Genomic DNA, 283481 nt, shown 5'->3' on the forward strand with positions numbered 1-283481 from the left:
TTTTTGTTGTTATTGTTGGAGCACATCCAGCAGTGCTTCAGGATGACTACTGCTACAATATTAGGGGCCAGTGGGGGAGAGGCCAGGGGCGTGGAGCGGGCTGGCTTGGCTCCTGGTGATATTGAGAGGACCATCACAAGGTGCAGGCCCTCTGTTTCCGTATAAAATGTTGATGTAGTCTAGTCGTCTCCTCAGACTGCTGTCACAGCGGACCAGACAGGGTGACTTAAGCAATAGAGATGGGCCAGAGAGATAATACAGCAGTTAGAGCACTTGCTTTCCACGCAGCCAGCCCAGGTTTGATCCTTGACATCCCATATAGATCGCCAAGCACCTCCAGGAGTGATTCCTACTGCAGAGCAAGAATAACCCCTGAGCACTGCCAGGTGTGACCCAAAAATCAAAACAAACAAAAAAAAAAAGGTATTTTCACATAGTTCCGGAGGCGGAAATCCAAGCAGGTGCTGCTGTCTTCCCAGCACACAGCTGGCGTTTTCTGCGTCCTCACCTGGCCTTCCCTCTGGGCAGGTACACCTGTCTCTCCCCTTTCCTGCTGAGGACAGCAGTCCTATTGTGTCAGGACCCACCTTCATGCCCCTACAGCACTCCTTGCATCCTTAAAGGCCCTTTCTCCACATACACTCAGTCGACAGAAGTGGGGCATTCAGTTTAAATAAGCAGTGCCAGAACAACAGAATGATGGTACAGCAGGTGGGCACTTGCCTTGCATGCAGCAACCTGGGTTCAATCCTTAGCATCCCATAAGGTCCACCTGAGCACTGCCAGGAATGGCTCCTGAGTGCAGAGCCAAGAGTAACCACTGAGTATCACCGGGTATAAATAAATAAATATACACATGTATATGTATGTTATACATATTATATACATAAAATGTCCCATTTTAGCCATTTCTGCAGTGTCGAATATCAAACCTTAGCTTCACACAGGCAAGCAGGTACTCCACTTGTGAGTTATATTCCCAGGGCCCATTTCTTACAATAATAACATTATATTTTTCTTCCCTTTTTTCGGTGCAGGGGGGCATGTCTAGCAGTGCTCAGGACTTTCTCTGCTCTCAGGAATCACTCCTGGCAGGCGTGGGAGACAAACACCCTACCTACAGTACTAACACTCCAGCCCTTATTTTAAAATCAGTTACCTTATTGAGATATCATGAGTTACACTAGTCTGAACACGACTGTTTCATATGCCTGCACTATTTCTCCACCACCCCACACGTGGAGTGGCAGTACCCTTCCAACACCATCCCAGGGTCCCGCCTCTGCCCTTGTACTTCAAGCTCATACTTCCATGGGCACTATCAGGGTTCATTCCCACTGGGGATTATCTAATATCTTGCTTTGTTTCTTTACATTCCACATACTAGTGAGAGCCTCCAGGTTTTGTCTTTTCCTTTCTGACTCACCTGTCGGGCCATAACCAGTAGTGTCCAGGACCTATTCTTGGCTTGTGCTCATGAAGAACCCTGGCAATGCTCAAGGTTGGCTGCACGCAAAGCAAGTGCCTCAACCCCTGCCCTCTCTCCCTAGTCCCTGGCCTGCCTTTTTGGATGGTTTCCTCTGCTTTATTCTCAAGCTTACTGAGTCAGTGTTCAATTTCTACCCTCCGCTATGGAGCCCTTCTGTTGGACTCTTTAGGTCTGCTACTGTATTGTTTAGCTTCCTAATGGATGTCTGGGCTTTTCTCCTTTCTTCGTCTTTGTTGAGGGAAACTTTCACTGATCTCACCATTTGGGCAGTTGCTTCAGGAAGTTTATGTTGCTATCCTGTACTTGGGATTCTTCAAGGGCTTTTCCCTTGACACTCAAGCCACTGAGTTCCCCCATCTCCTCATTACATTTGGTTCTACTCGGGAACCTGGGCCAGAGTGCCATGTTTGAGCAGGTCTCAGTGACAACTGGGAGTTCCTAGTTGCAATCGCCAGGTTCTGGTTCCATTTTCTCTGGGAACCCAGGCACCCACAGGAAATTCTTAGTTTCAAGGACCCTCCAGAGGCTGGAGTGCTGAGGTCGGGTGGGTTTGGGCAGTGACCAAGGGTTTACACTCATTGGTGTCTATGAATGGCGACAGTGTCTGTCAGTGCCTAATAGGACAGGGGGTGAACGGAAATAGGCACCTTCCAGGGTACGAGCACCTGTGAGCCAAGTCTGAGCACATGTGGGTGGCTGTGGGAAGGTTCATGCTCCCAAGAGCCTGGTCAGGGCCTCTGTGCCCAGTGGACCAGCCTGCATGGCAATCAGGGGTCCCCACAAGGAGTGCTGGGCAGGCCCTTAAATGGCAGGAGTGAGAGGGCCTGGGCAGGAACCAGGAGTGTGCGGCTGCAAGTGCCCACAGCAGCTGTGTGCCAAGATCAAGTGGGGCTGAGTGAGACCAGGGCGTCAAGATCACAACTGCCTCAAGGTAGCGCTGAGTTCACACAGGGCCTGAGCAGCCACCAAGGAGGGCATAAGGGCCACTGTGTCTGCAGCTACTGGGCGCCAGTGGTCACCCAATGCAGGGCAGATTGGAAAGGTCCTGATGAGAGTGAGTGCACCCAGTGGGGCTGAATCGCAACGGGCCCATAGGTGGGCCAGGTGAGACAGGTGGCCTCCTTGCTAGCAGTTGGGCACATCTGCAGGGTACTTTGTGACTGTGGGGATCAAGCTTGCTTACTAGCCAGGAGTAAGCCCTGAGCATCGCTGGGTATGCCCCTCCCCAAAAATGGAAAGAATGAACTAATGAAAGAGATAGAAACCAAGCATGTGACAACAAGCTCCCCCACGCACCCTGACTATGGTCTCTAAAAACCATTTTACACTGGCAGGAACCAAACTTAGGGCAGGAAATGTATAAGAGCATAAAACTGTATGTAAATCTCTTTGTTTTGTCATACACCAGGTGGTGTTCAGGGGCTACTCTTGGCACAGTGCTCAGGGTCACCACTCAGTGATGCTCAGGGGATAAACAATGAAAATTATCTTTTTTTTCTTTTTCTTTTTTTGGGGGGCATCATACCCAGGGATATCAGCTCAGGGTTACTCCTGGCTCTTCACTCAGGAATTACTCCTGGCGGTGCTCAGGGGACCATATGGGATGCTGGGAATCGAACCTGGGTCGGCCGCATGCAAGGCAACCCTACCTGCTGTGCTATTGCTCCAACCCCCGAACATGAAATTTCTTGTTAAACCATAAAGCCATCCAAACAATTAAAATCTTGTCAGAAGAACTTAGGATCCCACTAACAGGCCTTTGTGCTCCGGAGCAGAGAACCACAGTGACTCTAAGGAATGTACAAAACTTCTTCTCCAGGGCCCCTCTCAGCAGGCTCCAGGGAACCCACAGTGGAGAGAAAACCGATGAATGTAAGGAATGTCGAAGCTTTTTCTCAAAAGTCAACCCTCATTAAGATCTCAGAATTCACACAAGGCTATAATCCTGTGTGGTAGAGACTGAACCATGTGATTCCCTAAAGTCACATTCTTTCTCTGGTTTAGGCACAGCCTGCTTTCAGCATGAATGTAACCCCGTAACTTAGCTCTGGCCGCAAAGATATGAAATGTGCTTTGGGAATATTGCTTCTAAGATGGGCCAAAGGAAAAAGTTCTGAGTTGGTTTTTTTTTTTTTTTTTTGGTCTCTCAAAATCCTTGTGGGATGGGGGTGGGGAGTGGGGAAACAGTAGAAAGGTGTGAAAAAGAACTGGGTGGGGAGAACAAAGACTCAGAGCCTTGTCTCAAGGTCAGTGTAGTTGCTCTAAGTGAGAAATAAATTTTTATTTTACTGAGAGGAAAAGAAAAAAGGCTTTCTGCTAAGTAAAGATTCGAGACTTTACTTTTGAGACTTAAAATAGTAACTTTGAGACTCAAAAAAGCAAACAAGGTCCTGGGATGTTGCTCATCATACTGTACCCACCTGTGTGCCTGAGGCTGCCAGTTCAATGCCTGGAGCGAGCACTCCAGGAGAGCACTCCCTCTCCTTTCAGGGGCCTTGGTCCTGCACACAGAAGTCAAGGACAGGTTTTGTCAGGATTTTGTCTCTTCCTGAGTTTGGTTTCTTAATATTTCACATAGGAATTGAATCATCTGGTATTTGTCTTTCTCCTTTTGACTGACTTCACTTCATTTAATTCCCTTAAGTTCCATCCATGTAGCTACAAATGGCAAATAGCATCATCATTTTGTTGAGTTTGGGGATCACACCCAGCAGTGCTCAAGGCTTTTCTGTGCTCAAAGTTACCCCTGGCAGAGCTCAAGGGTGCCAGGGATCAAATCTGGGTCGGCTTCATACAAGGCTCCTTAAGTACTTACTACTTAAGTACTATCTCTCTGGCCCGTCCAGCGTGTTTTTATTTAGTCATGTGAGTTATTTATAAAGTTTCTATAGTAGCTTCTTGTTGAATAAATCATGTGAAAATATTTCTCACAGTTGATTATCTTTCTTTTTGCTTTGGTTTTATTTTATTTTTTCAGTCACACCATGTGGTTTACTCATAATCATGCTCAGGAATCACTCCTGGCAGGGCTCAGAGGACCGTATGGAAATATGGAGTGCCAGGGATAAAACCCAGCTTGGCCACATGTGAGGCAAGCACCTTACCTGCTCTAATATCTCTCTGGCCCCATGATGACTTTGTGTGTGTGTGTGTGTGTGTGTGTGTATGTTTGTGTGTGTGTGTGTGTGTGTGTGCATGTGTGGTATCAATTCTTACCTAAAAGTCTTCAGTGCATTTTTTTTTCTTTTTGGGTCACACCCAGCGATGCTCAGGGGTTACTCCTGGCTTTGCACTCAGGAATTACTCCTGGCGGTGCTTGGGGGACCATATGGGATGCCGGGGATCGAACCCGGGTCGGCCGCGTGCAAGGCAAACGCCCTACCCGCTGTGCTATCGCTCCGGCCCCCTTCAATGCATTTTGAATCAAATTTAGTTCATGGTATGAGATAGTGTTCTAGTTTCTTCTTTTGCATGTGGGGGTTCATTTTTTCCCAGCACCATTTAAGAGACTTCCACTTGATATCTCTTGTATGTTTAATGTCTCATATTTAAAATACCTGGATGTGGGGCTGGAGCAATAGCACAGCGGGTAGGGCATTTGCCTTGCACGTGGCTGACCCAGGTTCGATTCCCAGCATCCCATATGGTCCCCTGAGCACGCCGGGAGTAATTCCTGAGTGCAGAGCCAGGAGTATCCTCTGAGCATCGCCAGGTGTGACCCACAAAAAGCTAAATAAATAAATACCTGGATGAGGGAATGCAGCGTCTAAAGGGGTGGTGTCCTGATCAACCTTGAACCTAGAGTATAGGGAGGAGATAGAACGAAAGAGTGGAGGGGAGGAGACAGACAGACAGATGAGGTCCAGGTTAGGGGAGTCAGGTACAAAAAAGGTGTTAAGGAATGATAAAGACAAATATCCAAACCACAGAATCAACAACGTGAAATCAAGAGACCCAAACTTAGAAAGGTGTCTGTCAAGATGGCAGGCTGTGGGGGGGGCGGGGAGGGAGCAGTGGAGGGGAGCGCAGATATGGGAGGGAACCAGGGAACACTGATGGAGAGAAGTTGACCCTGGTGGTGGGATTGGCGCTGCAATATTGTATGTCTAAAACTCTCAACCAGGGACTGGAGCTATAGCACAGCGGGTAGGGCATTTGCCTTGCATGCGGCCGACCTGGGTTCGATTACCAGCATCCCATATAATTCCCCCAAGCATCACCAGGAGTAATTCCTGACTGCAGAGCCAGGAAAAAACCCATGCATGGCCAGGTGTGACCCCCAAAAGCAAAATAAATAAATATTTAAAAAATTAAAAATAAAACTCTCAACCATGAATAATTTTGTAAATCAAAGTGCTTTAATTTTTTAAGATGTGAAAAAGAAATTTTTAATTAAAATAAATTTTTTAAAACCTCCAGTTGCAAAACTAAATAAGTCCTGAAATATAACGTATAGTAGTGACTATAGTTAAAGATACTGAATTCCTTATTTGAAAGTTGCTAAGAGAACACAGATCCTAAAGTCTCACAAGAAAAAAAGTTTGCAACTGTAATTATGATCACGTTGTAATATACACAAATATTGATGATTATATAACTGAAATAATTATAACGTTTAATGTAAAATCAATATCAAAAAAGACTGCCCATGTCCCATTGGGCAGTCTTGGCTTTTAATTTGATCTCTTACCAGCATGGGGGAACTCCACACATGCAGTAGTGGACAGATAGCAAAATATACTGGTGGGACTCTTTGAAGCTTGGTTACTTAATAATTATTCTGTTTCCAACAGAAAAGACAACGTTTACAAGAAGCCCTAGGAAGCGCCGGGGAGGAAGTGTGGTCCTCGGATGGCAAGAGGATAGGTCCTCAGATCGTAGCTGCTCCTTGGCTTTGGATTTGGGGTTTTGGTTTTTGAGGGGGAAGGGGACTTCTCTCATGCCCAGCAGTACTCAGGGTTTACTGCTGGCTCTGCGCTCAGGAATTACTCATGGTGGGGTCCAAGGGGATCGTGTGCAGAGCCAGGGATTGAACATGGGCTGACCACGTGCAAGGCAAGCCCCTTCCTGCTGTGCTCTCACTAGCCCCAGTATTGGTCTTTTATTTATTGCTCCAATGGAATTTAGGCTGATAATGACTGAACTGGATTCACAACCTGGGGTCTGGACTTTGCATACCTAGTGCTGAGGTCATAGCTTTTGTTACTACCCAAACACTTGAAAAGGCACATATGCTGCTCAAGCAAGTGTTGCTACCAAGTGCAGGTGGGGCCCGATGTATACTCTCATACCTTCACACTCTAGTGCTGGGATGTGGACTAGGGCTCTCTCCACTCTGGAAAAGCCCGTGCTCTCTCTTCAGCCCCCCTCCTCCCTCCCTCCCTCTCTCTCTCTCTCTCCTCCTCATCCTCCTCCTCTTTCTCTTTTTTTTCCCCCTTCCTCAAAATTTCTAAATAAAACCTGCTATACTTAAAAAAAGAAAGAAAGAAAGAAAACTTGGAACAAAAACAAACAAAAAAACAAAAAACTTGGAACAAAAATCATTGTATGGGGCTGAAGCCATAGCACAGTGGGTAGGGCATTTGCCTTGCACGCGGCCAACCCGGGTTCTATTCCCAGTATCCCATATGGTCCCCCGAGCACTGCCAGGAGTAATTTCTGATTGCAGAGCCAGGAGTAACCCCTGAGCATCACTGGGTATGGACCCTCCCCCCACAAAAAAAATCATTGTACCAGCTTGGCCTTCCTAATTACATTTCCTTTAATCAAGGTACTCACTTCTCTGCCCACATGGTATAAAACATTGCTTCAATAGGCTGGATTTGCCATGTTCCTCATCATCCTAGAAGCGGTAGATTAATAGATATTGGACTAAACACAAAAAATACTTTTTTTAAATATTAGACTGACAATGGATGGAAGGATTGGTCTATAAATCTCTTGCTTGTACGTGGCCAACCCAGGTTCAATCCCCAGCATCCCATATGGTCCCCTGAGCATTGCCAGAATTAATTACTGAGTGCAGCGCCAGGAGTGACCCCTGAGCATCGCCAGGTATGACCCAAAAAGCAAAAAAAAAAAAAAAAAAAAAGAAACCTAAAACCTCTTGCTTGTGGTTTTATTTTATTTTTTGTCTTAGGGCCACACTTGGCTGTGCTCAGGGCTTACTCCTGGCTCTGGGCTCAGGGGCTTCATGCAAGGCAAGCACCCTGCAGGCTGTACTATCGTTTCTAATGAGAAAGGCTGAGGTTGGGTCTCCATGAGATAAATAGTTACACTTTTTTAGTGGAAGGAAATTAAGGCAGTATGATGCAATAACTTGAAAGTCTTTCAGGGGGCATCGCATATAGTCCCCTGGGCACCTCTAGGAGTACTTTCTGAGTGCATGAGCCGGGGGTAACCCCTGTGCAACACTGGATGTGACCCAAAAAGAAAAAAAAATCTTTCATAGTTTATTCCAATTTTTCTTTTTGGAGGGGTGAGGATTGGGGCCATGCCCAGCTATGCTTAAGACTTACTACTGACTCTGTACTCAGGAATCACTTCCAGCAAACTTAGGGGACCATCTGGGGCGCTGGGGATCAAAGCCCACTCTGCCATGTGCAAGGCAAGCACCTTCCCACAGTTCCCTTTGGCCCCCCGAAATTTTCTCTCCATGCTGTCTTAGTCTAAACTGCTAACAAATTATTATTGAAGTGGTGCCTTAGAAACAATATAACTTGGGGCCAGAACAGCAGTACAATAGGGAGGACATTTGCCTTGCATGCGGCCCACCCAGGTTCCATCTGCAGCATTCCATATGGTCCCCAGAGCACCATCAGGAGTGATCCCTGAGTGCAGAATAACCCAGCAGGAGTTACTCCTGGCTCTACACTCAGGGATCACTCCTGCCGGGGCATATGGTATGCTGGGTACTGAAGCCAGGTCAACTGTATGCAAGGCAAGTGCCCTAGATCCTGTACTATCTCTTCAGCCCTCAAAGCAACTTCCAGTTTGTAAACATGTTATTTAGGCCTTGTGGAAGTATGTTTTGGTTTATGTGTGTTTTGCACTGCCAGTGAACAAAGGCAGGGCCTCACATATGCAAGGCATGTGCCCAAGAATGGAGCTACATCCCCTGCCCAACTTAGGACCATAAATAAGATCCATAGATTCAAACTGAACGGAAATGACACCACACTTGGCATTGGTGGGGAGGGATTCCCAGGGGTCCCACCCAAGTCTCATGCATGCCTGACACACACCTTATCATCAAACCACATTTCTCACCCTGAAATATTTTGTCAATCTTTTGAAGCACAGTATAGAAGCAAAGAGGTTCTGCCTTAAAATGATAGAAATCAAGATTTTTCTATTTGAACCAGGGACAGAATGGAGGTCAAAGGTTTTGAAGAGAATGATCTGTCTGGGTGGAGGTTTGCTTTTCCTACAGGAGGAGTGACCCTATATACACACACACATGACTTAGGAGCTGATATCATTTTCTACCCTTAAATCATAGAACTACTGAGCTCCAAGACCAGGGAGAGCCACTGTGGTTACTTAATGACTGAATAAACATGACAGAGTCTGAACACACAGTCCTTGGCTTTGACAAATACTTCTCCACCCAAATACTGGAAATCACACAAGGAGCCAACGCCATTAAACTATGGATGACTCTGCCCACCCATCGCTCGCAAGGAGATACTCATCGGGAGCCCATCATCAGGGACAGTCTGGAGTCAGATCCAAGAAGCAAGAAGCAGGCATCGCATCTCATTTTCACAGTGACACAGCAGACAGCAGTGCTAGGAGCTTCCAACTGGAGAAGACACTGAGAACAGAAGGTCATGACACTTTGAAGACTTTGTGTTTTATTTTTGGTTTTTTTTTTTGTTTTTTTTTTATATTTTTATTTTACTGAATCACCGTGACAAAAGTTACAGAGCTTCCAGGTTTAAGTCTCAGTCATACAATGATCAAACCCCCATCCCTTCAGCAGTGCCCCTGTTCCCCGATGGCCCCAGACTTTGGATCACATCACCCTATGACATCCTAGTCTCTGCTACAGACAGGGTAATGGCAGTAACGAGATAGAATTCTAAAAGCAGACATTTTTATTTGTTTTTTGGCCACAGCCGGCAGTGCTCAGCGATTACTCCTGGCTCTGCACTCAGGGATCAGTCCTGGTAGGGCTCGGGGAACTCCACGGATGCCAAGGATGAAACCTGGGTTGCCCCTGTGCAGGGCAAATGCACACCCTATCTGCTGTGCTATCACTCCAGCCCCGAGTTTCTTTCTTTTGTTTTTCTCTTTCTTTTCTTCTTTTTGTCTTTGGGTTATATCCAACAGTGCTCAGGGACTACTCCTGGCTCAGTGCCCAGACTCAGTCTCTGAGGGGCTGTGGGTGGGGAGGAACCTTTGTTGTGTGGGGTTCAAAATGAACCCAGGCCTACTGTGTGCAAGCATATGGTGTATCCTGTTGATCTATCTCCACAAACCCTCAATTACCATCTTTGGTTTTGTTTTTTCTTTTTTTTAGGGGCGGTGGTGGTGTTTGGGATCACATCTGGCAGTGCTTAGGGCCTACTCCTGGCTCTGTTCAGCAGTAACCCCTGGGGCTGGAGAGATAGTACAGCAGGTGCAGTGCTTGCTTTGTGCACTGCCAACTGGGTTCTGGGTCCTTCCCCATTACTCCATATGGTCCCCCAAGTTCTTCCAGGAATGATCCCTGAACACAGAAATGATCCCTGTCACTGCATATGGTCCCCTAAGCACAGTCTGCTTTGCTCAGTGGACCATATGTGATACCAGGAATCTAACCAGGGTGAACTGCCTGTAAGACAAACACCTTACCTCCTAATTCCTATATCTCCTGTCCCTCATTAGACCTTTCTGTTTTTAGTCTTTAGGGCACATTTGGGGCTGGAGCAATAGCACAGCGATAGGGCGTTCGCCTTTCACACGGCCTACCCGTGTTCGATTCCTCTGCCACTCTCGGAGAGCCCGGCAAGCTACCGAGAGTATCGTGCCCGCATGGCAGAGCCTGGCAAGCTACCCGTGGTGTATCCAATATGCCAAAAACCAGTAATAATAAGTCTCACAATGAGAGACGTTGCTGGTGCCCGCTTGAACAAATCGATGAGCAACGGGATGACAGTGACAGTGACGGGGCACATTTGACTGCACACAAAGATTACTGCTGGCTCTGTGCTCAGGGCTTACACCCAGCAGGGCTCAAGGACCATATGGGATGCAGGGGATCAAGCCCAAGTCAGCTGTGAGCCGACTTTTAAAATGACTCATCTAAAGGCGTAAACGAAGTGAAACTTATCATGTACAAGGGTGGGGACTGGGGAGGTGGGAGGGGGCGGCAGGTATACTGGGGGGGTTGGTGATGGAAGATGGGCACTGGTGAAGGGAAGGGTGTTTGAGAATTGTATAACCGACATAATCCTGAGAACTATGTAACCCTCCACATGGTGATTCAATAAAATTAAAAAAATAAATAAATAAAAAGTAAAAAAAAAATAATAATAATAAAATGACTCATCTAGGCCTGGAGAGATAGTACAGCAGGTAGGGCACTTGCCTTGCATGTAGTCAACTCAGATTCAATCTCTGGCATCCCATATTGTCCCCTGAGCACAATTGTCCCCTGATTCCTGTGTGCAGATCTAGGAGTAACTCTGGAACATCACCAAGTCCGGCAAAAAAAAAAAAAAAAAAACACATGCAAAATGACTGCTCTGGGGCTGGAGATAGTACAGTGGGTAGGACGCTTATCTTGCACACAGCCAACCTGGGTTCAATCCTCGGCATCCCATACGGTCCCCTGAGTACCACCAGGAGTGATTCCTAAATGCAGAGCCAGGAGTAATCACTGAGCATCGTAAGTTGTGGCCCCAAAAGAAAACCAAAAAGACTTACTTCCCCAGCCCCCTTTACATTCTCTTCATTACTGCAATGGCTGAGGAACCCAACAGTGGAACTACTGAGATACCATATGGTGTGCCTCATGGTGTCGGGACTGAACTCACAGCTCTGGGAATGCACAGTGGTCACTCTACTACAGAGCCACAGGTCCACTCTTTCAGTACACTGGATAACCACCAGGAATGGTTGCTTCAAGGTCAGAGAAATAGTATAGTTGACAGAATACTTGCCTTGTATGTAGCTAACTCGGGTTCAATCCTCGGTACCATACATGGTCCCCCAAGCCCTGCTGGGAGTGATCCCTGAGCAGAGAGCCAGGAATAAACCCTGAACACCACCAAGTGTTGTCCCCCCAACCACCACCAAAAACATTTTTTTAATGTGGTTGCTTCAAAACAATATATTTTTGGGGGTGTCTCATGGAGAGGCACCATACCTAGCTCACTGCTTGGGATCACACCCAGCAGTGCTCTAATCGAGCAGATGGTGCAGGGATTTGAACTAAGCTGCCCCCGGCAAAGCATGTGTTCTGGCTTGCTCTTCAATCTATCTTGCTTGAACACCGTATCTATCTCTCTGCTTTCCACTCTGGAGAAGCCCTGTGCTCTCTCTCATACTCATTTCTCCTCTTTCTCCTCACATCTTTAATAAAAACCATCTTGAGGGGCTGGAGAGATAGTTCAGCGGATAGGACACCTGCCTTACACATGGCCGACCCCAGGTTCACTGGGTTCTATCCCAGACATGCCATATAATCTCCCCAAGCCCCACCAGGAGTGATCCCTGAGTGCAGAGCCAGAAGTAACCTCTGAGCATCTCTGGATGTGGTCCACAAACAAAACAATTACCTTGGGGGTGGGGAAAAAGCCATCTCTGAACCCCTACAAGCATCTGCATGGACAATGTGAGAAAGAAAAGGAACTATATGACCAACATTTGCCTATGAATAGCAACACTGAGTTGGAGAGAAGAAAAGGAAAGACCAGGGTTTGATTCCTCCGCCCCTCTCAGAGAGCCCGGCAAGCTATTGAGAGTATCTTGCCCGCACAGCAGAGCCTAGCAAGCTACCCGTGGTGTATTTGATATGCCAAAAACAGTAACAACCAGTCTCATAATGTAGATGTTACTAGTGCCCACTCAAGCAAATTGATGAGCAACAGGATGACAGTGACAGTTGTTTTGTAGTGACACCTGGTGATGCTCAGAAGTTACTCCTGGCTCTGAGCTCAGGAATTACTCCTTAGAGGTACTTGGAGGACTATATGGGATGCTGGGAATTGAACCCGGGCCGGCTATGTGCAAGGCAAACATGTTACTGGCTGTACTATCTCTCCGGTCCCTGGATTACTGCTGGGAGCCCCCAAACACACACACACACACACACACACACACACACACACAGCACACAAAGCACAAGGAAGTTCGTATAGAGAGCAGAACAGAGCAGAATAAGAATAAGATTTCTGGCAAATGGAACTGGAGACATTTGTGAATCAAATGTGATCATAACGTGTGTGTATGTGTATGTGTATGTGTGTGTGTGTGCACCACATTCAGAAGTGCTCAGGACTTGTTTCTGGCTCTGCACTCAGGGATCCCTCCTGGCAGGGCTCAGGAGACCATATAGGGTGCTGGGATCAACTCAGATCAGCTCTGTGCAAGAGAAACACCTTACCGCTATACTCTCTCTCTGGTCCATAAACGAAATTTCCTTTCTACTAGCCAGTAATATCAAAATGGTACTCTTGGTGCCAGGGAGATATGCTGTGTGTGTGGAGTGGGGGGCAGGGGGCGCGAGTATGTATATGTCAGGCCTGTACACAGTCCACCCCAGTTCAATCCCAGTCACCACCACCACAGATGGTCCCCTGATCATTACAAGGAGTGACCCCTGAGCACAGAGTCAGGACTAACTAGGACCTGAGCACCACTCAGGGTGGGGCCAGAGCGATAGTAGAGCCGGTAGGGCATTTGCCTTGTGTACGGCCAACCAGGGTTTGGTCCTGAGCCAACGACTGAGCACTGCTGGTGTGACTTCAAAAGCCAAAAAGACAAATAAACGAAAGAAAGAAGGGTGAGAATTGAGAAGCCTAGAAACAGGCACCAACAGAGATGAGAGAGCTGCTGGCTCATTATAAATTAGCATTTTTAATGTAATGCAACAGAGAACGATGGCACGGAAAATAGTTTCCATCCATTATGTCGCAGCGAAGAAGCTCGCTTTGACCTAATTTTCTTCTCATTATCCCTTTTCTCCTTTATCATCCTGTGCAGCTTTTTTCTGTCTTCAACTGGATTTATAATTTTCACTGTGTCCTTTATCTCACTAGTCCTCTTTTCATTTCTCTTTACACCACTTTGTACATTGTAGACTTGTATATTTTGGAAATGGTTGGACTGCACTTTCCATGCTTGGATAGAGATTAGGCAAGAATAGAAGTTTAAGGTACAGGAAATGTAGGCCACAGCCCTTTCCTGCGTCTGTAGAGAAACAGTGCCTTCTAGTGTTTGTGCAACCGCCCTGTACTCACACCATTTCCATGCCTGAGAACTTTTTGTGGTTTTGGATCATATTTGACTCAAGACATGCATAGCATGATTATCGCTGCTTTAGGGAGTTGAAAGCTAAAATGAGGACATTTATTTAATAGAACGGATGACAGCTCCAAGACCTAACATACTCCACTAATGTATTTCCCAGTACATCAACTGCCATCAATCACCAACTCAGGATACATCACAAAGAACATATTTATTTTACCTTTTGGTTGGTTGTTTGGGGAACCGCATTCGACAATGCTCTCTCCTGGCTTTACCCTCAGGAATCACTCCTGGCAGTCCTCGGAGGACCATATGGGATGCTGGGGAAGGAACCTGGGTCAGCCACAAGCAAGGCAAGTGCCCTACCCACTGCACTATCTCTCCTGCCCTTGACTCATTTCTTAAAATTTAAATATATGATTCATTTTGTTGCCAAGCCCACTAAGTTTGCTATAAGGGTGTGGAAGAAGGCTGGAGAGATAGTGCAGTGGTGCGGGTACTTGTCTTGTACATAGCCTGCCTGGTACTGTACAAGGTCCCTGGCACCCCATATGGTCCCAAGCCATGCCAGTGATGTAGGCAGGTAGATAGGGAAAGGCCCTTGGCAATGAAAATTGAGATTTAACAAGAGTCTCTGGGAAGGAGACTCTTAAGACTTGCAGATTCAAGGAGACAAAGGACCGGAGGAAACCATCAGCGGACCCTGAGGATAATGGACCCCTCCCCAGGAGGTTCCCCAAAGAAGGCCATCACCACTCCCAACCTCCCTGGTAACCTCCTTAGCAACGAACTTTTACCTGGAAAGAAGCCCCACGTGGGGGCAGGTTGAAGAAACCCTATAAAAGACACCTTGAACAAAGGAAGCGCGCGCATATGCTGCCTGAGCCCATGTACTGCTTGTGCCAACATGAGCACATGTGTCGCCCGCATCTCCCCTCTTGAGATGTGTACTTTCATGCTTTCATACTTTTGTGTCTAAAGCTCAGTTATGTGTAGGGCCTTCCTCCACCCTTGGAGAAGTCCACGTTCTCCCTTGAGTGCGTTACCTATTTCTCTCTCCCACTTATCCCTTCCTCCCTCCCTCAGAAACCTCTGAATAAAATCCGTTACTTCACTGCTTGTCTACTCCTGAAATTCTTTTCCACGAGCGAGACAGGAACCCAGTAACCCTGGGTCTCGGGTGTTAGAGGCGGTTTGAGAGAAAGTGACCGTCTTTGGGGCTGGAGCGATAGCACAGCGGGTAGGGCGTTTGCCTTGCATGCAGCCGACCTGGGTTCGAATCCCAGCATCCCATATGGTCCCCTGAGCACCGCCAGGGGTGATTCCTGAGTGCATGAGCCAGGAGTGACCTCTGTGCATCGCTGGGTGTGACCCAAAAAGCAAAAAAAAAAAAAAAGTGACCGTCTTTCTCCTCCTCGCTTCACGTAAGTCATCTGTGGGGCCCACCGACATCACCAGGAGTAATCCCCTGATCACAGCCAGGTATTTTCCCCAAACAAAAGGGTATAGAAGAGGTAGCACAGGGGTCAGAGCCTTTCGTTGCATGTGACAAACCCTGGCTCAATCCCCAGCACTGTTTATGGTTCTTGAGCACTGTCAGGAGTGATCTCTGAACATAGAGCCACGAGTAAGTTCTGAGTATCACTGACTGTGGCCACAAGGCCCCTTTCCCCCAAAGAGAAGGGGCTGGAGATAATACAGGAGGTGAAGCACTTGCCTTGCATGTGATCACAATGGCTGTGACCCTATTTCTAATTACCAGCTCCACGTACTAATTTCCCAGCACCGCCAAGGATCACTCCTGATCAGAGTCAAGAATCATTGCTGATGGGGCTGGAGCAATAGCTCAGCGGGTAGGGCATTTGCCTTTGCACGAAGCCAACCCAGGTTCGATTCCCAGCATCCCATGTGGTCCCCTGAGCACCGCCAGGAGTAATGAGTAATTTCTAAGTGCAGAGCCAGGAGTAACCCCTATGCATTGCTGGGTGTGACTCAAAAAGCAAAAAAAAAAAAAAGAATCATCCTTGAGCAGTGCTGAGGGTGACCCAAAAGCTAAATAATAGCAAATACTAATAAAATACTAATAAATCTGTATCACTGTATCACTGTCATCCCATTGCTCATCGATTTGCTCCAGCGGGCACCAGTAACGTCTCCATTGTGAGACTTCTTATTACTGTTTTTGGCATATCGAATATGCCACGGGTAGCTTGCCAGGCTCTGGCGTGAGGGCAAGATACTCTTGGTAGCTTGCCAGGCTGTCCGAGAGGGACAGAGGAATCAAACCTGGGTCGACCACGTGCAAGGCAAATGCCCTACCCGATGTGCTATATTGCCCCAGAGCTAGTGATACTAATAAATCTAAACTAAATAATAATAAATCTAAAACTAAAAAGACTTGGAGCTTGAGTACAACAGTACCAAAGGTTGAGTACTTGCTTTGCATGTGGTCATCCCACTAAATGCCCGGTTGATCCCTGGCATCCCATACTGACCCCTGAACTCTGCCAGGAGTGATTCCTGAGTACAGAGCCAGAGGCATGGCCCTGAACACTGCTGAGTGTGACTCCAAAACCAACAACTAAATAAAACTAAAAGGCTGGGGCCGGAGCGATAGCACAGCGGGTAGGGCGTTTGCCTTGCACGCGGCCGACCCGGGTTCGATCCCCGGCATCCCATATGGTCCCCCAAGCACCGCCAGGAGTAGTTCCTGAGTGCAAAGCCAGGAGTAACCCCTGAGCATCGCTGGGTGTGACCCAAAAAGCAAAAAAAAAAAAAAAATAAAAAAAATAAAAAAAAATAAAAGGCTTATTCAGGTACTTGCAACGTGGGAAAATAGTAGAGTTTTCAAAGCATCTTATACTCAGGTTGTTATATAGGGCTGGCTGGGAGAGTAAGCTGGAATAAAAATGGTGAGTGGGTCAGGAAGAAAATGCCTCATCTGACAATCTAGCCAGCAGCAGTGTTTTTGTTTCTTGTGGAGTGATAGTACAGCAGGTAGGGCATTTGCCTTGCATGCGGCCGGCCAACCCGGGTTCAATTCCTCTGTCCCTCTCAGAGAGCCCAGCAAGTACTGAGAGTATCCTGCCCGAACAGCAGAGCCTGGCAAGCTACCCGTGGCGTAATCAATATGCCAAAAACAGTAACAAGTCTCACAATGGAGACATTACTGGAGCCCGCTTGAGCAAATTGATGAACAACCGGATGACCTGCGACAGTGCTACAGTGGGAAACATGACACAGACATACATCACCCATCCACCACCCGCCCCACCTCCGCCAGTGAAGAATGTGGGGAGAGAGGTGGGAGCTCTGAGAAAGGAAGCTCACAGCTTCCCGCTCCACCAGCTTCAGCCGCCTGGGAAAGTGCCTGGGAAATGCAGGACTAATGAGTCTGAGAAGCTGTGGGGTCCACACCTCAGCAGGCAGTCATCAAACGGATACAGGCAGGTAGGTTAGGGAAGCCCCCCCACCCACCATGCAATGAAATTTCTGGGAAGGAAAGATCTAAGGCTGACCCAGCTTGTGGATACAAAAAAAGAAAGACCAGAGATAAGACCTTCAGTAGTGGATCCGGATCCGGAGATTGGACCCATCCGCATGAAGGAAGTCCCTCAATACCGGGCCTCTCCCTTAATCAGATTAACTTTAATGATTCAGCACAGAGACAATGCAGCAGGACCAAAGGTCAAGAAAAGAAGGTTCAAAGGCCGCACCCAATTCTACCCACTTAGCAATAGACTCTTAACTAGGTAGAAGCTCCACTTTTATAGGGAGAAACCCTATAAAAGTCACCTTGACCAAAGGGAGCGCACGCATATAGCTGCCCCAGCCCATGTGCTGCTTGCGCCCTCATGGCCGAGCACATGTGGTGCCCACATCTCCCCTCTTGAGATGTGGACTTTCATGCTTTCATGTCTAATGCTGGTGGGGGGGGGTGTGTGTGTAGAGGCTCTCTCTGCCCTTGGAGAAGCCTGGGTTCTCTCTTGAACATGTTTCTCTCTCTCTCTGTCTCTCTGTCTCTGTCTCTCTGTCTCTGTCTCTCTCTCTTTCTCTCTCTGTTTCTCTGTCTCTGTCTCTGTCCCTGTTTCTGTCTCTGTCTCTCTGTCTCTGTCTCTGTCTCTGTCTCTGTCTCTCTCTCTCTCTCTCTCTCCTTCATATCTTCAAAAACCCTCAAATTAAATCTGCTTTACTTCAGTGCTTGTCTACTTCTGAAATTCTTTCCTGCAAGGCGAGACAAAAACCCAGTAACCCTGGGTAAGGCCTGGTTCTGACCTCTCATTTCCTGCAAAGAGCAAATCCTCTTTTCAGCCTGAGTCTGTGGGTGCCCGAGAAATTGAGTGGTGGGGACCAATTCCTGTGCCTGGAAGGCCATGCAGACTTCAGGTGTGACCTGATTGCCACCTGGTGGGGCCGGCAGGGCTCAGGCCTGTGCTAAGCAGGGGCTCATCACAGACTTTACCAGTCCTCACCTTCCCAGAGGGACCCGGTGGCAGAGGTGGATTGGGAGAAAGTGACTGTCTTTCCTCCCCTACTCACGTGAGCCACCCGTGGGGTCCATCGACATCTAAACTACACTTCTGCCCACCCCCATGGGAAATGATCCCTGCCACTAGATTTCTCTCCCATGTAATGAGGAATTGTTCTTTGCAGCAAAGAAAAGTTGGGTCTTACCCAGGTTTTTCTGGGCCCATAACCATCCCTCCCAGGAAAGAGTTTCAGGAGGAAATGAATTCACTGTTTCACTGTTATCCCGTTGCTCATTGATTTGCTCGAGCGGGCACCAGTAACATCTCTCATTGAGATGAGAATGAGAGATGTCTCTCATTGAGAGACTTATTGTAACTGTTTTTGGCATATCCAATACACACGGGTAGCTTGCCAGGCTCTGCCGTGCAGGCTCAATACTCTCGGTAGCTTGCCGGGCTCTCCGAGAGGGGCGGAAAAATCGAACACGGGTCGACCGCGTGAAAGGCGAACGCCCAACTGCTGTGCTATCGCTCCAGCCCAAGGAAATGAATAGTGAAGTCAAACAAGTTTACTCAGGAGACCAGGAGAGCAGAGTCCACTCGGGCTTCTCAGGAGCAGGCACTCAGGTTCTTGTCCTTGAGCAGTCACAACTGAAAGCAAGGGACTGGAGAGGGAGTGGCAAAAAAAAAAAAAGAAGAAGAAGAAGAAGAAAGACTTTATGACAAGAGAAAGGAAGGGGAAAGAAGGCAGGAAGCTCTCAGACTATGGGAGGGGTCTTCTGAAGGATTTCAGAGAGTGGCAGCAACTTTATTCCTTTTATACCTTTTTAACAAGGTTGGGGTGGTAGGTGAGCTTTTCCTAATTGAGTTTAAAGATGAGCCAGTAAAACAGGTTAGATGCTAAAATGATTACCTTCTGGTGTCCGGCCCTTTAGATTACTCAGTCATCCAGGTTATCAAGTACCACCTAGGTACTGGGGCAGTCCAACCAAGAATTCCTCTTTTGTTCATTTGTTTTGAGGCCAGAGTTACTTAGGGCTCTATACTCAGAGATCTCTCCTGGTGCTGCTCAGAGGACAATGCTCTGACCCCTTTTTTGTGTGTGTTTATCAGGAGATGTATGGATGGGTCGGAACGATAGTACCACAGGTGGAGTGTTTGCCTTACACATGGCTGACCTGGTTTAATCACCAGCATCTGATATGGACCCCCTGAGTATCACCAGGAGTAACTCCTGAGTGCAGAGTCAGGAGCAACCTCTGAGCATCTCCGGGTATGGCCCAAATACAAAACCAAAAGTTATTGTCATTTGATTTGGGGGCTTCATGTGGTGGTGCTCAGGACTAACTCCTGACACTGTGCTCAAGGATCACTCCTGTCTGTGCCCCCAAGGATCATAGGCAGTGCTAGGGATCAAACTGGGTTGGTGGTATGCAAGACAAAATCTTTATACAAAATCTATATGCCCGTCTCTCGAGACCTATAGATATTGTACATAATTAGCTAATGCAATTATGGAGGCTGACGAAGTCCAAGATTTGCCAGGAAATTATAAGCAAGCTAGAGACCCTTGAGCATTGTGTGTGAAGATTCTGCCTGGGCCCATTCTGTCTCATGCCCAGAAAGGCATGGGACCCAGAAGAATCAATATTTGAATTCTGGTCTGAAGGCTGGCCCACTAAGACCCATGAAGTGGGGCCAGAGAGATAGGACAGTGGGTAGGGCGCTTGCCTTCTACATGGCCAACCCGACTTTGGTTCCCTGCCTCTCTTATGTTCCTCAAGCACCACCAGGAGGAGTGCTTCCTGAGCACAGGACCATGAGCAAGTCCTGAGCATCCCTGGGTGTGGCAAAAAAAAAAAAAAAACAGAGTGTCTGTTTCAGTCTGAGCTTAAAGGCAGGAAAAATTCTAGTATTTGACCATCAAATAATAGTACAGAAAGTAAGGCCCTTGCCTTGTCTACAGCTGGACTTTGATGGATCCCTTAATGGCCCTGGGACGCCAGCGCTGCAGGGACAGCGGGGGCACCCCAGCACCGCAGGATGCAGCCCCTCCCCTGCCACAGAGTAGTCACTTGAGGACAGTGCAATCTTTCCACTCCATTCAAGCCGTTGGCTCGATGAGAACCACTTACATTGCTCACTCCAGAGGGGGGAAGCGCTTTGAGGGGGCCACAAAGGAGGAAGCATGTGTCCAGTTTTACAGAATCTGTCCATTCAAATGTAAATCTCCTTCCAACCACCTTCCCTGCCACACTCAGAACAAACTTGAACTGCATGTCTTGGCACCCGTGGCCCAGTCCAGGACACAGAGAGTCAACTATCACGCCTGGGCAGGTCAGTGGGGAGGAAGGACCCTGAGAAGAGGCCCAGTGCTCGCCCAGATGTCTGACTGCCGGGAGGCCCAGGACCTGAACACTCTCCATGGAAAATTCCATCTGCGATTCGCAGGCAAAGTCTCAGCAGTGGAGGGGCTGAGCAATAGCACTGCGGGTGGGGCGTTTGCCTTGCATGCTGCTGACCCGGGTTCGATTCCCAGCATCCCATATGGTCCCCTGAGCACCACCAGGAGTAATTCCTGAGTGCATGAGCCAGGAGTAATCCCTGTGTGACCCAAAAGCCAAAAAAAAAAGTCTCAGCAGTGGATGCACAAGCCATTTATCTACTAAGATGTGCCAGGAGACCGCAGGTGCAACACCAACAGAACACAGCCTAAACAGCCCCCTTCAGGACATAATAAAAAGACCCTGAAATATGTCCCAAGTACTCAGGGCACTGCAGTGGGCAGGTGGGAGGTTGAGTATCTGCTTTAAGTGGGTACTTTCTCTTGCAAATAAACTCTTGTTCTGATTCACTTTGTACTTTATTACTTTGTATGTCAGGCTCCGTTCTTTGGGAGATCCCCTTCTGGCAAGCGCACTCTCCACAAATATAAGGGAAAAATGTTTATTTCTTTGGGTCACACCCAGCAATGCACAGACAGGGGTCACTCTTGGCTCTGCACTCAGGAATTACCCCTGGCGATGCTCAAGAGACCGTATGGGATGCTGGGAATGGAATCCGGGTTGGCCGTGTGTAAGGCAAACGCCCTACCCGCTGTGCTATCGCTCCAGTCCCAGGAAAAGTGTTTATTTCTTTGTTGTTAGTGAAACTGACCCAGAAGACAATTAACAGTTGAATTCAAAATTAAAAAATACAATCAAGATCCTCTCTGCAGGAACAATCGGAGACAGTTTCTCAAATCCAGTGCTTGACATTTTGAATGCTTCATCAGAAAGCCTTTGTTTAGATTTGCAGATATGTTGGCACGTGTGCTTAAGGAGGGAATTTATCGGTCACGCTAGGGTTCATCACTGGGGGTGTGGCTCCCTGCAAAGTGCTCACCCTACATTCTTGACACGTGGGTTTAATCCACCATGCCACAAAAAAATAAAACAGAAAGATGTGTACCTATTCACTGTTGGTAGGATTATGAAGTTCTTCAGAGTTCTTTAGCTCTGTGAAATACAGTATGGAGCCTTCTCAAAATTAAAGTATCACTGTATCACTGTCATCCCGTTGTTCATCGATTTACTTGAGTGGGCGCCAGTAACGTTTTCATTTGTCCCAGCCCAGCCGTGAGAGTTTCACAGTCTCTCCTTACTCATTTTTCCCAATGATTAGAGGCTCTTTTCAGAATCGGGGTGGGGGGGATGAGACTTGTTATTGTTACTGTATTTGGCATATTGAATATGCCACAGGGAGCTTGCCAGACTCTTTTGTGCAGGCAAGATATTCTCTGTAGCTTGCTGGGCTCTCCTAGAGGTGTGTGTGTGTGTGTGTGTGTATATGTATATGTATATATATATATATACGTATATATATTTCCCTTGATGATGATGTGTCTTGTGGCGGCTTTGTGGCTGTGCAGTCCAGAAATATGTTCACTCATGTGTGAGGCTTGGCAGAGCATGTGGAAAGCAGCCTGGAGTGTGGAGGCAGTGGGGTAGTGGAGGTCGGCTGCTGGGGCTGGGTCCATTGAGGTGGGGAGGGTTCTAACCTGCCCCTCTCTGGGGCACTCCTGGCACGGAGTCCAGTGGCATGGTTATGGGGACCTCATTTTATGCTCCCTTCCGGGAGAAGCAGCCTGAGTTCTGGAGGGTGGTTGATGAGGAGATTATCTGGAGCTAGCAGGGGGTGGCTTATGGGTGTGACCCCTGGGTCATCAGAGATTGGGGGAAGCAGGCAGAGGATCTCTGCTCCCGGGTCCCGTTGAGCCCAGAGTCCAAGATCACAAAGTTCCGCATTACCTACGTTCCGTGGGACTTTGCTTATGCATGAGTAGAGTGAAAAATTAAAATAGACCTACCTTATAAATCCAGCAATTATACTCCTTAGTATCTATCCAAAGAATACAAAAACACTAACTCAAAAATATATATGCATGGGGCCGGAGCGATAGCACAGCGGGTAGGGCGTTTGCCTTGCACGTGGCCGACCCGGGTTCGATCCCCGGCATCCCATATGATCCCCCAAGCACCACCAGGAGTAATTCTTGAGTACAAAGCCAGGAGTAACCCCTGAGCATCGCTGGGTGTGACCCAAAAAGCAAAAAAAATATATATATATATATGTATATATATGCATGCCAGTGTTCATATTTACAACAGCCAAGCTCTGGAAACAGCCCCTCAATGCCCAATGACAGATGAGTCCACAAAGAAGCTGTGGTCTGTAGACACAATTGAACACTATTCAACTCTAAGAAAAGATGAAATCATGCATTTTGGCTTCATTGTTAATGGAATGGGGATGGCAGGGCACAGAGAGCGAAATAAGTCAGAAGGAGAAAGACAAATGCCAAATACTGGATGATCTCACTCATGTGGGCTGGAGCGATAGCACAGCAGTTGGGCGTTCGCCTTTCACTCAGCCGACCCGAGTTTGGTTCCTCTGCCCCTCTCGGAGAGCCTGGCAAGCTACCTGTGCATATTGTATATGCCAAGAACAGTAACAATAAGTCTCTCAATGAGAGACATTACTGGTGCCCGCTCAAACAAATCGATGAGCAACGGGATGACAGTGACAGTAGGAATATAAAGGAACAAAATCAGGGACTAAACAGTGACCAATGAAAAGAAATGGTTATAATGTCCAAAAGTACAGAGTATGGAGGAAATTGTCTGCCATGGAGGCAGGGGGAGGGTTGGAAAGGGGGGCGTATACTAGAGACATTGGTGGTGGAGAATGTGCACTGGTGGAGGGATGGGTGTTTGATTATTATACATAGAAACTCAAACACGAAAGCTTTATAACCGTATCTCACAGTGATTCAATTTAAAAAAAAAAAGTAAGAGGGGCTGCACAGCGGGTAGGGCGTTTCCTTGCACGCAGCCAACTCGGGTTCGAATCCCAGCATCCCATATGGTCCCCTGAGCACTGCCAGGAGTAATTCCTGCGTGCAGAGCCAGGAGTAACCCCTATGCATTGCCAGGTGTGACCTAAAATGCAAATAAATAAATAAATTTTAAAAAGAAAGAAAGAAAGAAAGAAAGAAAGAGAGAGAGAAAGAAAGAAAGAAAGAAAGAAAGAAAGAAAGAAAGAAAGAAAGAAAGAAAGAAAGAAAGAAAGAAAGAAAAAGGAAGGAAGGAAGGAAGAGAGAGAGAAAGAAAGAGAGAGAGAAAGAAAGAAAGAAAGAAAGAAAGAAAGAAAGAAAGAAAGAAAGAAAGAAAGAAAGAAAGAAAGAAAGAAAGAAAGAAAGAAAGAAAGAAAGAAAGAAAGAAAGGGTTAGACGCTGACCTAGCAGTCAGGGAGAGGGGAGGGTATCTAGGGAGGGGCAGATAGGAGGAAATCTAGGTACAGTGAAGGAGTGATAGAAAGTTTCTGGTTGTGGGTTCGGGGCAATAATATCGCATGCCTAAAACCACAACACCCCAAAGGAGAGAGAAAACAAAACTTGCCACAGAGTCGGGGTGGGGGGATGGAATGGGGGTGGTGGGAGGGACACTGGGACCATTGGTAGTAGAGAATGGGCACTGGTGGAGGGATGAGTACTCAATCATTGTATGACTGAAATGCAAACACAAAAGTTTGTAAGTATGTACTGTACCTCATGGTGATTCACTATTTAAACAAATAAATAAATAATATCACATGCCTAAAGCATAAATATTAACACTATTGCAAGCCATGTGACCTCAATGACAATAAAAACAATAAAATATGGGACCTGGGGCTGGAGCGATAGTACAGTGGGTAGGTTGCTTGACTTGCATGCTGACAACTCTGGTTCAATCCCCCACACCTCGAACCTACATCCTGAGTCGCACCAGGAATGATCCCTGACAGAGCCAAGGTTAAGCCCTGAGTACTTACAGGGGTGTCTCCAAAACCAAAAAATTAAAATTAAATAAAATGTGGGCTCAGAGCAATAGAACGGCTGGTAGAGCATTTGCCTTGCATATGGCCAACCTGGGCTTGATCCTCAGCTTCCCATGTCCTGAGCAACTCCAGGAATGATCCCTGAGCACAGGACCAAGAATAAGCTCAGAGCACTGCCAGGTATGGCTCCCAAACAAACAAAATGCGTTTCCTTTTATATGGAGGGAGGACACATCCAGCTGTGTTCATGTATTACTCTGGGAGAGGCTCACGGAGTACTGAGAATCAAACTCAGACCAGTCACAGGCAAGACAAGCAGCAGTTTATCTACTGTGTGATCTCTCTGGCCCCTTTCTTTTTGTATAAAAACTTTTTTATATTGATAGGAAAATGTGATGTATAAAAGTTCTGAGCTATTGATGTAGGCAGGTAGATAGGGAAAGGTCCTTGGCAGTGAAAATTGAGATTTAACAGAGTCTCTGGGAAGGAAACTCTTAAGACTTGCAGATTCAAGAAAACAAAAGACCCAGAAGAAACCATCAGCAGACCCTGAGGATAATGGGCCCCTCCCCAGGAGGTTCCCCAAAGAAGGCCATCATCACTCCCAACCTCCCTGGTAACCTTAGCAATGAACTTTTACCTGGAAAGAAACCCCATGTGGATGGGGGCAGGTTGAAGAAACCCTATAAAAGACACCTTGAACAAAGGAAGGGAGCACATATGCTGCCTGAGCCCAGTTGCTGCTTGTTCCCACGTGGCCGAGCACATGTGGTGCCCGAGCACATGTGTCGCCCGAATCTCCCCCCTTGAGATGTGTACTTTCATGCTTTTGTATCCAGTGCTAAGATGTGTGTAGAGCTTCCTCCACCCTTGGAGAAGCCCGAGTTCTCTCTTGAGTGCATTATTCTTACTATTCTCTCTCCCACTTATCCCTTCCTCCCTCCCTCAGAAACCTCTGAATAAAATCTATTTACTTCACTGCTTGTTTACTCCTAAAATTCTTTTCTGAGAGCGAAGACAAGAACCCAGTAACTCTGGGTCCCGGGTGGTAGAGGGGGCTGGGGAGAAAGTGACCGTCTTTCTCCTCCCTGCTTCACGTAAGTCACCCATGGGGCCCACCGACATCACTATAAAGTTACAAAATAAGTCCCTTCTGGTAAAAGAACGTTCTTTTATGCAGAGACCACTTCTTTGAAATCATACCTGTTTTGAGTATGAAACACATGTATTTTTTTGTCACAAGAGTTAATATGTTGGGGGGGCTGGAGAAATAGCACAGCCGGTCAGGTGTTTGCCTTGCATATAGCAGACCAAGGTTCGATTCCAGCATCCCATATGGTTCCCTGAGCACCACCAGGGGGTAATTCCTGAGTGCAGAGCCAGGAGTAACCCCTGTGCATCGCCAGGTGTGACCCAAAAAGCAAAAAAAAAAAGAGTTAATATATTGGGGCCAAAGTGATAGTACAACAGGAAGGGCATTTGCCTTGCACACGGCTGACCTGGGTTTAATTCCCAGCATTCCATAAGGAACCCTGGCCACCACCAAGTATAATTCCTGAGTGCAGAGACAGGAGTAACCCCTGAGTATCGCCAGGTGTGATCAAAAAGCCAAAAAGTAAATAAATAAAGAAAGAAATAAGAGTTCATATAATTATAGATGTTAAACATCCTGAGAACAATGAAGACTGAAAACTCATGGTATCTGGGACCATGAAGAGCCAAGAAAATCAGGGATAAAGTGACTAAAGAGAAAGTACGGCAGGAAGGACACTTGCCTTGCATGCAGGCATCCTGCACGGTTCCCCAATCTCCACCAGGAATGATCCCTGAGCACTACTGGGTGTGACCCCAAAACAAACAAGACAAAACAAACAAAAAAATCCATGGGGCTAGAAAGATAGTACAGCAGGGAAGGTGCTTGCCTTGCACAAGGTAGTCGGGGTTTGATCCTCAGCACCCCACATGAGAGTCAGTGTAGCTGGATGTAGCCACAAAACCGATAACTCCTCCAAAGTACTCAGCACACATGATGTCACTGATGTCGGTGGGCCCCACGGGTGACTTATGTGAAGCGGGGAGGAGAAAGACGGTCACTTTCTCCCCAACCACCTTTGCCACCCGGGACCCAGGGTTACTGGGTTCTTGTCTCGCCTCGCAGAAAGGAATTTCAGGAGTAGACAAGCAGTGAAGTAAATAGATTTTATTTGGAGGATTTTTAAGGGGTGTGTGTGTGTGTGTGTGTGTGTGTGTGTGTGTGTGTGTGTGTGTGTGTGTGTGTGTGTGTGTAGAGAGAGAGAGAGAGAGAGAGAGAGAGAGAGAGATGCACTCAAGAGAGAACACAGGCTTCTCCAGGGGTGAAGAGAGCCCCTACATACATCCTAGCACTAGACACAGAAGCATGAAAGCACACATCTCAAGAGGGGAGATGTGGGAGGTGGGGAGGGATGTTGGGTTTACTGGTGGTGGAGAATGGGCACTGGTGAAGGGATGGGTTATCGGTTATCGAACTTTTTTTTTTTTTTTTTTTTTTTTTGCTTTTTGGGTCACACCCAGCGATGCTCAGGGGTTACTCCTGGCTTTGCACTCAGGAATTACTCCTGGCAGTGCTTGGGGAACCATATGGGATGCCGGGGATCGAACCCGGGTCGGCCACGTGCAAGCGTGCAAGGCAAACGCCCTACCCGCTGTGCTATCACTCTGGCCCCATGGGTTATCGAACTTTGTATGGGGGAAACATGAGCACAAAGATGTATGGATCTGTAACTGTACCCTCACGATGACTCTCTAATTAAAAATAAACTAATAAAAAAATTAAAAAAAAAGAGGGGAGATGTGGGTGACACATGTGCTCAGGGGCCACATGTGTTTGGCCACGTGGGCGCAAGAAGCGCGTGGGCTGGGGCAGCATATGTGCGCCCTTCCTTTGTTCAAGGTGGCTTTTATAGGGTTTCTCCAACCTGCCCCCATGTGGGACTTCTTTCTAGGTAAAAGTCTGTTGCTAAGGAGGTTACCAGGGAGGCTGGGAGTGGTGATGGTCTTCTTTGGGCTGAATTACTCAGATTGAGGTAGAGGTCCAAGTGAATTCGAGGAATTTCCTTCACGGGGAGGGGTCCGATCTCCCCAGGGTCCACTGCTCAAGGTCTTATCCGTATCCACAAAGTGGATCAGCCTTGGAATTTTCCTCCCAGAACTTTTGCTGACCTGTTTCATTGTCCAGGGCCTTTCTGTATCTACCTGACTACATCATCACTGCCTAGACCTCACAGGACACTCACATATCCACGGCGCTAGAACATTTAGCACAACCATGTTTGCATACACAGGCACAGACGGAGGCTGACATTTTTGCTCTGTGCTTTGCACCTGCCTCCTGCCTGCATGCCTTCCCTCTTTCCTATCTAGTGAGTGCTACCCTGTCATGGTCCTGTGACACCTTCCTAACCTCATGAAGAGTGCCCCCCACCCACCGTGGCCTTTCTCTCTCTGTGCTGATACTCTGTGAGCATCTTCAAGGCAGGGGGACTTATTCAGTCCTGATCTAGTGCAAAGGGTAGGGAGGACATGTTTCTGCTGTTCGAGAAGGCTCACCAAAATGAATAAAAATTCCTGCATATTGACAGAGTCTAGGAAGGTCAGAACAGAGAGGCTGAAATGCTGAAACTCTGCATCACTTGATCTAAATTGCAGAAATAAAGCAATTGCACATGGAATTTAACCACTTGCTTTACAGAGAATTTCATGCTGGCTATCCAAGGGCATACAAAAAGAAGCAAACTTGATTTTGTTTTTTTGGTTCTGAGGCCACACCTGGCGATGTTCAGGGCCTACTCCTGCTCTATACTCAAGAATCATTCCTGGGGCTGGAGCGATAGCACAGCGGGTAGGGCGTTTGCCTTGCACTCGGCCGACCCGGGTTCGAATCCCAGCATCCCATATGGTCCCCTGAGCACCGCCAGGGGTAATTCCTGAGTGCATGAGCCAGGAATGACCCCTGTGCATTGCCAGGTGTGACCCAAAAAGCCAGAAAAAAAAAATCATATGGTGGCATTCAGGAGACCAAATGGGATGCCGGGTGTTGAACCTTGGTTGGCCCTTCCCACTGTATTAAAACACTCTGGCCCCAAAATATCTTTTTAAAGAGAAACATCCAGGAAAACTCAAATTGATGTTAAAATAAGATTTAATTTGTTTTTCTTCTCAGAGACAATGGATAGGGAGAAAAAGTAATAATACCCTCAATGAAAAATTCTATTAGTAATATAGTATCTTTCCTTTTTTCCTGCAATGTCATGTTTTAATTTCTGAGCAATGGAGCACAGTTTCTATTCTGCTATTTAAAAAGACCTTTGGGGGCTGAGTAATAGCACAGCAGGTAGGGCGTTTGCCTTGCATGCGGTCGACCCAGGTTTGATTCCCAGCATCCCACATGGTCCCCTGAGAACCGCCAGGAGTTATTCCTGAGTGCAGAGCCAGGAATAATCCCTGAGCATCGCCAGGTGTGACCCAAAAAGCAAAATAAATAAATAAATAAATAAAAATAAAAAGACCTTTGCCACCGTCTAGAAAAGCCAAAAGCAGGACCAGAGAGATAGTACAGTGGGTAGGGCACTTTCCTTGCGAGCACTGTGATGGAGGCCCAGATTCGCTTCCCAAAACCTCAGGGTCCCCAGTAAGTACTGGGAGCAACTATACACCAGCAGCTAGCCCTGAGCACTGCTGGGTGTCATCCAAAAACAAAGTGGGGAAATACCTGAGCAAAAGCTTCAGGAATGATGTGTGCAATCTGGGACATTGCAACAAGAACAACAAAGGGGAGAAAGAAAGAGGGGAAACGTATTTACTAGTAGCATCCTTCATCTACATACTTCTTGAGAAATATTTGATGCTCTAATTATTATTATTATCTTATCTCAGTGTTTTCCGGTGCTTTTCTGTTGGGAAATAGGAGAAAGTAGTATCTTTAATTAAATATATGAAATTGTAGAATATAATTATCAGGTACTATTAAAGTGTATTTTTCTTCATCTAGGTATTACAGGCTGATAGACTGGGAGACACCATGGTAATGTACTTTTGGAAATGAAAAAATGGAAGAAGGCCAGAGTGATAATATAGAGGTATGGTGCTTGCCTTGCATGCAGCCAATCCAGGTTCAATCCCCAGCACGTCATATGGTCCCCCAAATCCTGCCAGAACTGATCCCTGAGGGCCAGGAGTATATTCTGAGCACCTTTGGGTGTTAACCCAACAACAGAGAGAGAGAGAGAGAGAGAGCGAGAGAGAGAGGAAAGAGAGAGAGAGGGGGAAAAGAGAGAAAGAGGAATGTGAGAGAGAGAGAGGAGAGAGGGAAAGAGAAAGAGAGGAAAGAAAAAGAGGGGGGGAGGGAGAGGGAGAGAGATAGATTGTGCAGTCCTGAAGTCCTGAAATGTAACCCAGGGTATAAAGACTACATTCCTTTGACATGCAAGTCCCAAGCTCCTCAGAGAGGAAAATGGGAGGTACCATCCTTTTGCAGGTATCTGACTCTGATGCCCTAAGCAGAAGAGGGGGGCCCCAAAGGTCATGGTGAAATTATGGAAAGACCTTCAACAGTGCAAGGGATGAAATCAGGAAAATACCAGCAGGTCTGTCCCTCCTCAGAAAAAAAAGAAAAAAAAAGGTAGAAATGCAAATGAAGAGTGCCTGGCCAGCTTAATGAAGTGTGTAAGTGTTTGACAAATCTAAATACTAAAACAATGATAAATAATGAACGTAACTGACAGAGCAGTTAGAAGCTAATTGTGCGTCTTTTTTTGGGAGCCACACCAGGCAGTGCTCAGGGATTACTCCTGACTCTGCACTCAGGAATTACTCCCTATGGTGCTCAGGGGTCTATCTGGGGTTCAAGGGATCGAACCTGGTCAGTGGTGTATAAGGCAAGCTCCCTACCCACTGTGCTATCTCTCTGGCCCCTAAATGTGCATCTTATTTAGCAGGAAGTTTCCATGTTAGCCAGTGTATAGATGTAGAGCTGACCAAAGGGAAGGGATTTTAGAAAGTTGTTTTTGGTGAAATAGGATGTTTGCAATGAGGCCCCAGTGATTCTAGGTTCTAAAATAGAGAACTCCGGGCTGGTGGGAAAGAGTATCCACTGGAACTCTGGGTTAATGGGAAGGAGTTCACCAGCTGAGCAAAAACACATGTGAAGGTCAACAGAGGGCAGACTACCGAGGTTCCTCATGTGCTGAATGTGAAACAGGAAATTCTAGTCTCACTGGACACATAGATTAGAATCCTGGGGCCTGGAACGGTAGCACAGCCGGTAGGGCTTTTGCCTCGCATGTGGCCGACCCGGGTTCGATCCCCAGAATCCCATATGGTCCCCTGAGCAGCGACAAGACTAACCCCTGTGCATAGCCAGGTGTGACCCCAAAAAGAAAAAAAAAAAAAGAATAGAATCCTGAGGTTCTTTCCTTAGAAAAGATTCGCTTAAGGAAACTGTGCTCATGGGCTGGAGAGATAGTGCAGCGGTTAAGGCATGTATGCAATGAATCCTGGTTCAATCCCAAGGACCGCCATGAGAAGCCCCCAAATCCCAAAAAAGGCCCCAGAGGCAGTTCACAAGGTTAGGCCTTTGTCTTGCAAGCTGCCAAATTGGGTTGAATCCCCGCACCACATACGGTCCCCTGAGCACTGTCAGGAGTGATCTCCTGAGCACAGAGCCAGGAGTAAAATCCTGAGCACTGTCAGATATTACCCTCCAACTAATAGTGCCCCCACCCCCACCCCAAGCAAACAACTCAAAACCCAAGTCCTTATCATCACCACCCAGCTTTCCATTCTATGCTGCAGGCATCCTGGAAGGCACAATGGAGAGGATCCAAACTGTTTTCTAAAGTTGGAATAAAAGAGGTCAGAGCATAACACAGCATGTGGGTTGCTTGCCTTGCACCCAGGGAACCCAGGTTTGATCCCTGTAACCTGATATAGTCTCCCCAGTTGCTCCAGGAATGATGCCTGAGTGCAGAGCAGGAATAAACCCTGAGCACAGGAGTGTATCCCCTAAACCAAAAATAAAATAAATAAACCAGAGACTTGGCCAGACTAAGCGTAGTGAGATGGAGGCAAAAAGTCTCAAAAAACTGGCAAAAGGGGCTAGAGAGATACTGCAGTGGGTACGGTGCTTGTTTTACACAAGGCTGACCCGGGTTTGATCCCCAGCATCCCATATGGTCCTCCAAGCACTGCCAGGAGTGATTCCTGAGTACAAAACCAGGTATGACCCTGAGTATCACCTGAGTATCACCAGATGTGGCCCAAAAAGGAAAAAAAAATATGTTAAAAAAACCCATAAAGCTAGCAAAAGACAAAGTCAGGAAAGGACTCTTGGAACTTTTGTTCTCTATTTCGAATAACATAAAATGTGAATATGAAGAAAAGTAAATGTACTATCAGGATCTACTAAACCTTTGGGAGCTAGTACGGGGGCAGAGTGCTTTCCTCGCATATGGCCCACCAGGAGTACAGATATTATGGTAAGTACTGAACAATGCTGGGTATGACCCAAAAGCAAAAATATAAATAAAATTATTACCACCAATGTTGGAATTATTACCAGGGGTCAGCAGAGTACTATTGTTTGCCATATATGTCCATGTATATATTTGTTTTTTGGGCTATACCCAGCGGAGCTCAGAAACCATATGGGTATGGGGTGCTTGCGATCGTACTGGGTTGGCTGCCTTCGAAGCAGGCGCCCTCCACACTGTACTATCTCTCAGTCTCAGAGTTCATTTTTGTTTTCTGGGCCACACCTGGCTGTGTTCAGGGCTTCCTCCTGGCTCTGTGCTCAGGGATCACTCCTGGTGGTCTCATGAGATCATAGTGGTGCTGGGGACAAAATTCAGGGCAGGCTGCAATGTACAAGCCTGCGTCTTACCTGCTGTACCATCTCTTGGGCCCCATGTGTCCAGGAGTGAGCCCTGAATATAGAGTATTATTATCAGTATTAAGTCCTGAGCACTGTCAGGTGCGGCCTCAATCCCTCCACCTAGCTTACTTTAAAGGTTGGGAGTGTGGTTCAAATTAGATTGCACATAACTTGCAGCCCATCAAATATGGTGCAAAATTATGGAAAAATTTTGCACCATATTTGATGGGCTTCAAATATAGTGTGAACCATGGGAACACCTGTAAGGGCGATTGGAGGCTGTCCTAAAAGCCTCCATCCCTCTCAGAGAGCCCAGCAAGCTGTCAAGAGTACCCCGCCTACACAGCAGAGCCTGGCAAGCTACCCATAGCGTATTTGGTTGTTTTTTTTTTTTGCTCTTTTGGGGTCACACCTGGCAATGCACAGGGGCTACTCCTGGCTCTGCACTCAGGAATTACTCCTGGTGGTGCTCAGGGGATCATATGGGATGCTGGGAATTGAACCCGGGTTAGCTGTGTGCAAAGCAAACGCCCTACCCGCTGTGCTATTGCTCTAGCCCCCAGCCCATCGTGTATTTGATATGTCAAAAACAATAAGAACAATAAGCTTCACTTGCCTGACACCAAAAAAGCCTCCAATATGGCAGCATTAAGAAGGATGAGCAAGGAGAGGCTGATAAAATCTCAGGGATGAACTAGACTGCCCAAACGAAGAAAAACTAAAATGACTGTCTGTACTTTCAATGCACATACGCTAGCATTGGAAGCATCCATTGAGGACCTGATGGTGCAAGCGCAGAAGATCAAGTACGACATCATTGGTATGACCGAAACAAGAAGGCATCAATCACATCACACCATTTTCGACACTGGAGAAGAACTGTTCCTTGGAACATGCGACAACAGAGGCGTCGGTGGCATCGGTGTCCTTGTCAACATGAACTTGACCATGAGCATTGATTCATTTGCATGCCTAACAACCCGAATCGGACAATTACGCTTGAATAGATGTGGCTCACTGCCGGCAGTTTCTATCTTCGTTGTCTACGGAACAACATCCAACTATGATGAAGAAGAAATTGAAAAGTTCTACATGGAGCTGGAGAAGTTCTATAAAGAAGAATACACCTTCTCAAGATCATTGTTGGTGATTTTAATGCCAAGATAGGAGCGAGAAGGTCACCCGAAGAACTCCACATCAGGACTCATGGCCTAGAATGGAACAAACAGGGTGAAAGACTGTCTGAGTTCATCATGTCGACCAACACCAATCATAGTAACTCAGTTCCAAAAGGCTGAATCTAAACATTGGGCATGGGAGTCTCCTGGTGGACAGTTCCACAACAAAATTGACCACATCACATTCAATGGAAGGTTTTGCCTGACCAATGTCGCTGTTGTCCCAAAATTCCAAACAAGATCAGACCACTGTGTCCTTCGTGCAAAATTCTACTTCACAGAGCGGGGAGAAAGGTCTGCAAAGTTTAAGTTTAAGAAGAGAACTCCCAGAATGACCACCAACTGGGAGCTCTTAGGCACTATTGTGGCAATGTGGGAAGATGCCGTCGTTGACAACATTGATGAGGAATATGAGGAATATGATCAACTGGTTCAGCACCTCCATGTCTGTGCGAAGAATGCCGAGAGTGAGAAAGCCACAAACAGACGCCTGTCTTCAGAAACTCTTGAGCTCATTCAACAACGTGGTTTGGCACGAGCCTCAGACAACCACAAGCTAACGTCTGAGCTCGCAAAGCTGTGCAGAGAAGCGATAAAGGAAGACTTCAAAGAGAGAAGAGCAGCAGTGTGGGTTGATGCGACAGAAGCTGGGAAAAGTATTCGCACCGCTCGCCTGTCCTTCGCCAACTACAAGACCAAGATGACTGCCCTCCGATGTCCTGGTGGACCTATCACATCTTCCAGAAGGGCAATGGAGAGGATTATTCACGACTTCTACTCGGATCTCTTCACCAGTCACGTCCACATGCCCACATACCAAATTCTGCAGGATGGATATGTCGTTCTTAACGTCCTCCCTTCCAAAATCCAACATGCCATTTCGGTCAGTAAAGACACGTACAGCACCCAGCCCAGACAAAGTCAGACCCAAAAACCTGAAGAATCTGCTACCAGTACTCGTCAATACACTGGCTTGGCTCTTCACATGCTACCTGTCCATACATATGCAAGGTTCCCAGAGGAAAACCCAGCAGGACCATTCTGTTGTACAAGAAGGGAGACATCCACGACATCAGCAACTATCGCCCAATCTGCCTGTTTTCCATCGTCTACAAGTTGTTCACTCGAATCATCCTGAATAGAATAGGCAGAACACTAGACGAAGGACAATCATGCGAGCAAGCTGGGTTCCGAAAAGGATTCAGCATAATTGACCATATCCACACAGTGACCAAGCTCATCGAAGTTTCGAGAGAGTTCAAGATGCCACTCTGTCTAACGTTCATTGATTTAAAGAAGGCCTTCCATTCTGTTGAGACTGAAGTGGTCATTAAAGCCCTAGTCAAACAGGGCATTCAAACTCAGTACATCAAGATCCTCCGTGAGCTGTATTACGGATTCACCACCAGGATCTCACCGTTCTACAAGGAAGTGATCAATGACGTAAAGAGAGGGGTTTGGCAGGGTGATACCATTTCACCAAAACTCTTCAGTGCCACCCTCAAAAACGTCATGCGATGACTGGAATGGGAAGGAATGGGAGTGAAGATAGACGGTCGGCAACTACACCACCTCCACTTCGCTGATGACATCATTCTCATAACTCAAACATTAGCCAACCAGCACAAATGCTGGCCGACTTCGCCCACAAGTGTGGAAAGATCAGACTGAAGCTGAATCTCACCAAAACAATGTTCATGAAAAACAAACTAGACCCTGACATTTCATTTGCTCTCAATGGAATGAACATGTCCGAATGCAGCAGCTATGTGTAACTGGGTCGAGAACAACATGAGGAGCGACTTGGTGCCAAAACTGTGCAGGAGGAAGAAAGCAGCGTGGAACACCTTCAAGAGTGTCAAAGAAGTGGTTAAGAGGATGAAGAACCTCCAGCTATGATCACATCTTTTCGATTCCACAGTTCACCCTGCACTAACATATGCCTCAGAGACCTGGGCTCTACAAAAACAGGATGAGAATGCTATTCGAGTATCCTAAATATTGAGATTTTTGGAATTGAAAGAGCCATGCTTGGAATATCATGTTTCACTCAAGTGAGAGAAGGAATCTGGAGTTCCGACCTCCGTCGATGATCAAGAATCAGGAACACTGTCTCATTTGCCAAGGCATCGAAAATCAGATGGGTTGGACACATAATGCGATTCAGAGATGACCGGTGGACTACAGCTGTTAACTGACTGGATTCCACAGGACATCAAAAGAATGCCTGGCTGCCCACCAACGAGATGGTCAGACTTCGTCAAAACCCTGAATGAACAGATTGAGACCCTTCCTGTTCCTAGAGCAAGCAGATATCATTGGGCTACACTAGCATGAGACAGGGACGAATGGAGATGTTACTGGCACCTGCTCAAGCAAATTGAAGATCAACGGGATGACAAGTGATACAAGTGATACCTTGCAGCATGAGGTCCTGAGTTTTATCTTGACATTGATGGGTGCAACCTGATCACCTTACCCATTGTAATATTGCTCCAGTCCTTGATTTTGAATTTTCAGTTGTCAAAAAAAAAAAAAAATCCTTTGCCAGAACATCAGTTTAAGCAGTGAGGAGGCACTAGAACATCTGCAGAATGACTTACTAAAAGTACAATCTCATGTCCACTTTTAAGCATATGTGCATTTAAAAATCTCTGAACTCAGGGCTGGATAGCACAGTGAGTAGGTTGCTTATCTTGCACATGGTCAATCCGGGTTCAGTCCCCTCCTGAATCCCACCAGGAAGTATAAGCCCTGAGCATTGCCAGATGTGGCAACAAGTTTCACAATGGAGACATTACTGGTGCCCGCTCGAGCAAATCGATGAGCAACGGGATGACAGTGACAGTGATACAGTGATTGGAACAAATACACAGAGCACTGCATAATTCGTAGGATGTCAATAACCCACTTTTCCATGACTCACATTATGTCTCTGGTTCCTTCTAAGACCACTAGGGGGCTCTGCTGGAAGGTAATTTTTGGCTTTGGTGTTTTTTTTTTTTTTTGATATCACGGTGAGATACAAAGTTGTTCATGATTGGGTTTCAGTCATACAATGTTCCAATGACCATCCCTTCACCAGTGTACGTTTCCCACCCCACCACCACCAGTTTTTTCTTTTTCCTAAAATTACATTAGCGTACTTAGCCACATAGGGACCTGTTTGAAGATAATGTACTAGAATTCTGAACTCTTAATAAAAACTGGGAAGATCATCTGATCTCGTTTCCTTATTTTTCAGATCAGAAACCTAAGTTGGCGATGATAGATGGTGTGGAGATGAGGGGCTGGAGGTGGGGTGGGGGACCCTTCCTGGAACCCCAGAGTACTGTAACAGGTAGGGCGCTACGCCTTGCAAGCAGCTGACCCCATGAGGTCCCCTACACGGGCATGGTTCCTGGAGCATCACCAGGGGTTATCCCTGAGCACCCCTGTGTGAGACCCTCCCCTCCAGCCCATCTTCTCTTGGAGGTAAGGTAGCACAAAGGGCTGGAAAGCAACCCATGGAATCCCAGAAGATGCTGCACCTCGCCCCCACAGATAAAAACCCCCTCTTGATTTCTAAGACTGAAATTCCCTTTTTGCTATGTGCCGAGTGCTTACTTCCCATGCTTAGTTCCCTTTTTGTTGCCACACTCTTGATAATTGTTCCTAATTTGTGAAAAATGTCTACTGCTATACTTGAAGTACATGAAATAGAATTGTCTTACTGGGGGTTGGCACATCTGGCTGTACTCAAGTGGACTCCTGGAGGAACTCAGGGGACTCAGGCGGGTCAACCAGGTCGGCTGAGTGGCACACGCCTTAACCCCTGTACTATCTCTCCGACCGGGAATATAAATTTCTTATTTTGTTTCTGGATCACACCTGGCGGTGCTCAGGGCGAGCTCCTGGTGGGCCTGGGGGACCATATGGGATGCTGAGGACCCAGCACAGGTCGGTTGCGACCAAGGAAAGTGCCTACCCCCGCTGTATTCTCTCCAGCTGCAGGAAATACAAATTTGCAAACAAACTACTATGTATTCCAAAATGTTCCATTCACAGGCGCTTTACTTTACGACCTCTTTCAAGGGGGCCTTTGAAACTCTCTCTCTACTTGCAACACTCGAGTTTACCTTTTACTTAGTATTTTCCAAGTGAATCAAATTCCAGGGCCAGCCCCAGGCTTTTGAAATAAAGCTGCCTACGCTGCAGCTCCGGACCCATGTCCCGAGCCTTCGATTGGATTGTCACGATCTGCAAACCATTTCCAACAGGGGCCCCGGGCTGCACCCTCGGGAGCTCAGAAAAGCAAGCAATTGTTGATGCTTCTCGGGACCCCCAGGGGAGATGGGTCCCCCAGCAATCGTGTGTGTGTGTGAGTGTGTGTGTGAGAGAGAGAGAGAGAGAGAGAGAGAGAGAGAGAGAGAGAGAGAGAGAGAGAGAGAGAGAGACCCTGGGTTCAGAAAAGCAATTGTTGATGCTCCTCGGGACCCCAGGGGAAATGAGTCCCCTCCCCCACCCCCCCCCCCCCCCGCCCCAAGCAAGCGTGTGTGTGTGTGTGTGTGTGTGTGTGTGTGTGTGTGTGTGTGTTTGGGAGAAGCTCTCTGGGGAGACTTCTGGTTTCAAAACCCCGGTTTTTAGTTGCAGGCAGTCCTGGGGAATTCATTCTAGGCCCGAGAGATCAGCAAACCGGGCGAGTGGGCCCACCCAGGGGGTCAGCTCCTCCGCAGGGCCATCTGCGTCCAAGAAGCCTCGCCGCGACCCAGCACTCCACCTAGGCTGCAAAGGTCTGGACGACCTGCAGCGACCCGCACTGACCGCAGGGACCAGGGCCACAGTCTGAACAGTCTGAGAACAAAAGCTGCGGGTTTTTTTAGGCCCCTTTCTGCCCCGGCGCACGGCTGGCGGGGAGTTTTCCTGGAGCGTGTTTCTCGTCCTGGACACACGACACTCGTGGGCTCCGGCGCTGGCGGAGTCGGGGCGGAGCGCGCAGCCGCGTGGGGCCGCGCGCGGGTTCGAACTCGAGTCCGGGCCCGGGCGCCGCACCCCGCCGCCCCTCCCCCGCCCCCTCCAGCCGCGGGGCTGAGAGGCGGCGCCGCCGAGGCCGCACCCCCCGGGGCGCCGGGCCCCAGCGAGCGGGCGGGCGGGAGGGCGGGCGGCGCGGCGCGGGCTCGCGCCCGGGCGTGTGCGCGGGGCTGCGCGCGGCGGCTGCGCGCCCGGCCGGCCGGCGCTGCGCATGCGCGGACCCGCCGCCATTTTGGTGGCCGGGCGCGGAGGTGATTCCACAGCGAGGCGAGCGCGGCGGCGGCGGCTTGAGGGTGGTGGCGGTGGCAGCGTTCGCGGGCTCGGGGGCGACTCGCCGAGGGAGGAAGCGGTGGAGGAAGAGGCGGCGGCGGCGGCGGCGGGGGTCGTAGCGGTGGCGGAGGAGGCGGGTACGAATCGGCTGCGGGCGGAGACATGGCCAACATCGCGGTGCAGCGAATCAAGCGCGAGTTCAAGGAGGTGCTGAAGAGCGAGGAGGTCAGCGCTGAGCGGCGGGCGCCCCCCGCCCCGTCCCCGCGTCCGCCCCCTCCCCCGCGTCCCGGGCCCGGGCGGGCGGGCGGGCGGGCGGGGGGGGGGTCGCCCCCGGGAGCGGCGGGGCCGGCCGGGCCGCCCGGGGAGCCGGCGGGTGGGGGAAGGGGAAGGTGGAACCGGATCCGGAGGCCGCGGCGGCCCGGCCCGCACTCGGCGGTTTCTCCCCTCCGTCCGCGGCCGCCCGGCGCCGGGGGTCGGGGGGCCGGGCTGGGGGCGCCCCCCGCCCTCGGGCAGGGCCGCGCCGCGGGCGGCAGTCGCCGGAGCGGGGCGCCGGATCGGAAATGAATTCCAGACGCCCCCTCTCACGCCCCCAGCCTCCCGCTCCCGTGCGCCCCCCGCCCCGGCCCCGGCCCTAGGCGCTGGCCGGGCCGCCTCTTTCCTGCCCTCAAGCTGCTTCCCTCCCTCCCCTCCCCCCCCCCAGTTCTCCAGGTAAAGGGCGAGTTGGTGGGGGTGGGGTGGGGTGGGGGGTCTGGCGGGCGGTGGGGGGCCACCGGGCTCTTCTCAGCCGGGGGTTGGAAGTGACCGTGCAGGGTCTGGGCGGTTTTAATTCCCGACCCTTGTAACGAGGTGCAGATCGGAGCGTGTCTTTCCAACCCGCCCACCCCCCCACACCCCCCAGACAATGCTCGGTGCCTGCGGGGTTGCGCCTGGAAACTTCATTATGATGCCTCTGCTCCTTGGCTTGCTGGGTACTTTGGAAAAACAGCCCCATTTTCAAAAAACGTGGGCTTTACTCGGGAGAATACGTTGTCAGGGCTCCCTGATGAAGGGAGTTGTGTGCTCTTGGTCCCCCAGATCTGCCTGCAATGATTTTAAGGGGGAAAATATTTTATTTAATTATTTATTGCCCGAGGGGGGGGTTGGTTCTCAAATTACTCTCGTCTCCGGGAGCATTTAGATGACTAGGAGTGTTGGCTGGGATTTCTCATCCCCCAACCCGGTCCCAAAATGTGCTCATAGCTAAGGCTCAAAATTAGGCAAGTATCAGTATGATTTTTTTGGTATCCCAGATCCGTAGGATTATGTATTTTTCTGGTTATTTAACACAAAAGAATTAAAATGCAATATTGAATGTTTCGCATGGGACAGACCATGACTGGATGTGTCACTGCTGTTTTTCTCTTGTGTGTTGGTACTTTGATCATCTCAATGATTTGTGAAATCAGCATTCTAAGTATGCGATGAGTAATTGAAACAAGTCTGGTAACTACTTAATTTGTAGTGTTACCTTTTCAGCTAACCATGAAGCTGAAATAGTTGCTTAAATATTTTTTAAAAGAAATACTAGCAAGTATATTTAATACAAAAATAATCTGTGATGATCAAATTTACAGACCATGTGTATGAACTCTTGCCTCTTATTTGTTCAGTGCCAAAAACACTGAATGCAAGGATGACTTGGTGTTTTCATGATACAGTGCAGAAAGTCATAAATGTCTTTACCAATACACTGTGCAACAATGATTCTTATTTTAATCACAAAATGTATTCCAGGATAGCTGACATATATTCCTAACAAAACATTATTCCTAGTATTGTTGCCAGCAGCCAAGATTACAGCCTTAAATGAGTAGGGGCCAAAGAGATAGTACAGCCGAAGGGCACGTGCCTTGCATGCCACTGTCCCGGGTTTGACCCAGGCACTCCTTACGTTCCCCCAGAAGTGAGCCCCAGCAGTCGCCCCCCAACTCATTACTGAAAGTTAATATATAAAATAATTCTTAATTTTTATGATTGAATGGTCTCTAAATGACTTTTACCTTGATCTTAAACAGTTTTTCAGTTTTGGTTTTGGGCCAGACCTGGTTGTGCACAGGGCTTATCCCTGGCTTTGTGCTCAGGCATCACTCCTGGTGGGCTCGGGACCACATGTCAAGCCAGGGATTGGACTGTTGGCCATGTTTAAGGCAAATGTCCTGTTCTCTTACTATCACTCTTAGTATCACTCTGACTCGATCGCGATATTTTTAATACTTGAAACTTAAATCTTGTATTGCCCAAATAGTGATATTGTTAGAATGATGCTGCTTTTTAAAAAAAATTAGGATTAAAAGGTTCAAATAATGTCAGTAAGGAAACAGGAAGTACAGACAAGATTTTTTTAACACTACCATTATAAATCTGGAACAAAGTTCTAAAGAACAATACAGGAAAGAGCTTAAATTTGATTATAACCATCAACAGTTCAGTGGACTCAATTCTCTTAGTGGATTATGTTGATTATTCCAACTCATTGAAAGATTTGTATGGGCTTGTGGGTACAAATGGAGGTGTTTTGAGTCGCCATCTATGCAACTCTCTAGTTTATCGAAGTTTACCTACCATTCTGGTGTTTAATAAGAGTTCTGGTTGATTGAAGGATATCTCTTTTTGTGTGGCCTTGTAAAGCTAGTTGGTGTTTTCTGAATTCTGGTCAAAAGAAGTCACAAGTGGTCATTCTTGGAATGTGTTGTTAATTAAAATGTAGCCTCCAAGATAAATCAATGTGAAAGTGAAAGGTGCTTCGAAACTGTGGAGGAGGTAGATTGGTGACCGATGTACATAAGGGTGAGGGGCTGGAGCTATAGTACAGCAGCTACTGTGCTTGCCTTGCACACAGTCAACCTGATTCAACCCCGGACACCCCATAAGGTCCCCTGAGCCTGCCAGGAGTAGTCTCTGATCACTGAGCTAGGAGTAAACCCTGAGTCCATCTAGGTATTGGTACCTCCCTCCCCCATTATCACTATCACTACCATCCTGTTGATCCTAAATTTGCTCGAGAGGGCCTAGTTGTGTCTCCGTTTGTCCTAGCCCTGAGATTTTAGCAGCCTCTCTTTACTCATCCTTCCCAACGCTGTTGCATTTAGAGGCTCTTTCAGGGTCAGGAGAATGAGACCCGTCATTGTTACTGTATTTGGCATATGAATACGCCACAGGGAGCTTGCCAGGCTCTCCCCCAAGGTGAGAGAATTGATCAAATTGATTACTTTTGTGTAGGGGATTAGGTATCTAGGGCCAAGGATGTGCAGTATCCCTTTTGGATTTTGAATATTGTAAATATGTCATTTATTAAAATAGTTGCAGCACTGTGGGCTGGTGTGTGTGTGTGTCTGTTTGAGGGCACACCCAGCAGTGCTCAGGACTTGCTCTTGGCTCTGCGTGCTCAGGGATGACGACTGGTGGTGCTGGGGTGGAACTCCGGTTGGCCACAAGCAAGGCAAGCACCCTGCTACACTCACTCCAGCCCCACCGTTGGCTGCTTTCGTCCCTTCAGACTGTCTGGAAACCTGTTGTCAGGTACTAATTTTTAAACTTGAGCCATTTGGACTTGGGGGAAATGAGGGATCTGGAGCCTGGGGGCCTAAACCCAGAACCTTCCATGCTAGGAGGCATGTGTTCTATCACTGATCCACATCTCTTCTCCCCTAACCTGAGTTAGTCTTAAATATTTCAACTTTGCCAGGAATTAAAAATTGATTTAATGTGAGTAGGTAGTTACTTGGAGTCAAAATGCACAAATGAATTTTTGGTTTTGATGAAACATAGTAAAACTGTAATCTGTATGTTAGTAAAGATTAGTACTATCTCTAGTAAATGTTTTCAGTACTACTATTGAAAAAATGTTAACCATTATTACTAATAACACTGAACATCATTAATAGAGTGGCTGTCTATGTCAGTATTTATACATTATTGTTAATTCTTGAGAATAGGTCTTTGATGGGGATGGAGAGATAGTACAGCTGCCAGGGCACTTACCTTGCACACAGCTACCCAGACTTGATCCCTGAGCACAGAGCCAGGAGTAAGCCCTGAGCTCTGCTGAGTATGCATCCTCCCCACACCAAAAAAAAAACAAAACAGGATATAGGTCTTTAAATTAGATATCTGTTTCTTAGAAAATTGGGATTTGGAGACATTAAATTATTTGTCTACAAACAATTTTGAGGTTTGGACCGGAATCTATTATATAGTACTATACAGTCGTGACCTCCTAAAGATAGCTGTGCTTTTTTCTTGTGTTTTTTGAGCCACACCCAGCTGTGCTCTGGGCATACTCCTGACTCTGTGCTTAGGGATCTCTTCTGGTGGGGCCCTGGGAACCATAGACCATCTGTGATCTCAGGAATCAAACCTGGGTTTGATTGAGCTGTGAACAAGGGCAGTGCCCTACCCACTGTACTTACTTTATCTCCAACTCCTTGGCATGCTTGTCATTATTAAAGTAATCGAGCCTGATTTGCATTACCGGCTAATGGATTTAAGTACATTCTAATTTGTTAGATTATTAAAATAAATATTCCAGGGCTGGTCAGGAATATAGCTCAAGTGATTGAGTACATATTGTAGCTGCAGTTTGCTAACATTTTCTAGGGTTTTCATAGGGGATATTTGACTCCATGGCTGTAACCAATTAATTTAATGAAATCTATTGTGTAAATTTTCCGTAAGCAATTAAATGGATTTTTGTATTGCCATTTTAATTTTATGTAATTGATCCAATTTGATCTAGGTTATTTTGTACAGAACTTACACCTTTTTTTTTTTTCCATTTTTGGGCCACAGCTGGTGATGCTCAAGGGTTACTCCTATTCTGTACTCAGGAATCACTCCTGATGGAGCTCTGGAGACGATATGGGGTGCTGGAGATCAAACCCAGTTCAGCCTTGTGCAGGCACACACCCTGCTTCTGTCCCTCCAGCCCGTAGAACTTGGAACTTTAGGAGAAAGTCTCTAGATAACTGTAGATCACAGTTTTTCAGTCTAGGCTCTTTTGACATTTCAGGTAGAAGAATAATTTTTTTGTTGTGATTGACTCTCCTGTGCATTTTACCACTGAGCCACACCCATATTTTCCTCTTTATAAATTAATGATTCTTTTTCTTTTTAATTGTACTCTAGTTTGATTTTTTTTCCAAAGGAGAAATCTTTGAGCAGAGCGATGTCCAGCAGGTAGGGTGTTGCTTTGCATGTGGTTGACCTGGGTTCAGTCCCCTGCATCCCATATGGCCATACGGTCCCCTAAACACCACCAGGACTAATTCCTGAGTGCAAGTCAGGAGTAACACCTTAGCATCCTTGGGTGTGACCCAAAAAGCAAAAAAAATTGTGTGTGCGTGGAGTGGGGACCACACCTGGTGGTGTGGTGCTCATGGGCCGTTGGGGTTTTTCCCACTCCCTGCTCTCCCCTGCTTGCTTCAGATCTTCCAGCTCTCTCAGGCCTACAAATGAACCAAAATCTGAGCGATTTATATATATATATATATATATATATATATATATATATTTCCCCCCCCCATTATGTCATCCATCTTAGTTTTGGGGGGTGCTCAGGGGTTACTGTTAACTCTGTGTTCAGGGGTTACTCTTTTTTTTTTTTTTTGCTTTTTGGGTCACACCCAGCAATGCACAGGGGTTACTCCTGGCTTTGCACTCAGGAATTACCCCTGGCAGTGCTTGGGGGACCATATGGGATGCCGGGAATCGAACCTGGGTTGGCCGAGTGCAAGGCAAACGCCCTACCCGCTGTGCTATCACTCCGGCCCCCTAGGGGTTACTCTTAAGTCTGTGCTCAAGAATCTCCTGGCAGTGCTCGGGACCATATGGAGTGCTAGGGATCAAACCTAGGTCTGCCGTGCAAGACAAGCCTCCTACCTGTTGTAGTGTCACTTAGGCCCCTAAAGAGTATTATAGTCTTACTGAAGATGAAACTGAATCCAATTAATGAGCGCAGTCCCTGAAGACTTACGGGTTGGGGATACATAAAAATGCTAGATGCAGAAAGTAAATAAATGCAATGGGAATTCTAAGGATGTGTGTGAAAGGTGGTTCTTGACCTAGGTTCCAAAGGGAAGACTCAGAGGAATTGTAGGGATCCTATAATTTGTAAGTAAATAATCTTTCTCTCCTCTTTTTCTCTCGCTCCCTCTCTCCCTCGTTCCCCCTCTCTCTCGCTCTCCTCTCCCCTCCTCTCTCCTTTCTCCTGCTTTTTGGGTCACAAACGCGGATGCTGAAGGGTTACTGCTGGCTCTGCACTCGGGAATTACTCCCGGTGGTGCTGGGGGGACCATATGGGATGCCAGGGATAGAACCCAGATTGGTAAGGCAAACATCCTACTCGCTATACTATTGCTCTGCCCCCCCCCCCTTTTTTTCCCCTTAATTTTCAGATCACCTGAATTGGAGCTGCCACTGTCACTGTCACTCCGTTGCTCATGGATTTGCTCGAGCAGGCACCAGTAACGTCTCCATTTTGAGACTTGTTACTGTTTTTGGCATATCCAATACGCCATGGGTAGCTTGCCAGGCTCTGTGGTGCAGGCTCAATACTCTCGGTAGCTTGCCAGGCTTTTGGAACTAGAAAGCTGAAATTGACAAAATCAGGAGAAAACCTGTTTACATATAAATAATATAATTGTGGCTTTAGTAACTTTCTAAGCTTCTTCACCTTATTCCATATTAAAGGAAACACCTTATTTCATATCAAAATAAAATGCATATACAATTGGACTGGAGATATGGCTCAGCTGGAAGCATGTTTTGTTTGCCAGAGGCTTCGATTCTACCTAGGGCAAGGCATTGTCCCCCAGCATCACTGGTGTGGCTGTTCCTATGTATCTATGTATAATACATGTCAGGTGTGACTTGATTTAACTCAGATCAAGAAATAGTGTCATAGGTGTTAAGTAGAATACTAACATACCATATAGTTACCAGTATCATAAGTGACCCCCTTTCCAATCACCTTTCTGACTTCTAATAATGTTTATTTCATTTACTTTGAAGGTTTTCAAGACATCACAATATTTTTGGGATTTTTTTTTTTAGGGGGTGCCCCACCTGGAAGTAGCTCAGGGAGTCTTCTTGCTCTTCATCTTGGATTACTCTTGTTGGGCTCTGGGGACCATATGGGATGTGGGGAATTGAACCCAGGTCTGCTGCATGCGAGGCAAGTGCCTTACCTGCTGTATTATCTCTCCGGCCCCTTTTCACAATATTTGTTAAAAGGTCTATTAATAACATCTTAAGTGTGTGTGTGTGTGTGTGTGTGTGTGTGTGTGTGTGTGTGTGTGTGTGTGTGTGTGTGTGTGTGTGAGAGAGACCGTGACCCATGGTGCTCAGGTTTTCTGGCATTGCACTCAGGCATTGCTGCTAGTGGACTCGGGTTCTGAGATCGATTCGGGTCAGCTGCACACCATGCAAGAACCCTACTCTGCACTGTACTAACTCACCAGCTCATATATGTACACATACGCACGTGCGCATATCTTGGGGAACCAATATCAGATCATAGCTAGGTTTCACTCTAGGTGTGCTGGGGTTTGGGTGGAGGGAAGGTCATGTGGTTCTCAGGTGGGCCATGGTCCCAAGGTATTCTCATGTAAAGCATGCACACCAGCTCCTTGAGTTATGTTTTTTCTTTTTTTTTTTTTTTCCTTTTCTTTTTGGGTCACACCCGGCGATGCACAGGAGTCACTCCTGGCTCTGCACTCAGGAATTAACCCTGGTGGTGCTCGGGGGACCATATGGGATGCTGGGAATCGAACCTGGTTCGGCTGCGTGCAAGGCAAATGCCCTACCCGCTGTGCTATTGCTCCAGCCCGTTTGTTTGTTTGTTTGTTTGTTTTTCAGCTCCTTGAGTTATGTGTCTGTCCTGGTTTGTAGGAATTCTTTGTTTGAGCCACCCGATGGGACTGTTTTTTTTTTCTGGTATAGTGATTGGAGGTCTCTCCTGAGAGTGCTTGGAGTGTCAAAGATTGGTCCCAGGCCTCCAGCTTGCAAAATAAAGTGTTTTAGCCCTTTGAGGTATCTCCTTAGCTATGCACTCTATGAGAGAGAGAGGGGGGTGGAGGGAGGGGAGAGAGAGGGAGGGAGGGGAGAGAGAGAGGACGGAAGATATATAAATTTCCTTGGGGGGAGGCATATTGGGCAATGCTCAGAGTTTATTCTTGGATCTGTGCTCAGGGATCACTCCTGGCAGGACTCAGGGGGATAGGGGGTGCCAGGGATAGAACCCAGGTCAGCAGCATGCAAGGCAAATGCCACCTCTTCTGTACTATCTTTCCAGCTTCACATTAGAGATTTTTTTTTTCTTTTTGGGTCACACCTGGCTCTGCATTCAGGAATTACCCCCGGTGCGCTCAGGGGACAATATAGGATGCTGGGAATCAAACCCGGGTCGGCTGCATGCAAGGCAAACACCCCACCCGCTGTGCTATCACTCCAGCCCCAACACTTTCGAGATTTTTAGTTGTTTTTCAGTGCTAGGGGTCAGCAAATCCATGTTCACATATTAAAGCAATTGGTCTACTCTTTTTTTTTTTTTTTTTTTTTGCTTTTTGGGTCACACCTGGCGATGCACAGGGGTTACTCCTGGCTCTGCACTCAGGAATTACTCCTGGCGGTGCTCAGGGGACCATATGGGATGCTGGGAATTGAACCCGAGTCGGGCGCGTGCAAGGCAAACGCCCTACCCGCTGTGCTATCACTCCAGCCCCAATTGGTCTACTCTTTTTTTTTTTTTTTTTTTTTTTTTGCTTTTGGGTCACACCCAGCGATGCTCAGGGGTTACTCCTGGCTTTGCACTCAGGAATTACTCCTGGCAGTGCTTGGGGGACCATATGGGATGCCGGGGATCGAACCCGGGTCGGCTGCGTGCAAGGCAAACGCCCTACCCGCTGTGCTATCGCTCCGGCCCCCCAATTGGTCTACTCTTAAGAGTCATATTTTCAGTTAACAGTTCCTCATTCCTTAATTGTTGAAACATCTCCTTTCAAAAAAAGAATAAGCTTCATTCATTTGGGTTAGTATGGGGGCCCCAGTGAGTGTTCAGGCTTACTTCTGGCTTTGTGCTCAGACTTTCTTTTTTCTTTTTCTTTTTGCTTTTTTGGGTCACACCTGGCAATGCTCGGGCTACTCCTGGCTCTGCACTCAGGAATTACTCCTGGCGGTGCTCTGGGGACCATATGGGATACTGGGGGTCGAACCCCTGTTGGCCACATGCAAGGCAAATGCCCTCCCCACTGTACTATTGCTTCAGCCCCTATCACTTCTCTTGAGCCACATTGGTGATGTCCAGTATTTACTCTTGGCTTTGTGCTCAGGCATCACACCAAGCCTGGTTCTGCCAATTCAAGCAACTTAATTCCTGTACTACCATCTGGCTTCTTTTGGTTACTTTATGGAGGGGTGCCACACTTTTGCATGCCTAGTTAATCCTAGTTGGGTTTTTATATCTCAGATGGGCTTTTTAAACTTTTTTTTTGCATTTTGAGTCACACCTGGCGATGCTCAGGGGTTATTCCTGGCTCTGCACTCAGGAGTTACTCCTGGCAGTGCTTGGGGGACCATATTTGATGCTGGGAATCGAACCGGGGTCAGCTGAGTGCAAGGCAGATGCCCTACCCGCTGTGCTATTGCTTCAGCCCTGGACTGCATGTTTTTTTTTTTTTTTTCTTTTTGGGTCACAGCTGGCGATGCACAGGGGTTATTCCTGGCTCGCACTCAGGAATCAGTGCTCAAGGGACCATATGGGATGCTGGAATCGAACCCCGGTCGGCCGCGTGCAAGGCAAATGCCCTACCTGCTGTGCTATTGCTCCAGCCCCTGGACTGCATGTTTAAAATAGTCTCTGCACCTCTCTTTTTTTCGATGTCTTGGTGGCCTGGCATACCACTGGATTTAATTTTTTTATTTTGCAGAGGGAGAGTTAACATTTCCTGTGATGCTGAGCATTGAACTTGGTGTTCCCATATGCAGAGCATCTTTTACAACCTTTTGAGCTATCTCCTGGCCTAAGGTTTAACTTTTTTGATTTTTGTGTGATAGTGATCCTGGGAATTGAATCCAGGTCCTTCTGCATGCAAGGCATGGATTCATCACTGGCCTATATTCCTGGCTTTCGGGTTAGTTTTTAGGCTCTTCGGAAGGCTCAAGGATGCCCCCTGGGATACATTTTACTCTGGGAGGATGTATTAACACGATCATGCCTGCACATACCAGTGGGTATCTCACACTTGATGTAGCTTAATTAACATAAACTGCAGCACTGGCTTCAATATGCTTTATGCTTGAACGCATAGATGTTATGCTGCTTAGACTCGTTGGTGCTTGAGGCCACCAGGGCCACATCTGTGTTTCAAGGCGGGGGCATGTAGTGCTGAGGATCATTCTTGGGGTTTCATGAATGCTAGGCATGTACTCTGGCCTTTTATCTCTCAAATCTCTTGATTTAATTTGGAAGGGGCAGCCACTCCTGGTGGTTCTGGGATGGCTACTCCTAGGGGACTGTCTGTGGGATACCTATATGTGAGACATTCTATCCCCCAAATATATTACTGGGGGTGGGGGGCACACCTGGCAGTGCTCAGGGCTGACTTCTGGCTCTGCACTCACTCAGGAATCATTCCTTATGTGGCTCTGGGGACCATATGAGATGCCTGGGGTCAAACTTGGATTGGCTACTCCTTATACTACTTTGGCCCCTTAAATATACTGTCTCAAAATGTTCCGGTACACTGTTATTTTGAGGGGCGGTGCTACACCCAGCCACCAGTGATGGTCAGTATTCAAACCTGACTCTGCTCTCTAAGGACCATTTCTGGAGATGCTCAGGGGCCACTATTTGGGGTGCTGGGATTTGAACAATTGCCTTAGCACATACTTCGCTTGTGGTTTAAACTCTGTACTATTTCTCTGTCCCCAAGATAAGCTATTACTTTTTTGAGTGAGGTCACACCAAGTGGTGCTCAGAGCTTGATTTGTGCTCAGGGGTCATTCTGGTGGACTTGGGACCATATGGCGTGCTGAGGATTGAACCTTGGGCTGCTGTGTGCAAGGCAAGCACACCTTACCTGCTGTATTTCTTTGGGCCCATAAGCCATTCTTGAATCTCAATTTACTTTTGTTTTCCAGTATCATTGCAGGATTTTATTAGAATGGTTATACATTACTAGTAATTATATATATTTTTTTCTGCATCTCCTAGATAATTAACTCTTTGAGATTCTTTTTCATCTCTTTAGCATCTTGCATGATACTTGGATTATTGTAGACATTTAAATTTACCCCCCAGAAATTCACATTTAATTGAGTTGCTGCTTTAAGTACAGTTTGTATAGGCATAGGAGGGCAGGTCTTTGTTCTGGTTAATGATTTTACTCTGTATGAATTTTTTCTGATGCTTAAACTTGTGTGGGGCTATGAGATCATATTCTATGATCTCAGAAGTTACTTCGGTCTCTGCCCTCAGAAATTACTCTTGGCATTGTGAAGACCATATGGGATTCTAGGGATTGAACTCTGGTTGGCTGTGTACAAGGCAGGCAGGCGCCCTACCCACTATTATCTCTCAAACCCCTATTTAGCCCTTTTAAAAATTATTTGTTTCAGGGCTGGAGGGATAATGCAGTGGGTAGAGCAATTGCCTATAGTGCACTAAGATTTGATACCAAGCACTCATATAATCCCCTGTGTGTAGAGCCAGGAGTAACCCCAAGCGCCGCTGGGGTGGCCTAAAAACCAAAAGAGGCAAACAAAATTTTTCATTTATTTTTTTTCTTTTTGGGTCACACACACACAACTCAATACCTAGGAGTTACTCCTGGCTTTGCACTCAGGAATTACCCCTGGCGGTGCTCAGAGGACCATATGGGATGCTGGGAATTGAACCTGGGTCAGCTGCATGCAAGGCAAAAGCCCTACCTGCTGTACTATCACTCCAGCCCCACAAAAAAAATTTTGTTTCTTGTGAACCATCCTATTTAGGATTGACACAATTGTGTATGTATGTTGTCTCATACTTTCTTCTTCTTCTTTTTTTTTTTTTTTTTGCAAGGGGTAAGCACCCAGGATTGCTCATTAACCTTTCCCAACAGGATGCTCAGGGTACCATGTGATGCAGGGATTGAACCTGGGATTTCCACTTAAAAAACATATGCTCCATCCTAGGAAATCTTCTCTGGCTCTCTCTCATAATATTCTTTCCAGTTGTGCTTTGTTTTCTCAAATTATTACCATTGTTGGTGGTGTGGTGTGGAGTGTGTGTGTGTGTGTGTTGCATATAGTTGCTAATGATTAATTTGTTATTTTCTTGTTGGTGCACATATAAGTTCTTCCTACATCTAATGCTGATATTACTGGGTCCTTAGTTCCTTTACCAAGATTTTAGGTGACTATATGTAAACCTCACCTCTGGTTTGCTGATGACATTGTTCTAATAACACCAAACATTAGCCAAGTGGCATGAATGTTGGCCAACTTCGACCGTGAGTGTGGAAAGGTCGGACTGCGGCTGAATCTCACGAAGACAATGGTTCATGAGAAACGGACTAGTTCCTGACGTTCCATTTGCTCTCAATGGAACAAACATCTCCGAATGTAGCAGTTACGTGTACCTAGGTTGAGAATTCAACTTGACGAACAACCTAGCACCTGAGCTGCACAGGAGGAAGAGAGCAGCGTGGAATACCTTCAAGAGCGTCGGAGTTGTTAAGAGGGAGAAGAATCTCAGGCTGCAGGCACATCTTTTCAGCTCCACTGTTCATCCTTCATTAACATATGCTTCAGAGACCTGGGCCCTATGAAAACAGGATGAGAATGCTATTTGGGTTTCCCAGAGAGGAATCAAAAGAGCTGTGCTTGGAATATCATGTTTCACTCAAGTGAGAGAAGGAATCCGGAGTTCCGACCTCCTTCAATGATTGAGAATCAGGGACACTGTCTTGTTTGCCAAGGCATCGAAAATCAGTTGGGCCGGACACGTAATGCGATTCAGAGATGACCGCTGGACTAGAGCTGTTACTGACTGGATTCCATGGGACGTCAAAAGAACACCTGACCACCCACCTACAAGATGGTCAGACTTTTTCATTAAGACCCTGGACAAGTGGTTTGAGGCTTTCATGTTCCTGGAGCAAGCAGGTGCCTTTGGGCTACATTAGCATGCAACAGGGACGAAAGGCGCCGGCTCAAACAAATTGATGAGCAACGGGACGACAAGTGATACAAGTGATATGTAAACATCTTTATGTCTTTGAGCTTGGTCAAGCTTTTATTATATCCTCAGGTGTTTACTTAGGTGTGCTTCAATTACTCCTGGGGTCCATACAGAATGTTGGTGATCAAACCCAGGTGGCTGTGTCAGTGGTATGCAAAGCAAATGACCTACATGCTGTACTGTCTTTTGGTCCCGAACTTAAGAATTTTCTTAGGCTCATGCCCAACCCCTTTTATCTTACTTTTGGAACTGGAAGTTCTGTTGATAAAGATGGCCTTCAGAGGAAGCTGGATTTCTCTGTTCAGTGCGTTGATAATGTAGTTCAGTCTTGAAATGGTGTGACATAATGTCTAAGTCAAAAACTGATAAGGTAGGAAGGGATTTTTTTTTTTCTTTTTTGTTGCTTTATATTTTAGCTTTCCCATTTCAGGATCTCCGGGACCTCTATTTACAGGGACCTCTATTTACAGTTTGTTGGTAGTGGCATTTCAGACCCCAAATGGCTTTTCTCAGGGCTTACTCCTGTACTCCTACTGGTGCTTAGGGGACCATATATTGTTTCAGGGATCGAACCCAGTTTGGCTGTTAGGCAAGTGCCTTACCTTGTACGTTATTTTTTTTTCCTTAAATGTCTCTCTTTCTCTCTTTCCCCCTTTCCCGCTCTCTCCCTCTCACTCCCTCTCTCCTCTCCTTCTCTCACTCACCTCCCCCCCCCTCTCCTGCTCAGGGCTTACTCCTGATGGGCTCAGGAGACCATATGGAATGCCAGGGATTGAGCTGGGTCTACCTCATGTAGAGCAAATTCCCTGTCCACTGTACTATCTTTCTGGCCTCTAGGCAAGATGGGTTTTATATTCATTTTATTTTGTTTATTTATTGAGCCTAGGTTGACCTTGTGCAAGGCCCTGCCGCTGTACTATCTCTCCAGCCTCACCAAGATTTTATTGAACAAAATAAAATAAATAAATCTTTCTCCAGAGAGAGGAAGGAAAGAAATGTCAAGAGGAAATGTGAGCTATAGTATAACAGGTAGAGCATTTGCCTTGCATGCAGCTGATCTGAGTTCAATCCCTGGTACTCCATCTGGTTCCCTGAGCTTTACCTCCTTTGCCCCCAAAACAAGTAACAACAAGAGGAAACATGAGCTTGAAAGAGCAAGCCAGCAAAGAAACGGAGATAAGGGAGCAGATTTTTTAGGAAGAGAATAATGGCTTGAGTCTGGAGTCTTAGTATAGCAGGTAGTGTGCTTGCCTTGACCAAGGCTTACCCATCCCCGGCACCACATACAGTCCCCTGAGCCCACGAGGAGTGATTCCTGAGCACCATGGATGTGACTCCAACACATACACACACATGCGCAGAGAGAGGTTATCTTAGTTTAGTGCTCATCTGCTTTAATCACTGAGGCTTTCCTGAATGCTCTCCTATTTGATCCCAGGTGGGAAAAGAAATTTTCTTTTTGAGTTTTTCCTTTTTTGGATGGATAGGTGGGGCTTCCAGTCAGTGTTTGTGTCCCTGAGTTACTCTGTTATTACTTGGCCATCCGATAGAACATTAAGTGCTAGGATCGGGCAATGTAGTGGTGCTCAGGGATCATTTGGAGCTACACCTGGTAGTTCTTTGGTAGGGAGCATACAGTGTAAAGGCTCAAACTTTTTTTTTTTTTTTTTTTTGCTTTTTGGGTCACACCCAGCGATGCACAGGGATTATTCCTGGCTCTGCACTCAGGAATTACCTCTGGCGGTGCTCACGGGACCATATGGGATTCTGGGAATTGAACCCGGGTCGGTCGCGTGCAAGGCAAACGCCTTACCTGCTATGCTATTGCTCCAGCCCCAAGGCTCAAACTTTCTTGAATGCGTTTGAATCATTCACCTTCATCTGACCTGTTTTCCCACCTGTTTCTGGATTGATACTGGTGTTTTTTTTTTTTTGCTTTTTTGGGTCACACCTGGCGATGCACAGGGGTTACTCCTGGCTCTGCACTCAGGAATTACCCCTGGCGGCGCTCAAGGGACCATATGGGATGCTGGGATTTGAACCCGGGTCGGCCACGTGCAAGGCAAACGCCCTACCCGCTGTGCTATCTCTCCAGCCCAAAGGATTGATACTGTTTTTGGACATTTGATTGTACATGGAGGACCATGGGTGCTGGGGATTAAATCTAGGTCTTCTGCATGCGAAGAATGCCTTCAACCATTTGGGCTATCTCTTCAGTACAAGAAGCAGTTTCATTTGAGGGTAGGAGGTAGGTGCACCTAGCAGTGCTCAGGGATTACCCCTGGTGATACTTGGGGGACCATGTGCTATGCTGGGAGCCAAACCAGGGTCATCCAAACAAAAGATAAATAAGATACTACCACAGTGCCTTAACCCTCTAGCTCTCTAGCCTGCTTCTAAACTTTTAAAAATATACAAATGGGGGGCCGGAGCTGCAGAATAGCGGGTAGAATGTTCGTCTTCCACATGCTCTCCCCAGCATCCTAGTGTTCGGGAGCGAACACTGCCAGAAGTAATCCTGAATGCCAGTCAGCAGTAACCCCTGAGCATCACCAAAGTGTGAACCAAAAAGAAGTAAACCAAAACAAAACAAAAAAATGGATCTGTATTTTGGTATTTCATTGTATATTTATACACATTGAAGTTTGAAAAACAGTTTCTGTTGCTTTTAGCCCACATTTAGTTGAGATGTCTCTCTGGCAACACTGGGCACTTGGCAGGGAGGGGGTAGAGATAATGACTCACTGCCCTATTGGGCCATACAATGTGGGCGTTAAACTGTGGCCTTGCTTATTCATGCTAGACTTCTTCCTTCCTTCCTTCCTTCCTTCCTTCCTTCCTTCCTTCCTTCCTTCCTTCCTTCCTTCCTTTTCCTTCTTTCTTCCTTTCTTCCTTTCTTCCTTCCTTCCTTCCTTCCTTTCTTTCATATCACTGTGAGATAGTTACAGAGTTTTCATGATTGAGCTAGAAGTATTCTTAAGCTCTTTAAATTATCCTGCAGTGGGGCCAGAGCGATCATACAGCGAGTGGACAACCCGGGTTGTATCCCTGGCATACTGTATGTCCTCCAAGCCCTTCCAGAAGTGATTTCTGAGTGCAGAGCCAGGAGTAAGCTCTCAGCATGACCAGGTATGGCCCCTAAACAACAAAACATTAGCCCTACCTCTCAAATGTAATTTTTATTTATTTTTTTTAGTCAAGAAATGGGGTTACCTTTGGAAAACAGTATGGACAATTCTCAAAATAGAAATTGAGCTTCCATTTGATCCAGCACTACCACTTCTGGGAATATATCCTGGAGAAACAAAAAAGTATAGTCGCAATGATATCTGCACTTATATGTTCATTGCAGCACTGTTTACAATACCCAGAATCTGGAAAAAACCCGAGTGCCCGAGAACAGATGACTGGTTAAAGAAACTTTGGTATATCTATGCAATGGAATATTATGCAGCAGTTAGAAAGGATGAAGTCATGAACTTTGCATATAAGTGGATCAACATGGAAAGTATCATGCTAAGTGAAATGAGCCAGAAAGAGAAGGATAGACATAGAAAGATTGCACTCATCTGTGGAATATAGAACAACAGAGTAGGAGACTAATACCCAAGAATAGTAGTATATAATACCAGGATGTTGGCTCCATAGCTTGGAAGCTGGCCTCACACGCTGGGGGAAAGTCATCCCAGATAAAGCGGGGAACACCAAGCAATATGTGATTGGAGATCCTGCACAGGAAGGGAGATGCATGCTGAAAGTAGACTTGAGACTGAACAGGATGACCACTCAATACCCTTATTTGGAACCACAACACCCAAAAGGAAAGATAGATACCAAATTGGAATGCCTGGCTACAGAGGCGGGGTGGGGTGGGGGGATGGGACTGGGGGTGGGTGGGAGGGATATTGGGTTCATGGGTAGTGGAAAATGGACACTGGTGGAGGGATGGGCTCTTAAACATTGCATGAGAGAAAAACAAGCACGAAAATGTGCGAATCTGTAACTATACCCTCACTTTGACTCACTAATTAAAACTAAATAAATTAAAAAAAAAGAAATGGGCTTATACTACTTAATTTTTAGCATCTCAGGGGTGGTCATTATAGCTATCCATCTCTGTACCGTTAATATCAAATGTTTAATATAATTAGTTTTTCTTGCCGGGCTGGAGTGTTAGCACAGTGGTAGGGCGTTCGCCTTTCATGCGGCTGACCTGTGTTTGATTCCTCCATCCCTCTCAGAGAGCCCGGGAAGCTACCAAGAGTATCACGCCCGCACGGCAGAGCCTGGCAAGCTACTCATGGTGTATTGGATATGCCAAAAACAGTAACAACTAGTCTCACAATGGAGATGTTACTGGTGCCTGCTCGAAAAAATCGATGAGCAACGGGATGATAGTGACAGTGACTGTGATTTTTTTTTTTTCTTGCCACACCTGGACGTGCTCATTGCTTACTACTGACTCTGCTCAGGGATCACCCTTTGCAGGGCTCAGGGTATCATATGGGGTGTTGGGGGTTGAACCACAGTCTTCTGCATGCAAAGCAAGCACCCTACCTGTTCTACTATTGCTCCAGTCCTAATTGAATAAATAGTTGAGGGCTTTTTCTACTCTGTGCATCAAATACCTGGGACCAAACTCTGTCGTGCTCAGGTGCTACCATAACTCCATTCTCAGGGCTTGCTTCTGTTGGTGCTTGAGAGGTAAACACGAGGCTCCTGTTAAAAAGTTGTGCTTCGGTCCCATGGAACTAACTGATGCTGATTTGGTTGTTTCAGATGGGTGTTCAGATAAGGCCTTTTCTTGAATTTGAAATTTTCATTGAGATCCGAAAGTCTTGTTTCTAGGAAAACATTCCAGATGAAGTACTTATGTAAAGGCCCAAAAGTAGGAGCAAAGTAGGAGCAAATTTGCTGTGTTTAAGCAGCTAAACAGAGAGGTTACTGGAGTGTCACAACACTCAAGAGAGACGTTGAAATGTAAGTGGGAACTTCATGACAAAATCTCAAAGGGGTTGGGGAGTAGCTTAAGAAGCTCAAGTACATGCTTTACATGCTGAAGTCCTAGATTTCTCCGTAGCGCTGAGTTACCTCCTGAGAACAACTGGGATTGACCTTAGAGCAACCAGGCATATAGTCTTCAAGAACCACTGGGATTCCCCAAGTCTTGGCTCTGTGCTCTGAGGTCACTCATGGTAGAGTCGGAGGGCCATATGGGGTGCCGGCGCATGCAAAGCCTACCCACTCTATTATTGCTCTGGTCCCCAGAATGTTTTTGAAAGGTGTTCGCTGCTTGTGAAAAATGCCCTAAAACTGAAAATAATGAGGGAAAAGGAATTAGGGGTTAAATTTGTATTGATTAGAAGAAATAGTAGCAATGGTTTAAAAGGAAAACCCTGGGTCAAATAGCCCAGAGTTAGTCTATGGGTTTTATAGTGTTAACTAAATGTCACTTTTTTTTTTCTCTCGATTTTTTTGGGTCACACTCAGCGATGCTCAGGGGTTACTCCTGGCTTTGAAGTCAGGAATTACTCCTGGCGTGCTTGGGGGACCATACGGGATGCGGGGGATTGAACCCGGGTCGGCCGCGTGCAAGGCAAACGCCCTACCCGCTGTGCTATCGCTCTGGCCCTAAATGTTACTTTTAAGTTACCTTTCCTAGGAGTTTGACCCTTGTCTCTCATAAGTCCAGCAGCATCTGACTTTCAGAATGGAAAAGAGACATGCCAGCTGAGTCCATTCCGCATTTGAACAGCATTTTGACAAGTTCATTTTAGGGATAATTTGTTTCAGTCAAACCTGATGGTGCTGGGGGGGGAATCATACACTTCTAGAGATTGAGCTTGGGCCTCTCTGTACTCCTGCCTTTTGGTCCACTCCTTCCTTAGGTCCATCCTCCCATCCCCCTTAAAATGACCTGAAATCATTTTATTGAGGGACGATATTATATAACCTGAAGATGTGGGATTCTCTGGAGAGAGATATTTTGCACTCTGACCAGAGCTTGGATGCAGATGACTCTATAGAGTAATGTGCTTGTTTTGATTTATCTTAACTTTTTTTATTTTGGGCCACACCTGATATAGTGCTCAAGGCTCTCTCTTGACTCTGCATTCAGGGATCACTCCGGTGCTGCCACCCCAGCCCACCCCAGAAAGTGATCCCTGAGTGCAAGGGTACCATGTATGGTCCTGGGATTGCATCTGGGTCTTCTGTGTGCTAGGCAACAATCTTTCTTGCTGTATTCTTATCTTCAGCCCATTTGCTATTAATCCAGGGTTAAATCATAACCTCCTCTTGGTTGATGAAAGGTCAGGGAATTTTTTTTTTTTTTTGCATTTTGGGTCACACCCGGCAATGCACAGGGGTTACTCCTGGCTCTGCACTCAGGAACCACCCCCGACGATGCTCAGGGGACCATATGGGATGCTGGGATTCGAACCCGGGTTGGCCGCGTGCAAGGCAAACGCCCTACCCGCTGTGCTATTCCTCCAGCCCCGGGAATTTTTTTTTTTTCTGTAATGGTTTTTGGGTTTGAAGTAAGAAGAGAAAATATACCTGTTTGATTTAATTAGGTTGCTAAGAGAAAGTGAATGAGAAATTGGCAACTATGGGGCTGGAGTGATAGCACAGTGGGTAGGGCGTTTGCCTTGCACGTGGCCAACCCGGGTTCGAATCCCAGCATCCCATATGGTCCCCTGAGCACCGCCAGGGGTAATTCCTGAGTGCAGAGCCAGGAGTAACCCCTGTGCATCGCCAGGTGTGACCCAAAAAGCAAAAAAAAAAAAAAAAGAAATTGGCAACTATATGCAACCTTTTTTGCTTGGTTTTTATTTGGGGGCTGTACCTGTCAGTGCTCAGTGCTTACTTCTGGCCCTGTGTTTAGGGATTACTGCTGGCAGATTTGTGGAACCATATTGTTTGCCAGGGATGAAACCCAGGTTGGCCATGTGCAAGGCAAGGAAGCACCCTACTCACTGTACTATGACTTTGGTCTCTGCAACATTTTTGTATTGTTTTTTTGGGTCACACCCAGAGATGCTCAGGGGTTACTCCTGGCTCTGCACTCAGGAATTACTCCTGGCAGTGCTTGGGTGCCCATATGGGATGCCGGGGATTGAACCTGGGTCGGCCACGTGCAAGGCAAACACCCTGCCTGCTGTGCTATTGCTCCAGCCCCTCTGCAACTTTTTAAGATGGATTTTTGCTTTGATTCTTCCTTTCCAGTGAAGAAGGGGGTGGGGGAAGAATATGACGTCAGTAATAATTTTAAAGTTCTGCTACAAGGTTGGAGATACAGTACTGTGGGTAAGGTCACAGCGTTGCATGTGACTGGCACATTTGGTCCCTGGAACCACATGGTCCCCTGAACACACCAGGTGTGCCTTCCCCCCAACAAAAGTGAGGCTTCAGACATAGAAAGTTGTGTTTCAGTTTCATTGTTTCTGTTGGGTTTAGCTTTAGAGCTCTGCCTCAGGGGTGCAGTTAACCAAGACAGGATCAAGGTTGGCCTGTGATGTATGTAGCTTAGCAGTAGAGCATTTGCTTTGCATGTTTGAGCACCTGGGTTTAATACCTGGCACTGAAAAATGGTCAAGAAAGGAAAAGCATCAAGCTTGTCAGGAATACTTTGCGAGGAGGGAATGCTTACAGTGACTGTCTATGGAATCTAAGTTTGTTTAGGAAGGAAATTAGAAAATCGAAGGTGATTGGTGATGAGGGAGAGTGGTGATGTTTTAGTGGAGCCAGCTGATGCTGGTTTGGAGTGCCAAATTGATTTTTTTTTTTAGAAGTGTCAATTTTTATTTTTAATTGAATCACCGAAAAATACAGTTACAAGTCTATTCATGATTGGGTTTCAGTCATACAATGTTACACCCATTTCTCCACCAGTGTACATTTCCCACTACCAATATCCCTTCCACCATTGAACACCCCCCCCAAGCCTCTCTCTGTGACAGGCACTTTCCTTCTTTCTCTGTCTCCTTTTGCACATTAGGTTTGCAGTACAGATTCTGAGAGGTTATCATGTTTTCCTTTATCTACTTTCAGCACACAGTTCTTTGGAGTGCCAAATTGAACTTAATCTAAGAAGATCGGGAGTAGGAGGATTTGAAATGTATTTAGGAAGAGATACATTTTTGATAATGATAAAACCAAGTTTATGACCATGGTAGCTTATAGTCTGTTAATATTTATTGGAAATGTAGACATCCTTTTCTTTGTGCTCAAGACTTAATCCTGGCTTTATCCTCAGGGATCACTCCTGGTGGTGCTGGGCACTACCTGGGGTATCTCGAAATGAACCTGGGTTGGCTGCTTGCAAGGCAAGTGTCTTACCGGCTGTACTGTCTTCTTTATCTTTTAGTATATTTACAGTGTGTATATATATATATAAAATATATATATATATTTTTTAAATTTGGGGCTTTCTCCCAAACAAAACTCTCATGGGACTACCAGAATCACTCTGGTGGTTCTTGGAGGACCATGAGACGCCAGCAATCAAACCCTTGGCCTCTATATGCTCTGCATGTGCTACATTCCTTTGAACTATCTCCTTGCTCTATGTTTTTCTGAAATCTTGATGAGATGTAACTGAACAGGATAGTTAGCTGGCAGAAGATTAAGCTTTTCACTTTAGCTGTAGGTTAGACGAGTTTTTCGACATACCTACCAGTCCTTGGTCCTAGTCTCAACTTTGTACTTGGGAGTCACTTCTTGTAGGGCTCTGGGAACTGCAATGATAGGGATTGAAACTATGTTTCCAACCCCAAGAAGAATGACTCTGTTGATGACTTTTGTTTTTATCTCCCTTGAGATCTTTGGACTAACTTAAAGACTTGCTTATTTTGAGACCACACAGGGCAATACTCAGGTGCTATTCTAGCTAGATGTTCTGGGTCACTCAGCATTACTTCTTCCCTCCCTCCCAAACCCTTAGTAGTGCTAAGGGGTTACCCCTTGCTCCATACTCAGAAATGACAATATAACTACTCCACAGGGAAAAGTTTGTCAAGAAATTTCTCTTTGCCGCACCTAAAGCCTTTAAAATGCTTGATTGTGGCTGGAGATACAATTTGACTGAATATTTTGCATGCAGACATTTGAGTTGAATTCAGTTCCTAGCAGCTCATGGTCCTAAGTACTCCTCATAGCGAGTCTTGAGCATCACCTGCTGTGACTCAAAAACAAAAATTGGATCAAAGATTTTAGTGGGCCACATCTGGCGATAGTGACTATATCTGGCGTAGTTCTTGGGTCAATTTCTCTCAGTGTTTAGGAGATGGTACGGTACTATAGTGATCAAATTTAGGCCACCTGTATGCAAAAACATGTGCACAGCCAGTTGAGTTACTCTCCAGCTCCTCAAAGCTTTTTTTTTGGGTCACACCCGGCGATGCACAGGGGTTACTCCTGGCTCTGCACTCAGGAATTACCCCGGGGCAGTGCTCAGGGGACCATATGGGATGCTGGGAATCGAACACAGGTCGGCCGCGTGCAAGGCAAACGCCCTACCCGCTGTGCTATTGCTTCAGCCCCTCAAAGCTTAATTCTTGAAGACGGAAATAGCACACGTTGTTGGTCGAAAAGTTGTGCATATCTTATTCTCTTACCTAAGGCCAGTTACTTATCCTCCTATTCTGAATTTCACCTATTCTTTGCTATCATCTCTGTCCTGTTAAAATTTAAATATAGCAGTTTGGGAATAGGGATATAACCCAGCACTAGAGTTATTTGCCTTGTGCATGTGAGCCTCTGGGTTTTGTTCCAGCATTGCAAAACAAAGTAACATACTGTTCAGTGGCTGTGTTACAAAGAAAACTAACCTTTCTTCCTCTGCTTTCCTCTTTCTTCTTAGACATAGGCAAAATCTGGAAGTTACCTCATGGTCTCCATTCCCTTGATATTCACGAACTATCCAATTACATAGCCTCAGTTTACAAAGGCTTGGCTGTTTTTCAATTTATTTGCCTTCTATAAGTATTTTGTAATTACCCTGAAAGATAGAATAATATAGTTTAAGGTACCTGCCTTCTATATGACCAATTCCAGTTTTATCCCCTACTACCAAATGGTCTCCCTGACATTGCTGAGTGCAGCTGCTTGAGGCCCCTGAGCATCTTTGGGGTGATTTAGGAAATATTTGGCTTTGCAAGGCCCCCTAAAAAGTCTTGGGGGGTGGAAGGCAGCTGGAATAGAGAAGAGACTACTAAGAAAATGATGGTTGGAGGTATTGGTCGGGATGGGAGATGTGTGCTGAAAGTCGATAAAGGAGCAAGCTTGATAACCTCTCAGTATATGCATTGCAAACTGTAATGTCCAAAAGTAGAGAGAGAATATGGGGAATATTATCTGCCGTGCAGGCAGGGGGAGGGCGGGAAAGGGGGGGTATACTGGGGATATTGGTGGTGGTGAATGTGCACTAGTGGAGGGATGGGTGTCTGATCTTTGTGTGATTGTAACCCAAATGTGAAAGATTGTAACTATATCTCACGGTGATTCAGTAAAATAAATTTTTTAAAAAAGAAAAATAAATAAAAATGTGTCTTTGAGTTTAAAATAGAATTCTAAAAATTCTAAGTGTTAAAATATTACAGTGTAAGTTCTGTTCTATGTGACATATGTCAGGGTTCCCTGTTAATTGATGATATATTGGAGTCAATGAAATAGAGTATTTGGCTCAGATGTCATATTTGGCTTCTTTTTGAAGGGAGGGAGGTAATCATTCTCACGGGCTATTCCTGACTTCTCAGAAATGCTTGGGGGATTATGTGCATTCCTGGGGAATGAGACCTGCGTTGGCCGTTTACAAGGCTAGCTTCTGTACCATCTCTTGTGCACTCCAGTAGTTGTATTTTGTAATCCAGCCTTACTGATAGTTGCTTTTTTGTGTCATTTTTCTGTTGATAAAAACAAGATGGTTAGGATGGTTGAGCGAAATTTTAAGTGTTAGAATATTGCTTACAGGTATTATGTAAGTATTAGTCATCATTATCATTCTCTCACCAACATTAGCTACTCTTTTTAAAGTAGGACTGGAGGGGCTGGAGCAATAGTACAGAAGGTACGGCATTTGCCTTCCACGAGGCTGACCCGGGTTCGATTCCCAGCATCCCATATGGTCCTCTGAGCACTGACAGGGGTGACTCCTGAGTGTAGAGCCATGAGTAACCCCTGTCCATTGCCAGGTGTAACCCAAAAAGCAAAAAAAATAAAATAAAGTAGGACTGGAGCAATAGCACGGTGGGTAGGGTGTTTGCCTTGCACGTGGCTGACCCAGGTTTGATTTCTTCGTCCCTCTCAGAGAGCCTGGCAAGCTACCGAGAGCATCCCACCCGCATGGCAGAGCCTGGCAAGCTACTCGTGGCATATTCGATATGCCAAAAACAGTAACAAGTCTCATAATGAAGTCCTTACTAGTGCCTACTCAAGCAAATCAATGAACAACTGGACTGGACGACAATGCTACTTTAAGGACAGTGCTACAGTGTTTTTTAAAGTAATTCACACACCCCGCCCCCCCAGCACTCATAAGCTATCCTTTTCTTTTTTTTTCCTTGTCTTTCTCCTCAGTTTAGATTATTCCCTGCTTTGGAGAACGGAGGTTTTGTTTTTGTTTTTTGCTTTTTGGGTCACACCTGGCAATGGACAGGGGTTACTCCTGGCTTTGCACTCACTTACTCCTGGTGGTGCTCAGGGGACCATATGGGATGCTGGGAATTGAACCCAGGTCAGCCGCGTGCAAGGCAAATGCCCTACCCATTGTGCTATCGCTCCAGCCCTGAGAACTGAGGTTTTGTGTTATGATTTTGATTCCAGGTATCCTATCACCCAGCTCAGGGGACCACACCGGCTAGGCTGTAGGAGATTGGGGCCAGGACTGAGGTGTGCAAGGCAAATCCCTTACCAAATCTGTCTCTCTGGTCCCAGAAACCAGAGTTTTTAAACTGTCTCTTTGCCCTTTGGATGATTTTATTTTATTTATTTTTTTTTAATTTAATTTTATTTTATTAAATCACCGTGTGGAAGATTACAATGCTTTCGGGCTTAGGTCTCAGTTATACAATGCTGAAACAACCATCCCTTCACCAGTGCCCATATACCACCACCAAAAAAAAAAAAAAAACCACAGAGTACACCTCCCATCCCGCCCCCCCACCCCCTACCTTGTAACTGATAAGTTTCATTTTACATTCCGTTTACTTTGGTTACATTCAATATTTCAACACAAACCTCACTATTGTTGTTAGGAGTACCCCACTAGATTCAGACCTACTGTGAAGACAAATAAGGTCGCGCGGCCGCTGGCGCGGTTTTGAATTTCTGTACTTTAACAAGAAGTCCAGGGAGATTTCTTCCAGATATTAGATAATTGCAGGCTTGAAAACCCAGTCTGTGGTCGTCTTAATATGGCGGCCACCGCGCCCTTCATCCCCGGAGAGAAAGAGGCGAGAGAGAGAAATACCTTTCCCCTCCCGGGCGGGCACGGGGCCGAGGCTTAGTTCTCAGGCTGGAGACATTCTGCGAGGAGTTGCTCACACCGAAAGAGGTTTTGCTGGGTCTGGTGCCCTTTGGATGATTTTAGTTTATCGTATTATCTTAGTGAAAAAACCAAAACTATAAAAGTCATTCTAGTTACCTCAAGATTACAGGGTTTTTGGTACACAATATAACTAAGCTTTCTTAAGATTTACCTCTCATTCACATTCCTTCACCTCATTAGTCTAGGGCCCTCTGTTCCCCCTTTTATTTTTTGCTTCTGAGCTATACCAGAAGGGGACCTTGTGGTTGGGGGCAGGTTGAGCCAGACCTGCTTGCATCCAAAGCACACAGTTTGAATTTTCTAGTCACTCACTGGATTCCTAACCTTCCTCAGTGTGCTTTAATCTCTCTCTGGACCTTCCCCCCACTACAGCCAGGTTACCTACCCAAAATTGTCTTGGCACAACTTTGAATGTTTCTCATTGTTTATTGTGACTCTGTTTAATCTGACTTTGTAGTCCCGGGTTCTTTTACTCTGTGTTTTAGTCACATGATGGAGCTCCAGTGCCAGGACCTATTATTTTTTCCTTCCTTCCTTCCTTCCTTCCTTCCTTCCTTCCTTCCTTCCTTCCTTCCTTCCTTCCTTCCTTCCTTCCTTCCTTCCTTCCTTCCTTCCTTCCTTCCTTCCTTCCTCCCTCCCTCCCTCCCTCCCTCCCCCCTCCCTCCCTCCCTCTACTTTGCAGCAGACTGCCTAAAGTGCCATTATGGTATTTAGATAAAATTTTGTTGTTGTTCTAGCATCATTCAGTGTGCTCAGGCTTACTCCTGGCTCTGTGTTCAGGGATCACTCCAGGAGGGTTTGGAGGGGGAGTGGCATAATGGGGTTTTGGGGCTTATATGACACCTTTGAGCCCTCTCGCTGGCCCTGGAAAGTAAAATGTGTTCCATAACTTGTCATTGACTCGAATGAAGGAGCTATTCTCTGGTTTCTTGAGCTGCACTCTTTCTTTGTGGGAGGGAGAAATGGCATGGTCTGTCCCCAACTCTGTGCTCTGGTTTGCTTGCTGTGGGCTATGCTGTGTCAAGGAATCAAACCACAGCTGGCTCTTATGGTATGGCAATGCCTTCAATCCTGGTATGATCTCTCTGGCCCCACGAAATTACTATTTAAGTGAAAACTTTTGTTGTTGATAGGATAAAACAGAAAGAGGTTAAAGTACTTATTTAAAGTCACATTGCTTATACATTATAAATAGCAGTATACCTTACATTTATACTTATATGATAAATTTTTTTTTTCTTTTTGGGTCACACCAAGCGTTGCTCAGGGGTTATTCCTGCCTCTGCACTCAGGAATTACTCCTGGCAATGCTTGAGGGACTGTATGGGATGACAGGGATTGAACCCAGGTTAGCCGTGTGCAAGGCAAACGTCCTACCGGCTGTGTTATCACTCCGGCCCCTTATATGATAAAATCTTTATAATTTTCTTCCACTGGAATGTAAGCTCCAAATGAGCAGGGACTTAGGTTTGTTTATTAAAACTTGAGATTGCTTCCTGGTATAAGTAGATCACAGGGCTTATTTGAAAGAATTTGATGTTAATACTAATTCATCAGGAAAGTTGTACTTGAAAATTTATAAGGATTGTCTTTATTTTTCTGTTTGCTCTTTTTGGGCCCCTCCTGGATATGCTCAGGGCTTACTTCTAGTTCTGCACTCATTCCTGGTGGGGCTTGTGGGACCTGTGCGGGCAATGGGTGATCTAGCCTAGGTCTTCTTCATTCAAAGCAACAACCTTGGGGCTGGAGCAATAGCACAGCAGGTAGGGCGTTTGCCTTGCACGCGGCCGACCCGGGTTCAATTCCCAGCATCCCATATGGTCCCCCGAACACCGCCAGGAGTAATTCCTGAGTGCATGAGCCAGGAGTAACCCCTGAGCATCGCCGGGTATGACCCAAAAAGCCAAAAAACAAACAAAAAAAGCAACAACCTTACTCTCATTACTAGCTTTCTAGCCCCAGGATTTTTTTTTTTTTCTTTTTGGGTCACACCCAGTGATGTTCAGGAGTTATTCCTGGCTTTGCACTCAGGAATTACTCCTGGTGGTGCTTGGGGGACCATATGGGATTCTGGAGATCGAACCCGGGTCGGCGTGTAAGGCAAACGCCCTACCCGCTGTGCTATTGCTCCGGCACCGCCCCGAGGATTTTTTAATTCTGCACTTTTGTTGGCTCATTTGCTAGTAATGGTCATGTTTAACTTTAGAAATTGCTCATTTGAGAGAGAAGAAAAGCATCTGCCACAGAGGCAGATGGGGTGGGGGGTGGGGGTGATGGGTGGGAACCTGGGGACCCTGGTGGAGGGATAGGTATTGGAATACTGTATGGCAAATCCAATCATGAAGAGCTTTGTAAGGGTCTGTCTCATAGTGAATCAATGAAAAAGTATTAAAAAATTGCTCATTTTGTGTGCCTGGGAAATGCACCCTCTTGTGATTCTGGTTTGGTCTCCAGAATTTTTCTTTCTGGCCCTGTTGATCCCCAGACTGCATGGTTGGGTTTCCTTGCTTCTTGAATATCTCCAGAAATGCCCCTGGGCTTCCTAGAGTACTGCTGCATTGCTTGGGACCCCTGCCGCCCCTTGCTTATTTGGACTTGTAGCTTCTGTTCATCTCTCTCATGCATTACAATCACTTGTGCATTGGAACCAAATGGATACAGTAGGAAAACAATGGCTATCAAAGACCCCACAGTATGTTTAGCTAAATCAGAAGAAAATATATACAAAAGGCACTTTGCAGTTGGTGTTTTGCTGTTTTTGTTCATGCCTGGTGGTGCTCAGGGTTCATACCTGGCTCTGTGGTCTGGGATCACTCCTGGTGGAATCAGTAGACCGTATGGGACAAGTGCCTTACCCCTGTACTGTGTCCCCATCAAAGGTGTCAAGAAGGGATGGCTGAAATCACAGAGCAAGGCAAAGCACCATGCTCGCTGTACTGTCTTTCGTGCACGGAAACCCCCCCCCCCTTTTTTTTTAAATTTTGTTTTTGGACTACACCCAGTGATTCGCAGGGGTTACTCCTGGCTCTTAACACTCAGCAGTTACTCCTGTCAGTATTGGAGGACCATATGAGATGCTGGGTATCAAACTTGAGTTGGCCACATGCAAGGCACACACTCTACCCACTGTACTATCACTCTGGCCCATAAAAAGGCTTATTTGTTTTGGTGAATTACTTGAGGCTTTATGAACTGGTATAAAAGTTAGTAATTCTAAACCAAGGCATTGCTCATTGGTAGAACACGTGCCTTGTATGAGGTACTGGTTTGATCCCAAGCACAATGCAAGAAAAGGAAATCCTGCCCATAAACTGAAAATTTTAAACTTAAAAGATTTGCTAAACTTAAAAAATTTTAAACTTAAAAGCGAGTAGGGCGTTTGCTTTGCACATGCCTGACCTGGGTTCAATCCCCCACCATCCCATATGGTCCCCCAACCCCCGCTAGGAGTAATTCCTGAGTGCAGAGTCAGGAGTAATCCCTGAGCAACGCTGGGTGTGACCCAAAAAAGAAAAAGAAAAGAAAAGAAAATATTTGCTTTCTTAAAAATTGATGAGGGGGGCTGGAGTGATAGCACAGCGGGTAGGGCGTTTGCCTTGCACACGGCCGACCTGGGTTCAAATCCCAGCATCCCATATGGTCCCCTGAGCACCGCCAGGAGTAATTCCTGAGTGTAGAACCAGGAGTAACCCCTGTGCATCGCCCGGTGTGACCCAAAAAGCCAAAAAAAAAAATGGTGAGGGTTTGGGGCTGGAACAATAGCACAGCGGGTAGGGCGCTTGCCTTGCACACTGCCAACCCAGGTTCGAATCCCAGCATCCCATATGGTCTCCTGAGCATCACTGGGTGTGACCCAAAAGGGCGGAGGTGGGGGGTTGGGATTGATGAGGGTTTATTGTATTAGGACTACAGATCAGTAAGATAACTAGTAAACATTTGTAGTGTAAAGAGCCTGTTTGTAGTTAGGTATTTTTGAACTTGAATGAGGTGCCATTCTCTCCCCTTTTGGGGGGTGTTATTACACCCTGTGATGCTCGGATTATTCCTGGCCCATTAAAGGATTTTTAAAATCAGTTAACACAACCACTGACTTGACTGTTGCCAGTTATTGTGATATTAAAGTGATATTGTAGATGTAAAAGAGTATTGAGAATAAATGTTGTGAAGTGCAAAATAATACAAATACAAATACAAATAATACAAATTGAAAATAAACTACTTTGAAGTAGTTGTCATTGAAGTAAACAAAGTGAAGGAGGATTAGAAGATTCTAGTGAGTGTTTTTTTTTTCCATTAACTTTCAAGGAAAGGGAAGTTGATGTTTAGAATTTTCACCATTTTGTTGGATAGTGTAGTATTTCAGTTAACCTAAAAAAGTAGCGTTTTTGTGATGATAACATACTATCATAAATGGCTTTTAATGAACCTTTAGTTTTCTGTTTATCTGGATAAAATTCGTACAGCCTGGGTGTCTGCTGTTTCAGTGTTTACTTCTAAACAAATAATTTTTTTGGTACTTAACATACAGTTATTAGCAAATATAATATAGATGTCTGCTTTTCCCCCCTAAACATTCCTCTGTCGTCACCAAGTTGTTGCATAATTGTTCTATGTGGTTACTTCACTTAAAAGATTGAAGTTAAAGTTTGTTAGTTTTTGTTTTAACTAATCTTAAAAGCTAAGTCCTAGAAAAACACAAATATTATTCTTACTAGAGCAAGCTTATGAAAGAGGGGTCTTAACATATTTTGAAAGACAATGCTTTCAAAATAGGGTTTTTTCTTGCTGATATAACTAACATTTATTTTCTGTTTATTTTTAAGACGAGCAAAAATCAAATTAAAGTAGATCTTGTAGATGAGAATTTTACAGAATTAAGAGGAGAAATAGCAGGACCTCCAGACACACCATATGAAGGCAAGTACTTTTTTCTGTATCAAAATATTGTGCATATTAGAACTTGTCTGAGACATTAAATCAGAATAATCTTCAAGCATTTATAAACTTAATGTAAGCTTACTTCATTTGATTCTGTTTATATAGCAATATTTAAATAATTTACATACTTACCTAGACTAATTTAGGTGACTTTTTTCTTAGTAAATTTAGTAGAGCCAACTCACAAATTGTACAGATTAGTGTTCAGTAATATCGGATATCCTGCATTTTAAACCTCTGACTTCCGTCGAGGAGTAGTTAACTTTCACCGTATTTACTGTAAGCCTTGCCTTAAATATGACTGATAAACTGCATATATGTAAATATATATGTATATGCAAGTTCCTTTCCCCTGACATTTAGTAATCATTCACTCATAACTCTTTATAGTCTGTTCCAAATACATATATCTTTTTAATTGAGGTAGACTTGGGTCATTCTGATATGTACAAATAAGAAAGCAGGTAGCTTTATTGAACTTCATGTTCACAAACCTAAGCCTGTAGCTACTTTAGGCCATGGAATTGGGTGGTAAGATACAGAAATAAACCTCAGTAGGCAAATCACTAATGAGATTAGTGCAAGCTTGGGCTATGTAGCATGAATTATATTTTTGCATAAAATAGACATTCAGGTATTTAGTGTAAATAGTAATACATTTTTGTGGTAATAGTATTTGAGTTCTTATTAGAGCTTTACATGTATTTTTCATTCAGTGCTTATAACAAACAATGTAAGGTAAGTACAGTTAATACTGTTTCATAGATGAAGACACTTTAAACTGAAGTTGTCAGAAGTCAAAATATGTGGTTGATATCGTTGGAATTTAAATTTTCATTGTCTTGACTTAAAATTCTGTGCTTTTTAGTTTTTCCTCGAACAAATCAGGATTGATTAAACATTAGACAGGATTATATTTACTTTGGTGTTTTTTTTTTTTTCCTTTTCTTTTTTTGGTTCGCACTTGGCGATGCTCAGGAATTACTTACTCCTGGCGGTACTTGGGGGACCATATGGGATACTGGGAATCATGCAAGGCAAACGCCCTACTCTCTGTGCTGTTGCTACAGCCCCAGATATATTTACTTTGAATATGGTATTCCTATCATTCTTTTTTTGTTTTGTTTTTTGGTTTGGGGACAAAAATCAGCTTTGTTGTGCTTGGGGGACCATATTGTACTGGGGACTGAACCTGGGGCTCCAGCCATTGGAGCTGTTTCCTGGCCCTATAGGTTTTTTGGGGGAGGGTTGTATCCAGCAATGTTCGGGTTCCTCCTGGCTCCGCACTTGGGAGTTACTACAGGTGGTGCTCGGGAGACCATATGTATGGGATGCTGAGGACTGAACCTGGGTGGTCCATGTGCAAGGCAAACACCCTCCCTGCTGTTCTACCGCTCCAGCCCTGACCCTGTAGTTTTGTAATGAACAATTACCAAAATATTCTTCAGAAAAATCATTATTCTAGAATATTTTCCTTTTTTTTTCCCCCCCGCAGTGTCAGGGATTGAATGCACGATCTCCTTAGAAAACTTACAAGGCAAGTTTTTTAACATTGAACTGTACCTCCAGTCCAAATATTTTTATTTTTTATTCAAAAAGTTTTAGATCCGGGGCTGGAGCGATAGCACAGCGGGTAGGGCGTTTGCCTTGCACGCGGCCAACCCGGGTTCGAATCCCAGCATCCCATATGAACCCCTGTGCATCGCCAGGTGTGACCCAAAAAGCAAAAAAAAAAAGTTTTAGATCCGACGCTATCCTTAGCATTTCCTAACATAATTTATTTTACTTTTGTTTTTATCTTTTGGGATATATCCAGTATTGCTCTGGCGACCATGAATGTCCAGAGATTGAACCCAGTCCTCCTGCATACAAAGCATATGCTTCGGTCCTTTAAATATTCTCCACCAACTATTGCTAAATTTTAAATTTAGGTGCCAAAGAGATAGTACAGCGGCAAGATGCAAATGACCCATGTTTAATCCCCAGCACTCCATATGTTACCCTGAGCCCATCAAGAGTGATCCCTGAGCACAGCTGGGTATGGCCCAAAGAAAAGACAGATTTTTAATTATTTAAATTTTTGTTTTATGGTCCACATGAATCATGTTTTAAAATTCTGATAGGGCTAGGGAGTATTAGGTAGTCAGGTGATAGCCTTAAGGTCTTTCTGTGGCACTGCAGTACACACATTGCCTTCATCCCCACACCTGTGGTACCTGGAGTACCTCAAGCACTGTTGGGCCTGGGTGGCCCTTAAAACAGAAAAATAATACTTAGTGAGTAGCTTGTATGTGTCAGATGAGGTCTCGTGTGCTTTCGTGTATGCTATTTCACATAGTTAATAATTAATTTTAAATTAGACCATAATTCTTTACTAATTAGAAATAAGTTTGCTCATTTTCTGCTGCTTTTGTGAGTACTGTTTGGTAAGTTTTAATAGGTTTTCAAGCTCTATATTTGAGAAAATCAGATTAAGTTACTTTTTTTAAAATTAAAGTTGTGTGTTTGCATACGTGTGTGGTGGTGGTTGGGAGGGAGTCGATTGTTGTTTTTGTTTTATTTTTTGCCCCTCACCCTGTGGTGGTCAGGACTGTACAAGGTTCCTGGATTCGCAGTGTGCAAGGCAAGCATCCTACTTGCTGTACTATCTTTGTGGCCCTTCATGATTAAAGTTTTTAAGATAAATTGATTATAATTATTTAGGATAAGCACCATTCTTGGTTTTTTTGTTTGTTTGTTTGTTTTGGTTTTTGGGTCACACCTGGCAATGCACAGGGGTTACTCCTGGCTCTGCACAAGGAATCATCCCTGGTGGTGCTCGGAGGACCACATGAGATGCTGGGAATCGAACCCGTGTCGGCCACATGCAAGGCAAATGCCCTACCCGCTGTGCTATTGTTCCAGCCCCGGATAAGCACCATTCTAGCATATAGACTTCCATACTTAAAATTTATGAGAATGAAATATTTTGATAATGTTTATTTCAGAGTTCTTTCAAATTAAACATTTTTTTTGAAAAATATGAAGGCAAAATTATGCATGTAGAACATTAAATAATTAATACCAGTATGCAATGAGACAATTATTTTATGTACTGAAAATTTTTAAATTGAAAGGTAGCATACCCATGGAAAGATTGCTGTGCATGGCAATTGTACAGTTGTATAAATGAGTTTTCTTTGACTTTAATAGCTCAGTGGTAAAGGAACAGTTTATTCTTGAGTTGTTTTTTTTCCCCCTATAATAATTATATTTTAGAGGGGCTGGAGAGATAGTATAATGGGTCAGGCTCCTGTGTTGCATGTGGCCAACCCGGATTCAATCCCTGGCATCCCATCTGGTCCTCTAATCACAGCCAGGAATGATTCCTGCGTGCAGAGCCAGAAGTAACCCTGAGCTTCTCTGGACGTGACACACCTCACCTTCCCCGATACCTTTTAGAACCAGAGACAAGTACAGAGGTTAAGGCACTTGTTTTGCACGTAGCTGACCCCAGTTTGAATCTGGCCCCACATATGGTCCCTGAGCATCGTTAGAAGTGGTCCCTGAATACCATGTGTATGTCACCTCACCCAAAATTAGTTTTTCTAATTCAAAGAGTCATTGCTGATAACCATATAGAGTTGTCCTTTAGTTATTTTGTGCCACATCCCAACTCTCCTTGGGATTGCTATTTACAGTTGTAGATTATACCATACCAGTCTTTTTACTACAGTTTCACCATCTCACCGTCTCTACATCATTGTCCTACATCATTGTCCTACAGTCCCGTCTCCCTCCTGTTCACTTCGCAGTTCTGTTGATCAGTGATCAATTGTGCTTATTTTTTTTTTAAGGAAATATTTTACAATGAGTTACTATAATATAAACAACATGCTTACTGATCATAGGTCCCCATAGTGTTTTTGTTATCATGTATCCAACAAGTGTTATGGTTAATAACCAGTTAGTATTTATTGAAATGCAAAAACATGAAGTAGTATATTAATCAGCATTAGAGTAGAAATAGGATTTGGGCTCACGAATATAACTCAGGTAAAATGCACACATCACATGAGGTTCCAGGCTCAGTCCCTAGCACAGCAAATGAAACGAGAGCGAGATGGACAGTGCTCTTTGCAATAGGGTTCAATCATATTTCATTACATAATTATCACGACTTTTTTGGAGGGGCGGTCACACCCGGTGATGCACAGGGGTCACTCCTGTCTCTGCACTCACGAATTACCCCTGGCGGTGCTCAGGGGATCATATGGGATGCTGGGAATCGAACCCAGGTTGGCCTCGTGCAAGGGTACTTTTTTTTTTTTTTTTTGTCTTTTAAGTTTCAGGCTTGGGAAATATTGCAACAGTTAGGTTAATCTAGGTTTAATTCAAGGACTCAGATAGTCCCCTAAGCTTCATTAGGTGCAACTCTGGAGGTCCTGCAGGTTTTCCAGGAATTTCTGGAATCAAGATCTAAACAGCATTTTATCCTCATCCTTGCATTAAGCTACCTTCTTGGTTGACTAAGATAGCCATTTGGCCCCCAGGCTTCCTGAACAGAGCTTGAAGATTCCACTACCCCCTCAACTACCCCCCCCCCAAAAAAAAAAAAAGCATCACATAATTGCATCCCACTTTTTAATTTTTGGACCACAGCTGACTGTGCTCAGGAGTTAACTCATGGCTCTGTGCTCAGAGGTCACTGCTAGTCATGCTCAGGGAACCATTTTAGGTGTTGGGGACTGAATCTGGGTCCACACATGCAAGGCAACCTGCTATTGCTGTGCTATCTCTGGCCCCATCTCCCACTTTTTTTCTGTTTGTTTGGTTTTGATTTGGGGGGGGGGTTCATACCCAGCGACGCTCAGGGGTCACTCCTGGCTCTGCACTTAGGAATTACTCCTGGTGATATTGGTGTACCATATGGGATGCTAGGGGTCGAACCTGGGTCGGCTGTGTGCAAGGCAAACAGACATTCTACCCGCTGTACTATTGCTCTGGCCCCCACACATCCCACTTTTTCCCCAACAAAATGAATTGTCATAAAATTTACAGCAATTATGAGTGTAATAACTGGGTTCTCACACTGCTCCTATGCTTGCTTGGGGCAATGAAGAATGAAAAATTTAGTATGAGAAGTTAAAAAGATAATAACCAGATACTCAGTTTCTTCCCCAGAAAACAAAGATGGTGGGTAAGATAACTAATACTCAGAACAATTTCGCTATATTTATTTTGAATTATAGCATTTATAATTGAACGTAGACGTCTGTATTCACAAAAAACTCCTTAGTACTCTGTGTCTTCCTTAATTTCTTTTGCTTTTTACTACTTTATATTTCTCTTGTTACCATATACCTGTGATTCAGGCATTTTACTTCATTTCTCGTATTCCTTATTGGAACTCTATAAAAAGAATTGGTGGAGAGGCAAAAAAAAAAAAAGAAAGAAAAGTTAGTGGAGGGGTATAGCTAGTGCTAAAGCACTTTGCATTTGCCAGTGTGAGTATGAGGTCCTTGGTTTCCTCTCAGGTGCTGCCAAAAAACAAGAAAGAACTCATAAAGAGAATTGAACCCAAAAATGTTTTTAGAGACTTCAAGTGATTTGCTATTTTGTTTTTCTCCCAGATTTAGTCACCTGTGCATAACAGTGAAGAAAGTGTATTTGAGAGAATCCACAATATTCTTAGTTGAGTGTGTAAATACTGAAGTTGTCACCTCTAGCATAATTCTCACTTTATTCTTTAGTTTGGGGCCACAGCATACCGTATTTGGGCTGCTTCTGGTCCTGTTCTCAGGAATCACTCCTGGCTCAATAGTGATAGCAGGAATCACCCGCAGGTATGCTCAGGAGAACCAGGTTACATGGGGATCAAACCTCCTTCATACAGCCCATTGGGCTATCTTCTATTGGCTCTCCCTTTTTTGCATGTGGAAAATGTAAGCTGCAGATGAAAGAAGATGAGTAGTGTAGTGAACACTTTACATACACAAGTCAGCTTTAGTATTCACTTAGCCAAGTCTTTTAATTCATTCCTAGGTTGTTCTAGGTATAATTTCCAAAGTTGGATATAGTTTCTAAATATTTATGTAGTAGTTTTATTTGCTGTATTTTGGAATATTGGGTGTCTTTTAAAATCAAATTGAAAGTTTCCTAAGAGTTAAGAATTTTAGGGGCTGGAGCTATAGCACAGCGGGTAGGGCGTTTGCCTTGTATATGGCCAGCCGGGTTCGATTCCCAGCATCCCATATGGTCCTATGAGCACTGCCAGGAGTGACTCCTGAGTGCAGAGCAAGGAGTAACCCCTGGCATTGCCAGGTGTGACCCAAAAAGCAAGAGAGAGAGAAAGGGAGAGAGAGGATTCTGACACAGACTTTAATTCAGTGTAAGGCTTTTTCCATTAGTTTTCTGAGATAATGCTCTCCTCCACTGGACCATTCCAGTATGGGACAGACACTAGGTAACCTACAGAAATACAACACCAAGCCTGATGGTTTGTCTTTTGTTCATAAATGAACTTAGGACTCTCTAAGGTTTTGCGTTTTTTATTTTCTTAAATAGTTTTTTTGTTACTCCTGCTGCTGCTTGCTGAATTTGTTTATCCTATTAATTTTAGCAAGAAGTGTTCACACTTAATTTAAGGCACATGTCAAAAGTTGGGGGCATCTTTACATTTGACAGAAATACCTATTTTTAGTTTATAACAAAACTTATATCTGATTAAAGTAGTGTTTTTTAGTATTTCTCTTTTTGTATTTAGTGTATTTAGTATTTCCCCCTATTTTAGTTTAAATTCGTTGTAATTAAATATGAAGTACTACATTTTTCAAAATTTCTTTTGCTGTATATTGCTTTGAACATTTGAGGTGAGCTGCTTTCTTAACTTTGTATTTTTCCATTTTTCAGGAGGAAGATATCAACTGGAAATTAAAATTCCAGAAACATATCCATTTAATCCCCCTAAGGTATTGTAAGCATTATTTTTACTTTATCATATACATTTGTGTGTATGTGAAATTTCTGTGTGTTTGGGTAAGTGGGGTCTTTTTTGTGTGAGTGAGAGAGCCACATTGGCAGTGCCCAAAGTTTATTCTTGGCTATTCTGCACTCGGGATCACTCTTTGTAGTGTTCAGGGGACCATCTGTGGTGCTGGGGATTAAACCCAGTTTGGCAAGTGCTTTACCCCTGTACTCTCTCCAGCCGCCTAATTTTTCTTTCTGTTTAGATTTTCATTTCATTTATTGGACTTTGGGGCACACGTACTTGGGTGCTATTTCTCACTCTGTGCTCGGGACACATACGAATCCTGACAGTGCTCAGGGGACTTTATGTGATGCCAGGGATTTGAAGGGGGTCAAACCGCCTGCAAGACAAATACCTTCTCCTCTCCGTGTACACTCCCTCTGGTCCCATTCTATTAATTTTCTTGAATCCTTGTGCCTATCATTTAAAATTCTAGCTTTCTTTTAAAGTTCTAGGTAAACTACACTAATTTTTCACTCCCTTTATTAACATTTTACATAATTTATATAGTACACAGTACCAGTTAGAGTATCATAATTGGGTGGTTATGTGTCTTTCACAAACTTTTGGTGCTCCTGAGATAAGGACTTGTTTTAGGTTTGGGGGCCACATGGTGGTATCAGAGCAGGGATCACTACTGACAGGCTCAGGGGACCATAAGGGTGCTAGGGATTGAACCTGATCCATCCACTTACGAGGTAAGTGCCCTACCCGCTTTAGTTTTTGGGTGACACCTCATGGTGCTCAGGGCTTTACTCCTGCCTCTAAGCTTTGAGATTATTCCTGGCTGTGCTCGGGGACCATATGCAATGCTGAGGATCTAACCAGGGTAAGCCGTGAGTAAGACAAGCACCTACCCCCTGTACTCTGTCTTAGTCCCCAAGATTAGAAATTATATTTTATATACCTTTGCATTTTCTCTGTGTCCTAAGAGTTTACTGTTCTTTGAACCTGAAATAGTGGTTTTTACCAAATGGTTTGAAATTGATTCAGCCTGTTGGATGATTTTTTTCGGGGAATTTGGGTGGGAGGGGGAAACATGGGACAGTGCTCAAAAGCCCCTCCTATTGATGTGCTGCTGGGTACCAGACTTGGAGCTCCTGTGTGCAAAGAATGCACCCACCCTTTAATATCTTCTGACTCCTATTATTTCTCTCTTGGAGGGGAAGGGGATGTTGTCGGCTACTCCCTAGTCTGTACTGGAGGTGGCGGTGTGTCATTCCCGTTGGTGATCTATAGCCCATACAGTGCTGGTATGAGCCACTTCCAAGGCAAGAGGCTTCACTCCTATACTGTCTCTCCAGTCCATGGTTCTCTTTTTTCAGTGAAAAAAAAAATCCATTTTTTATTATTAGAGGATGGTGTGGACCACTCCTGCCAATGCACATGGGACCATATGGGATACCTGGGATCAAATCTGGGTTGGGCATGTGCGAGTCAAGTACCCTACCCACTCTACTGTTGACCGATGGTTCTCCCGTTCTCTGTCTTTCTCTTTTCCTTTTGGGTCACACCGGGTGATGCACAGGGGTTACTCTTGTGCATGCACTCAGTAATCACTCCTGGCAATGCTCAGGGATCATATGGGATGCTGGGAATCAAACCTGGGTCGGCTGCATGCAAGGCAAATGCCCTACCGCTGTGCTATTGCTCCAGCCCCCAAAACCAAAAGTTTTTTAGAACTTTTTTTTTTTTTGCTTTTTGGGTCACACCCGGTGATGCTCAGGGGTTACTCCTGGCTTTGCACTCAAGAATTACTCCTGGCGGTGCTCGGGGGACCATATGGGATGCCAGGGATCGAACCCGGGTCGGCCGCGTGCAAGGCAAACGCCCTACCCGCTGTGCTATCGCTCCGGCCCCTAAAACTTTTTTGACCCTTTTGATTTTTGGATTACTCCTGACCTGTGACAGATTTGTGGAATCATATGGTCTGCTGGGGATTGAACTCAGGTCAGGCTCTTGCACGGTGAATGTTGGTCTATAATTGCAGGTTTGGGTTTTTTTTTTTTCCCTTTCAGGAGCATAAAAAATAATCATGTATTGAATAATTGATGGTATCTGAATTTTGGGCTCTAATTATTTAGGTTTGTGGCCACACTTGGTGTTGCTTCTTTATATTGTTATGCCAATGTAAAATGTTGGAACCGCTTTAGAAAGTAGTTTTGGTCAAGATAGTATATAATCAAGGGTCATTGCAATAGTACAGCAGGTAGGGTGTTTGCTTTGCATGAAGCCTACTGGGTTCAACTCCTAACATCCCATATGGTCCCCTGAGCACTACCAGGAGTAATTCCTGAATGCAGAATCAGGAGTAAACCCTGAACATCACTGGATATGACCAAACAGGGAAAAAAAAGTAAATTTTATGTCCCATCTGTTCTACTTCAAGGTAGTCTTTGATTAAAGATAAAAATATACTCACACGAGCTGTACATAAGTTCCAGCATTATTCATAGTCACCCCTGGAAGTGATCTGAAATATCAGTCAGCTGGGGCTGAAGAGATTGTACAGAAGGTAGGGCACTTTCCTTGTACATTGCTGGCCTGGGTTTTATCCCTGTGCTCCATATGAGCCCCTTCACCCCACCAGGAGTGATCTCTGCAGAATCAGAAGCGCGCCTCTCACCTCCAGGTGTGGCCCAAACCTCAAAATAATAACAAGAATGGAGTGAAGGGAGGCTGGAGATTTGATAATAAAGGAATTCAGGAGTTTGCTGTGCACACAGCTAAGTCCAGTTCCACCTAGACTATGCAGAATGTGTCCAGAACACCACCAGTAGTGATCCTCAAGCACAGCCAGGATTAAGCCCCGACTACCGCCAGATGGCACAGACAACCCCCAAAACTGAAGGAATAGTATGCTAAAAGAAGAAGCCAATATGTGTGATTTACACGAGACACTAAAAGAGAGAAATCCATAGAAGCAAAAAAATTGAATGGCAGTTGCTTTGGTCAGGGGAAGTATTGATGAGTGAATGGAGGTGATTAAAATATGGGGGCTGGAGTGATAGCACAGCGGGTAGGGCATTTGCCTTGCACTCGGCCTACACGGGTTCGATTCCCAGCATCCCATATGGTCCCCTGAGCAGAGCCAGGAGTAACCCCTGTGCATTGCCGGGTGTGACCCAAAAAGCAAAAAAAAAAAATCATCAGAATGTGGTGATGGTTACACAACTCTGTACTCAGGACCATGTGGTACTGGTAAGCATCTTTCACACTGTATTCTTTGTCCCAGTCCACTCCCCATAAATTTAAAATGGTTGTATAGTTCTGGTACTATTTTAGTATTTCATACTTTATTTTGTCCTTGAAGCCTTTTTTTTTTTTTAATTACATGAAAAAATACTCGGTTAGACTATCAAATGGAGTCCAGTATATTTGTTGCTATCTCATACTTCTCTTCCGGCTGCTGCTGTCCCATTCTACCATTCTAGCTCTAAGATTAAGAAAGTTTGGAGCTGGAGTGATAGTACACCAAGTCAGGCGCTTGCCTTGCATGTGACCAACCTGGGTTCAATCTCCAGCATCACATAATGGTCCCCAAAGGTCCGCTGGGAATGATCTCTGACTGCAGAGCCAGGAGTAAGCTCTGAGCATTGCTGGATATGGCCCCCATAGCAAAAACAAAAAAATCCCCAAGGTTTAGAAAGGTCTTCCTTCATTCACTCCAAATCTCCTTATCTTCACCAATTGTGGTAGTAAACAATTAATTTTTTAAAAAGTGACTTTGAGGGGCTGGAGTGATAGCACAGCAGGTAGGGTGTTTGTTTGCCTTGCATACGGCCGAACTGGGTTCGATTTCCAGCATCCCATATGGTCCCCTGAGCACTGCCAGGAGTAATTCCTGAGTGCAAAGCCAGGAGTAACTGTGTGCATCGCCAGGTGTGACCCAAAAAGCAAAAAAAAATAAGTAAACTCTTTATTGTTTTTTATTGTTTTGTCTAGCTATAGCTTTATTTATTTATTCATTTATTTATTTACTTACTTATTTACTATTTATTTATTTGCTTTTGGGGTCACACACGACGCTGTTCCGGGGTTACTCCTGGCTCTGCACTCAGGAATTACTCCTGGTGATGCTCGGGGGACCATATGGGATGCTGGGAATCGAACCCGGGTCGGCCGCATGCAAGGCAAACACCCTACCTGCTGTGTTATTACTCCAACCCCTAGCTATGTTCTTTTGGTTTTGGGTCATACCTGCCAGTGCTGAGTGAGTGCTTGCTCCTGGCTCTGCACTAAGGGATCACTCTTGGCAGTGCTTGGGCAGCCATACAGGGTGCTGGGAATTGAGTCTGGGTCAGACACATGCAAGGCAAGCCCTCTCCCTAGTCGCTGTACTCTTGCTAGCCCTTTTCCAGCTATATTTTAGAGATTGGGTTTTAAATATTTGTTCTTACTGTATTTTAGGCATGCATGTTTAAACTACCACCTTGTATAGTGAGTTAGGAATGTAGCTCTGCTATAGAGCCATGGCCTTGCAAGTGTGAGATGGGGGTTTAATTCCCAGCACTAGCAGGAATAAAAAGTTGAATGGTGGAGGTGTAGTAACTTTGTACACCAAAGTTATAAATGCTGTCATTATTATTTGCCTAAACTAAAATGAAATTCAGGGCTGGGGTAATGATAGTACAGGGTTTAAGGCGTATGCCTTGTATATAATTGATTCTTTAATTCCCCAATACCATCTTTGAGGTGGTACTGGTAATCTCTGGCACACAGAGCCCTCATACTGAACTATTGAACGCACCCTCTCTCAGAATAATTTTTTTCCCCTAATACTTGGAAGCACACCCGTTGGTGTTCACTCCTAGTTCTGTACTCAGGTATTGCTCCTTATGGGGCTCATGGGACCATTTGGGGTGCTGGGGATTGAACCAAGGGCATCAGCTCTGTGCAAGGCAAGCACTGTGTATCACTCCAGCCCCTAATAAAACTTTAAAAGGAACAAAGCTTAAGCATAGTAAATTTTCCAAAAATATTTTTAATTTGTGAAATAAACATTGATTTTGTTTTAAAGCGATAATTTTGGGTGGGTGTTGGAGTAATAGTACAGTGGTTAGAGCATTTGCCTTGCATGCAACTGACCCAGGTTCGAGGCCCCTCCCCCACACACACTGGCACCATAATTTCTTTGGTGTTATGCATTTTTTAAAATAGAATAATCATGTGGCCCCCAGTTCTCCCCTCCCCCAACAGAAAATAATATATCTTTCCAGGGAGATCGTGGGTCAGAGCTGATACATGCTTGAGCCATGGGTGTGACCCACAAAAAAATAAAAAAGAATGTGGGACAAGTGTTTGAACACCACAGAGGCATGTTTACCTCCAGCCATCTCAATGATAGAGGGAGGGGCTGGAAGGATAGTTCAGTAGTTAGGATGTGGCTGACCCGGGTTCCATCCCTGGCATCCCATATGGTCCCCCGAGCAGTGCCAGCCAGGAGTAATTCCTGAGTGCAAAGGTGGGAGTAACACCTGAGCATCTCCAGTGTCCCCAGAAAAGCAAAAAACCAAAAAACTCACAGAGGGAAGGGAGAGGAAAGGAACTTGTTACAAAGAGTGTGTGAAGAATGTGGGCTTACCACTAGGGATGTGACATATACCAATAACAAAGAGATTTTTTGTCTAAATTGGAAAGTCTTATTTATTTTGATGAGTAGTGAGGTAAAAAGAAATTCCTACAAATGTGGAATCTGAAATCAAGTTGTATGAGTTTTTTAATGCTGTAATTTTTTTTTTTCTTTTTGGGTCACACCCCATGATGCTCAGGGGTTACTCCTGGATCATGCACTCAGGAATTACGCCTGGCGGTGCTCAGGGGACCATATGGGATGCTGGGAATCGAACCCGTGTCGGCCGCGTGCAAGGCAAACGCCCTACCCACTGTGCTATCACTCCAGCCCAAAATTTCTCCTTTTTTATGGAGGGGTTGTTGATTTTAGGAGACAAACTTAGCGGCTCACAGCTGACAGTGCTCAGGGAATCAGCTGCAGTACCCAGTTTGAACCGGCGTCGGCCACAGCCATGAGTTAAGCTAACAATCTTTGTACTGTTTCTCTGGCCCACAATTTTGAATGAACTTCTGAAACGTTTTTTTCTTTTTGGGTCACACCTGGCAATGCACAGGGGTTACTCCTGGCTCTGCACTCGGGAATTACTCCTGGTGGTGCTCAGGGGATCATACGGGATGCTGGGAATTGAACCCAGGTTGTCTGAGTACAAGGCAAATGCCCTACCTGCTGTGCTATCGCTCCAGCCCCTTCTGAAACTCTTAAGCCTAAATGTCTAGGTGTTTATGATAGTCATCCTTCAATAATTGCGGAATTATTTTTAGGAAGTACCTTGAGCTGGGGGTGTGGCTCAGTGCTCAAGGTCGTGCCTTGAATGCATGAGTTCCTGGGTTTGATATCTCTCTCTCTGTGTCCCTTCCCCTCCTTCTCCTCCTTTTCCCTCCTCTCCCTCCTCCCTCTCCTCCCTCTCTCCTTGTAACTACTGTTAACTGCTGTTACTTCCATTAATTGGTTTTTCTTAGCTTTTCCTTCAAAGCTAATCTAGGGGCTGGAGTGATAGTACAGCGGGTAGGGTGTTTGCCTTGCACATGGCCAACCTGGGTTTGATCCCCGGCATCCCATATGGTCCCCCAAGCAGTGCCAGAAGTAATTCCTGATTGCAGAGCCAGGAGTAACCCCTGAGCATTGCTGGGTGTGACCCAGAAAGCAAAAAACAAAAAAGAACTAATCTAGGAGGCTGAAGAGATAGTACGGGCACTAAGATGCTTGCCTTAGGGCCAGCAGACCTCTCTCTCTTTTGATCCTGAGTATAGTCCACTGTGGCTAAACCATGCACTCCCTCTACCCGCACTCAAAACCCCTCCCCTACTCCCAGACACACAGCCTTCTAGATTTCATCTAAAATATTTATGTGTTTCCTGGGTACAAGAAGAGAAAAATGTTTTACTTTACTTTCCTGTATTTCTTTGCCTAAAGGAATTTCCATCTATGTTGGGGGGGGTGCCAGGCGGGATGCGGAGGCCATTTAAAAAGATAGTATGTCAGCTTGTCTTCTGCGTTGCTCCATTCACCTAGGTAAAGTCATGTAAGTGTAGACTTTTTTTAATCTGAGGATTTTACTCTCCCACAATTTTGTTTAAACTACATGGTTGGTTTTGTTCAGGTTTTTTTTTTTTTTTTTTTCTGTTGTCTTAACTGTGCTTTGTATTTTAGGTCCGGTTTATCACTAAAATATGGCATCCTAATATTAGTTCCGTCACAGGGGCTATTTGCTTGGATATCCTGAAAGATCAATGGTAAGAGATTTTTACTTCTCTCATATATCAATTTTAAGATCTGTGTAGTTATTAAACGTGTGATTGTCTCAATATACAAGCATACATTACACTATATTATTTAGGCAACAGTTTAGAACTGGCTTTAAGTTTATAGCGAAAATATGTTGCAATCAGACTATAAAATAGCTAGTGACCTTCTGGGCCGTGTCACTGCTAGTTTGAAACAACACATTTATTCTCAGAGAGATAATCTTGAGTACTCAAGTAATCAGATCTGTTTTAATGAGATAGAGACAAAGAAGTATTAAAAGTTCTGTTGACTGCTGGAGCAATAGTACAATAGGTAGTTTGCCTTGTACACAGCCAACCCTGGTTTTCTCCACGGTATCCCATATGGTCCCCCAAGCAACATTCAGAGTAATTCCTGAGTGCAGAGCTAGGAGTAACTTCCAAGAATTTCTGGATATGGTCAAAAAAAGTTGAGTGGTGTTCTCAATTACAAAAGTTATTGGGGGCGGGGGGACAAATAATAATACAGTGGGTAGGGTGCTGACCTTATGCACCTGGCCCAGATTGGATCCCTGGAACCCTGAGTGGTTCTGAACCTGGCAGTCCAGGTATGGCCCATAAAGAAGGACCCTACTTTGTGGTCCTTCTATATATTTAGTCTGATTTTATTTTCGCCTAGTGTTGTGTGGTTGATGGCAGTGCCCAGGAGTTACTCCTGGTGGGCTTCAGGTCGTGTAGGAAGCTTATGTTGATCTGGGTCTGCCGCATATAAGGCAGATGCCTACCCATTGTACTATCCCTTGGGCCCCTGAACTAGTCTTTGTTTGTTTGTTTGTTTGGCTTTTTGGGTCACAGCCAGCGATGCTTAGGGGTTACTCCTGACTCTGTACTCAGGAATCATTCCTGGCAGTGCTTGGGGGACCATATGGGATGCTGGGGATCAAACCAGGTCGACTGCATGCAAGGCAAACGCCCTACCCACTGTACTCTCACTCTGGCCCCCTGACCTAGTGTTTCAATACTTACGAAGGTTTAAGTTTTGGATCTGCGAGTTGGCTTGTGTTTGGGGGGTGGGGGTGGGGGGTCAGGATGCACACTCAATAATTCTCAGGTTTTTCCTGGCTCTACACTCAGGAATTACTCCTGGTAGTGCTCAGGAGACCATATGGGTTGCTGGGGATTGAACCCAGGTCAGCTGTGTGCAGAGCACTCTCCCAACTGGACTGTTGGTCTAGCCCACTTCACCGTATCTGAAAAAGTAATTAATCTTTCCTTAAGAGAGCTGTTGAGGATTAAATGAGTCATTTGATGTAGTTAGTCAGCTGTGTGTGGTTCAGTTCAAGACCCTGGGTGTAATCCCTCATGTGTAATCAGGAGTTTCTCCTAATGGTACCAGGGATGCAGGGATCAAACCCAGATTGCTTCTGTGCAAGGGAAGCGCCCTACCCTCTCTAATATTTCTCCATCCCCTGGTATCTTACTACTAATCTCTTAACACTGCCACCCCAACCCCAACCCCTGTGTTTTTGTTGTTGTTGTTTTGCCTTTTGGTCACAGCAGATGATGCTCAGGCGTCCCTCCTGGCTCTGCACTCAGGAATTACTTTTGGCAGTGCTTATGGGGTGCTGAAGATCTAACCTGGATCAGCCTCGTGCAAGGCAAATGCCCTATCTGCTGTACTATCGCTCTGGCCCTTCTTTGCCTAATTTTTAGTTAAACTTTCTCATTCTGTATAAGTAAAATCATAAGAGAAAGAATAACAATGTATAAAAATGCAGTTGAATAGGAAAAAGATAATTATTTTCCATTTAAGAAAGGAAGTCTCTGTTGTACTTCCTGTCTCGGAATTTATTCTCATACTTCCCTGTTTCTGCATTTATTCTCAGTATCTCTTTGTTGTTGTGGGGGAGGGCACAACTGGCTCTACTCAGAGATGAAACCAGGTCACCAGATAGGCAAGCATACACTGTGCTATCTAGGTAGCTCTAAATCATAACATTTATCTTTTTATTTTTGGCTCTATTTAACATGTCTTAAGGACTAAACCCTGTTGTAAACATGTTGTGAAGTTTTCTTTGTTTTTTACAATTTAAACCAGAATTGTGGGTGTAGAAGCATGCTTATTTAGTTGGGGGCTTTCCCAGTGATGCTCAGGGATTGCGCTATTGAGAAAAATGTGAGGGATGTGAGGGAATGTTTGAAAGACAATAGAGGCTTCTACAGAGTGGAAATAGGCAAGCAAAGAAACACGGAGACAAGCATGTGAGATACGTGTTCAGGGGAGAACATGGGCTTCAAGAGCAAGTTGGAAAGTAATTATTTTATTTATTTATTTATTTATTTATTTGCTTTTTGGGTCATACCCAGCAATGCTCAGGGTTACTCCTGGCTCTGCACTCAGGAATTGCTCCTGGCGGTGCTCTGGGGGGACCGAATGGGATGCTGGGAATCGAATACACGTTGGCTGCATGCAAGGCAAATGCCCTACCGACTGTGCTACCCACAATCTCTCCACCTCCTGGACAGTAGTTATTTTAAGGGGCAGTAACTCATTGTCTGATTTATGTCCTTTCATTGGGGATGTGTTTTGGGCCACAGCCATGCTCAGGACTTGCTCCTGACTCTGCTCTAGGGCAACACTCTAAAGAAGTGTTCGTTCTGCTCTTTCGCAGGTGGGGGTGGATGGTATACCTGGTGGTGCTGAGGATCAGAAACTGGTCTCCTGGGGCTGGAGCGATAGCACAGTGGGTAGGGCGTTTGCCTTGCACGCGGCCGACCCGGGTTCGATCCCCGGCATCCCATATGGTCCCCCAAGCACCGCCAGGAGTAATTCCTGAGTGCAAAGCCAGGAGTAACCCCTGAGCATTGCTGGGTGTGACCCAAAAAGCAAAAAAAAAAAAAAAAAAAAGAAACTGGTCTCCTGACACAAAGCTTGCACTAATTCCTCTTAGCTCTCTCTGGTCCCCCTTTCGTTTGAGGTCAGGAGGGACTTGGCATGCAGTTCTCAAGGGTCCTGGAGGCCCTTTCCCGTGGCACCCAGCAGTACTTGGAGGGGCTGCACGATGCAGGGTATGATCCAGGGATACAGCACACGAGTCTCACTCCTGCACATCTCTCTGCAACCCCACCCCTATCAAATTCATTTTGTTTTAGTTCTCTGTTAATCTCCGGGGGCGGGGGGCTTACCCAGTGATGCACAGGGGTTGCTTCTGGCTCTGCACTTGGAAAGTATTCCTGGTGGTGCATGAGGAATTGTATGGGATGCTGGGGGTCGAGCCTGGGTCAGTCTTGTGCAAGGAAAGCACATTACCCAGTATACTGTCTCTCTGGTCCTTTGATGTTAATCTCAGCGTATCTGTGGTTTGTTTTATGGTTGGTTTCATACCAACCAGTGCTCTTGGACTGGAGCTTTAGCACAGCAGGCAGGGAGTTTTCCTTGCACACGGCCAACCCGGGTTCGATTCCTCTGTCTCCCTCCTCTCGGAGAGCCCGGCAAGCTACCGAGGGCATCCCACCCGCACGGCAGAGCCTGGCAGGCTACCCGTGGCATATTTGATAAAAACAGTAACAAGAAGTCTCACAATGGAAAAGTTACTGGTGCCCACTCGAGCAAATCGATGAACAACGGGACTCCAGTGCTACCAACCAGTGCTCAGTGGCTACTATTGACTTGGTGCTCAGGAGTCACTCTTGGTGGTGTCGGTTACTGAGCCAGTGGCTTCTGCAAGCAAAGTCATGTGCTCCAACCCTTTCAGCTATTTTTCCAGTCCATTTCCAGAAATCCTGGATGTTAGATACCACAAAAAGAAAACAGTAAAAGGCCTGGAGGAATACACAGGGCCTTGCAAATATGTGTTTTTTTTAAAACCTTTTATTGAAACTCACTGTGCTATAGACCCTTACAAAACTGTTTATGATTGGATTTCAGTCAAACCGTATTCCAATACCCATCCCTCCACCAATGAACATTTCCCAGTACCAGTGTACCCAGGTTCCCTCCCATCACCCCCCACCCTTCAGCCCCTGCCTGCCTCTATGGCAGCCACTTCTCTTTCCCCCCCCCCACCCCCTGTTTCTGTCTACTCTTGGGCATTGTGGTTTGCAATAATTGATACTGAAACGTTCTCAAGAAAATCCTGGGGCTGGAGTGATAGCACAATGGGTAGGGCGTTTACCTTGCACTCGGCTGACCCGGGTTCGATTCCCAGCACCCCATATGGTTCCCTGAGCACCACCAGGAGTAATTCCTGAGTGCAGAGCCAGGAGTAACCCCTGTGCATTGCCAGGTGTGACCCAGAAAGCAAAAAAAAAAAAGAAAAGAAAATCCCTTTACCTGCTTTTTTTTTCCTTTTTGGGTCACACCAGGCAATGCACAAGGGTCATTCCTGGCTCTGCACTCAGGAATTACTCCTGGCGGTGCTCAGGGGACCATATGGGATGCTGGGAATCGAACCCAGGTCAGCCGCGTGCAAGGCAAACGCCCTACCAGCTGTGCTATCGCTCCAGCTCATCAGTTCTAGTTTTCTGAGAAACGTCCATATTGTTTTCCAAAAAGGCTGGACCAGTCGTCGTTCTCACCAACAGTGAAGGAGAGTCCTTTTCTCCCCACATCCACTCCAACACCAGTGGCTTTTTTTCCTTTGGTTGTGTGCCAGTCTCTGTGGTGTGAGTTGATACCTCATTGTTGTTTTGATCTGTATCTTCCTGATAATGATGAAGAGCATTTTTTCATGTGCTTTTGGCCATTCAAATTTCTTCTTAGAGAAAGTTTCTATTTATTTCATATCATTTTCTTGTGGGATTGGATTTTTCTTGTAGGGTTCAACTGGTGCCTTGTATATCTTTGATATTAACCCCTTATCAAAAGGGTATTGGGTAAGTATTCTTTCCCATTCCATAGGCTGTGTTTGTATCCTGGTCATTTTCTTTTGAAGTGCAGAGGCTTGTTAGTTTAATGTGGTCCCATTTGTTTATCTTTGCTTCCACTTGCTTGTTCAGGGGTCTTTATCTTTGAAGATACCGTTAGCTTCAATATTGTGGAGGGTTTTGCCAACCGTGTCTTCAGTGTGTGCCTTGTATGCACAGAACCTCGTGCAGAGCACCCTGTCTGCTGTACCCAACTTGGCCTAATTTTTAATTAAACTTTCTCATTCTGTGTAAGTAACATAAAGCCGTGCTGGTGGCTGGAACTCTGCTGTTTGAACCTGGCAGCTATTCTGCTTATGATCCCCCGTGCGACAGATCGATGATCTGTGAACCGCCAGCCAGCACAACAACTAGAAAAATATGTGTGAGCAGAGACCCCAGTAGGTCCCACAACCATACCTTTGTGTCTCAACTAAGAGTGCTCAGAGCATGTGTGCAAGCCCCACATCTTAGCAAATGCAGGCTTTGGTGTTTCTTGTGCTAAGTGTGGTAGCGTCACAGTCTGGCATGTAGCCCCAGCAAGCACCTTGGCTGGGTGTCTGTTGGCAGCAGCAACAGCTCAAAGCAAGGTTCTTGTTTTATGATAATGCAGAGCATGGACAAACATTGAAATCACTGAATGTGAACTTTATAAAATTATTCCCGTCATGATTTTACTTTTTTTTTTTTTTTTTTGCTTTTTAGGTCACACCTGGCGATGCACAGGGGTTACTCCTGGCTCATGCACTCAGGAATCACTCCTGGCGGTGCTCAGGGGACCATATGGGATGCTGGGAATCGAACCCGGGTCAGCTGTGTGCAAGGCAAACGCCCTACTACCCCCTGTGCTATCGCTCCAGCCCCCATGATTTTTCTTTGAACTTGCCCTCTTTCTGGTGTTATTGGCGGCAGAAATCATGAGCCTCTCTCTAGTATGACAGGCCCTCTACCACTAGCTATCTTGGGGTCCCCTGTAGAAATTGTTCAGTTGTTTTTTGAGCACTGAGTAGTGCTCAAGGGATACTCCTGTCTCTGCGCTGAGGAATCACTCCTGGTGGGACTCGGGATCACCAGGATGTCAGGATCGAACTCTGGCTGACTGCATGCACGGCAATGGCCTACCTGCTGTGCTCTTTCACCCTAGAATTTTTATTTTTTTTTGGGTTGTGTATAAATAGAATATTGTTCATTCTAAGGGTTTTACAGTTATTGGTTGAAGGTAGCTTGTATAAGCTTTTCAAGCAATTTGAACCTTAATTTAGAAATATAATTTCTAGGGCCGGAGTGATAGCACAACCGGGAGGGCGTTTGCCTTGCACGCGGTCAACCCGGGTTCGATCCCCCGCATCCGATATGGTCCCCCAAACACTGCCAGGAGTAGTTCCTGAGTGCAAAGCCATGAGTAATCCCTGAGCATCGCTGGGTGTGACCCAAAAAGCAAAAAAAAAAAAGAAGAAGAAAAGAAAGAAACATTTCTATTTTCCCAGCCAACTTTTTCAGAATTAGGCATTTTGGTCTGGAGTGGTAGTACAGAGGGTAGCATGTTTGTCTTGAAGACAGCCAACCTGGGTTCGATCCCCCGCATTCCATGTGGTCTCCGAGCACCACGAGGAGTGATTCCTGAGTGCAGAGCCAGGAGTAACCCCTGAAAATCACCGGGTGTGGCCCAAAAAACAAAACCAACAAGCAAACAGTCAGACTTTGGCATTTTCATCTGGAGAGATAGTACAACAGGACCTGAGCCTTGCTAGCCTCCCACATGCGTCCCCCAAGATAGTTTTTATTGAATCATACTTAGAAAGAAGTGAGCAGAGACGAAAGAGGGGACGTGTGTTTAAGAGAACACAGGGCTTTCCATTGTGGAAGCAGGCAAGCGAGAGCATGGACTCAGGAGCAAGCCCAGTTTCTTTCATCTTGGAGTCTGAGACCATATAGTGAAGTTAACCGTTATTCTCCTTTTAACATTTTTCTGCTGTCGCTCCAGATAGGATCCATAGATGGGTTACAATCTCACCCGTGGGGGGTTTTGGTTGTTTTGGTTTTGGACCACGCAGCTGTTTTCAGGGCTTGCTCGGTGCTCAGGGATTGTTTCTGGCAGAGGATCACATGGGGTGCCAGGGATCCACACTGGGGTCGACTGTGAGGCAGATACCTTGCCTGCTGTATTGTCTCTCACCGTCCGCAGCTCTGGATTTTATGGAGACTTACTTTAGTACTCTACTTTGTTAACCTTTTTTTGGGGGGGGTCACACCTGACAATGCACAGAGGTTACTCCTGGCTCTGCACTCAGGAATAATCCCTGGCAGTGCTCAGAGGACCATATGGGATGCTGGGAATCGAACCCAAGTTGGCCGCGTGCAAGGCAAACGCCCTACCCGCTGTGCTATCACTCCAGCCCCTCAGCCCCTACTTTGTTAACCTTAAAAGGACCTTCATTCTTGTAGTAATTGAGGAATTCCCCTAGTTTTTTAAGTGTTCTAACTACGTTCTTTTCCCCTCCTCCCCCACTCCATGCCGAGTTCTTTACTTCTTTCATCATCTCTAAAAGGATAGATTGGTCAAGGAATAAAAAGCTACTATGAATGTAAAGCCACTTTTACTTTACTGGTTCTGCAGAATAAATAGCCTTGCTTAATTAAGTTGTAATGTGCCATGACAGAACTTGTGAAGTTTGAAAGTAAATGGGTATTTACTTTAGAGTATCATGAAGAAAAGTTTCACAGGACCAGAGTGATTTGTACAGTGTAGGGCATTAGCCTTGCACACGACCAGCTGGGTTTGATTCCCAGGACCCCATATGATCCCCTGAACCTGCCAGGAGTGATCCATGAGTGCAGAGCCAGAAGTAAGCCCTAAGCACCACTGTGTGTATGTGTGTTCTCCCCTCCCCAACTCCCAAAAATATGGTTTCGTGGATTTACTACTGTCACCGACAATCTGTATTCCTGACCCACTTTTTAAAAAAATGAATTTTAGCGCCAAAGAGACAGTCTAGCAGATAAGGCACATGCCTTGCATGTGATCCACCCAGGTTTGAAACTGCACTATATAACATCCCATGAGCCCTCCTGGGTATGGCCCAGAACCCCACATAATACTGTAAGTATATTAAAAGTTTGTAAATAAAGAATGGGGGCCACAGGGCACACTGCTGGTGGGGCTTGGCCGTATGAGGTGCGAGAGATTCCAAACCTGGTCTGCTGCTTGCAAGCGAAGTGTTCTGCCTGCTGCAAAAGCACTTTTGTCCAAACTACGTGATTTTTGTTTAATGATATGTTTTCATTTAGAAAAGTTTCACTTTGGGGGCTGGAGCAATAAATAGCACAGCAGGTAGGGTGTTTGCTTTGCAGGCGGTCGACCTGGGTTCGATCCCTGGCATCCCATATGGTTCCCCAAGCATCACCAGGAGTAATTCCTGAGTGCAAAGCCAGGAGTAACCCCTATGCATCGCCGGGTGTGACCCAAAAAGCAAAAAATAAAATAAAATAAAAAACAAAAAATGAGAAAATGTCCACTTTGTTGTTCTCACATAGAGCTTTCTTACCTAATTTTAATTGTCTTTAAACACCAGGGCAGCAGCGATGACTCTGCGCACGGTATTATTGTCATTGCAAGCACTGTTGGCGGCTGCAGAACCCGATGATCCTCAAGATGCAGTGGTAGCAAATCAAGTAAGATGACTGCTTTGCGGCGGGGCGGGGTGGGGCCTTCCGGGGTGATGCCGAGGTCTCCTGCTGCAGAGTATGTGCTCCAGCCCTTTGCGCTACCTCCCTGGCCCCAAGGTAGCCAGTCCTGTCTGCATGACTGTCACCTTTAGTAACTGACTTTATAACACAGGGGCGAATACGTCCATTGGAACGCAATTTCAGAGTGGTTTCCTTTCTTCTCCTTTTGCTCACGATTGAGTTTCAGGCATACTTTGTTCCAACACCAGTTCCTTCACCAGTGTCCCCAGTTCCCTCCCATCCCCCCAGCCTGCCTTCCTGGCAGGCACCCCTCCCCGCTCCCACGCCAGCCCTGTGGTTCCTAGTACTGTACTGGTAGGGTTTCCTGCCCATGACTGCCCCCCATCCTGTTCGCCCCTCCAGTGTGCAGTTCCTACTGAAGATCAGTGCCCATTTACTTATCTTCCTCTCTTCTGTAAACAACTTGTAAGTCATAGTTTCAGATAAGCAGTGTTAAGTGACATAATCTGCATGAAAACCAGTCACATTTTAACAATTTATATTAAATTAGTTTTATTTAGGAAACCAGATTTTTAGGAACTTAAGTTCATTGTCTAATAATATTTAATATTGTTACTACTGTCATGTCAATCGATTTTTTTTCCTCCTCTTATAGTACAAACAAAACCCTGAAATGTTCAAACAGACAGCTCGACTCTGGGCACATGTGTATGCTGGAGCGCCAGTTTCTAGTCCAGAATATACAAAAAAAATAGAAAATTTATGTGCTATGGGCTTTGATAGGGTAAGTACATAAATGCACGTTGATTTTATATAACTTGATTTATAAATTATTGTTGATGAATTTCAGGAAATTTAAGTCTAGTTTGATGAACTTGCTGGGGGGGTTGGTGTGGGTGGGTTTTTTAATTATTATTTTTATTTTTTTAATGAGTTCTCAACATATAGTGATTCAGTATTTCATAATCATTTTGATTTGATCTTCTTCCTTCTTTCTCCACAGAATGCAGTAATAGTGGCCTTGTCTTCAAAGTCCTGGGACGTAGAGACTGCAACAGAACTGCTTCTCAGTAACTGAGGCACGGCGCTGCTGGTGGAGTCAGGCTGGCCCCTCTTGAGGCGAATCACCATCTGTTATTTTTAGGATTCTGCATAGATTTCTTTTAAACTGGCATTCTTGCCTAATGATGTTATCTAGGCACCATTGGAGACTGAAAAAAAAAATCCCTGCTATGTAAATAAAGCTAATTAAACGTCTGTGTAAATTTAAAAAGGGGAAATACTTTAATTTTTTTTCTTGATAGTGTAAAAATTCTTTCAGCTAAGCTAAAAACCATGGAAAAAACATGCTACTTTAGTGTTTAGCAGTGTACCAAGACTAGCAAAAGTTTGCTTCAGGACTTCGTTGAATAATTAAGACAATATTTTGAGTGTGTCAGGGCCATTCCGACTGTTGGTGTTGCATCCCAGCTACCTACTGTTTCTACCATGGATCTCTGTGCCTGTGACTTGACTTGCATGCTTGTACTTGACTTAGGATGGTAGCTGAAGAGACCACCATTTTAAGCATTTGAGAATTCTAACCTATAAAATTTATTCAGAATTGAATATGGTGACCTATTCAGAGCCTTTTGTCCTTGTCAACAGACTGGGACACCATATGTTTTCCCCCCCTCACCACACAGCTAATATTCTAAGAGCAATTTTCTCTATATTTCATGAGGAAATACAATGAAGGACCTTATTCTTGCTCCATTTTTAGGTTGTCCATTTGAAATATTTTTGTCACAATTCTCTACTTGGAAAGCTTAAGTAAGATTGTGAAAATGGAGCTACCAATTTTCTCTAGGAAAAGCAGTGAATACTGAATGTTACAGTATTTCCAGATTTAATGAAAAAACCCAACTTAGTTCCTTGGCAAATTTGACATCTGTATTTAAACAGATTTTTGTGTGTGTGTGTGAGATCATTAAAGGAAGAAATCCACTATTAGCAGTTTTTAGCCTAATTTTGGCTGAGACTACTTTTCAAATACTTTAAAAATCACACTTCCACTTATCCCTACCGATTCATGAAAGCTGTGTTGGTGTTTTACTTGTACATACTTCAAATGCACATAGGAATAGAAGTGTGTTATAAAATCTAGCTTTCTTTATGATGTTTCTGATATGAAAATTGAAAACTTTACTTCTTGTATATAGTCAGACTTTCTATTCATATTAAAGTTACATTTCATTCTGAGTTCAAAAGTTTGAAAATTATTAGTTTTGCAAGCTCAAACACTAATGTGACCATTTTATGAAGGTTGAAATGGATTTATGCAGACAGTTCCATACACAGAAACAATTCTTAGTAAATTTTCAGGACCAATATAAAATAATAAAAATGTAATGGAATCAGAATGAATTAAAGCAAGGCTGTATATTGGAAGTCGTCATAGAAGGTTTGCTTTCCTCAAGTGTTATTTATCCTAAGTTATTATCATATGTGTGGGAGAACCATTTTAAATCATTAATTCAGCATAATTTCATTTGACTTCTCAATAATCTTAGAAGCAATAAAAGGACCATTATTAAATAATACTGTAATATTAAAGATGTGAAGGTTCTTCAAGAAACTTGTAAGGCTTTCCTAATCGACAGTAAACTCTTGTAGTTGTATTACTGCAAACTAAGTGCAAGTTGCTATGTTTTTTTGCCCTGTATGTTTCCTTAAGCATAAATTTCTTTATACAATCACCTCCTTTCATTGTTGTAGTTTAGTTACTTTCTAAAGATGCCAAAGGAATCAAGATTTTATTTATTTTAAATAGCTGAAACCATGTACTTTATATTTTGAAGTAAGGTGGGATTGTGTGAACATGTGGATAATTTTGTTTCATTGTTAGAATTTTTTTAGTGAAGGGCAGCTTGGTGACTTTAGTAATGTTTGAATTCTTTCAAATATCTCACATCTCCTCCCAGTTTACTGTTCACCTACATTGCCAGGGTACATTTAATTGTCTTCTGTTCAGACAAAGGAGAGAGAGAACGTAGAGGCTTTCTGCTAAGGTCCGGCAGGTGACTTCCCCGCGGAGGCCGCCGTTCCTTCCCTCTGACACGGTGCAGGCACAGAGAAGGCACAGTGCTGCGGCACGCCCAGGGCCCAGGACATCAGAGCATAACCTCTGGGGAGAGCTTCTCCAGGATGCATTTTCATTCCAGAAATTTACCTCATTTATGTCTAATGTGATGTTCTCTCTCCTTTCCTGGCACACTCCTACTGTCCTCCTGGGCTTTTTGCTGTTGGCCGTTGTTTCTGTGTGTGCTCGTTTCCGTGGGTGCCATGCACGTCTGTGCTCTGCCGCTGAGTGACACTCCTAGCACCTGAGCTTGTTTTTTCCACTTACTCTACATGTAGATTTCTTTTCCTAAGCCTAGAGATCAAGGCAATAGACTTTTTTTTCCTGTGGTCTTGTATCTGCTTGTTAAAAAGACGCTAAAATTTCAGGTACATAGGGAAAAGGTGACCCTGGTAGAAATTTTACAATTTGTCATTTAACAGCCTTCAGAAATGATGTTGGGGGAAAAAACATACTATAATACCTTTTAGGGCAGGCAACCTATTTGTTTAAGTCAATAAGAATTTTATTCTGCCATTTCTTTCCTGAGTATGTGCCTGACTTTTAAAAGAACAAACAACTAGTTGTATTTCATTACAAAATGAATAGCAATTTTCAACCCAAATAAGTGTACAGTAATTGGTATATAAAATATATGAGGAACTTGGTACTGAGTAGATGATCTGAATTAATTCCTTCAAATGTTTGAAATTATAACTGATTTAAAGACACTGAAGGAAATGTTAATGTTTGAATTCAGATTATTTTTTCTTTTTTGAATATTTTGATTTTGAGGAGAAGCATTTATGAAATGAAAGCCAACTTTTTTCCTTTTGGGAGATTTTCACATGTGATTGTTGATGGCACTTAAAAACTATGCAAAATAATCGTTTAAGTATGAAAAAGAATTGGCCGTTAAGTGGATATTACTTTTTTATGCACTACAGAATGCAGCATTTCACATTGTTTGTTTACTAAGCTGCAAATGAGTTTATCAATGTGAAAAGCAGATCTTGCTTTAAGTGTATGCCTGATTTGAGCTTTTAAAAACTTTGTAATAGGAATATGATAATGTTCCTATAATCCTTGTAGCAACACAATATAACACTTAATTTAAAGATTTAAAATTAATTCAGGAAGTGAAGAGTTCGAGCCAGGTATACCTTCTTTTGTACATAGATGGAAACAACATTTGGGTGTCAAAAAAGGAAGCCGTCTGTTTACAGTTAACTTGATTTCACAATTTTTACAAAATGATATATTAATCAATTTTTTCTAGTTCAAGAAATTTTAATTCCAGGGTACAAACCATTAATTTTTTGGCATTTTCACTGTTAGTTTAAAATCAGTGCTTGACATCAGCTCTTTGCTGCGACTGGGGAAGAAGACAACTTGAAGTATTTCCTAGTAAATGGCCTCCCTCCCCAAGTCTGACTTTCCTGCAGTGTCTGCACAGTATGTCACCTGTTCTGTTTGCACTGTTGCAGTATGGGTCAGAACATTGTGGCATAGGGTAGGGGCATACCAGTTTCTCCCCAAGCCCGTTTGTTCCATTACTGCTTTATTGGACTGATCTGTTCCTCATATACCTGTGGTCCTCACCTAAATGTCAGTTGTGAGTGTGTCATCTGCTTGATGACTCCAGCCGTGCTGCTAATGAAGTGTGGCACAGTTTTATCAATTGGTTCAAGGGGGTGAATGGATGCAAATTGCACTGTGCTGTCAAATGATCCTTGTGTGCTTGCTGTTAGCTACTTTTACAGGCATCATAATAAAAGCTAGACTATTTCTTTTTTGGGGGGAAGAGACTTATTTAATGTAATTTAAAGACTTTTCCAATAGAAATGAAATACTATTGAAAATATCTATTTTTCAGCTTTCAGCAACTGATGGTGCTTTGCTGTGGTGTCTGCTGGAAGTCTACTGCCATTCTAGGGACTCTCATGAACCTCACTGGGAAAGGACCTTGCTTGTTAGCTTCTCTAGATCTCTATTCTAAACAATCTGTTAGTGATGACAAATTCTGTAGGAGGGTCTATTCTGAGCCGTTAACTTCCTGTAAGGGGAAAATGGGTGGGTTTCCAGAAAGACCGTTGAAACAGGGTGGGCTGTGGGTGGAGGGTAGGGTATTGTCTTGAGAATTAAAAACTAAAAAACACTTTTGTACACAACTGATTTTTTTAAAAAATAAACACATTTTTAAAGATGTTGAATTTTTTTTCCCCCTTACTGGGAATTCTTAAAAATAAATGCATGCATGTTTTCCCCTTAAAATGGTTTATATTTTCTTTCTGGTTACTCTGTTAAAGACGAGCAGTTAAACAAGGAAGCAAACTATTTTAGGCAAGTAAGTCTTTCAGAAACAAGCTGAAATTGTTTATTCCTGATTAAAGTTATTTGAAAATAGGAATATTGTTTGGTTGGGTACTCAAGGTTTAGCATACTGAAAGTAAAGCTATTTGAGAAAGTCTGGAAAAGAGTGCTATTACGGGGGGTGGGTAGAGTCCTTGTACTGTCCGGTTACCCCTGCCTGTATTAATACTGCATTGGTAGAGCTCATGCTACTGATTTCAAATGATGAAGCTGTCTCTTGGGCATTCAGACTAGCTGTCAGCCACTCTGAGTACCAGTATTAAGTGCTCTCTTCATGAACCTCTTTGCAGCCTCTACATACGTGTTTACGTTATGATGTTCATGCCCCCTCACCCCCATTTACATTGAGTAAAACAAGTTTTTCATCCTTCTCTTCCTATTGTAAATTGTCATTTAATAAGGGTGAGATCCAGCAGGGAGGGGTGTACAAGCCAAGCGCTGTGTAGGGTCTCCTGACCACCACCAGGTAGGCTGTAATCCAAGGCCAGAACCCAGCATCGCGTTGGCATGGTGCTGCCCCGGCCATCGTGATCCTTCCCAGCACCACAGACTTGGGAACGAGCCGCTTGTCACCCTCCAGCGTCCACTGGCCCAGATGGCCAAGTGTTGCCTGGCCAAGTCGTCCTTGTGCCCTTGGAATTCTTGGGAGGCAAAAATAGTCACTTTCCCACAGAGGGTTAAGTTCATAGTTGCGTGATTCTTTGTATAGTGCAAGCTGTTTTCAGATTCATCTTCAAATGCTCTGACATGTCAAGTCAAAAAGACTCCAGTTCTAGATTAAACGCAGGAAGGCAAAAATTTTAAAGGTATGCAAATTCAAAGTAATCGTAGGCTGAGTTTGTTACAACAATTCATTAAGAAGGGGATATTTGGCATACCGCTGCTCAGGGCTTAATCCTGGCTCTGGACTCCGAAGTCCCTACTTGGTAACCAGGAGTCCAACCCAGGTCAACTGCTTGCAGGGCAAGCGCCTTACCTGCTGTACTGTGGCCACTTGTGGAACAATTTTGATAGCAGGTTTTGTTCGTTAGGTTGCCTCCAGATTACTAAGTAATATATACATATCCCTCTATGTTATTCTGGTCTGCAGTTCATCACATTCCTGTTCTTCACTTAGACCTGATATATTTCAACTTTGGGCTGTTGTGCTGAGCTCTGGGGTCCACAGCTGTAAGGCAGGCGCTCTGTCATGGAGTGATACTCCAGACCCTTGACTAACTGCTTGGTTTTTTATTTTTTCTCTCCTTCGAGTTTGAGTCACAGCCAGTCATGCTCAGGTCTTACTCCTGGTTCTGGGCTCTGGGTTACTCCTGGGAGCTCTGGGGACAATGAGGTGCTGATTTCAAACTCGGGTCTGCCCTGTGTAAGGCAAGCACCCTAACTGCTGTACTGTCACTCCAGTCCTAACTTCTTGGTTTTTCTTTTTAGTCGTATCTTCACACTAATAGAGTTTAAGGTCAAGGACAGCCATTAGTACACACAGAAGCATTGTGTATGCAGTGTGATTTTGGGCAACATGCACAGGTTACGGCTGGAGAGATAGCACAGTGGGTAGGGCATTTGGCTTGCATGCGTCCAACCCGGGTTGGATTCCCAGCATCCCATATGGTCCCCTGAGCACCGCCAGGGGTAATTCCTGAGTGCATGAATCAGGAGTAACCCCTGTGCATCGCCAGGTGTGACCCAAAACAAAACAAAAACTTGGAGCTCAGATAAAGAGAAGATAGGGGCGGCATAGCTAGGACAGGGGACTGAGTATTTGTCTTGCTCATGACTTACCTAGGCACCCTGAGCCCCGACAGGAGTTACTGTGAGTGCAGAGCCAGGAGTAAGCCCATTGGGTGTGGTGAGAAAAGATAAAATGAAATATTTAAAAAAATTTTTTTTTCTTTTTGGGCACTGCACGGGGTTACTCCTGGCTCTGTACTCAGGAATTACTCCTGGCGGTGCTCAGGACTGTATGGGATACTGGAAATAGGACCCGGGTCGGCCACGTGCAAGGCAAACGCCCTATCCGCTGTGCTATCGCTCCAGCCCTAAAATGGATTCTTAAGACTTAGATTGTAGAGGGCTTATTCCAGGCATGCGACCAGCCCTGGTTTAATCCCAGGCATTGCATATGCTCGCTGAGTACTGTTTGGCTGGTGCCCCACCGTGCCCCCCACCTTACCCCACACACACAAAGAAAAAGAGAAATTATGTAAGGGGAAAAGTAGACAAGACGTGTCTTTGTTGGAGACAACCATATGCAAACTGCACCAATACCTAATCCCTGAACAGTGCTGTGGTTGGACACTTCCCTGCACACAGCAGATGTGGGTTCACTCCCCAGCACTGCATCTGCTTCCCGAGACTATCAGAAGTGATCCCTGAGTACTTTGAAGCAAAAAAAAAAAAATCAATTCTTCGGTATTAATTTTCAGTTTGTTCAGAACGGCAGCCTTACTTTCTGTCCCTGCTCTCAACTGCTGCTTTTTCCAGTTTGCTTTTTGAGCCACACACAGCAAGTCTCAGGGACAGTTGCTGATTTCATGCTTAGGGACCGACCGTGCAGTGCCAGGGATCAGATCAAAGTTCAGCCTCCCACGGGCAAAGTATGTGCTTGATCCATTGAACTATCAAATCCCAAATTTACCAATTACTTTAGTAGATTAATACTTTTTCTTTCTCTTTTTTTCTTTCTTTGGTTTTGGGGCCACACTCAGTGTTGCTCAGGGGTTACTCCTGGTAGTGCTCTCGGGACCTATGCCTAGGGGGTGGTGGGATACCAGGGATCAAGTCAGGGTCAGCCACACGCAAGGCAAGCTGCCTACCCTATACTATCTCTCCTGCCCCCAGTACTGTCCCTTTTATTATTAGGCCGTATCTGACAGGATTCAGGGACGCAGCCTTTGGGCATCGGGCGCTGCTGGGGATCAAACCCAGATCTACCTGCAGAGCTTGCCCTGTGTCCACGGACCCTGTCTGCATCCAAATATGCACTTCAGCTCTTGCTAAGTCCTTGACATAGTATTTATTTATTTAAGGTTTTGGGACCACACCCATTGATGCTGAGGACTTACTCCAGGCTCTGTGTTCAGGGATCACTCCTGGCAGTGCTCAGGGGACCCAATGGAGCACCAGAGACCAAACCCAGGTGAGCTGCATGCAAGGCAGGTGCCTATCCCTGCAGGCGCCTATCCCTGCACTCCCTCTCTGCGTCCCCTCACCCCATCTTTTTTCTAAGGGGCCTGGGGCGATAGTACAGCAGGGGGGGGAGTGTGCCTTGCATGCAGCACCAAATACAGACTCCGAGCCCTGCCCAGAGCACAGTCAGGTGTGGCCCCCCCAAAAAAAAACAAAAAAAAAAAAAGAAAAGACAAATATGGGGCTGGAGTACAGTGGGGAGGGGGTTTGCCTTGCACGCAGCAGAGCCATGTTCCATCCCCAGCATCCCATATGGTCCCCTGAGGACTGCCAGGAGTAACTCCTGAGTGCAGAGCCAGGAGGAATCCCTGAGCATCATCGGGTGTGCAAAAAGCCAACAGTCAAACAAAAAGCACAGACTGCTTCTTGAGTAGGTTTTGATTTGCTTTGCTTTTTAACATATATTTATTAAATATATACACACACACACACACATATATATATATATATATATATATGTATACACACACATTGTATTTGCACCGTGATCAATGGTACTCAAGGATTACTCCTAAATCTGCACCCAGGAATTACTCCTGGTGGTGCTGGTGCTCGGGGGACCGTATGAGATTCTGGGAATCAAACACTTTCATGTCGGTCACATGAAAGGCAAACGCCCTACCTGTGGTGCTGTCACTCCAGCTCCAGGGTTTTGTCCTTGACTCTGGGCTCAGGGTTCATCCCAGGTGGGGCTCAGAGAAGCATCTGTGATGCTGGGTATGAATGCAGAGGTGGCCGCGTGCAAGGCAGACACCATACTTGCTGTACGCACTCTGGCCCAACAGTTTACTTAACCTTTACTCTTTTGTTTTTGGTTTGGGGCCACACTTGGTGGTACTCAGGTGTTATTCTAGGCTCTGCACTTAGACATTACTCCAGATGGTGTTCAGGGCACCATATGGGGTGCCAGGGATTGAACCTGGGTCAGCCTCGTGCAAGGCAAACTACCTACCCACTGTACAATCTTCTTTTTATTTTAATTTTCTTTTTATTTGGCCAGGCCTCTTCTATAGTACTCAGATTTGTTTAAAAATCCTCTCCCAATCTTTTTTTTTTTTTTGGCTACTACTACTTTGGCCCTGGGAAACCACTTTATTCTACCACATTACTACTGTTATTAGCATGGAAGGTGAATTAGTTTCATATATTCAGATTTCTCCTCCTCCTCCTCCTCCTCCTCCTCCTCCTCCTCCTCCTCCTCCTCCTCCTCCTCCTCCTCCTCCTCTTCTCATGATGCTCAGGGGTTACTCCTGGCTCTGTATTCGGAATTACTCCTAGGTGCTTGAGGGATCGGGGGACCATATGGGATGCCAGGGATTGAACCTGGGTTGGCTGTGTGCAAGGCAAACTCTCTCCCTGCTGTACTATCACTCAGGCCCCTATACTCAGGCCCCTTGTCTTGTAATGTTCTTTTCTCTTTTCTCCGAATGCCCTGACAGATAGACTCTACTAAAATGAAGTGGTAAGTAATGTAAGACAGGAGTAATAACAGAGCCACTGAGGGTTTGGGGATGTGAAGAAAAATCCAGAACACAAACTCCCAAGTAACTCTGAGCTGTCATTCTGTTAACTAACTGCTAGAAGGATGAAATGGTCCAGAAGAGGCTGCGAAGACAGATCAAGGGCAGTTTGTGATCAGCCCGTTCCAGGTTCAATGCCCGGCACCTCATCCTCCCCCAAGCCAAAAACAAAAAATGAATAAAAAATAAGTATGGTCCGAAGATGATCAAAAAGATGATCAAAATGTATTTTTTGACACATTTTGTGTGAAAGTTTACATTGGGATGGGTGGGAATGCAAGAAAAAGAGAAGCACTTTGCTGCCATGCACACAGCCAACCGGGTTCAATCCTGGCATCCCATACAGTTCCCTGAGCCCACTTGGAGTGATTCCTGAGTGCAGAGCCAGGAGGAACGCCTGGGCACTGCCGAGTGTGGCCCCCAAACAAACAAAACATTATTTTGTTTTTGTTTTGGGGCCACAGCCAGAGATGCTTAGAGGGTTACTGCTGGTTCTGTGCTCAGAAATTACTCCTGGTGGTGCTTGGAGGCCATCCATATGAGGTGTTTGTGATCAAACCCAGGTTAGATACAAGCAAGGCAAGCTCCTTATCTGCTCTCCTGTCTCTCCAGTTCCCAAATTTGTATTCCTGCTTTAAAATCCTCCTTCCCCACCCCCCTCTGTGTGTGTTTGTGTATGTGGGATCTCTCTCTCTCTCTCTCTCTCTCTCTGTATGTCTTTGTGGAGGGGAGCTTTATTTAGGGGGTCTGCCTGACCCATTGGTGCTTGAGTGTTACTCCCAGCTCTGTGCTCCTGGGTTCCTTCAAGCAGTGCTCAGGGAGCTGGAAATCATATCAGGGTCTCCTTCTTGCAAACTATATGCTTGGCCCGTTGAGCTTTCTCTTTGGCCCAATATCCTTTTCCTTAATGAGGATATATTCCTTCATGAGGATATTTAGAAATTATTTTTCCCTTTTCAGTATTCTATAAGGACTTCCGACTTAAAGCTGAAGTAGGTTGGCACATTCATTGCTGCTTCTCCTCAGACCAAGGCATAAGGAAATGACATGTAAGCTGACAGCAATGAAAAGATCAGAATAAACTCCACAATGAGCGAGAGTTCTGTCCAACAAAGTACAAACCAGATGAATGTTTTACTTTCTAAGTACTAATGTTGCATATGGAAAAGCAAGAGGCTTGAAGTACAGCGGGTAGGGCATTTGCTTTGCATGAGGCTGACCTGGGTTGATTCCCAGTATCCCATATGGTCTCCCGAGCAGCGCCAGGAGTAATTCCTGAGTGTATGAGCCAGGAGTAACCAGGTGTGACCAGGTCTGACCTAAAAAGCCAAAAAAAAAAAAAAAAAAAAAAAAAGCAAGAGGCTCGCTGAAATGTGAAGTTTGAACTGTGGGAGGAATAGGCCTTAAAGACAACAAGTGTGTGTGCCGAGTGCCAGTGGGTAGGGTGCTTGGTCTAGTACCTGGCTGCCCAGATTCAACCCCCACCACCCCATACGGTCCCGTGAGCACCACCAGCAGTGATCCCTGAGCACAGAGCTAGGAGTAAGCCCTGTGTCTGGGCTGATCCCAAATCCAAAAGAAATTTAAAAAACTGGGGCTGGAGTGATAGTATAGCTGGTAGGGCGTTTGCCTTGAATGTGGCCGAACCAGGTTTGATTCCCAGCATCTCATTTGGTCCCCCCGGGCACTGCCAGGACTAATTCCTGAGTGCAGAATCAGGAGTAACCCCTGACCATCGCCGGTGTGACCCAAAAAGAAAAGAAAAAAAAAGAAATTAAAAAAACTAGGGGCTGGAGAGATAGCACAGCGGGTAGGGCATTTGCCTTGCACGCGGCCGACCCGGGTTCAAGTCCCAGCATCCCATATGGTCCCCCGAGCACCGCCAGGAGTAATTCCTGAGTGCATGAGCCAGGAGTAACCTCTGTGTGTTGCCAGGTGTGACCCAAAAAGCAAAAAATAAATAAATAAATAAATAAAATAAAGATGAGAATTAAATGAGAGTAACTCAATCCTCACCCTGCATGATTATTTTTTAAAATTTATTTTATTTTTAAATGAATCACCGTGAGCCTACATAATTATTTTATTTTATTTTGTTTTGTTTTTTGGGTTACACCCGGCGATGCACAGGGGTTACTCCTGGCTCTCCACTCAGGAGTTACTGCTGGCGGTGCTCTGGAGGCCATATAGGATGCTGAGAATTGAACCTGGGTCGGCTGCGTGCGAGGCAAACGCCCTACCCGTTGTGCTACCACTCCAGCCCCAGTAAGATTAAATTTTGAGAAGCAGGGCCAGAGTGATAGTACAGCAGGTAGGGCATTTGCCTTGCATGCAGCTGTCCCAGATTTGATCCTTGGCATCCCATATGGTCCTCCGAGTACTGCCAAGAGAAATTCTTGAGTTCAGAGCCAGGAATGACCCTTGAGCATTGCTGGGTGTAACCCAAAAAGCAAAAAAATTTTTTTTTTTTGTTTTTGAGAAGCTTTCAACAGAAACAAATAGTTAAGACAATTGAAAAAATATAGGCTGGGGCTGTACTTCAAAGTGTGAGGGTTTGGGCTGGAGTGATAGTGCCGTTTATAGGGTGTTTACCTTGCACGTGACCTATCTCCATCTCTGGTGCCCAAGCATAAGGTCATGTACACACGGTTCCCTGAGCATCGCCAACTGAATGCAGAGCCCTGACCGTCACTGGGTGTGGCTCCCAAACAAAAAACCAAACAAACTGTGCTTCAGTCCCTGGCAATATACATCTAGTTTGTGATGAAGAATTTATTGTACCTTTAGAAGAACAGATTAATATACACACATAATAAAACAAAACCTAACTAAGAAAACAAACACTTGAAGCATTTTCAAATGAGGACCAGAGATAGTATAGGAAGTAATAGGTTTGCCTTGCATGCAACTGACTTTGGTTCAAATTCCCAACACTGCATATGGTCCCCTGAGCCCAAGGCCAGGACTCTGGTGCCGTTCTGGTGACCTTGCAGTGCTGAGGATCAAATCTGTGGGTCCAGCGGCTAAGCATGCTCCCCAGTTCATTAGCTGGTGCTCCAACTTGACTGCTTTTTTTTGCTTGCTGGTTCACACCCAGCAATGCTCAGGGGTTTCTCTTGGCTCTGCACTCAGGAATTAACTCCTGGTGGTGCTTGGGGGACCGTATCGGGTATCGGGTACTGGGGATCCAACCCGGGTTGGCCGAGCAAGGCAAACGCCCTACCCACTGTGCTATCACTCCGGCCACCAACTTCTTTTTGATGGCTTTCTTATGCTCAAGCCTCCTGAAATTGTGGCATGACTAACAGTTACTTGCACTAAACATGTCTCAGTTCTCTATGTCACCCAAGACTTGTTCTGCCATGGACAGTGAAGGTCTCGGAGCACTCTGACGCAGTGATCTCCGCCATGGGGTGATGGTCCAAGGCACTAAACAGTCTCACGAGGCTCTAAGTCAATGATGCCAGATTCTTTTTTTTTTTTTTTTTTTTGCTTTTTGGATCACACCCGGCGATGCACAGGGGTTACTCCTGGCTCTGCACTCAGGAATTATCCCTGGAGGTGCTCAGGGGACCATATGGGATGCTGGGATTTTGGGATTTGAACCCGGGTCGGCTGCAGTGCAAGGCAAACGCCCTACCCGCTGTGCTATTGCTCCAGCCCCAGTGGTGCCAGATTCTTGAAAGTGAGTGAAGGGGACAGAGAGATAGTACAGCTGGAAGGGCATTTGCTTTACATGCAGGCGACCCAGGTTCGAGCCCTGCACTCCATATGGTTCTCTGACCCCACCTGGAGTGATTCCTGAGTGCAGAGCCAGGAGTAACCCCTGAGTACTGCTGGTCTAAAGCCAAGACAAAGAACAGAACTTGCACAAAAAGATGCAGGTGCTATTCCAGCAGAGGAAGACTGATGTTTCCGGAGTGTCAGCTTCCGGAGAGAAGGTGTAGCCAGGAATCAGCGGGAGAGGCTGAGGAAGGAAGTCAAGGAGTCTCTGCGCTCCCTCGGGCCAACTGACCAGCGCCAACCGGAGCAGAACAGTTCTTTCTCTCTGCAAATTTTATTGACCAAAAGCCTCTTTGGGAAAGTGTCTAACTCTCCATCCGCAAATAAAGTAAAAAGACCCCTGAGAGTGTGTCCATAGAACTGATCTCATCTAGGCTAGCGGGTGTGTTGCTGGGATGACGGATGCATGGAAAATACTGTCAACAGCATTGACAATCCTGGATCCTCAATAAAAACGGTTAAAAAAAAAAGAAAGAAAACAAAAACTAGAAGAGGTAAGGCTGGGGAGACAGTTCAAGGGATTGGTTGCATGCTTCGCAGGTGGGAGGCCTGGGTTCGATCCCCAGTAGTGCATGACCCTTCAGCACTTTGAGAAGTGTCCCCTCCACATGCAGACAGGAGTAGCTCTTGAGTGTCTGTGACCCCAAAATCCAAACCAACACATTTTATTTTATTTTATTTTATTTTGCTTTTTTTTTTTTTTGGTCACACCCAGCGATGCTCAGGGGTTACTCCTGGCTTTGCACTCAGGAATTGCTCCTGGCAGTGCTTGGGGGACCATATGGGATGCCAGGGATTGAACCCGGGTCGGCCGCATTCAAGGCAAACGCCCTACCCGCTGTGCTATCGCTCCGGCCCCAAACCAACACATTTTAATGACTGTTTTATTTCTGCTCTAACAAGAGACTCTAAGCACTGCTGTTGTACTGTTAAGACCATGAGTGTGTGTGCACCGTGCCATTTCCCAAGTCCCACTCCCAAGAGGGAAGCGATCACTGAGTACCCAACTAACACACTTGAGTTATTTTATTTATAGCCTCTGAACATCCTTGAGTGTTGCCTTGGTGGGAGATGCCTCCGTGATAAATCTTAAGAGCCCAAATTTAGGTCTGGATAACCCGGGTTTCAGACGTGGGCAAGACAAAACAAAACAAAAAGTGAGTATTTGGGGCTGGAGACAGTTCAGGTAAGTATTGTCTCTAGTACAGCAGGTAAAGCAATTGCCTTGTTCATGGCTTGATTGTCGGCGCCTCCTATGGGTCCCGTCAGAAGGGATCCCTGAGCACAGAACTAGGAGTAAGCCATGAGCATAGTTGGGTGGTTCCCCCCACCCCCGCCCCGCAGTTATCTGCTCAGTACAAGACAAAGGTTACCTGCCAAATTATACACTTCCAACCATATGAAATCACCTCCTCAATTGACAAGCCATCTCTTCATCGTGCCCCAGTCCCTGCAATGGCTGAGTAAAACTGCCTTAATTTCTCCAACTGCTCTCTTCCCTGAGGCTCAGGGGATCGTATGGGGGTGTTAGGGTTTGAACCAGGCACATGTCCTGCACACCCTGTACTACCTGTACAATACTCTGACTCCAGAAATGCTTTTTGCTATAGAAGTACTAGAAAATGAGAAGAGGGTGGGAGACGTCTCAGTGATAAATCTTAAGAGCCCCAATTTAGGTCTGGATAACTAGTCTGACCCAGGTTCCAGACTTGGGCACGAGAGAATGTAAGGGGCCAGAGCCAGGGAGACAGTACGGTGGGTATCTTGCCTTGCACATGGCTGACTCGGGTTTGATCCCTGGTATTCCATAGGATCCCGTGAGCACCACCGGGTGATTTCTGAGCTCAGAGCCAGGAGTATTCCCGGAGCTTTACTGGGAATGGTCCCCATCCCCTCTGCACACCCGCCCGCATAAGATCACACAGGGTTTAAGGTGCTTGTGTTGCATACAGTACACTGATCACCACTGGCTCTGAGCACTGTCAAGGGTCACTTTTGAATGTTGCCAGATTTGAGTGTCTCATCCCCAGCTCTCTACACCATAAGGAAAAGTAATGGGGCCTTATATGTACATATTTTGAGGAGAGGAGCCAAGGATCTAACAAGTGCAAAGTTTGCACTTTATCACCAAACCATGCCCCTCCGGACTTAGATGGTGCTAAGGGTACCAGGCATCAAACTGGGGCCTTCTGCATGTAAAGTATATGGTCCAGCCCTGGGTCAATTCCCTGCCTCTGTAGATCTTTAACTTCTTGTAGGCAGAAGGCAGCACTATCTAGTCAGACTACCAAGTTGTCTGACCATTTGCTGGTCTCCACTGGTTTCTACTTGCTTTCTACAAATAGCAAAGACATTCTTTCCTGGGGGCCACACCCAGTGGTACTCAGATCTTACTCCTCGTGGGGCTCAGGGGACCATATGGGACGGTGAGGACTGATCCTAGGCTGGCTGTGTGCAAGACAAGCACTATAGGACGTATTTCCTCTCTGGCCCATGACACAATCGTCTCAATGGTCTAAGTCGGTGAAAAGTGGTCAAACCACTGAGGTTTTGTAAGAGCACGATAGCTTGTTCAGTAATTGCGTCCACCTTATTCTTCATACAGTTGTCATCTGGCTGCTCTAGTTTATTTTTGGGTCATACCTGGCCTTGCACAGTCATTGTGCTACTCCTGACAGTGTATTTTAAAATCAAATGTGCATTTTAGGGACCAGAGCAATGTACATGTTCAAATTTTGTTGCAAATTGATGTATTCTGTTGGGATATAGCAAAGGACAGTGCCTGCCTTGAGTTAAATCTCCTGAACCACCAAAAACACTAAAGTAAGCAGAACAGTCCTACAAAATAAACGCCACCCCCTTCCACTCTACCAATGTATCCAAGGGTAGTTAAGCAAGGAAGTTAACTTTAAGATTGCCCGTTAAAATAAAATGTGTTTCGGGAGCCAGAGAGATGTATGATGGGTAAGGTCTTGCCTTGCATACAGCTGGCCTGTGCTCAATCGGTAGCATCTTATAGCTCCCTGAGCACTGTCAGGAGTGATCCCCAAGTCCAGAGCCAGAAGTAAACCCTGAGCATCACTGGGTGTAACTCAAAGACAAATATATATTTACCTCAAAATTCATTGTATATTTGTTCCTCCTCTATCATGTTAAGTCACAGAGTATGAAGGTGGCTTAACTATGATTAGCATTTGACTTCTACTGAGGGGAGATATACAGACTCCAGAATAAAAACAGAAAATATGCAAAGATATCAGCCTGCGACATACCAGGGGTACATGAATATTCAGGGGTCCACACTACTATATAATGCTGCATTTCTTGGTTTTATTTCAAACAATGCAAGTTTTAGCATTTTATGGTAGGATTTTACACTTGTCATTTACACAAATTACAAGGTTCTGCTTCAAGTCTTTAAAAAACTTTTTAAAAATTCAGCCCATGTGCAGCACAAGAATATGCAAAACTACTTTACATTATACACACTTTTTATCAAAGGAGATACAAAATTCTGGCTTGTAGTTTTAGACAAATACAAGAAGCTTTAAACTAGACACAAAGGGTTAACATCAATTCTCAAATATAAGTCTGCACTTTGTGTTGTATTTCTCTGAGATGTGAATACCAAATTCTGAAGGGATTTTACAGTTTTTCTTTTTCAAAGGAAAACCGAAAAATTCCTTTTAAAGAAGTCCCTCCACATCAGCTTAACCTATCCTCTCTGACTGCCCTAGTGCCAGACGCTGGCACCCTGGGCCACAGAATTGGGGTGGGCCATGCTCAGCTAACTCCTCTCCTCAAAATGACCTAAGCAGCCACTAACTGATGCATGTGATTCTGCTACACTGTTAAGTAGGATTTAACCAGGTAATCCAGTCGACTGTGAGGCTAAGTACTTAGTCAAAAGGAGTTCAGAAAGACAGTTCCTACTAATGTTCCTACTTGGTGGCCTCAGGAATAAAGTTGTCTGATGCTAAAAGAACATTAAAATCTTCCTAAATGAAACACACCCACTGACTGTGTGAGGGACTCCGGATGCTTATGCATAGATACTCCTTTTTCAGCACGTTGGAGGCAATACCTTATATACTTTCCTTCAAAAGGGGTAGAAAGAGGCAACACAGAATGGCAGGATTTTTTCTGCCCCTTTAAAAAAGTTTCCTCTCATTGGGATCCATGTTCCCTAACCATCATGAAACCTAAATGTGTGTTCATATTTAAAAGAATACCCAGCTTTCATTCAGGATCAATATACAGTCAACTCTTCATTATCTATGAAGATAAGGGACTCTCACCAGCAACGTCACTGTCTGGTTGTGACAGAACTTGGTTTATTTCTCATGCAGACCCTAGTCTGTTAAGATCAAGTTATAGTGCAGATGTTTATGTCTACTAGCCCACACTTTTTCATAGCAAACCGAATAAGCACATTCAACTAGGGCAATGGGAAAGAGTCTAAGCCAGGGATGGGAATAGTCTGCAGCTGTGAAAACGAACTATTTTCAACATTCCTGGAGCAATTCTTTAAGTAGGCCTTTCATTTCTTTTTTTCTTTTTTTTTGCTTTTTGGGTCACACCTGGCGATGCACAGGGGTTACTCCTGGCTCTGCACTCAGGAATTAACCCTGGCCGTGCTCAGGGGACCATATGGGATGCTGGGATTTGAACCCGGGTCGGCCGCGTGCAAGGCAAACGCCCTACCCGCTGTGCTATCTCTCCAGCCCCGGCCTTTCATTTCTTTGTTTGGGGTCACATCTGGGCCTACTGAATGTGCTAGCCTTTTAAGCTCTCTCCTGGGTTCTGCCTTAATCATTTTAAGAAAATGGTCACTGAAAAATTTTGAAAACTGTGGCAAGGATAGCCACTATTATAGATAATGAGAATTGACTGTAATCTTGTTCTTTAATAGCCCTTTCACATAAAAAAATCCACAAGAAAATATAGTATGATAAAAAGATTAAAAGACTACCATATGACATCTAGAAGCATTTATTTTATGTAAAAACTTAAATACGATTATGTGCACACACAAAGTGTACACATTACCTATGCTGAACAATGCCAAGAAGTAATATATTGATGCAACAGTTGACTTCTAAAATAAACAAAAACTGAGCCCAGACTGGCAAAGAAAAGCAAAACACTTATTTCCCAATAGCACAATGCTGAGGATTGATACCGGTCCTGAACACCTCCGACTTTCCTTACAAAGCTGCCAAACTCTAACTAAAAAAAAAAAAAAAAAAAAAAGTACTGTTTTGTACATTAATAAAAATCTGGTTGACAAAACATTATAAAACCAAATGCTGGACAGTCTCTACTCCTTAAAATTCCAAGTATTCCAACATGATCACAGAGTAAAAACCATTTCAAAGTGATATGCTTTATGAAACAATCATATGTACATTTATTGCAAATTATATTAAACTAAAATGGAGGGAAATCAAAATATGAAGTGATACTAAATCAATATTAATTTCATTATTTTCTCACTCTGATAAAAATCAGAAAGCAACATTTGTAAAATCGCCACATCACTTTTCATAGCAGGGAACTGAAATCTGTACATCTCATTTTTGCAGAAAAGTAGGCAGGCAGAATTATACATAAAAGTTTCCAAAAGGAAAAACAAAGAAATATTTAATCTGATCTCTTCTAAAAATTTAATTCAGTAGACATCTTTTTTTTCTTCCTTTTTTCCTGTGTAACATGGGAATTCCTGGCTCTAGAACGGATAAAAATTCAGTGTCAGTGTAAGGACATCCTATTATACTTTCTTCAAAAATAAAAACTGCAGCATGGAATCAATTGTGGATTATGCCTTTCAACTCCAGATATGTGGTAACTGGAACCAAGTGTTAAGCAATTTGCTTAATTATTGACTTTTCAGAAGAAAAGTCTGGGAAGGGGGGGAGGGTAGAAAAGAGTTGCTTTTAGCCTCTCTTAAGAGTTTCTGCTGTATACTCCCATCCAAGTACTGTGGTCATGGAAAAGAAGTAAGCATTTCCTTCAGCTTTCAAGGCAGAAAGTGTGTGTTCCGAAGTTCACTCCATTATCAGTTCAGGGACATTGTGAATCCAAATTTCTGTAGAAGCTGGAGATGGCTTCTGTTTGGCCTTCATTTCCTCCCTTTAGAATGAGTTTTCTTTTTTACCTTGAGAAGAAAAGGAAAGCAAAGTTAGAAAAATGTAAACAGGAAAGCAAACCAAGCAAGGTTATCTTATTTCTATAATTACTATCTAACACTTGGATTCCCCCCCACATCTTTACCTAAGACTTTGGTTTAAGAAATCGTTCTTTACACTACGTAAAACAAGATACCAAAGAGTTTTTTTTTTTCCAACCAGTAAGTGCTGTTCTCCTGTGCCCATTTCTATAAAACAATATAACCTATTAACCTGAAATAAGCATAATTTGTAACACTTTATCAACACCTCACACCTCTCTGGGAGGGAGAAGAACTCATTGTATGGAAAAAGAGGCTCTGTGGGGAGGAGTGGAGCAGACAGGCTCCCGGCCTTGTCGGTATGTGTTCTCTTTCGCTTCTGGCACATTCTGGTCTATCTGCAATTAATTAATTAAATTGTTTTTTGTTTGTTTTTTGGTCACACCCGGCGATGTACAGGGGTCACTCCTGGCTCATGCACTCGGGGGACTATATGGGATGCTGGGATTTAAACCCGGGTTGGCCGCGTGCAAGGCAAATGCCCTACCCGCTGTGCTTTCACTCCAGCCCCTAATTAATTAAATTTAATTAGTCACCTGGCATGTCATTCTAAATTTTTTTGGGTTTTGGGTCACATGGGGTGGTGCTTAGAGCTTGAACCATGTGATGTTGGGGATAAAACTGGACTGACTCCTGCATGCAAAGAGTGTGTTTGGTTCACTGAGCTACCTATCTGTCCTGTGACTGTGTTTTGTTATTTTTTGGGGGGTGGTGGTGGTGGTGGTAATGGTGGCTGGGGCCACACCAAGTGGTGTTCTGAGCTTATTCCTGCTGTGTGCTCAGGGGACTATATGGAATGCTGGGAGTTGAACCCAGCTGGGAATTGAACCCAAGGTTAGCTGTATGAAGATAAACACTTTACTTGCTGTACTACTACTCTGGCCCTTGTTTTCTACATTTATACTTAGTCTCATCAGTGTTAAAATGGTGTCTCATCAATTATTTTAAACGTAGGAAAAAAAGGAAAAGGGGGTTGTTCTTAAAATCTAATACCACAAACATTTTATAAAGATAACAATCTTTTAAAAAGAATCTAGGTAATTAAGATTCTTACAGAAACTATTAATCTAATTATACAAAACAGGCTTAATTAAATGTTATCCAAGACTCCTGCACATCTGCCTCTGGCATCTGTGAAGCTTTCCTCTACTAGGCCTGAGTCGTCAGTGTCTTCCTGGCTGCGCTCACAGACTTAAAGGTCCAAATCACTGGAAGAATTTCCGGGACTTGATTCTATGTCCCAAAGTGAATCGCCATCACTTCCGAGCACTTGGCTTCTGAAAAATTTCATATTATTGTAACAGCAATTTTCTTGTCATTGAAATTCACATCAAACTAATAACTGTTGAACACAAAAGGATACACACCTAGGAATAACTTGATTATAAATCTAAGTGACAGAGGAAACCTCAGAACACACAAGGTATCAGAAATTCCTCACATAAAAAAACCAAAAAAGTCTAGAGCTTCCTTTAATATTCTTTCACTAAGTTTGCTAAGAAAGACAAATTAATCTAAACAAGGGAAAATTATTTTACAAGCTAATTTTCTGAAACCTAATTTTCCCCAAAGCCCCAAGTTATTTTTGTTGTTGTTGGTTTTTGGGGCCACAGGAAGTGACGGGGCGGGCAGGGTGTGTTCCTGGCGGTGGCCCAGATCCCTTCTGCTCGCAAAGTCTGTCCTCCAGCCCTTTTGAGTTATCTCAGGCCCCTGAATAAAGCAGTTTTTAAATTAATAGTTCTAAAAATTAGCTGTATGAAAAATACAGACTACTGAAACTCTTTTTTTCCCTCTTCAGAAGCAGAGGGAAATGATAGCACTTAACAGAGCTGCTTAATTATTCAAAATTATTTTTTGGCTTTTGTATGAAATGTATACAAAATTTGTGACCTATTCTACTGAGCATGTAATTTAACTATCAAACTTCCCTCAAACTACAGAACCAGCACAGGACAGCGTATTCTGGATAACACATACCAACTTATCAGGCATTCTGCAATCTTTTATGCTGGCCACATCAGATGGTGCTCAGAGCTTTACTCGCTCCTGACAGGCTTAAGGGGACCAAAGGGGGTACTGTGGATTAAACCTGGGTTGTACATGTACTAGTCAGTGTCCAACCACTGTACTCTTGCTCCAACAACATTTTGTTTGAACAGGAATCTTCAGGGGCTGGAGTGATAGCATAGTGGGTGAGGCGTTTGCCTTGCACGCGGCCGACCCGGGTTCAAATCCCAGCATCCCATATGGTCCCCTGAGCACTGCCAGGAGTAATTCCTGAGTGCAGAGCTAGGTGTGACCCCAAAACAAACAAACAAACAAACAAAAAGAAAGAAAGAATTAATCTTCATTTTTAGCTTTTGGGCCACACCCAGCAGTGCTTACGGGTTACTCCTGGCAATGCTCCGGGGACTATATGGGATACCAGGGATGGAAGAAAAATGCCCTACTGCTGTACAGTCCCTCTAGGCCCAAGAATTAACCTTTTTTTTTTTGCTTTCTTGGGTCATACCAAGCAATGCTCAGGGGTTACTCCTGGCTCTGCTCGAGGACTGTATGGGATGCTGGGAATCGAACCCAGATCAGCTTCGTGCAAGGCAAACGCCCTACCCACTGTGCTATCACTCCAGCCCCCAGAATTAACCTTCTTCTTTTTTTTTTTGGCTTTTTGGGTCACACCTGGCGCTGCTCAGGGCGGACTTCTGGCTCTGCACTCAGGAATCACTCCTGGTGCTGCTTGGGGGACGATATGGGATGCTTGGAAGTGAACCCGGGTCGGCCGTGCACAAGGCAAATGCCCTACCCACTGTGCTATTGCTCCAGTCCCCAGAATTAACCTTCTTAAGGAACCCATCACATAGATGCTTTTCAGTTTGAAATGCTTCAGCTCTCTGGGAGGTGATTAGCATAACTCAAGTTCAAAGGGCATCATTACCTTTGGAGGTCTATCTGTCGTTCCGCTGGTGCTGCCTTTTTGGTGGCATCTTGCAGTTTGGGTGCTTTGGCATTACCTGCTTCCAACCCGCCTGGGCCTTCCTGACTGACTGCTCCTCTCTTTCTCCCCTTGCTAAGAGGTTTATTTGTATCATCATTTTTGGTTGCATTGCCCTGAGATTCAGACTTCGGTCGACGTCCTCTCCTGGGTTTTGAAGGGGTAGGTGGTCCTGATTCATCAGCTTTGTCATCTGTTTTTTGTTGGATATTCTCGGCACCAGCTGCTGTTACTGTTCTTTTCTTTCCACGGTCACTGCTGATGTTGCCCTGGGAAGCCTGATCCGAATTAATTTCCTAAAAAAGTATAACGTTATAAACAAATTTTTTGTTGGGCCACACGTGACACCTGGCTCTGCACTTAGAACACTTAGCCTAGAGGGCTTGGGGGACCATATGGGATGCCGGGGATCGAACTGGGGTCAGCTGCATGCAAGAAAAATGCCCTACCCACTGTACTATTGCTTGGGTCCTAAACATAAGTTCTATAAAGGTTAATGATCCTAGAAAGATTCAAGGCAACACCTGGAAGTGCTCTGGAGTCTCTCTGGTGCTGGGCTTCAATACATAGGCAACCGACATGTGCCATCTCTGCGGCCCAAAAGTAGAATTTAGAGCATCTGGGATCCCAGAACTTTTTAACTGCTTTATTTCAACCCTCTAAGGCCCAAGGCTATCTGAGAGGCCTACCACAGAGCCCAGAACACAGTGTAACTTAGTAAATGTGCTTATTTCATGTTTCGGGCCACAGGTAGTGGTGCTCAGGGCTCACATGGAGAGCCAGGGATGGAATCCAGTTTGGCTGCATGCAAGGCAAGCAACATACCCTCTATAATATCTCCCTAGCCTGGGGGTCAAAAAAAGAAAAGGCCTTTTGTGGGGTTTCTTTCTGAGCTACACCCAGCCATGCTTAGGGATCACTACTAGGTACCTGGGGGAATATATGGGGTGGTGGGGATTGAACACAGGTGGTCCATGTGCAAGGCAAGTGCCCTACCTGCTGTACTATTGCTCCAGCCCTCAATTTTATTCATCCCCTTCTTTCCCCAAATACCACCTTTTGGGCCAGACCCAGCAGTACTGTATAATAAAATAGTTTACATTAATCTGCTGATTCAGTTTCTTACCCAATGAAATTTGATGGGGAAACTGCCACTTCCTAGAATTTAAATTTACCTTATTTCTCCCTTTGGACCCGGCTGCGGAGCGAGCATGATGGAAGAGCCCAAGGAAGCGCTCTTGGACTCCAAACAGCCCACTGAACTAATTCCGGCATGGGACCAGAGACCCCACGGTGCGCTGAAACAGTGGGAGCCGGGCATCCCCCAATTCTTTTAACCTCTCTCTCTCTCCACACCTCCCCCCTGAGCACAGCGCAGGATCCGCGGTTTTCCTGAGCGCAAAATGGAGACGGCGATCCAGCTGAAACGGGAGGCGCGCGCGCTTGCGGGAGGCCCCAGGGGGCGGGGGCGGCGACCCCCGCCCACAGCAGATAGATACTTAAACCCACCTCCCCCACGTGTGCTTCCCTTTGGACCCGGCTGCGGAGCGAGCATGATGGAAGAGCCCAAGGAAGCGCTCTTGGACTCCAAACAGCCCACTGAACTAATTCCGGCATGGGACCAGAGACCCCACGGTGCGCTGAAACAGTGGGAGCCGGGCATCCCCCAATTCTTTTAACCTCTCTCTCTCTCCACACCTCCCCCCTGAGCACAGCGCAGGATCCGCGGTTTTCCTGAGCGCAAAATGGAGACGCCGAGCCTCTCTCTAGGCTTCTCCATCTTATGAACACCATAAAAGGGTAAAAGTTTGTAGTGATGTTATTTCTGGTTGTACTTTCCCTGGACTTTATACAGAAACCCAAAACCGCGCGGCCGCTGTTGCGGCCGCGCGACCTAATGTCATCTTAGCATCAGCAATATGTAATATGTCCCTTTTTAATGGGTCGGACTTTTGTGGGAGATCCTAACAAGAATAGTAAGTCTGTTGCTGAAATATTGAAGGCAATCAAAGTGGTAGCCATCTCTCTAGACTGAACTAAGCTATATCCCCACGCCGGCTGAGAAGAAATATCCTTCTTTCTCGGGAAGAAACGCGGCGTGGTGTCAAACATAGTGTGATGTCCATTAAGCAAACAGACCTGATGGCGTGGGAATGGGGTATAAGGGGAAAAATTATGTACATGGAACAGTGGGACGCTGGTGGAATCTCGAGCCGGAGCCGATACCAGCGCAAGCCCTTCGGTTCCAGAAACTGCTTGCAGAAACTCTACTAGTCTATCAACTAAGCCAGAGCCCCACGCCTGCCGATGACGGGAAATAACCATCCTTTTCGGTTTTTTTTTCCCTTGTCAGGCAGCGTGGCGATTACCAAACAGGCGTGAACTCGGTGGCGCGGGGCAAGGGGGAAAAAGAAAAGTTATGTAACAAACAGCGGGACTTAATATCTCTATATTCTTAGCAGTGGAGAACTATCAAATGCCTCCTTGGCAATAGGACTGCTTTCCTTTTTTGGGGGAAACCCCAACAACGGTAGTGAGTTGTGTGTTGAAACATGGAATGTAATCGAGATAAGGCATAAACGAAGTGGAACTTATCATGTACAAGGGTGGGGACTGGGGAGGTGGGAGGGGGTGGCAGGTATACTGGGGGGGTTGGTGATGGGAGATGGGCACTGGTGAAGGGAAGGGTGTTTGAGAATTGTATAACCGACATAATCCTGAGAACTATGTAACCCTCCACATGGTGATTCAATAAAATTATTTAAAAAAAAAAAATAAATTTACCTTATTTTTTACTGGGTCAGTATTTTTCACAGGTGTAACAGAAATAATTCTCACAGGGTTTTCTTCATTTTCACTAACTCCAGTTTCAGCTGTTTCTGAACTCTGCTCCCTGTTGAAGAAAAATAAATCACTTACTTTCAACACAATAAGTTTACTCCAGCAATGTATCAAAACTCAGGCTAGCATAGAAACAAACCGAGCAAACAAAGTACAGCAAAATTTAGTTTTTCTGTAACACTGGACGAGTGCTCTAATATATCGTATTACTGAGTTTCACTTAATCATACTAAAACAGATATAAAGTCACTTAATTAGAAAGATCAGTTGTCAAGAAACAAAGTGTTCTAGGGGCTGGTGCAATAGCACAGCGGGTAGGGCGTTTGCCTTGCACACGGCCGACCGGGTTCGAATCCCAGCATCCCATATGGTCCCCCGAGCACCGCTAGGAGTAATTCCTGAGTGCATGAGCCAGGAGTAACCCCTGTGCATCGCCGGGTGTGACCCAAAAACAAAACAAAACAAATCAAAACAAAAAAAAGTTCTAAATATGCTTATTTCTTTTATCCCCATAATTTATTCATTTTTAAAAGTAGGAGTACTACTATTTATTCAGCTATTGATTAAGCTAATTGAAATGGGCATGAACTCCACATTCCTTTTTCTTTTTGGGTTACACCCGGAGATGCACAGGGATTATTCCTGGCTCTGCACTCAAAAATTACTCCTGGCGGTGCTCGAGAGACCATATGGAATGCTGGGGATTGAACCCAGGTTGGCCGTGTGCAAGGCAAATGCCCTACCCACTATACTATTGCTCCAGTCCTCCACATTACTTAAAAAAAAAAAAAAAATCCATGAGCTAGATCATTACAAAGCCGTTTATAATTGAGCTTCAGTCATCACACCCATCCCTCCACCTGAGTACATTTCTTTTTTTTGGTTTTTGGGTCACACCCGGCGATGCACAGGGGTCACTCCTGGCTCTTCACTCAGGAATCACCCCTGGCGGTGCTCAGGGGACCATATGGGATGCTGGGATTCGAACCCGGGTCGGCCGCGTGCAAGGCAAACGCCCTACCCGCTGTGCTATCGCTCCAGCCCCTACCTGAGTACATTTCTCACCACCAATGTCTCCTGCTTTCCTCACCATCCCCACCACCCTACCACCCCCAGCCTCTCTCTGTAAGGAGGCACTTTCCTTAAGCTTATTTCTTAGAGGTGGGAAACCTTAAAAACAAAACAAAACTAGAACATAGTATAGTTGTTTTCAGTCTGTGTTATTTTCCTTGGCTCATTTTGCAGGGCCATTGCTAAGGACCATCCCCAGAGTGGTGTCTGGAAGCTACTCCTGGTAGTAAATGCGGACAACATACAGGTGCCCCAGTCCTCCACTATCTTTATTTTTGTACATACCTGGCTGTGCTAAATGAGGGCTAGCCCCAGAATTCAATCTGGATCAGCACCATCCAAGGCAAGCTAGCTCCTTAATCGTTGTCCTGTCTTTCTGCCCTGATTCCTCTCCATCGCCCTTAATCCTTACAATGAGGGGATTGCAAATGAAGGACACAGTTGTCTGAGGCCAACCATGTTTTCAAACCACAGATATTCTATGTGTGCTTATTTTGTAATCTGGGGTCCCACTTATTAAAACAAAACAAAACAAAAAAACCAACAACAAGAAAAAACAAGGCTTACTCCCGGCTGGTTTAGTGGACCATATGGGTGCCAATAATTGAACCCAGGTTGGCCACATGCAAGCAAAGTGCACTATCCACTGAATTTTTGCTCTGGCCCCACCACTACTGACATTCTACTTGAAATACAATTAGCTGGGATTTTTCTTAATGAGTTGATGAAAAAAGAATCAAACGTCTACATATTAAATGCACAATATTCTTATACGTGAAATGCACCTAATCAGGCTTGCTGGGCTGAACATCACCAGGACCTCAGCACTATTAGATGTGATACCTATAATAATCATAAAATGTTTACACACACACACACAGTGTATGCAGCACAAGAAAGTGCTGGAGCACATGCTTTGCTTGTTAGCAGCCTATACATGGTCTTCCAAGAACCACCTAATGTGGCCTCAAAACAATAAACAAGATGAAGGTTGGGGATGTAGAGCAGGCAGGGTGCACCCCAGGAGTAATTACTGAATACTGCCTGGTGTGGACCAAAAATAAAAAACAACAGTGAAAGAATAAGACTTGAGAAAAACATTGCCTTGTTCGATTTCCAGTTGATGGGTTCAATTCTGAATTTACACTGATATTGCTTCCAGTCTCAGGTCCAGTGCTTCTAACATATGGTTTCCTTCCCGTTGCTGATAAAGGCTTGTTTACTGCACCCAGGACTCCAGCAGGTTTTGGCTAAAATTACATATACACTAGTTATTTCATACCTTACTGTAAAGAATTACAACTCAACTATTGTAACAAACTTAGATATATGTGATAATAGTTTAATCCAAGTCAAGCAATTATCACTTTGTAAAGTAAAAGACTTTAATTCACAACACAATATTTATTCTTTACTGGTCAATTAAAAATAAGTACCCCTAAAATACAGTGTAAGATATCAATACTAAAATGTCATAAAAATAAATTATAAAAACAGTTTAGAAATTTCTAGATCACAACATGATCCTTAAAACTTGAGAACTATAAAATATAAAAGATTATTTCAAAGAACAATTGTAATAAACACAAAGACAATCTCAAGATTCTTCCAAAAAGTACAATACCTTTCCTGTTAGTAAAAGTACTCTTGTTTCTTCTGAAATATAGCTCTTGTCATTAGAGAAATCCTATTAAAAAAAATTAAGAGAACATGTGTTATTTATTTATTTTTTAAACAAGATTTTATTTATTTATTTATTTATTTTGCTTTTTGGGTCACACCCGGCAATGCACAGGGGTTACCCCTGGCTCTGCACTCAAGAATTACCCCCGGCAGTGCTCAGGGGACTATATGGGATGCTGGGACTCGAACCCGGGTTGGCCGAGTGCAAGGCAAACGCCCTACCCACTGTGCTATCGCTCCAGCCCCACAGGTGTTATTTTTTGAACAAGACTTTTCTAGTATTGTGCCTTAGAATAAACCATATTTGTGTAAACATATACAGCAATTCCTAAAATAACTGATAATTACTTGGTTTTCTGGTTACATGCAGCAGTTCTTAGGGGACGATACAGGGTACCAGGATCAAACCCCAGCTGTCAACGGACAAGGTTGAGTGCTCTGCCAGCTGTACCATCTCTCCAGGCCATTATTTCTGGTCTTTGGTTCACACCTGGGGTACTTAGGATAGCACACAGTGCAAGGGATTGAAATAAAGCCTGTATGCGGTGCTCAGGGGTCACTCCTGGCTATGCCCCCAGGAATTACTCCTGGCAGTGCTTGGGGGACCATATGGGATGCCGGGGACCAAACCCGGGTTGGCTGTGTGCAAGGCCTTCCCCACTGTATTATCACTCTAGGCCCTTCAATTCAAATTTGGTAATAAAGTACATCAAAAGAGAGCTTTATTTTATTTTTCTGAAGGGGGGAAGCAAAATAACTCTTATTTAAAGTCAGAGAGAAATACATGATCAAGAGAGAACACAGTGTGGCTGGAGAGACAGTAAAGTAGGTAGGGAGCTTGCCTCGTATGCAGCTGACTGAACACAATTCCTGGCACATCCAGGAGTACTCCCGCAACACTGCCAGGTTTGGTGCCCAAACCAAACCAAACCAAACCAAACCAAACCAAGAAAGAAGTTAGCTTTCACTCCAGAGCAGAAAAAAACCTAAAAGCAAAACTTTGAATGCAAACTGAAATATAAATTAATGTGGTAAATAAATAAAAAAAAAGGACAGGAAGTGAATTACCTTTTCAGGTTGTGTGAAAAATTTCATTGGAAGGACTGGATCCTTTGGTGAATCTGCATTGCACAAAGCACTTTTGCTGTTTATAACACACAGAGCCACATCACATACTGTATAAAGTTTCTAGGGAAAGGGGAAAATCACATATAACTTTCAACAGTGTAACACAATCACAAGTATTTCTACCCAATGCACGAACTAAAATGAAAAATGGATATATGGCATTCTTTCTTTAGTCTATTAGATACTAGTCTTGAGAACTACTATGGCTTCTAAAGCTCTGATCAAAGCTTAGATTCATGTTCTCCTACTTAAGTAAGGCCTGAGATTTCATATTGTTGGTACAGTCAATGGATCCATGGGAGTTCCCCCAGGTTTCTGCTGTTAATTTTTTTTTCCTTCTTTTTGGGTCACACCTGGCAATGCACAGGGGTTACTCCTGGCTCTGCACTCAGGAATTACCCCTGGCAGTCCTCAGGGGACCATATGGGATGTTGGGAATCAAACCTGGGTCGGCTGCGTGCAAGGCAAACGCCCTACCCGCAGTGCTATTGCTCCAGCCCCAGGTTTCTGCTGTTGAACAAGAAAGGAAAGCATATACAGAAAATATTCTGAGGCAATGAGAAAAGCTACTGATTTCAGGGCCACACCTGGCAGTGCTCAGGGATTACTCCTGGATCTGTACTCAGGATCACTTCTGGAGATACTTGGGGGACCATGTGGGATGCCAGGGATCAAATCCTGGTCCAACGTGGGCAAAAATTTTTAAACTTTTCCACTGGAAAAAGGAGTTATTTAAGGCACTGACTTATTACTATTAATACAATGTATCTGGGCTAAGGAACTGTTTCTCTCGATAAACTATTAGCAAATACTGTGGACAGCTAAAAAAAAAAAATAAAGGATAGGAGCTGGAAAGATAGTACAGTGGGTAGGATGTTTGCCAGCACGGGTTTGATTCCCAGCATCCCCCATGGTGCCCTGAGCATTCCCCAAGAGTAATTCCTGAGTGCAAAGCCTAGAGTAGCCCCTGTGCATTGCTGAGTATGAACCAAAAAGTGGGAGCGGGGGGAGAAGAGAAAGGTCAGTATTTGTTCCATGAACATTGCACATCTGTCTTTAATGTAGTCTCCAGGAAAACAAAAAAATTTCCCTTAAATTACATAAATGCCAAATATGCATTAAAAATTAACAGGGTCTGAAAAGATAATATAGCAGGTAGGGACCTTGCCTTGCATGTTGCTGACCTCAGTTTGATCCCCGTACCCCGTGAGATCCTGAGTATGTCAGTTATGATCCCAGAGCAAAGAGCCAGAAGGAAGCACTGAGCACCTATAGCTGTGGCCCCAAAATTCGAAATAAAACATAAAACACAAAAAAAAGCCAATATTTATTTGTAACTTTAAGAGATCGTAAGACAGCAAAATTGCAATTTTTTTTTTACCATTTTAACTTTCTGCTTTATAGAACTTTAATTGCCTTTTCCAAGTATTAAACATGGCTTAAACAGATTTCCATGGACATGCAATGTAATAAGAATATATATACACTACTTCTAAGTGTATATTTATCAATATTCCTTTTACTTCCAAGTGAAGCAAAATAGCTTTTGCTGAAAGAAATTTAGAGTTATGAGGAGAGAGAAGAATCAGATACAAGTTTAAGAGAAAACACGGATTAGGAAAAGAAACTCCAATATTCCTAAATATAATTAAATGAGAAAAAAGAATGGGACAGAAGCTAAACCCCCCCCCCCATCCAGTATATGAATACCGACTGGACTAAATATCTTACTTCATTTGTCTTGGATTCATCTGGAGATTGGGCATCTTTTGTTAACTTGATGTTCTCTGCCATCTTCTTCATAAAGGCATGGCTATTGTTTTCATTCTTCGTCATTAAAACTTCAAGCATGAACCATAGGCACCTAAGTAGTACATATATTTACCAATAAAAAAAACTAAGTGGCAATGGGAAAAAGTATAGTTTTTTTTTTTTGAAGATACTTCAACTCAATGGAATAAAATCTTCCTGGAAAACTGTGCTGTCTTATAGTATTAAAAGTGAAATACAGGGAAAAAAACCAAACCAAACCAAGACTGTTCTGTTAATAACATGCAACTCAAATGAATATAAATTGAAAAGCTCCAATACTGAGGGGCTTAAGCGATAGCACAGTGAGTAGGTGTCTGCCTTGCATGCGGCCGGCCTGGGTTCGATTCCCAGCATCCCATATAGTCCCCGAGCACCGCCAGGAGTAATTCCTGAGTGCAGGAACCAGGAGTAACCCCTGTGCATCGCCGAGTATGTCCCCCAAAAAGAAAGAAAGAAAAAAAAAAGCTTCAATATTGAAATGAAGATACAGCTAATATGAAAATGTTTGACAATTCCATAACCGTTTCTACAGACATTCAATAATCACTGACGTGGTCTGGCATTTAATGCTCAGCCATAATTATATAAAAAAGGGTAACATTTGTTTCTGGGCTATGCACCTGGTAGTGCTTGGAGGAATCATTGTTCTGGCAACCTTCTGACCATCCCACATGCACAGCATATGCCCTCGCCCTAAACTTTGGCTGTATGGAAGAAAATTTTCACTCCATGGATTTTATTGAAGTTAATCTTAATATAAACAAAAATAGCAACATAAAAATTTAAAATAGGAACTAGAGTTATAACACAGAGGGTAGGGCGTTTGGCTTGCACGCGGTAGACCTGGGTTCGATCCCCAGCATCCCATATGGTCCCTCAACCACCACCAGAAGTAACCCCTGTGCATTGCCGGTGTGACACCCCCCCCACAAAGCAACAAAACAAAACAGAACAACAAAAAAACCCCAATCTACTGCAAAGACTCAGAAATGGTAGCAAAGGAATAGGAAACACAACAATCAAAAAATAACTAGTGCTGAAATGAGAAATACTGTTACTTTTCATCTGAACTTACAATAAACAAGAAAACAGAATATTATTTTTATGTTAAAGAGAATATTAAAAAGACAGCATTCTTTTAAAAAGAATTTTACGATTCTTAAATATTAACATGACTTACTCTTTAATATCACGAAGTTGATCAACATCCTGTGATCTTGTAAAATCTGGATCATGGGCTAGTAGGTGAATCATATATGGAACTACATATTCAGGCAATAGTGAAAGTAATTTCTCTAAAGTAAAAACATTGTAATTAACAGTCATAATAGCTGTTTATAAAACTCGTATTTGAATCCTACATTAATTTTTAGAGATAGCATAATGCATAAATGAAATTAAAAAAATTTTTTTCTTTTTGGGTCACACCCAGTGATGCTCAGGGGTTACTTCTGTGCTCAGGAATTATTCCTGGCCATGCTTGGGGACAATATGGGATAACCGGGATTGAACTTGGGTCAGCTGCGTGAAAGGTAATAGAAGTATTTCTTTTTTATTGCTTTGCAGTTTCAGGTTTTATTTAATTTGCAATGCCAAGGACTGAATCCAGTGTCTTACAGGGCTAGTTTTTTTTGGGGAGTGTGTGGCTTGGGCCATAAAAAGGGGGGTTCTTAGGTTCATTCCTACTTGTGTGTTTAAGACTCTTGGTGATACTCAGCAGACCATATAGAGTGCTGGCTATTCAAATCAAGATTTGTAGGATGCAAGGTAAATGCTAACTCTCTAGCACCTGGACTCAATCGCTTTTTTCTTCTTCTTTTTTTTTGCTTTTTTGGATCACACCCGGCTTGCACAGGGGTTACCTGGCTCTGCACTGAGGAATTACTCCTGGCGCTGCTCAGAGGACCATATGGGATGCTGGGAATCGAACCCCGGTCGGCTGCGTGCAAGGCAAACGCCCTACCTGCTGTGCTATCGCTCCAGCCCCTGGACTCAATTTCTTAAGGCTCTTTGAGACAAAAGTTATCCCTTTTTTGTTTTTTGCTTCTGGGTCAAGCCCAGCACTCAGGAACCACGCCTGGCAGGCTGAGGATAATACGGGATGCCAGACATCTAAACTGGGTCACCCACTTGAAAACAAGTGCTATACACACACACTCACACACATGCATATATGTGTGTGCGTGTGTATGATATATATATATACACACACATATATACATATATATCACTGTCATCCCACTGCTCATCAATTTGTTTGAGCAGGCACCAGTAAAGTCTCCATTGTGAGACTTGTTACCGCTTTTGGCATTATCGAATACGCCACAGGTAGCTTGCCAGGCTCTCCGAGAGGGATGGAGGAATCGAACCAGGGTCAGCCATGTACAAGGCAAACGCCCTACCCGCTGTGCTATCGTTCCAGTCCATATGTGTATATATAGTATGTACGTATATATAATTTATATATGTATAATTTATATGTACATTTATAAAATTATATATATTTTTTGGGGGATAACACCTGGCGATACTCAGGGATTACTCCTGGCTCTAGACTCAAGAATTACTCCTGGTGATGCTTGGGGGAACATATGGAACGGTTGGACATGTGGGTAGGAGAATAATATTTTAATAGGGCCACAGTGGTGCTGCGGCACTGGGGACCAAAAAGTACTCGGGATTGTATTTATGTTTTGTACAAACTAGGCCTGTGCTCTACCACTTGGCCATACCACACTACTGGTCCCATAAAAGGGTAAGGTAAGACTACACGGTGGGGCCTGAAAGGTAGAAAAGGAGGTAACACACTTGTCTTATATGCTAACTCTGGTACTGCATATGGTTCCCTGAGCACTGCCAGGGGTTGTTCCTGAGCAGAGCTGTCATTAACCCTGGATCTGGGTGTGGCCCAACACCAAACACTCACCCCAAAAGATCAAAGAATTGGTTCTAACAAAGTGGAAAATAATTCTCTGCTTATGACACTTGAACCGTGTGTTCAAATAAAATCGTATTTCTGATCGTCAGGGGGAAAATGTGGTTTCTGTATAGCAGAGTGCATGCCTAGATATGTGAGGCTCTTAAAAAACAAAACCAAAAAAGAGCAATCATTCTGTTTTATACGTCGTGGTCTCAGAAACCAGAATTTCAGGTTGGAAGAATGGGGGAAGGTGAGCATCTCCAAGCAGTGCTCAGGAGGCCCAAGCCCCTCATGAGGATTCTCAGCTAAGTCTTAAGACATAGTGCTGCTAGAACCCAGGCCACTATATAAACAACACAAGTGCTCTGCAGCTGAACTATATCCCTAGCCCCACACTGAGAACTTTCAAGCTTACTTACCAGTAGCCATGGGATTTTGTTTAATGTACTCTCTGCGTATACTGATATTTTTCAGCAAGCACTGTCTTGCATGTGCTCTTCTCTCTTTCACAGGATCTTTGGCACATAAGGCAAAGATCGCCATATATTCCAATGGAAGAAGTAACTTCACAAGTGCCTTATGAAGCTTCTGAGCGAATATCTGTCTTACTTGGTAGCACTCGTCCTAATAGTAGCATAAAACAAAGAATACTCAAACCAAGCTTAGTTGAAATTTTAGAAAAGGGTTTTTTTTTGGCTTTTGGGTCACACCCGATGGTGCTCAATGCTAACTCCTGGCGGTGCTAGCGGGACCATATGGGAGGCTGGTGATGGAACCCGGTCAGCCATGTGCAAGGCAAGTGTGCCCTACTCGCTGTACTATCTCTCCGGCCCTGAAAAGGGCAAATATTTAATGAAGAGTGGTTTAAGGATTTTGATTATGTTTTGATTTAAAACTATTATAGCTATGTTGGGGAATGAGTAACAATGACTTGGAGATTTTAGATAGAAGGTTTGTGCAGAAACCCACAGATTACTGGATCTACACCCATTAAGATATAAATATACTCAACTTTGAAAGTGAAAAAAAAAATCAAGAACGAACTGTTACTTACGTTGATAACGAGTGCACAGAGCTGAAACTGTTCTGGGGTTATGATCTCATGGTAACAAGGTTCCTGAGCAAGCTTCATTATGGCACTACCAGCAGCTAATCGCAAGCGAGACATATCAGACTTACTATGAACAAAAAGAGAAATAAACATTTCCTATGACCATTATCATTCACTGAAAAAAACAAACAAACAAACAAAACAAAACCAAAACCGGATTCTTCTTAGGACAGGGCTCTTCGCATGACTTATGTGTGCAAATATGGGAAGGTCCACGAAGTCACTAAAGGGGAAAAGGCTCAAAAGATTGGGATTATCCTTTATTAAGTTCATCCTTCACATTCAGTTATGCTCAACCTTCTATCAGTCAGGTAATTCTCCCAATTTTAAGAGAAATACATATTTATCATAAAAAAAAAAACTTAAAACAAAACAAAACAAAAAACACAAATAAGAACTAAGCTCCCCAAAATAACTGTGGCACCAGGGAACAAATTCATGGCCTAAAATATGCAGAGCATGTACTCTACAACTGAACTAGATCCAGAAACCAAAAATCCTTTATATAGTGTGTGTATATATATATATATGTACATATACATATATATATGTACATATACACACACACACACACACACATACATATGAAATAGAAATCTAGTTTAACAATGTCCATGTTTGATGAAGACAGACCAGAAATTAGGAGCTGACTTGTACCAGAAAAAAAGAACGCATTTATTATCAAAATCCAAAGAGAATTCAAAGGAAAGATGGCCCCCTGAAAAATGCCACTGGGCCCTAGCACTCCCACAAAAAGCAGAACTGCATCTGTTCTCAATGAACAAAACACAGATAATTAAATCTGTCCTATAGAATGAGTTTTAGAGTAGTAATGCATCATAAGCAGAACTTATCTTAGTAAACCAAACTTCTAAAGTACGAAGAGCTGGGGAGCTGGACAGATAGATAGCACAGCGGGTAGGGCGTTTGCCTTGCACGTGGCCAACCCGGGTTCAATTCCCAGCATCCCATATGGTCCCCTGAGCACCACCAGGGGTAATTCCTGATTGTAGAGCCAGGAGTGACCCCTGTACATCGCCAGGTGTGACCAAAAAAGCAAAAAGCAAAAAAAAAAAAGTACAAAGAGCTGGGTAGGAAAGAGAACAGTGTTTGCCTCGCATGCGGCCGGCCTGGGCTGGATCCTCAGCTGCCACATGGTTCCCCAAGCACAGCCAGGAGGGACTCCTGAGTGCAGAGTAAGAAGTGATCCCTGAACATTGTCAGGTATACCCCAAAACACCAAACAACAACAAAAAAATCCACCCCAAAAAACACAAGAACAAAGGATTGTAAAACACTGGGTTTTACTTTCATGTTAAAAGGAAGAGAAAGATGCTGCCTTTTCTTTTTGGGTCACACTCGGCGATGCAGAGTTACTCCTGGCTCATGCACTCAGGAATTACTGCTGGCGGTGCTCAGGGGACCATATGGGAGGCTGGGAATCTAACCCAGGCCGGCATCATGCAAGGCAAACACCCTACCCACTGTGCTATCACTCCAACCTCTGAAATTTTTGTTACTTATATACAATATTGCGAGTTTCTTAAAGAACTAAGTCAACTGTTGTCAATGCGATGCTTCAGTGTTTCACCAAGAGAAATAATTAAAAACAAGAAAAAAAAAAACAGAAAAAAAGGGGAAAAAAAAACTAGTTTAATTGACTTAAATACTGAAATGTTACACCTAAATATTGTAACATTACTCTGATGCTTACTACTAAAAATATACCACCATTATCTAAATCCAAAGTAAGTTATACCTAAGTACTAATATAAACATAGTGAAATAACACTGAGTATTTTTAGTTAGCCAAGTAATTCTTAGGTAAGCTCTATAAAATTTTGAGTAAAAAATGGTCTTTTGTCTCTATTTTCTTAATCTGTTCGCTATTTTTTTTTTTTTTTTTTTTGCTTTTTGGGTCACACCTGGCGATGCACAGGGGTCAGTCCTGGCTCCGCACTCAGGAATTACTCCTGGCGGTGCTCAGGGAACCATATGGGATGCTGGGAATCGAACCTGGGTCAGCTGCGTGCAAGGCAAACGCCCTACCCGCTGTGCTATGGCTCCAGCCCCCTGTTTGCTATATTTTTTGATTGCTGCTGTTGTTGCCTATTGGTGGTGCTCAGAAGCTACTCCTGGCTTGGTGCTTGAGGGACCATGTGGAGATCAAATAAAAGCAAAGCATGTTCACCACCCACCAGAGTTAAAACCAATGAAAGGAAGAAAACTCACCTGATCCTCTTTTGCTCTGTCAGGTCACCTTCACTCACCAACATTGCTGATAATAATCGAAGGGTTGAATTGGCAGATTTAGACTGGTTGTTTTTCATACCCAACAGCCACCTTACCAGAAGTTTAATTGCTTGTACCTATAAAATATTAACATGCTAAAAGAAGAAAGCAACTTAAAATTCTAATTAAAGGGAAGATTAATTTATATTAATTAGGTAAGGATAGTTAACTGACAACAGACATGTTTTACTGATCTTTAGGATAATAACCATTAATTAATATTTACTGTCCCATTTGTATTAATGATAATTTAAAATTCTTTGAGGAGGCACTGGTGGTAGAATGGTGTGTAGAAGCCATGCAACTAACTATACGAAGAAAGTTCTTTTTTGGGGCCACACCTGGCAGTACTCAAGTCTTCCTTTGGCCCTCCAGTCAGGGATGACTGTGCTGCCAGGGATCAAACCTGGATCAGCCATATGCAAGTTAAGTGCCTTACTTGCTGTACTCCAGTCCCAGGAAAGTATTCTTGCTTGCTGCTGGGGACTGACTGGGATTGGCTACATGTAAGGCACATTACCTGCTACACTGTATATCTGGCTCCCCCCACAGTATTATTCTTTCTTTCTTCCTTCTTCTTTTGGGCCACACCCGGTGATGTTCAGGGGACCATATGGAATGCTGGGGATCAAACCCAGGTTGGATGCATGCAAGGCAAATGCCCTAGCCTCTGTACTATAACTTTGGCCCTCAAAATACTATTTCTGAACGAATACTTAATCCTGACATATATCTTACCTAAGTTCCAGTTCCTGAACTCAGGCATTTCACATTTGAAACTTTTGCACACAAAAATTATTTGAAAACATATAAGGGGATACATTCTTTTACCTCAGAGGTAAAATTAGCAGGGCTCAACAGAACTACCTTTAAATTTGAAAGAGGCTCTACTATGGGTGAAATACTACAACTGTCATATACTATCCATGGCCTTCAGCAGCCACCACACTCATCAGTCTCAATCAGAGTGATACAAAATATTTTATCAGCAAAAAACTATGATTCAGGTTCAGATGAGACAATTTTTACAATTTTAAAATATTTTTCTGGGGGGGAGGGAGACACATATAGAGCAGCGTTGGTGGGTGGGTCATTTGGTACTGGGATTGAAAGTCCACTGAGCTATTTCTCTGATCCGTTAGCTTACAAAGGTTTTTGTTTTCTTTTTTTGGCACTCTTTGGGTCACACCCAGCGATGCACAGGGGTTTACTCCTGGCTCTGCACTCAGTAATCACTCCTGGCTAACCCCTGGACTATCTCTATGGCCTCTGAAAAAGTATACTGAAAAAAAAAAAATTCAAATGACAACTTATTATTTAAACAAAAACTCAAAATGATAGGAGACTCCATAATTACCTGTTATACTTATAGCTTACCCTAAAAAGTTTTTTGCCACATAGTAAAATAATCACTAAAGGTATTACTGTGAAGTGGTCACTGTCATCCTGTTGCTCATCGATTTGTTCGAGTGGGCACCAGTAATGTCTCTCACTGAGAGACTTATTGTTACTGTTTCTGGCATATCCAATACGCATGGGTAGCTTGCCAGGCTCTCCCGTGCAGGCTCCATACTCTCGGTAGCTTGCCGGGCTCTCTGAGGGGGCAGAGGAATCGAACACAGGTCGGCCGCGTGAAAGGCGAATGCCCAACACTGTGCTATCGCTCCTGCCCAAGGTATTACTATGTTTGTTAATATAAACCGGAAAATGAAATTGTTATATATGACTATGAAGCTACAAAGAGCAAAATGTCAAGGAAGATAGTATGATCTCTTATTTAAACTTCAAGACATTAAATAAGCTTTAATAAGGTAGTTTATATTTCCCAGACATTACCAAAGTGTTATCAACTATTTTTTCTAAGTTAATATCCAGTAAAGCCTACATTGATGTAAACCTATATTTGTAACAAGAAACTACATTTCTTTGAAGATAATGTTTGACTTAGTATAGGGTGAAATTACTGTTTATTCAAAGGTATTTCTAAATGTTTATTAAAAATAACTTATTAGAACCTATTCAAATTACCTTTGCTAGTACTTCAGGAGAAACTTCTTCATCTGGAGACCATAATTTTCCATTCTTCTCACCTGTTGACTAAAATGAAACAAATTAAACTTTTAAAAACAATTTAAAAGTTTTACACATAATGTTTTACATAATAAGCAATGAAGTGCTCTAGTAAATATATAGGAAAGTCACCAGAGTTCAGAAAAGAACAAAATGAGAAATGAAATAGAGAAATCAAACATCTAAGTCTTAAAAATTCTATTCTACTTTTCTTAAACTTCTATTGCATATCTACTCTATTATAAAAACTGGGTGGCTGTTACTGTTTAAGTTATAGACATATGGACTAACTGAAAATCCAGAAAACACAAACAAATAATTCATTTTGAAGGTGGTAAAACCAATTACTGGAAAAACAGTTCCGCCAGAATCATGATGGAAAAACCACATACATATATATATATTTATAAACAAGGAAGAATGAAGATGGATCATTACTTAATATCATATGGAAAGGTTTAAGGATTGGAGATTTTAGAAAAAGCTCAATAGGCTGAGTGCATGTCTTGAATGTAGGTCTGGGCACATCGTCTCCTGAGCATCACTCGGGGTGGCACTTAAACAGTGAGTCAAATATGTCCCCTGGCATTTTTCTGTGTGTTCTAAAACCAGAAACATCCAAGCAGGCAAAAGAGTTTTCTTATTTTGGGGGGGGGGCTGGGGAAGGGGAGAACCATATGGGGTGCCTGAGAACTGAACCTGGGTTGGCCAGGTGCAAAGCAAGCAACCTACTTGCTGTACTACATAGTTCTGGGTCTAGGAGTTAAATTATCTAAAGAAGATGTAAAATGAGCACAAGAAAACAGAATCCGAGCATTAGATAAAAATGAAACATTAAACCCTAGAAGCCATGTAAGGGTGGCTAGAGTCAAAAACAAAACAAAACAAAACAACTAACAAAACAACTAAAGAGAGTAAGTGCTGGGGTACCAGCTTACGTATGTATGCTTTGCATGTAAGAGTCCTGGTTTCCATCCCTAAAACTGCGTGGTTCCCCCAACAATACTCCACCACTTAAGGGTTGGCAATAATATGAAGAAATCTCAAGCCTTGTACACCAACGGTAAAAATGCAAATAGTATAGATATATGAAAAAGTTTGGAAGTCCTGAAAAATTTCAACAAAATGACATGACCCAGCTATTCCACTTTTAGGCACATACAAATGAAATTTGAAAAAAGGATCTGAAATCTTCCTATCAGCATTATTTATAATGCTAAAGGTGGGAAAAACTCAGGGGTCCATTATGAGATGGTTATGGTTTATATTTGAGAAGATAAAGTCATTGAAATATATGATAGTTATGGCAATAAAACATTATGAATATACAGTTAAATGAATTGCACTTTACATGACTCATTTTTCTCAATAATCAAGCCATAACCTAAGAGCCATCTAAGAAGAGCTGGAGCCATAGCACAGCGAATAGGGTGATTGCCTTGCATGCAGCTGACCCAGTTTTAATCCTCAGCATCCTATATGATCCCCCAAGCACAATCAGAAGTAATTTTTGAGTGCAGCATCAGGAGTAAACCCTAGCAATGCCGGGTGTGACCCAAAAAGCAAAGAAAAACAACAACAAAAAAGTAATCTTAGAGATGCAGTAAATTTTACGTTTTTTCCCCCTACCCATATCTATAAACGGCACAAAGAACATCACAAATGAGTACAGAAAAAGAAGGTGAAAGGAGTCCACCAGAGCTACATAGCTACACTTAAGAAGCCATGCTGTGCCAGCAAAATACCTGGGGCCTTGTGTATGCCAGGCATATACTCCAACCCATTCAGCTATCTCTCTGACTCATCAATGTCTTTGGTTTCTGGTCCACACCTGGCAGAACTTGGGGGTACGGTGTGCAGGATTGACCTGGGTTAGCGATGTGCAAGGAAAGCATCCTCCCAATTGTATCATATCTCAGATGCCATAAACAAGCAAGAGTCATTTAAGGTTCAGATATTACAGGCTCAAAAAGCATGAGACCATGTAGAAGAATTAGAAATAAGTTGGATGACTTAGTGCTTGCTGCAGTGAAAGTCAGTGATCCATTCCTTTTTTTTTTTTTTTTTTGCTTTTGGGTCACATCCGGCGATGCTTAGGGGTTACTCCTAGATTTGCCACTCAAGAATTACTCTTGGCAGTGGTTTGGGGACTATATGGGATGCTGGGTGGGGATAGAAACTGGGGATGGCCGTGTGCAAGACAAATGTTCTACCCGATGTGCTATTGCTTTGGCACCTCCTTTCCTTTCCTCCTTTATGCAGCGCTGGAGATGGAATCAAGTTTTCATAAATGCTCTACCAATGAGTTACATCCTTGGCTTAAAAAAAAAAAACTTAGCTTAAAACTTAGTTTAAAAAAAAAAATTTTTTTTTGTTTTTGTTTTCTGAGCCACACCTGACTGTGCTCAGGAAGTACATATGACTCTGCATTCAGGGATCAGTCCGAGTGTGCTAAGGGGATCATCTGGGGTACAGGAAAATCAAATCCAGATCAGCTATGTGGAAGCCAAGCACTTTAATTGTTCTATCTCTATAGCTCCTAAATGGAATACTTAACCAGAGGTCTATTTCAGAAATCACTTGGGAAGCCCTTTCAAGCTGGTCATTACTTGGTTTCAGTCAGTAAGTCAGTACACTAATTTGAGAGTGAAATGTCATTATATTTTAAAACAAGAAATACCATTCCATAGTTTTATGAACATTCAATAAAATTCTAGTACTCCAGTAAACTGTCCTTCAAGGGTTAAGATAATATTATGTGTTTTAGAGTTTTTAGGTCAGTCATCATCTACTGCTTCTCTCCATTCTCTTATTTCTTAAATATTAATTTCTAGAGAAGTCAGGGTGTAGTCTGAAAACATGAGAAAAAGAAATAAGGAAGCAAAACAGAATAATATAAAATCACAAAAATGAATCAGAAATGCTTCTTATATAAATTATTAACTTTGTGATTCTAAATTTAATTAAATGAGACACTTACCCTGTCATTCATTAGAAGGTCTTTCACAATGAAATTTGCTACTACAGATTTCATTGGGGAAGCAAACTGATCTGGTGCTAACATAGAAATATGACCCAATGAAACCAATGGAGTTATAAGTTGTTCTGGTACATCAGCATTCAGACTCCTACTAAGTGGCTATAAAAATAAAAACAATAAAAACAAGCATTTTATTTTATAGGTATCTACACATTCTATGGAGAAAGTAAATGTCCTGAATTTATAATGCAAAAAATTTTTAGTTTCAATACTGTAATCAAAAGTAACTCACTATTAGACAATAATTATTTTCCATACTAAAATTTAATGAAAAAGAAAAAGCAAAAAAAAACACAAAAACTCAAAAAGAACCCATTATGCTTATACAAAAGGTAGAAATAAAAAGACTAATAGATTAAACTGCTATTTTATTGTTATTATTTTTGTTTTGCCTTTTGGGTCACACCCGGCGATGCACAGGGGTTACTCCTGGCTTTGCACTCAGGAATTACTCTTGGCGGTGCTCAGGGGACCATATGGGATGCTGAGAATCGAACCTGGGTGGGCCTCGTGCAAGGCAGACACCCTACCCGCTGTGCTATTGCTCCAGCTCTCTAAAAATGCTATCTATCTTAAATCCAAAACTAGATCAATGATATTTCATTGTATCTCTTATTTGATGGGGCATTTTGAAAGTCCCTAGACAAGAAAAATAAATAGGAATGAACACAGGAATTAACAAGCTGACGAGATATCTCATGCTTACTGTATGTGAGGATCTTGAGTTTGAGCCCCTGGAATAGCATGTTTTCCTGTGCACTAAAGGGTGTGGCCCTAATGATCCCTGAACCATCTGGTCCAAATGGCTGGGCAAAGTATCACTGCTAGCTTCCCTGCTTCTAGCACTGTTGGGCTGTCTCCTATTTAAAAAACAAGGGTTACTAGGTTCTGTCCACATGTATCAAAAATGTGAAAGGGTGACAACATCTACTAGTGTTGGAGTAATATTGGTTGGTGCTCAGAGAATCAGTAGTGCTATTACATGCAAAGCAACACTACAGCCTTTGAACCATTTCCAACACATAGAATCTATAGCAAAAGGAATAGCTTGGTAAATAAAGGCAAACATGAATAATTTCCAGGAGTGTATAGTGCTTAAAATCAGGTGACTCTAAGTAGTCTATTAATATTTGTGATGATTAATGGATTACTGAACTACTAAAATTAACAGCTGACATAAAACCTAGCTTTTATCCTAATCAGATAAAAAATTTCTACATATTTTATAAGATATATACCTCAAAAATCTGTGCAAGCTGAACTTCCTTATTAGTGAATATGGCATGTATACAATGAACAGCCTGTTTTGCTTGATGTGGAGTACCTCTCTTTGCTTTCTGATGTAAAATGGGTATTAGGGTCCTGTCAAAAAGAAAAAAAGACGTTAATCAGAAAAACTGCACAATCCACAAGTAATTCTTTCATTTGTTGACTGTTTTTTTTTTTTTTACTGTATCTATTTCTGAAACATTAAGTATAATCCAAAAAATACAATGCTTTAAGAAAAGTGTTACAAGTAGACAATTTTATTTACATGTCACCACACTTGGTATAAATTTATTTACTTATTATTATTATTATTTTTTTGCTTTTGGGGTCACACCCGGCGATGCACAGGGGATTACTCCTGGTTCTACACTCAGGAATTACTCCTGGCAGTGCTCAGGGGACCATATAGGATGCTGGGATTCGAACCAGGGTCGGCCGAGTGCAAGGCAAACGCCCTACCCGCTGTGCTATCGCTCCAGCCCCTATTTACTTATTTTTGAGTCACACCTAGCAGTGCTCAGGGGATGATATATGGTGCTGAGGGTTGAACCCAGATCAGCCACATGAAAGGCAAATGCCCAACCTGCTGTACTACTGTTTCGGACCCTGGAACTTGAATACGGAGAAATAAATGTCACCATTTCTTTCTAAAACTTCTCCAACATAATTTACTAAGAAACTTGGTACCTCACAGACATTTCTAATTTTCCATTTCCTTTGTAGTCTCCCCCACCCCCGCCCCTTTTTTGTCACACCAGGCAATGCTCACTGCTTGCTCCTGGCTGTGCTCAGGGATCGTTCCTTGTGATATGTAGTAGCCATTATGTGGTACCAGTACCACGTTATGTGGTACTGAACCTGGGTTGTCTGTGTCCAAGGCTAGTACTCTGCCTGTTGTACTCTTTTGACCCCTTCAATTGACCCCTTCCCTGCTTCCATTGCATGTTTCTGAGAGCAGTGCTCAGAGTATACTTCGGGCTGTTCCCAAAAACCAGTATCAGACTAAGAAAAAAGAATAACACCTCACACATGCCTTCCATGTAGAAGGTCCTGAGTTTGATCCCTGGTCACACATAAAAAAAGTAGAAACAACCCAGCCAGGCAGTCAAGTGAAAGATAAAATGTATTATCAGTATTTGATATCCACAAATGACTTTATTTGTCATTAGTTATAAAACTATCAATTTTCATGCACATACAGACTTCATTAAGTCTCTATTGCTTCTACACATTTATGATAAAAATACATACTTTTTTTGGGGTGTGTGAGGGGTGGGGTGGGGGTGGGGGTGGGGTCTTGAGCAACATTCAGCAGTCCTCAGGGCTACTGACTCCGTGCTCAGGGATCACTCCTGGAATGGGTTGGGAGACCATATGGAATGCTGGGCATTAAACCCAAATTGGCTATATGCAAGGGAGGTGTCCAACCTGCTATACCATCTGAAATATAACACCACCAGAACTAAGGAGAAAGACAATACTAAAGGACTTGTTTGCACATGGCTAACCTTGGATCAACCCCTGCACACATAAATATAACCTAAGCTCTCACAAATGCAAAATAAGTGCTCCGTCACTTAGCCACATCGCTGGCCTACAGAGATAATTTATCTTTTTGGTGTTTTGGGTCACACCTGGTAATGCACAGGGGTGTTATTCCTGGCTCTGTGCTCAGGAATTACTCCTAGCAGTCCTCAGGGGACCTCAGGATGCTAGGAATCGAACTCGGGTCGGCTGCATGCAAGGCAAACGCTCTACCCGCTGTGCTGTTGCTCCAGCCCTGATAACTTATGAGTGGAAAAATAAGAAAAATATAATAGGAGGTAAAGCAATTGCTTGCCTTGCATGTGGATGACCATGAGTTGAATCCCTGCCACAACATATGACAACATATGATCCATGATCACTGCCAGGGACCACTCTTGGGTACAGAAAACCAGGAACATAACCAGATATGACCCCGAAACAAAAAAAACTCAATAAAAACAAAAAATCATTACTGACAATAACCTGGTAGTGACCAGAATAACTTTAGAATAGATGTTTAGTGGTCACTGCCAGTGGTTATGTATGGGGGGGGGGGGAAACACGTATGGTGCTGGGGAACAAATATAAGCCTCCCACAATAATACATAATAATAAATGTGCCCATCCTTCTGAACTATCTCTCTGGTTTACTGCTAACAGAATTTTAATAAAGCACAATTCTTGTATTCCATTATTTGGTGTGATATGAAAGTAACAGTTATTGAATTAAAAACCCATTTGGAGGAAATGGAACAACAGTATCCATCGGTTTAGGGCATTTGTCTTACACACGGCCGACCAGATTTGATTCCCTTAATTTATACAGTTCCCTGAGCTGACTAAGAGTTAATTCCTGAGTACAGACCCAGTAGTAAGCCCTGATCTTGCCAAGTGTGGCTGCCTTCCACCAAAAATATCCGGAGCAAAAAAGACCAATATTCTAGATATGAACTGGAGTGATAGCATAGCAGGTAGGGCGTTTGCCTTGCACATGGCTGACCTAGGTTTGATTCCTCCACCCCTCCTGGAGAGCCAGGCAAGCTACTGAGAGTATCCTGCCTGCATGGCAGAGCCTGGCAAGCTACCTATGATATATTCGATATACCAGAAACAGTAACAAGCCTCACTATGGAGATGTTACTGGTGCCTGCAAATCAATGAACAACAGGACAACACTTCTACAGATACTAGATATGGAAAATACAGATAATGGAAAATACATTAAATGACCAATTCTAAGTTGTTATATCGTTTGCTGACTAACATTTTAATATCATTTTGGTATAAACAAAGTTTTCGTTTGTCTGAAGACATGTATGTGTGTGTATACGTACACATAGAAGTATATGGCAGAGAAAAATGAAATGGAAGATACAGAAAAGTAGATTCTAAATAAAAACTGATTTTCCTTTCCACTATTTTTTCTACATGAAAGAAACAATAAACCCATGTGCAAATCTTTTACATATATGAAAAAATATATACTCACGATCGTATCTGGGGTAGGTCGGTTTCTATCTTGTGGCCTGTATTTCTAAAAATTTGTATAGCAGCTTCTGCTACCTTGTCATCTTCCATTCTGAGGCACTGTAACAGGGACTCATATGTCTCTGCAGAGTGGAACGAGGTAGGATGTGTGAAAGACAGAACCTGGAGGAATAGACATTTCTTAGAAGTAGACAATGACTTTAATCCATTAAAAACTAGAACTATAGGGGCCGGAGCGATAGCAGGGCGGGTAGGGTGTTCGCCTTGCATGCGGCCAACCCAGGTTCGATCCCCGGCATCCCATATGGTCCCCCAAACACCGCCAGGAGTAATTCCTGAGTGCAAAGCCAGGAGTAACCCCTGAGCATCGCTGGGTGTGACCCAAAAAGCAAAAAACAAAACAAAACAAAAAAACTAGAACTACAGGGGGCTGGAGCGATAGCACAGCGGGTAGAGCATTTGCCTTGCACGCGGCTGACCCAGGTTTGATTCCCAGCATCCTATATGGTCCCCTGAGCACCGCCAGGAGGAATTCCTGAGTGCAGAGCCAGGGGTAATTCCTGAGCATCACCAGGTGTGACCCAATAAGCAAAACAAACAAACAAACAAACAAACCCAAAGAAACTAGAACTATTGGGGCTGGAGCAATAGCACAGCGGGTAGGGCATTTGCCTTGCACTCGGCCAACCCGGGTTTGATTTCCAGCATCCCATATGGTCCCCTGACCACTGCCAGGAGTAATTTCTGAGAGCAGAGCCAGGAGTAACCCCTGAGTATCCCAGGTTTGACCCAAAAACAAAAACAACAACAACAACAACAACAACAACAACAAACCACAAACCAAAAAACTTTCTTCATTTTTTGGTTTGTTTTTTGGCAAACCCAGCTGTGCCCTAGGCTCTCTCCTGGCAGTTTCAGGGGACAATATGAGATTCCGGAGATCAGGTTACCAGAGTGTACAAGGAAAGTTCCCTACAAGTTATACTATGCTGCAGACTTGGGGCGGGGGATCTTTTTCTACCATAAATACTTAAGTATGAGGCTACCTAAGTCACAGAAAATGTTGTACTTATCTAGTAGCTTCTCTTACATTTAGCTATGGCTCAGTGTTAGTTATGCCTAATAAGACAGAATCAATAGAAATACTGCAGTAGATTTTAAGTTGAGAATACAGAATTTGCTGTATTTTCTATTTTATCTTTTAACCTATTCTGACAATGAGAATGTAGAAATGGCTCATCTGTGCAAAGCAATATGGTGATATGAACAAAATGCTAACACAGCTTTAACTCACTGACAAGATACTAAGCTACTCTACCCCTTCAATTTATTTGCTTTTGGGCCATACCTGGCTGCAATCAGGGGGACCATATGGGACACCAAAACTGAACTGGGGTCAGTTGTGGGCAAGCATCCTATCTGCTGTGCTATCTCTCCACCCTTCCAAAAACATCTGAATAGGGAGATAGTACAAGTGGAGGGATACATGCCTAGGATGAATGAGATCCTAGGTTTTATCGCCAGTACCATATGGTCACCTGAGCACTGCCAACTGTGGTCCTGGTGGACCCTGAGAAACTGCAAAAAATTTTTAAAAAGGGGCTTCTCCAGAATGGAAAAGTTCTATATTAAACATGTACTTTTGGGGCTGGAGCGATAGCACAGCGGGTAGGGCGTTTGCCTTGCATGCGGCCGACCCGAGTTCAAATCCCAGTATCCCATATGGTCCCCCCCGAGCACCGCCAGTGGTAATTCCTGAGTGCAGAGCCAGGAGTAACCCCTGAGCACTGCCAGGTGTGACCCAAAAAAGGAAAAAAAAAAAAAAAACAAAAACCCATGTACTTTCCTGTTCTCATCTCATGTTTTTTTTTTTTTTTTCGGTCACACCTGGCGATGCGTAGGGGTTACTCCTGGCTCTGCACTCAGGAAACCATATGGGATGCTGGGAATCGAACCCAGGTCGGCCACATGCAAGGCAAACACCCTACCTGCTGTACTATAGCTCCAGCCCCTATCTGGAGGTTTTTGAAGGTGAGGAGGGAGGGACAGAAAAGCAGGGAGGGAGGGGGAGAGAGACACACACACACACAGAGATATATATATATATATGGAGGGAGGGAGGAGGAGAGAGGGAGGGGAAGAGAGAGAGACAGAGAGAGATATGCACTTAAAGAAGAATGCGGCTTCTTCAAGGGCAGAAAGAGACCCTATACATATCTCAGCATTAGACAGGAAAAGTCTCAAAAGGGGAGATGTAGGTGACACATGTACTCAAGCACCACATGTGCTCTGCTACGTGGGTGCAAGCAGCACATGGGTTCTAGCAGCCTATGCGCTGTAGGAATTATTCTTGATGGTGTGAGAAGACCTGACCACTATGCGGTGCCTGGGATGAAATGGGTCAGCTGCTTTAAAGGAAAGCACCTTAACCCCTATATTCTCTCCGGTTCCAAGACAGGATAATATTTTAAGTGAAATCTGTCATAAAAGGGCCGGAGTAATGGCAGAGCGGGAAGGGCATTTGCCTTGCACGCAGCTGACCTGAGTATGGTCCCCAGCAACCAAGATGATCTCCTGAGCACCCCCAGGAATAATTCCTGAGTCTAGAGCCAGGAATTCATCCCTGAGCATTGCTGAGTGTGACCCAATAAGAAAAAAAAATCTGGCATAAAAGGTCATAATAGTGGGGCTAGTGTGATAGATGGCAGTGGAGGTGTGGTGTTAGGGGAGTTCCTGCGTGTGACCTATGCAGGAGTCTCTTCAGCATAGTGGAGTGATGCCTTAGTCAGGTATAGGTCAATCCCTTCTTTCCCTCCACGTACCACTAAAACTTAAGAGATAGCAGAAAGTTACTTGAATGTAGCCAATCCAGGTCTGATTCCCTAGCATGATACGGTTCCCTGAGCACTGAGTTAGGAATGGCCCCTGAATACCAACTACTTTGTGTGGCCTGCCCCCATGGCAAAGTTTGTAATAGAGGAGACAGAGGCATAGTACAGTGAAAAAGGCATTTGCCTTGGATATAACCAACTCTAGCATCCCATATTGTTCCCCCAGACTGTCAGGAGTGATTCCTGACCACTAAGCCAGAGAGTGATTCCTGACCAGTAAGCCAGAGCACTGCCAGGTGTGGCCCAAAACTGAAAGTTAAAAAAAAAAAACAAAACCAGTTCACAATAGAATCACATAACTATAAACAATGAAGCTGTCATGAAACTTAAAGTATAATAAAACATTTAATATTTACTCCTTCATTTATTTAGTACATGCCACATATCCATGAAGTAGAAACAATTTAGTGGACTACTGGGGCTAAGAGAGTAACAGGCAAGAAATAGAGAATGTAATCTTGTTAATTCATAGGTTATAAAGTGGAGAAACACATTTAACAAGGTTTAGACGAATAGTATTAAGTTGTGTGGTTTTACCAGTCTTATTTTAGAGCGCTGTGTGCCACACTTGGCTCTGCTACTCTTGTCAGTGCTCAGGGGAATATGCAGTGCTGGCAACTGAATTATGGATTCTAGGATGCAAAGCATGTGTTCTGGTCCAGTGATCTATCTCTCCAGCTCAATATTGTAACTGTTTAGAAATGCAGCATTAAAAAACAAAAACAAGCCCCTCCTGAAAACTAACAATACTATTTTTAAAAATATTTAGAAAAAAACTTTATAAAGACAGAATTTAAGTGCAAGAGTGAAAACGAAGTAGATAAGGTTTTTGCTCAGCATGTGGCCAACTTGGGTTCAATTCCTGATCAAAGTGTCACCAGGAGTGATCCCTGTGCAAAGAGTCAGGAGTAAGGCCTAAGTACAACTGAGTGTGGACCCAAAACAAAAAATAAATAAGTCTAAACCATACTCCTGTGTCACTGATTCTTCCCACATAATACACAAGGCGATTTATGTTTAAAATCCCTATTTATGTTTCTCATGGAGCCACATACTGTGGTGCTTAGGGATTATTTCTCACTCAAATGCTCAGATGTGATCTCTAACAATGCTCAGGGAAATAAATATACATGGTGCTAGGGACTCAAAAGGGGAATCTGTAAAGACTTAAGGAAAACTCCTCAATCCTGTGACCTTTTTAAAAAAATGCATTTCCTTTATCTTTTATTTGTTTTGCTTTTTTTGGGTCCTATCTGGCAATGCTCAGGCGTCCCTCCGGGCCTTGCACTCAGGAGTTACTCCTGGCAGTCCTCAGGGGACCATACGGGATGCTGGGGATTGGACACAGGTTAGACGCATTCAAGGCAAACGCCCTACCTGCCCAATCCTGTGATCTTTTAAGGCCATTCTCAGTCAATCTAATACAATCCCTCTTTTCTATATAATGGACTTTGTACTGGTTTATCTCTTCACCTTAACTTTATAAACTGTAATGATACCAATGACTCTTAAAAAAATTAATTTATTTAGTTGAATCATAGTCTGATAGTTACAAAGTTGTTCATGATTGGGTTTTGGTCAAACAATGTTCCAACACCTGTCCCTTCACCAATACAATTCCCACCACCGATGTCCCCAGTTACCCTCCTGTGCCCTGCTGCCTGTCTATGGCAGGCACTTTACTTCCCCCTCCCCTTTCCTTTTGGGCATTATGTTTGCAAAGGCACTGAAAGGTTAACATGTATATCCCTTCAACTACTTTCAGCACTCAGTTTTTGTCTAGAGTGATAATTTCCAACTATTATTGTCATATTATTGTCTCTATCCTAACTGCCCTCTGCCCCCCACATACTTGTGGCAGTTTCCAACTGTGAAAGTCTTTCTCGCTCCTATTATCAATCGGTCCTGATCTTAAATTTTTTCTCTTTATTCCATTGAAAGAAAGCTATTTTTAATTTTTATTTATTTTGACTTTTTGCACGACACCCAGAGATGCTCAGAGGTTACTCCTGGTTTTGTACTGAGGGATCACTCCTGGCGGTGCTCAGGGGACCATGTGGGATCCAGGTTACTCGCATGCAAGGCAAATGCTCTCCCTGCTGTCCAATCCCTCCAGACCTTCTCTATTACCTAACACAATTCTTTTCTTTCTTTCTTTTATTTTTGCTTTTTGGGGTCACACCCAGCGATGCACAGGGGTTACTCCTGGCTCTGCACTCAGGAATTACCCCTGGCGGTGCTCAGGGGACCATACGGGATGCTGGGAATCAAACCCGGGTTGGCCGCGTGCAAGGCAAACGCCTTACCCGCTGTACTATTGCTCCAGCCTCCCCAACACAATTCTTTCCTGGAGTCAGGCAAGACTTTCAACAACCAATAAAATATGGTAAGAATTACCATTTGATGCTGTTGCAGTGTTCCCTATACTAAGGCATATCCTATCCAAAGCTTTGCCTAAACAGCGTTTATAAATTGTTCAATTTTTGACCACAAGTTATAATTATCAATTATTAAAAATTTTCTTGGGGCCGGAGCGATAGCACAGCGGGTAGGGCGTTTGCCTTGCACGCAGCCAACCCGGGTTCGATCCCCGGCAACCCATATGGCTGCCCCAGCACCAATAGGAGTAATTCCTGAGTGCAGAGCCAGGAGTAACCCCTGTGCATCGCTGGGTGTGGCCCAAAAAGAAAAAAAAAAATTTCCTCATCAGACTGGTATTTTTTCATGAAACACTTCCTGTGAACAGCTCTAACACCTCTGGCTGCAGGTTGTCTGATAGATAAGGGAATTAAAGTAATGACTATGGAAATGCACAAAGACCAAGCAAGATATTTCAAAATTACCTTAAGAAGTTCAAGTCCAGAACGAATAGCTGTATCTGGACTTACACCCTCCTCTTCATCATCTGCAGTCCCTTCTATTGATTTATTCATCAGTTTTACGAGTGCACTAGTAAAACAAGAAAATCTAAGTTAGTAGCACTACAAGAGTAATTATTTCCTGTACTCTAACTTCACTGTGACAAAATAAAGACTCAAAACACAAGATTCAAATTTCTGAGGAAATAGTTTCCCCATGAAATTTTGCATTTTTCCTTTATTGGGTTATTTTGGACTACACTTAGTGGTGCTCAGGGATTAGTTCTTGCTGTGCTCGAAGAACCATTTGTGGGGCTGGAGATCAAACTAGGGTTGGCTGGTTGTAAGACAAGCACCTTACCCTTGCTATCCTTCTGGCGCTCTTTTCTTCTTCTTCTTCTTCTTCTTTTTTTTTTTTTTTGCTTTTTCACACCCGGCGTTGCACAGGGATTACTCCTGGCTCATGCACTCAGGAATCACTCTTGGAGGTACTCAGGGGACCATATGGGATGCTGGAAATCGAACCCGGGTCGGCCAGGTGCAAGGTAAACGCCCTACCCGCTGTGCTATTGCTCTAGCCCCATTCTTCTGGTGCTCTTGTGACTTTTCTCTTTCTTTCTGCTCTTTGGATCACACCTAGCAATGTGCAGGGGTTACTCCTGGCTCTGCACTCACGAATTACTCCTGGCGGTGCTTGGGGGAACATATGGGAAGCCAGGGATCAAACCTCGATTGGCTAAGTGAAAGCAAACATGATACTCCAGCCTCTCTTGTAACACTTTAAACTTTGTTCTCTACCTGACAGCTGAGATTATTTTTAATTTACTCTCCCCCTTAGAAGCCAATATTTAAAAGTAGCAACAGAGAAATAACATTCAAATTAAAGGACACATATGCTAGAAATATGCTTTAGTAAATAATTTTCACACATAAAGAGATTATACATAATCTCTTTTTTTTATCTATTTCTGCAGAAAAACAGTAAGACGGCAGTTGAAAATGACCAAACAACTGAAAGTAAAATGCAAATGCAGGGTAAAGAAATTAAATTAGTAATGCAATTAATTATTGAATCAGTAAGTTTAAGAAGTATTAAATATTTGTATTATTTTCATATCAATATATTCTATATATTCTATATTTATTCTACATTCACATAGTCAATACCTATTGCCTAAGAGTTTTCCAGATATAACCACCACCACTAATGGAGTATTACTTGGTTTATAAAAATTTCAATACATAGCAACATGGTCCTACTTTAAGTAAAAACATCTGTGATATTTGCCTTGAGATTTGTTGCTTAATAAATAATCTGAAACAAAAACATTTGGAAGATTAGTACTTTAAATCTGTTAGAGTCAATGGCTTAGTACATATCAAACACTCAATGAATGAAAACTTATCCTACAAATTTCAGGTTTAGTTTTTCGTGAGGTGTTACATATATTAAAAATCACTGCATTTGTTTTCTTGTTTCTGTAAGCTACACCTGCCAATGCTCAGAGTTTTCTCCTCACTTTGTGCTCAGCAATCATTCTTAGCAAGGCTCAGGGGGCATTATGTGATACTGGAGTTGGGCATGAGCAATAGACTGTACTACTTTCTCGACTTCAATTATTACATTCAAACTTAATTACATAAAATTAAAAAAGTTAAGTATAAAAATTATATGATTCCTGACTCTAAAATCAAAATCTTATTAGTAATTTACTTTTGGGGGTGGTCTTTTTGGTTATACCCAGTGATGCTCAGGAATTACTCCTGGTGGTGCTCAGAGGACTATAAGGTATGCTGGAGATCAAACCTGGGTCAGCCACATGCAAGGCAAACTTGCTATACTATCACGCCAGCCCCCCATTAAATCAACATATAATTTATATTCCATACAATTCATCTACTTAAAATGTGCAATTTAAGGGACAAAGCGAAATACAGTGGGTAAGGATTCATGGCACCACATATATGCAGAGTCTTGCCAAGGAGTAGTAAGCCCTGTGCACAGCCAGGTGTTGGCGCCCTGCCCCAAATAAAGAGTTAACTCAGAAGATGGAGAAAGCATAATGAGTAAGATATTTGCCTTTTATGTAGTCAACCAGAGTTCAATCACCAAGCCACGCAGAAGTGATCCCTGAGTGTAAAGGCAGGAGTAAGCCCTGAAAGCCCTGAGCACTACTAGATGTGGCTATTACAAAAAAAAAAAAAAGGAAAAAAATGGGGGGAAAACCTCACCAAATGAATCTGTATAGATTTCTAGATCTTCAAAAACACTCAAGGAAGCCAGAGTGATAGTACAGTGAGTCAGGCATTTGCCTTGTACACCTCTGACCTGGGTTCCATCCCTGGCATCCCATTTGATCCTTCTGTGCATAGCCAAGAATAATTTCTGTGTGCAGAGCCAAGAATAACCCCTCAGCACTGCTGGACGTGACCCAAAAAGCCCCAAACCAGCTGGAGCAATAGCACAGTGGGTAGGGCATTTGCCTTGCATGCAGCCGACCCGGGTTCGGTTCCCAGCATCCCATATGGTCCCTGAGCACCGCCAGGAGTAATTCCTGAGTACAGAGCCAGGAATAACCCCTGTGCATCGCCAGGTGCAACCCAAAAGCAGGGAAAAAAAAAAAAAAAGCTCCAAACCAGAAAAAACCCATAACAAAAACCAAACCTAACCAACCACTCAAGGGCTGGAGATGGTAGAGTAGGTAGAGCCAAACAGTGGGTAAGGCCTTGTACGCAGCTAATCTGAGTTTGATTTCTGTCACCCCACATAGTCCCCTGAATACCACCCGGAGTGATTCCTGAGCACTGAGCAAGAAATAATCCACAAGCACCAAAAGGTGTGGCCCCAAAACCAAAACGACAACAACCGAAACCAAAAACCAAAAACCAAAAATTAAACCAAACCATATAAGTAACACAAGTTTTATAGTATTTTCTGTTTTTCAGAGAACATATTTTCTAGATTACCTTATGGCTTCAGAATCAATATGCACAGGTGCAATTCTTTCCAGCAGAAATTTGACCATCTCTAGAAAAGGATTTGTTGGTTGCTTAGGATTGGCAAGTTTTCGAGCAATTTCTCTCTAGAGAAAGAAAAAGTTTTGCTGTAAGCGTTCGCTGTTATATTTTTCAAGAAATAGTTACAGTAGATACCAAAATTATTAAAGATTCAAAACTAGAAGAAGAAAATCTTTTCAGACTATGTAACATGGTTAAGGTAGAAATTGGACAGAGGCTGCAAAAACATGGCTTCTGGAGAAGAGAAAGTAGATGGATTAATTACAGATCTGTACTTCTCATTTTCTAATTTCGCGTTGAAATTGCAGAAATAGTCTATTTCAACCTTTTTCTTTTGGGTGAGGGAGGTCCCCATACCCAGTAGTGCTTAGGGGTTACTCCTGGCTCAAACACTCAGGAATTACTCTCAGCAATTCGGGGGCCCACATAGGATGCTGGGAATTGAACCCAGGTCGGCCCCGTGCAAGGCAAATGCCCTAATCGTTGTGCTATCACTCCAGCCCTTCACGGGCTTATTCTTGACTCTGGCTCAGGAGATGCTACTGATGATGCATTAGTGGACTGGGCGGGTATAAGGGGTGAGAAACAGACGAACATATGCAGTGCAGGGATGGAACAGATCAACTAATGCTCTACATTTAAAAGAGCCCCCAGCCCTATTCTGCCAGGAGTGATCCTGAGTGCAGAACCAGGTACAAGCCCTGAGCACTGCTGGGTGTGGCCCAAAGCAAAAACAAGGAAACAACAAGAAAGTTAAAATACAAATTTGAAGGGGCTGGAGCGATAGCACAGCAGGTAGGGCGTTTGCCTTGCACGCTGCTGACCGGGGTTCAATTCCCAGCATCCCATATGGTCCCCTGAGCACCGCCAGGGGTAATTCCTGAATGCAGAGCCAGGAGTAACCCCTGTGCATTGCCAGGTATGACCCAAAAAAAGCAAAAAAAAAAAAAAGAAAAAAAGAAATTTGAAGTGTTAGGATAGGAAAACTAAATTCAAAACTGTACACATTCATGGAAATCTAATTCACAATAGTCAGTGCCCCATAAAACAAACAAAAAAAAAACACCTGACGAAAAAAGCAACCAGGTCAATGAGTAAAAATAAGTAGTGTAGCTATACCATTGAATAAAGCAAAAAAAGCAGTAATCGTTGAGAAACATTAGGAAAAAATGCAGTCAATTCTAAAAATGTTACATATTGCATGATTCAAAAGAAAATATTTTTAAATGTATATAAAAAAGTATTTTATCTTGCTCACTAATTAGAACTCAGTGTTTCTGTATTAGTTTTTCTGTTGAAGTCTTGCTGAACAGTATTTTAACAAAGACAAATTAATCTAAATTTCTGAAAGCAAAGCTAGGAAAACAAATGAGAAAGTAATTTACTAACCACACAAACATCTGCCTGTTTGCAGGAACACGTTGGGCTGATTAATAACTCCAATTGAGACCTCAGTTTCTCATCATCACCAAGAACCTGGTTGAATTTCTTCACAAAATCTTGTGCTTTTCCAGGGTCAGGTAAATTTTCTATAATATGAAAAGCAAATGAACATTTTTTTAAAAAAAAAAAAAAGAAAAAGAAGAAAGATTATCTTAAAAATAATGCTGAGACATTAAAATGTAATCAACTTAATTCCTAAGGAGACAATTACTAAAAAAAAATTATACTTCGGAGGAGATAGTTCAAAAGGCTGGAACAAAGACTTTAAATGCAGGAGACTGAGTTTCAACCCCTGGCACTACACTGGTTTCCAAAGTACTACCTTAAGTGACCCCTGAGCACTAACCTGAGAGAAGCCCATGAATAAAGCCAGGTATGGCCCCAAAATAGGAATAAAAGGAATCATAAAAAAGACAGTAATAGTCTTAGAAATAAAATTAGTAAGAACGATATTATTTGGTGCACTGAGATAAAAGGTACAAAGAATAGGAGTTGCATTAAAGCACCCTGGGATCAATTCCAGCAAGAAATGGTTCCACGATCACCTATGGAAGCAATCCTCAAACACTGCGAGAAGGGCACCATCAGGCTAAAAGAGGTTATTTTCCTTACTTACTATAAAACTGATAGTACTACATGGTAAAGTATTTCTCTGAATTTATATTTATCCACAGAATGAATAAACTTACTCACTTGCTATTGTCATCAGTTTTCCAAACATGGCAGAACAGTTAGCCTCTGACTGAAATTTAAAACAAAAAAATTGAGCACTTACATGATGATATATTAACACAAAAAAATAGTAAATTTCTGCAAAGTTGGACTCAATATGGTACATACTTGCATTTAATTAATTTTTTTGGTGAAGCAAGATAGTTTTGACTGGAACAAAGAAAAAGGAGAAATGTATGTTTAAGAGAGAACACAGGCTTCTCCAGACTGGAAATAGGAAAGCAAAGAAACAGAGAGGAAAATGTTCAAGGGAGAACTTGGGCTTAAAGAGCAAGCCCTATTTTTTTCTTCCTTTTATTTTTAAAGTAGGGGAAAAAATAATCACTCAAAAAACTCTACCAATTAAAAAATGAATATTTCTACATACTAAGCTGATAGTAAATTCTGAATAGTAATGATTATTAAAACAGAAAATCAAATATAAGCAGGAAGATACTATTAACTTTTTGGGGGCTGGTCACACCGGGCGATGCACAGGGGTTACTCCTGACTGTACTCAGGAATTACCAGGAATTACTCCTGGTGGTGCTCGGGGGACCATATGGGATGCTGGTTGGCCGCATGGAAGGCAAACACTCTACCCACTGTGCTATCACTCCAGTCTATATATATATATATATATTTGGTTTTTGGGTCACACCCGGCAATGCACAGGGATTACTCCTGGCGGTGCTCAGGGGACCATGTGGGATGCTGGGAATCGAACCCGGGTCAGCCTCGTCCAAGGCAAACGCCCTACCCGCTGTACTATTGCCCCAGCCACCAACCCGATATTTAATATTAAAAGAATACACTCCTGGGGCTAGAGTGATAGCACAGCAGGTAGGGTGTTTGCCTTGCACGCAGCCAACCTGGGATGGATTCCCAGCATCCTGTATGGTCCCCTGAGCATGGCCAGGAGTAACCCAAAAACAAAAACAAACAAAAGTACATGTGCTTTAGTAGGAAAGTTATTTTGCCAGAAAATTGGTAAGATAATATATACAATTATAGCACTGTCATCCTGTTGATTTGCTCAAGTGGGCACCAGTAATGCCTCCATTGTGAGACTTCTTGTTACTGTTTTTGGCATATCAAATACGCCACGGGTAGCCTGCCAGGTTCTGCTATGCGGGCTGGATACTCTTGGTAGCTTTTCTGGGCTTAGAGGGACAGAGGAATCGAACCCGGGTTGGCCATGTGCAAGCCATCGCCTAACCCGTTGTGCTATTGTTCCAGTCCCAATAAAAACATTAACCACATCAAAACCACTGTTAAAAATGGGCAAGAGAGCTAGCTAAGTTATCAGAATAGCATAAATCAGAACGTGGGTTGAAACTCTGGCACCAAATGACTCCTAAGCACTGATGGTAGTCTCCAGTATCGAAGGGTACCAGTATATCCACATCCACTTATCATAGCTTTGAACCTCTAAGCCCTGTTTGCTGATCATTGTCAGTAGTGACCACTGGGGCCCACTGAGCTTGGAAGAAACCCTCCAAAACAATTGTTAAATCAAATACCAAATAAAACTATTTTTATTGCAGGGAGGGTGGAGGGGAGAGGTGTGGCTGAGCTCTTGGCTGAGCTCAGGGATCACCCCTGGCAGTCCTTGGGAAATTATATGGGGTGTCAGTGATTGAACCCGGGCCAGTAACATGCCAGGTGATCATCCTACCAGCTGTACTTCATTCATTCATTCATTCATTCATTCATTTATTTGAGAGCTCTGGCTCTCAAATAAAATTAAAGCAGAAGTTTTTTTCTTTTGTATTTTGTTTTTGGGCCACACCTAGCGAAGCTCTGGGCTCACTCCTGCTCTACACAGTGGGTTAGGATAATAAGACAAACACCCTACTCTTTGTACTACTGCTTGAGCCCAGAGGGCGTTTTTTCCTAAATAGAGTTCTACTAAATATTTTGTGGATCATTTCCTAAAAATACTTAGAAAATTCATTTAGAAGTATGTTAAGAGATCACTCAAGGTTCTTTTACACACTCTGTATAAAATGCTCCTATACTTACAGAATTCCTTTTATACTGACATCTTTATATAGTGCCTAAATTAATGCTGAATGGATTTCTATACTGAAAAATCAAGTACTGAAAATAACTAACATCTTGAATATTATCTAAAAACTGATAAACTGAGTATAAATTCTTAAAGCATTTGATAAAATAGTTTGCTTGTGCTAGAGTTTGTTGAATTTATTTGCAAAGGAAACAGACAGAAATTTTATTTAACTCATTTAGAAAATACCAACTGAGTTACTTTTTGCTTGCCCTACTTCATTAAAACTACAAAACTTCTGCATTTAACAAAATGACATTTAATTAAATAATTCAAAACTAAAGGTGAACCTACTGTAGGTTGCTTGTGCAAATCCAATAGTTCCCGTACATGACTTCTAAGCATATTCTGACACTTCCACATTTCATTGAGGGCTCTGCAAATCAAGAATAGATATAAAAAAGTAACACTTCTCAATTTTATAACTTTTCCAATTGTATGTTGTAGATATGATTCTTCTATACTCTTCTATCTTCTAAAATGAAAAGAATCACAAAGTTTACTAGAAAATAGTTTAGTCTAACATGGTAAATACAAAGATTCTTATAAGATGGACAAAAGAGGGCCTGGGAAGAGCTGAAGGAAAAAAAAAAAAAGACGGACGGAAGGATCAGAACATAGGAATTAAGAATACAGCATAGCTGGCTGAGCTCACATCAAACCTCCGAGAGACCCTGGGTTGATACCATGTACCGTCTAACCCTTACATTCCTTAACACTGCAATGTGTGATTTTAGTGGCCCCTGAGTACTTCTAGAAGTGGTCCCCAGAATGCAAACAAAAAACAAACCAGATCAGGAAAGTCTTCATTTTAATGCCAGGCCAAAAGATATATAAGCTATACAGAGAGACAATATTCATGTACGATGTTTTAAAAGAAAAGATATGACTTCAACTGCCAAATTTTAACTGTTTATTCTCGACTCTTCTATAAAAACAGGTACTCTTCTCTTTTACACATTACAAAAACCCAGAGCAACTCAGAAATTTGTGTTTCTTTGAATAGTCTTTGTCAAATATTTGAAAATGAAATGAGAGAAGCAAACGGTTGGCCAGAAATTACTACTTAAGAGGCTGCTACCTAAAAACATTTACCACCTAAAACTTTGTGGCAGTGGCTGGAGCAAGTACAGCAGGGAGGGCATTTGTCTTGCAAGCAACCAACCTGGGTTTGATTCCTAGAACCCCATGTTCCCCTAGGCACTACCAAGTAACTCTCGAGAACTGCCTGGTGTGACCCAAAAACAAAAGCCAAAATGAATTTAAAAAAAACTTAACAAAACAAAAAAACCCACAAAACTTTTTGGCAACAGTTTTTATGGAAATGGTTTAAAAGGCTGGAATATAATACATGCAAAGGATGCAGGAACCAAAGGTTCCATTTAGTACGCTTCCATTTAGTCACCACTTAGTACGCTGGTATGGTCAAAAGTGGACCACACACAAAGTTTCCCCGAACATTAAGTAGACAGCCAAAACTTGCTAATGATTTACCAAGGATATGTGCTTCATGAGGACAACTCTGTGGAACTTCTGCTTAAATGTAAAATCTAAGTCTAACAAGGAAATAATAGACAAAATCAAACTGAAAGAAGAATCTAAAAAGTGTATGTATCGGGGCTGGAGTGATAGCACAGTGGGTAGGGCGTTTGCCTTGCACGCAGTTGACCCGGGTTCGATTCCCAGCATCCCATATGGTCCCCTGAGCACCGCCAGGGGTTATTCCTGAGTGCAGAACCAGGAGTAAACCCTGTGCATCGCCAGGTGTGACCCAAAAAAAAGCAAAAAAAAAAAAAAAATGTATGTATCATTGTCATCCCGTTGTTCATCGATATGCTCGAGCAGGCACCAGTAATATCTCCATTGTGAGACTTCTCGGTACTGTTTTTGGCATATCGAATACACAATAGGTAGCTTGCTAGGCTCTGCCTCGAGGGTGGGAAACTCTTGGTAGGTTGCTGGGCTCTCCGAGAGGGATGGAGGAATAGAACCTGGGTCAGCTTCGCGCAAGGTAAAAGCCCTACTATAAAAAAAATTAGGGTACAGCAAGCAGGTTAAGATGCTTGCCTTGCATGTGTTGGACCTGAGGCTAACCCCCTGCACAACTTAAGGTTCCCTGAGCCCACCAACAGTGGTCCCTGACTGCACAGCCAAGAGTAAGCCTTGAGTGTGGCAAAGAGAAAAGGGGGAAAAAAAAAAAAAGAAAAGAAAAAGATTTAAATGACTAGACCTGACAACTAAATATCCAATGTGAGCCTAAAAGAGAGGGGAAAAAAAAATCTATTAAGAACATTTGATGATTGGGGTTGGTAGTACAGTGGGGAGGGTGTTTGCCTTGCATGTAGCTGACCTGGGTTCCATCCCTGACATCCCATATGGTCTCCCGAGCACCAGCAGGAGTAATTCCTGAGTGCAGTGTGAGGAACAACTCCTGAGCATTGCCAGGTGTGACACCGCCCCCCCCAAAAAAATGAGCATAATCTGAACTCATGAAACCATATTACTGATTCACCTAACAGATATGCCTAACAGATATATTTTTCCTTTAACTTTTCTGGACTTAAATCATGAACCTATTTTCTAAGTATTCTAAGTTCCTGATTCAACTAGAAAATGTAAAAACTTCAAAAAAATTTAAGATGAAAAAGTTCTAGAAAATTTTCTAGAAACAATTTAATCATTTCATGAAGAATTCCCTACAGATCAGTAACTTTGCCCATCAAAAGCATCAATACTACTTTAACCAACCTCACTAAAAAGTAACTTACGGGCAAAGAGATAGTGCAGGGATTAAGGTGACTGCCTTGCATCAGGCCAACACCGACTCAACTCTTGATACTGCATGACTTCCCTGAACACTGCCAGAAGCAAACCCCTGTGCAAAGATTTAAGATTAAGCCCTGAGTAGCACAAGATATGGCCCAATAGGAGAAGAAAAAAACTTACTTGACTGCATTTGGATCCAGACTAGCATATAAATAATATAAGCACTTCATTCTCTCTTCGGTTTCCAGGTTATGGGGAACAAGATACTGAGCAAAGATTTTCTCTACTAATAGTCTATAAAACAAAAAGACTTCAATTAATAAAAACCTTTTATCATTTTAACTACCTCATGCTTAGGCAAATCAATGGTGATACCTGCTTATAAATACAGTGGAAAAGAGCAGTATATCAGTATGAAGAATATCTGCTCCATTCCTTGAAAGTATAATCACTGTGAGACAGACCCTTACAAAGCTGTTTATGATTGGATTTCAATCATACAGTATTCCAACACCCATTCCCCACCAGTGTACATTTCCCAGTACCAGTGTCCCCAGGTTCCATCCCATCCCCCCATCTGACTGCCTCTGTGGCAGGTGCCCCTCTCTCCCTCCTTCTCCCCTCCTTGAAACATCTGCTCTTACAGTGATACATGTGGTCTTGAACAGCACTACTAGGTTGCCCTACTTACTCAAAAATTACTCATCAGTCAAAAGTTATAACAAACTATTTACCACTAAATATCAAGCTATGATCTGATAAAGAATTCTCAAAACACATACAATATTAATTTCCTAAGTATAGGAGATCATCTGAGCTCTGATACCGTCATATTGTAACATTAGGGTGAAACTTTTTATACTAATTTTGCAGTAAAATTTAGCTTTTCCTATGTGTATTTTACTGTTTCCCTTTCCATACTCTATAATCTGTTACTAGTATTAAAACATTCTCCTTACTAAACCAACTTGTTATTTCGTATCATGAATAAAAACATATCCAAAGCCTGTCACTAGTCAGTGAGATTTGTATTCAAATTAAGTCTAAGAAATAGAACTTTTCAGAATATTTCAGACCTGCTCAAAACATTAAAATTGTAAGCTACATTCAGAAAATGAAAACAAGACAGTAATACCTCTATTGGTAGTTACAACACTGCAAAGAAGGAAAACTAGCAGTTATTGATTAGTGCTGTCACCCCAAGCACTGGACTGCGTAGCTTTACCATCAATATTTTATTAAATATTCATAACAAGTCTATTAAGTATAATTCTATTACTTCTTTTAAAATAAATCTGAGGTGCCCAGAAGTCAGTTAGTTGTAGAAGAAAACAATTCTATTAATGGAAAGAATGGACACTTGGTTTCTGGTGTTACTCATTTCAAAGCCTATGCCTATTGCACTATCATTAATTATGCTACAAAAATTCTGATTAGGGGGCTGGAGCAATAGCACAGCAGATCGGGTGTTTGCCGACCTGGGTTTGATTCCCAGCATCCCATATGGCCCCCTGAGCACCTCTAGGAGTAACTCCTGAGTGCAAAGCCAGGAGGTAACCCCTGTGCACTGCCGGGTGTGACCCAAAAAGCAAAAAATAAAATAAAATAAAATAAAATCTGATTAGCTTCCTTCTTTCATTTTGCTTTTTGGGTCACACACAGCAATGCTCAAAGGTTACTCCTGGCTCATACACTGAGGAATTACTCCGGGCAGTGCGCAGGGGACCATATGGGATGCTGGGAATCGAACCCGGGTTGGCTGTGTGCAAGGCAAATGCCCTATCCGCTGTGCTATCACTCCAGCCCCTAGATTCTCATATAAACATCACTGTCATCCCATTGTTCAGCGGGTGCCAGTAATGTCTCCATCTGTGCTGGTCAAATTCTAGTGTCGCCCACTGGCATGTTGGAGGCTCTTTCAGGGTCATGAGGGAATGAGGACCTTTATTGTTACCATTTGGGCATATCAAGTACACCACGGATAGCTTGCCAGGCTCTGCCGTGCATAATATGTATAAATATGGAGAATGATTTTAAAAAGAAAGTTTATTAAAAATAAACATTTATATCAACACAGTACTCACTTGTCATCGATGCTATTCTGATAATAAATATGCAAAAGTTTGTCCTTTATCCAGCTCACTTTCTCCGCAGCTTCCTTTCCTGCTTCACCATGAAGACAGTATTTCTTATAAAGCTGAGCCAGACCCATCATTGCTTCTTTTCTTACCCGCCACTAGAAAATAAAAGTTTACAGGATCAACTACATGAGCAAGTTTGTCCTTTGTCCAGCTCTGCGGCTTCATTTTCTTTCACCATGAAGATAGTATTTCTATTATATAAAGCTGAGTGAAACCTATATAGTTTCTTTTCTTACCCACCACTATAAAATAGGAAGTTTATTGGATAAACTTTCATATATTAATTTACAAATACTGGCATGCCTTTACTAATTTGTACAATTTATTTCCGCATGATTAAATCAGCAAATATTTTTTCAAAACAGTAATTTTCTTTACCAAAAAATATCTATGTTACTGTTTTTTGGACACACCCAGCAATGCTTGTGGGATACTCCTGGTTCAGCAGTCAGAAATTACTTTAGGTTGTGCTCAGGGGACCATATGAAATGCTGGGGATCGAACCCAGGTGAGCTGCGTGCAAGAACGTGTACTATCGTTCTGGCCAGTCATATGTTACTATTTTGAAATCAGACTACTCTGGAAATTATTCAATGCAAATCAGTGCCATCTACCAAGCAAAGTATAAAGACTAAAATTACACAGATTTTACCCGTTTATCCAGAGTTCTTTCTCTTACAAAGCCAAGGAGTTGATCATTAACTAACGTAAGATCTCTTTTGGCAGCTGTTATTATAGTAACAATAACATCATGACGAATAGCTTCTTCCGGATCATGTGATCTAACTTTCAGATATTCTGTAATAAGAGAAAATAACTAGCTAAATGTTATGTAACTTATGTATAAAGACGAAAGCTTTAAGCTTCTAGTGAATACAGAAAAAAATACTGTAAAATGTGTAACTTCTGACACAAAAACATCCTACAAAACCACAAATAAACTGTAGTATAGTTTAGTATGGTAGAGTCATATAGTAGAGTCACGTCTTAATATAGTTACATCAATTATTCTGGAAAAGTCAAATTACAATGTCTATATATAGAATTTAAGTCTCAAAATATTTAAAATAAAAATGGTAGATACTTATGGTAAGTTACTTGGTAGGTATATATCCACAAATTACACAACTTATAATACAAAAAAATGGATCCAACATGTGGTTCACTGGTAGACTGCCTTGTATGAGTTCATGGAACTGATCCCCAGCAGCACAAAAAAACAAAATGTAGAATGCTCGATGACCTTCTTCAAAACACTCTCAATAATTATAATACAAACAAAACCAAAATATCTCCTTTTTAGCAAGCAGCATCTTATGAAACTTAGAAGCAAATTATTTACTATTATGTAAATTTAACTGCTTTATATTCAAAAATGAGAAATTCTAGATTATCACTTTTTTCATTACTATTATATGAACCACTATTATTTATCACATAGCTATAATTTTTGCCCAAACCAAATTGTCATCAGCATCTACTTTCTCAAATAATAATCTTATGGGATTTCATTGATTTTTTTTTTGGGGGGGGGAGGGGGTGGTGGCTTGGAGCCACACCTGGAAGTACTCAGCAGACCAAATGGGATGCTGGGGATTGAACCTGGGTTGCAGTATACAAGGCAAGCACCCTATCGACTGTACTAGCTCTGTGGCTCTAAATTCCAAAAGACTTTAATGAATACTTCAAATGTAACTGGACTATCTAAGCATAAAACCTAATGCTAGTACTTGATAGACCTGAAATAGGGCTAGATTTAAAACCTTTTCAAAAACTAAAGTTAAGAATGAAGCTGAGTATATCACTTTCTTTTAGTTTTGGACTATTCCCAGCAGGACTGTGTTTAGGGTAACATGTGGTGCTGGTGAACCAACCAATCCCTATCTCCCACATGTAGTTTTTGTTTATCCCATGGAGCTATCTCTCCAGTGCCCAAGTTAACAGCCTTCTTTTTAGTTTCTGGGTTACAACTGGTGATGCTCAGGGGTTATTTCTGGCTCTGCACTCAGGAATTACTCAGGAAGCACTCCAGGCAGTGTTTAAGGGACCATATAGGATGCTGGGGATCGAACCTGGGTTAAAGTTTGCAAGACTAGTATTCTACCTGCTCTACTATCTATCCAGCCTCCCCAGATTAATATTCTTAATAAACGACATAGCTTACCTGTGAGATCCTTTGCTAAATCTGGGTGATTCATTAAACAGTGACTTGCAAATTTCACACTTTCTAATCTCACAGGAACATGAATGTCATTAAATCTACATAGGAAAATTGCTAAATGTTAGTTGTAAGACAAACTTTTCAAATAATGTATATCTAACTATGTAAATACTTCTAAACAAGAACTTATCTGGTTAGAAAATATCCTCACAAATGATACATTTTGAAGCAACAACAAAAAAGATACCTAGTTTATGCATTTATTTTGGCTTCTGGGCCACACCCAGAGATACTCAGGGGTTCCCCTCACTCTGCAGTTAGGGCAACTCCTGGTGGAGCTTTGTGAATCATATGGCATACCAGGGACTGAACTCGGGTTGACCACATGCAGGACAAGCACCTAATCTGCGATACTATCTCTCCAGTTCCCAAAATACTCAATTTAAAAATAGAATTCATTTATTATAAGGAAACATATTCCTCAATCCAAACTAGCTTCCCTATAGAGATAAAAATTTGAAAGCTTAAAATTATTTGACAAGTCAAAGAAGGCATATTAAAAATGCACATTTGGAGAGACAGGGTTTGGGAGCCACAACCCGTGGTTTTTCAGGTTTGGTCCTAGCTCTGTAACTCTGGTATCGTTCCTGGCTGGTTCAGGGGAACCATACTGGGTGCTAGAGTCCAACGCTAATTGATTACCCTGATTGGCCATGTGGAGAAAAGTGCTGTTCCCTCTATATTATCATCTCTCCAGACCCTCCAAATGTATAAATTTTACTCAAAAAAGTTTGAGGATAGAAGTTTCAAGAAATTACATAAATTTTTGTAGCACAGTCTCAAAATAAAATGGTTTCTTATGAGATTAACATCAACTTGTATTTAAAATGCTTTTATAAAGGTTTACTATATTGTGCTGCATATGGTATGCTTTTATTTATGTAAAATTGAAGGAAATACAGCAATTTATAGTAACAGATAACATATCAATGGCTGCCAAGGTATCAGTGGCTGTAGATGGCCATGAAGCAATGTCAGGATTGAGAGGTTTTAAGGACTTTTGGGTGTAAATCTCCATTAGTTTAACCATAGTGTTATGACAAAAATGGTCCAATTTTGAGCTTATATTATAGCACATATCCATAAGTCTTTTTTAAACAAAACTCAAATGTAGCATTTTTTAAAAAAAGGGCTTAAATATTGTAAAGATTTTATAAATATGAAACACCTAATGGAGATTTTAAATGTAATAAAGACAGGTTAAGTAACATTAAGGGGCTGGAGAGATAGTACAGCAGGTAGGGTATTTGCCCTGAATGCAGCTGACCCGGGGCTGATGCCCTGGCATCCTATATAGTAGCCAGGTGTGGCCAAAATACTAAAAAAAAAATTGTTAAAGTTTATTACTGGGAAAATTAAAAACCATTAAGTAGAAATTACTTAATGTACCCTAAAATTAGTTAATGTGGTCTAAATTATCTTTATGGCTGCCTTCCTTATTATAGAAAAATAGCACTGTATCACTGTTGTCCCGTTGTTCATCGATTTGCTAGAGCAGGCACCAGTAACGTCTCCACTGTGAGACTTGTTACTGTTCTCGGCATACAGAATACACCATGGGTAGCTTGCCAGGCTTTGCCGTGCAGGCGGGATATTCTTGGGAGCTTCCGAGAAAGAATCATGATATAAAACTTGAATTTTTTATAAAATTCTAAAAAAAAATAAAGATGTTCCTATTCATAATCAAATAACAAAATAATGCAAAATGAAGAGAATAAAGCAAAAAAACACTAATAATTTAAATCTATGAATCAGATTCATGATCACAGAGAAGCCTCTTATGGTTGCTTTTATAAGTAACTCAAATAAGCTAGTATTTCTGCTTGTAATGCCATTATTAATATCAATTCATACTGACTACTCTGAAAACTAGCAAGTATAAAAGCTTCACCATCTAAAGTTTACAAATTCAAGTTTAATTATTCAAGAAATTTGGCTCTACTGAGCTTTCCAAAATGGCCTGTTCTGAGCAAGTAACTTAAGTATCATGACAATCTATTTCTCAGATCAGTTACACTTGAGTGTTTAACCTAACATTATTGTAAGGACAGTAACACTGAGTTTACATAAAGAAAATTTTACTCCACTTTATGTAACAGTTGAATTAAAGCACTCACAAAGCTCAAATGTTATCTCATATAATTAAAACTCAATTTTTCAATCAATCTAAATCAAAGAAACATGTAAATACAATATGAGGGGATTTTATCAAATTTCACAGATGTTTTAACCCAACAACCAAGTTTTGTGAGAAAACATTAAAAGCACAGGTTAGGCCTTTAGATACATTTAGGTAATTTATAAATCTAAGAGATAAACAACAGTGAATGAATTAGTTCTGAACCAAAACACTGCATGGATAGTACCAGTCATAAATTATTTATAAACCTTAAGCTAGCAGGGGCTGGAGCGATAGCAGAGCGGGTAGGGCGTTTGCCTTGCACGCGGCCGACCCGGGTTCGAATCCCAGCATCCCATATGGTCCCCTGAGCACGGCCAGGGGTGATTCCTGAGTGCAGAGCCAGGAGTGACCCCTGTGCATCGCCAGGTGTGACCCAAAAAGCAAAAAAAAAAAAAAAAAAAAAAAACCTTAAGCTAGCAGCATTCTCATTATGCTATCTACCATCTATCTAATAGCATTACTTTATTTTTTGGTGACATATGAAGCTTATATTTGACTGTTATGTAGAAGACTAGGGGTGGGGTGGGGTTGGAAGGAGAGGGGAGGGAGAGCAGAAAGGAGCCTATGTTGATAATCCAGGTGGAAGATGATGGTGACATGATGAGGATGGTGGTGGTTTCAATGACAAGAAGTGGTCCTATTCTGGATGCATCTTGAAGAGTGTTAATGATTTCCTGCTAGATTGAACGTGGAATATGGAAGAGAGGGATCCAAGGTGCCCAAGAAAATGGGCCTAAAGTTAATAATAAACACATGCACGCACGCACACGCTACACGGGTAAGTTTAAAGCTTTATTCATGTCAAAATGTGTCATATAACTTATTTTCCTAGAATAAGAAAATAGACACTAAAACAGATACTAAAGAAAAATCTCAAAGTTTTTCTATATTTGCTTTAATTAAGAGACCAAACTAAACTGGCCTCTAAAACATATGTCAGAATTCACAAAACTTTATATTCTCTTACCGTCCAAGAAAACACTGCCAAAGTGGACGATTCTGAGTTGCTAAATCAGAATCTTTAGAACCAAACAATTTAGCTAAAAGTCGAACAACAGCTAATCGCTCTTCTCCATCATTGCTCTGTGGAGAAAAAAAAATTAATTATTTAAACTAAAGATATACATCAAATTATGAAAATGGCAATATGTAACATAACTGAAGTTACATATTTCTGTATTTTAGTTGTAATGATGACTTTATTAAATGCTCTTATTATACAAAATTAATTTGATTCCACATCAAATCATCTGGTTCTTCTCCTGTATTTCACACTCTCCCAACTGAAAATTTAAGCATAACTCCAGTGCTTGCTAAAATCAAAATTACAGAATAAACTGAAGATAATCATTCAATTCCCAAGAATCCAAGAAAAAAAAACTGTGGCCAAATAACTGTCACCTTTATAAGTTTCTCTCCTAACAAATCTTTCGAGCAATTGAGATTTCAACATTAAAAAAACCCCACAAAGGGGCATTTGCCTTGGATGCAGCCAACCTGGGTTCGATTCCCAGCATACCATATGGTCCCCTGAATACCGCTAGGGGTAATTCCTGAGTGCAGAGCCAGGATGACCCCTGTGCATCACCAGGTGTGACCCCCCCAAAAAAACCCCTACAAATTAAGATTTTGATTTGTGAAATTCCAGAATATCAAACATTTTTGACTGGAAAAAATTATGAATTGAATATCATGCTTCAAAAAAATTCACTTATAGAAGCAAGAACGTTAAGAAGATCTAGTATGTCAGATAAGTCAAACACCACAAAAACAGAATAACTGGGATGGAGAGATTAAGACAGGTCAGCAGCATACAAGGCAAGGCCTGCAAGACCTGGGTTCGATTCCTGTCACCCCAGGTGGTCCTGGTCCCTGCCGGGAGTGATCCCTGAGTATAGGGCCTGGAGTAAGCCCTGAGTCTGAGTCCTGCCACATGTAATCTTAAAAGAAAAAAAAATAAATAAAATCAAAGCAACAAATAACTGTAAAGTGTTTTCTAATAAGTTTTTCTAATTCTTATTTATTTATTCTCTGCTCTTTCTCTTTCCCCTTTTCTCCCATGGTGCTGGGAACTGAACCCAGGGCTACTACTTGCTTAGGGCATCTAATTTTTTATATTCAATATACAACATAAAAATTCTGTTCCAGGGGCTGGAGCAATAGCACAAGGGCGTTTGCCTTGCACGTTGTTGACCCAAGTTCGATTCCCAGCATCCCATATGGTCCTCCAAACATCACCAGGAGTAACCCATGTGCATCGACAAGTGTGACCCAAAAAGTCCCCCTCAAAAAAAAAAAAAAAATTCTGTTCCAGTTTTAACTAGTGATGTCAGGATGTCACATCTTAATATAAAATTTATTATGAAACCGTATGTTGAACGGGAAAATTTTTTTCCCCTTTCTCTTTTTTTTTCACATAACTGGGTACTAAACCCAGTTTAGTTTAATCTTACATAATCTTACAAGATCAGTGCATTACACTAAGTTACATCCCCAACTTAGTATATGAAACCATTGAAAAATCACATATTCACCAAAACAAATAAAGGCAACTACTGAAAGTAATTGCAGTGACCCCTCCACCCAGTGTTAATATACAATTTTTAATAAAGGAATACCAGAAACCAAATGAACATTAATGGGAAAGAGTAAATTAAAAAACAAAACAAAACCCATGAAGATCAAGACTGTGGGATATAATCTTTTACTTATGAAAGCCTCAACTCACAGAAATAGGTTTTCTATGGGCAAAATTGGTACAATTATAAAAAAGACATAAAACTGAAAACACAAAATTACAAAAACTGTTCTGATCAAATTCTTCTCAATAACAATGTAGATTAGTGAGTGTTACCTTTTACTAAGCCTAACTAATTGATCAATATGATTATTTTTTAAAGAGAAATCAATTTACTCCTGAAATGTCAAGCACTTAAAGAAATTTTACTTAGTATTTCAAAAGACGTAACATTTTCACAGTTAACAAATGCCAAGTGAAAACTAACCCCTCAGCTTAATTTAAATATATCCAGAGTAAAGTTGTAATATAATTATATAGTGGCAATTAATTTTATTTTGGTGCAAAATAGATTCTCTGATCTACTGCAATATTATTAATATATTCAAATTAAAATCTCTTTATTAGTTATATTCATATTACCAAGAATGGGTAAAAAGTAGAACTGAAGAGACACAGTACAGGGGCAGGATGCTTTCCTTTCATGTGCTGACCTGGGTTTGATCTCCAGTATATCATATGGACCCCATAAACTGCTAGGAAAAATCCCTGAGCATCATGTGAATATGGCTCCAAAACAAAACCAAAAATAGTGAAGTGACCTATATTTTTATTTCTAGCCAGAAGAGTAAATTTCTATTAGGATTTGCAAGTAATTTACACAATGCTCGGAAAATTTTTACTACAACCAAAGCACATGAATTTTTTTTTAATAACCTTTTGTTTTTGGGATTGGGTGACGCACACCTGGCTAATGCTCAAGCTTACTCCAGGCAGGGAACAGGGAACCATATGTGCCAAGGATTAAATGCAGGTAGGCCACATCCGCATGCAAGGCAAGAACCTTACTGTACTCTCTTCTATGTTTTTGTTTTTGGGTCACATCCAGCAGTGCACAGGAGCCACTCCTGCTGGGTTAGGGGACCATTTGTGGAACTGGTGATCAAACTGAGGTCTCACGCAAGCAAGGCAAATGCCCTATCCACTGTACTATATCGCTCTGGTCTCATTTTTCTAATTTTATCTTTTTTTTTTTTTTTTTGCTTTTTGGGTCACACCCGGCAATGCACAGGGGTCACTCCTGGCTCATGCACTGCACTCAGGAATCACCCTGGCGGTGCTCAGGGGACCATATGGGATGCTGGGATTCGAACCCGGGTCGGCCACGTGCAAGGCAAACGCCCTACCCGCTGTGCTATCACTCCAGCCCCTCATTTTCTAATTTTAAAAGAAGTTATGGGTCCCTTGCTGAATTCCCTATTGAAGAATACACTCCCGATCTATAACGCAAAATTTTTGTCCTCAACACATGAGTTATATTGTAATCAAGAAATTTTGAGGGGCTGGAGAGATAGCACAGCGGGTAGGGCGTTTGCCTTGCACGCGGCCGACCCGGGTTCAAATCCCAGCATCCCATATGGTCCCCTGAGCATGGCCAGGGGTAATTCCTGAGTGCAGAGCCAGGAGTAACCCCTGTGCATCGCCAGGTGTGACCCAAAAAAGCAAAAAAGCAAAAAAGCAAAAAAGCAAAAAAAAAAAAAAAAAAAAAAAAGAAATTTTGAGCAGGCCAGAGTGATAGTATAGTGGGTAGGGTGTTTGCCTTGCATTCATCTGACCTAGGTTCAATCTCCAGCATCTTATATGCACCCCTCCCTCGATCACCATCATAAGCAATTCCTGAATGCAGAGCCCGGAATAAATACTGAGCACAGCTGGGTGTTGCCCAAAAAACAAAGCAAAAATCTCTGAGCAGTAGGTTGAAACTTTTAATGTTCACAGATATATGTACACATTAACAAATAGCAACATGTACAATACTGAAAACACAATAAGTTCCTGGAATAACTCCATTTTTAATCTATTATTTGTATGTATCAGATATGAAGAATATCTGTAAGTTACAATTCTGCAATGGAAATTCATCTGGGATACGTTTAACTTAACAAGAGATTAACTCAACTTACTTTTATGGTTAGAGAAAACTTATATGATATTTTCCCTCAAAATTAATGGCTTACAATTTATAATCAGTCTTACCTTCAGTTTGAATTCAAGCTGTGGCATGACAGACAATAACAAATGAGGATCTATAGCAAAAAGTTCCTGAATCAGATCAAACACGTGTTCTGACAAATCACTTACTGATGACTTTCCGAGCACCAGGACTTGGTTGAAAAACTATTGAAAGACATTAAAAAATAAAGTTTACTTAATCTAGAAACTTGGATAATTTTTAATAAACATGTTTGAAGACTACCATACAGACTTAGACATAACATATACTACTGAAGGGAATGAAACAGATCTTTCAACTATTAATATATAACAATTATCAAAATAGTAAAAGAAATAAACTCCCTACAGACTGGAGACGTAGCTTGGCTGTAGGACAAAGCTAAAGCAAAGGAGACAGAAGGACAGAGAGGGAGAGAGGGGGCAGCGGATGGGGGGTGAGGAGGGGCGCTGAGCGTAGAGGACGGGAGAAGGAAGGACATCTCTCAATAACATTCAGTCATAAATGCAGAGATTAAAGAAGAATTAAGCTGTTTCAAATTAGATTACTATAATGTATTATAATGTTCCCTAAAATGAAAAGAATTAAGATAATTTATGTAACCTATTAGAATTGTATAGAGAAATTTCCTTGGAACTGTGTCAAATTTAAATCAGAATCTTATTTTTCCATGCTTAGTAACAAGGAGTATTTAAAGTAATTCTAAAACCAAAAATAACCAAAGAAAATTAAGTACAGTATTTAATCCTGACCCATGTAGGGGGGACCAGTCCTAAAAACTCCAGGCCTCAAGGGATCAGGGCGGATGGCTCCTTCTCCCTGCCCCTTCAGTCCTGGCTGTCACACCCATGAAGTGCCTCTGGGTGCCATTTCTGTGCATTAACGGCCATGGTCCAGAGACTCACAAATGAATCTCACACTCAATCAGCTTAAAATTTTAGAATTCCAGGAGTGCGCAGCTGCAAAATACTATTTGTAACAAGCAATACAAAATAAATTATCTAGCATCTGCAGGCTTGAGTGGTGGTGGAAAATTCAAAATAATGGTGAACATAATCAATTATTGCAAAAACCTTTATAAAAAAAATTTAAAGAGTAATTTTGCCTTCATAGTCCAGAATAGTTCCTGCTTAGAAAAATTACTGCCAGACTATCTAGAAGGGGCCTTAAAAGGATAGGAAGGTCTCTAAAAGTTTGCAAGAACTCACTAGTAAATTTATTTTGGCTGTCCTTTGACTGGGGGAGACATGATTACTGTTTTGATTTCGTGTTTGTAAAATTGGAACCGCTGAGAAGTTCCAAGTCTTCCTGTTCACTTTTTTTAAACACTATACTGATTCAATCTTGCCATTTATTCTAGGTTCTCTAACTTCATGACATAAAGTTGTAATGTGTTCTTGTCAGAGCTTATTAATTTCTCTGAATCTGTAGTAAATTTCCCTTTTATTTCTGATGCTATTATCTTCAGATACTCACTCATTTGGTTATCTTTCTTCCCCCATGTCTTTACTTACATATCTGCTTTTGTGCAGTGTTCTAATTCCAAATGCCTCCTTGAGGTTATGCCTTAACTGACTTGTCATGGTTGTGTCTTAAGTTTTCCTTGAGATTATCACCAGTTTTAATTCTAAAGTTCTGAATCTGTAACCTATCTCAAGTTCAACAAGTGAGTCTCGTGCACTGTCCATTATTTCTTTCCTTTCACTCATTTGGTGTTTTTGGTATCACTCTCAAAAGAACCAAAAGTATATGTACCTGTTTTGGTAATTCAGAAAAGGACTATATGGTATGGGGAATGAAGAGAAAAACTTTAATGTCCCCAAGTACTACCAGGAGTGACTCCTGAGCACAGATCCAAATTATCACTTAAGAACCATGCATGTGGTCTAAACCCTAACCACCCCAAAAGAGAATTTTGTAATTGATCATATATGGATCGAACTATCAGTTTTTTTATAAATTTGCCCTAAGTAGGTAAAACTTTATCAGCTAAAACCTACATATGAAAGGTTCTAACATATTAATTAGTACAATAAATTAGAAATTAGGCAATTATATAATACATGAAGAAATACATACATTGGCAATGCATGCCTCAATAGTCTGGACTGTCCTTTTCAATAGGACTTTTGCGAGGTCAAAGGATTGTTTATTTAAGTTCTGAAAAACAAAAATAGGCAAAGTTATGAATGAATTAGTGAACGTATTATAGCACTGTTATACCATTATAGTCTTTAAATCTACAAAATGGCACCCAAAAAGGTTTAATGTATTATCCAATATCCTTACTTGTTTCTTAAGTGCAGATGTTGTAAATGAGGAATCAAAAACAAAAATGAATTTTTCTACACAAAATTCCAATCCTCTATTAAGCTCAGTTTTTATTAGACTAAATGAATACCTAAGGCATTTAAGTACTGTTAATTATTCAGGCAATTATATCCATATATCCTAAATACAAACGACACCCACAGACACACCTCTAATCCAGTATGTTTAATATTTCCTTGTTCAATTAGCTCTGAGAAGTAGTAATCGGAAAGGTGTTCGAAGTAAGATTTTCAGAATTTTTAAACTCTGAATACTGTTCCCTCCAAGATTCCCAATGCACTATATAATTAAGGGTCAAAAAACGCTGTAGAAAGACTTTTAAAATAAAATCTTCTGGGCCAGAGCGACAGTATAGTGGGTAAGGCATTTATTTGCCTTGCATGCGGCCAACCTGAATTCAATCCCCAGTATCCCATATGGTCCCCTGAGCACTGCCAGGAGTAATCCCTGAGCACCACTTATCCAAAAAGCCCTCTCCCCGCCCCCCCCAAAAAAAGAAAAAAGAAATCTTCCTTTAGAAGATAATACTTATCAACTTGTATATTTTGACATTTTGGACCAAACTGAGATTCATTCACTATCATCCTGGTCTGAAACAAGCTAGAAAATCCAACACCACTAGTCAGTGGTCAGCTTGCAATGAACTATATACGCATGAGCTATATGGTCCTTTTCCTTTACTCTTTTCTTTTCTATAAGTCTGTGGTCACTGCTGCAATACAGCCCTGCTAGTGAGGTGTGAAAGCAGTGATGAGCAAAATTAAAATGAACGTAACTATATTCAAATGAAACTTTACAAATAGGAAATGGTTCAGATTTGATCCATAAAATAATTTCCCAGTCTTTGTTTCAGGCTGTATTTTTAAGCCCACTGGTAAAAGGATGAAGCTAATAAAAATTAAAGCAACCTTTCTATTATTTCTATTTATAAAAATACTAAACTACATATAAAACACCAAATAAACTTATCAATTCCTTCAAAAGCTTTTCCTTTTATTGCACCTGACATAACATTCCCTTTGCCATAACCAAAACTTTGACCGGCCAACAAAATGATTTAAATAAATTCTAGGGAATAAGAACAATTATCATTAAATACATAAGTAAGCAAACACACTATTCACCTAATATCTGATACTAGGTCATAGGTTAGAAGAAAGGAGCAGGGGATAAATATAAATAGTGATGGGTAGGCCTAAGTAGAACCAAAGCTAAACACTTCAGTTTCTTAGGACCTAGCAGAGAGAAATAGGAAAGGGAAAAAAAAAAAAAAACAAAAAAAACCACAAGCATTGAATCATCTTTCTCCCCATTATAATCATGTAACCTCCTTCTTATGCCAAGTATTTTAAGTACTTAGGATATAGTTTAAGAAGAAATCCGGGGCTGGGAGAGATAGCACAGCAGGTAGGGCGTTTGCCTTGCACGCAGCCAACCCGGGTTCAAATCCCAGCATCCCATATGGTCCCCTGAGCACTGGCAGGAGTAATTCCTGAGTGCAGAGCCAGGAGTAACCCCTGTGCATCGCCAGGTGTGACCCAAAAAGCAAAAAAAAAAAAAGAAGAAGAAGTCCAAAATTATATGCTTTATATCTATATGCAAAAGAGAAAATGTTTCCAAGTTGTCCCTCCCCACACAAACAACCTAACCAAGACATTCACTCCAGTCAGTCCTAAACAGTGAATTGGAAACATTTTCAGTTTTCCAGAAAAATGGCAAAACCTAACTGAATGAAAATCATCTTTAATGCAGAAAAATCAATGTTATCTCCTAGAAATATAACTAAAAGACTAAAAGACTGATCTGATCCTTAATTTAGAGCTGAAAATAACAGAATTATCAAACAAAGATCAATAATGGTAAAACATAATTTTTTCATGTGAAGTACTTCATAAGTGAAGTATGTAGATACCTTTAAATATTTAGTATTTTCATACCATACAGACCTTGTGTGCAGGGATGAGATTAATAAGAATGGAATCCAATAATTCTTGAGACACTCCATCACCTTCCATGATGATAGAACTCATCAAATCTAGCATGTGCATTTGTACCTTCTTATTGTGGCTATTGCTTTAAAAAAGGGGGGGAATGCAGAAAAAAGGAAAAAAAAAAACAATTAGGCTTACTAAAGAAAATTACAGCATTCAGTTTTGAAAACAAATATCTGAGATGTAAGAGGATTTTCTCTTGAGGGAATCATGCCAATACTGGTGTAGAATTGTCGGTTGCCCTATTTGTTTTCTTCATTATGAAAGCTTTAAGACATTATGTATTTTTCCAAAACTGAAAAAACAATCTTTAAAATAAATTTAGGCCCTATAGGAGATAAAGACTGAGTTTAAATTCAACCAAATAAATTGTAAAGTTCAAAGAAAGATCGTTTTAATATCTCTAGAAAAGTTTAAAAAAAATCAAGGAAACAAAAATGTACAACAATGAATGAAATTAAGAAGTTTTTCATACTACTGACATTTTCTTTGTTAAATTTTTTTTTTTGAGGAACTACAATAGTAGTACAATAGGTAGGGTGTTTGCTTTGCACATAGTTGACCTGGGTTCAATCCCCAGCATCCCATATCACTTCCCAAGCACCCCCAGGACTGATTCCTGAGTGCAGCGCCAGGAGTAAGCCCTGAGCATGACCAGGTATAACCTCAAATCAAAACAAAACAAGTAAAATTTAAAAATCAGTGCTCAGGAGCCTAGAGGTGGCGGGAGAGACCTCCTGATGATTCTGACTAATTGCAGCGGGGTTTAATGTTACAGACTAAGAACGTGCTGCAGTTCAGGCAGTATTGTGATATGGAATCACACAGGTCACCAGGTGATACACAAGAACCTTCAGGTCATACCCCACAGTGCTTGGGAGATCAAATGGTATTGGGATTTAATTGACTTGAGAAGGTTGGCTGCAAACCATAACTGACAATTAGAAAACTCTAAAAACATCTTCATATCTCACAGAAGTCAAACAAAAAAAATGATAATAAGATCAATGTAATTCAAGAATGAAGTTTCAGAAATGCTTTCTGGGGGCCAAAGAGATAGCACAGCAGGCAGGGCATTTGCCTTGCATGAGGCAGACACAGATTCTAACCCTGGTTCCCCAACATGGGGCCCTGAGCTTAGCCAGGGGAGATCCATGAGTACAGAGTAATAGATACCTTATATAATCAAAACCAAGAAGCTGACCCAAAAAAATTTTAATGTAAGCCAGGAAAAAAATGCAGCAGTGTTTTCAAAAACACTGAGAAGGGGACTGGGGCAAGAAGAAAAAAAAATTTTTTTTTCTTTTTGGGTCACACCCACCAATGCACAAGAGTTATTCCTGGCTCTGCACTCAGGTATTACTCCTGGCGGTGCTCCGAGGCCATACAGGATGCTAGAAATTGAATCTGGGTTGGCCGCCGGCAAGGCAAATGCCCTACCCGCTGTTATTGCTCCAGCCCCGAGGAAAAATTTTTTAAAATGTCTGTGAACTTATCCTATAAAAATAATTTTTCAAAACAAAGGTGAAGGAACCATAAAAATAGTACAGCAGGTAGGGCATATACCTTGCATGCTCCAACCAAGTTCAATTCCTGGCACCACATTATGATCCCTGAGCTGCACCAGATGTGATATGATCCCTGGAGAAAGCCAGGAGAACAGTCAAGTGTGTCATCTCCTGCCCACCCACCCCCCAAACAGTAAGGAAAAAATAATGAAAGAAAAAAAAAATTAAGGTGGACTTCAAATATACAAGAACTGGAAAAGAAAAATCTAGCTATCCGCAAAAAACCTTAATTATGGGAAATGTTCAAATAAATCCAGACTAAAGAAAAATAAACACCACTAGATGGAAATATACACCTACTCAAGAATGTGATTAAAACATATACATTGTAAATGTATCAGCAAAAACAAATGAGTAAGCTCCTCTTACAACAGATGTCTTTAATTATTTCTAGATCTTTTACTTAGATACAATGTAAATGACCTGAATAGGTCAATAAAGTTAGATGTCAGATTTAGGAGATAAAAATAATTTAATAGGATCAAAAAGTAGGCACATCTAGACATAATGAGGAAATATAACTGAGCTCAAAGTGGACTTAAATGGACAGTTGACCACATAAGACAGAATGAGGGCAATTTGGAGAGCTTGCTTATTTTTTGTAATTTTAATTTTAAAAGAAAAATCTGAAAAAGTACAGAATATAAACAATGACCACAATTTCCACCCATCTTGGTACAGACCTCATATGCTTGGCAGGTAGCATCCTCAGTAACATCTATGCTCCCTAAACACTCCTGAACACCACCAGGAGCATCTCAACACAGACCTGAGAGCAGGCTCTAAGCATCATCAGATGTAGCCCCAAAACAAATAAGGCTCCTCCCATTGAAATATGCAATCTAGGGGCCAGAGAGATAGTCTAAGGGTTAAGGGATTCGCCTTTGGGCCAGAGCCATAATAACAGTTGGTAGGATGAGTGCCTTGCCAATTGGAGTTTGATCCCCAGCACCTCATATGGTCCCCCATGCCCCACCAGGAATGATCCCTGAGCAGAGAGCCAAGGATCTCAGTCCTGAGAAACACTGCATGTGACTGAAAAATAAAACTAAAAAGATGCCTGCCCTGCACACAACCAACCTTACTATGATCTCCCAGTATTACATATAGACCTTAAAATAATGCCAATAATGATCCCTTAGTCATAAATGTCATAAATGTGCTTTGAACAGAGCCAGTATATAACAAAAATTTATTTTAAAAGATTAAATAAGAGAGATCATCCAACTAGACTTACAATCGGGGCTTATATGTCTAGCTTGGCCAATAAAACACGAGAGTGGCATTTTTAAATATATTTGGCAGTGGGGTTTATACCCTCTGGGAACCAAATTAGGGAAAGGAAAAAGATATCTGGATTTAGGCCTTCTGAATGAGACAAACTCAGTTATCTTATACCTCAGCATTTTGCTTACAACTGTCCACAAATACAGAAGACATGTCAAGAACAGACAATAAAAACTGTCAAACAAAAATTAAAGAGATAGGGGCAGGGCGTTTGCCTTGCACGTGGGTTCAATCCCCGGCATCCCATATGGTCCCCCGAGCACCGCCAAGAGTAATTCCTGAGTGCAGAGCCCTAAGCATCACTGGGTGTGACCCCCCCAAAAAAAAGGAGAGAGAGAGAGAAAAAAAAAAAACACCAGAAATGTACAGCAGTATGGAACTAATTAATTGCCAACAGTCATTTGAATTGGATACAAGAAAGTTGACCAGAATCATATATTGAAATAATGCTGCTTTACAATAAAGTAGAAATATATAAAACTCGCATCAATATATTAAATTTACTTAACCTTTTATTAATAAGGTCACTAAAAAACATTTATGAGACAGTGGCTAGGACAGTATAGTTAGTAGGGTGCTTGCTTGCATGAAAATGATCTAAATTCAGTCCCTGGCACCCATATTGTCCCCCGAGTTACTGCCAGGAGTGATCCCAGAGCACAGTCAAGTGTGGCCCAAAAATAAAATGAAAAAAGAAATTTTATTAGATAACTGGGCTAGTATATAATGTAAATAACAATGTTATAGAATACGTCTCACATCAAAAAACAGGGTTTACAGGCCAGAACAATAGCACAGCGGGTAGGGCATTAGCATTGCACACAGCCAACCCAGATTCAATCCCTGGCACAACTTATGTGTCTCCCAGCACCAAATCCCTAAGCCCAGAGGCAGGAATGAGCCCTGAGAACTGCCAGGTATGGCCCCATAAACCAAAATAAGTAAATTAATTAATTTGAAAATAAAATGAGAAAGTATAAAAGTCAGTGCCTCTTAACATTCACAAATGGTACTTAATAAAATTTAGAATTTCCAGCTTGTACATTTGTTATTTATGGTCTTATAACATTTGCTTTCTAAGGGTCAAATAATATAGTTGCTATGGTAATTTATGTGGTACCACATGGGCAAAGGCAGTGTTTAGGCACAGAATTTTAGTTCTTTATATAATCTAAGGAAAACAAGTTTTAACAGTTCTAAAACATTTTGCTATATAATTCATGACACTTCAATATACACAGAAAAAAAAAGACTAATGCTTAAAAATTAACTTACTTGATCACTGAGAAGAGAGTTCTAAAAAGCTGAATAAAAATTTCATTGCAATCTTCCAATTCAAAGCAGATGTTATATGATTTAACCCAAGCTAAATTCTTTAAACAAATAAAAATAATTATTTACACATACACTACATTCACACATACAGAAGTAAATTCATCATTAAAATTTTAATTTCAACTTAATTTTCAGAATTAGAAGTTTAAATTAAAGTCAATAAAGGCCCAATAGATTGTTGGGGACCAGAGATAGAATACAGTGGGTAGGAGGCAAACCTTGCAAGCAGCTGACTCAAATTCAATCCCTGGCACTCTATATTGTCACCTGAGCACCAATAGGAGTAATTCCTGAGTGCAGAGCCAGGAGGAACTCCTGAATATCACAGACCGTGGCAAAAAATTTAGTTAATTAAATAAATAAAATGACATTCCCAGCAGTGGAGAGAGAGGGAACAGTGGGTAGGGAAGGTGCTTGCCTAGCATGCAGCCAACGTGCATTTGATTCCAGCCATCCTGTAGTGTCCCCAAGCATCATCAGGAGTGACTCCTGAATGCAGAGGTGCAGAGTCAGGAGTAACCTCTGAGCTTGGCCCCCAAACAAAAAGCAAACCAAAACAAAAAAGAAAATGACAATGATTTTTCATCCACTTTGACCTTCACAAAATAATGATCGACCTCTTCGCTAACTGAAAGATACTAACATAGGGCTGGGGATATGGCTTAGTAGTTGAGTACATGCCTTGCATGTGTAAAGTTGTAAATTTAATCACAACAGGGAAGAAAAAAAAATACTGTGAGAAATTGATAGATGTATTTGCAATTGAATTCCTTTTTGGATTATGAAAAGAAAAAATTGGCAAGATAAAAATTAAGTTTCAAATAATATAAAAGGGGGTGGAGAGATAAAAGGCACTTGCTCTGTGTAACCCAAGTTCAATCCTCAGCACTACATATGTTCCCCCCAAGCCGTGCCAGGAGTGATCCTTGAGCAGAGCCAGGAGTAAGCCTTGAACATAGGAGAGTATGTCCATCCCCAATTCCAAAAACAGAAAAAAACAAGATCAAATAATGCAACATTTTCTAAGTGAAAAAACTTTATATTTTTAGGCTAAGAGGAACAATTAAAAGATTGCATCTTCCGGAGCAATAGCACAGCAGGTAGGGCGTTTGCCTTGCACGAGGCCAACCCGGGTTCAATTCCCAGCATCCCATATGGTCCCCTGAGTACCGCCAGGAATAACTCCTGAGTGCAAAGCCAGGAGGTAACCCCTGTGCATTGCCGGGTGTGACCCCCCCCAAAAAAAGATTGCATCTTCCTTATTAAATGTAAAAAAGAGAAAAGAACTTATAATACTCATTTTACATTATAAAAGTACCTGATACAAGATCTTCACATTATGCAATATACACAACATAAAATATAAATATTATACAATAATGTGTATTTATTAAAGGGGAAAATCTCACCTCTAATAAATAAAAGTATCTATTAAACTGTGGACTCTTTGTATCCTCTAAACCTTTTAATTGTCTGGTAATGAACAAAAATATGTCCTGTGGAAAAAAGAGATAAGATATTATTAGCCACAATATACTAATTTTTCACAATATACTAATCCAGTACAAACTATAAAAAAATTCTCCTTTAACCAAATGAATTAAAACTTAGTTCATTACTTACAATACTTACAAAAGAAAAACAATCACAAAATTATACCATATAAAAAATTACGACTGCCGCAATCTTTATAGTCCCTTATTCTGAGATAACTAAATCTTAACACTTCTACTTACTATAGTCATCTTAACGTATGACAATTAAGTCTATTTTAAGGACCCGATTCTGAGTTCATTACTATATCCTTAAAACAGTCATTTTCAGTACCTAGTTTTGAATCTGATGTGAGTACCAAGTTGTGGAGAACACACCATTAATAGACTATTAGAAGGGCTGTACTTTTCATTACAAGTGCTCCATTTCTTTTCTTTTCTTTTTTTTTCTTTTTGGCTTTTTGGGTCACACCCGGCAATGCACAGGGGTTACTCCTGGCTCTGCATTCAGGAATTACTCCTGGCAGTGCTCAGGGGACCATATGGGATGCTGGGAATCGAACCTGGGTCGGCCACGTGCAAGGCAAACGCCCTACCCGCTGTGCTATCGCTCCAGCCCAAGTGCTCCATTTCTTAATAAGCTTTCTCCAAATACTACTGACATGGATGTATTTCAGAATGATTTAAAAATAAACAGGTCAGGGGTTGAAAGATATACCAGCAGGTAAGATTGCCTTAAATGCAGCAGCCATGGTTTTGATCCCTAGTACGACATATGGTCCCTCAAACCTTGCCAGGAGGGATCGATTCCTGAGCACAGAACCAGAAATAAGCCCTGAGCACTAGCATGTATGGCCCCCAAATAAACAACAATGCAATTCAAAGGATTTCAACTTGAAAAGAAAAGAATTACTAAAAATATAAAATCAGCTTGAAATCAATTTTTTTAAAAAAGAAACTTTAGTTTGAACAAGCCGCAAACACCCTACCCGCTGTGCTATTGCTCCAGCCCCCATCAAGCATATAGTTTTGTGTTTAGAAAATATCTTGAAGGAGAAAATAGTCAAATGACATTGTTTTGTACATGTTCCTAATGTACTATCTATCCCTTTAATTCAGTCATCTGAGTTTTGAAAAGTTTTGATCTGTACCTTTCAAGGCCTCATGTCTTTCCCCCAAATACTCAATGAATATTTGTGAAATGAATCAGTTTGTTTTGCAACTTAAGATCTTATTACAATGACAAGAATAATATGAAATATATGTTGTACATTTATCGATAAGCAAAACAAAAGTAAACCAATTTTTATAAAGACAGAATTTACCTTAAGTTTATCATGGGAAGTATATGGAGCTTCTGGAGCATAGATTCGAAATATGTCAGCCAAACAACAAGCTACAAGGAGACGGACATCTTTATTGGGATTCCTGAGGAAAAATTCAGATGCAAGATGCAAGGCTAGTGGGAGATATTGTTGTTTTTCATCTTCTGAATCCTGATCCATATCCATAAAAGTTTTTACTACCATCTGTGAAAATATATTAAAGAAAAATACAATCAACTCCTAATACTTAAAAAAAAAAATCGGTGGGAAGATGTGTAATTAATAGATAAGACACATAATCTTATTAATACCAGGTATATTAAAAGTTCAAGATTATCCATTGGCCACTCAGGTGCAGGGAGGGTGGGGGGGTATATTGGGATTCTTGGTGGGGGAACAGGTGCACTGGTGAAGGGATGGGGGTTTGATCATTATATGACTGAGACTTAAACCTGAAAGCTTTGTAACTTTTGTCATGGTGATTCAATTAAAAAAAAAAAAAAGCTCAAGATTCTCATTCATTTAAAATCTCTTAAGATTCTCTCTCTTTTTTGGTGCTTTTTGGGTCACACCTTGTGATGCTCAGGGGTTACTCCTGGCTTGCACTCAGGAATTACTCCTGGTGGTGCGTGGGGGACCATATGGGATGCTGGGAATCGAACCCGGGTCGGCCGCGTTCAAGGCCCTACTAGCTGTGCTATCACTCTAGCCCCTCTCATCACTATCACTTAAATTCTGGATCATGTAAAAAAAAAAAAATGCCTGTCTTAGTGCAAGAGCACATACTTTGTATGTAGAAGCCCTGGGTTCAATACCTGGTACACCATTGTCCCACAAACAGTGGGTGTGACTCAAACCAAAAAATTTCCTATTTTTTGATTTCCTATTTAAGAAACCAAAGTTCTTAAATAGAAAATGCACCTTAACAGGGTGGAATTTTGTATGCTAAGAGGTTCAATGCCCAGCAAAGCCAGAAGTTACCCTGGGTACCACCGAGTTTGACCCCAAATCACAAAATTTAAAATCAAATGTAAGTTCTTAGTCTCCTAAACACAACTAAACTCATAGCATCACCAATTATTTATATTGTTATCATCATCACTGTCACTTAGATTTAGATTAAAATGATTCCATGGGGCCAGAACAATAGTAGAATGGGCTAACACTGGTTAAGATTAGTTGAGTCATTTGAAATAACCTTTTTTTTTTTTTTGCTTTTTGGGTCACACCCAGCGATGCTCAGGGGTTACTCCTGGCTTTGCACTCAGGAATTACTCCTGGCGGTGCTTGGGGGACCATATGGGATGCCGGGGATCGAACCCGGGTCGGCCGCGTGCAAGGCAAACGCCCAACCCGCTGAGCTATAGCTCCGGCCCCACCTTTCTTTTTTTTGATCTTTTAAATTTTTATTCCTTTAAATCAAAGCTTCTGAACATTCTCCTAAGCATTACCACTTACTTTTACAAACATTCTCCTAAGCATTACTTACTTTTACACTTTATCAAATCTCTTACTAAGCTCTCCAGCCTCTTACCCATTCACAGACACCTGTAGATTTCTCTGCTCAGTTGCATTTATTTTGCCAATTCAAAACGGAAGCCTAAAACTCTGAAACTAGAAACTAGAACTTTGGAAATCCTGCCCATTTCTCCGCTGGATTCTCTCAGACTGGCTATTAAACCATTGGGCCAACCCCTCTGGATCCACTGATGCACAATGCTGGACCCGCCCCCTCTCTTCCAATTCCTGGGGGCAAAAAAGGATTTTAACTTGAACTTTCTTACAAGGTTGGAGTCGGTCAGTATTATTTACTGGGAGGGTGGTGGATGGGCAATACCATGGAGGGAACCACATATGATGCAGGGGATCAACAGAGCTGACAGCATGTCAGGCATCTTTTCAATCCCCACTTCAAGGTTAAAGTTATCTGAAAGAGGCCAGGACGGCCATAAATGGTAGAGTACATGCTTCACATGTACAGACACCCAGAAGTCAATCCCTGGCAAAAAATAATATATACACACATATACGTAATGTTACTGTGATTGGGTCTATAAGATGTGCTTCACAGATAGCTCATTCACGTGCTTGGCAAAATGTTGGCATTGCTTTTGGCCTCAGTCGCGCTCTCTCTATTACCCTCTAAAACAACTGCTGAGCCCTCATTAAACAACTGCTAACATTCTCTCCCAGTGAGAGATCCAAAAGGGCAAGTGCTAAGAAAGAATCTTTTATTACCTGACCTCAAAAGACATACAGTCACTGCCTAATAAACTATTAGGTACAATCAGTATAGGAATAAAGGTGAACACACAGAGTGCCTGAAATACTCCCCACTGAAACTTAGCTGTCACCCTATCAGTAAGACCAGGATATGACAGACCGTGTGTAGAGTAACTCTGACGAATAAGACATTGAGAAGTTAAGAGTCCTCTCTGAATTACAAGCTAAATTGAACTTCAAGATAACCCCAAATGACAGAGAAGGGATCACTAAATCAATGATGGTTGGAGGGATTGCTCAGGATGGGAGATGTTCGCTGAAAGTAGACAAAGGTACTTTCCATGTTGATCCACCTATATGCATGACATTTGCAATAGGTGGATCAACATGGAAAGTATCATGTTAAGTGAAAAGAGTCAGAAAGAAAGGTGCAGACATAGAAAGATTGCATCCATTTGTGGAATATAAAGTAACAGAATGAGAGACTAACACCCAAGAATAGTAGAGATAAGTACCAAGAGGAGTACTCCACAACTTGGAAGCTGACCTCCCATGCTAGGTGAAGAAGCAGCTCTGACAGAGAAGGGATCACCAAGCAAAGGGTGCTAGGCGGGCCCACTAGGGATGGGAGATACGGGCTGAAAATGGGCCATAGACCGAACATGATGCCTACTTCATACCTCTGTAGCAAACCACAACACCCAAAAAGAGAGAGCAAGCAAATGGAAATGCCATGCCACAGAGGCAGGGTGGGGTGAAGGGGACAGGATGGGGGTGGTGGGAGGGATGCTGGGACCATCGGTGGTGGAAAATGGGCAGTGGTGGAGGGATGGGTATTTGATCATTGTATGACTGAAACATAAGCATGAAAACCTGTCAGTTTCTAACTTTGTCTCACGGTGATTCACTAATTAAAAAAAAAAAAGTAGACAAAGGACTAAACATGATGGCCTCTCAGTATCTGTATTGCAAAATATAATGCCCAAAAATAGAGTAAGAAGGAAATTACCTGCCACAGAAGCAGGGGATGGGATGAGGTGAGGGTGGCGGGAGGATACTGGGGACATTGGTGGTGGAAAATGTACACTAGTGGACGGATGGGTGTTCGATCATGGTATGACTGGAACTCAATCATGAAAGTTTTGTAAACTGTATCTCACGGTGATTCAGTTAAAATAAATAATAATAAAAAAAGAATAACCCCAAATGATACCAACGGAAAAGAAGAACCACAGAACTAAAAGAATTATGAGAATAAGTACAAAATTTGCATCTTCAGGTGCTGGAGCAATAACACAGCGGGTAGGGTATTTGCCTTGCACGCGGCCGACCCGAGTTCGAATCCCAGCATCCCATATGGTCCCCCGAGCACCGCCAGGAGTAATTCCTGAGCATTGCCGGGTGTGACCCAAAAGGCAAAAAATAAATAAATAAAATTGCATCTTTAATAACTCATAACAAGGTTGTAAGATAACCAGATGCTCTGATTCAAGTGTAGGAAGGTGGAAATGTGGAACTTGTTTTGTTGCTGTTTCAGCTCGTTTGGGTTGGTAGAAATGAAATACAAGCATTCTGTGTGTGTAGCATTAGCTTTGTGAGGATGAAAATTGATCAATCCATCTTGTGCTGGTATTATGCTATTGTATATTGTATGCTATTGAAGCTCCGAAACAAATTGTTATGGCAATGGGAACGTCCTAATCACCGGATCATAGTTAAATAGAAAGATTCTAGTTAAGAGTTCCAAAAAAGCTGTCTGACTTCCAAATTTCTGATTAGGGGACAAGAAGCTGCTGCCTAGTGGGCCAACTATATGAAGTCTTCTGCAAACCTATTTCTAGAAGCCTGCATTAAAGCATTTTTACGATCTTTCCACATTTTTTTTTTTTAACCAACTAAGGCATCAACTGGTATATTTAAATATATAGCTTTACTGCTCTGGTCTTAAGCAGATCAGAATCCCTTTGTGCACTGTGTTCTTTATAAATACTACTGCCTTTTTGTAGATCAATCTCTTCTTACCTCATTTACCTGAATTTATTATGTACCTATGAGAATTTAAAAAGTCAATGGCACAGCTGATAATTTTTCTTCTTCAGAATTGTCTTTTAATGCGCTATGGCAAATTATCTATTTGCATTAGAATTTCTTGCTTTGAAAGAATGGGAAAGGAAAACCAAAGTAGCTTACAGTCCACAGCTGGATATATAAAACATTTGTAAAGTGGAAGAGAAGCATTAAGACTAAGTTTAGGGCCGGAGCGATAGCACAGCGGGTAGGGCGTTTGCCTTGCACGCGGCCGACCCGGGTTCGATCCCCGGCATCCCATATGGTCCCCCCAAGCACTGCCAGGAGTAATTCCTGAGTGCAAAGCCAGGAGTAACCCCTGAGCATCGCTGGGTGTGACCCAAAAAGCAAAAAGAAAAAAAAAAAAAAAAAGACTAAGTTTATAAGAGACAGGTATTATTATCACATAAATATTATTATTTATGGTAAACAAATGTTGTGAGCTTAAAGGTTATTTGCCCTGCGTCATAATCCCAGGGAGTATTGAAGAATGGGAAGAAAGTATTTACAGATGCTGAAAAATAAATAAATTAGAAGAAGTTTGGGCTGGAGAGGGTATTAAGACACTTGCCATGCTTGTGGCCCACACCCCTTTTATCACAGGTTCTGTATGTCTGTTTCCCCCAAGTACCACAAGGCAGAATTACTGTCCTACACCAAATAAGTTTATCCAAGGGCATAGGGATAGCTCAGTGGCAAAGTGCCTGCTTTGCAAGTTTGATCCCTGGTACAGTCCCGTATGTGCAAGACAACTTCTCACAATTATCAGGATGGAAGCAGTAACTAAAAAACTTTTCTCTATTGAGAAACCTGATTTAACAAGTATCCTGTCAATTATTCATCTCTTCAAAGAACCAATTTTTGGCATTACTTCTCACTTTGTATGGGACTATTCCTGGTGGGGCTTGGGAGATCTTAGAGGGTGCCAGGGATGGAACCCAGGTTGATGAAGTGCAAGGCAAGCATATGGTCCACTTCACCACATCCTTATCTATTCTTAAGGTATCACATTCTTTTTTTGCTTTTGGGTCACACACAGTGATGCTCAGGGGTTACTCCTGGCTCTGCACTCAGGAATTACTCCTAGTGGTGCTGGAGGAACCATATGAGATGCCAGGGATCGAACCCAGGTCAGCCTCGTGCAAGGCAAACGTCCTACCCGATGTCCTATTGCTCTGGCCCCAGGTACCCCACATTCTTTTTTTTTTTTTTTTTTGGGTCACACACAGCAATGCTCAGAGGTTACTCCTGGCAGTGCTCGGGGGACCATATGGGATGCTGGGAATTGAACCCGGGTCGGCCGTGGGCAAGGCAAATGCCCTACCCGCTGTGCTATCACTCCAGTGTCCTGTCCACTTTCTTTAGCATCTAAGTTGTTATTCTTTTTCTCTAAGAGGGTAGACACTTAACAGTAATGGTAAAACTTTTCTAATTTAAGCATTCGAAAGATTATCAGAATAAATTTTCCATTAAGTCTGCTTGAGCCATAGTCTACAAACTTTTCCATTTTCATTTATTTAAAAATATTTTTGGGGGCTGGAGCAATAGCACAGCGGGTAGGACATCTGCCTTGCACGCAAAAGTCGACCCGGATTCGATTCCCAGCATCCCATATGGTCCCCGGGAGCACCGTCAAGAGTGATTCCTGAGTGCAGAGCCAGGAGTAACCCCTGTGCCTCGCCAGGTGTGACCCAAAAAGCAAAACAAACAAACAAAAAAATTTTTGAAGGCCAAAGAGATAGTATAGCAAATAGGGTGCTTGATTTGCACGCAGCTGACCCAGGTCCAATCCCTGGCATCCCACACAGTTCCTTAAGCCAGCCCGGCGAGATCCCTGAGCGCAGAGTCAGAAGTAACCCCTGAGTACTGCCAGGTGTGACACATCGCCGGGCTGGATAGTATACTGGGTATACTGGGTAAAGCACAGGGCTGACCTAAGCTCAATCCTCAGTTCCATACCTGCCTCCCCACAAGGAGTGATCCCTGTGCACAACTGGGTGTGACTGTCTCCCCTCTAAATGAGCAGCACTAGCTACAATAGTCAAAATCTGGAGAATATAAGACTAGATGATTGGATAAACAAGCTGTGGTACATACATGAAGTAGATTACTACTCAGCTATAACAAAAACCAAAGTCATGCAATTTGCTGCTACATGATTGGATGTGGAGGGCAGTAGAATGTGTAGGGTGCTTGCCTTGCACACGGCTGCCTTAGTATGATCCCTGGTATCCCATATGGTTCCCTGCCCACCAGGGTTGATTCCTGCCTGCAGAGCCACAAGAAGCCCTGACCATTGCTGGGTGTGACCCAGAACACCAATAAAACCAGCTCCCCACAAAGGAAACCCCCCAAATAAAAAAAAACACAAAACAAAACAAAAACAAAGGAGAGGGACAGAAAACAGTATGATCTTTCATATCTGGGATATAGTATAGCACTGTAGTCTCATTGTTCATCGATTTGCTAGAGTGGCACCAGTAACATCTTTGTTGTGAGACTTGTTACTGTTTTTGGCATATCGAATACGCCACGGGTAGCTTGCCCGGCTCTGCCGTGCGGGGGAATATTCTCGGTAGCTTGCCGGGCTGTCTGAGAGTATCGGAAGAGTCAAACCCGGGTTGAAATAGTGCAAGGCAAATGCCCGGCCCGCTGTGCTAAGAATTGGTTACTGTAGGAAACTTATTACAGGGGGAGTTGGGATCTGAGGGGGAGAAAAAAATGGGGAAACACTGGGAACAAAGGAAGGAGACATTCTGGTAGAGGGTTGATGTTAGAATATTTCTGTTTTTGAAACCCTACCATTACCAGTACTGTAAACCATGGCATCTAAAATAAAATTTAAAAAAAGAAAAAATGAGAAAGATGAGCTGACAAATATAGGGAAATTCCAAATAAATTTCTAGGTATTTCCTGGGTATCCTTTGTATTAATCTTCATTAAATTCCCTAAAATTATATAACCACTATGTATAATATTAATTTAAAATATGAGATTGATCCGATGGTCCACCACATGAATGAGTCATGTACATTTGAAAACAATTTCCATTTCAGGGGTTGGAGTGACAGTACAGCGGGTAGGAAATTTGCCTTGCAAGTGGCCGACCTGGGTTTTGATCCCCAGCATCCCAAATAGTTCCCCGAGCACCACCAGGAATAATTCCTGAGTGCAGAACCAGAAGTAACCCTGTGCATCAACGGGTGTGACCCAAAAAGAAAAAATATATAAATAAAAATAAAATTAGAATTTCCATTTCTAAGCACAGGGAAAAAACTCAAAGGGCTGGAGCACATGCAAGAAGTGACCTCTGATCTAAGGGGAACCCAAGAGCAATACCAGATGTGACCAAAAAACTTAAAATAAAACAATCAGTATTTCTGGGGCCAGGTATCTGGCTCAAGGATAGAACACATGGCTAACACATGAGAACCTGGGCTTCAATCCCAGGAATCACACACTGAGTGGGCAGAGATTATTTTTCTGCTACTACCCAATGGATTATCCTATAAATATCAATTAGGTCAAATTCAGTGGTATTTTTAAAGACCTCTTTCATTTCTATCTACATGTTTACTCATCACTGAGAACAGCACTAAAATTTCCGCATGTAACTATGGATTTCATTTTCCTTGTTTTAGTTGTTAGTTCATATGTAGAAAGTTGTTACTAAATATATGTATATTTAGCACTGGTATTTTCTTAGGCCTTAATCCCATTATCATTATGACACTACCACTTGTTTAAAGTCCACTTTTTACTGCTTCTTTCTTTCTTTCTTTCTTTCTTTCTTTCTTTCTTTCTTTCTTTCTTTCTTTCTTTCTTCCTTTTTCTTTCTTTCTTTCTTTCTTTTTTTGGTTTTGTTTTTTGGGTCATACCTGGCTCTGCACTCAGGGATTACTCCTGGCGGTGCCATATGGGATGCTGGGAATCGAACCTGGGTTGGCCACTTACAAGGCAAACGCACTACCTGCTGTGCTCACTCTAGCCCCTCTCTCATTATTTTTAAAAGGGTTAACTGAGGGGCTGGAGAGAATACAGCCCCCGTAAGCCAAAGGCACGATTTTTCATAAAACTACTTCACATGCCATCCACAAGTATGAAGGGCCATTACACCAAAAAGACCAATATAACTTTAGGTTTTCCTATAATACCCTCAGTTTTAATTTGTTAGAATAACTCACAGCACTCACCAACCTGTAGGTTTAGTGATTATAGGTCAAGGTTTTCAGGAGGTTAGAGGAAGAGGAGATAAAGAAGTTCCATGGAATTTGAAAAATCATTCTCACAGTACATCAATGTGTTTAGAAACCGGAAAGTTCCTTCTGAACCTAAGTATCTGGAGGTTTATTGTGGCTTTATTGTCCGAGCACAAATGACTGTTTCATTGTCATATGACGACTTAATTATTAGCATCCTTCCCCCCAACCACAGGAGGTCATATAACTGAAAATTCCAACCCCTAATCACATTCTTGGACTTTCTGATTATTAGCCATCATGCAAAACTTACCTATGTGCCAGGCCAGAACTATCCTATTAGCAAAACAAATACCTTCCCACCACTCAGATTCTGAAGCTCTAAGCTTGAAGTGATTACAAAACTAAATACAGATTATATTGTATTGTATATTTTAAATACGTGCAATCTACTGTACTTCAACTGTAACTCAATTTGGCTGTTCGTATGTTTTTAAGTCATTTCAGAGTGTGGGGCAAGTATAGGAGAGGAGTGAAAAACCTTTAATTCCCTACTGGTAAATTTAAATTAACTGTTAAAAAAGTTCAAAATAAGAGCCATGGAGATAGTAATACAGGGTTAAGACACTTGCCTGCATGAGACCCATCCCAGTCCAATCCCCAGAATGACCAGGAATGATCTCTGAGCTACAGTCAGTCCCAGAGCACTGTGGGGGGAAACCAAACATTTCAAAAAAAATAAAAAAGTTCAATACTAGCCAGAGAGCTTTATAAAATCTTAAAGAGTATTAAAAAACTTTTAAAAGAACTTTTGAAAAATTCAACACACAGTTGCCAGAGAGATAGCACAACATGTAAAGCACTCCGTCTTGCATGAGGCTTGCTCAGGCTTATTTTCAGGTGCCCCATATGGTACCTGACACCTGCCAGGAGTAAGCCTGGAGTACCATAGCCATGTGGCCCCCAAACCAAAAACAGCTAATATTAAAAACAGAAGTTCAACAGAGAGGGACCAGAGACAAAGTATAAGAAGGATAAGGCCTACCATGCAGTTATGGGCACAACCCAGTACTTTGTCTTGGATATTAAGGCTTTTGTCTGAAAGAAAAATTGTATAGGATTGTCTATAGCTAAGTACTTTTTTTGGGGAAGGTTTTTGAGTCACAGCCAGCAATGCTCAGGGACTACTCCTGGCCCTGTACCAGGAATCACTCCTGGCAAGCTCTGGAGACCACATTTGAAGCCGGGTCGGGCTCATGGAAGGCAAATACCCTACCTGCTGTACTATTGCTCCAGCCCGAATGTCTATATAAAGCTTCTTAAACAGTGTGTTGTGACCCTATATGGGGTTGTATAACTAACTGGATTCACAAAAGAATCTGGCAACAATAAAAAGTTTATGAGCTACAACCACCAAAACCTGATTCAAAATCAAATTGGGTACTAGCAGCATTCATGCAATTAAAGTTCAGGAGTCAAAGCTGGAGACAGAGTACAGCAGAGACATAGTAAAGTGGGGAAGGCACTCGTCTTCCACGCAACCAACCTGAGTTTGATCCCAGGCACTATATCCCCCAAGTTCACCCAGGAGTGATTCTGGAGCAAAGAGCTAGAGAAAGCTCCAAGTACAGTGGTTTGGCCAACAAAACTGTAATAAACAAAGACAAAATAATCAATCAAGTTTAAGCAGTCTGGGTCCTGCAAACCCTTATTCACAGAAGACCAAAGAGTGTCCAAATTTATGTTGATACAAAAAAAACAAGGCAAATTAGTCAGACTAGTAATATTCTGCCAGTAAAAGGTGAAAAGTAATACACAGAACATGGATAAATCTCAAAAACATAATGTAATGAAAAGAGCTTCCACAAAGTACACAGTAATGCACGATTCTAATATGGAATTATAAAGGAACAAAACTACTTAGGTTTAAAAAGTATAAATTTTGGGCAGAAGAGATAGTTGTTTGCCTTGCATGTGGCCAACAAAGAAAGGCTCGATCCCTGGCACCCCATGTGGTCCCCTGAGCCTGCCAGAAATAAAAAACCAAAAATCAAAAAAGTGAAACTCTTGCCTCTCTGGGGGTGGTAGAGGCAGGGTACATGAGAGACCTTCAGAAGAAAAAATGTTCTATAGTGTAAGAATTAGATAACATGAATAATCTGTTTAAAATCAGCATACAGGAGGCTAGAGAGATAAGATACCACGAGAGGTAATGAATACTTAACTCCTGTACCCTGCACTATCTCCAGTCCTCAGTATAAATTTTATCCTTCCTCACACAGAACGGAAACAGTGAACTTTAATGATATCTGTGCTTAAATATTTATAGAGGTAAAGCATACTTTTTAAAAAATACCCCTCACTTTTATTTTTTTTTTAAATAAGGATGAGTGATGTGTCTAGAGATAGCTTAGTGGATAAAAATGCCTATGCATTCAATCATTTGTCAAGCATGATACTGGTAGCATCTGAGATCCCCAGTGTCACAAACCATTTTTGATCACACAACTAAAGCTGCACCCCAATGTAAGGGAAAAAAGGATGTGCAAGCATTGTATCAAGGAGTGAGCACTATAACCAGAATGTACCGGGATAATGAAAAAAGAAAAAAAAAATGCAAGCTCTTTGGTATGTGTAAGCACTTGTATAAAGCAGCTCAACTCCTGGCAAACACTTTCATTAAGCGTCTCACCCTTAACAGAAGCATTAACAGAGAAAGAGAAGGGAAAAAAAATTTTTTTTTTTTTTTTTTTTTTTTTGCTTTTCCTCGGTCACACCTGGCAATGCACAGGGGTTACTCCTGGCTCTGCATTCAGAATTATTCCTGGCGGTGCTCAGGGGACCATATGGGATGCTGGGGATCAAACCCAGGTCAGCCACGTGCAAGGTGAACACTCAAGCCACTGTACTATCGCTACAGCCCAAGAAGGAAAATTTTTAAAATTCAAGTGACCAGAGAGATAGTGTAAGAGTAAAGCACTTGCTTGCACACAGATTTCATCTATCCCCAGCACAGCATCAAGTAGGTCCACTGAGAACATAGCCAGAAGTCATCCCTGTACACAAAGCTAGGAATAAGCCCTGAGCATAGGCGAGTACAGCCCCAAAACAACTAGCAAAATAATGAACACATACAAATGTTCATATATACAAAGATAAAACAAAATACAGCAAATCCAGCTTAACCATTTAAGAACTGATTTAATTCCTCACACTAATAACTTAGTAAGATTGCCACTCAGTCCCAGAAGTAAGTTTGCTGAGGTGCTTAAACAAGATTTACCTAAATTACAGACTTTATTTACTTTTTTTTGAGGGGGGGAGGCAGGCTACACTCAGGCACTGTTGAGGCTTAGTGTGTCAGATATCACTCTTGGCACTGCTTGAGGACCATATGATATGCAGGGGATTGAACCAGGGTCAAATGCCTGCTAGGCAAGCATCCCACCAACCCCATACTGAATTTCTGTACATAAAGTTCAGCATGTAATCAAAACCAGAGATGATTCCTGAGCATCGCTGGGTGTGGCCCCAAAACAAAACAAAACAAAACAGAGATGAGCAGGGAAGACCCATCACCAAGATATAAATAGATGGTCCATGTGTGAGGTGTGAAGGCTCAAACTCTGGAATTCCCCACAACCTAGCTCAGGCTCAGGGTATGTAATTTATTTTCTTCCCCTCTCCCCTCCCTCCCTCATTTCACAACTGAAAGTACTTCATTATCCCAGTAGTGCTGGAGTACGGTTGCCCGTTGTTCATCGATTTGCTCGAGCGGGCACCAGTAATGTCTCCATTGTGAGACTTGTTACTATGTTTGGCATATCGAATATGCCACGGGTAGCTTGCCGGGCTCTCTGAGAGGGATGGAGGAATTGAACCCAGGTCGGCCGCATACAAGGCAAATGCCCTACCCACTGTGCTATCGCTCATTACCCATATTCTCCAAAAGTTCTTTGAAAGGGGCCAGGTCTGGGCTGGAGAGAGAACTGGCTGGCTGGTAATGTGCTTGCCTTGCAGATGGTTGACCCGGGTTTGATCCCTAGTACCCCATTATATTTCCTGAGGTCGGCAAGAGTGATTCCTGAGCAGAGCCAAGAGTGAACCCTGAGCACCGATCGGTATGAATAAATAAATAGGACCAGAGAGACATTATAGCAGGTATTTGCCTCACACAAGGACACTGCAAGTAGTGATCTCTGAACACAGAGTCAGAACTAAGCCATGAGCACTGCTGGGTGTGCCCCACCCCTGCACCAGGAAAAGTATGATGAATACTTTTTGTATGTTTTAATATAGTGGGAAATGTGGAAAATAACCATTAAAAATGGGAAATTTCAGCAGAGAAATGAGAACTATCAAACTGTAACACTATCAAACAAGATATGTACAAGCAAAGAGAGTGAAAAATGAGAAGTATCTGAAGATTACTGGTGGAGTATGTGTCAATACAATAAAATTAAGCAAGATAGCCAAGAAATTCAGAGAACCAAAATGAGGTAAATTCAAAGAAAACACAGAGATGAACAAAGGGAAAATCCTAGGGGTAGCGAGGAAAGTAATCTCAGTGAACAGAAAATAGGGCAATTTGCTAATTGAAATTTAATTACCCTTATATATTTTAAGCACTATCAATTTGAAGAAAAACAAAAGTGAAGTGATAAGTAATAAAGCAACACAAATACTTCATTTTTGATGATTCAGAAGTCCCACATCAATTGCATCACATAACAGTGATTACTTCTAGAATGACAAGTTTTTGAAAATGCTTGGAGGCCAGGACTGGAGAGATATACTACCGAGTAGGAGAAAAGATTCAATCTGACAACCAATTTCCAGTTTGCAAAGCACTTACAAAATTTAAAAAACAAAACAAAAAAACATAAAAAAAAAAAACCTCCACCCACTCCAGATTTACCACCATGTAAATGGCCCAGCTTCTAGTCTAGCTTCATGACTAAACTCCAGAGAAATGCCAAGTTAATGAAACTCATGTGTACAACACTGGTCTGAAGGCTGAAATCTCTGGGGCACCCTTGGGAGAGGGTGCGAAGAGTCCCTGCCCTGCTGGATCCCCATCAGCCACAAAAATCTTTGCCAACCTCCACTGTTTCGTGACTAATCTTGGAAGAGTTGCTAAGCCATGCCGGTGAAACTCACAGGTACACACGTCTTCGGCTGAAAACTCTGGGGTCCCCTGAGAAAGGGCAGGCCAAGAACTATTCCAGTTCTACAGATACTGAAGCTCTTGGAGCACACTTACATAGCACTGCAACGTAAGTGGGATCCCCAAATCCCACAATACACATGGTTCAGGAAGAGCACAGCAACTTCTATGGGAACATAGCACAGAAGCCAACTAAACTCAGTAAGAGAAACAAAGAATACAGAAGCCCCAACTAACAACAAAGAGCTCAGTAAATCATCAGAAAACAACTTTAATAACCCCACTGTGAGATATAACAATTTCAACATACTTTTATTGAATTATTTTGATAATTCCACTTACCATTTTGTTCTAACAAGCAATATAAATTATTTTGTGCCTACCAAGGAGGTAGGCTTTGAGATGCTGGAATAATAATGAAGGGAACACTGAATGCCGAAAAACTGTATTTTGAACAATTTTGTAAACCAGTTTAAGTTAAAAAAAAAAATGAAGATGAGAAGTTGAACAAATAGTCCCTCAAAAAAAATACATAATGGGTATGTGTATATGAAAAAGTGTATATGAGGAGCCAGAGAGATAATATAGCAGATAAGATGTTTGCCTTGCATGTGGTAGACCCAGGTCTGAATGGGTCTATCCATCTGTGTTCAGATGGCTGAACACAGAGTCAAGAGTACAACCAGGTGTGGTTTCAGAACAAAGAAAAAAGAAAGAAAGAAAAGGTATACTACAGAGGTATATGAAAATGCTCTTCCCCATTTATCAGGGAATTGAAAATCAAAACAAGGTACCACCGAGTAACAATCAGATTTGCACACATCAAAAGAACAGAAACAAGACTAGAAAGATGTTCAATGGGCTGAATGGAGCGCATGTAGGAGGTTTATAATCGGTCCCTTAGCACTAACAGAACCTAATACCAGGCACTGCCACAAGCAACCCCTTGTACCACCTGATGGGGCCCCAAAACAATACAAACAAAAGACACAGAAAAGTGCCAGAGTGACAGTACAATTGGTAGGGCAGGCAGCTGACCTGGGTTGATCCTTGGCACCCCATATGGCTCCCTGAGCCCACCAGGAGTGATCCCTGAGTTCAGAGCCAGAAGTAAGCCCTGAACACTGCTAGGTGCGGTCCTCAACACCACACCCAAAAAACCATGCATTGATAAGGTAAAATAATAGCGCTAAAATGATAAATAGCATGGAGGTTCCTAAGGTTAAAAGTGGAACATGGGCTGGAGAGATAGCACAGCGGGTAGGGCGTTTGCCTTGCACGCGGCCGACCCGGGTTCAAATCCCAGCATCCCATATGGTCCCCTGAGCACGGCCAGGGGTAATTCCTGAGTGCAGAGCCAGGAGTAACCCCTGTGCATCGCCAGGTGTGACCCAAAAAGAAAAAAAAAAAAAAGTGGAACAGCTACATCTGATCTAGCAATGAGACTTCTGGGCACATATCCAAAAGAACTGAAAACAGAATTGAAAAGACATGTATACACATAACCATATGTAGCTTTATGCTGAACAACCATGAGTAAAAGCAACCAAAATATCTGTTAACAGAAGAATTGATAAAAGAATGTCATAAAAGCCATAGGCACATTCTGACACATACATCCATTACGCTATTTTGTTACTTTCACCTAAACTACACACACACACACACACACACACACACACACACACACACACGGGCCACCACCATAGTTTCTAACTCTAATAAAATACTATACAGCCTTTAAAAAGGAAATTGTGACATGCTAGAACATGGATAAAAGGCTTTATGCTAAGTAAAGTCAGCCACAAAATGACAAATACTATATGCCATTACTATGAAAAATCTAAAGTAGGTAAGTGTTTGCCACGGTCTGGAGGTGGTGAGGAGGGTAAACAAGTGAAATATAAAGCTGTTTAATTGTTTCCTAGGATGAGCAAGTTCTACAGATCTGTTCTCTTAACAATGTGAAGTCAGCACTGCTGCACTATAAACTTTAAAATGGTTACTATGGCTACTTTTTGTTATTTTTAACACCCCTCCAAAAAATCCCCACCAATAGGGTTTACTAGGCACTTTGGTAGTGGTAAGGCGTGGTAACTGTACATTAAAACCATAAACATTAACACTATCAACAACTAGTAACTACAACAAAAATCAACTGCATTTAACAGTAAAAACAGTATATATATATATGTAGAGATATATAGTATCTCTATATATACACTCAACACATACAACATAAAATAGAATACAAATAGAGGGCCACAGCGATAGTACAGTGGTAAGGTGCTTGCCCTGCATACAGCGATCTAGGTTGGATCCCTGGAACCTCATATGGTCCACCAAGTGCCACCAGGAGTGATCCCTGAGGGCAGAGGCAAGAATAAGTCCTGAGAACCTCAGGATGTGATCCCCTCCCCCCACCCAAAATACAAATAGACAAATAAACCAGTTGCTGGGCCACAGAGACAGCTCAATGAACTGAAAGCATATTCTATGTGCAGAAGGCCCGGATTTGATCCCTGTACAGTATGGTGCCCCAAGCATTAGTCTGGGAGTCGCTAGCTTCACACCCAAAATACAAACCAACTGTATATGAAATGGTCAACATAACCTCTCAGGTAAAAGCAATTTAATTTCAAGTAACTAACAACATGAAATACAACTCATAACCTTAATGGCAAAGAAAGAAACCACCAAAAAATTCTTGTAAGTATTGGTATAGCGCTCTATATTGGGCCTATAATAGGAATAGATTGATGTTAAGGGAAAACAGGATTTATATTACAAGAGAAAAATGATATAAACATGGGATGAACGAGATTTAGAGAAGACTTTAGTGTTAAGATTTCAAGGGTATCAGTACAAACTCATTTCAAATATATCTGGGAACCCACAGAAATTGTGCACGGGCTCAGAGAGTTTCCCTTGCAATTGTATGGTCACAAAGCCGAGAGTCCCCACCATGTGCTTAAGTTATAATCCTGGCAGTTACACTGTCTTTAATATCTAGTGCCACAAGTAATATTCAGTCACACAGTGTCAAGTGTATGAGCACCACAAAAGGTTATGTCCCCCCCCATAAACACAATAAAAATGTACATACTCCAGGGCCAGAAAGAGTAATCTCTCATAAGCACATGCATGTGCACTATAGCAAGTCCAGCAATTTCCACAACCATAATTGGTGTGCCTCAACTAACATCCATGAACCCCAGCAAGTAAACACAAGTGCAGCAAATAAATAAATAGCAAATAAAGAAAGCATCTTAGAGTATGCAAATATGGCAACCTGATGTGTGACCCTCAGCAAGCACAACTACAAAGTCATGTGTGCAACCCTCAACATAGCAACAACAGACGGAGGGGACAAAATTAAATACTGAACAGAAAGATGGCTAAAGAACTCAAGTGCATATTATGCATATAGGAGTCTTAGATCCAATCTGACACTACAGGTTCCCTTAAGCACCACTAGGAGTGACTCCTGAGTATAATAGCAGGAAGTAACTTCTGTGTACTACCAGGCATGGGCCCCCGACCAAAACAACACACACACACACACACACACACACACACACACACACACACACACACACACACACACACACACACACACACACACACACACGTATGCAGGAAGTAACTTCTGTGTGCTACCAGGCATGGGTCCCCGACCAAAACCACACACGCATGCATGCACGCACGCACACACGCACACGCTTAATTTTCCTAATAGGGCCTAACAACATTACCATCTAGTAGTAATGTGATCCCAATGCCCAGATCTGGCTTTTAATTACCACTACCTTCTAAAATGGAAAAAGAAGTCTTTGGTAAAAAAAAAAAAAAAAAAGTTTACCCATTGGGGCTGGAGTGATAGCACAGTAGGGGTAGGGCATTTGCCTTGCACATGGCTGAGCCGGGTTCGAATCCCAGCATCCCATACGGTCCCCAGAGCACCGCCAGGAATACTACCTGAGTTCATGAGCCAGAACTGTGCATTGCCGGGTGTGACCCAAAAGGAAGAAGAAAAAAAAAAAGCTTATCCAAATTTAGGGCAGGGAAGCACAAGGTGGAAAAAAAAACCAAACTTGCATGGTGGGACTGAAGGAGAGGAGCGGCTCACATCCCGCAGTGCTCAGGGCTCAAACCTGGGCATGGGAATGGCAAAGTATGCCAACAGCCTTTTAAGCTATCTCTCAGTCCAAGGTAATCTTGTACCTGAAACCAAAGAAGCTCAAAGACTAAATGAGACATGTTAAAAAGACACCGTATGTTTCAAAAGGATACTGATGTCCAAGGACCTACAAGTGTTCTATTACTGAGCTACATCCTAGGTCCTCCATTTGGACAATTTCAGTATTAAAAACTGGAAAGACTAAATAGTTATAGTAACTTGAATAAAGAATCCACGAGTATATTTTTAAATGGGTCATGAGGCAGGATGTTCTCTACAGAGTACCTGTGAATATATGTAGAAGGAATGATAGAATAGGAAAAAGGGAGCCAGAATGATAGTACATTGAGTAGGGTGCTTGAATTGCCTGCTGTAAAAATAAGATTCTATGCTTCAGTTCACATATGGTTCCCCAAACATTGATAGGGATTGTAATACCTGAGCACAAAGTCAGCAGTAAACCCCGAGCATAGTCGGGTGTGCCCCCCCCAAAAAAAAAACATAAAACAAGGCACCTGCTTTGCTTTGGCTAACCTGGACTCGATCCTCAGCACCCTATAGAGTTCCATCAGCACTGCCAGAAGTAACACCTAAGTGCAGAGTCAGGAGAAAGCCTTGAGCACCACCGAGTGTGGCAAGAGGGGAGAAAAAAAAGCCTCAGAATAAGTAAGGGCCTGAGAGATAGTAAAGGTATAAGGTATACTTGTGTTGCATCCCAATGATCCTCATCTGAATCCTGACACCACAGTGTCCCAAGGGTGACTACTGAGCACAGATCCAGCAATATCACGAGTCTCCCAAAATACCACCACCACCACCACAAAAAAGAACCAACATTTAATAAACACCAATGTGAATGCTAGAATTGTTGGGAAAACAATTATCCTTATAAACTTGAAACTCAAAAAGTCACCTTAAACTGCAAAAGAGTAGTGAGGGAGAAACATCAGAGGTCGGCCAACTGTAATCAAGTGATGAAGTTACATAAACATTAAGACAAAATGACATTATGCTTCTTCTAAAATGATGCAAAACTAACTATACAATACTACTCGAGTAGTATATTTGTGGAAAAATGTTCAATTTAAATCTTAAAATGATAAAATGAGATAAAACCATTTTATAGAACTCCTATAAAATAACACTTCAAAGGCCAGATAAATAGTACAAGTGTTAAACAACTGTCTTGCATGCAGCAGATGCCAATTTAATCCTCAACATCACATATGATTTCCCCGAGGACCATTATAGGTAGCTTCTGTCAGGTGTGACACACCCCTCCCACCTCTACCAAAACAACACTGCTTTAAAAATACGAGTACCAAATGTGGCCCTGGAACCCCCAGCACCAATGGGTTGAACATCACCACAAAAACAGGCTAACACTGAACGACCTAGACTGAGTTTCCAAGTATTATTGCCAGGTGTGGCCCCTGGATCACCTGAGCACAGCTTGAGAGGCCCTCCCCAAACAGCATACGGAAAACATTTTTTAAATAAGGGTAGGATAAGGGCCCAGGAATGCAGTTCAGTTGCAGAGCACCTTGAAGACCTGAGGTTGAGACATGGATCCTCTGCACTGCCCCACATGCCAAGTGGTATTCCTGTAGCACTATCTATACTGCCTAGCTCTCATCACAGTGAAACCAAGTGTAAAAGCGTAGCAAACAAGTGAACAACCCCCCAGTGTGCACATCTAAAGTGGCCATAGACAAGCATTGAAACCAAGCATGTGTGAGCTCCGGGTTATCTCAACAACTTCTATAAGCACAGTAAAGGGAAGTGGGTGGGGATAGACAATCCAGTTCAATCCCCAGCAGCATAGGGTCCTTCAGTACTGCCTGGTGTGTGGCCTTGAAGGCTTCTAAAGCGAGACTGCTGAGTATGCCACCCCCTGCATACAAGGCAAATGCCCTATCCGCTGTACTATCTCTCCAGCCCCAAGAATAAACCTACCTTTTGTTTATTTTGGTTTGGGGGCAAAACCAAGCAGTGCTCAAGGATCAGCCCTGGCAATGCTCAGAGAACCATCTAGGGTACAAGAAATCAATCCTAGGTTGGCCACACGCAAGGCAGTGGTTCCCCACCAGAACCACCTCTCTAGCTCCCTTACCTGACTTTTCTTTTTTCTTTTTTTTTGCTTTTTTTGGGTCACACCCGGTGATGCACAGGGGTTACTCCTGGTGGTGCTCAGGGGACCACCAGGGGACCATATGGGATGCTGGGATTCAAACCCGGGTCGGCCGCGTGCAAGGCAAACGCCCTACCCGCTGTGCTATCACTCCAGCCCCTCCCTTACCTGACTTTTAATCTCATTTGTATTTATATGACATATGAAAGTTCCTACTATGTTATAATGATAATGAAACAATTGAATTTACAAAACTTACCAGTAACACAAAAATTATAAACAATAAAACAGTGAAATGGTACTGAAAATCAGGCTTCCAATGAAACATTAATAATTAAAAGGCTGTATCAGAAGTATTGCAGGTAGGGAGTTTGCCTTGCCTACAGCTGACCAGGTTCTATCCCTGGCACCCATATAGTTCCCCAAGTACAGCCAGGAGTGATTCTTGAGCACAGAACCAGGAATAAGCCTAAGTAACGCCAGGTGTAGCCCAAAAACTGAAAATAATTTAACCATACAGGGATCCCTAAAAAAGTACAAAATCAAAGTAGACAGACAATATAAAAACGCTCAGAATTCAGGACAGAGAGTTTAAAGCAACTTGCCTAGCAAGTTTCTGACCCTGCTTCAATCCCAGCACCCTGAGCACAGAACCAGGATTAAGTCCTGAGCAATGCCAGAACAACAGAATCTTCATTGACATGACTGGGTATGTAGCTATTAATACAAGCCATACTTGTATTAATATTAACCCAGGGTTCACTCTCCAACATTATAAATCCCAGTCAAAAGAAAAAGAAGGTGGGCTGGAGCAATAGTACAGCAGGTAGGGCGTTTGCCTTGCACGCGGCTGACCCGGGTTTGATTCCTAGCATCCCATATGGTCCCCCAAGCATCACCAGGAGTAATTCCTTAGTGTAAAGCCAGGAGTAACCCCTGTGCATCGCCGGGTGTGACTCAAAAAGCAAAAAAAAAAAAAAGGGGGGGGGGAGGGAACCTTGATAGAGCAAAAGTTGATACTTAAGTATTTCTGATATTCAATGGACAATTATAATCTTAATACTTGACTGAGTCTCTCAACCAACGTACAACATATCTGATATGGTACCAGAGAAAAAATTACGGTTCTAGAGAGACAGCACTGAGTTCCAGTCCTTCACACTATCTCCGCAAACTAACAGGGCTTACTCTCGGTAGTACTCAGGGAACCACATGGAGTACCAGAGGCTGAAGTGAGGCAGGTCATAGGCAAAGTAAGTGCCTTATCCTCTGTAGTATCTCCAGCCCTCTCCGTTTTATTTTTTAAAAAATATTATCTGGGACAGAGTATATATATAGTGGGTGGGGTGTATGCAGCTCTCCTGGGTTCTATCCCTGGCATCCTGAGCACCACTGGGGTGACCCATAACAAAACAAAACATCACCCACGCCCCCCATCTTCATCGAAAAAAAAGTAACAAGTCTCACAATGGGGAGTTTAGTGGTGCCAGCTGGAGCAAACTGATGAAAACAAAACATAAAGACCGGGGCTGGAGCGATAGCACAGCGGGTAGGGCGTTTGCCTTGCACGCGGCTGACCCGGGTTCAAATCCCAGCATCCCATATGGTCCCCCGAGCACCGCCAGGAGTAATTCCTGAGTGCAGAGCCAGGAGTAACCCCTGTGCATCACCGGGTGTGACCCAAAAACCAAAAAAACAAAAACAAAAACATAAAGACCTTTAAGGATCTTACTTCCCAGTTTTGTATTTTGTAATTCTTCAGTACCTCAAGACCTTCAATAGAACACTAAGTATCAATCACCTAGCTATAGTTTCAAAGTAAGCTTTACGTCTTACTTCTTCCAAAGAGGCAACTAGTTGTGGAACCTAATTAGATGTAAAGACTAAAAAAAATGATAGTAAGTACAACTGGTAAGGTGCCTGTCTTGCACAGAGCAGACCCAGGTTCAATGCCCCCTCTCCCAGGTCCCAAAGAGCCTCCCCAAACCCAGCCAGAAATAATTGCTGAGCACTGCAAGGTGTGCCCTCACCCTCCCTCCCCCAAAGTGCTAAAGAAACATTTTAAATATTGAGTAAACACTTGCAACACTTAAACATTTACTAGAGGCAATATCAAACTCAGAAAGCAAATGTGGACTGGGAATTCTGTGCATAGGTAGAGTGTAGGTCTTCATGAATGAAGCTCTGGGTTCCGTTCCCAGTACAGCGAAACAGAAAGAATCTTAAGAGCAAAGTAACAAGATCATACTCTAACAACACATCTAACCAAGCTGTAAAATGACCAAGATAGCACTAAAATTGACACTGTCTGATTCTCTGAAAAGTCTTTCAGATCCTTCCCTAAACTCCACTGTCATGATGATAGCACTAATTCAATTATCCTTCATCTAGATTGGCATTTCTCAACCAGGAGCCAACCAACTATGAGTCCCCAGGTATGCCAAGTGGGCCACAGGAAAAACTGAAGGAAAAAAACAACAACAAAAAACGGGGATGAGAAATGATAGCAGCAAGACTACCAAGGGGATCAAGCAGTAGGAAGGGGGCCCACAAAGTTGGTACAGGGCCACTAGCTGAAGTAAGTTAAGGGCCAGAATGCTAGTACAGTGGATAGGGTTCTTGCCTTCCACACAGCCATCTCAGATTTGATACCCAGCATCCCTTATGGTCCTCAGAGCATCGCCAGAGTAAGCCTGAGGAATGCCAAGTGTGGCCCAACCCCCCAAAACAGATGAGTTGGCTGAGAATCACTGTATTTGATCCCTTAGGAATAACACAACAGTTGGTAAGGCTGTGACTAAAAACTACAACCATGTTGGGGCCTGAGCGATAATATAGCAAGTAGGGCATTTGTTGTGCACACAACCCACCTGGGTTAGATTCCACTAGCCCCGCAAGGAGTAATTCTTCAGTACAGAACCAGGAATAACCCCTAAACATTGCTGGGTGTGACCCAAAAAACAGAAACGACCAACTCCATGCCCAGAAGCAATCTTGACCTTAAGACCACCAAGCTTAAACCAAATAAGTTCTATTTCCTGCCTCCCCCTTTTCGTTTTGCATACCCAAATATGCTTGGGGTATCAAGTGGTGTCTGAGATTAAGGGCTGCCCTGTGGCATCAGAACATGCATTCTGGTGCTTTGAGCTATCTTCCTGGACCCAAGCTAACACTTTTAAAAGACGTATCTTTTAAAGAGTTGTCATTAGGACCTGTGAGATAAAACGGTACAATAAGTAGAGCACTTGTGTTGCATGTGGCTGATCCAGGTTTGATACCCAGCACCCCTGTATGGTTCCTGAGTTTGCCAGAAGTGAGTGACCCCTGTGCACAGAACCAGAAGTGAGCCTTGAGCACAGCTGGGTATGGCCCAAAAGCCAAAAAATAAACAGAGTTGTCATTTACTCAAGCCAGAATCTTTTAAAAGTTCTCCTGTCAGTTTAACTATGATATATACATATTTAAATTTCTGAATATTAGAAAATTGTGACAACTGAAGTATGTTTTCGGTGCTTAAATGAGTCTCCTCAAAAGCTTATCAAAAAAAGAAAATTGGGGGGGCTGGAGAGATAGCACAGCGGGTAGGGCGTTTGCCTTGCATGCGGCCGACCCGGGTTAGATTCCCAGCATCCCATATGGTCCCCTGAGCACCGCCAGAAGTGATTCCTGAGTGCAAAGTCAGGAGTAGCCCCTGAGCATCGCCAGGTGTGACCCAAAAAGCAAAAAAAAAATTGGGGACTGGAGATATAGAACAGCAGGTAGGGAAATCTGCCAACCAGAGTTCAATCCTTAGCAGCACAAAGGATCTCCCAAGCTCCACCAGGAGTGAGCCCTGAGTACTGCTGGGTGTGGCCCAAAAGCTAAACAAAAAGAAAATGATAAACTTGGGTGAGAGGACCAGGGTGTCTGTCCTCTATATGGCTGACCCACAGTTTCATCCCACCAGGGCATAAGTTTTCTGAGGGCCACCAGGTGTGGCATGAGAGCACATATACATACAAAACAATAAAACAGGAAGCTTCTTAGGTAAATTATAATCCACATTTAAAGTTGTGAGCAACTGTTAACTAGTATTCCTTTATCCCTAGACAAACAAAACCAAACCTTAAACCTGTTAACAGAATAAATGCACCCGACACACATCTGAAACAGATTAAATGCCAACACTTTTAATGTATTATAATAGTTAAGAACTTTGCCCCAAACAAAGCACTTTTCTTTTGGGGGGGAAGGCGGGGAGGAAGAACAAGTGGGGACTGGCTCGACCACAAACACAGAGCACTTGCAAGAGCAATAAAATAAATATTTTTCTCCCCTCCAAAATAAGACTCATCTTCACAACCACCACCCCACCCAGGTTGCAAACTCGGTGCGAAGGCCCCGGCGTGGGCGCGGGGGTCCGCGCTGCCTTACCTTCAGCCGCTTGATCATCTCGTCCGTGGTGATCTTGTCGGTGATCTCCTTCACCCCGGGAGGGTAGGCGATCTTGCCGTCGGCGCTCACGACGCCGCAGAGGGCAGTGGCAGGCTTGGGCTGCGCGGTGAAGTCCATCCTGGGGGACAACTTTTCTTCCACGGTCCTCTACCGGCCTCTATCGGTCAGAAAACAAAAGTTCAGCGGCCAAGGGGCGACTTTGTAACCTCTTTTTCCATTTTCAAAAAAAACCCTCCAGTCGGCCAGGGGCCCTCGGCTCCGGCGAGGCCCGGGGTGGCGGGGGGGTGGGCTGGGCGGGCTCCCCGCGGCGCCCCCGGCCCCGGCCGCCCCCCAACCCTGGGCGCGGGCCCGGCTCGCCCCCCGCCCCCACCCGCACCCCCTCCCCGGCCGAGCAGTGCCCGGAGTTGCCCCATCGGCCGCTCACAATGAGATCTCGCTCCCCGGGCGCCCGGGCCCCACGCTGGGTGGGCTCGGCCCCCCGGGAGGCGCCCCCGCGGGCCCCGCGGCGCCGCCGGCCCGCCCGGCCCGTGGCCCTCCGGGGCAGGCAGCCGCGAGGCCTAGAGGGCTCGGCTTAGGCCGCACAAGTCGGGACCCCGCCGGCCCCCGCGGCGCCGCGCCGGCCCCGGCGCCCACCGACGCCCGCGCCGGGCTCGAGCGCCGGGACGTCGCGCCCCCCGCGCCCCCGGCCCGCGCGCCGGCCCCCGCGGCGGCGGCGGCGGGAGCAGCGCGCGAGCCGCCCCGCAGCCCCGCGCCCGCGGCAGGAAGCGGCTGACGCGGCTCCGCACTTCGCATTTTGTTCCTTCAACTTCGCTCGGGGGACCCCGGCGGCCCCCCGCGGCCCTGGGCGGCCCCCGCGCGCGCGGGCCCCGCCGCGGCCTGCCCGGCACCCCCCCGGCCGGCCCCGCCGGGCCGCGGGCCCGCGCCCCCCCGCCCCGCTCCGGCGCCCCTTCCGTGCCTCCCGCCGCCGCCGCCGCCTTTACCTCCTCCTCATGCGGGCGGAAGGGGCGCCGGCCGCCGGGCCTCTGTCAGGTGGTTGCGCCGCCGCCGCCGCCGCCGCCCTCGCGGGCTGCCACACAAAGCGGCTCCGCGGGTCCCGCCGCCGCCGCCCGCCCCGGAGCGCCTGGGGCCGGCGGAGCCGAGGAGGAGCAGTCGCGCCTCGGGGGGAGACGCGGGGCGAGCGCGCCGGGCGGGGAGACACTGCCGCTCTCCGTCCGGCCGGGGAAGAGCAGCCTCGGCGCCGCCGCTCCGGGCGCGGGAGCGCGTGTGTCCGCCCGGAACCACCCCCACCCCGGCCCGCCCGCCCGCGCCGCCGCCGCCGCCGCCGCCCGCGCCCCGCGCCCCGCGCCTCGCGCCGGCCGGCCCCGCCGAGCCGGCCCCGGACGCCCCCTCAGAGCGGCGCGCGCGCCCGGCCGTCCGTGCCCCCCGGGAGCCGGCGCCTCGCGCACACCGCGGCCGGTCACGCGAGCCGAGCGAGAGCACGCGAGAGCAGGGCGCGCGCCGAGCTCCCTCCCCTTCCTCCGCCCGCCGAGCCTCCGCCTCCCTCGGGCCCGACAGCGCCGCCACCCGGTTGGCGCCAAGATCTGCGGCGCGAAACGCCTCCGGGAGGACTCGACCCGAAAAAGCCGGAGGAGGAGGAGGGGGAGGAGGAGGGGAGGAGGAGGGGGAGGAGCTTGGCGGAGAAGAAGGAGGAGCCGGGGTGGCGGGAAGCTTAGCGGGGGTCCCTGGGAAGGCTCGCAGGCCGTGCGCAAGTACCGGAGGTCGCCGAGACCGCTTGGTGACTTCGGGAGGCTCTTCACCCCGCGGGGTCGTGGACGGGGCGGGATGAAGGATGGTTCATTGGTGGGCGTTATCTGATTTCCTCTCCGGGGACTGAAGACCCGCAAACGGAGGGAAAGTTTTGGAGCGTGGCGCAGCGTGGGCTGCTCCGAGTCCTGTGGCTCAGCCGCCGGAGTTTGCCCTCCCTCCTTTTGGATCTCTAAAATTAATCTTCTGAAAGCTGGGAAATATGCAGATAGCTTTGACGCTCATAGTTCTCGAAGTACGGGCTGAAACCTAGGTCTGGGGGGTTCCACTTCCAAATCTGGAATCTTGGGGGTCCCAGAAGTAAACGTTTTTAGAGAATTAGGCAAATGGTTCCTGTGGAAATGGAAAATGCATTTTTTAAAAAACGCTTTAAACAGAACCCACTGGTCCCCCAAAAAAGATCTTTTCATCGAAAGAAGAACCCCATATAAAGACTTATGAGCAAATTTAATGTAAGCAACAGAAGAAAATTATTCTCAGGAATCAAACCTACATAATTTCAGAAGACAAAGTTGAAGAAAAAAATAGGATAATAGGAAATAGCATTCAGCTCTTGCCACTGATCTCTTCCATAGTTTAAAATATCTGATTGTTTTTGTAAATTTTTAAATATTTTTGATATCCATTCTTTATCCTTATTCTTAAAAATAGAGATACTGCATTCATGGAATTATTTTTAAAATAGTACACAAGGGAACTATGGTCTTGCAATCTAACAAACCCTAGTTGCTGAGTTGCTAGAATTTGGGCCCAAATCAGTGCTTTGTTATTGAACGTTAAGAGCAGAGAACAAAATCCATTTAACATTGTCTTCCAAACTATAAAATCGACCCAATCTCTGCCCCTCCACCCCCACCCCTGTCTGTCTGTCTCTCTGTCTCTTTCTCTTGGACTGCACCCAGCAGGAACTACACCTAACTTCGTTCTCAAGGGTAGTACCAGGGATTCCCGGGGTCATTCCTGGTAGTGCCAAGGATCAAAGTCAGGCCTCTGGCATTCCAAGCATGTGCCCCAGTCCATTGAACTATCTCCCCAGCCCTGGAACTGAATTGTTAATCCAACTTTAATTAATTTAGTTAAAATGAAAAAATCTAAACAGATACAGGAAGTTATTGGCTCCTGCATTGCAGGGTGCAGTACTAGAGTACACAATTTGTAGTAGTTTGCAGAGAAAGAAGCTAGAAGAGAAATTGTGTTCCTACTGAAAGGTATAGCAGGGCAGGTAGGGCATTTGCCTTGCACATGGCCGACTCGGGGTTCCATTCCTCCGTCCCTCTTGGAGAGCCCGGCAAGCTACCAAGAGTATCCTGCCTGTATGGCAGAGCCTGGCAAGCTACCCGTGGTGTATTCAATATGCCAAAAACAGTAACAAGTCTCACCATGGAGACGTTACTGGTGCCTGCTTGAGCAAATTGATGAACAACGGGACAACAGTGCTACTAAAAGGTATGGCTGTGGAATCGTTTTTAAAATATGCACTGAGGGCTGGAGGGCTGGAGTGATAGCACAGTGGTAGGGCGTTCACCTTTCACGCGGCCGACCTGTGTTCGATTCCTCCATCCCTCTTAGAGAGCCCGGCAAGCTACGAAGAGTATTACGCCCGCACAGCAGAGCCTGGCAAACTACCCGTGGCGTATTGGATATGCCAAAAACAGTAACAATAAGTCTCACAATGAGAGACGTAACTGGTGCCCGCTCGAACAAATGGATGTTCAACGGGGTGACGGTTACTGGGGGCTGGAGAGCTATTACAGTGGGCAGGGTGCTTGCCTTGCACACAGCTGACCCAGGTTCTATCCCCAGCCCACTACACTATCCCTGAGCCCTGCCAGGAGTTATCCCTGAGCACTCAGCCAGGAGTAAGCCCCTAGTACACCTGGTGTAGCCCCAAAACCAAACACATTGTGCTGGAGAGAGAAAACAGGAGTTAAGGTGCTTGCTCTACCTAATGCAACCCCCATTAGAGCCCTAGTTACACTAGCACAGGCAGGAACAACCCCCAAACCCAGAGCCCAGAAGAACCCCAACCACTGCTGGGACTGACCCTGGTTTGATTCCTGGCACCTCTGATCTCTTGAACACTGCCTGGAGCAACCTCTAAAAGCAGTCTGGAGTAGCTCCTGAGCGCTGCTGGACATGGGCCAAACTGCCACTCCCAAAGTATATGCATGCGGGACATGTGGCTCAGCTAGAGTGCCTGCCTGCCTTGCTTGAGGGAAACTGCCAGTTTGAGCACAGACACTTGCAATGTTGCTGAGTAGGAACCCTGCTCCTGTGGTGTGTGAACACCACTAACATATATGCAAGCCCTGAGACCCATAGCAGAGGAAGGGAGGGGAAGAAAAAGTAACAATAGAGGGCTAGAACAATAGTACTGTGGGTAGGGCACTCAGAGGCAGCTGACCCAAGTTTGATCTCTGGCTTGCCATATATTCCCCAGAGCCCACAAGAAGTCACCCCTGAGCTCAGAGCCATGAGCACAGCTAGATGTGGCCAAAAAAAAAAAAAAAAAAAACCAAGAAGAGGCTGAAATGACAGTACAGTGGATGGGGTATTTGCCATCCACTGGAGGTGGGTTCAGGGCAGGACCAGAGTTCAATCCCCAGCATCTTATATGGTCCCCTTAGCACTGCCAGGAGTAATTCCTGAGTGCAGAGCCAGGAGTAACCCCTGAGCATGGCCTGGGGTGGGGGTGTGCAGCCCCAAGGGGGGGCCCCAACCCAGAAAAAAATGAAAGTAACAATAGAGCCAAATAAAACATAGATGTTTGGGGCTGGAGTGATAGCACAGCGGGTAGGGGGTTTGCCTTGCACACGGCTGACCGGAGTTCGAGTCCCAGCATCCCATATGGCCCCCTGAACACTGCCAGGAGTGATTCCTGAGTACAGAGCCAGGAGTAACCCCTGAGCATTGCCAGGTATCACAAAAGAAAAGAAAGAGAGAGAGAAAGAGAGAGAGAGAAAGAAAGAAAGAAAGAAAGAAAGAAAGAAAGAAAGAAAGAAAGAAAGAAAGAAAGAAAGAAAGAAAGAAAGAAAGAAAGAAAGAAAGAAAGAAAGAAAGAAAGAAAGAAAAGTAACTATATAGTTAACTCTAGACTGAATCATTTTGAAGAGATGGTGGGGGAATCACCAGGGCTATATCCTGTGTAGCTCAACAGACTAGTCAGTGTTGGGGATGGGGCCCAGAGCCTGGTGCATGCCGGGGACTCTCTAGCCTTTGATCTACCTTACCAGACCTGCAAATTATTCTGTAAGGGGATAAAATTAATAAACAGCAGCATATTGGTTTCAGGTGAACAATTCATTGCTTGATTTTATTGCAAAATGATCACAGTAGGTCTAGGTAATATCTATTAGCACACTTAGTTACAAATTTTGTACTTTCTTTTCTATCTTTCCCCCCTTTCTTTCTTTTTCATGGAATCACCTTGAGATACACACTTACAAAGTTGTTCATGATTGGGTTTCAGTTTTGTAATGTTCCAACACCCTTCCCCACACCAGTGTATGTTTCCCTCCACCAACGTCCCCCGTTTCCCTCCTGCTCCCCCCATCCCCAGCCTGCCTCTGCGGCAGACCTTTCCCTCTCTCTCCCTCTTTTTCCTTTTTAGGTTCTGTGGTTGCAATACTGTCACTGAAAGGTTATCACATATATCACTTTACCTCCTTTCAGCACTCAGTTCTTGTCCTGAGTGATCATTGCCAATTATCGTTGTGGTAGCACTTCTTTATCTTCCTTTGTAGAGAGTGGGCGGTGCTCACAGGGATCATGCATTACTGGAGCTTGAACCCAGGGCTTCCCCATGCAGCCTTGGGTTCAGGCCCTTTGAACCATTTCTTCAGCTCCCAAGTTTGTACTCTATTTTCTTTTTTGTTTTCCTTCATTCCCCTGCCCCCCCCCCCCCAGTGCCACATACCCCAATGCTCAGTGATTACTTCTTGCTCTGCACTTAATAATCACTCCTGGTGGTGCTCAGGGGCCCACATAGGATGCCGGAGATTGAAGCAGGTACCTCTCCAGCTCCTAGTTTTGTATTCTTATGATGAGAACTTTTTAAGATGTACTCCCTTAACACTACCCCCGCCCCAGTAAGATGTACACTCTCCCCAGCACCACCATAAAAAGAAAGATCTACTCTCTTGGCAACTGTCAAATATACAATGGGGGTGCCAGAGAGATAGGACAGTAGGCAGGGTGCTTGCCTTGCAGGCAGCTGACTAGGGTTTGGTCCCCTGCACCCCATATGGTCCCTGAGCATCGCTAAGAGTGATCTCTGAGCGCACAGTCAGGAGTAAGCCCTGAGCACTGCTGTGTGTGGCTCCAAAATGAACAATAAATCAAATACATTGCAGTATTTTTTTTTTGCCTTTGGGGTCACACCCGGCAATGCACAGGGGTCACTCCTGGCTCTGCACTCAGGAATTACTCCTGGCGGTGCTCAGGGGACCATATGGGATGCTGGGATTTGTACCCGGATCGGCCGCGTGCAAGGCAAACGCCCTACCCGCTATGCTATTGCTCCAGCCCCCACATTGCAGTATTATTAACTATAGTTCTCAGGCTATACATTATCCCTTATGGTTTATTTATTTAATAAATGTGTGGCATTCAACTCCCCCCATTTGTTTTACCCCACCCCACCTCTAGCGACCACCAATCTGTACTCTGTGTCTACAGCTTGGTTTGAATCACAGATACATAGATTGATTAGTATTCCACATTGAAGTGAGATGTTTTGGTAATTCTATTTATTAATGTTTTTTAGCTATTTCTGCTGTTTTCCACAGAGGCTGTCCCAGTTTAAAATCCCACTACCAGGGACTGGAGCAATAGCACAGCGGGTAGGGCGTTTGCCTTGCACGCGGCCGACCCGGGTTCTAATCCCAGCATCCCATATGGTCCCCTGAGCACCGCCAGGAGTAATTCCTGAGTGAAGAGCCAGGAGTAACCCCTGTGCATCGCCGGGTGTGACCCAAAAACAAAACAAAAAAAATAAAAATAAAAATAAAATCCCACTACCAGAGCTCAAGGTGGCCTCTTTCTCCACCTCCTCAGCAACATTGGTGAATTTTTGCCTTTTTGATATTAGTCATTCTGGCAAGTGTAAGGTGATATCTCACTGTGATTTCTATTTCTTTTTTCCTGATGATCAGCACACAGATTACAAACATGAATCATCCATGTTTGTCACAGAAAAAAAGAAACACTATGTCAGAGTAACTTGACAACTGAAAAAAGAAAAGAAAAATTCATAATTTAATTAATTAATTTTAGTGTATTTCCAGATTATTATTTGGCTTCTTAGCTTAAATTAGCAAAACTTAAATAAATTTAGGCATTAGTTAATAGTATCTGTCTGCAGTGAACAAAATTAATTTCACTTATGACTAATAAAGACAGAAATAAGAAGTCTGCATCATTCTGGCCAACAGGTACCATGGTAGTGATGATTAGTTTATTTGTCCTAGAAATAAACTTTGTCTGAATTCCAATACCTTAGTATTCAAGCACACCTCTCTCAACTTAAATTATAAAGTCAAAATAAATGTAACTGAGCGGAGCCAGGGCTGGTGTGTGAGTTTTGTCTGCAGGTGGACCAGGCTTGACCTGGTACAATACATGGGCACCTGAGTACCTCTGGGAGTTACTCCTGAGTGCTGCCAGGTGTGGCCCCCCACATTAAAAAAAAAGTCATCTTCCCAGTCCCTTTAAAGAGTCATCTTTGTGTTTTGTTTTTGAGAAAGGGTCACACCTGACTTCTGGTACTGGGGGTTCAAACCAGCATTGCAGCCAATGTAGCTGCATGCAATGCAAGACCTTAGCCTCCTGTACCATCTCTTAGGCTCCAAGAATCATTTCTGTGGTGTGTATGTGTGTGTGTGTGTGTGTGTGTGCGTGCAGTGTTGGGGATCAAATTTAGGACCTCACACGTGTATATAAGGCAAGCTCTCAAAGCCACTTGGAGTATTCCCCGAGGTTGATGGGTCGGGGAACACTTTGATGTAAGTGTGGTGTTGGAACACTGTATGCATGAAACCCTATCATCAATAATATTGCAGACTTATGGTGCCTAAAAATGTCTATTAATTTTTAAAAAAATGTTTAGCAAATTTATTTTTTCTACTTTAAAGTAGAGAGTATAATCATTGAAAACTCTCCTAAGATCTTAGTGATAGTTCCTTTCTCAACCTCCAACCATATTCTCTCATTCTCTCTGCGTCTATTTCTCTCTTTCTCTAACACACACATACACACACACACACACAGACACACAAACACACACCTGAGTTTGTTGTGATACCAGAACCAAGAAAATATAGTCCATAGACTGAGCTGAGCCAAACAAAACAGCATGAGACGGGATCTGAACTAAAACACAACAATAGATGGCACTGTCAGTAGAATTACATTAATATCAAAACAATAAAGGTCTCTTTAAAATGCACTCTTGGAGAAGCTCTTGAGCACCTATATCTCTCTCCCCTCACATCTCTCTAAATTTCTTTTGGTGAAAACGATTTGGTTACTGGGCTGGAGTGATAGCACAGCGGGTAGGGCATTTGCCTTGCACGTGGCCGACCCAGGTTCGAATCCCAGCATCCCCTATGGTCCCCTGAGCATTGCGAGGAGTAATTCCTGAGTGCAGAGCCAGGAGTAACCCCTGTGCATCACCGGGTGTGACCCAAAAAGAAAAAAACAAAAACAAAACAAAACAAACCGATTTGGTTACTATCAGAGAGACAGTGCAGCAGGTTGGGCACTTGCCTTACACTTGCCTGACCCAGGACTATCCCCTGCGTCCCATATGGTTTCCCAAGCTTGCCAAGGATGATTCCTGAGTGCAGAGCCAGGAATAAATCCTGAGTGCAGCCAAGTGTGGCAGAAAGGGAAGGAAAGGGAAGGGAGGGGAGGGGAGACAAGAGGAGGGGAGGGGATGGGGAAGGGAGGGGAAGGGAGGGGAAAGAAGGGGAAGGGAGGAGAAGGGAGGGGAAAATGGGGAAGGGAGGGGGAGGGAGGGGAAAGAAGGGGAAGGGAGGAGAAGGGAGGGGAAAATGGGGAAGGGAGGGGGAGGGGAGAGAGAGGAGGAGAGGAAGAGGAGGGGAGGGAAGGGAAGAGAAGGGAATATTTTGCTTCACTGAAAAAAAAGTATATGTATTTATAGTTTTGTATTGTGGTGGGGGTCCTGCTTGTGCCACATCCCTGGTCCCAAGAGTAAAGTTCTTTAACTTTCTACATTCCTGTTTAATAAAGAAACCTGAACTGCCCTAGTTTTGGTTTTGATTGTTCCACTCCACATTCAAATTGTTTCCTTCCAGTAAAATGCTTTCACGTGAGCTTATTTGAATCCACTACAGATCTTTGACAAGTTAAAATAACCTTCTTTAGAATTAACAATTTGGCCTTATGAAACCTTAACCACAAACCATCAGCTGGGCTTGACTGGGTCAGAGAACCCCAAATTCATGTTTACGTGGGACTTCAAAATGTGATCTAACTTAGGAGGTTTTTCTGGTTTGTTTTCTGGGTGTTTGTTTTGGGGCCACATCTGGCAGTGCTCAGAGCTTATTCCTCCCTCTGTCCTCAGGGACCACTTCTGGAGGGGATCAGATCCAGGTCAGTTGGCGCAAAGGAAACATCCCACTAGCTAAAGCATTCTCTGGGCTCGAGAAGTAGGGTCATCTTGCAGGTGTAGTGAGTTAAAATAAAGTCATACTGGATTTTAGGTTGGGCCCCAAATCTAGTGATATGTTTATCTTCTGAACAGACTAGGTCTAAACACACAAGGAAGAAGTCAGGTGACAGAAGCTGAGGGATGCGGCCTCAAGCACAGAATGCTAGGGCTGCCAGCAAGTCCCAGAAACTGGGTAAGAGGCAAAAGGTTTCTTCCTTTGAGGCTTCGGTAGCATAGTCCTACTGACGCCTTGATTTTTTTATTGATTTCTGGCCTCCAGAATAGTAAGAGATTAAGTACTGGGAGCTTTGTTTTTGTTTTGGGGTCACACCCAGCAATGTACTCGGGTGGTTCTGTACTCTGGAGTCAGTCCTGGTGGTGCCTGGGGGACCAAGTGGCACCAAGGCTTTCACATGCAACTCATGTATTCCAAAGCTTTGAGCCATCTCCCCAGGTCAATTTCTGTTCCAAGCGGATCATGTTTCCGCTAATACCTTACAACAGCCCTAGAAAATGAATAACCAGCTGTGTTAAATTTATTTTACAATATGCAAAATGTGTCATAGAGTGGAATAGTTAGCAATAAGAGGACAAAAGCATTTTCCCTCTGCCACAAAAATTTCATCACTTTTGTTTTTGAACCTAAGTTTGTATTTTTGAAGAGGACACACAAACATTTTTAAACCAGAGCAGAAGAGATCAGTGGGTAAAGCATGCACTCAGTGTGGTGAGTTATCTTCCACTCTAATTTCTACATGTTTCTCAATTGTTTGTGAGCCTCAACTTATGTCTAAAATCTGTATTTTCAGGGCTGAGGTGATAGTACTGCAGATAAGAGCCTTGTCTTGCATATGGCTTACCTGGGTTTAATCTCTAGTACCACAAATAGTCCCCCAAGTACTGCCAGACGTGATCCCTGAGTTCAGAGCTACAAGTCAACCCTGCGCACCTGCAAAGTGTGATCCAACTTCCTTCCCCCCACAAAAACTTGTATTTTCAATTTCTTATTTTTCTCATTCTTATCAAATAATAACAAGATGCAAGCAAATTTAAATAATTACACAGACTGGGCTGAGATAGTACAGTGGGTAGGGAATTTGTCTTGCATGCAACTAACCTGGGTTTGATCCTGGCATCTCGTTTGGTCCCCCAAGCACCACCAGGACTGATTTCTGAGTGCAGAGCCAGGAGTAACCCTGAGCATTGCTGGGTGTGACCCAGACCAAAAAAAAATAAAAAAGAAGTAAAAGAAATAATTACACAGATATGATGGAGTAATTGTAAAAATGGAACTAGAGGTTGGCAGGCAACTCTACCAAACTTGGCCCAGAATTTGTCAGGGTAAATACAAAAAAGGCCAAAACTGTAATTTTAAAAGTATTTTGGGAATGAGAATATGTAATCTGAGGTTGTCAAATTGAATGAACTACATTCAAAACCTGCTTGTCTAATAATCAAGTTATTTTTAGATTCATTTTATTAACTAAGAATTTTTATAAGTGCAATATTTTCTACTATAATAATCAAATATTATAATGGCTCTGGCAGATTGTAAGAAGTAGCTGAATTTCAAATTTCTGGTTGAACTGGAAATGTAACCACACTGGAACTGGTAGCCACACTATCTGACTTGTCCGAGGAATGTGCCAAGAATTTGCGCAACTTTTGCCTTCTGAATTTTTCCAAGTAATTCCAGAAACTGAATAATTCTTGGAATGTGGGCTACCTAGAATAATACTGTTTGATAAAAACTTCTCAAAGTTCATTTATATGTATTATATACATACATACATATATATACACACATATATATATATATATTTATATGTGCATGCCTTGCCAGAAACCACAGAAAATAAAGCTGCAATGTGTTGGAAATTTAAGCTTTTTTTTTTTTTTTTTTTTGCTTTTTGGGTCACACCTGGCAATGCACAGGGGTCACTCCTGGCTCTGCACTCAGGAATTACCCCTGGTGGTGCTCAGGGGACCATATGGGATGCTGGGAATCGAACCGGGGTCGGCTGCGTGCAAGGCAAACGCCCTACCCACTGTGCTGTCGCTCCAGCCCCAATTTAAGCTATTTTTACCTTTTTATCACACCTGATATTTATCATAATTTTCAAGGACTAGCAGTTTCCTATCAATTGCCTTTTTTTACAAATTAAAACTTAGAAAAACATGGACTGGATGAATAGTAACATGAGTAAGGTACTTGCTTGACTGATGTGCAGCCCACTGAGACTGGATCCTTGAACTACCACAAATGGTATCCCACATTGCATGTGGAGGCAGGGCGCTGCCTCCTGTACCGTCTCTCACAAATGATCCCTGAGTGCAGAGTCAAGAGTCAGCTCTGAGTACCGCTGGGTGTGGGGCCCTTCCAGAGAGAGAGAGAGAGAGAGAGAGAGAGAGAGACAGAGAGAGAGAGGTGGAGTTCCTCTAATGCTGTTCGAAATATTTCTAGAACATGTCAGTTCTGTTTTCAAGCTTCAGAAACTATGGTGTAATGAAATCGAATGGAGAATCTTTGATTCCTCTGGGTTGTCAATCTGAAAGATATTTTAAACTCACAAAAGTATAGGTATAGAATCAGAGGTAACTGAGCCAAACACATACTGAGACTAATATTTTCCATATAACTTATTTTTATCTCTGTGTGTACTGTTTTCCATTGACATACAATGGAAGAAGTTTACTACAATCTCCACTACAGGGACAGAGAGAGAAAGAGAGAGAGAGAGAAAGAGAGAGAGAGAGAAAGAGAGAGAGAGAGAGTGCTAGCTCACCAAGATGAGCATATGTTTCACATGCAGAAGTCCCATTGTCTGTCCCCACAATCCTCTGAGAATTCCAGGAGTGACCCTCAGCACAAACTAGGGACTAGCTCCTGAGCACCTCTGAGTATAGTCTGATCTTACTCAAATGAGAATCCAGGGTTGGATTCTTAGCACTGCAAAAAATAAAAATTAAAAAAATAAAACAAAGAACCGTTGTTAAGGCTCCAGATGTGGCCCCAATTTTTTTTTAAATAAAAAGGGAAGCCTAAGAGAAAGTTCAGAGGTAAGATGTTTGCTTTGCATGTAACTAATCCTGGGGGCTGGAGCGATAGCACAGTGGGTAGGGCGTTTGCCTTGCACGCGGCCTACCTGGATTCGATTCCCAGCATCCTATATGGTCCCCCGAGCACCGCCAGGAGTAATTCCTGAGTGGACGAGCCAGGAGTAACCCCTGTGCATCGCCGGGTATGACCCCCCTCCGAAAAAAATGCATGTAACTAATCCTATTTTGACATCCTCACAATGTATGGTATCCAGGGGCTGGAGCGATAGCACAGTTGGGAGGGCATTTGCCTTGCACTCGGCCGACCCGGGTTCAAATCCCAGCATCCCGTATGGTCCCCTGAGCACTTCCAAGAGTAATTCCTGAGTGCAGAGCCAGGAGTAACCCCTGTGCATCGCCAGGTGTGACCCAAAAAGCAAAAAAAAAAAAAAAAAAAAAAGTATGGTATCCAGAGGATGGCTGGGTATACCCCCCAAACATTAAAAAAAAAATAAATAAGGGGACAGGGAGGTGAGGGAGCCAGGGATGTGACTTAGTGGTGGTAGAGCTTGTGCTTGGCCAGTATAAGGTCCTTCTATTCCTGAGCTCTGAAACAGAATTTATGTTTTCTTTTGTTTTTGGTGGCCACAACCAGTGATGCTCAGGGATAACTCCTACCTCTGCCCTCAGGGATCACTCCTGGCAGTGCTTGGGGAACCATATGGGATGCTGAGAATTGAACCCAGATCTGCTTGCGAAGCAAGCATCCTACCCACTGTATTTTCTCTGAAGCCACTGAATCGTTTTGTCTCCCCCCCCCCCCCATATCTGGTGATGCTTGGACTGGAGCGCTAGCACAGCGGGTAGGGTGTTTGCCTTGCATGAGGCGACCCGGGTTCGATTCCTCTGTTCCTCTCTGAGAGCCCGGCAAGCTACCGAGAGTATCCCACTTGCACGGCAGAGCCTAGCAAGCTACCTGTGGCATATTTGATATGCCAAAAACAGTAACAAGTCTTACAATGGAGGCGTTACTGGTGCATGCACGAGCAAATATCGATGAACAATGGGACGACAGTGCTACAGTGCTACAGTGCTGGTGATGCTCAGGGCTTACTTCTGGTTCTGCACTCAGGAACTCCTCTTGATGGTGCTTGGGGGACCATACTAGATGCAAGGAATCAAACCTCTGTCTGCTGTGTCCAGTGAAAGGGCACCCTATTCATGGCACTGTCTCTCCAGACATGACTCCTGAGCTCTGAGTCTTATTAACCTCTCATCATATGTGCCTCCCCGACTCACCCCAAAAACCCTTTGTAACTTGGGTTGTAAGATACTGATTTACTTAGCACTTACTGTGTTAGAGGTTCTACATTCAATGTCGAGAGTGCAGAGATAAACAGACATTATTGTTTCAAGACATCCTTGAATTCAGTTTACAATTTCAAGTTTTCTGCTCTATTATTATATTATTTCTATACTTTCATGTAACTGTGCTAACTGAGCTTGCTGATTTGAAAAGAAATCTGCTAGGAGACATAATGGAATGGGGTGGTGCCAAGAAATGCGGAGTTAGGTACCGGCGCCACCCTCTGCCGAGATGTAACCCCGGCGGCCACACGTGTGCGGCCTCTCCGCTGCTGAATGAACATGATCCCGGAGGCCAGCTAAACTACTTTGGGCACCAGCAGCTTCTTGCAGAAATGTCTCTAGACTGTGAACTGAGCCACGGCCGCCATCTTATGATGACCACAAAAGGGAGGTATGAGCTTGCAGTGATGCAATTCCTGGCAGAAATTTCCCTGGACTTAGTTACTAAAATACGTAAATCCAAAACCACGCGGCTGCACGACCTCATATCTCTTCATTCTCAGAAATAGAAAACAAATTATCAAATGCTTCCTTTTCAACAGGTCTGACTTGGGGTGGGGGGACTTCAAACAATAATAGTGGGTTTTTTGTTGAAATATTGAATGTAATCAAAGTAAAGAAAAAAGTAAAGTGAAATTTATCAGCTACACAGGCGGGGGGGGTGCACACTGGGGTTCTTGGTGGTAGAACATGGGCACTGGTGAAGGGATGAGTGTTTGAGCATTGTATAACTGAGACTTAAGCCTGAAAGCTTTGTAACTTTCCACATAGTGATGCAATAAAAAAAATTTAAAAAGAAAAAGAAATGAGGATTTTTTTTGGGGGGGGGTCTCACCTGGCGATGCACAGGGGTGACTCCTGGCTCATACACTCAGGAATCACTCCTGGCAGTGCTCAGGGGACCATATGGGATGCTGGGAATCGAACCCGGGTCGACCGCGTGCAAGGAAAAACACCCTACCCGCTGTGCTATCACTCCAGCCCCCAGGAATTTTTCTTTTTGATGGTTGGTTTGGGTGGACCACAACTGGCAGTGCTTGATGGCTACTCCCAGCTCTGTGCTCAGGAGTCACTCCTGGAGTTGCTCAGGGAACCATGTGGTGCTGGGGATGAAACTCTGGCCCCCGGCGTGCATGTGCTCAGCCCGCAGAGCTCTCCATCCAGCCACTCAAGGGAAGTTTGTTTGGGGGCCATGGCCAGCAGGGCTCAGGGCTTATGCCTGACTCTGCCCTCTGGGATCCCTTCTGGCAGGCTCAGGGGACCCTATGGGGTGCTGGGACTGAACCCTGGTTGGCCCTCTAGTGAATACACCCTACCTACTGTACTATCTCTCCGGCACTGAAAGTGAAGCATTTCTTAGGTGAAATGTTAACCATTACTGTGTCTTATTAATGAGATCATGGGAAATGCTTTGATGTACTTTCCGAACATGGGGAAGGTTTAGTCAGGAAAGGTGGTTTCAAAATGTTTAAAACTGGGAAATATGTAACACTGTAGTATTGTCATCCCTGTTGTTCATCGATTTGCTCGATCGGGCACCAGTAACGTCTTCATTGTGAGACTTGTTACTGTTTTGGGCATATTGAATATGCCACAGGTAGCTTGCCAGGCTCTGCCATGCCGGCGGGATACTCTCAGTAGCTTGCTGGGCTCTCCAAGAGACACGGGGGAATCGGACCTGGATCAGCTGCATGCAAGACAAATGCCCTACCCACTGTGCTATCACTCCAGTCTTGGGAAATATGTAACACTTTTAATAGATATTGTGACAGACAATACTTATTCTCTAATGAAACAAAGTCCAGAAAGTGGTTAACATAATGCCTGGCACACTGCATATGCTTAATGAAGACCAAGTACTACTGTTTTAATTACATTTGAAACTTATAGTTTAGGTAGCTTGGCTACAGTAGTGTTCAAACTTAATGTATTAATGTTCGTAGTTGCTGCATCCCACCATTACAGGGACCCTCCGTGAAGACTGGCTACTGTTGTTAATAGCATCATCATTGTTGCCATAGATTCTGTTTGTTGCAAGGAATAAAGGAAACTAATCAGTCAGATGAAGTGAGACATGTGGTCCCCTGGGAGCAAACCCTGAGCATTGTGCTGGAATTAGCCCTAAGCACAGGGCACCTCCAGATGTGACCCAAAACCCAAACAAACAAACTGATCTCAAGAGGCAAGGGTAACAGATGTCATTTTCCCCACTTTTCCCCCCAGCCTTGTCCCTCACATACAAGTGATCCACTATCTGCGTTGCTGCTTGTTTACGGCTTATTTTTCCAGATGACCATTTCTTGCTCATCAGTCACCCGGGGCCCACTGAGCAGGGCCACAGTCTGCAGTGGAACCACCATCAGCGAATTGAGAAGCCAATCACATTTATTTCCAGAGAAATTAAGCATCACTGGCTTGTGGACAAGGCATGACCTTCAAAAAATCCTTCCCCAATCCCAACTTGGGGCTTCTGATAGTACAGCAGGTAGGGCATTTGCCTTGCTCAAGGTTGACCCAGGTTCGATCCCTAGCACCCCAAACCCACCAGGAGTGATCCCTGAGTGCAGAGCCAGAAATAAGCCCTGAGTACTGCCTGTGTGGTCCAGAAACAACAACAACAACAACAACAACAACAACAACAACAACAAAATTTCCTCTAAAGTTTTTTTTTTTTTTCTTTTTGGGTCACACCTGGCAATGCACAGGGGTTACCTCCTGGATTTTCACTCAGGAGTTACTCCTGGCGGTGCTCAGGGGACCATATGGGATGCTGGGAATCCGCCCTACACGCTGTGCTATTGCTCCAGCCCCTCCCCTAAGGTTTTTTATCTGTCAAGTACTAAAGCAAAGTTCTCTATAGTTACACACACACACACACACACACACACACACACACACACACACACACAGAGTTCACAGAGTACACAGAGTTCCCAGTGTACCCAGCGAGCTGTAAAACAAACATCAAACACAAAACCTCTTAATCAGCATGAGACTTAATTATTTAAAAGTAATTTCAGGGGCTGGAGCGATAGCACAGTGGGCTGGGTGTTTGCCTTGCACGCGGCCGACCCTGGTTCGATTCCCAGCATCCCATATGGTCCCCCAAGCATCACCAGGAGTAATTCCTGAATGCAGAGCCAGGAGTAACCCCTGTGCATCACTGGGTGTGACTCAAAAGGAAAAAAAAAGTAATTTCAGAGTTTTGACTTCTCTAATCTCAAAATCTAATGTAGTATTTACTTTCTTTATTGAAAAAATCATCATTTGGTTTTGGGATCACACTCTGCTGTGCTCAGGGCTTAAACTGGCTCTGTACTCGGGGATCACTCTTGTCAGTGCTTGGAAACTAGATGAGGTTCCACATATCTAACCCAGGTCAGCCTATACTATCATTATATGCATGGCAAGCACCCTACCCCCTATATTATATTTCCAGCCTCTATTTGCATTTTAATAAAGAAGATTGGATAATAGGCTAAAATTTATACCATAGCACTCATTTTCTTTTTGTAAAATGAAAACAATTACTAGAACTTCCTTTTCTCTAATTTTGTTTATTTATTTTTGCTTTTGGGGCATATCTGGCACTGCTCAGGAGCTGTTCCTGGCTTGGTGCTTGGTGCTCAGGGGTTATTACCAGCAGTGCTGGGGGTGGTGGTGTGGGGAGAGGGGGGACCATTTGGTGATGGGAATGAGACTAGGATTAAGTCTAAGGCAAGGCAAGTGAGTGATTTAACCCCTGTACTAGCTCTCTAGCCCTGGAAATGACTTTTCTGTACTCTACTCTGCTTCCCTGATTCTCTCACTGCTGCTGTGACAAAATAGACATCTATTTGCTCCCTGTGTCCTGGGATCTACCACATACCTGGAGAAAATAGAAGGGACATGTGAGCAGAGTAACTGAATTCAAGAAACAGAAGCCCCTTTAGAATCCATAGGGGAGGTCTTGCCATGTGAAAGTCTGATTGTGTATCATTCAGTGACAGGAGTTTTCCATCTAAAGTGGGATAAGCTGACATTCACAGCCTTAGGTCACAGAGTCAAAATCGGATGTGGGGGAGAATGCAGGTGTCATGCAGGGAAGAGAAAAGAAAGGGGAAGGCTACGGGAAGGCTCTGTTTCTTTGTGAGCAGAAAGGGGTGGGTACACAGTTCAGGGCAGTAGGTGAAAGAAGCCCTGAGCACTGATTTCTGGGAAAGCTAAGGTGAAGAGAAAAGGAAGCAAATGCAAATACTATCATTATGTTGTACACCTGAAAAAAAATGCTATCAACTGTATATTAATTTTACATTTTTTTTATTTAAGAAAAAAAAATTTTTAAAAGAAGAACCAGCACATTGGTCAAATTATACACATAAGAAGAACAAGATGTTTTGGGGGTTTTGTTTTGTCTTTTCTTTTTGGTTTTTGGGTCACACCCGGCGATACACAGGGGTCACTCCTGGCTCTGCACTCAGGAATTACTCCTGGTGGTGCTCAGGGGACCATATGGGATGCTGGGAATAGAACCTGGGTTGGCCGCGTGCAAGGCAAACGCCCAGCCCACTGTGCTATTGCTCCAGTCCTGAACAAGATGTTTTATGAACCACACCAGTCAAATTAGAATTTTTACTGCTATTATCTCTTACTCCAATCCAGATAGGGGAGTTATAAGGGTCAGTGATGGAGTAGAACAAGATATTTCCATTATTTTAAAAAATTTATAGAATGCACTTCTCTCTTTTTCTTTCGCAGTATCCAATTATGCCAATTCTGAAATGGATTGGCTTGATATCAAACCCAAGAGAAATGCTCGCGTGTCACACACTTTAAAAATGTTTTAATAAAGTCAGAGCTGGGAAGCTGGAGTGATTAGCACAGTGGTAGAGCACTTGCCTTTCGTGTAGCTGAGCCCTGGCACACCATGTGGTTTGATCCCTGGCACCCCATGTGACTCCTGAGGCCTGCCAGGCATGATCCCTGAGTCCAGAATCAGAAGTAAGCCCTGAACAACAACAACAACAAAAAATTAGGGACAGGACTTTTGGTGTTTATGCTTCCATGAGTGGACCATAGGTTCAATTCCCAACACCAAAACAACACCCCTAGCAAACAAAGAAGTTTATTGTTTTAATTATTTAAAGTATTATATTTTAGGATTGGATAGTACAGCAGGTAAAGAACTGGCCTTGCGTGTAGCCAATCCAGCTTAGATCCCCGGCATCCCATATGGTCCCCTGAGCACAGACAGGAGCAGTTCCTGAATACAGAGCCAGGAGTACCCCAGAGCATAGCTGAGTGTGGCCCCAAAATTTAAAAATAAAGTATTCTATTTCTGCATAATAAATTAATGTTTAGTTATTTAGCATGAGGCTTGCTATTATTTACTAAATCATATTTAACTTGCTTATTTTGCATAACAATGTCGGGCAAATACATAAATAGCTTTTTATATCTGACCCTGAACCTGCATAAGCACGATCAAGGGTTTTATATTATCCAGTAACTGAATTATTTTAAAGCTTGAGGATATATATCATTCTGAATTTTAAAATTCTATTATGGTGTTTATTTTAATTTTTTTAATGGGGGATTGGTTGAGTCATATCCCAACCTTCTGTGCTCAGGGATAATTTCTGGCTCTCCTTGGAGGACTGCAGTGTCCCTATGGGGGTTGATCCGGGGACCGTGGTCTGCAAGGCCTTAACCCTTGTCCCAGCTCACAGGCACCAAAACTCTGTGAAGCTTTGGAGTGGAGTTTGAGAAAGCTTTTCAGCAACATTTCCTTGGCCCAGTGACATACAAGGTTATTTCTTTCTCTCTTCCTTCCTTCCTTTCTTCCTTCCTTCCTTTCTTTCTTCCTTTCTTTCTTTCTTTCTTTCTTTCTTTCTTTCTTTCTTTCTTTCTTCCTTCCTTCCTTCCTTCCTTCCTTCCTTCCTTCCTTCCTTCCTTCCTTCCTTCCTTCCTTCCTTCCTTCTCTTTCTTTCTTTCTTTCTTTCTTTCTTTCTTTCTTTCTTTCTTTCTTTCTTTCTTTCTTTCTTTCTTTCTTTTTGCTTTTTGGGTCACACCCAGCGATGCACAGGGGTTATTCCTGGCTGATGCACTCAGGAATTACTCCTGGCCATGCTCGGGGGACCATATGGGATGCTGGGAATCGAACCAGGGTTGGCCGCGTGCAAGGCAAACGCCCTACCCGCTGTGCTATCTCTCCAGCCCCTATTTCTTTTTTTTTTTTAATTTTTTAATTTTATAAGATGGTTCACAATACTTGATTGCAGTTAATATTCAAACACCAATCCCACCAAATTTGGGATGTTTCCGTCCCAAGCCCCAATCCCTGTCCCAAAGCACAACCAAAATAATTTTTTTCTTTTTTTTGCTTTTTGGGTCACACCCTGCAATGTGCTGGGGTTACTCCTGGCTCTGCGCTCAGGAATTACTCCTGGCAGTGCTCAGGGGACCATATGGGATGATGGGAATCGAACCCGGGTCTGCCACGTGCAAGGCAAATGCCCTACCCGCTGTGCTATCGCTCCAGACCCAAAATAACATATTTTGGAAAACTGTCTTATGAATGCGGCGGTGCAGTTCAGGAATAGGTTCACTCAAATGTGAGGCTCGGCCGAGTGTATGGGGTATGGCCATGATCGTGGTAGCGGATGGGTTCTGGAGGTTTTCGGCTGCGAGGGCTGGGTCCCTTGCGGCGGGGAGGGCTGCGGCGGGGGAGGGCTCTCACCCAGCCCCCTCTGGGGCGCCCCAAGTGAAAAGGCCTGGCGCGGAGTCCAGTGGCATGGCTATGGCGGGCGTCGTCATACAAGGTTATTTCAATAAAACAATTTGTATTTATTCTTTTTTATTTTTTCAATTTGTATTTATTCTTTTTTTTTAGTTGGTTACCAAAAATTTCTTTCTTTTTTATTTATTTATTTTTTATTCTTTTTGTTTTTTTTGCTTTTTGGGTCACACCTGGCGATGCACAGGGGTCATTCCTGGCTCCGCACTCAGGAATGACCGTGCTCAGGGGACCATATGGGACGCTGGGATTTGAACCCCGAACCCCGGGTCGGCCGCGTGCAAGGCAAACGCCCTACCCGCTGTGCTATCTCTCCAGCCCCTTATTTTTTATTCTTTTATAGACTCACCATGTATTTATTCTTAAGGCAGCTTTCAACTGAGTCCCACTTAGGGATGAGACATGTGCACAGAGGATGCCCTAGAGTATAATTACCAGGCCTCCTGTTTCCTAGTGTAAGGAGGTGGGGCCAGAGAGATAGTACGGTGGGTAGGGTGTTTGCCTTGCACACAATTCGGGTTCAATCCCCAGCATCCCAAATGCTCCCCTGAGCATTGTCAGGAATAATTCCTGAGTGTAGCATCAGATGCACCCCCTGAGCATCACTGGTGTGGCCCCCCAAAAAAAACAAAAGTGCAAACTGTGGGGAGTAAGATGACCAAGTGTGCGATCAATGCAGTCTTCTATATGATCCCTGTGCTTGTAGGACCCCTGATCATCACAACAAACATTAATAGAGTGAAGGAGAGGTGAAGAAACCAAAATCACAAATACTCCCTGGAAAGGATAACTACAGCCTCCTGCCTGGGAGGGCAATTTTTATAATAAAATAGATAAGATGGAAAAACAGAACAGAGCACAGAACATGGAGCATCAGGTGACGGATGAATGGGTAAAGAAATTGTGCTGCATGGAAAACTGTGTCATCATAAAATATTAATCCTGATATTCGTGGCAATGTGGATGGCCTTAAACGAGATATAGTAAGTGAAACAAATCAAAGATGGATATTTAATAAGCTCTCCTGTATGAGAAACCTGAACTAAATTCAGCTCATGGAGAGAGAATGGATCAACAATCGCCAGAGATGGATATGAATATGGTGAGGAGAAAGGGATAGGGAGAAGGGATTCAAAAGGGATGAGAAGGGACCAGAAAGATCGTACAGCAGGGAGGAAGTTTGCCTTGTATGTGACCAACTGGGTTTGATCCCTAGTCTCCCAAGCATCACCAGGAATGATCCCTGAGCAAAGAGCCAGGAGCAGTTCTGAGCAGTGCCAAAAGGCCACCAATCCTCAGAAAAGAAAAGAAAGGGAAGCAGTGGGGAGACAAATAAATATATGAATTTAACAGCAACAGAAAAGGAATAGGAGGGCTGGAGAGATAGTACAGTAGATAGAGTATTTGCCTTGCACACAGCCAACCCAGGTTCAATCTCCATCATCCTATATGATCTCCTGAGCACCACCTGGCTCTGCACTCAAGTGATTCTTGAGTGCAGAGCCAGGAGTAACCCCTGAGCATTGCCAGGAGAAAGAAAGAAAGAAAGAAAGAAAGAAAGAAAGAAAGAAAGAAAGAAAGAAAGAAAGAAAGAAAGAAAGAAAGAAAGAAAGAAAGAAAGAAAGAAAGAAAGAAAGAAAGAAAGAAAGAAAGAAAGAAAGAGGGGCTGGAGCGATAGCACAGCGGGTAGGGCGTTTGCCTTGCACCCGGCGGACCCGGGTTCGAATCCCAGCATCCCATATGGTCCCCTGAGCACCGCCAGGGGTGATTCCTGAGTGCATGAGCCAGGAGTAAGCCCTGTGCATCGCCAGGTGTGACCCAAAAAGCAAAAAAAAAAAAAAGAAAGAAAGAAAGAAAGAAAGAAAGAAAGAAAGAAAGAAAGAAAGAAAGAAAGAAAGAAAGAAAGAAAGAAGGGAGGGAGGGAGGAAGGAAGGAAAGAAAGAAAGAAAGGAAGGAAGAAGGAAGGAAGGAAGGAAAGAAAGAAAGAAAGAAGAATAGAAGTTAATTAATTTTCCAATAAATCAATAAATTTGGATAAAAACTGACTTCTATTCAAAATTAAACCAGCAAGAGTTGACTTTATATCAAATCTTCAAACTGTAAAGGTCTATATGTTGGGGGCCAAAGAGATAGTACAGTGGTTAATTGCTTGCTTTGCATGTGGCTGATCTGGGTCTAATCACCATCATCCCATATGGTCCCCTGAGCCCCACCAGGAATGATTCCTGAGTGCAGAGAAGGAGTAAACCCTGAGCACCATTGAGTGTGGCCCCCCCTGTGCCCCCCAAAAAAACACTAAAAAATGGTCCACAGGTTGTTTGTTAATAGAGACTCACAAGTTTTCTGAAAATAATTTTTGTGCTTTTCTGGGCCATATTCAGCAATAATCAGGGCTACTCCTGACTCGGTGTTTGAGGGTCACTCTTGGTAGGGCTCAGGGGACCATTTATGGTCCAGGGATCAAACTCAAGTCAGCCATGTGCAAGGAAATCACCTTACATGCTGTGCTCACTCTCTCTCTCTCTCTCTGATCCTTGAAAAGATTTTTTAATTGGGGACTCCACCCAGCAGTGCTCAGTGGTTACACTCAGCTTTTTGTTCAGGCGTCACTCTCAGCAGTACTGGGTCAGGGACTATATGGAGTCAGAAATCAAACCTGGGCCCCCTTCAGGCCTAGCATGTGCTCTTGGCCATGAGCTAGCTTTCTGGCACACAAATTGTTTTCTGTTTTTTTTGCCATACCCAGCAGTGCTTAGTCTTTACTCCTGGCTTAGCACACAGGGATCACTCATGACCTGAGTGTTGGGGGAATCTTGTGATGCTGGGAATCGAACCCAGATTGGCCATGTGCAAGTATATGTCCTATTCACTGTGCTATCATCCCAGCCCCATCAAAATAATTTTATTTGTTTATTTTTTGTTTTTGTTTGGGGACCACACCAGCGGTGCTCAAACCATATTCTTGGCACTGTGCTCAGGGATTACTCCTGGAGGGTTTGGGGGACTCTATAGGGTGTTGAAATTGAACCCGGGTTGGTTACTTGCAAAGCAAATGCTCCACCCACTGTGCTATCACTCTGGTCCACCATCAAACTAATTTTATTTATTTATTTATTTATTTGTTTGTTTGTTTGTTTGTTTTTTGGGGGGGTCACACCTGGCGATGCACAGAGGTTACTCCTGGCTCTGCACTCAGGAATTACCCCTGGTGGTGCTCAGGGGACCATATGGGATGCTGGGAATCGAACCCAGGTTGGCCGCGTCAAGGCAAACGCCCTGCCTGCTGTGCTATCACCCCAACCCTCAAACTAATTTTAAAATTTTAGGGACTGGGATATGACTAAGTGGTAGAACATATTCAAGTCCCTGTGTTCAAGAATAAAAAAAAAAGCCATCAACGTCAATGAATCAGTCGAGTCAAAGAACAGAGATGAATTCACCACCAGAACAAGTGAAGTGTTTCACTGCCCTTTGATAAACACCAAGGGTACTTACCAAGCAGCAGCATCATGAGATTTGGGAAAAATTTCAAACTGTCAAAGCACAGTAGTAAAAGTATTGTCTCTCTTTTCTCTAAGCCCTTCTGTATAGCACTTCCTCCATGTTGGAAGGCATTAGACTTCTTAAGCGTTAGGGTGAATCAGCCAAGAGAAAATGGAATATGGCTTGGATTTAGTAGAATATGTTTAAAGAGTTTGCAATAACTTTTGGGAAGTGTCAAGTTACTGCCATTTGTTGCAGTGTATGAATACTTCCAGGAACCCTCCCCTACAAACTGTTCATGAATACCTATAATGTAGAATATTCAGGGTCTGTCACTGCACAGATTTCAGATGCTTTTTAATCGTATACGTGGAAGAAATTTGATAGGGGGCTTCCCAAAATGTGGGAACAATTCTAAAAATGTATATGACATTACCAAAAACAAATGGTGGAGCCAAAATAAGCTTCTAAGAACTTACAATAAGGGCAGGGGGAGGGAAGTGAAAAACCAGATTGGAAAAAAGAGAATACTATTGTACTCTCACTATAGAAAATAATGTAACTAAAGTGTTGTCATGAAAGGTTGATCACAAGCTGGAGAGATAGCACAGTGGGTAGGCGCTTGTCTCAGCCAACCCAGGTTCTGTCCCCTGCATCCCACATGGTCCTCCAAGTACCACCAGGACTAATTCCTGAGTGCAGAGCCAGGAGTAACTCTTTAGCATCATCCAGTGTGGCTCCCGCAAAAAAATAAAAAAAAATCTGATCAAAGATCACAAAAATTGAGGAAATTGAAGAGTATGGAAGGATGGAGAAACTTAATCATTTGGTTGGTTGACATAGAAAATAGTAGTTTTAGAAAAGTATTTATTTAAAAAAATTTTTTGTATCTTTCACCTTTTTTTTAAATTTATTTTTATTTTTTTTGTTTTGTTTTTGCTTTTTTGGGTCACACCTGGCGTTGCACAGGGGTTCTTCCTGGCTCTGCACTCAGGAATTACTCCTGGCGGTGCTCAGGGGACCATATGGGATGCTGGGAATTGAACCCGGGTCAGCTGCATGCAAGGCAAACGCCCTACCCGCTGTACTATCTCTCCAGCCCCTTAATTAATTTTTTAATTGAATCACCATGTGGAAAGTTACAAAGCTTTCAGGTTTAAGTCTCAGTTATACAATGCTCAAACACCCATCCCTTCAACAGTGCACATATTCCACCACCAAGAATTACAGTATACCTCCCCCCCACCCCCCAAGAAAAGTATTTATTATTTGACAAATATCTTTTCAAGAATGATACTAGGCAAGGGACTGGAGTGATTAGACAGTGGATTAGGCACTTGCCTTGCATGCAGCTGACCTGGGTTCAATCCTCGGCATCCCATATTGTCACTGAGCACTGCCAGGTCTAATTCCTGAGAACAGAGCCAGGAGTAAACTTGAGCATTGCCAGGTGTAGCCTAAAAACCAAAGGGTGGGTGGGCAGGTGGGGGGCGGTGGGAGGAATGAATGATACTAGGCAAAATAAAACTTCCTGCAAATCAATGAGAAGTAAATGCTACAAGGGAGTGATGCAGAGACCCGACCGAGCCAAGGGTCCAGATACACAGTTCACAGTGTTGGAGCACAGGCCTGGTGCAAAGGTGGTAACAGCCCTTGACGTGCCTTGCTCAAAGGACCGTGGAACTCAGTGCTTCGGGGTGTAGTCTTTTTATTGCTTGCATGCCTGCTTCCACCCTCCATCTCTTTTTTTTTTTTGCTTTTTTTTGGGGGGGGTCACACCTGGCAATGCACAGGGGTCACTCCTGGCTCATGCACTCAGGAATTACTCCTGGCCATGCCCAGGGGCTACTCCTGGCTCATGCACTCAGGAATCACTCCTGGTGGAGCTCAAGGGACCATATGGGATGCTGGGAATCGAACCTGGGTCGGCCACATGCAAGGCAAACGCCCTACCCGCTGTGCTATTGCTTCAGCCCCTCCACCTTCCATCTTTTTGTAGCCTTCTCAAGCCATGGTCAAGGAGGCTCGGGGCCGCTTCTGTCAACACTTGGTCCCAGGCTGGCTGATTCAGTTTCTGGAAGCTGGCACGAGGTCACACCCGGTAGCCAAGCGTGTGTCGAGCAGAGCTGCAGTGCAGGGGATGGAACTTACGTCTCTGCGTACAAAGGATGCTCCAGTCCTTCCCCCAGTTTTGGCTTTTGGACCACACCCAGTGGTTCTTACGGCTTACTCCTGGCTCTGTGCTCAGGGGTCAGTTCTGGCAGGGATCAGGGGACCATAGGTGGTGCCAGAGATGGAACCCAGTGTGCTGCATACAAGGCAAAGTGCCTTATCTGCCGTACTGTCACTCAAGCCACTCTTGTATGTCTTAGTAGTTGACTCTTGCTAAACATTGTTTCATTAACGAATATATCACAGAGGCCGGAGCCACATCACAGTGAGCAGGGCATTTGCATTGCACGCAGCTGACCCAGGTTTGATTTCCCAGCATCCCATATAGTCCCCCACTCACCACCAGGATTAGTTGCTGAGCGCAGAGGAGTCCCTGAGCATTGCCAGGTGTGGTCCAAAAAACAAGCCCCCCAAAAAGAATATATCACAACTTATTTCTCCATTTATTTGTTGATGAACATCTGAGTTCATTTCAAATATTGACCTTCATGAATAAAGTTTTTCTGAATTTTTGTTTATAAGAGACATGGTATCTTTAGTATCTTTGCTACCTGTCTGCAATGTGGAAGCAAGAATATGCTCTCAAACAACAAAACGAGACAGACAACAAAACCAGAATGACCCAGACTCCAGTTTCATTTTTCGGGGCTGGAGAATTAGTACAGTGGTGAGGCATTTGTCTTGAATGTGCCTGACCTGGGTTTGATCCCCAGAACCACATATGGACCCCTGAGCCCCACAGGAGTGATCCCTGAGAGCAGAGGTAGGAGTAAGCCCTGGGCACAGTTGCCAGTGTCCCCACCCCCCCATCAGATATGCTGAATGCTTGTGGGACTGTATGGGATGCTGGGGATTGAAGCTGGGTTGGCCACACACAGAGCAAACCTACCCTCCATACTATCTCTCTGGTCCCTCTTAGGTGTTTTGCTTTTGTTTTGGGGTTACAGCTCGTGATGCTTAGGTGTAACTCCTGGCTCTACACTTCTGGAGATGTATGGGTTCAGATGGGGTGCAACGAACTGAACCCAGATCTGCCTCATGCAAGGCAAGGGCCCTACCCGATGTACCATCTTATCTCTTCAGTCGCCTATTTTCTTTGTTGTTTTTAGCTACACCAGGAAGTGCTCAGGGGCCACAGCTGGCAGTGCTCAGGGGACCATATGCAATGCTGTGGATTGAATAAGGGTCAGCTGTGTGCAAGACGGTCACCTTATTCTCTGCACTATTTCCCCAGTCCGAGCACTGAAGTTTGAAAAAGGTACAGAAGAAAGTTCAGTACCTACCTATCCTTTTGTTGACCCAATGAAACGACTTGGGTTCTAGTGTCTACTGATAAGAAGAGCTGGGTCAGGTAATTCAACACAGACACAGCAGCCGCCAGGGCTGAGCGCCAGGGCCATGACATCTGATATGTGAGCTGTAGCCAGAAGTGAATGATGTCCTAGAAGAAAAAGGTCCATGCTGATATCTGAAAGTGGGTACCGAGTTTGTGTATAGTTCTCAGATTAATCTGGATTCTCTAGGTAAGGACTCCTTATGCCCTGCCAAAGAGTTTTTATTCCTACTTTCTCTTTCTCTCGTGCCTTTCCCTCCCTCCCTCCCTCCCTCCCTCCCTCCCTTCCTTCCTTCCTTCCTTCCTTCCTTCCTTCCTTCCTTCCTTCCTTCCTTCCTTCCTTCCTTCCTTCCTTCCTTCTTTCCTTCCTTCCTTCCTTCCTTCCTTCCTTCCCTCCCTCCATCTTTCCTTCCTTTCTTTTTTCCTTCCTTCCTTTCTTCCTTCTTTCCCTCCCTCCATCTTTCCTTCCTTTCTTTTTTCCTTCCTTCCTTTCTTCCCTTTTGGCCATACTTGACAATACTCAGGGATAACTCCTGGTTCTGCACTCAGGGATCACTCCTGATGAACCCGAGAACCATATGGGATGCCAGGGATTGAACAGGGACTGGCCATGTTCAAAGCAAGTTGCCTTACCCACTGTACTGTTGTTCTGGCTCCTCTCTTATGCCTTTTCTATTTCCCCCCAAGAGAATATCTGAAAGGAAGCTAGAGAGATATTCTGGGGTTAAAGTCCTTCTCTTGTATGCAAGCCCCACCCGCATCCCGAGTTCAATCTAGCACCTCATATGGTCCCCTGAACACCTCCAGCAGTGACCTCTGAGCACAGACTCGGGAGTAACCCCTGAGCACCTCTAGGTATAACCCACCTTTCTTCCCTCTGCCCTCCCCAACAGAAGACAGACCTGAGCTACAAAATCTGCAACTCCAGCTTGTCTTTTTGTTGTTTGTTTTGGGCCCACACCTGGTGCCACTCAGGGATCACTCCTGGTAGGCTCGGGGGACCATATGGGATGCCGGGGATTGAGCTCGGGTCATCTGTATGTAAGGCAAGTGCCTTTACCTGCTGTGCTCTCACTCTGGACCTACTAACTTACCTTTTGTTTTTGCTTTGTTTTTTGGTGGGGCTGGGGATTGGACCCAACAGGGCTTAGGGCCACAGCCTGACCCCTGGCAGTTCTTGGGGGACCATAGGCAGTGCTGGGGATTGACGCATGCAAGGCTAGCCCCTTAAGCCCTGTACTATTACATCTCTGCCCAGCTGGGGTTAGCTCAGCTCCTGGTATTTCAGTGTATCTGCATATGCCACAGAAGCAGCCCAGCATTTAAACAACTTTAGACCTGATACCCACTATGGAAAGTTGCTGCTGCTCCTATATTCGTCTCTGAACACTCCAATTTTGCTCACAGTGAGACTAGTTTTATTTACTGGTTTGTTTTTTGGGGCCATACCCATTGATGCTCAGGAGTTATCCTGACTGCAGTCAGGAGTTACATGGGAGACCAAATGGGATGCCAGGGATCAAAACCAGGTCAGCCATGTGCAAGGCCAGTGCCCTACCTGCTATACTGTCTCTCCAGCTTTATTTTCATTTATTTCTTAATTTCTTAATTTTTGTTTGTTTCATGGCTACACTTGGTGGTATTCAGGGCTTACTCCTGCTCTGTGCTCAAAGCTTAACTCTGGCAGTGCTCAGGGTAACTTATGGTTGCCACGGTAAGAATCTGGGTCACAATGTGCAAGGCAAGTGCCTTACCCCTTATCTCGGGACCCTAGATCTATTTTTTAGGGGCCTTCTCAGAGCTGCTTGGCCCCCAGCAGAACTATATGGGAGAGGCATGTGGTGCCAAGGATCTTTCAGGCCCTCTGCGTGGAAATTTCTAATGGAAATAGTCTTCTCTACAGACCTAACAATATTGAGCATTAGTCTCCGATAAATTTTTTATATTTCTGTAGGCAGGCGATGACAGTTATTTTGAAAGATTTTTGGCTGTTATTAGAGGAGACCTCTTTCCAGGGAGGATTCATCTAGCCTTTTCGTACTTTACATTCTTTTTATTTCTGCTATATTTTGTCTTGATTTTATACCTGTTTTTTAGCTCAAAGCCAACACCCTCATCACAACCTCCTATAAGACTGCCCCAAGTTACAAAATCTGCAACTCTGGCTTGGCTTTTTGATTGTTTGTTTAGGGGCATTCTTTCCACAGTTTAGCCAGTAATACTCATTCTTGTTATCTCTAACTGCTCTCTATAACTCCTTCCTTCCTTCCTTCCTCCCTCCCTCCCTCTCTCCCTCCTTCCTCCCTCCCTCCCTCTCTCCCTCCCTCCCTCCCTCCTTCCTTCCTTCCTTCCTTCCTTCCTTCCTTCCTTCCTTCCTTCCCACCTTCCCTTCCCACCTTCCCTTCCCTCCCTCCCTCCCTTCCTTCCTTCCTTCCTTCCTTCCCACCTTCCCTTCCCACCTTCCCTTCCCTCCCTTCCTTCCTTCCTTCCTTCCTTCCTTCCTTCCTTCCTTCCTTCCTTCCTTCCTTCCTTCCTTCCTTCCTTCCTTCCTTCCTTCCCACCTTCCCTTCCCTCCCTCCCTTCCTTCCTTCCTTCCTTCCTTCCTTCCTTCCTTACTTCCTTCCTTCCTTCCTTGTTCTTGGGTCAATACCCAGCAGTGCTCAGGGCTTACTCCTGGCTCAGGGATTACTCCTGTCAGGCTCGGGGGACCAAATAGGATGCTGAGGAATCCAAGCCTAGTCAGCTGCATTCGCAGCAAGTGCCCTACCCACTGTACCATCTCTCTGGCCCCTTTCTATACCACAGGCAGGATTCTCCTTTCAGCCTTTGCCTCTTCACCCTGGACACAGGCACATGTATAGTAAGCAATAAGAAGAGGTATTTTCTCTGGTACTATTGTGAGCCAAGCCATGGAGAAACCTCTATAAAACACCTACAAGTGCTATATAATGTATAACAAACTTTTGGGGGGTTATTTTTAATTTTATTATGTTGAGACAGGAACTGAGGGGCGACTCCTGGCTCAGAAATCGCTCTCCGCAGTGCCTGCAGTGTGGGAGACTGAACCAGGGGTCTGAATGCAAAGCATGTGCTCCAGCCTTTGAGCTACCTAGCGGGCTCTTATGAATTGGTGCTCAAGAATCGTTTTTTTTTTGTTTGTTTGTTTGCTTTTTGGGTCACACCCAGCGATGCTCAAGGGTTACTCCTGGCTCTGCACTCAGGAATTACTCCTGGCAGTGCTTGGGGGACCATATGGGATGCTGGGGATTGGACCCGCGTCGGCCGCGTGCAAGGCAAGCGCCCTCCCCACTGTGCTATCCCTCCAGGCCCCTCAGGAATCACTCTTGGAGGAGGTTCAGGAACCATATGCAGTACTGGGGGTCCAACGAGTGTCAGTCACAGACCAGGTGAGCACTGTAACCCCGAACTGTCTCTGTAGCCCTGCAATTGGTTTGTTCTTGCTGGGATTTTAGAGGGAGAGCTCGGCCATGAGCCAGCAGAAACTGTCTCTAGGCTGCAGAGTCCTGCCACCAGTGCCTTCGCCCCGCGCCCCCAGGCCCACACCCCTTTCTGCTGCAGGAGGCAGTCTATTCCCTCGCCCTGCCCTCGCACCCAGCTGCCCTGTGTTCTGACATGGGCTGGCCTGCGCTGGGGCTCTGGAGCCATCTGGAGTCTCTGTCAGAATCCGCATGTCGGTGGGCTGAGTCTCCAGCCAGACCCAGCTGCCAACCACCTGCACTTCTGGCCCACCCTATGCAAATCAGGGGGAGTCCCGAGGCACTCAGGTCCAGTAACTCTTTCTGAAGACGAAGGGAGTTTAGATAGGCAGTATCTGTTCAGGAACAGTTTTGTTATAAAGAGTCTTTGTTGTAATCAAGACCTACCAAACACAGTGACATAGGGGCCCCAGGCTTGGCTCGGGGGCAAAAGCGCCTGCCTGGTAACTGTGTGGTCAGAACTCAGTCCTGGTGCTACCCAGATGCCCCTCTTGTGGTCCTGGCAGCTCTGTCTCGGCCTCCTGGCACCACAGCAGGGCCTGTGATCTCCAGCCGACTCAGGCCAGGGGTGTGAGAGTGTCGGTGTCACAGTGACTGCCCCACTCAGGCAGACACTGCAACCGGAGTGAATGCAGCACCTCACAAAGGGAAGGGGACCCCGGCTCCCTGGGACCTCTGCAGTCAGATGTGCAATCCCCAGAACCAGCTGTGCCATCCTCGCAGCCACACGTGTGATCCCTAGCAAATGCCGCAGCCGGGTGCGTGAGCATCACAGTTCGGGCGTGTGTGTGACCTCTGGCCATTGCAGGAATGAAAACGGAGAAAAGAGGCAGGAGGGGGGAAAACAAAGAGACACAGGGAGTACAGTTTGGGGGCGGGATGTGTTCTGACGCCTTCTAGCCCTTCTCCACCTAGACTCGAGTGCATCAGCCTCTTAATAAAATGTTTTCACCAAGCAGGAAGCTGGACCCAGCTTTGTGTCTGGAGTTTTTATGGGGTTTCATTACATAGGCCTAAGTGGTGAGTCACAGACTTGGTGATGGAAAGCTGTATCCAACCCCTTCCTGGAGGCTGGGCTGACGCACAGCCCTAACCCCTTAATCACACAGTTTGTCTCTCTGGCGAGCAGTTTCTTCCAATCTGATTCATGTTATCTTAGATTGCAGACGAGGGTGTCATCCAAGCAGCTCATGGAGAACAAAGACATTTCCGTAACTCAGTAAATACCAGAGATGTAGATTTTTCTCTTCTAGGAACTAAGGACAATGGCTACTCACATTCTGTGTTGAACAATGGCTTATAATTCATAGAATGTAAAGGAATGGACATTGTACAACTTCTGAGGCTAGACCATATGAAATCTTAATTATTCATTTTGCCTTGGAACACTGCCCTAAGATGTTCATTTAGGGGCTGGGGAAATAGTACAATGGATAGGGCAAGCCCAGGTTTGATCACCAGCTTTCCATTTGGTCCCCTGAGCACTGTCAGGAGGAATGTTGAGTGCAGGGCCAGGAATAAGCCCTGAGCATCACTAGGCATTCCTCTCCCCCCCATTCACCCCCCAAACAAGATATTTGTCGGGGCTGAAGTGATAGCACAGTGGGTAGGGCGTTTGCCTTGCACATGGCCAACCCTGGTTCGATTCCCAGCATCCTATATGGTCTCCTGAGCACTGCCAGGAGTAATTCCTGAGCACACAGCCAGAAGTAATCCCTGTGCATCACCAGGTGTGACCCAAAAAGAAAAAAAAAGATATTTGTCTATGATGGGAAGAATAACACAATGATTAAGAGCACTGCCTCACAAATATATGGTCATGAGTTCAAATCTCTGGTGTCCCACATGCACACAGCACAATCCTAATAACTCTGCTGTCTGAGATCCCATAGTACTGCTAGTGATTACCTACCAGGTATTTGTATAAGGACCACAAGAAAAGGGCTGCCACCCTCAGTTCCCACTGCAACTAAAAATGATGCACAGGTGCCATGCCAGGAATGTAGCCCCTAGCATGTGTGCATATGTGTGTGTGTGTGCGTGTGTGTGTGTGAGCACCATAGCAAGCACAGCCACAGCTCACTTGTGTGCTTCAACTGAGAGTACAACTCCCTGTAAGCATGTGTACAACACAGCAGAAATGCCATCTGCACTTGTATGTTCATTGCAGCACTGTTCACAGTAATCAGAATCTGGAAACAACCCAACTGCCTGAGAACAGACAACTGGTTAAAGAAACTATGCTATATTTACACAATGGAATACTATGCTGTTGTTAGAAAAATAAAGTCATGAAATTTGCTTATAAATGGATGGACATGGAGAGTATCATGCTAAGTGTAATAAATCAAAAGAAAAAGGACAGACATAGAATTTGTGTACTATATTATAAAGCATATTATGAGACAGTAAAAGGACACCCAAGGTCAGGACAAGTGGTCCATGGTTGGAAGCCTGCCTTGAGGGTTGGGGGAGAGGGCAGTTGAGATAGAGAAGGGACCACTATGACAATGATGGTTGGAGGGATTGCTCTAGGTGAGAGATGCGTGCTGAAAGTGAGTAAAGGAGCAAACAATGGTATCTGTATTGCAAACCATAATGCCCAAAAGAAGAGGGCGAGAGAGGGAGTAAGAGAGAGAAAGAGAGGGAGGGGGAGAGAGAAAAAGAAGAAAAGTGCCTGCCATAGAGGCAGAGTGGGGTGGGGGGTGGCAGGAGGAATAGGGGGGATATTGGTGTGTACACTGGTGAAGAGGATGGGCGTTGGAGCACTGTATGACTGAAACTCAATCTTGAAAGCTTTGTAACTGTATCTGATGATTCAATTAAAAAAATTTTTTAGAGTAAAAGTTCCTAAAAAAAAAAAGTCCAGGGGCTGGAGCGATAGCACAGCGGGGAGGGCATAACCCAGGTTCGATTCCCAGTATCCCATATGGTCCCCCAATGGTCCCCTGATAGTTTCCCCTAGCCAGGAGTAATTCCTGAATGCATAAGCCAGGAGAAACCCCTGTGCAATGCCGGGTGTGACCCAAAAAGCAAAAAAAAAAAAAAAAAAAAAAGAGCAGTTTAATAGATACAAAATGGAGATTAAGAAATAATACCCACTTATCAACATGGAAAGTATCATGCTAAGTGAAATGAGTCAGGAAGAGAGAGACAGGAATAGAAAGATTGCGCTCATCTGTGGGATATAAAATAACAGAATAGGAGACTAACACCCAAGAATAGTAGAAATAAGTACCAAGAGGTTTGCTCCATGGCTTGGAAGCTGGCCTCACATGCTGGGGGAAAAGGCAGCTCAGATAGAGAAGGAAACACCAAGTAAAATGTGGTTGGAGGACCCGATCGGTAAGAGAGATGCGTGCTGAGAATAGACTATAGATTGAACACGATGGCCACTCCATACTGCTACTGCAAACCACAACACCCAAAAGGAGAGAGAGAACAAGAGGGAATGCCCTGCCACAGAGTCGGGGTGGAGTGCAGGGGATGGGATTGGGAGGTGGGAGGGATACTGGGTTCATTGGTGGTAGAGAATGGGCACTTGTGGAGGGATGGGTTCTCGAACATTGTATGACGGAAACACAAGCACGAAAATGTGTAAATCTGTAACTGTACCCTCACGGTGATTCACTAATTAAAAAACAAATAAACAACACAAAACAAAACAAAATAGTATACCTAAAAAAAAGAAGAAAGATTACCCACTTTAGAGGGATTTTTGGAAGAAATAAATGAGAGTATGCATGTAAAAAAAAAAAAGCATGTGTACTAACAGTGCAACGAAAGAGTGCAAACCTCAGTGAGCACCACGGCCAGGTGTACTTTGTACAGTCTGCTGGTACTCTCAGGGAGCACCACAAGTACCACAGCCGTGCCCATCTGCAGCCCTGGTCATTGCAGCGGTATTTACGTAGTCAACTTCCCAAGGTGGTTTAATAGAAGAAAGGATAGTACTGTCCTTTGTAGGGGGGAGGGCACACCCCCGGTGATCAGAGGTTATTCCTGACTGCTCATGAGTGACCTATATGTGGTGCTAGTTATTCTTCTGGGGTAGGCTGCATGCAAGGCAAGTGCCGGAAACTCTGTTCCCTCACTTTCTCTTTTTTTTTTTAATTTTTATTTATTTATTTATTTATTTTTGCTTTTTGGGTCACACCCAGCGATGCTCAGGGGTTACTCCTGGCTTTGCACTCAGGAATTACTCCTGGCAGTGCTTGGGGGACCATATGGGATGCCGGGGATCGAACCCGGGTTGGCCGCGTGCAAGGCAAATGTCCTACCCACTGTGCTATCACTTCGGCCCCTCACTTTCTCTTTTAAATTATCACTAGCATTTCGAAGATCAGACTTAGGTGGATAAAGATCTAGGTCTGGGAACACAGGCATAGTCTTACTATTATTATAGAGAATGTTCAGCCTGTTCTGATTATTACAAAATCAGAACAGCGAGAATATTCAAAGCTGAACCCCTGTTCCATCTCTCCAGCTTCAGAAATGATTCAACCAATGTTTCTGAACAGTTGAATAACCAAGTCCTTCCCTCATATCAATAAAAAATTTTTAATTTGAAATGAAACATAGCTAAGGCTAACTTTTTCAAAAAGAAAAAAGTTGGGTTAGAAAAATATTTCTTATGTAGGACACACACCAAAACCCCATAGCCCATGAAAGGAAAAAGGTGACAAAATAGGAATTTTCAAAAGTAATGTGTAGGCCAAGGACGTGACAATAATGGTAAAAATCATAAACGAGGGGCCAGGGAGTGCCTTGCCTATTGAAGACCCCATTTGAATCCCCGGCACTACAAATGATCTCATGGACACCGTGAGTGATCCGGAGCCCTGAGCACTTCCATATGTGATTCCAAAGCCAAAATTAATAACAACAATCACAAATGGATCTGGGGGTGTAGCTCAATGGTTAACGTCTGTTCTTCTGACAGTGGGCTGTGAGTTAGGCTTTGGAATGGCCCCACATACCAAGGTGGCTGCGTTGCTGTCCTGGAGCCCTGGAGTTGCCATAAAGCATGTGAGATTTCTGGAGCTCCGCAATCGTGTGTGTGTGTGTGTGTGTGTGTGTGTGTGTGTGTGTGTGTGTGTGTGAGTGACTCCCAGCAAGCACTGAGACTGGAATGTGTGAGCTCAGCAGCCAGGTCTAGGAGGAACCACAACTTCCTGCTGGGCAACTACAAGTAGGTGTCTGCAGCCCCTGCTCAGTGACCCGCAGGGCTGGGCAGAGGAGATGATTGTCTACTCTTTGAAGAGCGCTATAAAGAAAATAATTGTAAACCATATATTTGATTTTAAAGAATTAAAATAAAAATTTATCTTGAGCCAGAGGCAGACAGTCAATAGATTGGGGGTCTTTTTTGGGGGGGAGGGTTGCTTTTGTTTTTTTCTTTTTTTGTTTTGTTTTTTTCTTTCTTTTTTTTTTCTCTTTTGGGCCACACCCAGCAATGCTCAGGGGTTACTGTTACTCCTGGCTTTGCATTCAGGAATTACTACTGGCGGTGCTCAGGGGACCATATGGGATGCTGGGAATCGAACCCGGCTCAGCCGCGTGCAAGGCAAACGCCCTACCCGCTGTGCTATCGCTCCAGCCCCTGTTTTGTTTGTTTTTTAAACTGACTCACTGTGAGATAGAGCATTACAAAACTGGTCATGATTGGGTTTCAGTTATACAATGTTCCAACACCCATCCCTCCACCACTGTAATTTCCCTGCATCAATGTTCCCAGTTTCCCTCCCCCCTCAACTCCCTCCCCCATAGCCCCACAGCCTTCCTCTATGGCAGGCACCGATTCTCTCTCTCTCTCTCTCTCTCTCTCAATGGGCTGTTTGTAGATGGCCTAAATCCTATCCTTGGCACTGCATAGTCTCCTGAGCACAGCCAAGACCATTGAGCAATGGAGCTGGGGTAGCACCTAAACACCAAGTGAAGCCCTGAACCAACCCCCCCCCCAAAATGTATATCTAGACCATATACGTATGTATTAGACACATACATATATGTTTCTCTTTTTAGGTGAGTATGGCTTGTTGCAGGGGGACTAGGAATCCGACCAGGGTATGTGCTCTACCACTTTAGTCACAACCCCTGCCCTTAGAGCACATATATTTGAGGGTCAGGAGCCACGCTCAGTCATGCTCAGGGGCTTTCCCCAGCTTAATTCTCAGGTGTCGCTCCCAGCAGTGCTCAGAGGACCATAAAATGCCAAGAATCAAAACTGGGCCTCCTTCATTTTAAGCAGGAGCTCCAGCCTGGTGAAATATCTCTCCTGCCCCACAGAATACGTTTGGGGCTGGAGCAAGAGTATAGTGGGTAAGGCGGTAGCATTGCATAGGGCTGACCCGGGTTCAGTGTCTGGCACCCATATGGTCCTCTGAGCCCACCTGAGCACAAAGCCAGATGTGCTCCCCACCCCCCCCAAAGAATATATGCTTAAGAGCATTCAGTAAAGGGTGGGGGAGATAACTCGAAGGGCTGGTGTGTGTGCTTGCACTCAGGAACACAGGTTTTAATCCCTGACGCCACATGGTCCCCAAGCATCTTGCAAACAGTAGCCCACCGCACCACTGGGTATGTCCCCCACCAAAAAAATACAAAGTAAGTATGATAAAAATATATAGGCAAGGATGGAGAGGTAGGACTGGGTACCTGTCTTGCATGCTCCAACCTCCCTTTGATTCCTGACACCACATAAGGTCCACTAAGCACCATCAGGAATGATCTCTGAGCACTGAGTCGGAGGCACTAGATGTGGTCCAAATCTTACCCTCCACCTCCCAAACTATGTGCTCAACCTCACTAACTATTTTTTTTCTTTTTGGGTCACACCCGGCGATGCACAGGGGTCACTCCTGGCTCATGCACTCAGGAATCACCCCTGGCGGTGCTCAGGGGACCAGATGGGATGCTGGGATTCGAACCTGGGTTGGCCGCGTGCAAGGCAAACGCCCTACCCGCTGTGCTATCACTCCAGCCCAACATCACTAACTATTAGGGAAAAGGGGATGATTAAAATCACAACAAGATACCATTTCACTAGAATGGCCAAAATTTGTAGTTTTCAAATAACCACATTGAAAGAAAAGGCAGATAATATAAAGGCAAACACACATTTATTATACAGTCCAGCAATCTACCTTCAAGGTATTTGCCCACGAGAAATTAAAGCAATACCCAGAGACTTCTATACAAATGTTGATAGCAGTTTTATTCATCATAGTGTGAAAAACTGGAAAGAACCTCAATTTTCATCAACTGGCAGCTAGGTAAGCGAAGTGTGGCATATTAGCAAAATGAACATATTGCTAGTAGACTAGTAGAATAGAATGTATGAGGGCTGGCATGATAAAACAGAGAGTAGAGCATCTACCTCTTATGCAGCCGCCCCAAATCCCATCCTGGGCATCCCATATGGTCCATGGAGCTCACCAGGACCAGGACCAGGGATGTGATGTAAGAAGAGTGGTGCATGCCTAACACACCTGAGGCTCTGGGCCCTGCATGGACCCTGAGCATCACTGGGAGTAGATCCCACAACTAACAAACAAACAAAAATAAATAAATAAAAGATAAGAGACAGAACAGGGACTGGAGAAGAAGTACAGCAGGTAGAGTTCTTGCCTTGCAATTGGCCGGCCCCAGTTTGGTGTCCAGCATCCCATATGGTCCCCTGAGCACTGCCAGGAATACTTCCTAAACCAGAGGCAGGTATAACCCCTGAGCATTGCCAGGTGTGGCCCCTCCCCCAAAAAAGAGAGATGGAACATAGTAAGAATGTATATGTGAATCAGAAGCAGAGACCAGTATATAAATATATACTATTCAGAAATAATTACTCAGAATTTCCCAGGATTAAAGGATGACAACAAGAGAAGACATTTTAACATGGATTGCAAGACCTCAAATAATAGCTGATTTTAGCTTTTTTGTTGGTATTTTTTCCCCCAGTCCTCACACCCACAACTTTCCACTTCACTTTTTGGCTAGGGTAAAATTACACTGTACATCTTGATTATGGAGTAGTGGGATGTTGTGCAGGCAATCAGTTCAAATCAAGACTACATTGAACCCTGCATTTTGTGCATTCTTTCCCTTATGCCTACAATCTTTTCCTTTTTTTTCCTTTTGAATTTTGTTTTGTTTTATTTTGTTTTTGGTCCACACCCATTGATGCCCACGGGTTACTCCTGGCTCTGCGCTCGGATCACTCCTGAAGGTGCTTGAGTGACCATATGAGAGTCTGGGCATCAAACTGGGGTCCACTACATGCAAGGCAAGAGCCCTTCCTGCTGGCCCCTTTTTCTTTCACTTTTTGTGTCATACCCATCTGTGCTCAGGGCTTACTCCTGGCTCTTTGCTCAGGGATCATTCTTGGTGGGGACCATAAAGTGTGCTGGCAATCCAAGCCAGACTGATGCATGCAAGACAAGAATCAACCCTTGGGGCTGGAGGAATAGTTCATCAGATAAGGCACTTTCCTTTCATGTGGCTGACCAAGGTTTAATCTCCAGCACCTCATGATGTACCCTGAGCCTACCAGGAATCATCCCTGAGCAAAATACCAGGAGTAAGCCCTGAGCACAGCCAGGTGAGATCCCCCCCAAAACAACAAAAAACAAAAGCAAAGCAAAAGCCTTACCTGCTGTACTACCAACCTACCCATGGCATATTCATATGCCAAATACAGTAACAATGATGAGTCTCATTCCCCTGACCCTGAAGAGCCTTTAATGTGGCACCATTGGGAAGGACGAGTAAAGAGAGGGCTAAAATCTCAGGGCTGGGATGAATGGAGACGTTACTGGGCCTGCTCGAGCAGATCGATGATCAATGGGATGACAGTGATACAGTGATATGTATATATATTGTTATATCTCTGGTCTTACATATATACATGTATATATATGGGATTTTATGTAAAGAAATTAGAGAAATATAAGAAGAAAGAGATACTTGTTCAAGAGAGAACATGACTTCTCTAGAGTTGAAAAAGCCTTAAAATATATTTTATTTTATTTTGGCTTTTGTTTTTTTTGGTCACACTCAACTGTGCTCAGGGCTTATCCTGGCTCAGCACTCAGGGATCAGTCCTGGCGAGCTCAGGAAACCGTATGGGATGCTGGGGATTGAACCCAGGTCGGCTGTGTGCAAGGCAAGAACCCTGCCTGTTGTACTATTGCTCCAGCACCCCCACCACCAGTATATTTTCTTAATGTGCCACTACACTGTTCATTTTGTTCTCACTGTATTTCATTGAAAAAACGGAGCCTCTAGTTTGTGGTTAAGGGATGGTTTATTTTCACCCAAGAGTTTCTTTCTGTTAAATCCAAGTAAGTCAGGGGCTTATCTAGGGCCTGAGAAACCAAATAACCTGTTCTTTGTTTTTTAATGGTCATTTGCTTGTTTTTGTTTTTAGGCCACACCCAGCTGTGTTCAGGGCTTACTCCTGGCTCTACGCTCAAGGATCACTCCTGGCAGGACTAGGAGGACCATATGGGGTTCCAGGGATACAGTCAACTTGCTTCGTATGAGGCAATCTCCCCATACTCTGTACTCTCTCTCTGGTCTGACAACTGCTTTTTTAGGGAGGGGAGGGTTTGAGACAACACACATGCATGTATGCTGGGGATTACTCCTGGCTCTGTGGTGATCAGGGTCAGTTCTGATAGTGCTCAGGGGCTCTTATGCAATGCTGTGGGTCAAACAGGAGCCAGCTTCATTCAAGGCAAGTGCCTTAAACCCTGAACTATCTCTCTGGTCCTTTCACTTGCTCTTTGTGGGTCAGTGGCCTGTTTTGGAAGGAACTTCACCTGCTTCCCAAGGATCCTCGTTGGGTGAAGCACAAATGTCTCATGCTCATAGTTCTCTGTGGCACGTTGGAAGACACCAGAAGCTCAGCACATGCTTAGCTGGTTCTGTCTCCAAGGGTTTGTCACCCTAACTGTCCCCCTGCAATGTTAAAGGCTGCTACCACCACTTCCTCTGCATTTCCTGCCTGACTGTGTATGTTCCAGGGTGTAAGAAATGAGAAATCTCTTTTATGCCTCACTTTAGTTGGCCCAAGTCACCAAGAACTGGAATCCCAACATTTGGCTTTTCACATACACGCCCCCCCCCACACACACCACCACTACCACCACACACACACACACATACACACACACACACACCACCACCACCACCACTACCACCACACACACACACACACACACACACACACTACCACACACCACTACTATACACACAGACTACTACCACACACACAACACACACATACACAACCACAAACAACCTCACACTCACACATACACTCCACATATACCCCGCCACACCACCACACACACATACTACACATACAATATACACATACACTATCACACACACGTGTGTACATACATACACACACGTATGTACCCCACACACCTCCATACATATTTGCATCACACATATACCATACACATAAAACACACACACTACAGAATACTCCTAACTCTCCATGGTATGTCCCCAGAGCCTGGATAGGAAGATCATAATATAGATAATTCTATTTCTTTTTAAATTTTTTACCTGTTTTCCTTCCTTTTTGCAACTGCCTAATCTCTGATCCTAACCCTCCCTTAAAATTTTTTTTGGTGGTGGTGGGGTCACATCCAATGGTGCTCAGGGCTTAATCCTTGCTTTGCACTCAAATAATTCCTGGTGGTGCTATGGGGACCATATGTGATGCCAGGGATTGAACCTGGGTTGTCTGGTGCAGGGCAAGTACCCTACCCTCTGTGTTCTCTCTCCAGCTCTCAACCCTCCCTTATCCAGACCAGCACAAGAATCTCTAATGGGCCTCCCTCCTTTCATTCTTCATTCACCCTGTTCTGCTCACCTCTCGTCATCAGTCTCCCCTTCTTTTCCTGAGTTCCCTTCACACAGACACCAGATGCATCTCTCCAAATTGTAAAATAGATGATGCTTATCTCCCAACTATAGCCACATCATGGGCCAGAGAGAAAGCACAGTGGGTAAGCCCTCTGCCTTGCCTTGCTGACAGCCAACCAAGGTTCAAATCCCAAGTCAAGCACCACAGAATGTCCCCCAAGCACTCCTAGGGGTCACTCAAGAGCACAGACCAAGAAATAGCCCCTGAGTATTACTGGGTGTTGCCCCAATGCTTCCCCAACTAAAAAAAAATTTTAAATTAAAATAAAGTTGTACTGGGGCTGGAGCAATAGCATAGCGGGTAGGGCGTCTGCCTTGCACACGGCCGACCCGGGTTCGATTCCCAGCATCCCATATGGTACCCCGAGCACCGCCAGGAGTAATTCCTGAGTGCATGAGCCAGGAGTAACCCCTGTGCATCGCCGGGTGTGACCCAAAAAGAAAAAAAAAAAAGAAAGTAAAATAAAGTTGTATTATCCTGAGCTAGAAAGAGCCTGAGCTTTAAAGTTTCATTTCTGTCCTGTGTTGCCTTGCCTATAAAACAGAGATAAGCAATAATATCTATCTCCTAAGGTTATTCTAAGAATTAAATTATGTAATGTGCTCACAGCACAGTGCCTGGCATTAGTAAATACTAAAACTCTCAGTATCCTTTTTCCCTCTTCTGGTCATGACATGAGAGATGCCTGCAATATCCCTGGTTCAGCAATGTCCCTGGCTCACTCACTCACAGTCTGCTGGGAGTCTTAAGCTCATTTCTCTGGTACCCACCCAGATGATTCTCGTCCTGTGCTCCAGGCTTCTGGACTCTTTGACTTCTTTTTGTCTGGATGTTTGTTTTTGGGTTACTCCTGGAAGTACTCAGAGATTACTCATGGTAGGACTCAGGGACTTTAGGTGATGCTAGGGCTTAAAGCTCCTAACCCACTGTACTAACTCTCTAGCCCTGGGGACCTTTGACTTCTTTCACATCATAGTCATGTAATTTTAGATCTTCCTGAGGCTAAACAAAGCCACTTGATTTTAGTTTCAACATTCCAATGGGTCCTGGGTGCACTCAAAGCTTTAGTGGGATGCATTTTCATCAGTCAACAGCAGTCTAGACTGTCTCAGTTCGGGGCTGGAGCAATAGCACAGGGCGTTTGCCTTGCATGCGGCTGACCCGGGTTCAATTCCCAGCATCCCATATGGTCCCCTGGGTACTGCCAGGAGTAATTCCTGAGCACAGAGCCAGGAGTAATCCCTGTGCATCGCCGGGTGTGACCCAAAAAGAAAAAAAAAAAAGACTGTCTCAGTTCATAGTATAGCTGGTAGGGTGCTTGCCTTGCACACGGCCAACCTAGATTTCATTCCTGTCACCAAATATGATGCCCAGATCTCTGCCAGGGGCGATCCCTAAATGTAAAGCCAGGAGTAAGCCATGAGTATTGCTGGATGTGACCCCCCCAAAACAAAACAAACCCCCCACAAAATTCTAGACTGTCTCTCCATTCTCCTAACTCCCAGTCTTCTTGGGGCCCTGTTAAGGCCAGGACAGCAAAGTGCTCAGTGTTCCCTGATTTATTCGCATCACTGTCCTTTGCCTTCCATGCTCGCTACCCTTTCTCACACCTTTCTTGACTTGTGCAGGCTGAGAATCTCTTATCTGGCTGGCAGCCTAACTGAGATCGGTTTCAAGTGCTCCTTCTCTGAGAACTGCACATTCCACTCACCCTTCCCTTGCCGGAACAATGAGCATCATTTCTGATTGCACTGGGCCTGGGGTGGGGCCGAGAGTGTAGCTGGGAGTCTGGGAGCATCTGTAGGAAGGGGCAGTCCCTGAAAGATTGGTCCCTAGTTCTCAGTTCCTGGACTGCATTCACTTTCATTTTTCAAACACCAGGTCTTCGGTAGGTTCCTTTCACTTAGAGAATGACTCCAGTGTCCTTCTGGTATTTTATTTCTTTTAAGTTAGCCAAATCTGTACTGTGTTGCTTGCAGTTATAGACTCCTAATGGATGCAAGCACCCATTGCTTTTAAGAGAAAAGTGTGTGTGTGTGTGTGTGTGTGTGTGTATGAGAGAGAGAGAGAGAGAGAGAGAGAGAGAGAGAGAGAGAGAGAGAGAGAGAGATTTTATAAGGAAAATATAAATTGACTACATTATAATCAATTGTTCTTTGGGCAGCTATTTAATGAGGGAAGTGAGAAATTTCACATAAACCTGGAAGGAGAGAGATGAAATTTGAATAGAATTTCCATGAGTGAAGAAGAGCCTAAGAGACAAGAGGCAGAAAGACGGGTGAAACGTACACAAGGAATGGTCACATTACTGCTCTGGCCACAGTATATCCAACCTAGGTTGAATTTACTGCATTCTCTTATAATGCTTATTTAGTTTTACTTTGGAGGCTACACCCAGTGGTACAAAATGAGGCTGGAGAGATAGTATGGTGGGTAGGGCATTTGCCTTGCACACAGCTGACCCAGGTTCAATCCCCACCACCCCATATGGTCCTCTGAGCACCAGCAGAAGTAATCACCGAGTCCAGAGCCAGGAGTAACCCCCAAGCACCACTGGATGTGGCCCCCAAACAAAACAGAACCAAAAAAAAGTGATTTCTGTATATCCTTAGAGTGAATTTCCTGTTTTGTTGGCTAAAGGGAATTGAACAAGTCACTGCTTCAACTGAGTCTTCACTAAGACAAACAGAATGTGGTACCCCAGACACTTGTATTTTATTTTTATATGTCCTGTTTTGAAGGGTAAGGTATTACGCTAAACAAAATAAAGAAGTGAAAGACAGTTACCAGATGCTTTTAGTCTGTCTGGAATATGAATAACTAAGGCAAACCCACTGGCAAGAGGAACCAAAGCAATTTTTCAAACATTTAGGATGTTTCTGTTAAAACCATTTAACAGCTATTATATGAGACTGAGAGTTCTGTTAGATGTTTTTATTTAAAATTTTTTGTTGTTGTTGATTTTGGACCACAGCTGGTGGTGCACAGGATTTAATTCTAGCTCTGAGCTTAGGGATCATTCCTGGTGGGGTTCAGGGGACCATATGTGATGCCAGGGATCAAACCTGAGTTGGCCGCGTGCAAGGCAAGTGCCCTACCCACTGTACTGTCGTTCCAGCCCACTGGTGGATGACTTTCGTCTCTGGGTCCCAGTGTCACCTGCAGGTTTCTCAAACATGGCCCATATTTCCCTGAACTCCTCACCCCTGGCTAACCTGACCCTGTCCAGAAGCCCCGGCGGCTTCATACCTGCAGCAGTGAAAGGCAGGAAGCTGTTGGAAGGGTCGGAAGGTAACTACACTGTGCTTTGGGTGTCAGAGCCCCGGGTTCACTCCCGGACACTGAATGACTCTTGAGCATTCTCAGAAGGGAACTCTGAGCACCAAGCTGGGAGTAGGACCCCAAACATGGGTACAGCCCCAAACTCAAACCCAAACAATGTAGCTGTGCTGAGTGGCTGGCTGAGAACCTCTTTCTCGAAGGAGGTGGATCTATATTGTCCTGTCATGCCTCTTTCTTTCTAGGCTCCCCCATATTGAGATAATAATATTGTTGACCTTGACATGCTTCTTTTTCTGTAAGTTTTGGCCACAACCAGCAGTCCTCAGGAGGCCACTTCTGGCTTGGGGGCCTAGGGTGGCTCCCAGGGGTTCTGGGAGTGGGACAGACCATGCAGGAAGAGACATCAAACCCTGGCCTCTTGCAGCACGGATTCTAGCCCTTTGTTTGGGTTGTCTCTCTGACCCCCTCAGTGGGTTTCTGTCCAAAGTTATCAGGCTTAAATCTATCAAAACTTCCACTGTCTATTTTTTTATTTCTTTGTGTTTGCTTCCAGTGCCAGGGATCAAACCCAGGCTCTCATCCATATTTCCTACTTCTTACCGACAGTACAGATGATCCATAACTTTTTTTTTAACTTGATAATGATGCCAAAAGGATGATCACTCATCCTAGGCTGTACTTTAAATTTAAAAGTCACTGATTTTCTTCAAGGCTTTGATAATAGTTTCCCAGCCTAAACTCCCAATTAGCTACTGAATCTCAAAGGCCAGCATCCAATATTCAGAACGCCCCTGTGTGTACACATGCTGGCACTTGAAGGTACACTGGGCTGAGTTAGGATGTGCAGTGGCTTGGGGGTACGACAGGCATGCAGAAGAGACTGTAGAGATAGCAGCTCACGGATCTGAGCGCACACTCTGCATGTGGAAGGCCGGGTTCCTTAATCAGCCTCCATCACTGGCCCCACGTGGTCTGTGAGCACTGCTAGGAAAGACTCCAAGCATGGGAGAAGTTTCCAATACCACCAGGCGTGGCCAAAATAAAAACTAAGGCTGAAGAAATACCTAAAGTACAGCAGGTGAATAATAGACTAGGAGTCTAATACCCAAGAATAGTAGAAATAAGTACTAGGAGGTTGACTCCATGGCTTGGAGGCTGGTCTCTCATTCTGGGCAATTCAGAGAAGGGAACACCAAGTAAAATGTGGTCGGAGGTCATGCGGGGGAGGGGTGACACGTGCCAAATGTACACTAAAGACTAAACACAATGGCCGCTCAACACCTTAATTGCAGACCACAACACCTAATCAGAGAGAGAGAACGAAAGGGAATACCCTGCCATAGTGGCAGTTTGGGGTGGGGGGAGACGGGACTGGGGAGGGTGGGAGAGACGCTGGGTCTACAGGTGGTGGAGAATGAGCACTGGTGAAGGGATGGGTTCTCGAACTTTGTATGGGGGAAACATGAGCACAAACATGTATAAATCTGTAACTGTACCCTCACGGTGATTCACTAATTAAAAATAAAAAAAATTAAAATAAAAAAATTAAAATTAAAAAAATTAAAATTAAAAAAAATAAAGTACAGCAGGTATCTAGTACACTGGCCTTGCAAGCAACTGACTCAGGTTCAATCCCTGGCAGTGCCCTGCAGTCCATGTTTCCCCGAACACTGCCATCAGTAAGCCCTGAGCACAACCGGCTATGGCCTCAAGACAAAACAAAGCAAAACAATATGAAAGGGTGATCAAGAGTCCAAGGCTTTCCCTGTGACAACATCCAGATTACAATTTTTTCCCTACACCCAGAGATGCTCAGGATTACTTCTGTGTTTTGCTCAGGGATCACTCCCCTCCTGGCAGGGCTGGAGGGACCATATGGGGTGCCATGGATGGAGCCTGGGTCAGTCACATGCAAGGAATGTAATATACCTTACTTGTTGTATTATCTCTCCAGCCCCAGATGAACTTTTATGAATGTAGGAAACTCCCAACCAAAACAATGTTATTTGTTTGTTTGTTTGTTTGTTTGTTTGTTTTTGCTTTTTGGGTCATGCCCAGCAATGCTTGGGTTATTCCTGGCTCTGCACTCAGGAATTACACCTGGCAAGGCTCAGGGGACCCAGCAAGGCAAACGCCCTACCCACTGTACTATTACTCCCCCACCGTCTCGCACCCGCCCAAAACAATTTGGAGCTTGCTTTGCACTAGATCAGAAGTAAGTCTTTTTTTTTTTTCTTTTTGGGTCACACCCAGCGATGCACAGGTCTTATTCCTGGTTCATGCACTCAGGAATTACTCCTGGCGGTGCTCGAAGAACCATATGGGATGCTGGGAATCGAACCTGGGTCAGCTGTGTTCAAAGCAAATGCCCTATCTGCTGTGCTATCGCTCTAGCCCCCAAAAGTAAGTCTTGAGTACCACACAATGTGGCCCAATAACAAAAACAGAAAGCTCAAGCCATCTTGAGACCCTACCAGGGAAAGTGATTAAACAGGAACAAAGACCTTGATAAGACTCTGAATGAAGAACTCCTATTTTTTCCCTTTACAGTGCCCTAGAAACAAACTTTTTTTGGTAAGTTTTTGTGCTACATCTAGTGGTGCTCAGGGGTTACTCCTGACTCTGAACTCAGGAATTACTCCTGATTGTGCTCTGGGGGCCGTATGGGATGCTGAAGATCACCCAGGTCTACTGCAAGCAAAGCAAGCTCCCTACCTGCTTCATAACGTGCGATCACTCTAGCAACAGACTCTTATTATTTTTTAACTTTTTTATTAAATCAAGCTCCCTACCTGCTTCATAACGTGCGATCACTCTAGCAACAGACTCTTATTATTTTTTAACTTTTTATTAAATCACTGTGAGATAGACCCTTATGAAGCTGTTCATGATCAGGTTTCAGTCATACAGTATTTCAACACCCTTCCCTCCACCAGTGTACATTTCCCAGCACCAGTGTCCCCAGGTTCCCTCCCATCACCCCCTCAAACCCCCCTCTCCTGCCTGCCTCTATGGCAGGCGCTTTTCTTCTCTCTGTTCTGTCTTTCTGTCTTTCTGTCTCTGTCTCTGTCTCTCTCCTTTTGGGCACTGTGGTTTGCAATACTGACACTGAAAGGTTATCAGGAATATCCCTTTACCTACTTTTAACTCTGTTCTTGTCCAATGTGATCATTCCCAGCTGTTATTGTCATACTGGTCTCTTCTCTATCTTTCCTATCCTCTGCCCCACACACGCTTGTTGATTCCAACCATCCAGCAACAGACTCTTATCTGCACCGAGAGCCCCCAGCCTGGACAGCTTGGGAAAAACCAGCTTTATCAAAGTCAGCTGCTGTATGCTTCATCCCAGGTGCCCGTGAGCCTTGATTCTCCACACCACATTTATTATTCTCCCTTCTAGGACTCTTTCTTCTCTGGAGAAGCCTGTGTCCATCCTCAGAAGTGTTGCTTTATCCTCAATTTTGGGGGCACGGGGGAGCACACCCTGCCTGACAGCACAAGGGGCACCATATGAGATGCCAGGGATTGAACCCAGGTCGAACATGTGCAAGGCAAGCACCTTATCCACTGTACTATCTCTCCAGCCCCATGTCCTCAATCTTTTTAATTAATTAATTTTTAAATTTATTTTTTTCTGGGGTCTGGAGTGATAGCACAGAGGGTAGGGCATTTGCCTTGCACACAGTCAACTTGGGTTCGATTCCTCTGTCTCTCTCGGAGAGCCTGGCAAGCTACCAAGAGTATACCACCTGAACGGCAGAGCCTGGCAAGCTACTCATGGTATAGTCGATATGCTAAAAACAGTAACAACAAGTCTCACAATAGAGACATTACTGGTGCCTGCTTAAGCAAATCGTTGAACAATGGGATGATGGTGCTACAGTGCTACAGTACGTTTTGTGTCACAGCTGGCGGTGCTCAGGGGTTACTCCTAGCTCTGCACTCAGGAGTTATTTCCGGCATTGCTTGGAAGACCATGTGGGATGCTGGGAATTAAACTTGGTTTGGTTGCCTACAAGGCAAATGCCTTACCCGCTGTACCATCGCTCCAGACCCTTTTTTAAAATTTAGAGTATTTTATGTATGTTTTGTTTGGGGGGGCACACTCTGTCTGGAGGTTATTCCTGGTGCTGCTTGGGGCCCATGCGGTACCAGGGATCAAACATGAGCCCCCCTACAATGAAAAGCACATGCTTCGGTCCATAGAGCCAACTCCCAGGCCCCTCTCTACTTTCTGGTTTGGAGGGGTGATTGATTGATTGATTGATTGATTGATTTTTGTTTTGAGGCCACACTGGCTCTGGCCAAGGCTTACTCCTCTGCTCAGAGATCTTTCCGGGGAGGCCCAATGCGGTGCAAGTGATTGAAACAGTGTCAGCCGGGTGGCAGCCTTGCCGCTGTCCTGTCTCTGGCTCCTCGCTCCTGGGAATGATCTCCACCTGAGAGCAGGCTCCTGCAAAATCCAGGTGACAGGGACCAGCTCCTCAGTCTCAGGTGCAGTTGGAAAGCTGCCCTGGAGAGGCGGGCAGGACCTCGGCGTCCCCACTGTGGAGGAGCTGGAGCAGACCTTTGTGAGTTCTGGTCTGTCTGGGCATGGAACTGCAAGGCTGTGTGTGGCGAGCTGAGCAGGGGGGTGGCAGAGCGCTCTATTGCAGGGATGCCTCTGGCGCTGCAGCCCCCCACTCACCCCACAGGCAGCACGCAGGAGGGTTTGCACTGATGGCCCTCCAGCTCCAGGGCTGTCACCTATGGACTCTCCAGTCTTCCAGACCTGACGTTCTCTAGGTTTACTCTCTTCCTTGCTGTAGTATTTCCTCCGACAGCTCCCTGACAGGGGTGCAAAGAAGATACTGTAGGAGCCAGAGTTACAAAGGACAATGTGCTTGCCTAGCACGCAACTGCAGGAGCAAGGTTTGAAGCCTGGCACCAGACATGGTTCCACATGAAATGCCAGGAATGATCCCAGATAACAGCTGATGTGGCCAACATAAAAACAGCCAAAGAAGGTAATATTGGGGCTGGAGTGATAGCACAGTGGGTAGGGCATTTGCCTTGCATGCAGCTGACCCGGGTTCGATTCCAAGCATCCCATATGGTTTCCTGAGCACTGCCAGGAGTAATTCCTGAGTGCAGAACCAGAAGAAAAGAAAAAGGTATTATAATAGGATACATGTCTAAATATACTGAAGCTAAACATTAAACTTCATTGTATTTATGTATTTTTTCATCTAGTTACTGCAGCTGGCATATTTGATATGCCAAAAACAGGAACAAGTCTCACAATGGAGACGTTACTGGTCCCCGCTCGAGCAAATCGATGAGCCAAGGGATGACAGTGATACAGTGATACAGTGATACTGCAGCTGGGGATGGAACGCAGGGATTCACACATATATAGCATGAGCTCTACCACTGAGCTACTTCTCTACATATATAGCATGAGCTCTACCACTGAGCTACTTCTCTGGCCCCATATTTTACTGGCGTGGGGTTATTCCTTTGTAAATTAAGTCACCGTGAATTACAAAGTTATTCATGAATGGGTTTCAGGAATGCAATATTTTGACACCAATCTCTTCACCAGAATCCCTCAACCAATGTCCCACTCCGTTTCTCTCCCACTCTATGGAAGGCACTTATTTTTTAAATGTATAAGTTTGAGGGGGCAGAGCTATAATACAATGGTTAGGGCATTGCCTTTCATGTGGTTGACCTGAGTTCAATTTCCAGCACCCTATATGGTCCCCTGAGTACCACCAGGAGTACTGAGTATAGAGTCAAGAGTAAGCCCTGAGCACGTGTGGCACCTTCCCCCAAATTTTATAACTTTGATACTGTGGTTTGCAGTACTATTGCCAATAGGGTTTCATGCACACCTTACTATATACATTTCAGCTTTGTCTCTTCCTCCTGGTTGGACACATCCCTTTCTTTTCTGTTCTATACCCCTAAAACCCCCAAATGGCATGTTTCCTACTGAAGACCATGTCTTCATTTCTGTTGCCTTTGGGCATTTGTTATTCCGCTATTATGTTTCTTTATATCCCGAATATGAGAGAGATCATTCTGATTCTGTGTCTGTTTCTCTGTTTCTCTCCTCTAACTTTACTCAGTATGATACTCTGAAGTTCCAACCACTTACTAGCAAGTTGCACCACTTTATCTTTTGTTATAACATTGTGTATGTAAGTCAGTTTCTTTTTTTTTTTCTTTTTGGTTTCTGGACCACACCTAGCACTGCACTGAGGAATCACTACTGGAGAGCTCAGGGGACTATATGGGGTGCCAGGAATTGAATTTCAGTTGGCTGGGTACAAGGCAAACTCCTGACTGTATTATCGCCCTGGCCCAAAATGATAGTTTCTTTATCCAATATCTGTTCTTGGACACTGGGTTGTTTCCAGATCTTGGCTATTGTGAATAGTGCTGTAAGGAACATAAGGGTGCAAATTACTTTCCCTTATTGTGCTTTTGGGCCCTTGGGCTTCCAAATTTTATTTTATTGTTTCTCTGGCCACACCTGGCAGTGCTTAGGACTTATTCCTGGATTTGTGCCAGGGATCACTCCTGCTGGAGCTTGGAGGACCATATGGCATATGGAGAGCTGAGAATGGAACCCAGATCAGTGGCATGCAAAACTAGTACCCTACCCATGGTGCTATCTTATATTTTACTTAGTATTTTTTAAATGTTAACCCCACACTTTATTTAAACACTGTGGCTAACAAAGTTGTTCATAATAATTTGTTACAGGCAGTCAATATTCCAACACCAATCCATCACCATTACACCTTCCCGCACCATCAGCCCCAGATATTATTTATTCAATTATTTTTTGTTTAGGGGCTGGAGAGATAACTTTAATTTTTTTTTCTTTTTGGGTCATACCTGGTGATGCACAGGGGTTACTTCTGGCTCTGCACTCAGGAATTACCCCTGGCGGTGCTCAGAGAACCATATGGGATGCTGAGAATTGAACCCAGGTCCGCCGCGTGCAAGGCAAATGCCCTACCCACTGTGCTATCACTCCAGCTCCTGATAACTTTAATTTTTAAATTAAAATTTATTTACTTATTTTGAGTTACACCACATACAGTGGTTCTGAGCACTAAGCACTGCTGGATGTGGCTCCCAAAGAAGACAAACAAAATGCCAATTTGCTAAGGGCCAAGGAGATAGTATAGATTTGCACTTGCTTTGCATGTAGCACATCCTGGTTTAATTCCTGGCACTACATATGGTTCCCTGAAAACTGTCAAGAGTGACCCTTGGGGGGCTGGAGCGATAGCACAGTGGGTAGGGTGTTTGCCTTGCGCGCAGCCAACCCGGTTCGATTCCCAGCATCCCATATGGTCCCCCGAGCACCGCCAGGAGTAATTCCTGAGTGCATGAGCCAGGAGTAACCCCTGTGCATCTCCAGGTGTGACCCAAAAACAAAAACAAAAAAAAAAAATGAGTGATCCTTGGGCACTGAGCAAGGACTAGTCCCTGAGTACTGCCAGGAGTGGCCTAAATTGCTCTCCTTCCCCTGCTCCAAATCATGGATATATTCAGTGTTATTCTAGTACCCAATCTGCTTATGGTCTCCACCCCCCTCCAAACCCCAGGCTTCTAGAATGATCTCTTTTTTGGTCTTCTGAAATTTTTAGCAGTGATGTCTTGGTGTTGCTTTTTAAAATTCATTATAGGGGGTCAACATGGCCGGCAAGCAGACAGTCGCAGCCTCTGGCTGGTGGAAGGAAGGCCTTTGGAAATGGTATTACAACACTGCAGGGGTTCAATAAGCCGGGGTTAATGGGTGATGATACGATCTAGGAAGATGAGGACGTGAAAGAAGTCATCAGGAGGCTCCCCAAGAACCTGCACAAGAACAGGATGTTCTGCATTAAGAGAGCCCTGAACTGGGCCCGAGCGATAGTGTAGAGATAAAGGGCATTTGCTTTGCATGTGGCTGACCTAGGTTCATTCTTCATTATCCCAGATGATCCTCCTGAGCACTGACAGGAGAAATTCCTGAGCGCAGAGCCAGGAGTAATCCCTGAGCACTGCCAGGTATAACCCAAAAACAAAAAAAAAAGAAAAAGAGAGACACAGAGAGAGAGAGCGAGCACTCTGCAGTTAACTGAAAGCACACAGATATTGCTTAAAGAGCAGTGGAAAAATATGAGGAGGATAAATTCTACCTTGAAGCACATTAAAGCTGAAATGTACAATCTTGAACTTATTTGAGCTGCAAATGAATATATTACTTTAAATTTTTTAATGAGTTCATCATGTAAAGACCATCCATGGTAACTCACAATTCCAGAAGACCGAATCTAAATGTTGGACATGGGAGTCTCCCAGTGGACAGTCCCACAACAAAATTGACCACGTCATATTCAATTGAAGGTTTTGCCTGACCGATGTCGCTGTTGTCCCAAAATTCCAAACGGGATCGGACCACCATCTCCTTTGTGCAAAATTCTACTTCACAGACAGAGCAGGGAAAAAGGTCTGCAAAGTTCAAGTTTAAGAAGAGAACTCCCAAATGACCACCAACTGGGAGCTCTTTGGCTCTATTGCGGCAACGTGGGAAGATGCCGTTGTTGACAACATCGACGAGGAATATGATCGACTGATACAACACCTCTATAACTGCTTGAAGAATGCCGAGAGTGGGAAAACCACAAACAGACGCCTGTCTTCGGAAACTCTCGAGCTCATTCGTCAACATGGTTTGGCGTGAACCTCAGGCAACCACAAGCTAACGTCCAAACTTGCAAAGGTGTACAGAGAAGTGATAAAGGAAGACCTCAAAGAGAGAAGAGCAGCAGTGTTGACCGATGCAGCAGAAGCCGGGAAAAGTATTCGCAACACTCGCCTGTCCTTTGCCAACTACAAGACCATGATTATTGCCCTCTGACATCCTAATGGATATAGCACATCTTCCAGAAGGGCAATGGAGAGGATTATTCACAATTTCTACTCAGATCTCTTTGACGTCCATGTCCACCTGCCCACATACCAAATTCTGCAGGATGGATATGTCATTCCCAACGCCCTCCCTTCCGAAATCCAACATGCCATTTTGTCAGTAAAGACCTGTACAGCACCCGGTCTAGACAAGGCCAGACCCGAACACCTGAAGAATCTGCCGCCAATACTCCTCAATACACTGGCTCAGCTCTTCACATGCTACCTGTCCGAATGCAAGGTTCCGTCCCAATGGAAAACCAGCAGTACCGTTCTGTTGTACAAGAAGGGAGACATCTACGACTTCGGCAACTATCAATCTGCCTGTTGTCCGTCATCTTCAAGTTGTTCACTCAAGTCATCCTGAATAGAGTAGGCAGAACACTAGGCGAAGGACAACCATTCGAGCAAGCCGGGTTCCAAAAAGGATTCAGCACAATCGACTATATCCACACGGTGACCAAGCTCATTGAAGTTTCATGAGAGTTCAAGATGCCGCTCTGTCTAACTTTCATTGATTTAAAGAAGGCCTTTGATTCTGTTGAGACTGAAGCAGTCATCGAAGCCCTAGCCAAATAGGGCGTTCAAACTCAGTACATAAAGATCCTCCGAGAGCTGTATTACGAATTCACTAGCAGGATCTCACCATTCTACAAGCAAAATATTCCTTCTCTACTTTAGCTACCTTTGATATTTCAAGACCAGTCCTACCTGCCGAAAATGCAATGCTAGTTAATGTGTTTTGTATTGCTTGTTACAGACATGCTACAATGTCGTGTGGTCACAAGAGCGGCCATGCACTCTAGGAATTCTTTTTCTTTCTTTCTTTTTGGGTCACACCTGGCAATGCACAGGGGTTACTCCTGGCTCTGCATTCAGGAATTACTCCTGGCAGTGCTCAGGGGACCATATGGGATGCTGGGAATCAAACCTGGGTCAGCTGCGTGCAAGGCAAATGCCCTACCCACTGTGCTATCACTCCAGCCCCTCTAGGAATTCTTGAACCCAATTATGAAGAGCTTTCTAACTGTGTATCTCATGGTGATTCAATAAACAAACAAAAAAACTGTAGACTAGAGGTTGGAACTATGATACAGTAGGCAAGGTTCTTGCCTTGCACTTGGCCAAGCTGTATTTGATCCCCAGCATCCCATAAGGTCCCCTGAGCCATGTCTGGAGTGATCCCTGAGTGCAGAGCCAGGAGTAAGCCTTGAGAACCACTGTATGTGGTGTAATCTAAAATAAAAATTTAAAAAAAAAACAAAATTAAAAAAAAAAAAAGAAACAAAAAAGTGTAGTCTTGAGCTAGACAGATGGCACAGTGGTTTAGGTGCTGGCCTTGCATGCCACCAATGGACCCCTGGCCCTGCATATGGTGCCCTGAGCACCCAGGAGGAATCCCTGAGCACTGAGCAAGGAATAAACCCTTAGCACCACCAGGTGTGAATTCAAAACAAAATTAAACAAAACAAAAACAACTGAAAATTGAGCCAGAGAGAGAGCACAGCAGTCTGAGTGGAAGATTTTAAAGCAAGAAACCCGGGTTCAGGGCTGGAGCAATAGAACAATAGGCAGGGTGTTTACCTTGCTCACAGTTCACCAGGGTTCGATCCCCAGCATCTCAAAAGGTCCCCTGGGCACAGCCAGGTGTAATTTCTGAGTGCAGAGCCAGGAATAACCCCTGAGCATCACTGGGTGACCCCCAAAAGGTTAAGAAGAAGCAGCAGCAGCTCAGGCTCAGTCCTTTTAATCTATTTTTTTGGACGTTTTTTGTTTAGGGGTCACACCTAGCACTGCTCAGGGATTACTCCTGGCTCTGCACTCAGGAATTGCTCTGGGCGGTGTTTGGGGAAACATATACGGAAGCCAGGTGGGCCATGCAAGGCAAGCTCCCTACCCACTGCACTAGCCCGGGTTCAATCCAAGGCCCTCCAAGGCCGCCTCTCCACCATTCCACCACAAGCAACCCTTCAGCACAGAGCCAGGAGCACTGTCAGGAGGACTCCTGAACCTTTGGGGGAGATGACCAGAAGAGCTGAAACACTGGAATGCAAGCTTTGCTTAGGACGCCTTGGGTTGGACCCGCGCGACTCCCCTAAAAAACCGCTAAAAGTGGCCACGGAGCATCGCTGCTGTGCCTCTCCCCATCCAACAAAACACTGTGGAAACATGCTCTTTTCTTTTTTTTTTCCTGCGAGGTGCTCTTGTGCTTGGGGCTGGAGGAACAGGACAGTAGCGGGTCAAGCGCTGACTGGGGTTGGATACCATCATCCCATATGATCTCCCAGCACAGACAGGAGTAACCCCTGAGCAACACGGAGTCTGCACGCCTCAAATAGAAAGTTCTTGTGCTTCATAATCGTGTCCCCATGGTTCTTAGTTCTACTGGACCTGCTGAGTTGACCCTTTAATTTTCTCATCTTTTCCAGTTCACTCCTATTTTCTTTCTTTGCATTTTGGGCCACACCCGGCAATGCACAGGGGTTACTCCTGGCTCTGCACTCAGGAATTACCTCTGGCAGTGCTCAAGGGACCATATGGGATGCTGAGAATCGAACCCGGGTAGGCCACGTGCAAGTCAAACACCCTACCCGCTGTGCTATCGCTCCTGCCCACCCCCTTCATTCTTATTTTTTTAATTTCCCAAAGCACCTTCCGTTCTCTTCCACCCCCTCCCTCTCTGGCTCCCTCGAAGGCAAAGCTGAGTCCCATTCCACCGTGTCAACACCCCCAACCCCCTCCTCCCCTGTTTGTTTGTTTCCACCTAAGCCTTTCCGGTTGGAAGCTTTTCTCAAAGACCCGGGGATCTCTGGGTGTGTTGGGGGTTGGGGACTTTGTCAGAGAACTCGCGGCGCAGCGGGTGGGCTGGAACTCGGGGTGGGCGGACAGGCCTGGCCGGCGCGCGGGCGGGGTTATTTCTCAGGCTCAGGTTGCAGGCGGCTGCGGTGCGCGTGCGGGAGCAGATGCAGGAGCGGGCGCGGGTGCGGGTGCGGGTGCGGGCCCCTGTCCGTAAGGACGGTCGCGGTTTCCCCCCTCTCCTGCTGGGTAAGGCGCGCTGCGGGCGCTGCGGGGCGCTGGACGGCCCCCGTGGAGCTGGTTAGACTTGCCTCGCGGTCGCACCCGCCCGCGGCTCCCGGGCCTCTCCGGGTGGGGCGGGGCTTCTTCCAGATCCTGGACGGGTGGAAGTCGGGGAGGGTTGGGGGAGGGCCTGGTAGGCCTCCCTGCTGCTCCTGGCGTCTCTTGCGAACCTTCCCGCTGCTTTCTGCGCCCGGGTGCTGCCCCTCCACCCCCCACCCCCGCCACCGCCTGCCAGGGTGCTCGGTTTCCAGTGCTCCGCCTCTCTCGGGGGTGAGCGGACTTCCTTCTAGCGACGTTCTCGGCTCTAATCGGACGTGTCTGCACTTGGCTGCTAGCTGCCTGTGTCTTCCCAGGCGCGGGGCCTGGGGTTTGTGCTCCGCGTCCGTGTTGGGGTGGGTTGAGACTTCCAAAAGAAAGTCGTCGCAGAAGGGTTCGTGCTGCCCCCATCTTCCTGAAGATTGGACATGACACTGAGCATTTGCCTTGAGAGCCACAGTCTCAACTCTCTGGGAAAACATACACACAAGAGGGTTTGTTTTTGTTTTTGTTTTTTTTTAAGAAGTTTTATTGGATGGGGCTGGAGTGATAGCACAGAGGGGTAGGTCGTTTGCCTTGCACGTGGCCGACCCGGGTTCGAATCCCATCGTCCCATATGGTCCCCTGAGCACCGCCTGGAGTAATTCCTGAGTGCAGAGTCAGGAGTAACCCCTGTGCATTGCCAGGTGTGACCCAAAAAGCAAAAAAAAAAAAAAGTTTTATTGGATTACTGTGAGATACAGTTACAAACTTGCATGCATTTTAGTCAAACTATGCTTGAGCACCCATCCCTCCACCAGTGCACAGTTTCCACCACATTGTTCCCAATGTCCCATCCACCACCCCCACCCCATCCCACTCCCTGCCTCTGTGGCAGGTACAATCCTTCTTACTTTCTCTCTATACACAAGAGTTTTCTTTCTTTTCTTCTTTTTTTTTTTTTTAGGTCACACCTGGCGATGCACAGGGGTTACTCCTGGCTCTGCACTCAGGAATTACCCCGGCGGTGCTCAGGGGACCATATGGGATGCTGGGAATCCAACCCGGTTGGCCGTGTGCAAGGCAAACACCCTACCTGCTATGCTATCACTCCAGCCCCAAGAGTTTTCTTTTTTTTTTCCCCAAGAGTTTTCTTAAAGCTGCTGTGTGCACCTGCTCTTGACTGAGCCCTGGGTGCAAGCTCTCCCTAGCCTATTAAAAGAGAAATTTTATTATGCTGATCCTGTTTGTTTAAAAAAGTATGTATCAGTTTTGTATGTTCTTGTTTTTGTAGGCGGTACCCAGCTGTGCTTGGGCCTACTCCTGGCTCCGTGCAGGGAACTATATGCATTGCCAGGATTGAGCCTCATCTGAAGCAAGAAAAGCAAGTGCCTTAGCTGCTGTACCACCTCTCCGATCCTATTTAAAATTGTAATTTTTTGTAAATTATGGGGAGGTTGCCTCTATTTAGATTTTTTTTTTTTTTTTTTTTTGCTTTTTTTGGGTCACACCTGGCAATGCACAGGGGTTACTCCTGGCTCTGCACTCAGGAATTACCCCTGGCCATGCTCAGGGAACCATATGGGATGCTGGGATTTGAACCCGGGTCGGCCGCGTGCAAGGCAAACGCCCTACCCGCTGTGCTATCTCTCCAGCCCCTATTTAGATTATTTTTTAAATATTGCGTTAAAATTATGTTTGTTGTTGGGTCACATCCAGGTGTGCTCAAGGCTCGTCCCTGGCTCTGTAGCCAGGGATCTCTCGGGGAGCTGCCCAGGGAACCGGATGTACCAGGGATGGGACCAGGAGAGGCAAGCACCTTACCCAGTGTCTTTCAGTGCAACATTAAAATATTGTTATCTTTATTATTGAGTTTTGGGGATCAACGCTTCCATTACACCCTCTGTGAGTGATTTTCCTGCTTCACTTTAATTCTGACTGGGGGTGGGGGGTGTATCAATCTCTTCATCAGTGATTCCTCCATAAGCTACTATAAATAAACATGCACAGTCTGAGTCAAAGCAGCTTGCTTGCCCTGCATACTTTCTTTTTGCTTTGTTTTGCACAGTGCTTACTGCTGACTCTGTGTTCAGGGCTCGGGGCCAGTGTGTGGTGCCTGGATCAGACCTTGATGGCGCCATGCAAACTGGCAACTTCAAGACTAGCTTGGGATAAGTTTGCCTTGCTAGGAGCTCCCTGTAGACATATGCCAGCGTCTCTGCCCTTCTGATCAATCACAGCAAGAGTTGATCCATTCTAAAATACAGATTTGGGGCTGGAGCGATAGCACAGCAGGTAGGGCGTTTGCCTTGCACGAGGCCGACCCGGGTTCGAATCCCAGCGTCCCATATGGTCCCCTGAGCACCGCCAGGGGTGATTCCTGAGTGCATGAGCTAGGAGTGACCCCTGTTCATCGCCAGGTGTGACCCAAAAAGCAAAAAAAATAAAAATAAAATACAGATTTGAGTCCAAGAGAGTTTCTATGGATATGCCTGAGGTGCCAGAACTTTATTTTTTTTTTAAAGAAATATTTTATTGAACCACCGTGAAAACAAAAAAAATACAAAGCTTTCAGGTTTAAGTCACAGTCAAATACTGATTAAACCACCATCCCTTCACCAGTGCACCCGTTCCACCACCAAGAACCCCAATACACCCCCCTCCCACCCCACCCCCCATCTAAGTAATGATGATATTCCCATTATTCTCTCTATATATATTGAGTACATTTCATATTTCCATACAGAACTCACTATTGTTGATTGGAAATTTTCCCCAACAATCAGGCCTGCTGAATAAGCATCATCTAATAATTTCTCTTCCTTGGTAAAAGTGAAGACTTTGAGTCCGCGCGGCCGCAATAGCAGCCGCGCGGTTTTGGGTTTCTAATATTTTAGCTCAGTTCACAGTCAAAATGGATGGCTGCAAGAATCTGCTCTGGTGTCAAAATGGGTTAGGAGACCTCAGGATCACAGTCAGTAGGCGGGAGGCTCTGCTTCTCGTGCCGCGGCTCTTGGTTCATCTCTGGGCGGAAGGCGCGCCGGGAACACCTCCCCTCCCAGGATCACCTACAGGCTACGTCACTAAAGAAAGTCCTACCTCCTGGTGTAGGGGTCTTAGAGGGTGGCTCTCACCGCGTGGCTGCTGCCGCTGCCGCCATTTTCGCTCAGAAAAATGGGGTGGAGAGGGAAAAAAATCCCTCCCCAGGCTGCACGAGGTTGTAGTTCAGTTCGCAGTCAAAATGCATGGCTGGTGCCAGAACTTTATTGATCCATGTGACAAAAGGCAAAAGCAGAGGGTGACACTTCCCTAATAGTTCCACAGCTTTCTTATAGTAAGATGCGGGAATCACATGCATTTCCTTGCCATTCTTTTGTTGATGATCTTCTGTTGTGGAGCTGGAAGTTGGAAGCAGGTGCCAAGGATTAGACTCAGCAGTAGAACTCTTGCCTCTGTGTGTGTGTGTGGGGGGGGGGGGGTGAGGGGGGTGGTGTTACGTTCCATCCCCAGCACTGCAAAAAAGAAAAACAAAGCACAAAAACCTTGAGGTGACGTTAAAGAACCTAAAGATTCTTTGGGCCCGTCAACACCCACTCCCACGTAGAAGGTAGAGTCAGAAAACCATCCAACACATAGTAATTATAAGGCTTTTGTCAGGGAAGAGATGGAGGAGGAGGGGTTTAAGCTGCTTGGAAGCCCCATGATGCAAGGAGAGTATTTAAAAATAATTCTTTGGACTGCAGAGATAGTACAGCCAGTATGGTGCTTGCCTTGCATGTGGCTGACCCAGGTTTGAACCCTCCATGGCCCTCTGCAGCCTACTGGGAGTAATTCAGCCTTGAACCCAGCCAGGGATGGTCCCCAAACAAATTGCACTGCACTGTAACACTATCCTTTCAGTCTCCTTGTTCATTGATTTGCTCGAGTGAGTGCCAGTAACGTCTCCATTGTGAGACTTGTTACTGTTTTTGGCATATCGAATATAGGCCACGGGTATCTTGCCAGGCTCTGCTGTGCAGGCGAGATATTCTCGGTAGCTTGCTGGGCTCTCCAAGAGGGACAGAGGAATCAAACCCAGGTCGGCCGCGTGCAAGGCAAATGCCTTATCCGCTGTGCTATCGCTCCAGTCTCCCAAACTAAATAAATTAAATAAAAACAGTTCTTTGATTCCCTCTTCTCTCTGTTGGTGCTTTGGAATGGCCATCTGACTGACTGGGGATCGTACACATACTTGGCTCTGTTGCTGGAGCATTTGGCCGTGGGGCTGACTGGAGGCCCGGAGGTCATGTTGTGGTATTTAAACACACCAGAAATCATTTGTGTCCAGAGAGCAGAGCTTCCAGGGTGTCACCTGTGGGAGGCATCAGGCTCAAACTTGAAGGTTCATGCTTGCAACTGGCTTAGCCACTGAGCCATTTCCTTGTGCTTGCAAATACTTTTGGATTCTTGTTAACTATCTACGGGGATTGTGGACAGTTCTCCGACCACTGTGCAGTGGAACATTGTAGGATAGCCACTGTGAAGGCATTTTCAGGTCATATATATTTATCTAAAATTGTAACTATTTGGGATACTCAGCCAAAGAGGCATCATGGTTAAATAAAGACATGATTACGTCTTTATCTTAGCCTATGTTGTATATTGCATTCTTGAGAATGATGTAGAAGAGTGGTACTCAGGGGTCAGAGAGATAACACAACAGGTAGGGTGCTTGCCTTGCATGCAGCTGACCCAGGTTTAATCCCAGCATTTCATATGGTCCCCCGAACATTGCCAGGAGTGATTCCTGAGTGCATCTCCAGGAGTGACCCCTGAGCATCAGTGGGTGTGGCCCCAAGCCAAAAAAGAAGAATGCTACTCAAAGCCTCAGTATGTGCTGCTAGCTATGGTTAATTCCTGCATTAATATTCCCCTCTATGTCCTGACAATCATGGAAATTGCAAATAAACCCTTAGGACCTTTTATAGCAATTTGACAAAATAATTGATGGAATGCAATCATTGAGATATCAGATTTGTCAGTTAAATCTCAATTTAAATAATAAACTTAAAAATGTTAACTTGTGGAGATAATGGTGCGGTCAGCAGGTCAACCTGTACCTGTGGGGCAAGTGCATCAGCAGCCTGATGGTGCCTTCAGGCTTCCTGATACCCCAAAATTGCCAGTGTGCCTTTGGCCGGACCCCAACAACTTGGGACCAAGTTTACCAAGAAATTAAACGGCCAAAAGTTAGATATGGAGGAACCATGCCCAGAAACCACCTCTGGCTCAACTCTATGAGCCCACTTATTGGCCTTATTTCAGAGACCCAAAAATAAAACTCAAAAGAGAACAAAGGCCACAGTTAATCTCAGACCCATGCATGGCTGAACAGACACGGGTAAATCAGAGCGGACGGGTTAGTCTGATGCCAGCCCAAGCAGAGCCCTTGGCAGCTGCTTGCTTCCATGATCCAAAATTGCCGCCATACCCCCGGCCTGACTCCACCATCTCAGGACGGACCTCACCAATATATAATCTGCTGAAAATTCAGCTATGAGGGTTTTGTGACTAAAATCTCCAGGCTTTCTTGGAGTTGGGATGGGCTACCTCCCCCCACTTCCCAATACTCCTGGGAGCACTGGCAGTCACCCCCATGAACCAACTCCAGCGCCACCATGTAAGCTCTACTACCAGCCTTGCTTCAGAGACCTATAAATAATTCTCGAAAGAGATCAAAAGCCACAGAAAATCTTTGACCCGTGCATAACTGAACAGACTGAGATAAATCAGAGGGGTCAATGTTGGCCTGGTACCCACCCAAGCAGAGACTTTGGCAGCTTCTTGCTTCCACAACCCAAAATTGTCACTATACACCTGGCCTGACTCCATAGTCTCAGGATGGATCTCACCGAGATATAATCTGTTGAAAATTCTGGTATGCGGGTTTTGTGACTGAAATCTCCAGGCTTTCGTGGGATCAGGATGCGCTACCTCTCCCCATCTTGCTGTACTTCCAGAAGCCTCGGCAGTCACAACCATACCCAAAGGTGCCACCCAGTTAAAAAGCTACTCTAGCCTTATTGTCCTGATAAAAATACCAAATGCCCTGAACAAACACATGACCTCTTGGTGCCTGTATTGTAAGCCATAATGCACAAAAGGAAAACGAGAGGGAGAGCAAGAAGGAAAGTGCCTCCCATAGAGGGAGGCTGGGGGTGGGGGAGGTGGGATGTTGGGGGATGGTGGTAAGAAAACAAGGGACATTATTGGTGGAAAATCTACACTGTTGGAGGATGGTTCTGGATCATTGTATGACTGAAACCCGATTATGAACAGCTTTGTAGTTATCTACCTCACAGATATTTAATTTAAAAAAATTTTTTAAATGTAATGTGAAGTTCATGTCCACTTCAATCAGCTTAATCAATGGCTGAATAAATAGCAGTACTCCACATTGTCAATGCTTTGGAAGGCAAAGACTGGACTTTCATCCTGGACAATTTGAAAGATGTGGGTCCAGAGAGAAAAGCTTTATGACGAAAATCTTGGCAGTGATCTCTTGACTATGACACTGAAAACAAAAAATGCGAAAATTGGCAAATGGGATGACTTCAAATGGAACTTAATCATCAAAGCACACAGTCAAGAGAGTGGAAAAGCAGCTTTATCAAATGGTAGATTACATTTACGAATCATATACCTGACAAGGGGTAGCACTGTATTGCAATGTCGTCCCGTTCATTGATTTGCTCGAGCAGGCACCAGTAACGTCTCCATTGTGAGACTTGTTACTGTTTTTGGCATGTCGAATATGCCATGGGGAATTTGCCAGGCTCTGCCGTGTGGGCGGGATACTCTTGGTAGCTTGCCGGGCTCTCCGAGAGGGATGGAGGAATCAAACCCGGGTCAGTTGCATGCAGGAAAATGCCCTACCTGCTGTGCTAATTAACCAAAATTTTTGTGTGGCCTCAAAACCAAAAAATCAAGACAGGCCTGTCCCATCTTAGACTTATTAAATCTAAGAACTAGTGAGTGATCAGATATGCCCTTGACACAAATATGTGCTGTGGTAACAAGAAGCTGGGCTCCTTGTAGTATGGAAGGAATCCTGGGAATCCTGGGAAAATGGTGTGGCTGATTAGAAGGCCTGGTGATAGCAAAGATGTCTGATGTTTGAGCTGGTGATGACGGGTCTCATGTCACACTGTATTTGGGGGGAGGTGCAAACTGCCAGTTCTCAGGGCTTACTCATGGCTCTGTGTTCAGGGGTCTTTCCTGGCAGGCTCGGGTACCAAGGATCAAACCCAGGTAGGTCGTATGCAAGCCAACACCCTACCTGCTATATTATTGCTTTGGCCCCTTTAGATTTTTTTTTTTTTTTTTTGCTTTTTGGGTCACACCCGGCGATGCACAGGGGTTACTCCTGGCTCTGCACTCAGGAATTACTCCTGGAGACCATATGGGATGGTGTCAGGAGACCATATGGGATGCTGGGATTCGAACCTGGGTCAGCCACGTGCAAGACAAACGCCCTACCCGCTGTGCTATCACTCCAGCCCCATTGCCCCATTAGGCCCTTTAGTTTGGTTTTTTTTTTTTTTTTTTTTTTGCTTTTTGGGTCACACCCAGCGATGCACAGGGGTTATTCCTGGCTGATGCACTCAGGAATTACTCCTGGCCATGCTCGGGGGACCATATGGGATGCTGGGAATCAAATCAGGGTTGGCCGCGTGCAAGGCAAACGCCCTACCCGCTGTGCTATCTCTCCAGCCCCTTTAGTTTTGAAGCCATGCCTAGTGCTAGTCAGGATTTGCTTACTGTTTTTGTGCTCAGGGGTTGCTCTGGGCAGTGTTCAGACATCGTGAGGTGCCAAGGATGGAACCCAGGTTTCCCGCGTGCAACACTTGAGTTCCAGTTCTTGGGCCCCTTCCCTGAGCCCCTCCGAGCTTTGAATTAAATAATCAAAAATGTGATTAAAGGGGCTGGAGTGATAGCACAGCGGGTAGGGCGTTTGCCTTGCACGCGGCCAACCCGGGTTCGAATCCCAGCATCCCATATGGTCCCCTGAGCACCGCCAGGGGTAATTCCTGAGTGCAGAGCCAGGAGTAACCCCTGTGCATCGCCAGGTGTGACCCAAAAAAAAGCAAAAAAAAAAAAATGTGATTAAAGGCCCTCACAAAGGCCCCAGAAGGCTGGAGGAGAAGTGGCCTCGCAGAACCAGCTGGTGGGAGATATCCGATAAGATGGAAGTGAGATCGTGGGATACCTGCAGGAAGCCTGGACTGGGGAGACTGGGGCAGGGAGGCTGGGGCAGGGAGGCTGGGACTTGGAGGAGGCTGGGGCTTGGAGGAGGCTGGGGCTTGGGGGAGGCTGGGGCTTGGGGGAGGCTGGGACTTGGTGGAGACTGGGGCTTGGAGGAAGGTGGGGCTTGGTGGAGGCTAGGGCTTGGAGGAAGGTGGGGCTTGGAGGAGGCTGAGGCTTGGTGGAGGCTGGGGCTTGGAGGAAGGTGCAGACTTGGAGCTGGGCGAGGCGCCAAGCAGAGCCTTTCCCCCAGAGAAGCGGGGCTGAGGGGAGAGGAGGATGACAGTCGGAAGTGGAGCTGAGGAAGCAGATCGACACCAACAACTGCAGACGCCAGACAGCTGGCAGGCAGCTGGGGTGCCCGGATAGAAGGGGAGGGTGCCCCGCCCTCCGCTGCTGGGGTGCCGGAGGCCTGGGGAGGACTCCTTGTCCAGGGCGAGGTCTGCAGTTCAGCCTGTGACCCCTGGGAGCAGGCAGCTGAGATTCCGCCCCAGACCTCACTTTCCTCAGGAGAAATAGTGGCTTTAGGATAGACGCGTCTGTATAGGGGGGTAAAAACGAAGCTACGAAACCCCGTCTACTTTAGAGTGCTACTTGCTGACTCTCACAGGAGAGTGAACTGGCTCCCCAGGGCCAGCTCCTGGGTGGTCCCTCACACCTGCCTGGGGTGCCCCTCGCGCCTATGCAAGCCCCACCCCAGAAGAGGGATTCCACTCCTATCCCGTCAGAGAAACTAAATGCACCTGAAAAGCTGGTTTATTTTTTTTGTGTGTGCGGGGGGGTTGATGATACTCAGAGTTACTCTGCACTCAGGAATTCCTACTGGCAGTGATCAGAGAACTATGTTGGATGCCAGGGATCGAACCCAGGTCAGCCACATGCATGGCAAATGCCCTGCCCACTGTACTATCGCTCCTGTTCCGGGACTCCCTGCCCTGCCCCCCGCCCCGTTTTCCCCATAATGTCTATAGACTTCAAAGATCAGACACACCGAATCTTCAAGTGAGTACAATGAGATTGTGTTGCATGGCCAACCCCGAGTTCAAAGTCCAAACTCCTGGCCCCCCCTTAGGGATGTCTCCCCTCCCTGCCCTGCCCTGAGCTGAGGGAAAACTGAGGACCTCGAATGGCTGAAAATGCCCAACTGTGGAACAGATTACCCGGAAAGAAGCCCACAGATCCTGCCCTGACTCGGCTCACACCCTGGCAGCCCCCGGGTTCTTGTTTTTTTGTTAGGGCCACGTTTGGTGGTGCTCAGGGCTTACTCCTGGCTCTGTGCTCAGGGATCATTTCTGGAGGGGATTCGGGGACCATATAGGGTGCCAGGGTTTGTACCCAGATCAGCAGCAAGCACGGCAAGAGCCTCTCTGCTGTACTATCTTATCTCTCTCGTCCCTTGTCTTCTTTTTTTTTTTGGGGGGGTCACACCCAGCAGTGCTCAGGGGCTGTTCTTGGTTCTGAGATCAGGAATTACTCCTGGAGGTAATTGGGCGACTATATGGGGTGCTGGGGATCAAACCCAGGTCAGCCATGAGCAAAGCAAATGCCCTAGTCATTGTGCTATTGCTCGGGCCCTTGTCTTGTCTCTTTGATTACAGCTTTCCTAGGACTATTGTGACAATTTATTGTTGTTCTTTGAAATTTGTACTTCTGTTTTTTGTGTGGACTGGAGTGATAGCACAGCGGGTAGGGTGTTTGCCTCGCACGCGGCCGACCCGGGTTCAATTTCTCTGTCCCTCTCAGAGAGCCGGGCAAACTACCAAGAGTAGCTCGCCTGCATGGCAGAGCCTGGCAAGCTCCCCGTGGTGTATTTGAGATGCCAAAAACAGTAACAACAAGTCTCACAATGGAGACATTACTGGTGCCCGCTCGAGCATATTGATGAACAACAGGACTACAGTGCTACAGTGCTACCTGTTTTTTGTGCATTTGCTTGTTGTGTTCTTGGCTCTGTACGCAAGAGTGACTCCTGGCAGTGCTAGGGGCCACATATGGTGCTGAGGATGGAGTGAGTGAGGATTGCCTGCAGAAGATAGGTACTTTACCTGCTATACTATCCCTTCGGTCCTTATTTTTATAGTACTCAATTCAGAAGTGTGAAGAGTGCTTGAGGACCATGAGCCGAGGGCTAGACCCAGCAATGCTTGGTTCTCTGCAGCCATGCAGAGGTAATTACTGTGCGCAGGGCTTAGCACATGCTAGCCAAGAGCTTTGCCCCTCCCTCTGGTTCCAGCACTTCTTTCCACAAGTAGGTTTTGTTGTGTTTTCTTTTTTTTTCTTTGCTTTTTGGATCACACCCGGAGATGCACAGGGGTTACTCCTGGCTCTGCACTCAGGAATTACCCCTGGCGGTGCTCAGGGGACCATATGGGATGCTGGGAATCGAACCCGGGTCGGCCGCATGCAAGGCAAACGCCCTACCTGCTGTGCTATTGCTCCAGCCCCGTTTTGTTGTGTTTCCAAAAGTAGGTTTTAATCTCAGGCTACAGAGATACTACTGGGCGAGATACTACAACTGGCGATGCTCAGGGGTTACTCCTGGCTATGCACTTGGGTTTAATACTTACCTTGCGTGAGACTGACCCCATTCGATCTCCAGCACCCAGGCAGTGCCAGGAGTGATCCCTGAGCACAGAGCCAGAAGTAAGCCCTGAGCAGGGCTTGGTGTCCTCCCCACCCAAAAAAGCAAAACAAAGAAAAATATTTGGTGCTGCAGACACAGTAGACACAGTATAGTGGGTAGGGCTCTTGCAATGCATGGGGCTGACCTAGGTTCAATCCTCAGCACCCCCACATGGTCCCCAAGCATGCCAGGAGTGACCCCTAAGCACAGAGCCAGGAGTAAGCCCTGAGCACCACTAGCTATGGCCCCCAAACAAAAGATTGGGGTGGAGAGAGGTTAGAGGGGCTTTTTCTTTGGTTTATTTCTGGGTCACATCTGGCAACACTCAGGGATTACTCCTGGCTCTGCACTTACAAATGGAATCACTCTTGAAAGTGCTCAGGGTGCTATATGAGATACCAGAGATCAAATCCGGGCCAGCCAGGTGCAAGGCAAGTGCCCTACTTGCTGTATTATCTCCTCGGCCCCTCTCAGGAACTTTTAAAGGGGAGCAAACTTTTCCTTTGGGTAGAGGAACAGCTAAATTTTCCTCACCACCCTTCCCCACCCAGCCTCTTTTGTTAAATAGGCTCCTTTTAACAAGAAAACCATGAGGCCTGGCATTAATCTTAACATATTTTATGAACATGAAATTCTTATCTTAAAGATCTTACCTGGAGGGAACATCCTACCTCAAACCCCCAAATGTGAACTCAGTCTTTGGTCAGCCAGGATGCTAGTGGTTCAGGTGCCCTGCACAAGAGAAACACTTTGTCTCTTCTTAATTTATTTCTAAAGCAAATTTCTCTTCTGATGAAGGTGTCCAAGGGTTTCCAAGGGTTTGAGGGTTTTTTTTTTTGGGGTGTGTGTGTGTGTGTGTGTGTGTGTGTGTGTGTGTGTGTGTGTGACTGCCCCATCCTTCATCCTTCCTCTGCCAACTTCCCAAATAATTTTTAGAAGGATTCTCTGGGGTTAGGAAAAGCTCTCACTGACTAACCCAAGGCTTACAGTTTAGAGGGTGTGACAACCTCTCCCTAAGAGAAACTTACCATTACAACAAATGTCTTGACTCTGATTGGCTCTGAAAGCAAAATCTTTATTTTATTTATTTTTTTAGTTGTGAATTACCATGAGGTACAATTACATACTTACAAACTTCCGTGTTTGCATTTCAGTCATACAATGATCGAGTACCCATTCCTCCACCGATGCCCATTCTACACCACCAATGATCCCAGTATCCCTCCCACCCACCCCCCATTACCCCTCTCACCCCGCCTCTGTGGCAGGGCATTCCCTTTTGTTCTCGCTCTCCTTTTGGGTGTTGTGGTTTGCAGTATAGGCATTGAGGGGCCATTGTGTTCGATCTATAGTCTACATCCTGTACACATCTCCAAACACCCTATACTTGGTGTTCCCTTCTCTATCTGAGCTGTCTTTTCCCCCAGCATGTGAGGCCAGCTTCCATGTCATGGTGCAAACCTCCTGGTCCTTATTTCTACTATTCTTGGGTGTTAATCTCCTATTCTGTTACTTTATATTCCAGAGATGAGTGCAATCTTTCTATGTCTATCCCTCTCTTTCTGACTCATTTCACTTAACATGATACTTTCCATGTTGATCCACTTATATGCAAATTTCATGACTTCATCTTTTCTAACAGCTGCGTAGTATTCCATTGTGTAGATTACCAAAGTTTCTTTAACCAGTCATCTCTTCTTGGGCACTCAGGTTTTTTCCAGATATTGGCTATTGTAAACAGTGAACCAATATACATGGGAATGCAGATGTCATTTTTACTATATTTTTTTACCTCTTGAGGATATATTCCCAGGAATGGTATTGCTGGGTCTAACTCGAGCCCAGTTTGCTAATTTTTTGAGAATCACCCATACTGTTGGAAGCAAAATCTTTTAAGAACACTTTGATGCTAAGGGCATCATCACTTTGATGCTGACAGCACCTGCTACTACTGGGGACTGCACAACAGCACCCATTTCAAGCTCTGGTTTCCTTGTTCTTCATTACCAGACAACACTACGATTTCCAATGACATTTCTCTGCCATTTTCTTTTTTGGTGAGAGGGCCATGCCCTGCAGTGCTCCAGGCTTACTCCTGGTTCCGCACCCAGGGATCACTCCTTCCAGAGCCTGGGAACCATATGGGGTGGAGGATCAAATCTGGGTCAGCTGGGAGCAAGGCAAATGCTTTACCTGCTGTACTATCCCCAGAAATAGTTTATTAATTGACAGTCGTCATTCAGGTCTGACCAGATCTACAGATCAGATTGATGTAGGCAGGCTAGGGAAGGCCCCCCTCCCATGGCAATGGCAAAAGCAGAAAACGGGAAAAACAGGAGCTAGGAAGGCCTGATAAGACCTTGAGGAGCAACAAACCCTGAGGAGACTGGCCCTTCCCATGAAGAAAATTCCTCAAATACCCTAACTTTAGTGATTCGGCCCAAAGAAGACCAGCACCACTCCCAGCCTCCCTGGTAACCTCCTTAGCAACGGACTTTTACCTAGAAAGAAGCCCCACATGGGAGTAGGTTGGAGAAACCCTATAAAAGCCACCTTGGACAAAGGAAGGGCGCACATATGCTGCCTGAGCCCATGTGCTGCTTGCGCCCACGTGGCCGAGCACATGATGCCTGAGTGCATGTGTCGCCTGCATCTTCCCTCTTGAGATGTGTGTTTTCATGCTTTCGTGTCTAATGCTGGGATGTAGGGGGGCTCTCTCCACCCCTGGAGCAGCTCATGTTCTCTCTCTCTCTCTCTCTTTTTTTTGCTTTTTGGGTCACACCCAGCAATGCTCAGGGGTTACTCCTGGCTCTGCACTCAGGAATTACTCCTGGCGGTGCTCAGGGGACCATATGGGATGCTTGGATTCGAACCCGGGTTGGCCGGGTGCAAGGCAAATGCCCTACCCGCTGTGCTATTGCCCCAGCCCCTCGTGTTCTCTCTTGAGTGTGTTTCTCTCTCTCTCTCTCTCTCTCTCTCTCTCTCTCTCATCCTCTCATCTCTCTCTCTTCCCCTCAACACCTTCAAAAACCCTCCAAATAAAATCTATTTATTTCACTGCTTGTGTACTCCTGAAATTCCTTTCTGCGAGGTGAGGCAAGAACCCAGTAACGCTGGGTTCCGGGTGGCAGAAGCAGATGGGGAGAAAGTGACCGTCTTTCTCCTCCCTGCTTCACATAAGTCACCTGTGGGGCCCACTGACATTAAAATTACAGGTGCTTGATCTTTTTTTTTCCCCTTTATTTTGGGCAACTTGTGGGTGAACTCAGGGCCTCATACATACAAGGCAAATACTCCATGTCAAAGCTACATTCCTGGCCGCTTTGATGCCAAGAGCAGGGTATTTACCTTATATATCTTGATTGTTCCCAGTTTAATCTCTGGCACCCCATTTAGTCCCATGGGCCCATCAGGAAGGACTCCTGAGCACAGCCAGTGTGACCCAAAAGCCAAAATAAATAAATCAATTAATTAATAATAATTCAAAGTGGCCCCTGGAGTGATAGCACAGCAGGAAGGGCATTTGTGTTGCACTTGGCCTACCCAGATTCGATCTCTGGTATCCTTTATGGTACCCAGAGCACCACCAAGAATAATTCCTGAATGCAAAGCCAGGAGTAAATTCTGAGCATCTCTGGGTATGCCACCAACCTCCACCACACCCACCCTCCCACACACAAAAAAAATAATTCAAGCTACATCCCTGGCTCCACATTGCCACTGAAAAGATAGCTATTATATTCACCGAACCTTAAGGCCACACTTAGAGGGAGACATAAGGGAAGCCCTAAATCTAGTGCCTGTACATGTTCTGATCTAGTCTCTGCAAATGAGCAGGGCAAGCAAGCTCATTTAGCTAGGCTAAATAATTTTCTCAGGTTTGGGGGTTTTAGAGCCTGCCTCTGGTACCTGGTCCAAGGGTTATTAGGAAAAACAAACAATAGCCTATAGCAGGCTTCTGAACTTTTTTTCACTTGAGATTCCTTTTTTGAGGCGGTGGCAGGTAGGGGGTCTTGGTGTCACACGCAGCTCTGCTAAGGCTTATGATTGGCAGTGCTTAGGGAGTTCCACAGTGCTAGGATAGGCCCCAGGTCTCCTTCAAGCAAAATGTTGATCTCTTTCCATTCATCTCTCTCCAGCTTCTCCATGACTTCTTGTTCAAGACATGCAACAGGGGCCAAAGCTGCCAGAAACGCTTCTGGTTCATTACAAACTCATTCAAGAAACGCATTTCTGGTTTTCCCCACCAGATCGATGGTGCAGTGGGTAAGGCGCTTGCTTTACATGCAGCCAACCAGGCTTAGATCTCTGAAACCCCATATGGTCCCCAAACCTCACCAGGACTGACTCCTGAGTTCAGTGCCAAGAGTTAGCCTTGAGCACCTCCAAGTATGGCCCAGGGGGGAAAAAAAAAGAAAGAAAAAGAAAAGCTTTTCTCTTGCCAAATTTTTCACGGCACCCTCTGCGCCAGTCTCTCCTTTAGTTAGGTACCCTCTGTGGGGTCCTGACTGACAGCTGAGAGAAGCTAGGACCTAGAGTGTAGGAAGCCGTGTTCAGAAATAGGAAGTAGGATTAAGTGGTTTGCATGTGAAAGCCATGCTTTAAGCAAGTCATTGACTCTGACTTTCCTAAGAATTGGCTAGCCCTGGGAGGCACAGTTGCTTTTGAGCCACTTGACCCTCAAAGCAACAAAAACATTTGTTGGTTATGGATATTGAACATGTTTTTCTCTGTGCATATTGTCAATTTGTGTATTTATGTTAAAGACATGTCTGCTCAGACCTATTGTCTATCTTTAAAATGGGTTGTCTTTTTTTTTTTTTTTTTTTTTTTGGTGTTTGTGTGGGGTGTACTTGCCTAGTAATGCACGGGGGCTTCAGAGCCAAACAGCAGTGCTTAGGACCATATATAGTCCCCCAATATCTTCAGGAGTGAGCCCTGAGCACCACTCAGTGTGACCCAAAAACCAGTACAGGAAGTTTTAAAATATAAATTAATCACAATCACAATCATGAAATCCCCTTGATCGTCGAATTGCTTGAGCGGTCTCAGTAACCTCTCCATCCATCCTATCCCTGAGATTTTAGAAGCTTCTCTCTATTCGGTCTTCCCGAGCATTGGAGGCTCTTTCAGGGTCAGGGGAATAAGGGTCAAGCCAATGGTTACTGGCTTTGGCATATGGATACACCATGGGAAGCTTGCGAGGCTGTCCCATGTGGGCAGGAAACTCTCAGTAGCTTGCTAGTTTCTCCCAGAGGGAGAAGTAGGTTATAAGATATCTTCTGGGAGGGGCTGGAGTGATAGCACAGTGGGTGGGGCGTTTGCCTTGCATGCGGCCGACCCGGGTTCAAATCCCAGCATCCCATATGGTCCCCTGAGCACCGCCAGGAGTAATTCCTGAGTGCAGAGCCAGGAGTAACCCCTGTGCATCGCCACGTGTGACCCAAAAACCAAAAGAAAAAAAAAAAAAGATATCTTCTGGGAGCTTGCTTTTAAGTCTCTGAATATTGGCCGTTGATGGGATTACATGCACCTGGTTTCCTCTGCCGGTACCTTCATGCATGAGGCTTGTCTGAATGTGTGGAGAGGGGCCTTGAACATGGCTGTGGCCATGTTAATATTTTATTAATTAATATTAATAAGTATTAATATTATCATTAATTTATATGGAAGAAATTGAATATTCCCAGACTCTCAATAGCCTTTCAATGCATACCCAATAGGAATGTTTTATAATTATGTATCTGTTTATTTTGGGTTATATCCAGCAGTCCTCAGGACTTATTCTTGGCTCTGTGTTCCTTGGGGCCTGGGAGATCATATGGGGTGCTGGGGATCGAAACTGGATTTGCTGCATGTCAGGCAAGCGCCCTACCCACTGCACTGTTTTATTTTTAAATATTGTGGGAAACGTGTAAAAGAGACTTGAAAAAAGCAGCAGCAGGGTGAGAGGTTAAAATGCTGGTCTTGCATGTAGCTCACTCTAGTTTGATCGCCGGAGCACCACAGGTGTATCCCCCTGCCCCTGCACCCCTCCCTCCTGTGCACTCTCCCCCAACCCCCACCAAAAAGGAAGCAGAACAAGGATAAATGGATTGAATAGGAGCTGTAAATTCTCACTGCTAGAAATGAAATTTCTATTGAGAGCTACAAAGAGTAAAGATGATGCATATCACTTTGGCTGGGTCAGCATCAGCCCACTTTGCAAGAATAATGAAAGGAACACTGTAAAATTTCCTCTCAGGGATATTTGGGGCTCCAAATGAAATTTAAGTATGTAATTGGCAGGGAAGGGGAGAGACACTTGGGGGGTGGGGCCTTACCTGGAGGTGCCCAGGGACTGTTCCCAGCTCTATGCTCAGGAGCCATTGAGGCTTGGGGTCTGTGCCTGGATAGTGTTTGGGGGACTATGTGTGATGCTGGGGATTGAAACTGATGGGTTAAAATTTTGTGTGTAGATGGGCCCTACTCTGCTCTGCTCGTGGATTATTCCTGACTATCCAGGAGAGAGCCCTGGCAGTGCTTAGGGAACCATGCACGCTCAGGGACACAAACCAGGTGTCTGCTTGCCAGTCTCTTGTACTATAGTACTATCTTCCTATCTTGGCTGTGATTTTCTTTTTCTTTCTTTCTTTCATTCTTTTTTTTTCTTGTCTTTTTGCTTTTTAGGTCATGCCCGGTGATGCTCAGGGGTTATTCTTGGTTCTGCCCTCCGGAGTTATTCCTGGCAGTGCTAGGGGTACCATATAGGGTGCTGGGAATCAAACCCGGATCAGCCACATGCAAGGCAAACACCCTACCTGCTCTGATATTGCGCTAGTCCCTGCTATAACTTTCTAGCTTATGAAATTGAAATAAATGCTGGTGAGATATAAATAGATAAATTTTAACTTTCTGGAATTTAATGAAAACACAGGTAATGTTCTTAGGTATAGAGTTCATTGCAACCAAAAGTAATGTGTGCTGAAAATGTTATAATTTATTTTGGGGGTGTGTATTTTGACAACACCCAGCTGTGCGCAGAGCTTACTCCTGGCATGAGCTCAGGGATCACTCCTGACAGTGCTGGGAAACCATATGGATGCTAGGGATTAAACCCAGGTCAGCCAGGTGCAAGTCAGGTGTCCTGCCCCCTGTACAATCTCTCCGCTAATTAAGCACTTTGCCTCTAGCATTTACTTAGAAATTTCATCCATATTGTTTCATTTAATCCTTTTATTGGTGTTTTAAAAGGTTGGCACCATGCCACCAGAACCTACGCCAGGCTGTTTCATTCGGGGCGGACGGGAGGGGTGTTGTGAATTCCCCTTGCACCCCAAGGACCCAACCCCAGCAACCACAAACCTCCAGAACTCAACTGCCGCCATGCTCACGGCTGCTCTCCACATGCTCGGGCTGAGCCTCACCGACGAGAGATCTTTTCCTGGACTGCGTGGCCATGATCATACCTCACACCACTAATATTCCATGAGTAGCACACCACATTTGATAGGGTTTAAAATAGATGGCAACTGGGGGCTGGAGCAATAGCACAGTGGGTAGGGGTTCGATTCCCAGCATCCCATATGGTCCCCTGAGCACCGCCAGGGGTGATTCCTGAGTGCAGAGCCAGGAGTAACCTCTGTGCATCACCGGGTGTGACCCAAAAAGCAAAAAAATAAAAAATAAAATAAAATAGATGGCAACCAATCTTAGAGGAAAACAAATTTTTACAAATTTTTTAAAAATATTTTTTATTATTTTATAGAATCACCATGTGGAAAGTTACAAAACTTTCAGGTTTAAGTCTTAGTCATACAATGCTCGAACACCCATCCCTTCACCAGTGCACATATTCCACCACCAAGAATCACAGTATACCTCCCCCCTCCCCCCCACCTCCCCAGCCCCCCACCCCGCATGTGTAACTGGTAAATTTCACTTTACTTTCGCCTTACTTTGATTACATTCAATATTTCAACAAAAAAATTCACTCTTATTGAAATTTTATATATATGTAAAGGCACACAAGGCTCAACCTTTATTTTATTTTTTTATTTTTCTATTATTATTATTTTGCTTTTTGGGTCACACCCAGTGATACACAGGGGTTACTCCTGGTGGTGGTGGTTAGAGGACTGTAAAAAACTAAGGCTCGCCGAGGGGCGAGTGCACTCTCGGGCTCTCCGGGAGGCTCTGTCTCACCACCCGCGTTCGGTGCCCTGGAACCGCAGTGTGTGGACTGGATCGGGACGGCCGGTGGTCAAGGACAGGCGAAGGAAGAACGAGGACCAAGCTGGTTTCTGATTAGTTACCGTTTATTCAATCTTCTATCTTTCTCATCTTCTGCACTCCCAGCTCCGGCCTCTCTCTGGATCAACTCTGCTTCTGGCTTCTCTGTCTCCTCCTTCTCTCTCCCACCTTGCCTTCTAGGCTACACCCAGCCAGGTAGCAAAATCAACATAAGAAAGCCCTTCCTGAGGGCAGGGCATTCCAAAGCCCTTCCTCACTCTTAAGGTTTTTTTCTTTTCCTTAGTCCAGGAACTTATTAACATCTTAATACTAGTTATTTTTGTATGGACATAGCAAGGGATACATTGAGGTTTGCAAGGCAGCTCTCCTGGCAACATCTTGCCACAGGCTCAGACCACAGCACTCAGGCCAGATTAATCATTCCTCACCCTAGCAGGGTCCAAATCTAGTTATCACTGTTTGGATCATGACAGCATTTGTCCATGATCAAGCTCTTAACTTACAGTTAAGCATTAGGCACTTTGGCCAGGCCCATCTCGATGCCAGGGTAGCACACAACTCACCGCTTGCCCTGGGTCCTTCTCGTCCCCTGTCGGGACCCTGCTTTGGGGGTGCTAGGAAGTAAGGGCAGCTGAGGCTTAGGTCAAGAGAACAGATGCCCTGGAGGAAAATATCATGTAGAGTCAAATGACTCCCAGGTTACAAAAGCATAACGTTTGTTAAGTCTTCCTGTGTCCATACAAAAAGGACTTGCTCTGAATAAACTATGCAAAGGACTCAAGGAGAAGAGAAAAACATTATTTACAAGTCAACAGAACACTAAGAAAGAAGCTACAAATAAACAAAGAGGAATAGGAGCACTGTAAGGGGAGTAACCCAATAAATCTAAACTACCTGAAGCTATGTTATCCTACAGGGGACCATATGCGATGCTGGGAATCGAACCTGGGTCGGTTGCGTGCAAGGCAGACGCCCTACCGGCTGTACTATTACTCCAGCCCAAGGCTCAACCTTTAACAACATGTTATTAATCTCTTATATAAAGGCTTAATGACCCCTGGGTGAAATACAGCAATCTTCACACACTTTCATCTAAGGAAAGTTTTTTGGATCATTTTCAGTGGTTTATTCATAACAAACAATACAAAATAAATTATTTTGATTCTGTTTTCGGGCAGGGGTTGGGATTCAGGATGGAAACATCTGAAATATGGTGGTGGGAAGGTGTAATGGTCGTGGGATTGGTGTTCGAATATTAAATGTAATCACATATTGCGAACTACTTTATACAAATAAAATAAAATATTAACCCCCAAATAAAGCATAAATAAAAAGGTTGGCATCTTGATTTTGGTTTTGTGCCACCCCCAGTGGTGCTCAGATATTACTCATGGCTCACTGCTAGAAGGTTGCTTTGGATGGTCCTGGGGTGACCAAGGCATTTTAAATGCCTTCTGCATTTAAAAATTTACTTTTGTCCTTGGAGCTTTCTTTCTTTCTTTCTTTCTTTCTTTCTTTCTTTCTTTCTTTCTTTCTTTCTTTCTTTCTTTCTTTCTTTCTTTCTTTCTTTCTTTCTTTCTTTCTTTCTTTCTTTCTTTCTTTCTTTCTTTCTCTCTCTCTCTCTTTCTTTCTCTCTTTCTCTTTTTCTCTCTCTCTTTCTCTCTCTCTTTCTCTCTTTCTCCCTTCCTCCCTCCCTCTCTTTCTTTCTTTCTTTCTTTCTTTCTTTCTTTCTTTCTTTCTTTCTTTCTTTCTTTCTTTCTTTCTTTCTTTCTTTCTCTCTCTCTCTCTTTCTTTCTCTCTTTCTCTTTTTCTCTCTCTCTTTCTCTCTCTCTTTCTCTCTTTCTCCCTTCCTCCCTCCCTCTCTTTCTTTCTTTCTTTCTTTCTTTCTTTCTTTCTTTCTTTCTTTCTTTCTTTCTTTCTTTCTTTCTTTCTTTCTTTCTTTCTTTCTTTCTTTCTCTTTCTTTCTTTCTCTTTCTTTCTTTCTTTCTTTCTTTCTTTCTTTCTTTCTTTCTTTCTTTCTTTCTTTCTTTCTTTCTTTCTTTCTTTCTTTCTTTCTTTCTTTCTTTCTTTCTCTCTTTCTCTCTTTCTCTCTCTCTCTCTTTCTTTCTTTCTTGGAGCTATTTTTCCAACCTCAATCTCATCCAACTTACTATTGAGAAAATTGAGACTAAAAATGGTTAATCACATATGCAGACTATAAATGACTTGGCAGAATTGAGCATCTGAACCTGCATCTTTTTTTAAAAGCCTATGTTGTTTGGGGGTTGGAGAGAACTCAGTGGACTCTAGTGAAAATGCTTCATATGCAGGAAGCCCAGAGGTTTCCCTTTAGTACCACATGGTCTCTGGAAAGGATCCCTTTAAATGACTTTGTGTGTGCTGATCCCATGTTGCAATGTGAGTCTGAGCCTCTTGGTATATCTTCCAAAAAGCTATACTGGCAAGAAAGATAGTTCTGTGGGCAAGGCACTTGCCCAGGACCCCATATGATTTACTGAGCCCCATTAGAAGTGATCCCTCAGTGCAGAGCAAGAAGTAAGCCCTGAACACTGCTGGGTTCTTCCAAAAAACCCCAAAATTAAAAATCAAAACCGCAAAAACTCAAAGGACTACAGTAATTTATAACAAAGGCCCTGTCTTGGCTTCAAAAGCCTCTGATCCTGGAGCTGGAGCAATACCACAGCAGGTAGGGTGTTTGCCTTGCACGCGGCCGACCCAGGTTCGATTCCCAGCATCCCATATCCCTGAGCACTGATAGGAGTGGTTCCTGAGTGCAGAGCCAGGAGTAACCCCTGTGCATGGCCAGGTGTGACCCAAAAAGAAATAAAAAGTCTCTGATCCTAAAAAATAACTTTTCAGGAGGTTGTTGATCAACCAGTGTCCATCTTTGGGATGAAAGTAATTGACATGTGTTTAGGGTTTATAAGTTTTCTTAAAAGGGATGTTTTATTTGTCATGATGAGTACTGATGAGCATCAGCCCATTTTAGCTGACTTAGTCCCTTCTGTCATGGTACTCACATTTCAATAGGTCAGAGGAATAATGAACAGTGATAAAAGTGAAGATTAAAGTTGTTTAAGCTAAGTTCAGGGCCAGAAAGATAGTTCAAAGGACTGAGCACATGCTTTGTGTGCAGAGGGCTGGGTTCTATCTCTGGAACCATATGGTTCCTTTAGCACTGGGAGGAATGACTATTGAGCATTCAGTCTAGAGTAGCCTCTGGCACCATTTGATGTGCCCCCCCTCCAAAGAAAGAAATAAATGACCAAATAACATCAATGCAAAGAGGAAAAATAAAGATGCTAAAGAGTGCAGAGGGAGGGTCAGAGAGACAATACAGAAGGGATAGACTCATTATTTGTTTCTGGTTTGTTTGGGGGCTACATCCAGCAATGCTATGGCCTTACTCCTGGCTCTGCACTCAGGGATGACTCCTGGTGAGGCTGTGGGAACCACATGGGATGCTGGGGGTTGAACCTGGGTCAACTGCATGCAAGGCAAGAGCCTTACCCACTGTATGAGCAATTTTCTAATTTTTGTTTCAAACCTAAAATCACCATTTTATCTATTTAATAGCTTTTGAATGAAGAGGAATCAGTCTTCTCTGCCAAATCACTGTGGATCACTTTCAATGCAGCACTGACTTATCAAATTTATTCCTAATTCTTCTCCATGGTCTGTTAGCCTTTGATATCTGAACCTAAAATGACAATTACTGATAGGACCTGATGGTAGTACAGTGGGAGAGTGTTGTCTTGCACACAGCAGACTCAGGTTCAATCTTTGGCACACATATTGTTCCCTGAGCTCCACTAAGAGTGGCTCCTGAGCTCAGATCCATGAGAAAACCCTGAGTACCACCAAATCAGAATAACAAAATTGTTTGAATGGAGAAAAATAGCTCCTGGTATTAGCATAATGTAATT

The 283481-nt window shown here is 44.1% G+C and overlaps 2 protein-coding genes and 1 non-coding gene across 4 annotated transcripts; 1 reads left to right on the top strand and 2 right to left on the bottom strand.

Moving 5' to 3' along the window:
• The first annotated feature begins 39138 nt into the window (after window positions 1-39138).
• Window positions 39139-98627, top strand: UBE2K (ubiquitin conjugating enzyme E2 K). 2 transcript variants are annotated; one of them, XM_055138096.1, is made up of 7 exons: window positions 39139-39369; window positions 69773-69866; window positions 76779-76837; window positions 84122-84204; window positions 92673-92772; window positions 93443-93571; window positions 93791-98627. In XM_055138096.1, exons 1-7 carry the CDS (start codon window positions 39307-39309, stop codon window positions 93863-93865), a joined length of 603 nt encoding a protein of 200 aa, XP_054994071.1. In that variant the 5' UTR covers window positions 39139-39306; the 3' UTR covers window positions 93866-98627. The 2 variants fall into 2 exon arrangements, with proteins under 2 accessions (XP_054994071.1, XP_054994072.1); XM_055138097.1 differs by lacking the exon at window positions 69773-69866.
• Window positions 98628-110043: 11416 nt separating this feature from the next.
• PDS5A (PDS5 cohesin associated factor A) lies at window positions 110044-204296 on the bottom strand. Its single transcript, XM_055138666.1, has 33 exons — window positions 203987-204296; window positions 202986-203163; window positions 178606-178809; window positions 177197-177283; window positions 175728-175825; window positions 171553-171679; window positions 169355-169435; window positions 167299-167439; window positions 163492-163607; window positions 160286-160380; window positions 158774-158919; window positions 158065-158216; window positions 156161-156274; window positions 153509-153590; window positions 151126-151174; window positions 150379-150518; window positions 148939-149054; window positions 145957-146062; window positions 140224-140384; window positions 137177-137300; window positions 135879-136037; window positions 132857-132925; window positions 130769-130905; window positions 128480-128603; window positions 127845-128049; window positions 125686-125800; window positions 124425-124557; window positions 122634-122753; window positions 121507-121569; window positions 120987-121132; window positions 118755-118863; window positions 115914-116266; window positions 110044-112906 (listed from the first exon to the last, which is right to left on the bottom strand). The coding sequence occupies exons 2-33, from the start codon at window positions 203121-203123 to the stop codon at window positions 112903-112905; spliced, it is 4014 nt and encodes a 1337-aa protein (XP_054994641.1). The 5' UTR covers window positions 203124-203163; window positions 203987-204296; the 3' UTR covers window positions 110044-112902.
• Window positions 204297-238467: 34171 nt separating this feature from the next.
• Window positions 238468-238609, bottom strand: LOC129405333 (small nucleolar RNA SNORA72). Its single transcript, XR_008630499.1, has one exon. It is a non-coding gene; the product is annotated as a small nucleolar RNA SNORA72 (small nucleolar RNA).
• Window positions 238610-283481: the final 44872 nt, after the last annotated feature.

This window comes from Sorex araneus, chromosome 5, assembly GCF_027595985.1.
Source record: "Sorex araneus isolate mSorAra2 chromosome 5, mSorAra2.pri, whole genome shotgun sequence".
NCBI classification, from domain to species: domain Eukaryota; kingdom Metazoa; phylum Chordata; class Mammalia; order Eulipotyphla; family Soricidae; genus Sorex; species Sorex araneus.

Bases quoted from the DNA above. Each gene is read 5' to 3' on its own strand.
- UBE2K (XM_055138096.1), top strand. From the start codon at position 39,307: ATGGCCAACATCGCGGTGCAGCGAATCAAGCGCGAGTTCAAGGAGGTG. The intron at 69,867-76,778 runs GCAAGTACTTTT...TCCATTTTTCAG, and splicing joins TCCAGACACACCATATGAAG to GAGGAAGATATCAACTGGAA. The intron at 92,773-93,442 runs GTAAGATGACTG...CTCCTCTTATAG, and splicing joins ATGCAGTGGTAGCAAATCAA to TACAAACAAAACCCTGAAAT.
- PDS5A (XM_055138666.1), bottom strand. From the start codon at position 203,123: ATGGACTTCACCGCGCAGCCCAAGCCTGCCACTGCCCTCTGCGGCGTC. The intron at 158,217-158,773 runs GTAAAATCTGTG...TTTATTTTCTAG, and splicing joins AAAGAACTCTGGATAAACGG to TGGCGGGTAAGAAAAGAAGC. The intron at 124,558-125,685 runs GTAAGTCATGTT...TGTACTACTTAG, and splicing joins CAACTTCGTGATATTAAAGA to GTGCCTATGGTTCATGCTTG.